Raw genomic sequence first — 237,128 nt, forward strand, 5'->3', positions numbered from 1 at the left:
ACAAAATGAGCAGTGTGCATAAATAATTAAATATAGTCACGTTTTTCTCAGTATTGGAGTGTATGTATACAGAAAGAGAGGTGTCTCTTGTAGTTCTTGAGGATTGGGAATATATTCTTGTTAGAGGTCAAGCATAGCAGGAACATGACTGGAACAAGAGCGTCACTGAAGTCCTCACTCAGAATTAAGTGTTCATAGGTGAAAGAGATCAGATCGGGGTGGGGAACCTTTGGCCCTCCAAATGTTGTTGAACTACAACTCCCATCATGCCCAGCAATTGGCCATGCTGGCTGGGATTGATGGGTGTTGCAGTTCAGCAACATGCAGAGGGCCAAGAGTTGCCCACCACTTGATTAGATGATGAAAACAATCGTGAATGATTGCTGGGGAATCTATATTAGGAGCATATATATTTATCATAGTTAATGCTGCACTTAGTATGCTGACTGCTAAAACTGTAAGCTGGAACTTGATCACACCCTTTGGTTTTGATTATTATTACTATTTAAAGTTCCACTGGCACAAACATCTCACACCCATTCTGTGCAAAGCCTATCTTTATCTGAGATAGGTATGTGAGTTCCCTGTAAGAAGGCTCTATTAGCCTACAGTTTCTTCAGTTCAATGTGAACCTATTTCCTGTTGTTTGTACCTAAACCCCTAACACTCCTGGTAACAATGTTTAACTACATGTTTACTGCAACGCATAGGTGCCAACTCCATGGGGCCCTGAGTGCCTGAGCACCCACAAAATTCCCCATGAAGGGGCTGGGCACCCACAAATTTCAGTGCCAGGGCCATGAACACTGCATGGCACCCATGGCCCCAGGCACCCACTGTCGTGGGGCCAACCTGGCACTCCTGCTGGAACATGTATATAGGGCTGCTTCTGAAGAGAGTTCGGAAAATTCAGCTAGTGCAGAATTCAGCAGACAGGTTGCTCACTGGCACAAGATGTTCTGAGCATATCACACCGATCCTGGTCCGGCTGCACTACTAGCTATAAATTAGCTTCCAGGTTCAATTCAAAGTGCTGGTTTTGAACTATAAAGCCTTAAACAACTCAGGACTGCAGTACCTCAAGGACCGTCTCTCTATGTATGAACCTAGCCAGACCCCGAGATCATCTTCTGAGACCCTTCTTTGTCTGCCTCCTCCACAAGAGGTCCAGAGGGTGACCACATGAGAACAGGCATTTTCTGCAGTGGCTCCCCATTTGTGGAATGCTTTCCCCAGGGAGGTTCGCCTGGTGCCTTCATTAGACACCTTTAGGCACCAGACAAAAATGTTCCTTTTTAACCAGGCCTTTGGCTGATTGACATCCAATGCCCTTTTAAAATGGGTTAGGGAGGGGAGATTTTTGCGTTATTCTTGTTATTTTTATTACGCATTTTGTGTTTTTATATTGTGATTTTATGTTGTGAACCACCCTGAAATCTGTGGGTATAGGGTGGTGTACCAATTTTAATAATAATAATAATAATAATAATAATAATAATAATAATAATACGTGTCAACTCTCAATTAGGAGAAGACAGAGACGTGTAACAGGAAAGCAAGCATGCTCAACCTCCATCTTTTACCACAATCCTGAAACCAGTGAAGAAGGCAACCTAAGCAGAGCAGATTATAATGATGTGTGATGTTCTCTGGACCTCCTCATATGATGTATCCTGCCTATCAGCAAAAGAATATTATACAGAGACATATCTGTATCAGATATATAGGACACAAGTCAGATTATATGAACCGATTAAAAGAAGTGCATTTATTTACCAAAGGGCAAACAGAAGGATAGAATAAGGAGAGTAACAAATTTAATAAGTAACATGACCTATAGAGACCAAAACAACTCAGGACACAAAGTAGAAAAGCCATGTGTTGAAACTAATAATAATAATAATAATTTTTATTTATACCCCGCCCTCCCCAGCCAAGGCCCAGCTCAGGGCGGCTTACAAAGCAGTAATAAAAACAAGTTGAATGATTACAACTTAAAAAGAAAATTAAAATACAACAATAAAATAATAAAAACAAAGCCAATGCTTCCAAAAAGGGAGGGAAGGGGAAACAACCACCAAAGGAGCCATATTGGGGACCCATCCCCAAAGACACATAATTTATTTTTTAATTCCTTGAACAGGTATACAACCTTAACCCTATTCATTAATTTCATACCTGCTTCTTAAATAATGCCAGAATTACATTAGTGTTTAATATCATAAACAAAGTCCAAGACCACAGCAGCTGCACAGATAAAAATGCAATCATACGAAGGGTTATTGGCATGATGAACAGAGGAGTCTTGACACTACTTGACATTCAGTCTCAATTACCAGGTTCGGGTTTTTCTCCTTCACTGAACAATGCTATAGAACACCTCAAGAAAACGAGTGGATACTATGCACTCATCATAGCAAAAGTAGCAATCTCCACTTTTTCGAAGGACCTGGGTCAGCTGACAAAACATCAGATATTAAATTACATTTGACAGCATACACAGACTATGGGAAATACAACTTGCTCTTATTTTTTCTGATGGAAGAGAGCACTCGCTCTTTTATTACAACAATAAAGCCACTTGTAATGATTTATTTTTTAAATGAGGCAGCAGTCTTATGATTATACACAGCAGCATCTTAATTTCTTTTTCCACACTTCTTTTCACCTACAGGTACTGGTGTTTTTTCAGAGCATAGAATTAAGGGCAGGTGATAAAGAGCTGTCAGAGTTTGTACTAAAAAAAAATTGTACTCAAAAAAATACAAAACTAGACATTCAATGTATTTGAGAAAAAGGAGTTGTGCCCAACTTCAGGTACAGTAGGCAAGGGGAACTTCCAGACCAAGGGCCTAATCTGGCCTGACAGGCCTCTTCACTTGGCCCCTGAGACTGACATGATGCCCAGGAAGCCACACTTGCTTCGCCTGCGCCACAAAGGAAGCCATCTCTCCCCAATGGCCATCTTTCATCTCATCGTGCTGAGAAAGGGCTCCACTTTTGCAATGCACCGAGGGGAAATGAAGCAATCTCATTATGCAGACATTTTCCAGTATTGCCATATCATTGTGTTTCAATGATTTTATTTTTCCCTTTTCTAGGAGCACGGCAAGAAACTCAACCTGTGTGTGAAGAGGGTTGCTTTTTGCAGCGGCGCCAGGGAGAACGCGCCGGGGGCCACAGAGGGCAGTTAACAGACAGGATAGCTCAGCTGGTTAGAGCGTGGTGCTCATAATGCCAAGGTTGCAGGTTCGATCCCCATAAGGGACAGCTGCATATTCCTGCATTGCAGGGGGTTGAAAGAGATGACCCTCAGGGTCCCTTCCAACTCTACAGTTCTATGGGTCTATGATATCCCACTAAGTCATACTCAGAGCAGACCCACTGAAATTCATCAACTTAGATCTAATGTATGATCAATCTGCAATCAGTTTTTAAAATGTAGGGTGGTTGAGCCCTCTGTCTGTCTGTCTGAAAGCCATGCTAACCTTCCTAGAGGTACTGGGCAGGCTGTTGTTGCTTATTGAGGAGATTTGACTCTGCACATTCTGAGAGACGTTGTTTTCTAAGATTAAACCATGGTAGCAACGAATCCTTAGCCAGGGGTTAAGCAACCTGAAAATGCTGAATTCATTCTCTTAATAACAAAACGCTCTTACCTAGCATGAGCAGGTGAAAAATAAGTTAGAGCTCCAGCACCTTTAATGCACCCTGTATGACAAGTTGCACCTGTTGAAATTCCCTCTTCAACACAACTATTAATGGGGCAGATACCACCATTAACTCAATTCTGTTCAGTCACAGGATAAGTAACTGATAGCACAAGTTTTGGGATTATGCCTGCTAAGTATGCACACTAAGAATGCACACTATTGCAACCTTAGCACAACCCATGTCTACTCTATCCATGCTTCAGTCTCCCACTGATTTCAATGAGGCTTACTCCCAGGTAGACGAGTGCAAAATTGCAGCTGTAAAGTAAGTTCAAGTTAACAAAAAAGAATTGTGATATATTTATTTTTTGCCCAAAATTTCATTTATTTTCACTAAAAATTGCGAACTCTTCTTCCCACTGCCTCAAGATGTATGGACATTTTGTATCTTTCAACTTTCAGAAATCTTTAAAACAGATTTCCTTATGTATGCATGACTGGTGCAAATGTTATTTTTTGTTGTTGATCTCAAGTGCATTGTATTTTATTTATTTATTTATTGCTTGCTCTGATGGGAAGAGGTTCAAAATAAAGAATACTGTACTCCTCAACACCATCCACTGCCATCTTCCGGCCATATTAAAAAGCGCAAGTATTTTTAAAAGCCACTGGAAGTAGAAAAGTGTGCTCAGAATTTAGTAAAAATAACTGCAGTAACAAATTAATAAAACCTACTGACAGTTCACATGTAGAATAATTCTATTCTTTAGTTTAATGATATTTTCTTTCACCAAATTTTCATCTACCAAGTTAACAAAAGTCAAATAATTTTAATAATTTTAATACTGCCGTACTAACAGGATTTTTAAACTGCAGCAGTTACAATGATTACAGTGGCATCTTTTGCAATATGGCGATCACAAGAATTGGTGTGATAATATGCAATGGTCTACAGGAGTATTATCTCTCACTTGCTGATTATATTCATAGTTATTTCAATACCATAACCCAGAGCTTTCCAAACTTTTCATGTTGGTGACACAATTTTTAGACATGCATCACCTCACAATACAGTAATGTTTGACTAGCAAACCAGAAGTTAAAATAACCCCTTTCCAGTCCTGGGAGGAGTGCAAGGAGCGTTCATGCGACACACCTACACACAGCAGCCAACACACTAATGTGTCATGGCACAGTTTCGAAAGCTCTGGCATAACCAATTCACCAGTTCAGTGATGTATTCAAACATACTGGTACAGCAATGTGTGTATATTTCACTTTGTGCTCTCTGAATTATCACATTTTAAGGCTGGTTACTCTACACACACACAATACTATCAGAAGGTCGACAGTTCGAATCCCCACGATGGTGTGAGCTCCTGTTGCTCTGCCCCAGCTCTTGCCAACCTAGCAGTTCGAAAGCATACCCGTGCAAGCAGATAAATAGGTACCACTGTGGCAGGAAGGTAAACAGTGTTTCCGAGCGTTCTGGTTTCCGTCATGGTGTCCTGTTGCGCCAGTAGCGGTTTAGTCTTGCTGGCCTATGGACAAAAGCCGGCTCCTTCGGCCTGAAAGCAAGATGAGCACCACAACCCATAGTCACCTTTGACTGGACTTAACCATCCAGGGGTCCTTTACCTTTTTATTTTTATTTTTACTATAAGTAAATATGAATTATTCAAGCACCATTCTTTATGATGCCAAAACGGCACTATCTACACAAATGAGGGAGATATCAATAGGTTTGGGGAAACCTAAAGGTTTGCAGAAGCAGAAAAAACCCTCAGTAATGATGGAGCACCCCAAAACTGCCCAAATGAGGCCTCAGCATAGGGAGTAGCCAAAGACAACAAAGAGTCCTGGAGTAGCTTAAAGACTAACAATTTCTTATCACATAATATTTCATGGGCCAGAAGTGTTATTCTAAATTGGGAGGCATATACACATACATGGTTGGAAGGTGGAATGAAGAAGAGTGTGGTCTTAAGGAAACGTGAACCAAGAGTCAATATCTGAAAATGAATGGTGTAATCATAAATTAGGAGGCATATACACACATATGGTTAGAGAATGGAATGGAAAGGAATGAGATCAAACAAAATGCAAAAAGAGTAAATAGTGATACTTACTTAAAAGACAAACAGTTACCATGACAATTGAAAAGACAAATATGGGGCATCGGGTCAACTAATTAACATGTGTGGTCTGATTTAAGTCACTGGTGATTGAATTGAATTTCCTGATTAATTGTAATTCAGCAGTTTCATGCTTTGAAATTCCTTTGTTTGAGGATGGCCACCTTAAGAATTGCTATAGCTGTTGCTGTTGTTATTAATAATTCAAATTTTTACCTGCCTTCACCATAACGCCCCAGAGTGGGTGATAGCAATTCAAAACACCATGTTAAAAACAGTTAAAAACAAATTACAGTCACAGGAATAGTTACAGTTCAGTTTTGCTGCAGATGGCCATCTCTTTTTCCCTCCTGGAAAAAGAGCCTGTAGAAATCATTGTGGCATCGGGATAGAAAATTCAAATATGCTGTCTGCCCCAAAAGGTAAAATAGTGGATTAAGCAGCTGACAATTGCCACCATTTCTTAGCAACCATCCCTGCCATCTGAAAATGCTCCCAATTGCTGTACAGTGGAACTTCAGTTTTCGAACATCATCCATTCTGGAAGTCTGTTTGACTTCCAAAACATTCGAAATCCAATGGTCAAAGGGCTGGCAGAAAATCCATTGGAAAAATGGAGAAATGTACCTCGGAAGCTGTTTGACCTCTGAGGCGCATTTGAAAATGGAAGCATTCCCTTCCAGGTTTTCGGCGTTCGGCTTCCGAAACATTCGGCAGCCAAGACATTCGAAAACCGAGGTTTGACTGTATTTCAGAAAGACTAGTCCTTCATACTTCACCATGAAGAACCAACGAAATAGTAACCATGAAAGGGAGATAAATTAAGTGATTTTGAAGTATCCAGATTTTAAGCCATTATTCCACAATGCAAAACATAAAAATCACCTGAAAACTGGTAAGTGCCAGCAACTGGGTTTTTTGTGTGTTTTTTTGTTTTTTAAAGTTCCCCCCTACACACCAGTACCTCAGTTAAAAACACCTTTTTTTTGGAGTATGTCTCAGAGATTTACTTACTATTTGGTACGAAGTTCCACGTAACAGCAGTTCTAAGTCCTGGCCAGGGAACAGCAGAATGGAGTAAAGTCACAAAATTCAGTATTAAAACAAATTGCAGTCATTTGCACTGGCAAAGGTGGAGGGTAGAACAGTTTTTACGGTACTTCTTTTTTGCTGCACCAGTTCCAGGCTGTTCCAGGAAATAATTAAATAATTATTTAATTAAATAAAGTGATTTAAACTGCAAAAAAGGCGCAAAAAAGCCTGAAAAGTGGAAAAAACTTAACAGTCATGGAGAGGGAGAAGTTCCAGAATGAAACAGGTCTGACAGTGGTTAAGAAGGTGAAATACCTAGGGGTTCATTTGACATCTAAAAATTTGAATTTGTATAAAGACAACTATGAGAAATGTTGGTTAGAAGTTAAAAAAGATCTAGAAATATGGTCAAATTTGAAACTGTCAATGTTAGGCCGAATTGCAGTTATTAAGATGAATGTATTGCCTAGAATGTTATTTTTGTTTCAAACATTGCAAATTCTTGACAAGATGGACTGTTTCAAGAGGTGGCAGAAGGACATTTCGAAATTTGTCTGGCAGGGCAAAAAGCCCAGAATAAAATTTAAAATATTAACGGATGCAAAGGAAAGAGGGGGATTTGCCCTGCCGGACTTAAAATTGTACTATGAATCAGCAGCGTTTTGCTGGTTGAAAGAGTGGATGCTCCTCGAGAATACAGATATTTTGGATTTAGAAGGTTTTAATAATGCGTTTGGTTGGCATGCATATTTATGGTATGACAAAGTTAAGGTGCATAGGGCCTTCAAAAATCATATTGTTAGAAAAGCATTATATAATGTTTGGATAAGATATAAAGATCTGTTGGAAAACAAAACCCCTAGATGGTTGTCACCTTTGGAGGCTAAAGCGTTGAAAAAACTTAATATGGAAGCTGATTGGCCAAAGTATTGGGAAATTTTGGAACAAGATGGAGATAAGTTGAAGTTACAGAGTCACGAGAAATTGAAAACCAAAGTACGAGACTGGCTCCATTATTATCAAATAATGGAGGTGTATAAACAAGACAGGAAAATTGGCTTCCAGGTGGAGAAATCAAAATTAGAAACTGAACTGTTAGAACCCAATACTAAGAATTTGTCAAGAATGTATAACTTGCTGCTGAAATGGAACACACAAGATGAAACAGTTAAATCAGCTATGATTAAGTGGGCACAGGACATTGGTCATAACATTATGTTTGCTGACTGGGAATGGTTGTGGAACACTGGTATAAAATTTACGGCATGTAATGCCCTAAAGGAAAATATTATGAAAATGATCTACAGGTGGTACATGACCCCAGTCAAGCTAGCAAAAATTTACCATTTGCCTGACAATAAGTGTTGGAAATGTAAAGAAACTGAAGGTACTTTCTATCACCTTTGGTGGACGTGCCCGAAGATTAAGGCTTTCTGGGAAATGATATATAATGAAATGAAAAAGGTGCTCAAATGTACCTTCCCTAAGAAACCAGAGGCCTTTCTCCTGGGCATTGTCGGCCAATTGGTGCCAAAGAAAGATAGAACTTTCTTTATGTATGCTACGACAGCAGCAAGAATACTCATCGCAAAGTATTGGAAGACACAAGATCTACCCACCCTGGAAGAATGGCAGATGAAGGTGATGGACTATATGACATTGGCCGAAATGACTGGCAGAATCCGCGATCAGGGGAAAGAGACGGGGGAAGAAGATTGGAAGAAATTTAAAATCTATCTTAAGAAATACTACAAAATTGATGAATGTTAAAATGTTGAGGTTTTTTAGAAAGAAAAGGAGATTACAGCGATAAAAGATTAAGTTAAAGAAAAGAATAATGAAGGAATATATTTGATAAGATTAAATTTAGGATTTGCTGAAATAATTTTGAAATTTGGGATGTAGAAAGGGGAGGTTTGGGGGAGTCCGAGAAGTGAGGTTTATGAAAAAAAAGGATATGAAATTATACATGTTTGTTTGTCTTTTTATTTGTTTGTATTGTCTATAAAAAACTTGTAAAACTAATAAAAAAATTTTATAAAAAAAAACAAAAAAGCCTGAAAAGAATGGAAAAAGTGTCAGAATGGTGCAAAAATAAATAAATAGGAAAGCTGCTAGCAAACCCAGTAACCTTGGCAACTGCAACCCCCTGAGTCTTTGCATCAACCTCTGAGGACTGTGAAGAGTGAGAGATTGAGAAAGGAGGTTTGGGGGGAGCAATTGTTGTGGATTTTGGTGGATTTTCAGCCAACGCTATTGACCATACTCTGTTATACCAAGAATCATTGTTCAGCCCATCACTGCTTTTCCAGTGGAATAACAGCAACCATGAGACCTATGAAGCTTTTAGAAATGGCATAGCTTCCATCAGTCATGTTGCCTACAGGCAACTCTCCCAGTAATTGCATAATATTATCGCTACACTAAGATAAGAAGTGGGCAACAACATTTAAAGGAGGCTCCAGATGAATATATTTGGGGAAAATGTGTATAAAAGTGAAGATATTAGTGAAAATAACATAAACTTGCATTTTATTTGAGAAATTGCTTGCAAGAATGTGTACATTAGTCAAAACTGCATATAAAGATGAGACTCATTTAAAATGGTCCCAGGAAATGAGTGCAGCAGTGGGGCAAAAACTTACAGCCAACCTGAGAAAACAAGTACTATCCAACTTAAAGACCACTAATCCCAACAGTGATATTCAGAAAATCTATAATGAAATCTTTCAAATGTTTGTAGAGCTTAGTACTCCACTTAAAGTTTGGATACTTAAACATAGCGCTAGCCCTTGGTTTGACGATGAATGTTTCCAGCTAAAAAGAAAACTGCGCCAAACATTTAAAAATAATCGCACTAAACTAGAGCCCTCTTATCTTGATGAAAAAAGAAAATATCATCACATTCTGGCCGAAAAGAAACAGAAATATGCAACCCAAAAATGGTTACAATTATTCGACTCAATTCAGAGTAAAAACAACAAAGCGTTCTGGAACCTAGTGTACGGAGGATTGAAAGCCGAAAATCAATTAATCCAACCACCAATTGCAGAATCCAAATGGTCCCAATACTTTACATCTGTATTTAACAATCTACACAGTGAACTTAAAGGAAATGAGACCACTAAAAATAAAATCAATAAACTCCAGGAGTGGCCAAGGGTAGAAGAAGTGGAAATTAGAGAGATAGTTAAAAATTTCAAATCGGGGAAATCTCCTGGGCCAGACGGTCTACCAATAGAACTATTCAAGACCTATATAGATTGGTGGGCAGAACCCTTAGCTCAATTGTTTACACTCATAGACAAAGATGGGATCATACCTGAGATATGGTTAAGATCAATAATTATCCCAATCTTTAAAAATGGCGACCCAAAAGAACCAAGGAATTATAGACCGATAAGCTTATTATCAGTGATAGGGAAAATCTACGCTAAGCACCTTTTATCTAAACTCCTCACCTGGATGAAAAATCTAAATTTACCAGGGAAAGAACAAATAGGTTTCTCCAAAGGTTGCTCTACATTAGACCACTGCCTTGTACTTATGCATTTGGTTGAAAAATATAGATCCCAAAGCCAATCTAAGATATATGCTGCTTTTGTAGATTTTCGTGGTGCATTCGACTCAATTGACCGCCCAAAGCTGTGGAGGAAACTTGCAGGATTAAAAATTGATCAGCGCTTATTGACTTTAATACAAAATCTATATTCTTCCAATGTCTGTCAAGTCAAACTTAACACCAAAGGTCACCTTTCATCAGACATCCCAAACTCGAAAGGGGTAAAACAAGGGTGTATTCTTGCCCCCTTTCTATTTAATTTATTTTTATCAGACTTGCCAGATCACCTTCAAAAAATAGAATCACATGCCCCTAAACTTAATCAGAAACCAGTTCCTCTCTTATTATACGCAGACGATGCAGTCCTACTATCATTAACGAGTTTGGGTCTGAAACGTCTTATATCTTCTCTGATCCTTTACTGCGAATGTAATAAACTCTCTATAAATTATGAGAAGACAAAAATCTTAGTCTTCTCGAATGGTTGGAAACTAGAGAAATGGAAAATAAGAGGGCAAGAAATCCAACAAATAAAAATCTATAGGTATCTGGGAATTTTATTCCAGAGCAATTTAGGGTGGGCAAATCATCGCACAAACGCCATAAAACAGGCAAAGTGCACCTCATCAGCAGTTGCCCGTTTTTATTATCAGAAAGGTAATCAATTTATTCCTGCGGCCAACCAGATATTTCAAACAAAAGTGCAAGCCCAGATACTCTATGGAATCCCGTTATGGGTCCAAGCATATAACAGTGACTTAAAAAAGATTCACTCCAGCTTTTTGAGACGTATTCTTGGACTCCCAGCTGTGATCAAATATGAAACAATGTGTGCAGAAATAGGTATACACACAATGGAATACTGGGCCTGGTCCACCTCAATAAAGTACTGGTTACGCTGCCATTTTCGCTGCTCTCCATCAAGCCTGCTCGCTGATTTGCTCAAAGACTCCTATAAATCAAGATGGTATCAGTTCCTCGAAAAAAAGATTGAATCTTTAGGCATCGAGCTGGAGCCCCTGTACAATTCTAACGAGCAATACATTTTCCATAATATCCTAACAAGACTAAAGGATGTCGAGAGACAAAATATTATGGCAGCTGTAAACAAAATTTGCTCCCCCATATTCTATGATTTAAATATCTTAGATAGCAGAGCCAATTACATCACTAAATTAATAATCCCAGCCCAACGTAGGGCTTTTATGCTGGCCCGGTTGAATGTTTTTCCCTCAGCATTTGTCTGGGGAAGATATCAAAACATCCCTAGAAAGAAGAGATTCTGCAGATGCTCTATGAATGTCCCGGACACTGTAGAGCATATTCTCTTCCACTGCCCATTGTACGGTACGCTCCGTCAACGCGTGCTGTCCCCCCTTTTGGGTGGTCTGGAACCCCAGCAAGGTGAATGTGTGGGATTCTGCCTATCCGACGTTGACCAAAGGGTAACGGCGGGGGTAGCTGAGTTTTTGGTAGCAGCCCTCCAAGGAGCAGGTTAACAAGGAAAACCACTGATTCTATATGTATATATATATATATGTATGTAGCCAACTGCTGCCTTTTTATATATATCTCAAGGCTTTTACATGTTATTCTCTCTTTTATGGTTTTTATTTGCATAATGCCTAATAAAGGTTTGATTTCAACAGCATATAAAGATGTGTTTATTCGGAGAAATTTGCACTAAAATGGTGATGAATTTTCAGGAGGCTTTTAAAGTAGTAATTATAGCAAATTGCTACAAAATGTCGAGAACAGAATTTAATACAGTGGTACCTCGGTTTTCGAACGTAATCCATTCTGGAAGACCGTACAAGTTCCGAAACGTTCAAAAACCAAAAAACCTAATACAGAAGCCTCAATACGATACAGAAAACTCAATACGGAAGCTGTGTGGCATGTTTGACTTCCGAAAAGTGTTCGAAAACTGAAGCAGTTACTTCTGGATTTACGACGTTTGAAACCTGAAACGTCTGTCAATGGAGACGTTTGAAAACCAAGGTACCACTGTATTGGAAAAATGAAAAACTGAGAGAACAAAAATTGGCAGATCTTTCCATCTCTCTTTAAGAGTCATTAGCATTTTCACACCAAAGACTGGAAACCTTTGAGAAGGTATAGGTACCTGATACAGCAAGACAGTCCAATTTTTCAAAAAAGCTAGACATTTCCCCCCAAGCTGGGAAAGTGCTAACTGGGCTTTGAGAAGGAGGTGGGAGGATTCTAGGACCCTGTCAGAGCCCTCTTGCCTCCTTCCCAAAGTTCAGCATCTCGCTTACCAGGCTATTTCTATGTTTTCTTTCCATGTTTTATACATTTTTAAAGAACCTTTTGAAAAGTACTTAGGGCATTCTTAATTTAAGAATAAAAAAATTCCTTCCTGTAGCACCTTAAAGACCAACTAAGTTAGTTCTTGGTATAAGCTTTCGTGTGCATGCACACTTCTTCAGATACACTGAAACAGAAGTTGCCAGATCCTTCTATATATAGAGAAGGTGGGGAGGGGTATTACTCAGAAGGGTGGTGGGAATCGGAGATTGGCAGATAGCTGAGATGAGCCTGATGAGCCTGTTGACGACTCTTAACGACTGTAATAGGTCTTACAGGAAAAGGCAAGGGGTGGGAAGGTGAGAAATGGTTTAGTCATGTATAATGAGATAAGAATCCAATGTCTCTGTTCAGACCAGGTCTCTCCATTGTTTTAAGTTTGTTTTAAGTTTAATTTAAGAAATAACCTTCCCCAAACTGATCACTGAACATAGGTTCTTGCCAGGGCATTCTAAACATTTATTTTTCTTCTGATGTGAAAACTAACATACTTCTCTATACCCAAGTATGCAAAAACCACTAGCTCATTTTTGGTGGATCAGTTTAACTTACAATATGATAGGCATAAGACAATCGTAAGTTTGGTATTAAAGGGCATGCTATATATGTCTACTCAGAACTAATCCCAGTGAGTTCAGTGGGACTCAGCATAAGGTTAAATCTTAATGCTTATTAGAAAGCTTCTACTTTCTAAGTAAGTCAGCATAAGGTTAAAGCTTAAGGCTTAGTAGAAAGCTTCTGAATTGGATATCTGTTTAAGAAAAAGAAGCTTAATTTACCAGAAAGTAGACCTGACATTAAACATGGTCAACTTAAAGAAGAAAGTGAATATACAGAGCAACATATACACCCAGGATACAATTATATTGCTAGGGAAAGCAAAACTGTCAGTTTCAATACAATTGTAGCTCGCATTATCAGCTTCTAACTTGTGCATTCAGTAATGGGTGACATACGAGTATTGAATCAATACAGCACTGGAGCTGGAGCATGGAGGCGCGAGAGGGGATGCCTCTGAACAAGGAGTTTAGAACTGTGGTTAACACAAGTAATCAATTCTAATTAATAAAAACATTTGGGAAATGTTCTGTCCAAGGGAAAATAGGAAATTGTGTGTCCACCAGATGGTGCTATTTGAATCAACCAATAAACAATTTTCTTGGTTTTTGCTAGAATTTGTTCAATTTACATTTTCCCAAAGAATTTGTAAAACATAATTATACTTCTGTCTGCTATGTTCTGGAATGGTGTCTGTATTTTACCTAGCACTGTACATTTATTTGAAAAATAGTGTCAGGGTGATAAGCTCTGCGGCAATACAGCCCTTTGTCTTCCATTTGCCTTTCCTACAGAACTAATAACCTAATAGAAAGGGAGTAAAATGAATTCATCACCATCATCGCCATCACCATCTTTCCACTGCCAAACTCAAATGCAGCATTTAAAAAGACAGGAAATTAATTTTAAGCAAAACATGGCATTTCCCCCTTTGTACATTTCATGCAGAACAAACAATAGTCAAACTAACACATTCACTAAGCAGAGCCATGGCTACTGGGGTACTGGGGATGCTAGCTGGTGGCTTTTTTGCCCCAGGTGAAGCCTCTAGAGGGGCACCATTGAGGCTTCCAGCCTGTGTTTGTGTGTACACAAATGCGTGTGGGGGGGTGCCAAACTGGGTCACTGACCCAGGTGAAATAAAGCCTTTTTTCGCCCCTGCACTAAGCTAAGCGCTGAATTTGCCTTACCTGCATGCCCATGTAGCTGTGGGGTTGAGTCTTCCATTTCCTTTTGCCAAATACAAAAATAGCACACAGAAAGCATAATTATTTTAGCAGATCAGGATACCATGAATTATTTTAAAACTATAAATAGGTATAGCAGACCCTCCAATAGTCCCTATTTTTCAGGGACGTCCCTGATTTAGAGATGCTGTCCCAGTCTCTGATTTGATCCTGGAATGTTCCACTTTTCCTAGGATATCCCTATTTTCATTGGACAAATGTTGCTGGGTATGTGATTACCTGGAAGTCAGCAGTACTATAGAAGAGGGAAATGATATCCACTCTAATTCATTTGGAAATCTAGATATGTCAGCTATTATACTGGAATCAGCAGGGGAATCAGCAACCCACATGATCTGAAGGTGCTGCTGTGCAATGCCAGGTCAATGATTCATAAGACCACTGCCATCCATGACTTGATCATGGATGGAGGACTTGACCTGGCATGCGTGGCAGAGACTTGGTTGGATGAAGCAGATGGGCCTGTCCTCACCGTTGCTTGTCTACCAGGTTCCTCTTACGCACAGCAACCCAGGCCTTGTGGGCGGGGAGGGGGGGTTGCAGTAATTTTTAGGAAGTCATGAGTTTACACCAGGCATCCTATTGGGAAGACCCAGTTCTCTGAGTGCATGTTCTGGAAGCTGGGCAATAGGGGCAGTATAGGATTCCTTTTGGTGTACCGACCTCTCCGCTGCACAAAGGATTCCCTGCCCAAGCTGCTTCAGATCACGGTGGATGTTCTCCTGGAGGCACCTAGTTTGGTTGTCCTAGGGGATTTTAACATCCATGGCGACATGACCTTACAAAGGGCCACTCAGGACTTCGTGGAAAGCATGGCCTCCATGGGGCTGTCCCTGAATAAGTCTGGCCCAACTCATAGCCACGGACATGCCTTAGACATGGATGTTGGTGATCTAACACTAAGTAAAAGCGAAACTAAAGAAGTGCCATGGTCAGATCACTTCCTGGTACAACTGGACTTCAGGTGGGACTGATTCAGATGGTCCACCCCCACCACTTAATGGATCCAAATGGTTTCCAGAGAGTGGTAGGGGATGCTTTATCCCATGTTGATGGTTGAGAGCCACTGTGGTGTAGTGGTTAAGAGCAGTAGTCTCGTAATCTGGGGAACCGGGTTTGCGTCTCCGCTCCTCCACATGCAGCTGCTGGGTGACCTTGGGCTACTCACACTTCTTTGAAGTCTCTCAGCCCCACTCACCTCACAAAGCGTTTGTTGTGGGGGAGGAAGGGAAAGGAGAATGTTAGCCGCTTTGGGACTCCTTCGGGATAAAGCAGGATATCAAATCCAAACTCTTTTTCTTCTTCTATTCTTCCAGCTGATTCCCTGGTGGCCCGCTGGAATGTGGAGTTAACCAAGGCTATTGACTGTTTGGCTCTGAAGTGCCCTCTCTGATTACATGGAGCCTGGACAGCCCTGTGATTTTCCACAGATCTGAGTGCAATGAAACAATTGCTGAGACAGCTAGAATGCCAGAATGATAACTCATTCTGAAGCTGACCGGACACGGGTTAGAGCTCCATGCCGACCCTACCAAGTGGCGGTAGCGATGGCGAAGAAGACTCTCTTCACCGCCTCTATTGCATCTGCAGAAAACAGCAGCAGGAGACTTTTTCAGGTGGTTCGCAATTTAGCAGAACCACCTGCTTCATCAGGGCCCAGTAAGGGCCACATTATCTCCTGCAATGATTTTGCAAAGTTTTTTTGCAGATAAAGTTGCTCAGATTAGGGAAGAGGTAGACTCCACAGTGGGGGCATTGCCGGGGCGGGAGAGTGCTAGAGTCCTGTCTAGTCAAGTTGTGTGGGATCAATTCCAATCTGTTACCTCTGAGGATGTGGACAGGCTACTTGGACCAGTGAAACCAACCATCTGTCTCCTTGATCCTTGCCCATCCTGGCTTATAAAAGCTAGCCAGGAAGGTCTGGGTGATGGGCTTCGCAGGGTGGTGAATGCTTCTCTTTGTGAGGGAGCCTTCCCAGACCTGCTAAAAGAGGCCGTTATCAAAGCGCATCTTAAAAAACCATCTTTAGATGCAGCCAATATGGCCAACTATTGCCCAATCTCAAATCTTCCATTCTTGGGCAAGGTGATTGAGCGAGTGGTTTCTGAACAACTCCAGGCACGCCTGGAAGAAGTGGACCATTTGGATCCCTTCCAGTCTGGATTCAGGCTTCATCATGGGACTGAAACTGCCTTGGTCGCACTGGTCGATGATCTCCGGTGGGCTAGGAACAAAGGTGAGAGATGTTTCCTAGGTCTGCTGGATCTCTCAGCGGCTTTTGACCCCACTGACCATAACATCCTTCTGGACCGTCTAGAGGGGCTGGGAGCACTGTTATACAGTGGTTCTGCTCCTTCCTCCTGGGCCGTGTTCAGAAAGTGGTGGTGGTGGGGATGAGTGTTCAGACCCCTGGGCTCTCACTTGTGGGGTGCCTCAGTGTTCTGTCCTCTCCCCCATGATTTTCAACATCTACATGCAGCCGCTGGGAGAGATCATCAGGAGCTTTGGGCTGGGTGTTATCAGTATGTGGATGATACCCAGATCTACCTCTCTTTCAAATCAGAACCAGTGAAGGCGGTGAAGATCCTGTCTGAGTGCCTGGAGGATAGATGGCGGTTAATGGATTGAGGTTGAATCCTGGCAAGACAGAAGTACTGTTTTGGGGGGGACAAGAGGCGGGCAGGTGTGGAGGACTCCCTGGTCCTGAATGGGGTAACTGTGCCCCTGAAGAACCAGGTGTGCAGCCTGGGAGTCATTTTGGACTCGCAGCTGTCCATGGAGGCGCAGGTCAATTCTGTGTCCAGGGCAGCTGTTTATCAGCTCCATCTGGTACACAGGCTGAGACCCTACCTGCCTGTAGACTGTCTCGCCAGAGTGGTGCATGCTCTAGTTATCTCCCGCCTGGACTACTGAATGCGCTCTACGTGGGGCTACCTTTGAAGGTGACCCGGAAACTACAACTAATCCAGGATGCGGCAGCTAGACTGGTGACTGGGAGTGGCCGCTGAGACCACATAACACCGGTCTTGAAAGACCTACATTGGCTCCCAGTACGTTTCTAAGCACAATTCAAAGTGTTGGTGCTGACCTTTAAAGCCCTAAATAGCCTTGGTCCAGCATACCTGAAGGAGCGTCTCCACCCCCATCATTCTGCCCAGACACTGAGGTCCAGTGCTGAGGATCTTCTGGTGGTTCCCTTGCTGCGAGAAACCAAGTTACAGGGAACCAGGCAGAGGGCCTTCTTGGTAGTGGCACCCGCCCTGTGGAATGCCCTCCCACCAGATGTCAAAGAGAAAAACAACTACCAGACTTTTAGAAGACATCTGAAGGCAGCCCTGTTTAGGGAAGCTTTTAATGTTTAATAGACTATTGTATTTTAATATTTTGTTGGAAACCGCCCAGAGTGGCTGGTGAAACCCAGCCAGATGGGTGGGATATTAATAATAATAATAATAATTTTCTTGGCAGGGGACTAATAAAGTCTTTCAACAAAAGTGTATTACAAAAACACTTAAGAAATAAATTTCAGCAAGCTGCAGAGCAACCATACTGAAAGGTCATCTATTAGAAATATGCTTACCCCAAATTCTGAACTCTGAAGACTTTCCGTTCCTAAAAACAATCTACCTGTATATGTTATGCTGTCAAAAGAACTGCTATTTTGCCTCCTAGTTCTAGATCTATGTACTAAGAGTGAAAATCAATCTCTTGATCATCTCAGAGCATTTTAAATAAATTTAAAATAAATTAGATCGTAAAACTTCGACTGTAATTTTAAAATCAATGCTCAGTACTTCATTGACTTGTTAATGGGGTGTATCTTTTACTTTGGAAATGTTACGCTGATAAGATGCACCTTAGGTGTCTTAATGATTTTGGCAGAATGCCTTTCTTTATGGACAGCATGGGAAAGCTTCAATCAAGTTTCACTGGGACAGTGGTTTGGGTGTTTTAATTCTAAAATGGAAGCACTTTCAAACAAAAGAAATTTTAATTGGTGGTGGGATAGAGAGCGGCAAGCGTTGAGGCTTGCCGGGCTGCCTCTTCGACGGAGATGCGTGGAGCACCATGCGTTTTGTGCATACAGGCTGCTCCCCTCTTACGTTCGCTTGAGGCGGCTCACATGTGCATTGCCATTGAAATGGTGTGCATGTGCCGTGTTTTGTGACTGATTATGTGGGGAGGGGTCAGGTGCATAGCATGGAGGAGCCAGGCAGATTTCTGAGGGGGCGCAACCATGCACCCCGCTACAGACTCCATCATTAAGGCCAGAGCCGTGGAGACACCAGCCAAGCTGTGCCTGGGCCAGGCCTTCGGGGCTGATGCAACAGGCTCCATTCACCTTCCGCTCCCCCCCCCCCCGCCAGCGTGCATGTGCCCGCCCCAGGTGCTGGCAACCCATACTACACTTATGGGCAAGACTTACCTGCCCCTAATACTTTATTCAAGTTGGCACCCCTGCCTCTGGGCAAGGAGGGAGGACAGTTCTCTTGCATTGCCAATGGCCCTCAATTGTTTCTTAATGGCCCTAGTTTGGCCAGGTTGTTTTGCATAGGCCAGCCCAGGAATTCCTCTGCAACACATCCCAAATAAACAAAATCCTACCATTTATTCATTTCTAGGGTTTGGGGGTGGGTCTCCCCCCAAAGCTATAACAATATTATGTGCCTTAAAAACACATCTAAATTCAGTAAAAGGTAAAGGTAAAGGGACCCCTGACCATTAAGTCCAGTCGTGGACAACTCTGGGGTTGCAGTGCTCACATCACTTTATTGGCCAAGGGAGCCAGCGTACAGCTTCCGGGTCATGTGGCCAGCATGACTAAGCCGCTTCTGGCGAACCAGAGCAGCACACGGAAACGCTGTTTACCTTCCCGCCGGGGCGGTACCTATTTATCTACTTGCACTTTGACGTGCTTTTGAACTGCTAGGTGGGCAGGAGCTGGGACCGAGCAATGGGAGCTCACCCTGTTGCGGGGATTCGAACCGCCGACCTTCTGATCAGCAAGTCCTAGGCTCTGTGGTTTAACCCGCAGCACCACCCGCGTCCCTCTCTAAATTCAATATTAATGTATAATTAATATTAACTGTATAACTTAGCCTATCTTATATGTTTACTTTTTAGTGCACTATATATTCTGTTTCGGTTAGCCATAGGGTAGGGACATAGTGATAAACCGGCAACTGGTTTGTTTCACACAAAGCACTAAGTCATGGTTTATTAAACCATAGTTTGAGTGTTCAAATTGCCCGTAAGTTTAACTATGATTGTTTACTACAAACAAACCACAATATGAAACCGTGTGGGACAAGTTATGGTTAACGTGGGACAAGTGTGGGACAAGTTATGGTTAACGTGTGATTTGTTAAACAACAAATGACTTAACATTAGACGTGAATCAGCGTGTTTACCTGAAATCTTGCTTAGCCCCCACTCTCATTTCTGAGATTTCACTAAGCACTGTCTTTATATTTTTAAGCCTATATTTACAGTCTTCTGTAGAGAAACACAATTTAAAGGGAAAGTGGGGTGGATGGGTGTCAGGGCAGGTTGATGCAGAATTTCATACCCAATAGTAATTGGTGAACCACGCCATAGTCCTGAATATTAAAAGTATATACGGTAAAAATGGGCCTGGTCTAGTTGGAGGGAAACAATTTGAATTCTAATAATGGAATTTGAGGCTAATTCTCTGTTGCATGTTCTTCCTGACCCTGCCAGATCTCTGAAAAGTATTCTTCATAGATTTTTTAAAAGTTAAAGAACAGTTGTATAACCATGCTAATAAAATAAAATTTAAATCGAATCAATTATCAAACCATGTTGGTCAGCACTTGCATCTGAATGTAAACCTCATCTCTGGCAGCTATACAAATAAACACTTCAAGGAACACACTGCAGTTTAATGGTATTGTTCCTGCCATTAGCAAAATAATATACTGTATTCTGATGGTCTATGTGTGTGTTTTGAATGCAGCTATTTATGGACATAGGAACTTTTAGCTATGCCGACCCAAAGGACATGTTGAATTTTTAAACTTTCAAATGCCAAAAATGATGGGTTGCGACATGACTTGGGAATTGAAAAGATATTTTGGATATAAATATAATTTAGTTTTGCTTGGTAAGTTAAATTGTGTAAAATTGCATTGAAATAATTAAAAATGATTGCCAAGTACTTGCAGTTATGTTATAATTACTTAGCATTACCTGACATTTTCAGAAGATAAAATTTATTTGGTTTTCTGAAAGCAGTTTATGTACTTCTTCATCAAATGTAGACTTACCATGTTAAATGTTGTCCAGGTGGAGGTCCATCTGTCTATCACAATGGGTCTAGCCAAGAGGGGGCATCCACAGATATTACTGAAAAGCATTTAATTAACTGAGGTTCCGCCACTCTCCTCCCCCGTAACGCCTTCCTTTTCGGAAAAAATGCTCAACAACTTTGGCTGACCCCCCATGTCTGTCATGCATGATCTAGTTGAGATGCCTGCACTGCAGGGGGTTGGACTAGATGACCGGGTTCCCTTCCAACTCTACAATTCTATATCAATACTTTCTTTTTTAAAAATACATAGAAACGTGCAAATAACACCCAGAGGGCTTTAGAAATCTTGAAGGGACATCGACGCACCCGGGAATTAAAGGGCTGCGCGGCAGACGGCAACCCTCTCGGGGCATTTTGCACTCCCCTGGCTGGAAGCGCCTGCTCCGCTTTAACCCGTTCGCGGCTCCCACGGATCTTTAGGGCTGCTTCGGACGGGGGAGCTGCGCTTGGGCTTCCTCGCCACTCCCTTGGGGCAGAATTACGTCGACACGTGAGGAAAGACAAGGCACCCGCGGAGGGCGGCCCTGGGGGGCTGCTGGGGGCGGGCGGAGGGGCAGTTTAACCGACGCCACAGTCTCGCGCGACGCAGAACGCCGCCTGCCTGACGGAAAGGGGGCGGGAGGCCGCGCGTGCGCGCCGCCGCCGCCAGCCTATCTTTGGCGCTGCCTGGGCGCTGCCTCGCTGGGCGAAGGGAGAGGCGGGAAGAGAGCGAGCGAGCGCTTCCCTCATGGCCGGCCCTCGGTAGCGCCCCAGCGTCCCGGTGCGCCTGCGCGGCGGGGCAGGGCCAGTCTGGCTCCACAGCGCGCTGAGGCGGCGGGCGGGCGGCGGCGGAGACCTGTGTCCGGCGGGCGGGCGGGCGGCGCGGCGGGCGAGCCCGAGAAGGGGCCGGCGGGGGCTCCTCCGCCTCCCTTGGCGTCCTGAAGGCGGAGCGAGGCTCGCCGGGAGCCGCTGCCCAGGATGGTGTTCGAGTCGGTGGTGGTGGACGTTCTGAACCGCTTCCTGGGCGACTATGTGGTGAACCTGGACAGCTCCCAGCTCTCGCTCGGCATCTGGGGAGGTGAGTGAGGGGCGAGGCCGCCCTTGCCTGACCCCTCGCCCTCCAAGGCGCAGAGGAGGCGGCGGCGGCGGCGCTGCTCCTCCTCCCGAGGCCGCCTCTCGGCCGGTGCTGCTGCTGCCGCGTGAGGGAGCCCAGGGCGGCCGTCCTCGCTGTGGCTGCCTGACGAGTCCCACAGGCGGCTGGCGTTCCCTCTCGGGGCCCGCCCGTCTGGCCGGCGCTCCTGCGCGCTCCGGGGCCGCGCCAGGCCCTGTCACGTGCGCAGCGCCTTCGCGCGCCTCACCCTCCCCGCCTCGCCGGCCGCAGCTCTCGCTCCCGGGTCGGAAGTTTGGGTGGCCAAGAGCCCTGGCCGCACCGGGCGCGCGAGGCAGGAGCACGTTATGGGCCAGCTCCTTGCTCCTTTCCACGCCCTGCCCAGCTCGGCTGGGTCGAGTTCGGGAGTTGGGGTGGAGCGGAAACAAACAAAAACCCACCCACCGTAACTGCTTTTGCCGCTGCCACTGCACGTTTTTCCTGTGTATATCTGACCGCTCACTTCGTGGAAGCAAAGCATTCGATGTGTTTTTGAGCCACAGCTGTTAAAAAAAAGTTTCATTTGCATCCATCTGCCCTAATCTCTCTGCAGTTTATTTCATATCCATCCTTTTTGCTTTTCAAGGAACTCAGAGTGGCATTCATAAAGTTCCCAGGCAGCATTCCACCCTGATCATATAAAGAACTGCTTAGTTTCAGCGAGGTTGCAGTACTATTTGCTTTCTTTTTAAAAGTGGAATACTGTATATAGAAATTAGTGTGTATTTGTATGATCATTCTGCATCATTGTGGTTCCTCATTTTGTGACACTAACCTCTCAGCATTTTTGACGAGGCAGCTGCTATGCTTCTTCACTGCATTATTGAAAACAAGTAATAAGTGCTTTTTAAAACTGTATCAACTACATTTGCCACAAATGAGCGACTGTTTTTTAATGGGGCCATTGCTTTACTAAACTTTTTGTAGAAAGAAAGAGAAACACTGAAGGCTACTTTTACAGATTACCACTTTAGCAGGTAGATCCTGCAGGTCTGTAATGTGTATGTATATTTAAAAAGCTGATGTGACTCTATATATTTGCATAATAATAACAACAGCAGCAGCAGCAGCATACATTGCATACAATGAGCAGATGGCTCTCAGCCACATGTATCCATTGTGTACATCTCATGTAAAAGGGAACACGTGGTTGCTTCAGATGTTGCAGGTCTGTAATGTATATTGGCTTTGAATGCAGTAGAAGGAGTTATGTACAAAATGTAGACAAACAGGTTTTCCATCCTGTCAGTGTATTGGCATGGTTCGTTTCAAACAAGCAGCACAAAAATCGGTCTAAGAGGAGGCAAATTCTGGCAGCTGCACTAGTGTGAAATAGGGTCACATGTAAACCTAAATCAGAATGGTTACTCGGCAAGACTTGTCTTGAGGTATTAGTGCCCGGATCTTCAGTATATAGCTTGCAACTAAGCCAGATGAATCTTGAAAGCTGTGTGTAAAAGTGCTTGTATTTAAAAGTATCTTTAAAGTGTTGAGTGAAAATAACTGTTGGGAACCGAAAAAAGATAAACAGTTAAAGTAGACAGCTTTGTCTGAACTCTGTAGTTAACAAGAGGACATGCTGTGCCTATGTATAGTAAAGGAAATTAATTTTTTCCTAGATTTAATGTAATGTCTCTTAAACCTTATGTGATATTAACAGTAAAATTAGGAAGTTTGCTTGACAGAGTTAATCTGTACCTTCAGTTCCATCCACAGAATTGGCGCTATTACAGGTGCCATGTAATACTCATTATGTGTAAGAACCTAATCGTCTAGTATGGAACTCTATTGATATAAAACAGGTGCCTTCTAATATTCTTTTCAGTGCCTGCTAAAAACATTCTTGTTTAGTCAAGGCTATCCAGATATGCTTAGAAAAGCTGATGTGAATTTTAATCTGCTTTAGTATTTTAACTTCTTGTCTGTTTTAATTCATTGTATTTCCCCCTGATTTTATGGTGTTACCTTTTTGTAAACCGCTTTCAGGTTTACCACAACCAAGCCGTGTTTACATAAGTAAGAGTTACAAAGCGGTTCAATTTGGTTAGCACATTTAATTGGCATAGGATCTGGGCTCATAATTTAAGAGGTAGAGGAGTAAACAAGAAACTGGCCTCAGTTGCACATGCTCTGGTTATATTCTAGACTAGGCTACCAGAATGTTCTTTGTGTAGGACTTCCTTTAATAACAGTTCAGAAACTTCAGCTGGTGTAAAATTCAGCCACTAGAAATCTTGTGCAGACTACTTGGTTTGATCAAAATTGAACTAGTTATTTATTTGGTTCCAGGTTTAGATTAAAGTGCTGGTGTTGACCTTTAATCTTCTGAATGGCTTGAGACAAGTTCTTGGGTCCAAAGATCAGCCTGAGAGGCCATGCAGTCTGGGCTACCATTAAAGTTGATCAGGTTTGCAATATTAGGGCCCTTTTAATGGTGACCCCACAGTTGTGGATTTTTCTTCTTTGAGAATTGCACATAGCCTCACATTTGCAGTCTTTAACTGGAACTCATCCTGATGATGTGGACAAGGTCTTGCAATAATGCAGCAAACCATCTGTTCCCTCATCCCTTGTCTGTCATGGCTGTCTATAGTTTCTGAGGGAGTATGACTGGGTGGATCCATGGAATAGTAAATACATCTTTGTGGGAAGGAGAGATCCTGGCTATCTTTAAAGAGGCAATGACGACACATCCTGAAAAAGCCTACCCTGGACCCATTGGCTTGTGACAACTACCACCTGGTTTCAAATACAGTGGTGCCTCGCAAGACGAAATTAATTCGTTCTGCGAGTTTTTTCATCTTGCGAAGCACGGTCAAGTCGCAACTGCACCTCTTCAAGCAATGCACCCTGGGTTTTAAGAAAAAGGAAACAAACTCGCAAGACGTTTTCGTCTTGCGAAGCAAGCCCATAGGGAAATTCGTCTTGCGAAGCAACTCAAAAAACGAAAAACTCTTTCGTCTTGCGAGTTTTTCATCTTGCGAGGCATTCGTCTTGCGAGGTACCACTGCACCCACTTTCTGGGAAAGGTGATTAAGAGGGTTGTGACACAAGGGTAACCAAATACTCTTGGATGAAACTGATTATCTTGACTCATTCCAGTTGGGGTTCAGGGCTGGCTACGGGACTGAAATTGCCTTGTTCCCCCTGACCTTAACAAGAGGACAGCGGGAATGTGACCATATTATTCTTACTAGATCTTTCAGTGGCTTTTGATACCACTGACCATGGTATCCTTTTGAACTGGCTATGTGAGATGGATATTGGGGGTTGTTGTTTTATAGTGGTTCTGATCCTATCTCCAGAGTCAGTTTCAGAGCATAGTGTTAGGTGATTAACTCTCAGTCCTCCAGCAGTTGTGCTGTGTGATGCTGCAGGGTGTCATCTATATGAAGATTTTGGTAGCACCATTTGGAGCTTTGGGGTGAGGTGTCATCAGTACCTTTCTATTACCCAGCTCTGTGTCTTTGTAACATCCAAATCAGGAGAGGCCGTGCAAAACCTGATGCCTGGTCAAGGGCAAGTTAACTGACATTGAATCCTGGGAAGATGGATGTTATGTGGTAGCCAGTTCCTAACTTGGGGTAATTTGTCAGTTGCCTGCTATAAAAGAGATTCATGTGTTTAAGTAGTTTGCTAATTACAATTATATATATATATTTCATAACAGGAGCTGTAGCACTTAAGAATCTTGAAATAAAAGAAAATGCACTGGTAAGTTCAGAGCAAACAAAACTTTTAACTATGTGCTGTTGTCAAGTGTTAACTTTGTAGTAGGCATGGGAAACCAGTGGTCCTCCAGATGTTGTTGGATTCCAACTCCCATCATCACCAGCCAGTATGGCCAATGACCAGTGATTATTGTGGTCCAAGAGCGTATGGAGGACTACAGATCCCCTGTCCCTGTTCTTTAGTAAATGAACCAGTACAGTACAAACTGTGTTGCCATTGGACAAGTAATGTATGCATGTAATTCAAAATCTATTGAGCTTGCTGCCCTTTCTAAATCTTTTCTATTTCCTGACCTACTGTCTTAGCACCGGACGTGTGTTGCAGAGGGAAATGTAAGGTTTTAAGTCTATGCACATTTACTTGAGAAACTTAGCTTGGTGAGGCTTAGCGCTGAGTAAACCTACAAAGGATTGAATATATTTATATCCGTTTACATCATTAGGCCTTAGTACATAAATTCTCACAATTTTAAAGTTAGCAAAAACACTGGGGTAGTTTGAGACTCAGTCATAATTAGAATAAATCCATAAAATCCATGGAGCTAATATTAGTCATGACTAAGTCCCACTGATTTCAGTGGGTCTACTCAATGCATAACTAAGTCCTGAGCCAACCTGCTCTATAGAACATAATATACAAACCAATACAGATAAAACATGAGACCCAATAATCAATGTAAAATACAGCCAGAATTTTAAATTAAAAATGAAACATCTTTGAACAGATTTCACATGTATTTAAACAAATCTGGGCCAGTCTTTTGCAGCAGCAAAAAGCCAAATGTATATTTTAAACATTTTCCATGTTTAAACTCAAAGGATAATCATGCATATGGTTTAGTAAATTCCTTTTACTAAATACATTAAATATATAATGTAAGGTAGTCTTTCTGTAGGGTCATCAACAGAGTGGTCTCTTATTATAGCTTACAGAAAACATTTTGTATCTGCAATTCCAAACTGAAAACACAAAAACTTTTCTTAAATTAGCACATCAAAGTTTGATCAAATAAGCATGTAATATGAAATTTAATATTTGCAAAAAGGGACAAAGATCTTTATTTCACAATGCTTGCTAAATTTTGATGAACGTGAGTCATCTTTCCTAATATTAGCCTAAGATGGCTGACTACCAGTTTGGAAGCCTTCTCCTGCAGTGTGGAGAAAAAGGATTCATGCCACAAGACGTACAGGACCCCAGCATTGTGACCCTCTATTAAAAAAAGGTGACCGCCATTATTGTATCAGCTATAATACAATCTCCCTGCTGAGTACTGTGGGGAAAGCCTTGCCTATGTATGGTAGTTCTCAACAGATTACCGTCACTTGCTGACAAGATCTATCCAGAGTAAAAATGCAGCTTTAGAGTTCAGCAGTCAACAGTTAACATGATTTTCTCACTGCGCTAGCTGCAGGAGAAGTGTTGAGAGCAGAGATGCCCCCTGTGCATCGCCTTCATAGACCTGACAAAGGCCTTTCACCTTGTCAGTTGAAAATGACTTCTCACTGCTGAACAAGATAAGATGCCCACCTCACAAGAACATGCACAGCACCATCCAGTATGAGGGTTCATTATCAGACTCCTTCCCTATAAAGAAGTGGCGTGAAACAGGGCTGTGTCCTCGCGCCAACTCTCTTTGGCATATTCTTTCCCCTGTTGCTCTCCTATGCCTTCAAGGAGTGATGGGTTCTTATCTGGGAGATATTGTTTGTAGATGATGCAGCTTTGACAGTGAACTCTGAGGAAGCTCTACAGAGACGCATCAACTGTTTTGCCCAAACCTCCATGGAGTTTGGCCTCACCACCAGCAATAAAACTGGATTCCTACAGATTCCAGATAGCACCCACCTGGAACTGTTGCTGTTGCTCTTGGGGAGATTGCCAGAAGAAAATGGAATGGTTCTCCCATAACACATGGGGAAAACCATATTTTTCTCTATGCAGTCATCCTGACAGTAATGTAACATCATAGGAATATAGAAAGCTGCCTTATACTGTCAGACCAGTCCTCCATCTAACTCAGTATTGTCTACACTGGTTGACAGTTCCAGTTCCAGATACTAGTGAAGTAAACTGGGACCTTTGTCATGCAAAACAGATTCTGTACCCCAGAACTACAACCTTCCTTGTGAAAGTTCATAAGTTTCCATTGCCAAGGATGAATCAAAATGAAACTACTTGTTTCTGTAAGTGAAATGGCAATACAGTATATATGAAATAAACATTTGCACAACTGTGCAGAAATTCACTCAGGGACATGCTTGCAGCATGCAGCTGTATGAAAAAAGGCTGGGTAGGGAACCCATGGATATCTGGGTGGTGCGGACTACAAATCACATCATCCCACACTACTAACCATTCTGGCTGGGGCTGATGAGAAAGTCCAACAATATCTGCGGGGCCACAGGTTTGCCAGCTCTGATCTATGGAGTCTAAAGTGAACACTGGCATTATAAAGGGGAACAGAACAAGAAATCTCTGACTTCCTAACGCTTCACAGAGTGAACATCATTAGAGTAAATAAGCAGAACGGTTTGTGCATAGGCACTGTATGTATGTATGATCTAGACCCTGTTAACATAATTAAGAATCCAGCTTTTTTCATGTCCCCAGACATGCATGGAGAGTCTGTGCATGGACACAATATACACGTGAGTTCTGTGAATTATGCTGAATGAGTGTAGTCCAGAGACAATGGGCACAATCCCACTTATTTTGTTTTCATTAATTCTGTGTTGTCACATCGTATCCAGGCTCTTGGGCTCACAATATTTGACCAACGTAGTTGGTACCAGAAAGTTGGCTCACTTGCTGCATGATATTTAATTATTTATCTTCAAAGCTGAAAAGCAGTAAAATATATGTGTATGGTTTGTACTGTTAAAATAACTAATTTTGTTGCTGAAATAACTTTTTTTAAAAATTATCTTTTCAGTATCAGTTTGATGTACCATTTAAAGTTAAGGCAGGGCATATCGGTAAGTTGAATTCTATCATATTTTGCTGCAATAAACAATTATATTTAAAATTGTCAACTTGGAGTTGAGTTGATTTTAGTTTGTTATTCTATTTTATTGACCTGTATTTGGATAAGCAGTTAATTGTTGACTTATTAGATTTTGATATATTTAGGATTTGAACATTTACTATGCAATACCATGCCTGGGACATGGGTGGGCGCTGTGGGCTAAACCACAGAGCCTAGGACTTGCCGATCAGAAGGTCGGCGGTTCGAATCCCGGGGACAAGGTGAGCTCCTGTTGCTCGGTCCCTGCTCCTGCCAACCTAGCAGTTTGAAAGCACGTCAAAGTGCAAGTAGATAAATAGGTACTGCTCCGGTGGGAAGGTAAACGGCGTTTCTGTGCGCTGCTCTGTTACATCAGAAGCGGCTTAGTCATGCTGGCACATGACCCGGAAGCTGTACGCCGGCTCCCTTGGCCAATAAAGCAAAATGAACGTTACAACCTCAGAGTCTACCACGACTGGACCTAATGGTCAGGGTCCCTTTTCACCATGCATGTCTACTTGGAAGTAAATCCTTTTGACTTTAGTAGGACTTTATCTCAGATAAGTGGAATGGAGGGAGGTAGTCTTAGTTGAATGTGCCCCTAATTAAAGAGGAAACAGATTAAAAAAGTAAGAAATGATTGTTCTTAACACAAGTTTTTATAAAAACAGTAGATGCCAGATGTCATCTTATAGACGAAGCATTTCACCTTCTCTTGCACACAGAAAGCATGTTTTTCATTCACATGCAAATTTTATTCATATTTAATCAACTAAAATCCATATGATTAATTGGTTTATTCTGTAATCCTACTCCAGTTTACCTGGAAATAGGCTCATTGAACGCATTAGAACAGGGTTAGGGTACCTCTGGCTCACAGGCCAAATTTGGCCTGCCAGGCCATTTAAACCATGCATACCTGCCCTACATCTGATGTCATATGTGAAGTCCGGTACGATAGCGAGGCAGCTGGATTGGCTACTGCTACAGGCACCAGGATTGAACTCCTGCTGCATCAGTTTATATGCAGGGAGTTCATTCCTGATTGGTTCAGGTGCACTAGTGAGTTTCCTGTGGGGAACTCGCTGGTACACTTGAACCCTGCAGAAAGGAATGAACTCTGTGCATCAGCTGATGTGGCAGGAATTCAGTTGTACTTGGTTTCTATCGCCTCCCATCCTCATGGGCAGCTTGAACAGTTGGGTGGGACAACCTACCTGACAGTCACCTGAAGTCTCTTTATGATGTCAGATGATTGACAGGTGGGTGGTCTCCCCAATGTTCAAAGTTGCCATTTGGGGTGGGGGGAGATAAAGATTTGGCTCACGAAGCCATTAAGGTCCCCCTTCCCCTGGCAAAAAAGAAATTATGAGTAAATATTTATTTATTTTGTTTAAAGCATTTGTATACTGCTTTTTAACTGACAATGCGCCCAGAGTGAGTTACAGAAAAACACACACCAACAAATACAGTTCCTTCTCTCAGGCAGCAATGCACAAAGAAGAACTGAGGAGGACAGAGGAGGAAAAAAGGAATTCCAGGCACCATTTCTTAACATTGGAGTTCTTATAACTACTTGCGAGGCTCTGTAGCATGATAGAATATGTAAATCTAAATATTGATAGGATTGCATTGTAAGACTTCCTTATTTTGGTGTCAGCTCTACAAATAATTATTGAATAGCATTTTAATATGCAGTGTAGTTTTATTTGTTGTGGACTACTAAATGTCCCATTTTCATACAATTTCATTGTAGGTTAAGCATTCAGTTATTTTTGTTCATTAAATGTTGCTTTTCATTGATAGGTTATAAAGAACCCCGAATTTCCCAATTAATACAGCTTTGGACCTAAAAGTATATATATACATAAACATGAGAAAATGCATATTTCATTTTAAAATAGCTATTTTCTTACTTCCAGAATAATTTGACCTTTTTGGGCAACTTGCAGTACATGATGACTCATAGTAAATTGGTTTATAACTGGCAGTTTACAAATGACATTTAATTTACAGAAAAGAGAATGTATTTTCTTGGTTTTCTCATTCTGTTAGATTTATCTCTGAAATACATCCTTTCTATTATATCAATAAAAAATTCTTGAATTCTGGTTCAAATATCCAGATTGTTTCTTTATACCTTTTCTGTTTGTTTCATATATATTTTTCTTGCTTTCTTCATTTGGGGCATTATTTGTTTGCATTTATTACATCTATCAGATGTCAAGGAAATAAACAACTATCTGAATTTTAGAAGACATCTGAAGGCTGCCCTGTTTAGGGAAGTTTTTAATGTTTGATGTTTTATTCTGTTTAATATTCCATTCGAAGCCGCCCAGAGTGGCTGGGCAAACCCAGCCAGATGGGTGGGGTATAAATATTATTATTATTATTATTATTATTATTATTATTATTATTATTATTATTATCATCATCATCATCATCATCATCATCATCATCATCATCGGAGAATCTATCAGATAATGTTCGCTTAAAAAACCCCCATAGCTGTTTGGTTTCCAGTATGATTAAAGCAGCTTTAGACTGTGGCTTTTTATCTTTTACAAACCTAATTAGAACATGAATATTAATCTTTTTAGACTTCTGACTATGAAATGGTGATTCAGACTTTGTGTCTGCAGTGGGAAGACTGTGGGGTGCTAGAAGTGTGAAGGAAGGAATGATGCAACCTGCAGGAACTTCATTAGAACAGGACAAACATTTATTTGCACAACTTCTTTGCATTTAGAAGCACCATCCTGTCTACTGATTGAAACAGGATGAATAAAAATAGCGGGTGATGTGAACCATCTGTGTGACATGCTAGTGACATGGCAGATGAGATCTGGGTTGTACGTCTTGACCCTTAGGATCCCTTAAGGCAGGGATGGGGATTCTTTTTCTCTCCACTAGTCACTTCATTATAATGACCTGTCTTGCAGACCAAAATTCACAAGTGGGTAGGGCCACCCACTTGTCAGTCAAATGACATCGTAAATGATCTCAGATGATTTTTCTGTAGTCAGGGACATCAAAGCACTTCACAGACAGCAGGGCCCTACTAAGTGATTTCCCCATTTGTTTTAGTACTGTATCCCTACACCCCTTATGTGATGACAGGTGTAAGGCAGGTGGGTGTGACTTGACCAAAATGACTTTGCGGGCCAATTGGGGAAACTTGGTGTGCCAGGTTTGGTCTGTGAATCAGAGGTTTTCCACAGCTGCCTTAAGGTGACTGTTAACACTCAGTCCTTGCTGTTTTCTTTTTTTAAAGAGTCAACTTCAAGTTATGTTTTTAGTGTTAATGTGTAGTGAGGCCCTGATTGTGTAAATCATTGTAATAGTAGGATGTTATATTCCTTGGTTTAAATATGCATTTGGAGATGTTGTATTGGCTTAACAAGTGACCAGAAACAGGGTTAATTTTATTTATAAAAATAATACAAATATTTGCAGTAAGAGTATATGTTCCTTTGTATTCATAGGTCAACTGAATTTGCAAATTCCATGGAAAAATCTTTATACTCAACCAGTTGAAGCTGTTTTAGATGAAGTTTTCTTACTTATTGTGCCTACAGCCAGTAAGTAGATTTGTTTCTTTATGTAACTCTGTAAGATAAAATCATGTTTATTTGATTGAATTTCTTTTTGTTTTATTCATGCAATAGTTTTAGTCAGTATGATCTATATATCAGATATTACCATGTTTTGACAAAACAAATCTTCCCCAGTGAGTTGAAAATGCTGCCAGCCTTCCCAAGTTACCAGCCAACAATTTGGCTGGTAAAGTTCAGTATTGTCAAGTGTCTAGGGTCCATTACTAATGCCTGAGCTATCTTACTATGCCTATAGCTAGGTTACTAGTCATGGTTAAAGAGGAAAGATGCCCCTCTCTGCCAGCTACTCCTAGTTGCAAATCTATCCTAATGCTCTTAGTACACAGACACTGGCAGCTCCTATAATCAGTGACCATCCCAGAGTAAGGAAGAACCACTCCATAGAGCTGGACAGGGGTGGAATGGAATGTTTTGTTTTCAAAAGAAAAGGAATGCAGTGGCTTTTGGTAGGTTTCCCCTTACTCTTAAGAAAGTGGACTCTAAAGCACAAACACAGGATAGGACAAAATATAGAAATTTTGAACTTTGTGATTGAGAAATTCTATTAAACTGGATTCAGCATTAATATGTGAAAATGTCTTAAATCTTATAGCTTCGATTTGTTTAATAAATTATTTGCCTGTTTCATCACAACTTGGCTTTATTGTGATCTTAAAAATGTGAAGTACTGTATTAATTCATCCATTTTGTCAGGTATTAAATATGATGCAGAAAAAGAACTAAAGCAACAACTAGAAGCAAAGCAGAGAGAACTTCAAAGAATAGAAGATGCCAAGCAAAAGATCGCTGACATAAGTAAGGAAAAAGAAAATACCAATTTTTATTTGTGGGAGTAGAAGTTGCCAAACATCTAAAGCTGTAATTCTGTACCCACTCACCTGGAAGAAAGTCCCATTGATGGGACACACTTCTCAACAGAGATGTATAATACAGTGGTGCCTCGCAAGACGAAAAGAATCCGTTCTGTGATTCTCTTCGTCTAGCGGTTTTTTCGTCTTGCGAAGCAAGCCCAATGACGGATTAGCGGATTAGAGCTATTAGCGGCTTATCTGCTGATCGGATCAGCTGATAAGCAGTTTAGCGGCTTAGAAAAAGGGGGGGGGGAAGGAAAAAAAACCAGCAGGAACTCGCAAGACATTGTCGTCTTGCGAAGCAAGCCCATAGGAGATTCGTTTTGCGAAGCACCTCCAAAACAGAAAACCCTTTCGTCTAGCGGGTTTTCCGTCTTGCGAGGCATTCGTCTTGCGGGGCACCACTGTATTGTGCTCTGAGTGATAAGATTTTCTTTTCAGTGAAAGTGCAGAGGGATGAGGGTTTTTTTTTTAAAGGAGACTCTGGTAAAATTGAAAGTTGAAGCTGATGTTTTGTGAATAGTTGATTTTATGTTGTGGTTATTTATTACTCAACTGTGATTTATTTTAGAAGAGTCACATTCTGAGTCTTTGGTTAACCAACATTATTTTTTAATTGTGGTGCATGCTGTTGCTAAAGATAAGTGTGCCACGGTTTGGCTACACTTTGCTAAATCTTTTAAGAGGCACAACCCATTATGAATTATGGTAGATTGGTTTCCCATTTTGTGAATTATTTAGGTAACAATAAGATCTCAAATAGTTATTTGTAATACTAACATGGGGTCATTCAATATCAAATGGTCCAATTTTTGATGATTTTCTTTACCTCATTTTGTCAAATTTTCTTAAAATTTTGTACACTTGTTGAACAATTGGAACTAAGTTTAAATCTAAAAATTTAATATTTTATCTCATCCTGTTTTTGTGATATGAGAGTTTTAAATTAAAAAAAATGACGATTTTGGCCTTGCCGGACTAGCCTGACTAGCTTTCCAGATACCTTTTAATTGAATATCTTTTTAAAGATATGCCTGAAGTAATTGATAATATGGTGTGAAGTCTTGTTTATTCTGTTACATTTTATTCCAGGAAGACCTATTTATCCTAAACAACAATGTAAAATACAGTATCACCTTGACTTACGTTACCCTCGGGTAACGTAAACTTTAGGTTGCTAAAGCGGCAAACCTGGATGCCACTCCTTATGCTTAATCATACAAGGTATTCATTAGTTGTGCTTTAATTTAGATAAACCAGAAGAGAAGCAAGACACTTTCATAGAAAAACTAATTACTCAGGTCATCAAAAATCTTCAGCTGAAAATTTCTAACATCCATATTCGCTATGAGGATGATGTAAGTATTTGTGTATGGAATATCTATAAATAATTCAAGATGTGGTTACAGATAATTTGTTATCAAACTTGCAAGCCTACAAAGAAACTGAACATTGCACTGCTGCAGGGAATGACTGCTAGCTTTCTGCATGTGACTGTGCATGATTGCAGTTTGGAGCTCTCCGGGAGAGGTCAAAATAGTATATTAATTTTTTATGCTTTGGGATATTTGGAGAAGAAAAAGCATGAAGCTACTCTATTAATCTATTATTTTTGCTAGGCACTGTTCCCAAATCAAAATAGATAAGGCCCTGTCATCATATTACGAGCCAGTTTGTGGATGGAACTGGAAAATGAACACTTGCTGTCTGTGGCAAGTGGATCAGGCCCAAAACACACATTTTAGGAATCTTTTTTTGCAAAAGGGATTGTAAGAATACCTGGATGAAAAACCAGACCACAATCTTGGATCTTCATTTGCAAGGACAAATGTCCCGAGGACTCCATGTTTGTCTTTTGTAGCCAATGTAGCATCCTGTAGTCAATGAAAGCTTAACATTCTTGCAGTGGTGGTCTCATTCCTTCTTTATCTTTACATTTCCAACATTTATTTGGCTCTGAATTTTTTTTGCTAATTTACTTGGTGTCAGGTACCATCTACAGATCATTTTCATGTAATTTCCCTTTTAATTTACTGGCTGTGACCCACATCTCTCACCCAACAGATCATTGCTGATTTTCCCATTTCATCCTTTGTTTCCCATTCCAACAGTAATTTATACATCTTAGATATTAATTTATCACTGTTTTCTATCAGATACTTTGCAAATGTGAATTCTGATGAATGAAACCACATTTTTTACCAGCTTTGAGCGTTTCATTTGATGTTATTGTAACCAGTTTGTCACCTGGGTACCAACATCTTCAAACTTCTTCAATTTGACTTCTGGCTCCATAAAGTCCAAAAGTTCCTTATATGTTGTCCATCTCCTTCCCAGGCTAAGTTTTTTTGTGAGATTGCGTCAATTAGAGATAGCCATAAGGGTGTTTTCCTCTCTAGCAGGTTTTTATACTTCTCCCAAATTCTCTGTATATTTTTCCTAATGACATTCTTTTTTAAAAATGAATTTACCTTTACCATATCACAAACATGCAATCCAGCCAAAATTCATACCATAACCTTCCAGATCCAATAACTGAGTGTTTTCCAACATTATCCACTCTTTTAACCAACACAAACATGCTGCTTCATAATATAAATGAAAATCTGGCAGTGTGAAGCCCCCTCTTTTCTAGCATCTATTAATATTTTATATTTTATTCTGGGTTTCTTCCCTTGCTAGATAAATCTAGAAATATCCTTCCACCATTCTTTAAAGCAGTCTGTATTGTTAATTATTGGAGCGGTTTGAAATAAAAACAATATCTTAGGTAAAATGTTCATTTTTATGGCTGAAATCCTTCCCAACATAGATAATTTCATTCTCCCCTATATTTCCAGGTCTTTAAAAAACTTCTTTCCATATTTTAACATAATTATCTTGAAATATATTGGGGGTTTTAGTTGTTAGCCATAATCCTAAATACTTCACCTTTTTCTTTATTTTCCATCCACTCGATGATTCTAAATCCTTTTTTGCCTACACATTCATGTTTTTAACCAACATCTTAGTTTTCAATTTATTTTATTTTACATCCTGCTACTTTATCAAAATTATTTATTTCTTCAATCACTTTGTGTATACTACTCCCTGGTTCCTCTAATGTAAGAACTACATTATCTGCAAATGCCTTCAATTTATATGTTTGACATTCTACTCTCACATGTTTTATATTTGCATTTGCTCTTATTCTTCCTGTTAGTACTTCAATTCTAAAACAAACAATAGAGGTGATAGTGGGGATCTTTGCCTTGTGCCCTTGGAAATCTGTTTTGTTTTATTAGATAAATAGTCACAAATCTTTAAGTTATCTTATCCAAGTTGCAAATCGTGTCTGTTTTGGTGAATAACCTTTTTTGTTTATTTTCAGATTACAAACAAAGATATTCCGTTGTCATTTGGTGTCTCACTTCAAAATCTTAGTTTACAGGTACATAACTTTCAACTACTGCTGCATAACCGTATTTTTATTTTTTTAATCATGTTCTACACTCAAAGGTAGATTTTTTTGAACATGCAATAATGATTAAATTTGCAATATAAATTCTTCAGAAAATGGAATGTTATAACAAATGGTAAAACCCACTATTAATACAAATATTTTGGTTTTTGGTAGTTCCCCTTAGGAAATACATTTTTATAGCTTTGGGGCAATCATAGAATGCTTTTTTGAAAAGATATCATAATGGAATGGGCTTGTCTAGGGAGTGGAAGAACTGTGGTGTTACTCACCAGGGATTTCACAGATAGCAGTAGCCAATGGAGACTGAGACACCTGCTGGCCACATTCTGCTAAAATAGATGGGGCAAGAGGCAGAAGAGGGTGAAGCAGCTAATGTAAATTTTACCTTTGTACACTAGACTTGTTCCATGCACAGTTACATAGTTGTCTCTATATGATAGCCGGGCAGGAGATTGAGGACAAATTCCTACTTACAAAAACATTCATGGAAGGTGCAAAGCAGTCCCAGTAAGGCTGTGGCATGGAGAGAGTCCCAAGGGTGAGCTAAAGGAGACTGGAGGGCCACATTCAGTCCCTGGCCTAAGGTTTCCCACCTCTGCACTCAACTATGGTTTAACAAGAGCATTGCTTTCTTTTTGACTCTCATGCCCCCCATACAATCAGGAGGACAAGTTTGGAAGGTTTTGCTTCCACTTTCAGTTAACCATAGCTTGCTGTGTCACCGACTGATGAAGTGTAATTCACATTAACTATGGTTAGTCTAAAACAAGCCAATTTCAAACCATGGTTTTTGAAGCTGACTTGTTTTTATCTAACCATAATGAATGCTTATCACAGTTTGTCAGCTTGGGTGACATGATAAGCTGTGGCTTATCAAAAGTGAAAGCTTTGCAAATCATCTTTGGTAGTGCAGGAGGGGAGAGCGGAACACTTCATCAATAACTGGACCAGACTCTGTTCATAGAATTGTAGAGTTGGAAGGAACCACAGAGTTCATCTAATCCAACCCCCTGCAATGCACATCACATCATAGCTGTCAACGTTTCCCTGTTTTTAAGGGGAATTCCCTTATTCTGAATAGGATTCCTTGCAAGTAAAGGGAAAAGTTGACAGCTATGCATCACAGCAGTGTTCACATCACAAAGTTCATTGTGATGTGATGCAGCTGATAAGCCTACTAGCCTGTTAGGCGGCCAGGGAGAGGGAAGTACATTTTTTCAAAAATTTAATATTGTGCTTTATTGTAGGGAAATTTTTCAAGCTCAGTTGATCTTTGTACAGTATTAGCCATGCGATTTTTTTTTATGTGGTTATACTAAAAATAGAATTCAAGAGATAATATTGTAGTGCTTCTTTCATAATAACTTCCTGTTTGTCTTCTAGACTTCAGATCAAAACTGGAATCCATGTATACAGGATGCATCTACTAAATTGTTTTATAAGGTAAGTCTTAGCTTGGAATGCTTCCCGTATAAATGTGTGTTCAGAATGTAATATAAATAGCATATTGCATATTGCAGTTGCATATGGACAACCTTTCTAAATGCATATCAGTTGCTGTGTGGCGAATCACATTTTGTTGCAATACAAGCTTTCCATAAACACTTCTGAACGTATCTGAAGAAGTGTGCATGCACACGAAAGCTCATACAAATAACAAACTTAGTTGGTCTCTAAGGTGCTACTGGAAGGATTTTTTTATTTTGTTTCGACTACGGCAGACCAACACGGCTACCTACCTGTAACTATAAACACTTCTGTTACTCGCATTTCAAATTTTCAGTAGCTATTGTTTTGTTTTTCTTATCCTGTCTGTTGTATTGCATACTGGTAATTTTAAATTACCAAAAGGCAAGCATAAAGTAAATTTGCATTGGTCGGAATCCATTCGCTCGTTGGGTATGATCTCAACACTCTGCCCTGATATCGACTGCTTTGGCTTAATCCATTTTTATTTACCCCTGCTTAAATTTAACAGCCGTTTCCCCCCTCACATAATTGTAAATTACCAAAAATCAAGCATAAAGTGCTTCCTGTAGGTTAGATGTTTTACATATGATTTCTTAAAACCATTAAATTTTGGAAGGAGTTAAGGTGCAGCCAGACTGGCTGGTTTTGTGGCCACTTAAAAATATTTTAGAAGGCTTTTTAATGTAATTTATGTTAGAGGTCAATGACGGACTGATTGCGGGTAAACAAGCTGAGACATACTCCAGATGAGATGGAGGTTTTGTTGATTCAGTGAATGGCCCATCAAGGAATAAGTGTTTAACCTATTCTAGATGTTGAAGGCAAAACTTTTGCATGCCTTGGTTACATCCAGATTAAGATACTGCAGTACATTCTTTGTTGGGGCAAGTATCTGGAAAGTTCAGTTGTTGCAAGGTTGTTGTTGTTTGTTTGTTTGTTTCTTACTTTATTTACAGCTGAATGCCAAACTGAGCTTCTAAGTAGTTTAAAAGTATAAAAACAATCCCACCACAGTGTTAGAAGCTGAGATATGAAAGCTAGGATCTAAATGGCACCTTAAAGCTAGGTTATGGACAGTGCTTTTTTCCTGGGGGTACGCAGGGGTACGGATACCCCTAAGCATTTTGTAAATCTAAGTTTGGCCTTATTGAGGGGCAGTATTTCAATAGGAGTAGGAAAATGAGAGTACCCCTAAACATTTTAAAGAAAAAAAGCACTGGTTATGGGCGCCACAATGGAGTCTCTAGGCGTGCTTTTTTATAACAAGAATACAAAGCTGAAAATGAGTGAACTGCAGCTAAAATCTTGTGTTCATTTTTCACATGGTCTAGTCCTCATCTGAAGGCTGCAAAAAACAAAGCCATACTTCCCCTGCCTGCTCCCCCAATATTCTTATGAGGGTCCCTTCTCCAATCTTCAAAGAGTGGCTGGAAGGGGGGAGGTGGCAAAAGGTCCTCCTTTCCTTCCATCAGTGGCAGTTTTAATCTGAAATCTTAGGCACAGTATTGCACCCAGAGCTCAGAAACTGCTTGCATTAATGAAATTCCCTGTCTCAAAACTTTAAAAGATAATTAATTAAAATATGCAATGAAACAATCCCTTTAAACAGTACAGCAGTTGAACTCCCAACCAGAGTCTCCTGGTTTAAGGGAATGGCTGTGTAAATAGGTGCATCTTCTAAAGTACAATGCCAATACAGATCGGGGCCTCTTGTATTTCATCAGGTTCTATAAGAACTATATTTCACTTGGTTCTATAAAATTGGTTCTATAAAACCAGTGCCAACAGTAAAAAAAGCTTTCTTCCCCACCATCGCAAGCTGATAATCATTAGGCCATGGTAAAACTAATTGGGTTCCATTTGCTGATCTTAGTGTCCTTACCAGGCAAGGTGAGCAATTCAGCATTGTGCTAAGGTGATCATTTGGCTTGCCAGACAGAATAATCCCTGTCCTCCCACTGTGTGCTGTTCTGGGGGTTCTCCTAAAGCTCCCAGAGCCAATTTTGAGGGGAGTGGGAGTGGAGTGAAGCCCTATATATAGTGCTGGGGGAAATGCTTAAGCTGTGCTTCTGCTGATGGGATACATTAGTTGAATCTGACCCGTGATATCTAAATTAGATTGATGCCTACAAAGTTGTGACTGTACTAGGAGACACAGCCTTTGAAGATGGAAAAATGCTATAAATAGCCTGTTGATGCAAATGCACAACAGAAATAAGGGTTGTGTACAGACATGCTCAATTATAAGAAGGTACAAGATTTATATAATAAGCATCTTGTATAAGTAGTACAATGGTACCTCATGTTACATACCACCCCCCCCCTTGCGAATGCTTCAAGTTACACACTCCACTAACCCGGAAGTAGGTCTCCTTGTCGCAGACTTTGCCCCAGGATGCGAGCGGAAGTTATGCTCTGGTGGCGCGCACGCAGCGGGAGGCACCATTAGCAAAAGCGCACCTTATGTTACGAGTGGTTTCCATTTATGAATGGACCTCTGGAACCAATTAAGTTCGTAACTGGAAGTACCACTGTATAAGGAAATAGTTAAACAACATGGAACAGCTGGTGCCATCATAGCCATATCAAATCGTTTTTGAAACAGATGCATCTTGCTGTGTAGCATTTGTTTTGCACCGATGTGTCACTAATTCCAGACCAGCAGTGGAGGTTAACTTGTCTATATAAGTGATAAGATGTCAGATTTCTTCTTCCAAACAAACAGTGGTTTGTTCACTCATTAGCAATCAGCAGACCATTGGTCAAATTATTTAGTGCCATATCTTCTGTTGTCAGGGAGACCACAGGTATGTTGCTATTATCAAGTTTTGTGATTTATGCAGTAAGTATTTTGAATGCACTTATTCTTTCCAGCTGTTCAGTTACTTTTAAAAAATTGTCTGGATCAGTCATGTGTCTGTCATGAAGATAGACAAAGGAGGGCATGCATGCAGTTTTGTTGCCATCCTTTTTAGCTTGAATAGGCATTTTACATCCATTAGACAATTTCTGTTGTAGCAGAAATAATTAAAAGCCCTGTGGCACCTTGAAGACTAGCAAATTTATTACAGCATAAGCTTTCATAGAGTACAGTCTATTTCTTCAGATTCTTGAAGTGTTAACCTGAAGTTTGCAGGCATGTGGATACATGGTTGGTGGACAGAAATTGTTGTTGTTAATTTATTTATACTCTGCCTTTTTCCCTAGCAGAGACTCAAGGCAGCTTACAGATAAAAAACAATAAAGAAAAACAATCAAACATTGACAGAGTTAAAACTACATATATCTATCTCTATAGCTATCTGTTTCTATCTTTCCAGACATGTAATATACAAATAATTAAAATAAAAACAGCACAGGACTAGCCCTTTCATTACAAAGCAGTCAGTTCCAAAAAAACCTGTTGGAACAGTAATGTCTTCACCTGCTGGCGGAAGGACAAGAAGACCAGTCTAACTTCTCTAGAGAGGGAGTGCCAGATTCTGGGAGGAGCCAGTGAGAAGGCCTAAATGTATGCCAAATAATTGCTGTGATCATTTAACTAAGCAATGTTGATGATAACACCTACTATTACAGTTGGGGTGCCTCGTTATATGGACCTTAGGGCACCAATCATCCCAAGTTACTTGCAGAAAACTACTGACTTTCAGAGGAAACTACAATCCACTCCATTGACAATCTCTTAGAGAATATCATCCTAGCTGCCAAGAACTTTGAGGCTCTTGAAATCAACACCTTCATAAAGATGAGCTATAAGCTACATATGGGAGAAAGATAAATTGTGCAGAGTAGATGGTGTAAAACTGCTGTCTGACGATGTATGTGAATGGCACAATGTTTGACTGGAGTTTTTCTTAGTCTTGATAATTTTCTGATGTTGACATGTTTTGGGCCACCTCATTTTTAACTGTCTATAGACCACCTTTAGTCATTATTTCTACCTGATCTGGAATTTGCACATTACTTTTCATACTGTTGACTCTTCTATTTAGTGTCATTTCATGCACAAAGCTTCCTCTCTATGGTTGCAGTGTACAGATCTGGTGCTGAATTGTGGCAAAATAAGAAGCATGGCTTTTCCTTTTAATTACAGGCCCTTTATCTGCAATGATTAAAAAGGTTATGGATGCATCATAGTAAATGAAATAACACATTACTTTGCCAAATTATCATTATTTATTAACATGATACAGCTTCAGTGACATGACTCTGGAAGGGTTAGATCATTCTTCCGCTATCTTGCACCTGTTTTAAAAAGTATGACTTCAGGAATTACAGTCTCTCACAGGTGTGACAATGAGCGGGAATGAATGGGCTACCAGTTAGAGGACATTTCTTTTAAATGGGAAGCCTCATGGCAGTCCCTGCATGATTTTGTACCTTGGAAGATCAGGGCTCTAGATCATGTAGGGAGTCTTCATGAGTACAGCAGGCTCCCCATTTCAAAAGTTTGCTCTGCAGCTTGCACAGGGTGACAGAACTGGAGCTTGGGCTTCCCTCTCTGCCATATGATGCTACTCAAGTGAGGGATTTTAATGCCTACAGAGCTCTTACGGCTCCTATTTACAGTCATAACGTGGTAGGAGTTAATACAATTTGGGCATCCAAACAACAAATGATAGGAAATAAGTTGAATAGCGAATATGTTACAAGCCTGAAATAGCTTGTTTAAATTGGATAAGAACTCATTACTTCCAAGGTACAAGTAATGTAATGTTTAAAATCAGCATGTAATTTCAGTGAGCTCTGTTTCTCACAAGGCAAGGAAAATGGAGGTGCTAGCAATGAAACTTATTTGCTGCTAAGCCATTGGACTAGGGGTAATTTTCAAATAAATAATGCATTTTCTACAGATTTCTTGGCTATGTATATAAGTCACTATTAATTTAACGAGGACAGTGACTGCAGTTTTCACTTTAGCCTAAGTATAGCTAGTGTTCTGGGAGTGGCAGTTTTGAACTGTGTATGCCCTTCCCTTCTGGAAGGAATTTCTCTCTCCTCCTGGTGCTGATCTCTCAGTCCCAATGATCCCTCTTGGAATATGAAGGATTAAGGAAAAGATACTGCTTGGAATATTGCTGGTGCTTGGAAAGATGAGACGAAAGGCTCTTGCACTTCACACACCACCACCTGACCATGTAATATGATAGTACAACACAGCCATGAGAGCTGAATCCCATATGAGATACAGCATTATGGAGTGAAATATTCAATCTCTAAAAAGCAGAGGAACACAAAAAACAGGCAAAATTCACAGACAGTACCAGCTTCCCCCACATACATTAAAAACTGCCAGAGCATAATGGAGAATTTTGTAAAACTGCCATAGTAGCTCATAAAGAAAAGTTGTTGCAGTGGATTGATGTCTAGAGTGTATATCTGGTAACTAATTTGTGCTGAATACTTGAGCTATTTTTGCATATTAATAGAACCTGGCCAAACTGCAATATGTTGGTATTCTGGGAGAAAAAGAAAAACGCTGATCCTTAAACCAGTCATAGTATTCTGACCCTTATCCTTATTTTAATTGATTTCGACAGGATTTGTTTTTAATTAAATGTGTCTGTGATCAAATCCTGAGGGTACCATGTTTAAAAAGCCTATATGTTTTAATTAATGGCATTAATCCCCCAAAATGTGGCATGTGTGCAGAAGCTTCCTCTCAAACATTTATATGTTTAATATACTGTATTTTTCTCTGTATAAGACTAGGCTTTTTTAACCAAAAAAATTGGTTTAAAATTGGGATTCGTCTTATACATTGATAGTGCTGAGGGGTGTTTTCTTAGTTTGGAGTTCCCAAAAACAGGGGGTGTCTTATACATGGTGGTGTCTTATAAATGGAAAAATATGGTGTATGGATCCTTTGTATTGCATGGAAAAGTACTGAGGTGACAATTCTGTTGATTCTGCTTAAATTTTTGATTTCAGCTCGTTCGATTGGACAACTTTTTTGCATATTGGAATGTGAAGTCTGAAATGTTTTATCAGGGTGGTTTTAAAGAATCTTTGGTGAGTGAAAAAAGTATGATATTAATGCCATAAATTGTTTCAAGATAAGGTTTGCTCAGTAGGGATTGCATTTTGTTGAATATGTTGGATTTGAAGTCTTTGGACTCAAAATGTATTGTTCTTTCTACTGTATTAACACTGCAGTCCTGTCCTAATTTACTTGGGAATAAGCCCTTCTGAACTTCATAGAAATTTCTTCTAAATACATGTGATTTTATTTATTTAAGGCATTTATGTATCAAATCATTCTTAAATATCTCTCACCTTCAAATGATGTAGGATGACCAAATGCAAAATAGGAAAAAGTCCCAGTGCCTTTAATTATTAGAGAGGGTGGGATTTTGACAGGTGTACATTGTGTAGGGTTGGGAGAGGTTTTACTTGCTGAAATTCTTTCTTCCTCACAGTTTTTTTTAAGAAAGTATATCCCTCTATGCCTCTGAATGTCATGGGAATCTCATACTTGTAGCAAAATGCTGCTAAACAGAAGGTTTGTTACAGAGTCAAGTCTGACCAGTTCCTGTATCTTTCTAGATCATTTTTCTGGAAATGGGGGATATGGATATATATATATATATATATATATATATATATATATATATATATATATATATATATATATATATTTGCTTTCGTAGATTTTCACGGGTACAGGAATGTAGGTTTTGGTGTCTTCGGGTGTCTTCCCGTGTAAGAGTTGGGGTGTCTAGGCGACGTTTCGACGAGGTCTCACTCGTCATCTTCAGGCTGGTGCTTTCGGCTTCTTGTTACTAGAACAGAGCCCTCACTCAAGATATCCCTCAAGTAATTAATGAACAAAAGAAGAAAAGGCACATTAACCTAGGAACTTCCTATCTGCCCAGAACGTTGGAGGCTATAAACCACACCCCTCAACAGTATTTATAGGAACTCAAACACTGAGATCCTGCTCTGTTCTAGTAACAAGAAGCCGAAAGCACCAGCCTGAAGATGACGAGTGAGACCTCGTCGAAACGTCGCCTAGACACCCCAACTCTTACACGGGAAGACACCCGAAGACACCAAAACCTACATTCCTGTACCCGTGAAAATCTACGAAAGCAAATATCTCACCTCTACGGGGAGGAAACCTTCCAGCTGACAAGAACCTACGAGAAACTAGAAATCCGAAGAGCCACCATCTTATGTGATCTCTTGTTCCTACGCAACTGCCGAGACAACAACTTAATTCCCACATGCTTCCAACTTAAATTCCACTCTAAAACCCCAGCTACCGAAAGGATCCTGAAACGAACTGAACTATCCCTAATCAGAAACGAACTACATAAGAAAAGATACCTACTAAACCAAACCAACAAAGATCTGCTCACTCTTCACCTCAAACTCTGTAACAAAATCCACCCTGCACTCTGGGACAAATGCAAACAACTAGCCGTTTGGAGAGCTGAAACAGAGTCCTCACATAAGACAGACATACACACCAACAAACTCCACAAACTAGAGAAACGCCAGAAGCCCAGCCACCCTCCACAACAACCCATGAAACCAACAGTACATAACATATCAGACAGGATCCTCACCTCAACTGAAACCAAAGTACTCTCCAAAGGTTTCAACTTTGCAGTCGCCCCGAGACGCATCCCCACGGAAAACATCATATGCGGAGTCGAAGCTAGCCTAACCAAAATCAACCCAGATGAAGCCAATAAAATCAGACTTGAAGTCACCAACATCCTCTGCTCCAGCAAACCACCCAGAAGCAATTTACACAAAGAAGAACAGAAAACACTCACCAACCTGAGGAAAGACAACAACATAATCATTCTCCCAGCAGACAAAGGTAATGCCACTGTTGTGATGAACACATCGGACTACCAAGCAAAACTATCAAATCTACTCCAAGACCCTACCTACCAACCTATAAAAACAGATCCCACCACCTATCTGGAAAAAACCACCAAATCCAAAATAAAAGCCTCTCCTATCAGTGAAGAAATCCAGCTAAGAATCATCCCCAGAGAAAAATCATCCAGATGCCCCAAACTCTACGGTCTCCCCAAGATACACAAAGAAGGAACACCACTCAGACCAATAGTCAGCTCCATAGGCTCACCTCTACAAAATCTCGCTAAATTTCTCGCTAAGCAACTTCAGCCCTATGCAGAATCTATCGCTTCACACGTTACAAACTCCTTCCAGTTCATAGAAACAATAAAGAAGCAAAACCTACATCCCGATGACCTACTTGTGAGCTTCGATGTTGTATCTCTCTTCACACAAGTGCCCATTAATGAAGCCTTGACAGCCATTCAAAACAAATACAATCCCCCCGAATACATCCTGGACCTGACCAACCACTGCCTAACCAACACGTACTTCATCCACAATGGACAAAGATACAAACAGATAGAAGGAGCACCTATGGGATCACCCCTCTCACCGGTCATCGCAAATCTGTACATGGAACACTTTGAAACCAATGCTTTAGACAAGTCAGAACACAAACCCAAACTTTGGCTCAGATATGTTGACGACACCTTTGTAATTTGGCCACACGGGAAGGAAAAACTAGATAGCTTCCTCACACATCTCAACAGCCTACACCCCAAAATACAATTCACTATGGAAATAGAAGCCAACAACCAACTTCCCTTCCTTGACGTCCTAATCTACAAAAAACCTGATGGCTCCCTAGGACACACTATCTACCGGAAAAAAACACACACCAACCGCTACTTACATGCACAATCACACCACCACCCTGCACAAATAAACTCCGTAGCCAAGACTCTCATCTCCAGAACCAAACGTCCGGCTGACAAAGACCACTTGACAACTGAGTTACAGAATCTCTCAAATGTGTTAATCGCCAACGGATACCAGCAAAACAGGGTTACGAAGCTAATCCAAAAAGAAACACCCCCCAAAAACCAAGACACAGAAGAAAACAATGGCATGGCCCTCCTTCCTTATATCAAGGGCACTACAGATAAAATTAGCAAAATCCTCCATAAACACAATATCAAAACAGCCTTTTGCACCAACCAAAAAATAGCCAATATCCTCAGAAACCCAAAAGATAAAATCCAGTTAGAAAACCAAGGGGTCTACGAAATACCCTGCAAAGTCTGCCCAGCCACGTACATTGGACAAACAAACAGACGAATAAATGCACGTATCGCAGAACACAAGAATGCCGTCAAAAAAGAAGAAAAAACTTCCTCTCTTTACCAACACATGAAAGAAACAGGACACGAAATTAATTTTGCAGATTCCAAATTGCTCTTTAACATGGAACATCACCACAAGAGAATAATCATGGAAGCCATCGAGATAGAGAAACACCCTCACAACATGAACAAGCGTGACGACACGTCCCGCCTGCCAGACATCTGGAAATTAGCCCTCCCCACAAAAACCGACACCAGAACCAGAGGCACACAGAACGCCATCTCCAATCAACCACACCAGACCCAAACCCAGACCCTCTCCACAGATAAATTACAGACACCATCCAGTAGCCAAACCATAGTGGCACCTCCGGATGCTGCACCCCCCTGCAATCCCTACACAGATCTGGCTGGCACAGGGCACAAAACCACAGCTCGCCCCTATACACGAAGCCAAGCCAGAGCACAACTAAGTGCAGTACAGCCATCTTCTCAGAAAAACTCTTCACAAGGTCAAGAGGTCAAGACACGAAAGCTTTAGCAACTAATCCACACCTAATGACCCTCCTAAGTGGTACTCAGAATATCACTCAAGTAATCACTCAAGATATCCCTCAAGTAATTAATGAACAAAAGAAGAAAAGGCACATTAACCTAGGAACTTCCTATCTGCCCAGAACGTTGGAGGCTATAAACCACACCCCTCAACAGTATTTATAGGAACTCAAACACTGAGATCCTGCTCTGTTCTAGTAACAAGAAGCCGAAAGCACCAGCCTGAAGATGACGAGTGAGACCTCGTCGAAACGTCGCCTAGACACCCCAACTCTTACACGGGAAGACACCCGAAGACACCAAAACCTACATATATATATATATATATATATATGAGAGAATGAGAGACTTTGATTAGACAATCAGACCTTGTATCTTGAAAATAGTTTTATTTAGCTGCTGAGCAGGAAAGTACAGCTTGATTTGAAGCATTCTGCTCTTGGATGTTAATATTCCATTTTTATACTTTATTTCTATTTCCCCTTTCCTCTACAAAAGAGTAACTTAAAAAGTGGAGTTGCGGGCACTGACATGATTCCAGAAGGCTACAGCTTTGGTAAGTTCTTCATAGTATCTGTAATTCCACATATGGTTTCTATGATTGTGTAGTTCTCTAGCTCTGGCCCTTCTGATCATGTGTATATTTATTTATTTATTGAATTTATATACTGCCCTATACCCAGAGGTCTCAGGGCGGTTCACAGAACAAAATCAAAATATAAAATCATAACATATATAATCAAAATAAAAACAACAACCCAATAACACCCACCAAAAGAAAAAATTCAAGGGCATCAGATGTCAATCAAATCAACCAAAGGCCTGGTTAAAAAGGAACATTTTTGCCTGGTCCCTAAAGGTGTATAATGAAGGCGCCAGGTAAACTTTCCTAGGGAGAGCATTCCACAGATGGGGAGCCATTGCAAGGAAGGCCCGTTCTCATGTTGTCACCCTCCAGACCTCTCGAGGAGGAGGCACATGAAGAAGGGCCTCAGAAGATGATTTCAGGGTCTGGGCAGGTTCATATGGAAAGAGGCAGTCCTTGAGGTATTGCACTCCTGAGCCGTTTAAGGCTTTACAGGTCAAAACCAGCACTTTGAATTGCGCCTGGAAACTTATTGGTAGCCAGTGCAGTCAGACCAGGATCGGTGTAATATGCTCAAACCTTCTTGCTCCCGTGAGCAACCTAGCCGTTGAATTCTGCACTAGCTGAAGTTTCTGAACCGTCTTCAGAGGCAGCCCTACATGTAACACATTGTAGTAATCTAACCTTGAGGTTACTAGAGCATAGACAACAGTGGTTAGGCTTTCCCTGTCCAGATAGGGGCGTAGCTGGGTTACCAGCCAAAGCTGATGAAAGGCAGTCTGGACCACTGAGGCCACCTGAGCCTTGAGTGACAGTCAAGTATCTAGGAGTAACCCCAAGCTACGAACCTACTCCTTCAGATGAAGTGTAACCCCATCAAGAGCAGGCGAACTCCCACCCACCTGGTCTTGGGAACCACCCAGTAACAGTGGCTCAGTCTTATCTGGATTGAGCTTCAGTTTGCTGGCTCTCATCAAGGCAAGGCACTGGTCCAGCGCTTCCATTGCCTCACCTGCAGATGTAATATCAGTCATACCTCGTGTTGCATTTGCTTCAGGTTGAACGTTTTCAGGTTGTGTCCCGCGGCGACCCGGAAGTACCGGAAAGGGTTACTTCTGGGTTTTGCCGCTCGCGCATGCGTAGACACTCAAAATGACGTCATGCGCAGAAGTGGCGACGCGCAGACGTGGGTTGCGTTCCCCTCAGGTTGCGAACGGGACTCCGGAACGGAATTCGTTCGCAACCAGAGGTACCACTGTAGAGCCGAGTGTCATCAGCATACTGCTGGCAATGTACTCCAAACCTCTGGATAATCACACTGAGTGGTTTCATGTAGACATTAAACAACTTGGGGGAAAGGATTGAGCCCTGCTGAACCCCACATTGAAGGTTCCACAGGGCTGAAAAGCATTCCTCAAGTAACACCCTCTGGGAACGACCATCCAAGTAGGACTGGAACCATCGCAAAGCGGTGCCACCCAGCCCTAGTTCGGAGAGTCGCTCCAGAAGGATACCAAGGTAAATGGTATCAAAAGCCGCTGAGAGGTCGAGAAGAATTAACAGGGTCATGTTTCTGTGCCAAAACTGGGCCTAAAGCCTGGTTGAAATGGATACAGAACATCAGCTTCCAAAAGCGTCTGGATCTGGTCTGTGACCATTTGCTCCAGAACCTTGCTCAGGAAAGGGAGGTTAGCAACTGGCTGGTAGTTAGTTAGGTTTTCTGAATCTAGGGAAGGTTTCTTAAGGAGTGGTTTTACCACTGCCTCCTTCAAACAGGCAGGGACCTCCCCCTCTTGTAAAGAGACATTGATCACCTCCCTGGCCCAGCCAGCTGTTCCCTCCCTGCTGGTTTTTATCAAGAAGGGCAAAGGTCTAGAGTGCAACTGGTTGCCCTGACTGATCCCAGCACCGTGTCCACATCCTTGAGCCTTACCAACTGAAACTCATTCAACACAACAGAACTAGACTGTGCTCTGGGCACCCCATGGGATTTATCTGCTATAACAGCGGAGTCAAGGTCTTGGTGGATGCAAGTGATTTTATCCTCAAAATGCTTTGCAAACAAGTCACAGCGAGCTACCATTGGTTCTATCACCTCCTTTGGGCCAGCCTGTAAAAGGCCCTGTACAACCTGGAAAAGCTCTGCCAGATGACATAATGAGGATGCAATGGAGGCAGCAAAGTTTTTGCTGCCTTCATTGCCACTAGGTAGGCTCAATAATGAGCCCTTACCAGTGTTCGGTTACATTCATTCAGATCTTTCCTCCACTTGTGTTCAAGCTGTCTCCCAGCTTGTTTCCTCGCCCTAAGCTCTGGAGTGTACCAAGGGCCCAATTAGGTTCCACAAAGTGGGAGAGGATCCTCAGGTGCAATCGGGTCAATAGTCCGAGTCATTCGGGTGTCCCAGAGGTCGGCCAGGGCTTCGACAGGGGCGCCAGTCATATTAGTTGGAATGCCCCCCCCCCAGCTGTTTGGAATCCCACTGGATCCATCAGTCTCCGAGGGTGGACCTTCCTAATAGATTCCTTGCCTCATTGGAGGGGAAAAGGTGCTGACATCCTAAATCTCAACAGGAAGTGATCTGACCATGACAAGGGACTGATGTCAATGTCCCTCAGCTTCAAATCACCCTCTTTCTGCCCAAAAAAACAAGGTCCCGAGTGTGGCCTGCCATGTGCATTGGGCTGGTGACATGTTGGGACAGCCCCATGGTTGTCATGGTAGCCGTGAAGTCCTGAGCTGTCCCAGAGCTGGCTGCTTTGGCATGGATGTTGAAGTCTCGCAGAACCAGTAGTCTCTCAGCTAGGAGAATATCTGTAATAACAGCAGGTCAGGGACTGTTATGTTGGAATCTTTCTCCACTATGAGCTTCCTGTTCTTACATCCTCCTCCTCAATAATAATAATAACAGTAATAACAAAAATGGTAATTTCTTTAAGTAGATAGTGAGGTATATAGCCCAGGTGTGGTCAGAAGGTAAATCAGGGGTTATTCTTAGTTCCTGGATAATTTGCAGCAGTTCAGCAAAAAATTCAGACTCCCATCAATGTGCTGCACTTCTTCAAGGGCCAACATAGGCGTGCCTATTTTATCCTTATTAAAGTTTAAACCAATAAGTTTGACTGAAAGTTAGGAAAGCTAGTGACTGTCTCAAGGCCATATTGTGTTTTGTTGATGAGGTCTGTTGAACCACCACATTCCATCTACTATACCACACTGACAGCTGAGGAGGTTGCCTCAGGGATGCTGGCTCATTCATAGGTTTCCTCATTTCACAACAGAACCTTTGTTCTGTGCATAGTTCTACTCATATAGACTACATTAGCAAGCACACTGCTTGTGATTGGGGAAGTGTTCACGAAGACAAGTGTTACTGCCTGGTGAGTAGCAGGGAATCCTGTTTTCTTTGCTCACAATAGTCAAAAAGAGAAGATCTACTCATAAATGATAAAGCAGTTTACAGGATCCACTTCCCTTTTGACTGCCTTGTTCTAAAAAAAATTTGTTTTTTGTTGTAGTATTCCGTCCAATATCAGCTAAAGCCAAGCTCCGTATGAATCCACGATCTGATGTTGACTTTTCTGCACCAAAACTAGATCTAGATGTGAATCTTCAGGATATAGGCATAGAACTTAATAAACCACAGGTAACTTTCCAGAAATGATTTTAATTGAAATAAACTTCATTTTTCTCATGGACCCGGAATCACATTATAACTTAACATTCCTAACACATTCCCTGTTGCAGATGAACTTTCTAAAATAATAACAATAATATAATGATAACACCCTCACCCCCACACCCCCCCATCCCTACAGCTGAACTTTATATGTAGATGGTTTCCCCCTGCTTGCATTGCTTCCCACCCCCTCTCACTGCCCCAGTTTCCCTCCCCAGAACTGTAGTGTGTGTTCTTCCTCACTTCCAAACCACAAAAGAGTTGGAATGTCTCCCCTCTGTCTCTCCCATCCATAGCTTCCCTTCAAAAGAATCTCTCTTCCCACGCTACCCCATTTATCTTTCTTTTCCCCATATTCCCATCATCTGCTACAAAATGTCTTCCTAGGGGCCAGAGAAGGTGCAAGGAGAGGCCCTCCGCTCCAGGTCATGGAAATACCTCCCTCTCCTATACTCCTCCTCGGGTGACCCAGTCAGATTCAGGTGGATTTCTGCAAGGGCTGAATTCCAAATTCAGGCTCATTCCATGTGCCTCTTGCACCTGCTAGTGGCTTAGACAGACAGTACAAATTATATAGAGAAAGAATTATCAAATTTGTGTTCCTCATGTTGTACACTGCCCTAGAATCTTTTGATAATCTTTTCATAAAGGGTGGGAAAAATGAATTAAATAAAGAAATAGTTTTAATGTAACTGAATTGTGAGGCCAACAGATTTCATTCATTTCTGTGTACATAATACCATATTATACAGTGAGAGCAATAATACACTGAACACATAAATAACATACAGTGGTACCTCGGGTTAAGTACTTAATTCGTTCCGGAGGTCCGTACTTAACCTAAAACTGTTTTTAACCTGAAGCACCACTTTAGCTAATGGGGCCTCCCGCTGCTGCTGGGCCGCCAGAGCACAATTTCTATTCTCATCCTGAAGCGAAGTTCTTAACCTGAAGTACTATTTCTGGGTTAGCAGAGTGTGTAACCTGAAGCGTATGTAACCCGAGGTACCACTGTATATCAGAAGAGACTGAATCTAATTATACAATCAGCTCAGCTCAGTATCCAAAAACCTGGCTGCATTGATAAATTATTCAATACACTAAACAGTAACAGAGAAAAAAATGAAATAAACTATGTAATCTTATGGTCCTTGAGAGGCTATCTCAGGGACTGTAGGAAGCATTGGACCATCCTTTCCAAGGGCAGAGAGAGTGTTCCAGCTTCAGAGAGGGAGATCCAGTGTCGAATTCCCCTTCTCCTGTACCACAGAATCTACTGTGGATATCACCCTTATTATTTTGGTAAAACTGAAAAGGCTGTGTGCTAGGCGTAGATCCAGCAACTTCTCAGTCCTCTGACATGCCCTCCCCACAAGCAATGGCAAAAACTACCCCCGTCCAGCTCTGAATGACAAGAAATTTTTTTTTAAAGGAAATGAAAGGAAGGAGGAGTGCAAGAACATTTGTCTGCCCTCATGCCTGCCCTGCTGGCAAGGAGCACAGCAGGGCATTGAATGAAGTGTATCAGCTGCCTTAGGTCTTTCCTCCCTATGCCTAAAATAGTACAGTGGTACCTCAGGTTAAGAACTTAATTCGTTCTGGAGGTCCGTTCTTAACCTGAAACTGTTCTTAACCTGAAGCACCACTTTAGCTAATGGGGCCTCCTGCTGCCGCCGGTACTTAACCTGAGGTACTATTTCTGGGTTAGCAGAGTCTGTAACCTGAAGCCTCTGTAACCAGAAGTACCACTGTACTTAAAATATATTGTAATAAAGCTTAGAGACAACTTGTTGCCACCTGCTGGATATCAGAGCAATATGCAGGAAAAATAACAAGTGTGTTCTATACATTGCTGACCTGCTCACAGGGACCCCCACCCCCAGAGTAAGGCCTGAGCCAAGAAGGGGGACAAACAGGACAGTCTGGGATTTAAGAATTGGCCACAACTTTATTGATTCCAGATGTAGGCTGGATTTGGCCTAGGCATTGGGTGTATATCGCTCACACCCCCTCACATGACAGGGTCAAGCCACGTATGACCCTCCCAAGGCCGCTGAAGTAAGCTCTATGGCCCATCTGCTGCACACCTTGGCTTTTGGGATAGGATGAAGCTGTTGAGGACGTTTCTTCGTTTGCCTGGCTGCTTATCAAAAAGAAGTTTCAGCATGCCCTTCAGCTCATTGGTCAAAGACTATATGGTGCTAGTATCAGTTGGACATCTTGTTATTCATTGGGAACATCACCCAAGTCAGAGCAAGAGCCTTATCAACAATTGTCTGGGTCAAATGGGGAAATTTCTATGTTATGTTGAAAATCAATAATAATTTCTATTTAAAACAAATAATGGTTTGGCTCAATTCCTTCTGGCAAGATTCTTAGGTCAGGGTCTGACATTAAAGGTTTTGCTTCTCTGTCTTTGCTTCTACAGCAGTAGTCCTTTTTTTATATATATAAATATTTATTGAATTTTCACAAATTATAAAAACACACACAATACACAATACAAACATACACACACAAAAACAAACAAACATGTATAATTTCAAATCCTTTTTTTCCTTAAACCTTGCTTCACCGACTTCCCCGTACCTCCCCTTTCTGCATTCTCATTTCCAAATTTGTTTCAGCAAATCCTCCCCCTTAATTTTATCCAATTGTTTTCTTTTCTTTTACTTAATCTTTTTCAGCTGTAATCCCTTACTTTCTATAACCACAACATTTTAACACTCATTAATTTTACAATATTTCTTAAGATAAATTTCAAATTTCTTCCAATCTTCTTCCGCCGTCTCTTTCCCCTGGTCTCGGATTCTGCCAGTCATTTCAGCCAGTCCCATGTAGTCTATCTCCTTCATCTGCCATTCTTCCAGAGTGGGTAGATATTGTGTCTTCTAATACTTTGCGATGAGTATTCTTTCTGCTGTTGTAGTTCTATCTTTCTTTGACACCAATTGGCCGACAATGCCCAAGAGGAAGGCCTCTGGTTTCTTAGGAAAAGTACATTTAAGTTCCTTTTTCATTTCATTATATATCATTTCCCAGAAAGCCTTAATCTTCGGGCACGTCCACCAAAGGTGAAAAAAAGTACCTTCAGTTTCTTTACATTTCCAACATTTGTTATCAGGCAAGTGGTAAATTTTTGCAAGCTTGACTGGGGTCATGTACCACCTGTAAATCATTTTCATAATATTCTCTCTTAAGGCATTACATGCCGTAAATTTTATGCCGGTGCTCCACAACTATTCCCAGTCAGCAAACATAATGTTATGACCAATGTCTTGTGCCCACTTTATCATGGCTGATTTCACTGTTTCATCTTGTGTATTCCATTTCAGCAACAAGTTGTACTTTCTTGACAAATTCTTAGTATTGGGTTCTAACAGTTCTGTTTCTAATTTTGATTTCTCCACCTGGAAGCCAATTTTCCTGTCCTGTTTGTAAACCTCCATTATTTAGTAATAATGGAGCCAATCTCGTACTTTAACCTTCAATTTCTCATAACTTTGTAATTTCAGTTTATCTCCCTCCTGTTCCAAAATTTCCCAATATTTTGGCCATTTGGCCTCCATATTGAGCTTTTTCACAGCTTACAGCAGTAGTCCTTTTGAATGGACAATTTGCAGTGAGGATTAACTGCTCATTTTGGGATAAACACTTGATTATGAACATTCACGTGTCTTCCTTCACTGAGTGAGCGAGAAAAATGAATTTTTTTGCAAATTTCCATTTACTCAGTAAAAAGAACAAAATTCTGTTTCACCCAGTTTCACCCAGTAGTTAATCTGTAATTAGTTAACCTGTGTCTCTAGAGCAGAACATGCTTTCACTCACATATTTGTCATGTCAAAATAAAAAAATTCCTTCCTGTAGCACCTTAAAGACCAACTAAGTTAGTTCTTGGTATAAGCTTTCGTGTGCATGCACACTTCTTCAGATACCACACTTCAGATATGCACACTTCTTCAGATATTTGTCATGTGATTTTCTTTTTTGGCAAGATGATGGTTAATGCAGAATCCTACTTGTATATCTGCATTTCTCTATTAAATACATTATTGGCAGTTTAAAAAAGAAAGTTCTGCTAACAAATAGCTTGTACTAAAAATAATGTTTTTAAGGTTCTGTTATAATTCTTTTGTAAGAAAACTCCTAAGTGTAACATTTTTTCCTGCAGTATTTCAGTATTATGGAGCTTCTTGAATCAATTGATATGATGACTCGAAATTTACCATACAGGAAATACAGGCCAGATGTTCCTGTTCACAACAATGCCAAGAAATGGTAACGTATCCGTTTTTGTAAATAACTTGCTTCTTAAAATTACCTGTGAGGTTTTTTTTTTTAATCAAAACAACATTGTTCTTTCTGAGAGAAAAATCAGGCATGAATTCATTTTCAAATATATTTTCCAGGAGGGTTTTAGCTCATCTCTTGAACATATTAATTCATATGTCTTTAAGCTGTGTATTGAAATGTGCACAACATAATTACAACATATTTCAGATGGTTAAACAAGATAAGTTCTGTCCAGTGTCATACTTGGAGTAAAGTCTTTAAAATCAGTGGACTTAAGTTAGTCATGAATAACTCAAGTTCATATCTAAAAGTAAGAAAATACAAAATAAAAATAGTTAAAAACAACTCCTTCTTTCCATTACTTATTTTTCATTAGCTTATTTCCCGGACCTCCTCACGCCTCCCTTTTTTGTATTCCAGTTCAATTTGTTGGTTCAGCAAATCCTTACCCTCTTTATTTATCCTAGTCTTTAATCTTAAGCTATTGTAACATTAAATTTTTACCTATTTAATAATCCATTTTTCATATTCCTTTATAGTATTACACCTGAAAACCCCTTAATTTGGCTTTTCTGAATTTGTAACTGGTTGGCCGACCAAACTCAAAGAGTAGTCATTAATGGTTCCACATAAACCTGAAATAAAGTGACAAGTGGGGTGCCTTAGGGTTCTGTCTTGGGCCCGTTGAGGGGATGCTCATAAAATTTGCAGATGGCAACAAGCTGGGAGTGGTAGCTAATACTGCAGAAGATATGATTGGGGTTCAAAATGACCTTAACAGATTGGAGAAACTAACAAAATGAATTCAGTAGGGACAAATGTAAGGCTCTGCATTTAGGCAGGAAGAACCAGCTGCACAGATATAAGATGGGGGACACCTGGCTTGCCAATAATACATGTGAAAAGGATCTAGGGGTCTCCACAAGCTTAACATGAGGCCGCAAAAAAAGCTAATGCTGGCAGTTCGAATCCCTGCAATGGGGTGAGCTCCCATTGCTCGGTCCCTGCTCCTGCCAACCTAGCAGTTTGAAAGCACGCCAAAGTGCAAGTAGAGATAAATATGTACTGCTCCGGTGGGAAGGTAAACGGCATTTCCATGCGTTGCTCTGGTTCGCCAGAAGTGGCTTAGTCATGTTGGCCACATGACTCGAAAGCTGTATGCCGGCTCCTTTGGCCAGTAAAGTGAGATGAGCGCCGCAACCCCAGAGTTGTCCACGACTGGACCTAATGGTCAGGGGCCCCTTTACCTTTATTCTGACTTATGTCCAATTCTGGGCACTGCAATTTAAGAAGGATATTGACAAGCTGGAACATGTGCTGCAGGGGGCAACCAAGATGACCAGGGGTTTGGAAAGCAAGCCTTATAAGGAATTGTTGAAGGAGCAGGGTATGTTTAGCCTGGAAATGGGGAGACCGAGTGGAGATATGATAGCCATCTTCAAATATCTGAAGGGCTGTCACATGGAAGATAGAGCAGACTTGTTTTCTCTTGCTTGGAGGGTAGGACTTGAGCCAGTGGCTTCAAGAAGGTAGATTCTGACTCAGCATTAGGAAGAACTTTCTGAGAGTAAGAGCTGATTTGAGGCGGTTGCTGATTGCCCAAATGGGTTGGATATTATCCCTCGTCACGTGATGGAGGCAGGAGAGCAAAGAACTCTGGGAGGCAGGTGCAGTCCCCTGTTTTTCTCTCTCCTGCCTGATGGATCAGATCTTTTCACCTGGCTCTCACTGATCTTCCTTTTCAGTTAACTTTTTCAAATTCCAGCTGTTCCTTACTGTTGTTTTTTCTAGTGTTTTCCAATTTTTCTTATTTCCCTTTAATTTCTTGCTGAGTTTGTTCTCTAACTTCCATTTCTCTCTCTCTGCTGAGGTAAAAAAAATAAAAAAATCCTCCTGTGTCTTGCCGCTTCACTCTTACTTTTTCCTTGACTTTCCCTTCTTTCCTTTCATTCAGCCTCTATGAGAAAATGTGTCATATTCCTGTCAGTTTGCATTTCTTAGTGCAGAAAGTATTGATTTCATGTGTAAAGATCTTTCCTATTCTTTTCTATTCCAATCAATACAAGAAACTACTAGAAGCTTCTATGTGTGAGGAAAGCATAGGCAGAAGGGTTAACAATTGTTTGGGTTATACCTTTTTGGAAGCTGCTTTGAACTACCGTATTTTTCACCCTATAGGACGCACCGGCCCATAGGACGCACCTAGTTTTTTTGGGGGGAAATCAAGGGAAAAAATTTTATTTCCTGCCCCCCCCCCCCTGGTTTGCGCAGCCATCCCCAAGCTAGAAGAGGGAGACGGAGCGCTCCGCCTCCCTCTTCTGCCTTCAGGGACAGCCTCTCTAGCCTCCATGGGGGAGCGGCTTGCCCCGCTGTCCCCCGAGCTTGTGGGGCTGGCGATGGGGAGAAGCAAGCTTGCTTCTCCCCCCCGCCAGCCTCCAGATCAGGTCCGAGAATAGCGGGGTGGTGGCGCTCCGCCTCCCCGCTATCCCCTGAGCTTGTGGGGCTGGGGGGGGGAAGCAAGCTTGCTTCTCCCCCCCGCCAGCCTCCAGACCAGGTCGGGGAATAGTGGGGTGGCGGTGCTGCGCCTCCCCACTATCCCCCGAGCTTGTGGGCTGCAGGCTGCTGCCCGCAAGCCTTGCGAGCCCGCGGGACCTCCCGCCGGGCTTGCAAGGCTTGCGGATAACTTCCTGAAGCCTGGAGAGCGAGAGGGGTCAGTGCGCACCGACCCGTCTCGCTCTCCAGGCTTCAGCGAAAGCCTGCATTCGCCCCATAAGACGCACCCACATTTCCCCTTCATTTTTGGAGGGGGAAAAGTGCCTCCTATAGGGCGAAAAATACGGTAGTTCTCTTATCTCTATTCTGCAGAGTCATGCTGACTAGAAATATAGGCCAAAAGGAGCCTGGGTCTTCCTTTTCTCTTTCTCCCTCTTCCTTCTGGTGTGGTGTTTCTTAGTGCTAAGGTTTAGTCTTATTGTGAGTTAAGTTCATAAATGCTGCAACTGGATTTTATATGGACTGAGCCAATCCTGATTGTCTTGGATTTGATAACCATTTCGCTCCTTTGCCTTCAGCTCAAGTGAAGCTCTGCCGAATGAAGCGCTATTGCCTCTGCTCTATTTGGGGAACTCTGCTGAACTCTGCAACGTCTTTAAGGTTTTCCTCCACACGAATGACACATGTATGACAATGTATGACAGTTCCACCCTTACAAGGAGGATTAGGGCCTGTGTCCCAGCCAACACAAATTTTGGCTCATCTCACTGTCAGCATCCACCACAGCTGAGTTTGTGGCTAATGCTGGAGATTTGTACAGCAGCTACTTGATCTTCACCAAGTACATTTGCCAGGCACTACAAAATAGACCTGTTGGCTGTGGCTGATGCTGCCTTTGGCCGCACAGTACTTCAGCAGGTGCTTTAGTCATTATAACTGCAGTTGGGAAAAGCTGTGGTCCCAACCCATTCGGGTCATCAGCAACCATCTCAAGTTGGACAGTTGGTCTTACCTTTCGAAGTGTAGATTTGAGAGAGGTTGCTGATGATACAAATGGTACCCATCTCTACTGTGGTCTGCAGTAATATGGGAAGGAGGGGATTTACTATACATTTTCCTTTCTGGCTAAGATCAATGTCTGATGCTGCTTGGTGAATCTGAAAAAACTGAGGGAACTGCACCTGCCTCCCAGAGGTGCAGAGGTGTTTGCTCTCCTGCATCTGTCACATGATGAGGGGTACTACCCAACCCATTTGTATCATCAGCAACTTCTCAAATCTACACTTCAGGGAGCAGATTCCCTCAGGAGCTTGTGGACTCTCTTTCACTGGAGGTTTCTATAAGCAGAGGTTAGATGGCCATCTGTCATGTACAGTGGTGCCCCGCAAGACGAATGCCTCGCAAGACGAAAAACTCGCTAGACAAAAGGGTTTTTCGGTTTTGCGTTGCTTCGCTAGACGAATTTCCCTATGGGTTTGCTTCGCAAGACGAAAACGTCTTGCGCTTTTTTCTTAAAGCCGCTTGAAGAGGCGCAGTTGCGACGGACCGTGCTTCGCAAGACGAAAAGACTCGCGGAACGAATTCTTTTCGTCTTGCGAGGCACCACTGTACAATCTAGCTGAGATTCCTGCCTTGCAGGAGGTTGGGCTAGATGTCCCATGGGGTCTCTTCCAGCTCTACTATTCTATGATTTTATGAAATGTTACGCATTCCAGAAATGGAAAGCTGGACAAATCTGGATTCTGCTGAAATCTTGGAGCTGTTGTGGTAAAAAGTTCCAAAAATTTGGTAGGGGAGAATTCCATAAGCATCCCATAAGAACATATTAAACTTTTGTGTGCTTTGGAGGAAAATCAATAACTGGGTTCTTTTGCACCAACTTAAGATTCATAATAAGATGTGCTTTAAAAGGAAAAATCCTTTTTCATATTGTGCTTTCCCAAAATGTTTTCTTTCCCCCCATTAGGTGGAAGTACATTATATTTGGCATTCTTGAAGTAAATGTCCAACCGAAGTTACAGATGTGGTCTTGGGAACATATTCGTTACCATAGGAATAAAGTGAAGAGCTACAGAGATCTGTACAAAACAAAAATAACATCAAAGAAGCCTGCTGAGGAATGTTTGAACATGCTGGAAGTTAGTACTTTGAAATTACTGTTAATTTGGAGATTAACTTTTATAATAAACACTAAAAATCCTGTCTGCTTTTCCTGATAGTTTTCTAAATGCTGGTGTTGCATATTTACTTACATATTATGGTACACCATTTTAGTTTGTGGGGCATCATATTCAGTGGAAAGGGTGGTCATCCTGTCGCAAGACACTAGACAGGAGCAAAGACTTGTGGGAAGCAGGCTGGACTCCCTAAGTGTTTCCTCCTGTCTAGTGCAGACTGTACGTTCCTCTTGACTCAGTTAAGTTTTTTACTAGTTTCTGAACCCCCTTTTTTTCTTTAGATTTACCTTATCGTCATTTTAGTTTTACAGTTCCTTGTGTGTTGTGGTTCCCCAGCCCCCCCCAAAAACCCGCTTTCCGTTGCTCTTTACATTTGGTTGTTCGCTTATATGCCCCCTTTCTTTTATTCCTTAGTTGTTTACTTACATTGATAAATTTTCCAGAACCGGTGCCCTTGCCGCAGCAGCAATGGCCGTTCCCACCTTCAGGCGCAGCGGCCCACTGCCAGCGCTCTCTTTTTCTTTCCCTCAGCAGCCTCTGCGGCCACTGCCATTTTTGGGGGGTCACAACTGTATTTCTGTCTTTCGTTTTGGTGTGCGCACTACATGTGTGACTGGTGGTGTGGTGTTTGCGTTCTCCTGTCCTGATTTAAAAACAACTTGGCCACCTCCTCCCGGTTTGCTGTTTTTACACCGGCAACGGAGTGAGTGTCCCTGTTACATCCCTGCCTGCCTGCTTCTATTGGCCTTTGATCTTGAAGCCTGCCTGCCTGCCTTCCAGTTTGCTTTGGCGACAGCAGAGTGCCTGCCCCTCATCCTCATCCTCCTGGTTGGCGGCTGTGACAAGGAGAGAGTGTGTAGCTTCTGTTTCCCACCCACTCCTGCTCCATGGTGTGGCAAACCAAGTTTGGCGTGAGGCTTTTGCCTGCCCTTTCTCCTGGTCCACGGAGTGGCAAACGGAGATCTTTGGGCTGAATATATCTATTCCTCCTCCCGGTCCATGGTGTGGCAAATGGAGTTGAGTGTTTATTTGGTGAAAATCAGAGGCCTTTTGTGTGTGTGTGTGTGTGTGTGTGTGCGCGTGCCTCTTTGGCACATGGCACATGGAGAACACTTGTGGCTGAAGCAGCCCACCTCCAAAAAAGCAAAGCAAAAACAGCATGGTGTCCTCTAATCTGGGGGATTTGCTAAGACTGCTGCCCCAGACCTTCCAAAGAAGCATCTTTCTTCCATAATTTTACCTCAGTCCCAGGCTTGCAATACAAAGCAAGCCTCAGCGCCTAAAAGTGCTTCCACTCTGTCAAGTGCTAAGACTATACTGCCACCTGCTGGCGAGGGACAGATTGATGCTTTATCAGATTCTGAGCCAGAATTCTTAGGTTTTTCGGCAGAACAGGGACAGAAGTGTCATATTCCCTCGCCAGCCACTTAAGGTGCCCCACTCCACCACCCCCACTTCTCAAACCTTTCCAGCCTCATTGATTGAGCAGTTAAAGAAAGCCCTGATTGCTTCACTGTCCTCTGAATTGCATTTAACTTGCTTACTTACTTACTTACTTCCAAAGAAGCAGCCTAAGTGTGTGTTTTTTTAAGCAACTCATTCTGCCACCCCGGGGGGGGGGGGCAGTTGGAGTTGGATCTTAGGGTCTCTTCCCCTGACACCTTCATCTCTATGGGGAAAAAGGCTGAGGATGAGTTTTCTTTTCCTTCCTCTCCATCCTCTTTGCTAGAAGCAGAAGTTGATGATGATTAGAGTGATGGTTCTGTTCAAGACGAATCCTTTTCTATAAGACTGTTCCAAGAGGCTAGTGCCCTCATCCTGAAACGTAAGATAATGCACACATTGGAATTATCAACTCAGTCTGATAAAATGTCAGCCTCAAAGGTGACATTTGTGTCTGTACTAATAGCAGCACCTCAGCTAACTTTATATTGGTGCCATCAGTATTGAAGGTGGTAGTTAAGCCTGAGCTTGACACGCCTATGTATTCTAGAAAGAATAATGCCCTGGCTGACAAGTTATATGATAAGGATCCTGAATTCATGGCATATATTAAGATCCCTGTTACAGACTGACTGGTGTTAAATCTTTCATCTCATCATCTGATCCCTCAGGAGGGAGATGCCCAACTCCGGGACATGACTTACAGGAGGCTGGAGTTCGCTCCATGTAAATTCATGAAGCAGCTGCCCTTTCCTTAAGAGCTTCCTGGGTTGCTTCATCATGTGACCAAGCATGCATTGTGTGGCTTGAGGACTTAATGCAATCAACACCAAAGTCTGAGTAAGCTACTAAAGGCTCAGGCCTTTATGGCTGATGCCTCTATGGATTCCGTTCAATTTTCAGCTAGAGGGGTGGTGTCCCAGGTAGCAGCTAGATGCACTTTGTAGCTAGAGCTGGAATGCGGATACAGCACCTAAAGTGAACCTTTCTACCATTCCCTTTTCCGGCGGTCACCTTTTTGGGAATTGAAAAATGTCCTTATTGAATCAAAGGAAAAATGGAAAGTTTTGCTAACCCAGAGAGATTACAAGTGACCAGCCAGTTTCTCAACAAATGCTTCTCAATCTCAGTCCTTTCTCCTCTTTGAACCCAAATAGACAAAGGGACTTTAGATTCTGATCCCACCCCTTTTGTTAACATTTTCAAGGTAGGCAAGGGTTCCAGCGGTTCCAGGCTTCCTCAAATGCAGACAACCAAACAATGAACTCAGTGACGTCTCTTGTGGACGGCTCATCATTTTAGCTTTCTTCCCGCCTGCAAAAGTCTGTCTCCGACTGCTGGGTTAAGGAAATTGTTTCAGAAGGTTACCTAATAGACTTCATTTTGGTTCCTCCCGATCATTTCATCCCTTCTCCACTACCAAAAAACAAACTTTGTCTTCAAGCTGCTTGGTCTTTGATTCACTGTCTCTTTCCATGGGAGCTATAGTTCCAGTTCCTTCCCACCAGCGTCTTTGTGGTCTCTACTCCATATTCTTCGTTGTGCTCAAAAATAGGACAGAAGAAATGGCACCTCAGTCTCCTAGTGAAAGCGCCAGCCTTTCAAGAAGCGCTCAAAATAGCATCCTTCTCAGCACCCTCTTGGATACAGTGAAGGGGGAAGTGTCTCTCCAGAGAGGATAGTCAGGATCAAAGCAGCAGCCTCTCTTTTGATTTCATTGAAAGTAATTTTCATCAAATTTATTATGAGGCAGCCTGCCATATTTCCAGAATTCTTCTGTGCTCTTATTTCATTTATTTATACTTCCATTCTGACCCCTAAAGCCCTAATCTTCCTTCACTTTACCCAAAGCATTTTTCTATTTTCATAGCCCCTATTTTGCCTACTCCAAATTTCAAGTCACCATTTATATTTTCAGGAGACCAGAAATCAAATTACAGAATGCTATAGAGAAAAGTAAGGAATCAGAGCCCAGTAGAGTCCTTCTTTATTTATTAATTATTCATTTCTGTACTAGTACAATTCAAACTTTATATTTAGTCATTAAGTTTGAATTGTACTAGTACAGAAATGAATAATTAATAAATAAATAAAGAAGGACTCTACTGGGCTCTGGTTCCTTTCTTTTCTCTATAGCATTCTGTAATTTGATTTCTGGTCTCCTTCAATAGGACCAACCTAAAGCAACCCAGCCTCTTTCCTATATCCCCTGTGTCATTCCCTTCAGTACTCCTGAAATTTGTGTTTTACTATGGTGCCTTTTCAGGAAAGACTTTGGTAGTAATTTGAATACTAATGAATTCATTATGGCTTCAGCTTGTGTGGACTAGAGTCTATTTCTTCAGATGCAAGAAGTGTTACTTTGGCAGGTTGATGGAGTAGAGGGAGGAATTGTAAACAGTGAGATTAGAGGGAAATGAAATGAAAATTACAGTGTGTAATTGCTACATTAAAGTTTAAATATATGTAACTATTCACACAGTAGTGTTCATGATAATACAAATATCATTTAACCTTGATAAATTGTAACGCAGCTGTTTCACAACTTTATCTCACAACTTCCTCTAACTCTGACCAGGGTGGTGGGGGGAGAGATCTACCATAACATTTCTCTTTTCATAAATAATTATGGAGGAGCCATTTTGCCATTTCTCTGTGTAGTGACATTTTATTTTACTTTCAACCCCCTTTATAGGAATTTGAGAAGACCTTGGACATATTCAACATCACTCTGGCAAGACAACAGGCAGAATTTGAGGTAACTGCTCTAAAATGAATTTGATTTTATGGAAACCATGAGTTAGTTGTTTAACATATTTGAGGTTAAAAAGCTTCTATTTGCTCCTAGCTTGGAGAAATGCATAAAAGTCTTCAACAACAGCAAGCTCAAATTAAACTTCTGTGGAACAGTGTCTAGATATACATTTCAAATAAGTTCCAGTACCTCAGTCTTGGCATCTCCTTTTGGGAGGTCTATAGATTCAACCATTAAATTTTCAAGTTATAGTTACTTATTAATATGTTTCCAATATAATTTAAATTACCAAGCAATAACATAGGGTTGCACTTGCTCCTCCAGAGCTTCCACATTCTGATACAGATCTTCTACACACTTGCTCTATTCAGGGCTTTTTTGAGCCAGAATGCCCCTGGAACAGAGTTCTGTCACCCCCAGGAGGCCAGGGAGGGAGTGGGGGGGGGGGAGACCTGAGCAGCCTCAGCAAAACTCTGCTGCACCTCTGGCTCATGAGACCCTCCCCAGATCCCAAAGCAGCCGTCCTCTGCAGCTCCAGAGGGGGTCTCCTCAGGAGCAGGAGGTGCAGTGGGGCTTTGCTGGGGCTCTCCCGCCTAACAGCTGACCTCCCTCTGCTTCAGCTTTGCAAACAGCCCTGCTCCTCCTGCTTGCTTGCTTGAGCTGGAGAGGCAGGGCCTCTCTGTGAACCAGCTGAGCAGAGGTGCAGGGAAGTTCATTGCACTTAATAATAATAATAATAATAATAATAATAATAATAATAATAATAATTTTTTATTTATACCCCGCCCTCCCCAGCCAAGGCCGGGCTCAGAGCGGCTTACAAGCAATAATAAAAACAAGATGAGTGATTACAACTTAAAAACAAAAATAAAATACAACATTAAAATAATGGAACATTAAAATATTAAAATGAAGCCTCATTGCAGGAGAAGGAAAAGAAAAAAGAAAAGGGGGGGGGAGGGAATCAAATTGGCTCCAATCCAAAGGCCAGGCAGAACAACTCTGTCTTACAGGCCCTGCGGAAAGAAATCAGATCCTGCAGGGCCCTGGTCTCATGAGACAGAGCGTTCCACCAAGTTGGGGCCAGTGCTGAAAAGGCCCTGGCTCTGGTTGAAGCCAATCTAACTTCCTTAGGGCCTGGGACCACTAGGGTGTTGTTATTTATGGACCTTGAGGCTCTCCGTGGGGCATACCAGGCGAGGCAGTCCCGTAGGTACGAGGGTCCTAGGCCGTGAAGGGCTTTAAAGGTCAAAAGCAGCACCTTAAATCTGACCCTGTACTCCACCGGGAGCCAGTGCAGCTTGAAAAGCACTGGATGAATATGCTCCCATGGCAGAGACCCCGTGAGGAGCCTCGCTGCAGCATTCTGTACCCGCTGGAGTTTCTGGGACAGCTTCAAGGGCAGCCCCATGTAGAGCGAATTACAGTAGTCAAGCCTGGAGATGACTGTCGCATGGATCACTGTGGCCAGGTCGGGGCGGGAAAGGTAAGGGACCAATTGCTTGATGCGGCGAAGGTGGAAAAATGGCGCCTTGGCTGTTGCTGTGACTTGCGCCTCCATGGAAAGGGAGGCGTCAAGGATTACACCCAAACTCTTAACGGAAGGCAATGGCACTAATTGGGCCCCCGCAAGAGAAGGGAGTTGGTCCCTCATCCCCATGCTATCCCGACCCAGCCAGAGGACCTCTGTCTTCGAAGGATTTAGTTTCAATCGGCTCCCACGAAACCATCCAGCCACAGCTTCCAAGCATCTGGTCAGTGTGTAAGAGGCCGAGTTGGTGTGGCCATCCATCAGCAGATAGAGCTGAGTGTCATCAGCATATTGATGACAGCCCAGCCCAAAGCTCCGGATAATCTGGGCAAGGGGGCGCATAAAGATGTTAAAAAGCATTGGGGAGAGAATTGCGCCCTGCGGCACTCCACACACCAAGGAGTGGCGTAACGACATTTCCCTCCCTAGTGCCACCCTCTGTCCCCGACCAAACTGAAATGGATCTAATGCCGATGTTTCCTCCAGAAACCTACCAAGCTGTTCAGCAACCGCTCTCTCAATTACCTTACCCAGGTATGGAAGATTTGAAACTGGGCGGTAATTGGATAGGTCTAAGGGATCTAATGAAGTTTTCTTTAAGAGTGGACGCACCACTGCTTCCTTCAGTTCCCCTGGGAATGTCCCCGTGTCAAGGGACAAATTGATAATTTCAACCAGGGGGGTCCGCGCAACATCTGGACACTCCCTAATCAGCCAAGACGGGCACGGATCAAGGAGGCAGGTGGTGGGCCTACCAACTTGGAGGAATCTATCCACATCAGTAGGGAGTATCCGATCGAAATGGTCCAACACTGGACCTGAAGTCAGTCGAGGGGCCTCCAGTTCAGTCACTGTATCTAAATTGGCAGGGAGGTCATGGAGGAGCAACAGGACTTTCTCTGCAAAAAAGCTCGCGAATGCCTCACAGCTGTGGGTCGAATTTGTGCTTAAATTTGGTTGTCCTCCTAAGGACGTTATTGACCTAATTATTCTAAAAAGTTGTGCCGGGCGAGAGCTAGCGGATGCAATGGAAGCTGCAAAGTAAGATTTCTTAGCAGCTTTCATAGCCATCTCATAGGCTTTCATAAGCGTCCTATAAGATGTTCTTGAGGCTCCGTCACGAGTCCGTCGCCATACTCGCTCTAGCCGTCTGAGATCCCGCTTCATTTTCCGGAGCTCCTCAGTAAACCAAGGGGCCCGGTTTCGACGGGGTCGCAGAGGGCGCTTAGGCGCGATCTCATCAATGGCTGCCAAGAGCCGGTTATTCCAGTCCTCAACAAGGTCATCTAATGAGTCGCCAGGAGGAGCAGGGTTCCGCAAGGCTTGTCGGAATCTATCAGGATCCATCAGTTTTCGCGGACGAGCCCAAATAGGTTCGCCACCCGAGCCGGGGAGGAGCGGGAAGTCACTCTTGGCTTTTAAAGCGTAGTGATCAGACCATGGCACTTTCACAGCGGGGAGCATGATCACATCTATGCCAGCCCCAAAGATCAGATCCAGCGTGTGGCCTGCTTGATGAGTGGGGCCCAAAACAAACTGGGAGAGCCCTAGTGTTGCCATGGAAGTCACTAGGTCCAGAGCCTGTGAGGAGGGAGCGGCATCGGCATGGACGTTGAAGTCTCCCAAAACCAGTAGGTTTGGGAACTCCAAGGCCCAGCCCGCCACCGCCTCCAGCAGGTCTGACAGGGTGGCTGCAGATGTGCTGGGTGGTCGGTACACCAGCCAGACAGCCAAGCTCTCCTTGGTGCCCCACACGAGACCAACACATTCAATGCCGGAGATCGCCGGTGATGGCAGAGCTCTGAAAGAGCAATCCTCCCGGAATAACAACGCTACTCCTCCCCCCCGACCCACAGTCCGCGATTTGCAAGCTGTCCTGTCTCTCTTTCTTTCTCAAGAGGAAGAAAGCACCTTTTCATGCCTTTAAAGCCCCCTTTGCTGCTTTCTGCCTGTTTGTGAGCTGAGCTACCCAGCTCAGAAAGCAGGATACTGCCTTGAGCAGGGGTCGGCAAGGCTTACTGGGCATGGGCCGGATCACTCCCACGGAGATTCTCTGTGGGCTGGACTGGTGCAGTGCGATGCCGGAAATCGCTTCTGCGCAAGTCCATGGTGCTGGAAATCGCATCTGCACATGTCCAGATGCCAAAAATCGTGCATGCGCAGAAACGATTTCTGGTGCTGCGGACATGCGCAGATGCGATTTCTGGAGTCACGGAAGAGAGTCCCTGCGCCACGCTGTGCCGGTTTAGCGCAGTGCACGGGGACTTGCCGAGTGGGCAGCTTGGTTGGGGGTGGCTCATGGGCCAGTTAAGCGACCCTCATGGGCTGCTTCTGGCCCATGGGCCTTAGGTTGCTGACCTCTGGCTTTGAGCCTTCCCTTCCCTCTTCCAGACAGAAGCTGTTGCTTGAAATTAAGGGGTGCTATTACTTTAAACCCCCCTTTGCTCCATTCTGCATGTTTGTGAGCTAGTTCAGTGTTTCCCAACTGAAGGCCATATGGTTATTCCAAGAGGGCCACAGGTGAAAAATGTGTAAATGGGCCATAGCGCAAGGCTAGGGGGCCACAGAGTGAAGCGAGAAGTGAAGGGGGGGAAAAGATCATTTTTCTAAAAATCCTGATTGGCTGACTATCTGCTTAGCCAATCACAAGCAGGTAAGGGGGCATCCCACCAGGGCCTAGTGCTCCTTTTTGCCACGTACATTTTATTGGAGCAGTCCCGGTTTGTTTCTAGGGGAGGAGAGGGTGGTTGCTGAGGTTCCTGCTTTGACCAGTAAAGCCCGTGATACAGATCCCCAATGTCCAGTAAGTGTGGGGGTGGGGTGGCAGTGGGTAGGGCTGGGTGAGCCAGAGCTGCTTGTTGCCAGTGCTGGACCTGGTGGCAGCCTGGGTCTGACTCTGCAAGGCAAAGGGTGAAATCCACCCCAGCACCTAGCAGAGTGGGGTCGCCTGCTGCTGCTGACTCCTTAACTTCCCCTTTAAAGCAGCTCATTTAAAAGTTAGGATTGCCTCTAAAATGAGAGAGAGCTCTGTTAAGGCTTGAGGCAAAACATTGGATGGAAAGGGGGGAAGGGAAAGGAGCTTCTGATGGGACACTGCAATCCTCACCATGTCTACTCAGAAGTAAATCCCTCTCACTTCAGTGGGTCTCCCTGCCAAGTAAGTCAAGAGTCAATCTAGGATTGTTGGTTTTGAGGAGAAGATAGGATGTAGAGTAAGCAAAGCAAGGAGGTAGTAAAGAAAGAAAAAAGGGGGAAACCCTCTGAAGTGGCCTTTGTGTGTGTGTGTTGGCTCTTGTGGATTCACAAGGGAAATTGCCATCTTGAGCGAAGGTGGAAGAAGCAAGGGACCAGGCACCTAGTGAAAGGCGCATACTAGGAATCTGAAGTCACAGTGCAAGCCTAGCCATGTTTACTAGGAAGCAAATTTTTTAAAGCAGGAACTTGGGGGAACTGAGTTCCCTTACCCTTTTAAAATCAATGGGGGGGGGGACTGGAACAGATATATACACCCAATACCCAAGCCAAAAATCCATCTACATCTCTAATCAATTAAGTTGTGGCCATTTCTAACCCAGATCATTGTCTGCTTGAGTTTATTAATAATTTTTTACATTTAGCCACGGCCTGGGGGTGGGGGGTGGCACAGCGACTGCACCCGCAATCTCTCTATCTAGCCATTTATTTATTTATTTTGTGATGAGTTCTACTCCCCCCCCTCAGGAAAACAAACACTGGCTCTATTGAATAAAGATATTGAATGTTAAACTTTAAATAAGATTGTGTTGTTTTGTGTAATAGGCAACTAAGGCTGGATTAAAGATTTTCAAAGCAGGGGCTAAACAAGATGATGAAGACTCTGGTGGCTGGTTTAGTTGGATGTGGGGTTGGACTGGAGGAAAAGGCAAAGAATCCACACAAGAACCCAAAGGTATGTATATGTCTATTTTAATTTAGGAATATTGTGAATGTTCCCAAATTGCGCAGGTTGGGAATAATATGCTGTCAACAGAGGCCTGCTGAAACTGACAAGTCTTCAAATGGTGTATAAATGCCATCAAAGAGTCTGGAGTTCACATCTTGCAATGTTGCTTTGGGGAATACCAGATTTTTTTAAAAACAGCTAGATGCCAAACCCTGCAGAAAACTTCTTTTGTAGACTGGAGATCCAGGGACCATCCAATTGCACTGCAACTATTAAGAACATAATGAGTTCTTTATGTTAAGAGATTTAACTCTTAATTGAAGTTTTTTAAAAAAAATCTTGGGCTTGTTAAATCATTGTTAAAACAGCCACACTGGCTGCCCATCTACTACTGAAACGGGTTCAAGGTTGAAAGCTCTGAGCAACTTAGGTCCATGGTGTCCTAACCCTTACATCCCTTGATCACTGAGATCATCTGCAGGAGTGTTGTTGGTCATTCCCCGTGTTGGTGAGGCTCATTTGACAACAAGAAACTGACTGAGCCTTTAGTGTCATCAGCCCTGTGCCCAGTTAAGATTCAGCAGATGCATTCTGTGCCAGCTTTTAAATGCCTGCTGAAAACTTTTCTGTTCCACCAGGCCTTTGCAAGCAATTAAAATTACATCCTTCCACAATGGTTAATTAATGTTTGCTTTTAACTCTCTCTAACTTTTTATGGTTGTTACTTTTATTGCTGTAAACTGCTTTGATAAATATATTTTTATGACATAGTGGTAATTAAATGTTTTAAGTAGAAGCAACAGAAAGAAAAGGACAAATTCTAGCAATGTTACAAAGAAACAAGTCCTAGTGATCACCCAAACACCAAACCGCCTTGCAGATATTAAGGAAAATTTTACTTAGTTCAGCAAATTAAAGTACAATATGCATATTAAAGCCTGGAGATGCTTATAGACATACAGTCAACTAGTGCCACAACTCTGCTAATAATGTATATAGTAATAGTGTCATACATAGTTGAAACAAGTAAATCTCTCTAAAGTTAGTTATCTACTGGAAGCTCAAAGTCCTGTAAGTGGGAACAGTTGCAAGAAAGGGTTCTTCACATGGCCATATGTAGAGGCAGGGGTCATACATAAGTAGTAATCACAGACGGGCACCTCCTCACCGTCCCACGGCGAAAGTAGTACAATGGATCAGAAGAACTGTACTCCAGATGTTAAGCAGGTTTCGCAACAGCTTCTTGGTGAGAGGGGCCGCCGCCACTTTATTAGCAATAGGGAAAGCCAAGGGCCAGTCTTGTAATTCCCTTCACCCAATAAAAAGGATGCTTGTTAGTGGAAAACAAAAATAGAAACTCAGCCTACATGCCTCCTGCTCCATGGGAGAATAATAATACTGTCAATATATATAGAGAACACATATGGAGAAGATTTTGTAGAAGGGGAAAAAAACCAGCTCACCCTTAGCTGAATTAAGTATCACACAACAATGAAGCATCCAAGCTTATATATCAAAAGAGTTTAAAATCTGCGCCTGAATGCTGGAAGATCTGGATTTGACAAATAGAGTTGAATGTCATCAGTGTACAAATGATACTGAAACCCATGAGAATGAATAAGCTGGCCCAAGGATAAAACGTAAAAAGAAACATCAGGAGACCCAAAAGAGCACATTGGGGAACTCCAACTGTAACAAGAAAAGTAAATTATGAATGACCTCCTGTAGAAACAATAAATGAATGGCCTACAGATACTAGGCAACCCACCTTAGAATAGTATCACAAAATCCCAGGTCACTGAGAAACCCAGCAAAAGAGCATGATCAACCATATCAAAGACTGCAGAAATAAAAAAAGGATTAAGGATAGAATATAAGCCTTTTGATTTGGCAATAAAGTCTTTACTGATCTTCATAAGACCCATTTCAGTGGAGTATAGGGAACGAAACCTATATTGCAGGAGATTCAGGGCCAAGCTAGAAGAAAGAAAATCAAAACAGAAAGAATAGCGTGCTCCTAAAGTTTAGGGCCACGGGTGGCGCTGTGGGTAAAACCTCAGGGCCTAGGACTTGCTGATCGTAAGGTCGGCGGTTCGAATCCCCGCGGTGGGGTGAGCTCCTGTCATTCGGTCCCAGCTCCTGCCCACCTAGCAGTTCGAAAGCACCCCTAAGTGCAAGTAGATAAATAGGTACCGCTTTATAGTGGGAAGGTAAACGGCGTTTCCGTGTGCGGCACTGGTGCTGGCTCGCCAGTGCAGCTTTGTCACGCTGGCCACGTGACCTGGAAGTGTCTTCGGACGGTGCCGGCTCCCGGCCTCTTGAGTGAGATGAGCGCGCAACCCTAGAGTCAGTCACGACTGGCCCGTACGGGCAGGGGTACCTTTACCTTTACTAAAGTTTAGAAGTAAAAGGCAGCAGAGAGATGGGATGATAATTAGAAAGAGAGGAAGGCTGAATAGGTAAATGGCTGCTGTTTCTTATACAGTAGCTGTATTCTATTGCTGGTGTTAAAATTTGAGCTGGACTTTCAGATTTTCTTGTATCTTCAATATTTATATGTGGGGTGTAATACAAGACTGCTTTTTGGCTCACTATTGTTTAATCTGTACATAAATGAAGGCTTTCAGTAGCTTTCTTGGCCCCACCCCCCAGTTGGCGGTCAAATTATGCAGACAAATTGGCTCTTATTCCATTATCTGAAGTAGGTGTAAGAATATTGCCATCTAAATTTGAAATTTATTCTAAGCAGGAAGGCTGATCTATTAGATATAAGAGCAAAATAGTTGTGTTTGCCAAAAGGCCTAGGCAGAATAAATGACTCTTAGATGGCTATATTATCAAACATTGTAACTAATTTAAATATTTGGAGCTTAAATGTGGAAGCCACTTACAACATCTGCCTTTTTATTGGAAGCTATAGAGGTCGCTGTCTGATAGAATCAGTGATAAATGTTTTTGTTGCTAAACATTGTGACTATATTCTGTACAGGGCAATCACAATTTACGCTGACTTACACAATCACAGCTTTATGTAGACCACCAAAAAATAAATAGAAAGGGGTGGGAGATCCTTGGCTACTAACCTTAAAGGCTCTTGAGATCTTGCAAGGAAAACCATGGAAACAGCTTGCTTACTGAGCTCTGGGGCAGTTGTGTGAGGTCTCTGGGAGGCTCCTGCAGCGTCTCACAGGATCTCAGACAGCCTCATTCTCACGAGATTCTAGACAGTGGGGACAGTTCCTGCGATTGTTCTGACTTTGCACAATTTTGCCTTTCCTCCAGGAATGTAACCCTTGCATAAAATTGCAGTTACACTGTATTGCCCTTTATACAATTTTAAAGGAATAAAGTCCTCCATTAATTTCAGAATTTTGTAGAAGGTCAATCTGATTGTTTTCAAAGGTGATTTTAAAAATCTAAATAGTTTAGGAAACATTACAATTTTAAATTTTGATTATTTGCAGTTTTTTTTTGGGCAGTAGGACCTTGAAGTGGGATAGTATTCCTCCTATTGCTTGAAGGCAATAAATCAGCACTCCAAAGGAACCTCTCTATTATCCGTTCCTTCTGAAAATTCATATACTTTAACTTTTTTGTGATTTATCTTGTAATGACGATTCACTACAAATAATACAAGTCTGACTGACAGACACATTGGGTTGCAGCCAAAGGTTCTCTTCCTCTGATGGAAGGAGGCAGAAAAGTACATTTGGATTCATCCATTATTCTGTACCCTTGATAATGCAAGGTTTTGAATTGGTGGCTGAATGATCTTACCCTGAGATCAAATGCCAAGTCTTCAGGCTTATGACATTGCCTCTATGGAAAGGCAAAGTAGCACAAGTGAAAACGGTGTGTTTACAACTTTTACTAAATTATAATAATAAAAAACCAGTGTATTGATGTAGTGTGTCAGGTATGCCATGATGCATTATGAGAATTGATGTGTTTTTTTTATACTGAATGCATTAACTGCATGATGTCTACGACAATAGTGTGTCATACCAAACGTAAACAAATTGAAAAAGACACTATGAATCAAAAATTGAGACACTGTACGTACTTTTCCTTGTTTATTTGTTTTGTGACATAAGAAAATCTTTAATAAAAACTAATAATAATATTAATAATAATAATTGTTTTAAATGGTAGGCATTGAACAGCTTATGACCCCACAAGAAAAGCATAAGTTATATGCAGCAATTGGTTACAGTGAAACAGCTGTTGACCCAACATTGCCCAAAACGGTAGGTATTACTCGGTTTGTATAGTATAGCATTTGGCTTTATCTAAAGTCATGGTATCTTACAAAAGAAGAACAATGATTTTCAAGCTTTCAAATTCACATGATCAGTATGCAAGAAAAATGTAGTGCTGGCTACCTCCCAGAGGTAGCAATATATGCACACTATTTGCATACAAAAGTGCTCTAAACATTCTATATATAGCTGTAAATAGACTGGAGAACAATCACTCTGTGTTTTATACATTTTATACATGGCAATGTCAGTGATTTTTAATGTGTTAACCTGGTGATTACTGTTTTTCTCCAAATGCAACTGAAGAGGGAGAAAATGTCTGGTGAATTCTTTATTTCTGATGTAGCACTGTCTCGTGTAATAAGGGGGGATGAAGTTTTGACCTGTGTACTTCACTGCAACACTGCTTTAACTTTAGTAGAAATTCACTTGAGTCGTGTCATGTCATATAAAATTTGGAATGCCATGTTTTAAAAAAAGCTTTTGCACGCCTTCAACTCTGAATAGAATTTGAATATTTTTATTCCTCAAAGTCTTTCATGTTAGATGCAGTTACAGTTATTTGCTAGTCTAACAGTATTACATACATGTCATATATCTAACTCTTCCTGTGCAATGAATTTTTGAATTATGAGCTGATTTTTTAAAATCCAGTTCAGCATTTTCACATTAAAATACATGTGAAAAAATGCAGTTGCAACTGGACCTCATAATGAGTTTATTTTGGTTTCCCGGCCTATCCTTATATCTTTTGTGTGTGTGTTTGAAAGGAAGGGTGCATTTCCCCCTTTACTTTCTGTTTGTTCAAAAGCTTGTATAATTGATTTTATTAGTCAGGAATCAATATGAAACATCTTACATGTTGACCAAATATATATATCTTGCAGGGTCAGACTATTGTCCAATTTTAGGCTTGTCGGATTTTTTTGTGAGCAAAATCCTGAAACCAGGGTGTGATTTCAGGGTATGTGGCAAAGTAGGGGAATTTGAGGGAAAGCAAGCAAGCAAATGTTTGTCGAAATAGCAGCTCTTCTTCTGTGCCCCTTTAGAAGCCCTGCTGCTCTAGCAAAAGGGGCAACCAGAACTCTGCCACTTCCATATTTCTTCCGCCCAGAAAGTTCCTTTATAACTGTTAACAAAAGAAAAGAATGAAGATAAGTTTTCATTCATCTCCCCTGAACCCCCCTCCCAAAAAGGCCACTGCAATTAGGAATAGCAGTTAGGGAACCTATTTTGGTTCAAACCTACTGTCATGGGACTCTGAATTTCATATTATAAAACTGTATTCATGTTTGTATTTTATTAATATATTTTGCTAGTCATGATATATTTTTGTCAATTTGTACAGTATGAAGCCATCAAACTTTATGTAAAACTATTAAGCATGACTGTATCAATAAGGGAAAACAATCAGAAACCTGAGCTGCTGAAACTTGCACTAATTGATCTGCGTACAGCAGTAACTCAACGACCTGGTGCTGAAGCAATAAGGTAGGCATTTGTTGCATTCATATTTATTCCTTGAAACAAAATTAGTTGATACTTCTGATTTGAAAACAGAATTTAAAATTTTCTAGTTTAATAATAAGCTATAAAGTGCATGGCACTTGGAAGATGTTACTAATTTACGGCGGTTGCTGATTATCCAAATGGGTTGGGTTACTACCCTCTTTACGTGACGGAAGCCAGGAGAGCAACAAACTCTGGGAGGGTGGGCACAGTATCCTCAGTTTTTTCTCTCCTGCCTGATGGAGCAGAACATTTTCTCCAGGTTCTTTCTGTACTTTACAGCTAAGTTCCTTTACTTTCAACTTCTCTTTCTGGTTCCCTCTTATTCTCCTTAACTGTTTTGTGATTATGTGTTTTGATTTCTATCTCTGTTCTTGTTTGTTTCTATCTCTGTTCTCTGTTCAGGTAAAAAAAGAAAAACTCACTTTGCTGCTTCACTATTACTTTCGGTTGCTTTCTGTTCCTTTGCTTCCCTTTTCCTCTGCTGCTGGCAAGGGTTTATTATTTTACTATTTCTTATTTTTCCTGATTGGACAAACTATTCCCCCCCCCTTGATTTGTCCATTTGTGGCTTGGATCAATTCCCACCACCAATGGTTGCCGCAGTCTCCTGATTGGCCAATTTCAGACCAGTGTGCTCTGCTGTGCAGCACAGCTGCATACTCAGCATTTGGCCTCTTAACAGCCATTGGTTTACCATTGCAGTACCAGCTGCTTCCTCCTGAGTTGCCAACTGCTGCTGCGCTTCATGCACATTTAAGTCACCTGAAGGACTTTCTGCCTGTGTCCACAATACCGTATTCACCAGAATATAAGCTGCACCTGCAATTAAGTTGCATCTTTAAAATTGAAAGGGGGGGGGGAGAGAAAAAGACAATACACAGGCTGCTTTCTGTGGAGGGAGCCACGCTGCTTTGCTGGCGGCCTTCTCCTTCTTTCCAGTGGAGGCTTGAGAGTGGCGGGTGGGCCCCATGCTCCATTGCCCCATGCTCCTGGGCTACCTTCGGAGGGGGTGGGGGGAGCCACGCCACTTTGCCAGAAGCGTAAGGTCACGAATATAAACCACACTTATATATTATAAACCTTTCCGTCTGAATTTGGGAAAAAACAGTGCGACTTATATTCGGGCCAATACGGTATTTGGCATTACCTCAGCAGTCTGCAGCTCCTGTCAGCGCTCCTGCCTATTGACCTCCCTATGTGCTGTTTTTCGGAGTGTGCAGTAGTGTTTGGGCCAACTGCACTCTTAAATAGCTCGCTCTCTAATGGAATCCATGGAGGTTGTGCATTGTCCTGTTAATGTGGCGCCAAAAAAGGCAAAGTAGAAGGCAAAGCACATGGATCTGTCTGCAGAATTGCTTAAGTGGCAGAGATTGGTTATTAAAGGTTTGCATATCAGGCAACATCATGCTTCTGGATTTCTGTTAATATCTAATACTCCACTTGGTCCTATTGTTGGAAAAGTACCTGCCCAGACTCAAAAAAACATCAACAGTGGATTGCAAGGTACTGCTGCCACCATGTGGTAAACTCAGACCGGATAGTATGTCCTCTGATTCTGAACCTGAGTTCATGGGGTTTTCAGTTAGTCAGCTGGGGCAGGGGATGTCACACAGCCCGCCACCTATCTCAAGACTCTGCAAGCCTTAACTTAGCTGCTGGCATGGTTGATCAGAGTAAGGATGCTCCCATTGTTTCTATTTCCTCAGAACTTCACATGGGTTTTCAGGCCCATGATGCAAATTCCTTGCTTAAAAAACACAGCTCCAAGGTTAAAAGGGCTGTGGGTGACTCGTCCCCTAATGCCTTTCAAAGACCAGAGGAAGAGGTGGTGGCTCATGATGGTCTTTTACCATCCTCCCATTCTCAACTATTTGCTTGTGATGAGGAGGATGAATGGGGTGGTGGTTCCTTACAGGATGAGAAAGTTACCACTTTACTGAGTCCAAATTTTTGTATATTGCTCCACTCTCTCTCCACATGGATGCGCCAACCTCCCCTTCTAAACAAAAACCTCAGTATTCTGGTTAAATTGCCATGTTGGCACTTTGCGATAAATAAGTGGGTTTTGGGTTGCAGGTTGGGCACTCGGTCTCTAAAAGTTTCACTATCACTGGTCTAGAAGGAGCATCACTTTGGCAGATAAGCTTTATTGTCTGGAGCCAGATTTTATGGCATATCTTAAGACTTCATCTGCAGGCCATCCAGTTGTAATTTATTGCCTGAGGAAGGGGATGTTCAACTGAGGGGTATGATGGATAGGCGTTTGGATTTTGCCTTGCATAAGGTGCATGACGCCACAGCATTGTTTATGTGGGCGGTGTGTACAGCTTCCTCTTGCGCAAGGGCATGCATGATTGGGTTGGAGGCTCCAGCAGACCTTAAATAAATTATTGAAGGCACAAGCCTTTATGGCTGACTCAGTTTTCTGCCAGGGCAATGTCACCTCAAATTGTGGCATGCCTTATGGTTAAAAAATTAACCTTATGGTTAAAAAATGCGGCATCTAAAGTCAATTTGGCCACTGTTTCCTTTGTGGGGGGGGGGGACACCAGTTTGAAGATGGGGCATTGAAGGATGTGCTTATTGAATCTAAAGATGAAAGAAAGGTAATGAGTCAGAAGGAGAATAGGAGATATGCCAGGTGTTTCTTCCTATATTCTCAACAGCCTCAGTCCTTCTGCACCTTCTGCAATCAAAATCAGCAAAGGGACTTCAGGTTTAGGCCACAGGAGTTCAAACTTAGATTCAAAGGCAGACAGGGCTCCCAGTGTTTCTCCAGCTCTGCTGGTCCCCAAAACACAAAAAAGGGCAAGAACACTACAAGGAGCTTAGGATCATCTCCAGGCAGTGATGATGGCCCTTCAGTCACATGGATTCTTGATAAACAAGGAAAAAAGCTGCCTTGTTCCATCACGGCAGATTATCCATCTGGGAGCCATGCTGGACACAGTTCGGGGGTTGGTGGCTCTGTTGCCAGAGCGCATAATCAAGATCAAGGTGGTGTAATCTCTGCTGAGATTGTCCAAGGACATGACATCAAGCATCTGTTGGCAATTTTGGGTCTTTGTATGTTAGCTTCGCAGATTGCGCCATGGGTAAGACATCATGCCCATCTCTTTCAATGGTTTCTGCTTCCCTAAAGGGTAAAGGTAAAGGGACCCCTGACCATTAGATCCAGTCGTGACCGACTCTGGGGTTGTGACACTCATCTCGCTTTATTGGCCGAGGGAGCCGGCATACAGCTTCCAGGTCATGTGGCCAGCATGACTAAGCCGCTTCTGGCGAACCAGAGCAGTGTACAGAAACGCTGTTTACCTTCCCGCCGGAGTGGTACCTATTTATCTACTTGCACTTTGACGTGCTTTCGAACTGCTAGGTTGGCAGGAGCAGGGACCGAGCAACGGGAGCTCACCCCATCGCGGGGATTCGAACCGCCAACCTTCTGATCGGCAAGTCCTAGGCTCTGTGATTTAACCCACAGTACCACCCGCGTCCTCTGCTTCCCTATCAATGGGTAATTACACACAACCATCACAAGGTGCTCAAGTTACCTCCACTACTCAATTTGTCCATGAGATGGTGGATAGTGGAATCAAATCTTCAGAAGGGAACTCCTTTTCACTTGGCGAAGTTCACCAAGGAACTGTGATCACAACAGATGCCAGTTTGCAGGGTTGGGGTGTGCATTGCCAAAGGCACTTCATGCAGAGGCTATGAACTACAGCAGAGCAGGTGCACTCCAAAAATTGATTGGAGCTGAGGGCAGCCTGGTTAGCATTGGTCCATTTTGTTCAGTTCCTGAGCATCGATCATGTGCTGCTACGCACCAACAACTCCACTGCCAAGTCACATCTGTCATCATGGTGGAACAAAATTGGCATGCCTACAGAGAGAATCATCACTCCTATTCAGTTGGGCAGAAAGGAATATTCTCAGTATCACAGCAGAGCATATTGTGAGGGAATGGATGCTCAACAGGCAGGTCTTCCTTGTGATTCAGGAGTGCTTCAAAGTCCTGTTCTTGGTGGCCATCACCTCTACACGTCGTATATCAGAGTTATCTGCCTTGTCAGAGGCAAAACATCTATGCATCTTTCACAAATATAAGGTGGTCCTCCGAACAGACCCTTCATTTCTGCCAAAGGTACTTTCACATTTCCATGTCCAGCAGGAATTGGTGCTACCAGTCTTTTGCCCAGATTCTAAGCATCCGAAGGAGAAAGCATGGCATTCCTTGGATGTTTGCCGTGTACTGAAGGTGTACATTCAGATAGCAAAGGACATTAGATCCACTGATTACCTATTTGTATTCTTACATCTATCAAGTATGGGAAAGAAAGTTACACGCTTCACCCGTGCGAGGTGGATTTGGGCTTGTATTTCTCTAGCATACGAGTCACTTAAGTTACCACAGCCAACACATACATTGGCTCATTCTATCAGGTCAGCAGCAGCTTTGGCTACTTTTGCTGCTAATATTCCATTACTATTACTTCCATTTGTAAAGCAGCTACTTGGTCGTCACCAAGTACATTCACCAAGCATTACAGAATGGACCTGCTCGCTTTGGCTGATGCTGCTTTTGGCCGCACGGTCCTTCATCAAGTGGTTTAGATACTATAACTTCAGTTGGGGAAAGCTGTGGTATGTCCCGACACATTCGGATCATCAGCAACCACTGTAAATAGGACGACTGGTTTAGTAGGTTGCTGATGATTTGAAAGGGGCCCATCCCAGAGTGGTCTGCAGTTCCTTTCTTCTTTCCTTTTCTGTTATATTGTTAGTGTTAACTCTTTCCATTATTTTATTTGAGTTGAGCCAGTAGTGAGGTAGGCAGATATGTACAGATTCCTTTCCTGACATGTACAATATCTGGTGCTGCTGGGCAAATCTGAAGAAACTGAGGGGATTGTGCCTGTCTCCCAGAGTTCTTTGCTCTCCTGCCTCTGTCATGTGAAGAGGGCAGTAACCCAACCCACTTGGATAATCTGCAACCTACTAAATCTCTGCTTCAGGTAAGACCAATCGTCCTTTTCATGTGAGGTTAAGTACCATGTCTGCATTATCTTCAGCATTGTTTCCTTGATGCTGCTTGATACAGTTTTATAGGCCCAACAGCTTACTCCCAAGATTCATCCTATATTTTCATTTCCAAGTCTTGTTTCCCACATATGCTTTAGTCCCCCTGCTGAACACATACCTTGTTTCAGCAGTATATCATGGAGCTATATTCTTCTTTTTGTGTCTCTAATATCTGTTATTTATCATGGTTTCCAATCACACTTTTATATATTACCATCTACTCATCAAATCATGGGATGGTAATATCGGAAAGCTTTTTTTTTTTTTAAGGGCAATATAACCAAGAGTCATCTGCGACAGGACTTAACTGTCAGGGGTCCTTTACCTTTACCTTTTATTGAAAAAAAAGCCCTATAGCAAAACCCTGACCTTTTGTTGGTACAGCTGTATGTATATATGCTCATGTAATTTTCATAATGTGTTTTACACAGATTTGAATCTAGTGTAAGTGCATTTGAAGTTGAAGGCATGGCTCGGGGAAAAACAGTACCTTGCTTACTGTCATCTCACACAGTCCATTCAGAGCACAATGCATCACTCTTCACCATTATGTTTGAGACCAATCCCTTAGATGAGACTGCCAATCAAAAACTAAGAATAGAGTCACAGCCTTTGGAAATAATATATGATGCAGTAAGTAGAAATGAGTTCTAGAAGTTTTCAAAAATTAAATTATATATTACATTAGCAATACATTTTCCTGACCTTTTATACTTTTTCAGATGACTGTGAACAGCATAGTAGATTTCTTTCGACCTCCAAGTGATGTTCATTTAGAGCAACTAACATCAGCAACTTTAACAAAGCTAGAAGAATTTCGTGAAAAGACAGCAACAGGTAAACATCAACCACTTGGAATAAGTTTTTGAAAGACTAAATTCTGTGTATTCATAGCATAATGAGCACTAGTGCCAACTTTGTACTGCGTAGTGTACATGGGTAGTTCTCACTATGTGGAGATTATCTTAACATGGCTAAGTTCTTCATGGAATTTTTAAGGGTATATGAATTGGCCTTATTTTTCAAATATCTGCATCTGAAACTCATGTAATACTGTTGCGCTGTGTAGAATGGTGAGGAGACACTTCCAGCCCATCAGCCTTGTTAAACCCTCCAGGTCTCCCCTTTAGTGGAGGAGGCTGTTTTCTCCAAGCCACATACATCTGCCTTATGCCTAGTGTCATATATGACATCAAGTGTGGGGCAGGTAAATAGGCAGTTTCCTCAAAAGAAGCTTTGTAGGCAAAATCAGTCAGCTGATTGGTGACAGCTGCAAAATGCTGGATACCTGCCTTTGCCCCACCCAGCTGATGGGAGAGGTGTGGCCCACCAGTCAGATCAAGTTCTCCATCTCTGGTATAGATGGTCTTTGTTTTGCTTAAATTTATTCACTCATAAATACAGTGTTCTTGTGATCCTTCTTAATTCTCATGCTTTTCTTGTGGTTTTCTAGGCTTAGTGTATATTATAGAAACGCAGAAGGTTCTAGATTTAAGAATAAATCTTATGGCTTCTTACATCATTGTACCACACGGTGGATTCTATGAATCAACATCAAATAAGTTACTTTTGGACCTTGGTAACTTAAAGGTAAAATTCTCAGAAATATCAACTACTTAACACTTATTATTCATCTCCTAATTATGACTTGTATTTTATTGTACCCGATATGTGGATAGTTACACTTGTGCATGTGGTGATGACTTAAAATGGGAATTCAGTGCCATCTAGCAATAGCAAGCAAAATTGCAGCTCCAACAGAATTTTGAATATCCCTCCCTCCTTGGAAGCCAGTTTCTGATTTTGCCTCTACTGAATCTGTACTCAGAACTTTCTCTGTCTCTTCATTCCTGCTTCAGTGTTTCTCAATTTGTGTTTTTTTTAAGAGTGTGTGTTTTATCCTGTGTCTTCTAGAGCCCCCTCTCCCCAGTGTTTCTTAATGAAAAAGAATAATTGGAGTGAAAAAGAATTTTTATCTAGTAGGCGTATCATTTCAGGAGGGTGTTTCTGGGCTCCTGAGTTGGGCTTAGGCTCCGCCCTGATGATGAGGCAGGAGGAAAGAATTCTTCAGGGATGTGGTTAGCTCCCAGTCAGCTTTTTTCTCCTGCCTTCAACAAGCAGATCACTTCCGCTTCACTCCCATTCTTTCTGTAATATTTACTTAACCTTTTATCACTATCTTTTAAATTTTAACTTCTCCTAATCTCTTTTTGGCTCTGCTGATAACAGTTGCCCATCATTCCTTTCCTAAGGAAAAACAAAAGACAAAAATATTTACTTCATATTGCCTCCGTCTCTTTCCTTTTCCTAAGAAAAAAACAAAAAACACTTGCCTCAGATTCTCTCTGTATTCTGTTTCCCCACCATTTAAGTTCCGCCCTCCCTTTGCTTGGATTGGTGGCGGCTGGTTTTTTCATCTGCTCTTTTGGGTGGGAAAGAGAAGAAGGAGCATTTGAGGAGGTAACTGTTACAGGAAAAGGTCTGTGGTCTCAGCACCAGTCTCTCCAGAGCTTTATTTCTCCCGGTCTGCAGCCTCAGAGTTTGTCCCTTGATTCTCCTCACGAGCTGCTGAGCAATGTCTCCTCCCAGTCTACTGAACTTTTCCTTCTGGTCTACTTTTCTATCCATTATCTGTCTGATCAGTCTGTCTGATCAGCCTAAGGGTCATTCCACATCAAATCAATGCAAAAAATGGGTTTCGCCACCTACTGTCTCAGATTTTGATGAAACTTGATGTACACTCATCCCTCATGGTTGAAAGAAACCCCCTTAATTTTTTTCCCTCTATCACAAATGGTTTTGATTTTATAGCACTTCAAAGTTTCGTGAAATCTGCATTTCTGTCCCTCTTGAGATCCTCTGCCTTCTGTACATCCCCCCCCCCCCCATAACCAATGATCCGATCTCTTTGAAATTTTACACTGGCTGTTTCTCCAATACAGAGATGGAGAGAACAGTGACAGCCTTTCATCCCACCCAAATACATCAGGGGGGTTGCATTTGAATTCTCAGTCAGATCAAGAATGCCTTAATTGCATCAATTGCTTGTGAGATGTGACATAGCTCCCCTTCTCAATTTGGGAAGCAGAAGCAACTGTAAGAGAAAACCCTCCTTCCCAGATGCCCCATTGCCTGATGGTCATGGTGGTATGTCTCTTGGCTCTCCCAGTCCATGTGTCTTGCCCCCGGGTGGCACAGCAGGGAAAGTGTTTGCCTCATTGGCTATGCAGTCTCCTGGGAAAGGCTGCTTCCTTGAGTTGGAAGAGAGTGTGTGGAGTGATGGTAAGGTTGCTGAGGAACGGCAGTCGCACCATCGTTTTCAGGATGCTCGTTATATGCGATTACTTTGCAGAGCCTTGGCTGCTCTAGGTTTAATCTCCCCCTCAAGAAGCCCCCCTCCTTCTAAGGGAACTGCAGTGCTCCCAGGGCCACAGTCCTCTTCCAAGTTTATTCCAACCTCCACTCTGTTTTAAAAATTGGCTAAATTGGAGCAGGATACCCCACTCCACCCTCAGTTTAAAAAGTGGTCTAGATTGTGACTAAATATGTTATTCTGAACCCTGAATTTATGTCTTCTTTAAAATCTCTTTGCTTGTGAAGGGGATTCTCAACTGAAGGACACCACAGAGAGTCTCATATACTTTGCCTTACGCAGAGTTCACAAGGCTACTGCTTCTTCTTTTAGAGCAGCTTGTACTGCCTCCTTTTTCTCAAGGGCATCTATCATTTTGGGTTAATGAATTACTGAATAACCCACAGCAGGATCCTGCCAGGGGTAGGTGACACCCCCCTCCAAAAAAAATCCAGGGTGGCAGCCTTTATTGTTGATGCCACTCTGGATGCTACTCAATTTCCAGCTCAAGCCATGACAGCACAAGCTGTTGTTTGCTGCACATTGCGGCTCAATCATTGGGAGCCTGATCCATCTCTGGGAAAGAAAGTTTCATCTGCCACATTATCCAGATGCCTATGTGCTTGTATATCTTTGGCTTATGAGTCTCTCAAGTTACCTTTTCCATCACTTATATTACCACACTCTACCAGATCAGCATCTACGTCGGTGGCCTTTGCTGCCAATATGCCTCTCCTGGATATCTGCAAAGCAGCTAATTGGGCATCAGCAAGTACTTTCACTAGGCATTGCAAACTAGATCTATTATCCTCAAGTGATGCAGCCTTTGGCTGCACAATTCTTCATCAGGTTTTATAGTTAGCTCAACTGCAGTTGGGTCCTGCCCAGTTGGGAATTGCTGTGGTATGTCCCAATCTGAAGACTTCATCGTCCACCGTAATAAATAGGATTGGTCTTACCTGAATAGTAGATTTATCAGGTGGATGATGCTCAAAGTTCTCTTTCTGTTAGCTGTTACTTCTGTTCTTAGAGTATCTGGGTTGGAGGCATTCATCAGAAAAGCATTTATGTGTTTTCATTAAGGGCAGGGTGGTTTTGAGAACTGATCCCTTCTTCCTACCCAAAGTTCTGTCAAGATTCTCCTTATGTTTTATCCCAGCTTTTCTCACCCATTGGAAAAGGCCTGGCATTTGTTAGATTTGTGGTGGACCTTCGAGGTGTACATAGCCAGGAGAAAAGAGTGTAGATTAACTGACTCCTTGTTTGCTTCCTTTAATCCCACTCCCTTGGGCAAAAAAGTTTGCTCTTCCATCTTATCTAGGTGGTTTAAAGCTTGTAGTGTGATGGCACGGGGAGCTTTGAAACTTCCTCCACCATCTTCTATTACAGCTCATTCCACTAGGGCAACAGCTAGTTAGGCAGCTTTCTCTGCTGACAACCCTTTGATTGATATCTGTCAGGTAGCCACTTTGCCATCTCTTACTACATTCACGATGGAGACTTATGCTTCAGCCGAGGTTGCCTTCAGCTTTATGAATCTGCAGCAAGTTCTTCCACCTTAGTACTCCCCATTGCAGTTGGGAACCGCCTTAGTTGGGTATGCTGTGGTACGTCCCAACGCGCTAGCCCAGTGACACCCTCCTGAAATAATATAGTTGGTTCTTACCTGAACTGTAGATTTGGGAGGGGTCACTGGACTATCGGGACCTCACTCTGGTGTGGCTGCAATGGCCTATAACTTTGTATTGGATTTTCTATATGTTTTTCCTATAGTTCTTAGTTTTTCCTTATTGGGATGAGAGTTTACTATCATTTTACATACACTTACTGTGTTGCTCCAATGACTATCGAGCTTCACAAGTCAGTAAAACTGACTGAGAGCCAGCCACATCCCTGAAGAATACTTTCTTCCTGCCTTGTCATTGGGGTGGAGCGTAAACCCAACCCAATAGCCCAGCTATCCCTCCCAAATCTACAGTTCAGGTAAGAACCAACTGTACTGTTTCTTAATGGTTCATTGTATTTCCTAAATTCCCTTTTGATATTCTGTCTTTAATTATAAGTACAGGATATCTCATTAGGTCATCAAGTAGTCTGGAAAAGTCTTACAGGGTTTTTTTCTTGGGGGACAGTTTAAAAGTAAGCTTTATTTCAATAAATACTTAAAGATGCATATTTGAAAAACTAACAACTGATTATTGCTGTTATTTTCTTTTTAAGATGACAAGTAAAAGTCGGTCTGACATGTGCAATATCAAAATTGGTGAAAACACTCTTGAAGATATTATGTCAAGAGCATATGATATGTTTGACATTCAGCTCAGCAGCATACAACTTCTTTATAGCAGACATGGTAATTATTCATATAAATCAATGCTACACACACACACACACACACACACACATATTAAAAAGTATGACAGGTTTAGCATAAGTTACTGTTAGTCTGATTCCAACAGTATGATCACTATTGTTCAGTGAATGTTGTCGGGTTTATTTGATTTTAAAAATTTCTGATGCTTTATATTTATTTACCTGGCATTTAAAAAACAAATAGTAGTATGTGCATGAAAGTGAAAATGAGAGAGATCTTTACATCACCCCTGTGAGCAAGAGGATGGTGACCCAACAGGACCCAATAGCCTAAAATTCATTTGGGGGAAAATACTTTAATTACATGTGCAAAAGACCAGTGATTGCATCTTAGTTTACTAAAGATGTATGCTTAAATATCAAAGAGGAACAAAAAACATAAAAGAATCTTGAGAAAATGGGGGGGGGGAATAATGTGTGCAGGAAAAATACAATACATTGGTTCAATGAGGGGAAAAGATGTACAGTATACAGTATTATATTAATTACAGTGGTGCCTCGCAAGACGAAAAGAATCCGTTCTGTGATTCTCTTCGTCTAGCGGTTTTTTTCGTCTTGCGAAGCAAGCCCATTGAAGGATTAGCGGATTAGTGCTATTAGCGCTATTAGAGGCTTTTAGCGGCTTATCTGCTGATCGGATCAGCTGATAAGCGGCTTAGCACTATTAGCGCTATTAGTGGCTTATCTGCTGATTGGATCAGCTGATAAGCGGCTTAGCGGCTTAGAAAAGGGGGGGGAGGGAAAAAAACCCAGCAGGAACTCGCAAGACATTGTCGTCTTGCGAAGCAAGCCCATAGGAGATTCGTTTTGCGAAGCACCTCCAAAACTGAAAACTCTTTCGTCTAGCGAGTTTTCCGTCTTGCGAGGCATTCGTCTTGTGGGGCACCACTGTACAACTTAACCATGGTTGACCCTTTCATCAGCCCACCTGAACACCACCTGACCTCTAGATACGTTTACTACATTCCCAGCTGTTTTACATAGCCTTTTAAGGGAAGAATATAGCTCACCATCAAAAGTAGAATTCAGAAAACAGGCTCCTATAGTCTTAAATGCATATCAGCAGATAATTATCAGTTTATAATTATCACAAGGATCAAGAAAATCAACTTAAATTATATGCACACCACTTACGCATCTAGATGCACCCATGCATTTTGACTTCACAGTAACAAAAAAATACTACTAGAATTAATTAACAAATACATTTGTGAAGTGGTCCATCATCTCTTTAAAACAACACGTGCTTTGGTGTGTATGCGGGCTTTAGGAAAAATGCGCACGAAACTGAGACTCAAGCATTGTAATAGACATCTTTTCTATCTTTAGATGAAAACTGGGAGGAAGCTCGAAACTTACGATCCTCATCTCAGCATATCATACAGCCTCTGGATGTGAAAATGGAACTGAGCAGAGCGATGGTTGTAACAGATGCAAGAATGCCCAAGTATGACATTCTTGCTGCTAAGTGAATTTTCAGGTTGCTGGCTTGGTAGGGAGCACAGTCCCTGCTTCCATTGTCCTTTACTTTGAGAACAGACCATTTATTTTCGGTTTCCTGTTCTTTAAGAGCTATTCTCTAGAACAGCTCTTATCCCATGACTCCTAAGTTTACTCAGAAGTATTTGTTGAGGGACATTGTCAAAAACTGTTTTGCCTGACAACAGTTTCTTTGAAATTGCTGCCCTGAATTCCTTGACAGGAAGGATGTAAGTTTTAAATAAATGCAAATAAAATAACATTTAAATCTTGGCAGAGCTGATCAGTGCAAGCTGATCAGTGCATGTTCCATTTTTATTATGTCTTTCAGATAGTTATTTCAATGCATAGGTAGGGCTGAGGTCCTTTTGCCCCCTCCCCCCCCCCAAAATTGAGGGGGCCAGCTCCCCCACGTTAATAGGCATTGCCATTCAAATGGTATGTGTGTGTCATGTCAATTATGTGGGGTGAGGCTTACCTGCCCCCCCAATATTTTATTCAAGTTGGCACACCTGTTTCAATGTTAATTGTTCTTTTAAAAAATAATATATGCCTACCTTGGAACCACTTGCGTTGTGGGGCTGGATTTAATTTATCAAATAGATTAATTCCCTAGTACATGGCCCCCTTTGTTTTCTAATTGCTTTGTCTCTTTGTGTTATAGGTACAAAATGTTTGGTGAACTGCCATTACTGTCTTTCAATATCTCAGATGAGAAATTGAAAAGTATTCTGGATCTTATTGATAGTATTCCTTTACCAGAAGCTCCTCCTGAAACTACTGCTACTACACAACCTTCCAAGGCAAGTGTTGTATTGAATTGGTAGAAACATTTGGTAAAGCTTCAACAACACTGGTAATTCATCCGCCACTTCATCATAGTGCTCTTTTTAGCAATGGGATATTTCTTAGTGTGGTAGAGGTTCACACTAAATGAGTTTTTTTACCACCATGTATTTGCCATGGTAGTGCTACTCAGCAGGACTTTGTTTCATATCTGGCTTGTAAGCTGAGATTAAAGCAGAATTTCCCAATTCAGATATAATAGGAAACTGTGGTTTAAAGAAAGCATGATAAAATAACAATGTCAGATGTACAAGAGGAGGGAGCTCATGACTTGTTTGTGACCTGATAAAATACTGGAGCACTGACCCTATTGGTAAGTTTACATCCCTCAGCTCCAAATATTGCCAAAATGACTCCCTCCCCAAGTTTGTTGACCGCAAAGTTATTTAGGGTTAGCAATATGTGTGTTTCCCTTTTACAGATAACATATTTCTAGATTTCCTGTTTTAGCAGTAAAGCAATTCCTCTGCTTTTCTGAAGTCTCTTTGCTATCCTTTATGACTTAGTCTGCTGCTCCTTAGAATGTTCTTTAAGTTTATTTACGGCCATATTCCCTTGAGATGATTTAAATCATTCATTTTGTCCAGATAGTTTCAGTAACTGGCAGTGTAGTTTAGTATGTGAATTCTTACACTTTAGAGTTTTCTGAGTGTGTACTAATACAGAATCCTGAAGAAATGTTACAGTTAACATGTAACTGCAGAATGAAAGTTCCCTAGTCTGGAAATCAAAAAAGAGAAGAACATTCCTCTTCCGCTGGACCTCACTCAGCAGCTTTTGATATTTATTTATTCGTGACATTCATGTAAACAATCATGGTATCTTGGAATGGCTTCCCAGAATGGAATTTGAAGGTGTTAATTTTATACCTGACCTTCCTAGACAGTTGTTTCCAGAAGGTAGTACTGGGTCTACAGCTGGCCTGTGACTGGTTGGGGCTGACGGGAGTCCAGCAACATCTGGCTAGCCAAAGCTTCCCTATCCCTGATTTATGATACCTATTTTGTCTCCTAAGCTGCTTTAAATTCTGTATACAACTGGTGGGAGAAATTGTCCAGGGATTTGAAGTGCAATGTCTTTGGTATCTGGATCACACACATACACACATACATGCAAACTGTCTGTCTGTCTGTCTGTGTCTGTCTGTCTCTGTGTTTTTCTTTGCCTCCATCTCTCCTTGCAGCCTAGGAAGAGATCTTGGGGCTGGGTGTGGGCAAAGAAATTGAATCTTAATCCAGACAAGATGGAGGGACACCTGTTCTGTAGAACTCATGACCAGGGATAAGGATCCATTCTATGTTGGTTGCGACTCTACTTCCCCTGAAGCCACAGGTTCATAGTCTGTGGGTGTTTCTGACCTTAACCCTGGATGCCCTAATGACAAGTGTTCTCAAAGGTGTCTTTGCCCAACTTGGGCTAGAGTACCAGTTTCATCTGTTTCTTCAAGTCTCAGTTCTGCCCATGTTAACACGTGCCTTAATATCATGTCTGGAGTATGTAGTCTGCTCTATGCAGAAATTTAATTCATCAGTAACATAGCATAGAGGTTGTTAATTAAAGCTGCCTATTGGGAGCATGTAACTCCCTTTTTAAAGCAATTACACTGGCTGTCCATTTGTTTGAGACTAGTTCTCATGACCTTTTAAGGCCTTTGACAGTTTGGGACCAAGATATCAGAAGGACTGTCTTCTCTTGTTCAAAGCTGCCTGATCACAAAGGTAAACTCAGGAAGCTCTCTTGTCTGTTCCATTTCATCTATTATATCACTCCCAGACAAAGGAGAAAGCACTGCATTTGTGGTAGTCATGTCTAGGTTGTGGAAATCCCTCCCCAAAAAGGTTGATTCCAGCTTCCTCTTTTGGCTTTCCACTGGCGAACACCTTCCTGTTTAGGAATGCCAATGGTGTTAAACAGAAAGTCAATTTATGTTTTTTGTGACTTGTTTCATTGTTAGTATTTCCTGTTGATGTTTTTTATTTCATTTTAATTGTCTATATTTATTGTTGTTATTTTTGTATCTTATGGTTATTGTTAGCTGTCTTGAACAATCAATAAAGATTAAAATTATCGAATAAAATATATTAACCAAATAATAGTCATTTTGTACATATAAATTATTATTTTTATTATTATTTATTAAATTTGTGTACTGCCCTTCAATCGTAGATCTCAGGGCACTTCATAGCATAAAAATACAAGATCAAAATACATAATAAAAACAAGAACAAACCAAACTAAGAACGCTCCCCTTGCCCCTACCCGCTCCCACAATAAATAAGTGTTACATATTGCTTTCTGTTTTAGCTTCAGGTATCATCACTGATAACAACACCACAAATGTCAACCTCTGTACTTCCATTTCTAGAATCTCTTTCGGTAGCTGGATCAAGTGGTAAATATTTTCTTCATTTTGTTTTTGGTTAATGTATGTTCAGAAAATGTTTGTGATATCCTAATACTTATTATCTACATGTTTAAATTTTCAGGCAGTTTCTTTTCTAGGACCTAAACCAGACAAACAGATATGGTGCAATTTGGTGTGTGTGTGAAGAATTAGAGTAAAAATCTCACAAAAGTTGAACTTTTGAACCAGAGGAGTGTAGCTCAGAAGTGGTTATAAAAAAGAAAAAAAATCAAGCTGTGGAGTCATCCCACTGGAAGGATCCATCAGTTACCAGCACCTGCTCAAAGAAGTTGCCTCTGCCCTATTTTCAGGAATCCCTTCTCTCTTTGCCTCCTCTGCCATAATAGCTTATCCCATTCAACAAGATCCTCCAACGATTGGGAGAAGTTTTTCAGGGACAGGAGTTGACATGAGAAGGGGAATGTGGGGAAGCCAGCCGCTGCCAGCAACATGATTTTAATCCATATTCTATAGTTCATTTTCTATTGTATATTTAAAAGATCTTTAAAAAATAGATAAGAGGTTGCACTCATCCAAAACTAGTTGTACTTAAATTCAGTTAAGTCAAATGTGAGACAGGCGCCATCTCTGTTGCCTTTTCAGCAACCACTGAAGACCTTTTAATCAACAAGGCTTTAAAGTAGAATTCTTTCCCAGTAAGCATCTGTATTGCAGTTGTTTAGTTGCTGTGCCTTTTATCTGATCTGTGATCCTTTGCAGTTTTTTCTTCAATCCTCTTTTTATCCTGTAAGAATATGCTGGTGAATATGCTTGAGTATGTTGATGCAGAACCTGTCCTGCAAGGAGTTAAAGATATCTGTCCACTTACAGTAGATGTTACCTTAGCGCTGTTCAATTTGCTAGAAATGTCAGAAGAATCCATGTCTTTATTATGCCAGACTCAGAACCTATGGGCTACTGTAGTCGTAGTTCCATGGCATCCATGTCTGACAGGATCAGCAACATCTAGGATGTGGTCCTAGCTATTCTTCCTCTAAGAACAGTAGGCCTCATGACCTTTACTCAATGGCTTGCTATGATAGCTTTCTGTACGGTCCATCCCATGGACATACACACACACACGACATTTAGGATGGCTTCTCTTCCAGAGCCAGAAGAAGATCAGAGCCAAGCACCACAATCCATTACTCCTCTCTGCCCTCCTGAAACAAACTCTCATCCGGTGGCTGGACACTGATCATCTCACATAGAACATTCCATTAAAAGGGCCTCAGAGAGCAGTAATCACTACTGATACACGGCTTCATGGCTGGAAAGCTCATTATCTGCATCTTACAGCTCAGATACAGTTGAGCCGCTTAGAAAGGGAACACAGCTTAAAACAGCTGGAGCTCAGGGTGGTGCACTTAGCTCTCAGACACTTTAAAAACAGGCTTAAACGGATGCACATCCCGGTCCTAATGGACAGTGTCACCACTAGGGTAGTTCTCATCTGCAGCCGATCAGCAGGGAGGCTAGGAGAATGGAACATTGGTCATTTATTGTAAATAGTTCTTATTTAGCAGCCAAATAAGCCTGTCACACTGCACCCCTACATATGTGCTGCTCAGTCTTCATTCCTCACTTCTCACTGATTGGGCCTTGCCCTTTTCACACAATGGAGGATTCCTATTTCTTTCATTTCTATTTGGGGGTGCCTTGGCTCCTGGTTCAAAAAGTGTTCAAGGGAATTTCCATGAACAGAAACTGTGGACACAGTTGAAATTTGGAAAAATACTAGAATTAATCTACAAGTTTCCTGCCTGGGCTGTTAGGAGATTATGTAACCCACAGTGACTGGCTCACATTATCTGCTAGAGAAGACCCCTTCATTATAAGCAACCAGTGCTCCATTTGCAGTTGTGAAGAATAGCATGTGAGTTTACAAGCAAGTTTACAAGCTGCTGCTGCTCTTGCCTGCAAGTAGATACCCCAATTTATTACTTGATGTGCTAACTGGACAGATCTGCTTGGAAGGGACATAATTGGAGTGTTTAAATAACAACAACAACAACAACAATAATAATTATACCCCGCCCATCTGGCTGGGTTTCCCCAGCCACTCTGGGCGGCTTCCAACAAAATATTTAAATACAATGGTCTGTTAAACATTAAAAGCTTCCCTAAACAGGGAAGAAGACAGCCTTCAGATGTCTTCTAAACGTCTGGTAGCTGTTGTTCTCTTTGACATCTGGTGGGAAGGCGTTCCACAGTGTGGGTGCCACTACCGAGAAGGCCCTCTGCCTGGTTCCCTGCAACTTGGCTTCTCACAGTGAGGGAACTGCCAAAAGGCTCTCAGCCCTGGACCTCATTACTAATTCATAAATTAGTGACTTCAGCAGCAAAATCTGGGAACTGTTATAGTTGAGATACTTTCTGTGATGAGGTCTTGATTGCAACAGCTGTTCCTGGTATGCCAGTGTTTCTCAAACTTCTCCAGCTATTATTGGACTAAAACTCCTATAATCCATGATCACTGGTCCTGCTAGCTAGGGATGATGGGAGTTGTAGTCCAACAACAGCTGGGGATCCAAGTTTATAGTTTATAAAGGCAATTATAGTTATGTAATTATTGGATTATGTTAAATATATTTATGGCTTAAGTGTAAGCATTTCATGATAACCATTTGAACTATTATCGTTATTAGAATCTGAAGAAGAATTTTTTGATGCCCCAAGCAGTCCTATAGAAGACTGGCCATTTTTTGAAGCTTCTTTGGGGTCCTCAAGTAGGCCTGGCAGCTTAAAGAAAAAGGCAGTGAGACGGGAATCATTGAAGAATATGATTGATTTCCAACTAAGATTTGAAATACCTGAGGTAATATACTATTTTACCTTACCTTATGTCTCTTCATGACTGCTGTGTGTTGATCCTTAACTATGTTGCGTTCTTTATCGTTAGCATTTTTGCTTCACTTTTCAACAATAATCTAGCTGTTTCTGGCTTTTTTATTATTAGTTATCTCAGTTATGTGAATGAATAGAATATAGATATTTCAATTAATTTTAACATAGTATTAAAAAACCCCTAGGATTTGAATCCAGAGTGTGTGGAAGAAGAAGCCAATGGTGCAACAGGACTTTCCCCCCTCCTTCTTAACTCTACATTCCCCTGCCCCACACCCCAAAAAGCCTCTCATTAGGAGCAATGACCCTCATAAATGGCTAGAGATGTGTTGCAGGTCACTGGAGTAGGAAAAGGAAATCTGTAGGAAAGGGAAATCAGAGGAAGTTTGCACAAGGAAACACTTAAGGGGAGGCTGTTTGGCAAGTACAGTTAGCTGTATCCTTCAATGTGGGGTTCCGCAGGGCTCGATCCTATCCACCACGTTTAACATCTACATGAAACCGCTGGGTGGGGTTATCCGGAGGTTTGGAGAACGTTGTCAGCAGTATGCTGATGACACTCAGCTCTATTTCTCCTTTACATCTGTAGGTGAGGCTGTGGAAGTGCTTGACCAGTGTCTTGCCTCAGTAATGGACTGGATGAGAGCCAACAAACTGAAGCTCAATCCAGATAAGACTGAGGCACTGTTAGTGGGTGGTTCCCAAGACCAGGTGGGTGGGAGTTCGCCTGCTCTTCACTTCCTCTGAAGGAGCAAATTTGTAGCTTGGGGGTATTTCTGGATACTTTGCTGTCACTCAAGACTTAGGGGACCTCAGTGGCCCGGAGTGCCTTCCATTAGCTTTGGCTGGTAACCCAGCTATGCCCCTATCTGGACAGGGGTAGCCTAACTACTGTTGTCTATGCTTTGGTAACCTCAAGGTTAGATTACTGCAGTATGTTATACATAGGGCTGCCTCTGAAGACAGTTCGGAAACTTGAGCTGGTGCCGAATTCAGTGGCCAGGTTGCTCACGGTTGCAAGACGCTTTGAGCATATTACACCCATCCTGGTCCGACTGCACTGGCTACCAATTAGTTACTGGGCCCAATTCAAAGTGCTGGTTTTGACCTATAAAGCCTTAAATGGCTCAGAAGTGCAATACCTCAAGGACCACCTTGTTCCATATGAGCCTACCTGCACCCTGAGATCAACTTCTGAGGCCCTTCTTTGGGTGCCTCCTTCATGAGAGGCCCAGAGGGTGGCAACATGAGAACAGGTCATTTCTGCTGTGGCTCCCCATCTGTGGAATGCTCTTCCAAGGAAGGTTTGCCTGGCGCCTTCATTATACACCTTTAGATGCCAGGAAAAATGGTTCCTTTTTAACTAGGCCTTTGGTTGATCTGATTTACATCCTATTCCCTTTTAAAATGTGTTGTAGGGGGTTATTGGGTTGTTGTTTTTATTTTGATTATGTACTTTGTGGTTTAATATTCTGATTTTATCCTGTGAACCACCCTGAGACCTGTGGGTATTGGGTGGGATATAAATTCAATTAACAACAACAACTGATAGCATTTTAAATGCTGGTAACTAATTCTTCTGTCTATGTATAGCTAAAAACCTCTCACCTTAACTGGATTATCAGTATGTATATGGGGTAGAATCCAGCCAAGTCATTGCTTCTGCATAAAGATTAGCACCTGTGCACCCCCTAAATCTGCTCTGGGAGTTCCCCAACCCTCTGGAGCAGATTTGGGGGTGCTGTTGGATATTTGTGGGGGAAGGAGGGGAGATGTTTTGTTGTATAAATCCTTATGCTGGTGGAATGAGTTAGTTGGATACCACCCATTTCTTCTTCAATATTGGTAGTGTTACAATAATAGATATCTTCATAAAACTTTTCCCCTAAGTAGTTGGAAATGTACATTACCCATAACAGTTACTGATAATAAATCCTATCTTATTATTGCAGTCATCTATCTACCTATCTACTTTGGAGTTCTCTTGACCGGACATGTAGAGGATTGCATTGTTTTGTAGTAATTGCCTGTAAATTTAAATTTGGTTCATAAAATATGAACATTGAAGAAATAAATACATTTGGGGCAGGGCCCTTCATGACCAAATAGCATGCACTGGCACTGAGAATGGAAAAAAAAAACCAACAGCTTTTTTTCTTTATATTTCTCACTGGATGCAATTGACAACTTTTAATGGAATAATGGAATAAAATATGCCTAGGATGATGTTCCAAATCAGTTTTGTAGGAATGTGTAAACCAAGGAGGATTCTTGAAACTGTCTTCTACACCATATTCTAAAAAGCTTTTAAAGCTCTGCTTACGTTTCCTCTCTTTATAAGCAGCTGCCCACCCCCAGGATGTCTGTTGGTTTGGTTGACAGCCCCATATTTTGTTTATACATAGGTGTTCCTTCAAGTGTCTCGTTTTACTGAAGGTATTGAAAAGCCAATTCTTCGTTTGGAGATTTATAGTTTAGGCACTGAGCTTAAGCTAAGAACATATGATATGGCAGCCACTGCTTTTCTTAAAGAGATTTGCTTAATGTGTCCAGAATACATGGGTAAGTATTTACCTCTGTGTTAAAATAATTATTAATTATTTGTGGTTGCTATTTAGGTTTCTGCTGGAAAGAGTTGTTGGGAAAATCAGTGTAAGGCATAGGAGGATTGGCAGACAACTCACAGCAAAGGCTTGCTCTTGAATATAGTCCTTCTTATCATTAGTTTATTTCTATGCCAGTTTTCCATAGTAAAGCACACTGGCGCAGCTCACACCAGTGCCAGAAAAAAATGTGTAAGTTTCTGTTGTGAGCAGAATAGCATAGACAGCACCTGGTTCAGAACCACCTCTAGACTGTGCACCTGTCCTTTCAGGAAAAGTATTATTCCATTCAGAGTCAGATCTAGACTTTGATTTTGATTGGCAGCTTTCCAAGCCACATTACTTCTGTCATATGCAAATTGAGGCTTAGCTTGAGCCTCATTCATTCCAGTATCTCCTTCCCTCAGTGTCTGTTCAGGGTTTTGACTGTCTCCCTGGAATTACTAGGTGGTGGAAAAGAGAGATAGAGCTGTGCTATCATCTGCATATTGATAACTCTTCAAGCCCAACCTCCTGATGAGTTATTTCGGTGCTCAAGGGATGGAATAGAGCTACAGTGGTACCCGTTCCGGATGTCTGTTCCAAAACCAAAGCATTCCAAAATCAAAGCACGCTTTCCCATAGAAAGTATTGCAAAATGGATTAATCTGTTCCAGACTTTTAAAAACAACCCCTAAAACATAAATTCAACATGAATTTTACTATCTAACGAGACCATTTATCCATAAAATGAAAGCAATAAACCAGGCATGTCCAACTTCAAATAGGCTGCAATCTACCAAGTATCAAATACTGGCAGTGATCTACCCATTGTCATTGGAGGGATGAGGAGCACGCGCAGGGTGTGTGTGTATGGAAGGAGGTGGATAAATGGACACGGGAGGTGGGAGTTTAAGTGGCGGGAAGGAAAGGGAGGCAAAAGTTATCTCTCCCCTCTAAAGCAGCTCGCTCCCCCTCCAATCCAGCCCTTTCTTTCTCCCCCCCCCCAAGCAGTCCCCCCCCCAGCCAGCCCTTTCCCTCCCCCCCAAGCAGCTCTCTTCCCCGCAAGCCAGCCTTTCTGGATCCCTCCCCCCCAGCACCCCTTTTTTTAGTTTAGCTTCTGAAACTAATTATATAAATGATCTTACAATCTAATGATGATTAAATCATATATTGAGATCCTGTTCTGTCACTATTTATTGATCTGGCAACATAACTTTGAAAATACAATAAGTAACTCCAGTGAGTATGTCATTTTGGCTATACTGTTCTTTGTTTTTTTAGATGATAAAAATAAGCCAGTTTACCTCATTTCAACACTGGATAATTTAATTGATGATCTTCTAGCCATTGAATATGTAAAGGTAAGAGTGCTGAAGGGAAGATACAAATTTTTTCTTCACCATAATACTGATGTGTTTTAAATACTATTTAAATTGACAAATAATCTTAATTATCTAAAAACCTAGAGACCTGATCCTGTTTGCTGTTTTAGCAAATGAACATTAGTTTAGGCACTCCATCTCATAAAGGATGCTGTAGAGTGGAAAATGTACAAAAAAGGACAGCTTTGGGGGGGGATGACTCTGGGGAGGATACCATTGATGTGTATATACTTTCTTCTCTCCATTTACACTAGAACTCGAGGTCATTTAGTGAAATGTATTTATTTAAATTATTTTCATCCCACTCTTCAGCAAAGCGGGGTGGGGAGGCTTCCAGATACCAGTAATAAGACAGGACAGACAGAAGAGAGTATCATTTCACCTAAGACATTAATTTATGCATAATTATGTCACAAGATGTGGTGATGACCACAGTTCTAGATAGATTTAAAGTGAGATTAAGTAAATTTATGAAGAATGGCTAAATGGAGCTTCCATGTTCATTAGCCATGTGCCTCTGGAAGGCAAATGACAAAGGGTGCCATTTTTCTTGCCTTTCGTTTTTGCTGTGGACTTCCCAGTGGCCATGGTTGAAGACAGAATGCTGGATTAGATGGGCCCTTGATCAAGTCTAGCAGAACACTATTTAAGTTAAAATAAAAAAATTTCTTCCAGTAGCACCTTAAAGACCAACTAAGTTAGTTCTTGGTATGAGCTTTCGTGTGTATGCACACTTCTTCAGATACACTGAAACAGAAGTTGCCAGATCCTTCTATATAGTGAGAAGGTGGGGAGGGGTATTACTCAGAAGGGTGGTGGGAATGGGAGATTGGCAGATAGCTGAGATGAGCCTGTTGACGACTCTTAACGACTGTAATAGGTCTTACAGGAAAAGGCAAGGGGTGAGAAGGTGAGAAATGGCTTAGTCATGTATAATGAGATAAGAATCCAATGTCTTTGTTCAGACCAGGTCTCTCCATGGTTTTAAGTTTGGTAATGAGTTGCAATTCAGCAGCTTCTCTTTCCAGTCTATTTCTGAAATTCCTTTGTAGTAAAACAGCTACTTTGAGATCTTGTATAGGATGTCCTGGGAGATTGAAGTGTTCTCCTACTGGTTTTTCTGTTTTGTGATTCTTGATGTCAGATTTATGTCCGTTTATTCTTTGGCGTAAGGTTTGGCCTGTTTGTCCAATATAGAGAGCTGAAGGACACTGTTGGCATTTAAGTTAGGATGTTAGTATCAGAACAAATACTGAGGAGTGGATATAACAGCATTATCTATATTTCTGGATAGATCTGGGTTGTATGGTATATAGTGTTTTCTCATTTTAACTGTCTTTATTTACCTTCTGAGAACAGGCAGATATTAATTGCCCAGATCTGAAAACTACTTATAAGAATGTGGTACAGCTCATAAAGGTAATAATGATGGCTTATTTTTATAATTTTTGCTATGTCCAGGAAAGTGCATTCAAAACATATTCTTACTAAGATTACTTTGTTGTTAGGTTACTTTTTCTTCTGTAGATATCCATTTACACACAGAAGCACTTATGAGTACCATGAATTTCCTAAATAATCTTCTTCCGAAACAAGAGACAAGTACAGTAGAGATCGTCCAGGAAAAAGAAGAAAAGAAGGAAGTTCTTAAGAAACTTAGTAAGGTCTTTTAGTCTCAAACTCTTGTATTGCTAACTTTCTTCCAGCCTCATTTCACATCCTAGGCTTTTAAAAAGTGCATGCAGGAAAGTGTTTCAGGCTGGATGTCAGCAAATGAAAATTGTGGGTCATGTTCATTTGCCCAAACCCTAATCCAGTGTTTCCCAACCTTTTTTGGGCAAAGGCACACTTGTTTCATGAAAAAAATCTCGAGGCACACCACCATTACAGCCCCGTGACGTCAGCGCGCAGCGTCACGCCAGGAGGGACATGAATTGCTAGCAAATTACATAATCACCTCCTTGAGGGCTGGCTCATCTTCTCCGAAGGCAGAACCCCATTAATTAACAGCACAGACTCACACCATAGCCAAGACGAGGGGGGAAAACCTTAGTCATGCACAGTCATGCACATGTGGGGGCTAAATGAGGACGAAGACCGGGCAGAGAGCAGGGTTCAAATCACCCCACCTGGCCAGGACAATCCCTGGGTGCTCCCTGACCCACCTCGCAGGGCTGTTGTTGCGAGGATAACACGGGGAGAACCACGCGCGCCCCCGGGAGCTCCTTGGAGGAGAAAGCGGGCGATGAATGCAATGCACGAAATATATGAGAGGCGACCAGGTTTTGCAGGTGAGGGGCCCCCGCCAGCCTCCGCTTCCAACACCCGGCGCAACGACGCCGAAGTTTCCCCCCGGGCTCGGCTCGGGGAGCAGCACTGCTCCCCCCCGGCTCCCCTTCGCCCTCCCGGCTCTCTCTGCTACCCACTGGGGACCCCCCTCACCTGCCAAGTCCGGAGCGCCGGTGGAAGTTGCATGCATGCATGCAGGGCGCCGCGTTGCCATTGTATTGCACTGCACTCCATGCAACGCCTGCACGCCTGCATTGCCTTGCACGCCCGCCAAGGGGTCTCCCCGCGGTCCGATGCGTCCCCTCCGGCGCGGATGCAGCATTGCAAAAATAAAAAACCCCCGACGCAGCCCTACCTGGGGGGCAGCCTCCGCCGCCGCCGCTCCACCTCCGCGGGGATCCCCGGGCTCCATCCTGCCGCCCGATCTCCGCGGGGGCGCAGGCAGGCTGCGCGGGGTCTGCGCGGAAGAGCCCCTGCCCGCCTGGCCGCCGCCGCTGCGCTCATTCCATGGCCGGGAGAAGAGCGCTTCAAACAAAACGCCCGGCCCGCCAGGCCACGCTGGGAAACGTAGTTCGCGCACCCCGTGCGGGTGCGGAGCACAAGGGTGAGGGGACTACGGATCCCGGCAGCCCCCGCGCCGGGGACGGAGGGGGAGAGGCCGGGTGCAGGGATGGAGGGACGGGTGGGCGAGCGAGTGAGTGAGTGGCAGCCGCCAAGCCTTGGCCGAGAGCCAGGAAGGGCCTCCCCGGAGGAGGAGGAGGAGGAGGGAGGCGCAGAGCGGGAGGGAGGGAGGGAACCCCAGGGGTCATCTAGTGACGGCGCCCCAATCGAAAATTTGACTTTAAAAAAAAAAATCGAATTTTTTAATTTTTCCCGCGGCACACCAGGCAACATCTCGCGGCACACTAGTGTGCCACGGAACAGTGGTTGGGAAACACTGCCCTAATCTAGAAAATAATTCTCGAGTTTCTGTATAGAGTTGGGGTGGAAGAGGAATGTGCTTTAAACATGGTATTTCAGAATCAATAAAGTGCACATGGCAATCAGTAAAGTGCACATCAGTTACTCTGATAGTGTAAGCATTACTGAAGTGTATTGCCTACACCTCAGGAGAACTTTGTTCCTTCTTATTTCCATGTGTTATTTGAAGGAAGTTTAGTTTGAAGAAATCTCTCATGTACAGATAGAAAGTTGCATGTTTCCAAATCTACAGTCCTTAACTAAAACAGTTGGATGGCACCTCGTACGCCTCCTTCTGGCAGCTCTGGCAGCTAAGCTTGTGACAAGCGTATTGCTCTGCTTTCCTTTGTATCACGTCAGCAAAGCTGAGGGGGGTTGGTCGTCATCTGGGCAGCTCAGGACCTCCAGACACCCTGCCCAGGCTTGCACCTCAGAGAGGTCATTTTGGTGCTGCTAACACAGTGGTTTGACTTCACCCCTGGAGGCACACTCCATTGTCTCTCAAGACAGATGGATGCCAACAGCACTGTCTTACTCAGCTTAGTATGTACTGAGGATTAGAGATAAGCTATGAAGTGACAGCCTGTTCTCTGCTTATGTAGCCTTGCCTGTGTCAAGTCATGCCCCGAGGAAGGAGGCATAAAGACATTATTTCTTGGTAATATTTAGTCATTTCTGTTAACTTGAAAGATACTGCTTTAACTCTAATGGCATGTTGCACGAAAAAAATAAAATAAACCAATCTGTAGAGCTACTACTTTCATAGTTTGCATTCCTCTCTGTATTTGTGCACTCTGTGTTTTTGTACAACTGTGATCCTCGTTGGAATTCAGATCTCTTAATTCCAAATATAACATTTTTTGCTTTTAACTTTCCCATAGCTTCAAAAAAGTCAAAGTATGAAGATGTTTGTGATCTCCATGTTTGTGCAGACATGTCCTGTTTACGCATTTTTATAAGAGAACAAAAAAGCTGGATATCTGAAATCCGCATTGAAGGTAAGACTAAAATGCCAATTGCAATATTTAAAGGTTACTAGAACCCAGAGGAAGTATCTTGAAGATTGTGCCATATTAGATTTGTTAATTAATACTGTTAAATTTAGGTCTTGATAGTGAGGTGAAGATGAAGAAAGAAACAACTGAAGTATCAGCAAACTTAAAGAATATCGTTATTTTGGATTGTGATGCGGCAGCACTGCATAAAAAGGTATGTGTGTTCATTTAAAGGGCATGCCAGGCTGTGTACAGAAAGCAGTGTACTTGCAATATAAATATTAGGCTTTAGCCTGGTTTAATTGATAATGACTTTAGTCATCTCTTGCTTATCCTCATGCTTGGTGTGGTTTCTGGGTATATGTTTTATACCAAAGAGTAGGGACAAAAAAGTCTGTTAACTTAAACTGAAGCCCTTCAGCGAAGGACTTACTTTGTGACTGCCACACATATATTGTATTGAATAGTGTGCTGTAGAGAAAAGACATAGGTTGGATTATGTAATGGACACACATCATTCTTGCCAACCTTTTCCGCTATGCTCCCCAAATATCTGCTCCTGGAGGGTTGGTGAGAGGTGTCATAGGTGGCTGCAGGGAAAGGGAACTGGCAGATGTTGTCTCTTCCACCAACACTTCCAATGAAGGACACCTGTGCTTTATCCAAGCCCCTTGTGTGAACAGAAAGACTCCTTCCATTAATGTAAGAACACCTTTGGATGCAGCCCATTACCTTTATTTTGCGCACACCTTGTAAATATTATACTCTTAACATTGAACACTTTTTTCTGTTCCAAGGCTCTGTATATTACAGGCAAAGAGGTCTTCAGTTTCAAAATGGTGACGTACATGTATGCTACAAATGACATTTCGTATACTGATATGGAAGCTGTTGACAGCCAGGTTTACTTAACTGTTGGATGCATTCAGATTGTTTTTGTCAACAAATTTGTCTCTGCTATTTTGGTAAGCTTCCTTTTTGTTTTAGAAAATACAATAAGGTGAAGAGATTGTTTTACTTAACTTATAGTGGGAGCAATGGTGTAGTGGAAGAGTAGTGCACCCCTGGGACTTATTTTCGAAGTAGGTGCGATGATGCCATTAGTTGGAGAGACTGACTCTCTAGAAACTTTTGTTTCTAGATTATTGGTATAAAGAAGTGAGGGAATGGGTCCAGTTTCCTAATCTATGACTGTCAGCTGATCCTTATAAATTGGGTATTAATCTATGTATGGCTGCTAATTGGTGTACACAAGTTTGTATAAATACGTGCATTTTTGTTCTGTCATTGGGGTGGTGTGGCTATGCAGAGAACATGGCTGTGTGACTGTCACGATGAGCTGTACCTTAAAAATTACCACTACACCACTGATTGGGAGATCCATTTCTGTTTCTCCTAGCCCATTTAATTGAAATTGAATATGAAACCGCAGGATCCAGGTGCTCTTGGAAATCTAAAAAAGATTTTCTAGATCCATTTCATTTGGGGTTTAGGCTTGGTTTTGGCACAGAAACTGCTTTGGTAGCCCTGTATGATGACCTTTGTCAGGAGAGAGAGACAGGTGAAATATGTCCCTGTTAATTCTCCTCGACCTCTCACTGGCTTTCAATATCCTCAACCATGGTACCCTTCTGGAGGATCTGTCCGACTTAGGGGTGGTTGGCACCACTTTGCGGTGGTTCCAATCCTACTTGGCCCTTGTTGTTTCCAGAGCATGATGCTTGGGAAGTGCTCTTCAACTCCATGGAATCTTCAGTGTTGAATTCCTCAGGGTTTGATTTTAACCCCTTTGCTGTTTAACATTTACATGAAACCACTGACTGGGGTTATATGGAGTTTCAGAGTACGCTGATGGCACACAGTTCTGCTTCTTTACATTTACAGATGTGGCATTGGATGTGCTGGACCATTGTCTTGCCTCAGTTATGGCCTGGATGAGAGCCTACAAAATGAAGCTTAATCCAAATAAGACTGAGGCGCTGCTAGGGGGTGGTTCTGTTTGCCAGATGCATAGGAGGTTGCCTGCTCTAGAAGGGGTTACACTCCCTCTGAAGGAGCAGGTACATAGCTTGGGGGTATTTCTAGATCCTTTGCTACTGCTTGAGGCTCAGTTGGCCTCAGTAGTGTGGAGTGCCTTCCATCAGCTTTGCTGGTGACCCAGCTGTGCCCCTATCTGGATAGGGATAGTCTAACTTCTGTCATGTATGTTCTGGTAAACTCTAGGTTAGATTAGTCCATGGGTAGGCAAACTAAGGCCCGGGGGCCGGATCCGGCCCAATCGCCTTCCAAATCCGGCTTGCGGATGGTCCAGGAATCAGTGTGTTTTTACATGAGTAGAATGTGCCCTTTAATTTAAAATGCATCTCTGGGTTATTTGTGGGGCATAGGAATTTATTCTCTCCCCACTTCAAAATATAGTCTGGCCCCCCACAAGGTCTGAGGGGCAGTGGACTGGCCCCCTGCTGAAAAAGTTTGCTGACCCCTGTTAGTCCAACACATTATATGTAGGACTGCCTTTGAAGACAGTTCAGAAACTGGTGCAGAATTTGACTGCCAGGTTGCTCAGCAGGCCAAGATGGTTTGAGAATATTACACTGATCCTGGTCTGATTGCACTGGCTGCCAAAAAAAAAGATCCACACTCAATTCAAAGTGCTGGTTTTGACCTATAAAATGTTTTGGCTTGGCACCTAAAGATATGTAATGAAGGCACCAGGCAAAAGCATTTCTCTATAACTAGGCCTTTAGCCTTTTAAATGTGTTTGTTGGAGGGGCGTTATTGGTCTATTTTTGTTTCTGTTTTATTCTGTATTATGTGTTTTCATTTTGTTTTTGTTGTGAGCTACCTTATGATCTTTGGATGAAGAGCACTATACAAAGTTAATAAATAATAATAAAATAAATAATATTCAGTAACTTATACAGTGGTGCCCCGCAAGACGAATGCCTCGCAAGACGGAAAACTCGCTAGACGAAAGAGTTTTCCGTTTTGGAGGTGCTTTGCAAAACGAATTTCCTATGGGCTTGCTTCGCAAGACGACAATGTCTTGCGAGTTCCTGCTGGTTTTTTCCCCTCCCCCCTTTTTCTAAGCCGCTTATCAGCTGATCCGATTAGCGCTAAAAGCCGCTAATAGCGCTAATCCGCTAATCCATCAATGGGCTTGCTTCGCAAGACGAAAAAACCGCTAGACGAAGAGAATCACAGAACGGATTCTTTTCGTCTTGCGAGGCACCACTGTATTATGTTGTATCCCAGCACTAGATAATGAATTATTCAAACTAGAGTTGGGTTTTCAAATTTATGCTTGATGTTTATATTCATTTGAGCCACATTGATGTCTAGCAAAACCTTGGGGATTAAAATTAAGTATGTCAATATCAGTGAAAGTATGCTTTCCTAGTTGTTGTGCAATGCTTAGACAATTCTTTGTTTAAAAAGAGGTATACTTTTGTTATAACTTAAACCAAATGGGTCTATGGTGATAGAAAACTAAAATTGAAGTCAGCCTCTGAGACAAACATGATATTTCAATACCTTGTATAATGTTGCCACATGGTTATACCTTTTTTCCTTTTTATGTTTTGTTAATTTGTCTATGTAACAAGGAACTATATAATGCTTTTTATTTTTTCTCTTCTACTCTAAACATGTTTATTGCTCAACTGTGTGGAAGAGGGAAAGACAGACATAGAGAACAACACAGATAATTTGTAATGCATAGTGAGCAAACTGATTCAAAAATGATGTATTTTTGTGACTGTTATCCTCATCTGTTGCTGATTTCCTGTCCCTTTTCTAGGCTTTTGTAAACAATTTTCAGACAGCAAAGGAAGCAATTACTGAAGCCACTGTTCAAGCTGCTGAGAAAGCAGCTACTGGTGTAAAGGAATTGGCTCAACAAAGTTCCAGAATGGCACTGGACATTAATATTAAAGCACCCGTTGTCATAATCCCACAGTCTGCAATATCTACTGATGTTATAGTTGCTGATTTTGGGTTGATCACCATAAAGAATGAATTCCTTCTCATTAAAACGTCACTACGATATAGTGTCCCACCTATTCTTGATTGTATACATGTGAAACTGAGTGACCTAAAGTTGTACAGGTAATATATAAAGATGATTTTGTAATGATTTCTTCTAAATTAAGTTGTCAAATGTAACAAAACTGAAGAAAATGTACTAAGTAAACACTATGTTCTACTTACAAACCAAAGTTTTAATTTTGCTAACTAATGTTCTTAAAGAAAGAAGATTCTTCCATTAGATGGGGCAACTGAGGTCATCTGGAGGTTTAGGATGAGGTGTCATCAATGTGCAGTGACACTGAACTCTTTTCCTTTTTATCTAATTTATATGAGGCAGCAGTATTAATTAGTGCTTGGATGTGGTATGAAGGTACTGTTAGTAGTGAAAGTAAACCAAAGTGCACTACCAAGTGTGTAAGTTGCATTACTGAGGAAAGTGTGAAACCTTTGTTTCCTTCATACAATGAAAAGAGAAGCACCAGAGTTCTAGATTTAATCCACAGTGATGTGTGTGGTCCACTCCAGTGACATATTGTGAGGGATGAGGCTGGGGGGCTGTGGCCCCAGGCACATTTTTTTGAGGAGGTGTAGTGAAGCACCCCCACAACAGCCTCCCTCATCAAGGCAGGAGCTGCAGGGAGGGAAGCTGCACCCTGGCCTTTGGGATCCAGCTTCCTGGCATGGTGGCCCCGTGCTGCCAGATGGCTGCAGCTCCACTCCCAAGTCAGGCCTAACCCAGGGGTGGAAGTGGAGGAGAGGCGGCGGTGGCAGCACCCCCCTCTTCCACTGGGCTCTGGCATGCGAGTGCACCTCCCACGCTACGTTCTAAGGTTGGGATTAGATAGTCCAACCCCAGCCGTGCAGGGCTGCAAGGACGCCATGGATACGCCCAGATGGGTGGGGTATAAAAAATAAATGATTATTATTATTCCCCTGAAGCAGTGGCGAGGACTGGGCTGGTGCGGCCGCAGTGGGCTTCCTCCGTGCCTGTCCTCTGGCTGCATACCCCATGCACCCAGCCTGGGCGGCGGTAGCATACAGTCCACTGCTGGTCCTCTTAACCCTGCGTAATGTGGAAAATGACCCCTCTTGCCAAACTTTGGTCCAGGTGACCCCCCCCCCCGTCTAGCAGCTTATAGATAAGTTGTTCATCTGTGTGGTTCAGTAGTGCTTACTCTTTCCCTGAAGTAACAGATTTGTAATCTGGGAGTTACATGAACTGGTTTTTTCACTAGGTGCTCATTTTACCAACTCAGGCTAGTGTACTAGCTGTGACCCACTTTGAACAAAGATAGTCTAGCCTTAATTATCCAGGTTCTTACCTCAGGGTAAGACCACAGTAATGCTTTATGCTTGGGTTTGCTTTTAAAGAAACTTGGAAGTACACCTAGTTCAAAATACAAATGCAACATTGCTAATTGGGACCAGGCATCACTATCATATTGCATCTGTGCATTGCACACACCCTTAATCTGATTTTCCTTGTGCTATCAGCACGTCCATCTCACTTGCAGAAGATTAAAAGGAGAAATAGATCAGTGCATCATCAAGATGCTAATGGCAGCACACTCCAAAGCACCAGATGACGCCATTCAGTGGTTTCATGTACTTGTAGATTTAGTACTGAAAACCATTCTGTGTTTCTGTTTGAAAGATGGGATAGAATTTTCAATAATAAAACAAATCAATAAAAAATATACCTACTCCAAATGAATATCCAGCATTGTTCTACACAGAGTATATTGTTGGATGTTTACACAGGTACAAAACACTTAAATGAAGTATTTTATCAAAGCTGCAATCCTGAGCCCATTTGCAGATATTGCAGTCTTAAATTTTTATATTTATATTCATATTTATATTATATTTATATAATATAACAGGCACAAGGCAGCTTTCAGCCAAAATGGAAACTGTCTAAGAACAGAAAACAATAATAATTAAAAAGCAATTAAACTTGAATGCAGCCTTGTGAATGTTGTTGTTATTATTATTATTACTATTATTATCATTATTATTATTATACCACCCTTCACCCGAAGATCACAGGGAGGTTCACAAAATGAAAAACAACATGAAAACACAAAATCCAAAATAAAGCAAAAGCAAAACAAACCAATAACCCCTTTCCCCCAGACACATATAAATGGCCATAGAATGTCAATCAGCCAAACACCTGGTTGAAGAGAAACCTTAATTGGATTGTGACTATTTTTTCATTTTTATTTACAGATCAAGTTGTATAAGTGGTTTATTGCAAAATGAAATACAGCTGCTGCAACCATTAAATCTTGAAGTTAGTGTTGAACGCAATTTAGCCGCTCTCTGGTATCATGAAATTCCTGACATTAAAATATTTGGACGTCTCAAGCCAATGAATGTAAGTTCTTAGTTGCAAAGATGTGTATTCTTGCAACTATTGTCAATATTAATAGGAATTAAATGCAGGTTTGACCCCTGTCATTTCATATATCCCAATATTTCTTGTATCTTATGATTTAGCAGCATATATCTAGTTTGTGATTTGCTGCAGATGTTACTTTCTGTGAATAAGGAGTCTCTTCCATCTGTTTATAGAACAGAACATTTGAATACAACTCAAAGGTCATCAGGATTTGTTAACTGCTTAATGAACATTGTTGTTTTGTCATCCAGGCATTTGTGGTAGGTTTAGGCGTATTGGATTGTATTTTTATTGCTCCTGTTTTTTTGTTTTTGTTTACATGGAATTCATGTTTGCTGTATATGTTTTAATGTTCCCCCGGGAGCTTTGGGTGAAGGGTGGATTATAAATATAGTAAATAAACAAGGTTTCCATATATGGTACAAATTTAAATAAGCAAAAATATTAGGTCTTCCAGACCACTTCTGCATATAGTACAAAATAAATAATTAGTGCATCCTTCAGTGTTTGCTTATTCTTGGTCCCAGATTCTACAAGGAGAGATTGGAAGTGGAAAGTGTGCTTCATATTTGTATTCTTTCCTCCCTTAATCCTTTTATTGCAGGGAAAATGAGCCATAGAGATAAAATATTCAAATCAATACTCCGTTTCAGTTTTATCCATGGACAGGGAAGGGAGTACATGAGCCCAAGATCTGCTCCTGGTGCCGCTGCCCCACCCCTTCACTTTTGAGGGCAAAGTATAGTTTGAACAGTCCAAGAAATGAGGAGAGGCAGAGCCTGAATTTCAATTTTTCTATTATTTTGAAGTTTGCTATGTATTCAATAAATATTCTCTCTGCACAAGCATTTGAATGTAAACATGGAATAAATTTTGACACCACCCCCCCCCCACTCCAGTGCAGTAGCAATGCATGAAGTGGTGGCAGAGGTGCATTTGCCAGGGCAGGATGGTGATGTTGGAGCCCTCGGTTGGTGGCGACGCGCAAGTGCACACGCATACCTGGCAGCTGCAGGGTGATGCCAGCCCAGTGGTCACTACCCTGCTCTATCCCTGTTCCTGCAAATGCAGCACTACTGATGTTGTTCTGCCCTCCTTGTATGCAGCTGGTGCTCCTTATACATGTTGTTGTTGCTATTATTATTATTATTATTATTAAAATTGAAATTAAAATGAATTTATAATCCTTATTACATGGAAAAACCTTTTGATTCTAGAGGACCTGTAACATTTAATACAGTTATATATATTCAGCCTGCAATTAAGAGTAATCAACTTCTTTTCAAAGCTGATTCTGAGTCAGGATGATATAACAACTATCTTGAGAACACTGAATGAAAATTTAGGGGATAGCTCTGGCCCTCCACCTCCTGTACCGGAAAAAAAAGATGTACTAAGCATCCATAGTGGAACAGCAAGTGTTTCCCAGCATTCTGGAGGTATGTGTTTTAAAACTTAAGCTACAGTTCAATTATCTCTTTCCTATAGAAGTTACTACTTTAATTTAATAGTTACATGAACTATAATTTTTTGTTTTGAGTGAATTTAAATGAATATCTTACATAAAACTCACTTGCAACATTGGGTCTTGATCTACATAGTTTTACTATTTAATTCATAGACAAAATTCTGTAAATGGGTTGGTGAGCAGTATCATCTACAGTTGGTACGTCATGGAGAGTTACACCACTTTTGCTATATTTTGACTGACCCGTATTATATTTCATATGTAGAAGCCTGCTCACATTCATCTTGGACAGTTTCTTTTGAAATCCATTGTTTACTTCCTTTTTAATGATCCAAACATTCTTTCTCTCATGCTGACACACTGGGCACAGGTATGTTTACCTCTCCCTAGTGCTCAAAGGCAGGAACGTACTCTCATCTCAGGAACTTCTAACTAGTCCATTCCAGGAAGCCACCTCAATTATGTTACTGAGTTATTGTACAAGGCAGTAGCTTGGTCATTTTTCCATCATTTCTGATTTTGCTTGTGTTATTTTTCTGTTAGCTGTGTGTGCTCAGGACAGGTGATTTGTTTTGTGTGGCTTGTGTGTGTTTGCCTCCTTTTGTGGGAAGGGATTCCCCCCCTTCCTGGAGTCATCACTTCAGTTTAGTCTGTGATTGTTTCCTCTTGCTAATACTTGCTGGTTGATAGCTTAATTAATTTTCCTGCTGTAATTTCTTCAGTTGATTTCCCCAGAGTAATTTCTTCTTGAAATGATTTATTTCCTGTAATTGATTTAATAAGATTGGTTTTCCATAAATGATTGAATTTAATAATTAATTCAAGCCCAGTTTTGTGCTTTGACTGAAGGTAAGGCAGGTGTTGGGTTATGGTGGGCCCATGAGGCAGTGGTCTTAGCCATAAGGGCATCTTGTGCTGCTTCTACCTTTGTTCATTCAACACCTATGCCTTGATGATGTCCTAGATAAGGAGTGAGGAACCTCTATCTTATGGGCCAGTCTTGGCGCACCAGGGGTTCCAGTTCAGCTTGCACACCCACCTATCTATCAGCTGACATCACTGGTGATGTCAACTGATGGGCAGGAGGACAGGGTTTAATCCTGCATTGGCTATGTGTCCTGCTCCCCGCAGAGAACAGGATTACACAGCCAAGGCATCAGGATTTAATGCCCACTAACCAGCAGATGAGTTGAAGTTAATGTGCTTATTACAAGCACAGTTCATATGCTTTTTTTGCAAGCAGGCAAGTGGAAGCAGCAGGATGGGAAGAGTCTCCCCACCCTCCCCTCCACTGCTGCTCACTTGCTTGCAGGAGAAGCAGCGTTCCCACTTGGAACCAAGGAAGCTGCCTTAAATCACTTCTCCAAACAGCTGTTTGAAGTACCCACACCCTTATAACTATACTTCACAAAAAAGTATGCAGATTGGTGGGCATCATCACTTGCTAACCTTTTTACTCCTATAGACCAATATGGAATTATTCCAAAATTTTCATTCTCATTCTTTGCCATGGATGCTCCTTCTCTATCAGTTCTTCTGTACATGGTTTTAAGTTTTGGTTCCTCATGGCAGTGACATCTGCAAAGGAGTATGTCTGAGTTGAATGCTCTGTTTGTGGCAAAACACCTGCACACCTTTCTCAAACCTGAGTAGTGCTGAGGTACCTTCCTTCATCCAAAAGGTCAGTTTTTCTTTCCATCACCAAGAGGAGCTCATCCTTCCTATCTTTTGCCCTTCCTCTATCCACCACATCAATGTCATGGAATCCTTTTAAAAATCTATATTTTCCAGACTTGTCCCTTCAGTCAAACTAAATCATTTGTGACCTTTTTACCATGGAATTACGATAAAGCAGTTGCAGCAGCTGTGGCCTTTTCCATTCACTCTCTTCTTTATTAGGTTTGTAGGGCTATTGCATGGACTAAACCTAGTATGTTTACTCACCATTATAAAATGTTTTTGTGTACATCTGATGAAGTGGCATTTGGGAGGCAAATACTGCAGAATGTTCTTCCTCTTAGATAACCCTCCCTATTGGTTCTGGTCAGCTTTGGAGCATCCCTGCTGGGTCCAGTATGCCAGGGTCCCTTGGGGTTATCTGAAGGGTGTGTCTCCAGTCTATTATCCTAGACCCAGGGCCACATACTATATGTGCCGAAGCTTTCTGCCATGTTCACATGTTTTGCTTGTGGGTGGGTGCTGTGTATTTCTTATTTATCTAGCTTGGCAAAACATGCTTCCAGAAATGGGCTGCTTAAAAGTTCCTTCAAGATCGGGGGGAACTAAATCCACCTGAGTCCAGTATGGGCTGGACCTGTTGTGTGTAAGGAAAACAACCTTAAGAACCCTATAGCCTATACAAAATCAGTTAACTGAATAACCATGTGTTAAGCAGAGTGTTTCATAACTGTCAGTCTGGCAAACATATTGCTCTGGTGATGGTCATTGATGGCAAAATTGTTTTATTTACATTCATCTAGTTACATTTCTTCTCTTTCAAAATGCAGTGCATTAGAGACTATAACTTTTTCTTTTTTCTTATTATGGTAATTATAATTGTGTCTTATGTTCCTAATGTTTATAGCTGGAGTAAGAATAGTGACATCTGCTGTTGTAGAAGCACGTTCCTCAGTTAAGACTAAAACAGTACTGAAACTGGACTTCCAGATTGATTCCCTGACTCTAGTTTTGTACAGTCCAAATTCCAACCAGGTAAAGAAAACATAATTTTCTATAAAATAAACTTGGTGGGTTGGACCCAGATTTTCTGCAACTGGCTAGAGATATGGGAGGAAACAACTACACCTTCAAACCTGGAAAATAATATTTTATAGGTTTGTACTAAAGTGGCAGCTAGATGCTGCCAATTGAGCAGAAATAAAATTTGGGGTTACTGGGAATACTTTGCATGAAATGAGCAGTTCAGTTCTTTTGGCCTGAATCTCAATTGGAAGAGGTCCAAATGGTCCACATCCTCCAGGAATGCCTGGAGTTGTTAAGCGTCCACCCACTCAATCACTTTGCTCAGGAATGGAAGATTTGAGACTAGGCAATAATTGGTTTAATAACCACTTATTTAAGGGGGTCCAGGAAGACTCCCTTGCAGAGGGAAGCATTCACCACCCCATGGTGCCCATTGCTCAGTCCTGCCTGGCTCATTTTTATGAGCCGGGATGAGCAAGGATCAAGCAGACAGGTGGTGCCTTGGCGCCTGCCCTTGGTCAACATTACAGCACTCTTGTTAATACACCAGAATACAAGCTAAATGGTCACTATGGAGGGAATGGCAGCAGGTAGGATAGCAGAGCGAGCAGGGGCACAGTCCCAGTAAAAATAAAAATGAACAGAGTATTGAAGTGTTTTAAAACTAGCAGGTTTTTTTATATTGTGACAAAAGCAAGCATATCCCAATAGGGAACTTTTCATTATTATTTTCTTCATAAGTCCTGGCCATTAATGTTTATTTTTAAATGGAGCCTTTGCTCCATTGTATGAACAAGAAGCCATTGTATGAACAAGAAGCCATTGTATGAACAAGAAGCCATGGGTATACTTTGGTACAACGGCATATATGTTGTGCAAGTGACTTGCACAAAAGTTTGTGAAACAGCATTTCTAAGTAAACTCCTTCTGGTTGCAATTCTTTCAGTCCAACATTATATGATTTACTAATTTAATTTTGATCTGATTGCAGTAACAGAATTTGTATTTTTGCAGAAACATTTTCTTTATATCATGCATTAAACTATGCATTTTCTTTTCAAAGCAGCCTACAAATCAGGGTGAACGAGATGGTCATTTGAAACTTGCAGAATTTAAACTGTTGTTAATATCAGCTGCTGTCAAAATGTTGTCAGATGGGTCAATGAATGCCTCAGTCAAATTAACAAACTGCACTTTAGATGATAAACGACAGACAGTCCAGAATGCTACACCAAGGTTGGTTTTTCCTCAATTTTATTTTATTAAATCAAAAGAAAAACAAATAAAAGAATACTAAATTCTAGTTTATGACACTATAGCGATAGTACATAAAATACATACCCACTTTCATATTGTTAGTATATAGAGTTTGTATGCAGCAACTGAAATTAACTTTAGTTAATTGAAGTTTTGCTTGGAGCACACCTTTAGCTGAAAGGTATTTTGACTGAGACTTGGTATAAAATAAAACAGCTTATGTTTATTAAAGGAAGTACATTCTTGATAGGGAAGGAATTCTGTACTGTCTAGTTGAAGCTAGCTATATACAAAAGAAACAAAAGAAGCCATGCTTGCCCCTTTGTTCTCAGAAGATAAATTCCTTTCACCTCTAGGTTCAGAGAAGGAATTTGAGGAGGAGCAGGAAGTTGTAACCTGGATGCAACCTAAGATTTATCCATCTAAACATCAGAGAGAGAGAGAGAGAAGTCAGCATAGCAATAAACTTACAGGGGTAGTCTGGGAATCTGGAGATCCCCTACTCTTATCTGTATTAACCCATGCAAACCCCTCTCAGAAACTGAGCTGAATGCAAACTTCCAGCGCTTATTAGTACCAAAGTGGTTATTGTCATTAAGAACACTTGGGCAATGTAATCCTTTTCTAATTATAGTATTTGCTCTACTAACCTCTCTTTCAGAATGGTAGAAATGAAGCGTGAATCTGAAAAGAAAGTCATGATGGATATATCTTATAAGCAGGCGAGAGATGGCAACACTGTTCTTGACACATTTGTTAATGAGACATATGTTTGTGCTAGCATAGAATTTCTTCTTACTGTTGCGGATGTATTTCTAAATGCTACTGCTGAAAGTGCTGCTGCACAGAAAAACTTCAAGCAAACTTTGGCTGTGAAGGAACAAGGTAAGTGATCAGTACCAGGACACTGCGGGTGCAGACTGAAAACCTACTTAATTATAAGTATTTCTGTACTGCCATATCATAAATATTAGGGTGGTGTACAACAGTAAAACATAAAACACTACTAAAAACAAAACACATAATCATTAAAGTGACTAGCTGATCAATTTAAACAGCTGCAAAGGCCTGTTAGCAATGCTATTTTTCTAGAAAAAGAGGTGCTGGAACTCATCATGAATGCCTCCCTCGTTCTCTTAGCATGGCAATGGAGCCTATCTGAGAGGAGCCAGAACTGAGTTCTCATGAGTTCCAACTGGAAAAAAAAGCCCTGCCTGTTAGCATGAAAAGGTCTTCAAGGGACACATGAAAGTCAAAAGCAAGGATGTCTGCCAAATCTCTGCTGGAAGAGTATTCCACAACTGTAGATACGGGCTTAAATGTTGCTTTTCTGTCTTTCCTAATAGAATCACCGTCTATCTGAATTTCTCCCTTCGGTTATAACTTGGTATATGTTAAAGTCACTACATGACACCCCAACCCTTTTATTTTCATGTATTTCTACTTTTACATTTTATCTATCTTGGAGGAAAACCTAAGTCTTTATTTTTAAAGTACCACAAGGCTTATGTATGATAAAAATAATATGAGATATACATCTTAATAGTGAGAACGATCTTAAACATTTGGAGGAACTTTCTGACGGTAAGAGTTCTTCAACAGTGAAACAGACTGCCTCAGAAAGTGGTGGACTCTCCTTCATTGGAGGATTTTAATCAGAGGATGGATGGCCATCTGTCAGGGATTCCGTAGCTGTAATTTCTGCATTTCAGGGGGTTAGAATAAATGATCCTTTGGGTCTCTTCCAACTCTACAGTTCTATGATTCCACCTAAACATTAGGAAGAACTTCCTGACAGTAAGAGCTGTTCGACAGTGGAATTTGCTGCCAAGGAGTGTGGTGGAGTCTCCTCCTTTGGAGGTCTTTAAGCAGAGGCTTGACAACCATATGTCAGGAGTGCTCTGATGGTGTTTCCTGCTTGGCAGCGGGTTGGACTCGATGGCCCTTGTGGTCTCTTCCAACTCTATAATTCTATGATTCTATCATCAAAGGACTGGTCTTTTACTGCTAAATTAAATCTTTCTATAACTTGCTTTTTATAGCTAAATTATGTGATAGTTAATTTGAATTGAATTGAATTTAGAGTGAGTTTCTGACTATATAGTCTAACCACATCTTATTTGGCAACTGACACCTGAAGCTGACCCATTCTTCTATCCCATTAGCGTTCCTTTCTCTCTGTTCATTTGCTCCTTTTTCCCTCCCTGGATTCCAAACTTCTTTCCCTCTATGTAGTTTCAGAATAATTAGAAAAAAACAGTATTTTGTTTGATAAAAACAAATCTGTTGTGGTGCTGTAGTTTATCCTGACAGTATGGCTTTGGAAAAAATGTTGTTTTCCTCCCAGCTGTCTGAGAACAAATTAGTAGGCTTTTGTAATTTCTCTGTGTGTATACAGCATATTAAATCAGGAAGGATGACTTTTACTTGCTTTCCAGAAAGTAACCCCATTGTATCCAGTGGGGCTTACCTCTGCATAGCATTGGAATCCCAATCTGTGGTTGTCATGGTGAAAACTAAAGCAAAACAAGTCTTTATTTCACATTAGTAAATCCATTTTATTCTAAGCTAGTAAAGGCTAGTAGAATAGAATATCAGTGTATTGTAATAATAATAATAATAATAATAATAATAATAATAATAATAATAATTAATAATAATTTATTATTTATACCCCGCCCATCTGGCTGGGCCTCCCCAGCCACTCTGGGCGGCTTCCATAAAAACCAAAAATACAGTAAAATATCACATGTTAAAAACTTCCCTGAACAGGGCTGCCTTAAGATGTCTTCTGAATGTCAGGTAGTTGTTTATCGCTTTGACATCTGCTGGAAGGGCGTTCCACAGGGCGGGCGCCACTACCGAAAAGGCCCTCTGCCTGGTTCCCTGTAGCTTTGCTTCTCGCAATGAGGGAACCGCCAGAAGGCCCTCGGCGCTGGACCTCAGCGTCCGGGCAGAATGATGGGGGTGGAGACGCTCCTTCAGGTATACTGGACCGAGGCCGTTTAGGGCTTTAAAGGTCAGCACCAACACTTTGAATTGTGCTCAGAAACGTACTGGGAGCCAATGCAGGTCTTTCAAGACCGGTGTTATATGGTCTCGGCGGCCGCTCCCAGTCACCAGTCTAGCTGCCGCATTCTGGATTAGTTGTAGTTTCCGAGTCACCTTCAAAGGTAGCCCCACGTAGAGTGCATTGCAGTAGTCCAAGCGGGAGATAACTAGAGCATGCACCACTCTGGCAAGACAGTCTGTGGACACATAGGGTCTCAGCCTACGTACCAGATGGAGCTGGTAAACAGCTGCCCTGGACACAGATTTGACCTGTGCCTCCATGGACAGCTGTGAGTCCAAAATGACTCCCAGGCTGCACACCTGGTCCTTCAGGGGCACAGTTACCCCATTCAGGACCAGGGAGTCCTCCACACCTGCCCGCCTCCTGTCCCCCAAAAACAGTACTTCTATCTTGTCAGGATTCAACCTCAATCTGTTAGCAGCCATCCATCCTCCAACCGCGTCCAGACACTCACGGAGGACCTTCACCGTATATAGCCAGAGGCCTTTACAATGTACAGCAGAGGATAAGAACAAGGCTTTCCTCTGGAATCACACAACATGACCTGTAAAAGTTTACAGCATAAGGTTTTAAAATTAGGAAGCATTAGCATATCTAGAACGGAGCTTCTTAGCTGCCAGAGCAAATTTGGCTACCAAATGTGTAATTTGAAGACCTTTTTCAGCTAAGAGTTCGACTGTCACTTCATGGGGGGGTCGGCCTGAGAAGCAATTAAGAATAGATGATTAAGAATTTTACCTGGGCATTGTATATAAGGAGCACATCAGCAGGTAATGCATGATATCCTTCAACTGATTGCATCCATAAATGCATTCGCGTTCCATATAGGGAATTCCCAGGTATCTCCCCTCTAAATATGTTGAGGGCATCTGTTGGAACCTTAGTTCAACAAAGGTCCTACGCAGCTGCAGGAAATTCAGTGTCTCAAAGTAATGGGACCTTGAGAGGTTGATCTTGATTTGGGGGGTACCAAGTAGAATAATGGACAGCTATACTGGATGCTCTATCTTGATTGGCATTCTGGTTGAAGATCCAGGCACCAGAGGCGAAATGCTCCTGCAATGAGGGGGAGGGCAAACTCTGTAAGGGCTTCTTGAGGAGAATCCCTTGTACAGCCTCCCCTGCTGGGCAGAGGGGGATCTTTCCAGATTTAATGGTAACTGATCACTCACTGTGACAACAGGCCATATAGTCTAGCATTTGTTTGGCCACTGGGGGAAACAGAATGCTGGACAAGATAGACCTTTGGTCTGATTCAGCAGGGTCACTCTTAAAATAGAAACACTGGAATCTATCATCATTTTTACTTAAAAGCAAAAACTAGAGATGGATTGATGGTTGTGAAGTAAAATTGGATTAATTGTACTAAATGTTGCATTTTTAGTTTCTGTACAACCGGTATCCACAATGGAAATAAATGTCGTCGTTAAAAATCCTGAGATTGTGTTTGTGGCCGATTTAACAAGAAGTGATGCTCCTGCACTGGTGGCTACAGCACAGTGTGAAGTCTCCATGAAATACGGCCCTGAAATGTATAAAATGACAGCTGCTGTTAAAGATATAAAGGTGAAAGCCTGCCCTTTTCTTCCAGAAATGAGAAAGGGCAGTATTACTACGGTAAGATTATAAGATAGCGAAGGCAGAAATGTGCAGTGCTATGCAGATGTAAATTAAACCTGTGCTTATGGTATATAACAGGATGCAACATAAATGAGTAATATTAGTCTCTTAAGACAATAGTTACATTCTATAGTGACCCATAGTTCAGTGGTCCTTATCTGACCTCCTATCACTGCAATTGAGGAGGGGCGTGAATGTTGCAGTCCTGCTGCTACATTTGCACCTCATCACTCTGCGGTGAAGCTAGTGATAAGAGTAAACACCACCACCCCACTGACTGCTACTGGTCACTGTAAGGGCAATACCTGAACACTGTGACTTCTGCGGAGATGTGCAACCTTATTTGATTACAATATAGATAAGGTTACACTTTATCATGCATACTGTATAGTGCTGACGGGAGTTGCACTTACTTGTTCTGAGTTTGCCCCCACATTGCAGACCATGAGTTTGGTGCTGCGTGTTCAATTCTCAGTCTAGCTCAAATTAACAGATAAATTACATGGAAAGGATAACAAAGACTTTAAAAGAGAATGGGAACCATTTACAACATATATGGAGAAACAACATAAAGAATTGGACTTACTGGCAGGGTTTGAATAAACAAACACAATTGAACATAACAGAAAGTAAGATTATATTGGGAAAATTTTGGGAAACAACACGCAGGGTGAGTAATATGGAAATAAAACAAAATGGGAATATGAGGGAAGTCCAGGGCAGGAAGGGGGGAAATATGGAAAAATTTTGGAGAAATATTGTTAGAGGATGTATACATGGAAAAACCAATAACAATTTCTTTAAAAAAAAATTCTCAATCTAACTGGAATTTGCTTGAACAGCACCATGTTATGTGCTTGTATCTCCCTTCCTTCTAGGCAACTACCCATAGATAAAGAAATTTGTCAAATTTTTTACAAGTTAGGGTGCCTGCATTTGTTTCACAGACTGCTGTTTTGCATAGGAAATGTATATGATATTCACTGTGCATTTAGAAAACATTTTTAACTGGCAAATTTATATGTTTCAATTTATTGTGATTTATATCCAGATATTGCAGCCCTGTGACCTCTTCTTTGAGATGATACAGTCAGGTGGAGATCCTCAGAAAGCTGATCTGTCAATTAAATCCCTCACAATTAAGGTACATTTAAAATTGTGTCTGGATTCATCCCTGGGGGGAAAGATGGTATTTTTTGCCTTTACAGACCATTTTATACATGTCCTTACACTTTTTTGTTTTTCAAGTTTTGAATCCATCATAAGACTAAGACGTCCCTTGGAAAACTGAACAAATAAGTTACTCAGAGGATAGTATTACATTGTTTCAGTCCTTCCACTGCCAATTTCAAACATATAATCCTATTTGTATACCTATAATAATACTATATTTGTATTTCTTCTAATATGTAGTGGTTTCTTGATTCACTAAGTCAAATTAGAAATACATAGTTCTTCATTTGAGAATAATCTTTTTTTAAACTTAGGTGACGCCAATTATCTTAAATACAGTAATAACCATTACATCAGCACTCTTCCCAACAAATGAGACTACAGAGAAAGACATTAGTCCAGTACCTCCAGATATTTGGGATCAGAAGAATATTAAAAATCTAAAAATGTGGTTTCTTGAAGAGTCAAGTGAAAATAAAGATCCTGCTTCTGTAATTGAGTTGGTCCCCACAGGAGAGACGATGAAAATGAGAATTGAAACTGTTGTCATAACCCTTGAAGCTGGGGTTGGCCACAAAACAGTGCCAATGCTATTAGCAAAGTCATCATTTTCTGGAGAAGTTCGAAACTGGAGTAGTCTGATCAATCTCTCTTCTCGTCTTGAATTAGAGGTGGGTAGAGTTTTGTTCTGTTATGGAAGAAAAAGGCAGACATTTAAAGCTGTTTTGTGAATTGTGTCCACTACGCAGAAACAGTATTTGCATGTTGGGTGTAATAGTTGCCTAGCTACTTTGCTAGTAAGAGTTCAGCTTTCCCCACAACATTTCAAATTTGGTAGCCTTTTGGCACCAGATGGCTACTGAATAATCTAAAACACAGTATTTAGTAGTTCTGCCTTCAGATACCACATTGCAATGTATCCTTCTTGCCCAGAAAAAAAATGGATTCAAGGTATCACGCAGTTGTATAGGTCATTGTGATGTCTCGGTGCATTAGGGCAACATGGCATTAGAGTATCTTTCACATATTTCCTTGTCCCCTTGAAAACACATGGAGGGATCAAGCTGGGGTTATAACTTGAAATATAGTGTGGTGTTGTGAACGTGCCCACCCGCTTTCACAGGTAGGATTTAGTTGAGAACAGTGGCACCACCTTGCACTGAAGATTGAGGGCCCATTGTCACGTGTGTGAGGCACACTTGTGACTCACACGCACATGTGACATGTGCTTGTGACATTGCACAGTCGAGAGAAAACCGGGCACTGCGGCGTACAGCAGAGCGCCCCGCCATATTGGGAGGGTGTGGGGTTTCTGCCCCTGAAAATACCTATGTATGAATTTGTTTTATGTGTGAAGATCAGTGCATGCTAATCAACACACAGTCTTCACAGTAAGGCGCTATTCCGATGGCATGAGTATCACAATGACCGGTAGATTCTTATCTGCTGTATCCTTCATCCGCCTTCACAGCCGTTGTCACATAGCGCTCGTTATCTTCTGCCTCTTCTGCCATTGAAGACTTACTGGATCATTCTTTCTAGCTCCTCCCCTTTGACCTTACTGCAGTGGGTGACTCTACTGGGAGTATGAGACTCCCGATGGCTTCACTCACAGGGATAACAGAAGCGTGCAAGCCCATTCACCATGACAAGGTGGTGATCCCATGAGTGCGAGGCTGGGCGCTGCACTAAGCTGGGCGCCCAAGCACACCGCGGTCAGGAGAAGGATGATCACAGTGGCACGTTCCAGAGCACCAGCACCCTGCACATTGAGGGGCCCCAAAACAGCTCAGCCTCCATGAGTTGGGAAGCCCCTGGTTGGGAAGCTTCTGTAGGCATGGCCATTGCTGGATGTCTTTTTTAGAATCAACTTATTCTTAAGATATTTTAGTGCTTTGGGATATAATTAAAACCAAATGTGTTACTCTAAAGCAGAGCTTTCCAAACTGTGTTGGCTGCAGTGTGTAGTGTGTCACACAAATGCTCCCAATTCTTCTCCTGGGGCTCGAAAGGGATTAGTTCAACTTCCGGTTTGCTATTAAAACTGAATTACTGTATCACGAAACGATGTATGTATAAAAAGTGTGTCACCAACATTAAAATTTTTGAAAGGCTTCTCTAAAGTTTTTCCTCCAGTTGGGCAAATTAATAATATAGGAATAGTGATTGTCATACAATAATAGTCCATTGAGTTTTTAATAATGTTTTTCATTTTCATTACGTGCTACAAATGGATATCACTCATTGTACAGATTAATTATGTTTTGTATTTTTAGGTACATTATTACAATGAGATGTTTGGTGTTTGGGAACCATTACTTGAACCACTGGAAGTTGAAAACACTGATGAATTCAGACCTTGGGTTCTAGAATTGAAGGTATACTTTTAGAAATACAAATTCATTTTGGTATAGGATAGATGGACTTTAATGTTTGAATAGATGTTCTTCTTTCTCCATTTTATATAATATTTCAAAATACTTATTTATTTCCATTTATTACTCATTTCCAATATAACATATCAGAATGATTTAACAATAAAAACATAAACAAGTTCATATTTGTGATCCTGCAAACACATACACCGTATTTTTCGCTCTATAAGACGCACCTAGTTTTTGGAGGAGGAAAACAAGAAAAAAAATATTCTGAATCTCATAAGCCAGAACAGCAAGAGGGATCGCTGCGCAGTGAAAGCAACAATCCCTCTTGCTGTTCTGGCTTCTGGGATAGCTGCACAGCCTGCATTCACTCCATAAGATGCACACACATTTCCCCTTACGGTTTAGGAGGGAAAAAGTGAGTCTTATAGAGCAAAAAATACGGTACTTAAAATTCTTCATAATATGAGAACAATAGTCTTGTACCTGTTGTCACTGGGTAGAAATATATCCTCACTTAAGAAGTAAAACATGGAAACGCATGCCTGTCTTTGAAGCAGTTTTAAAGCTGCATCCATTACTATGTACTGAGGAACCTGACCTAGTTCTGTTTTAGGCTGGAAAGAGTTACGCTGAAAATTTGCTGCTTCAGTCTACTTCATGTCATTTGCCAGGCTGCAACTCAGGAATTATGTATTTATCATACTTTATTCTGTCCTTCCTCTTTCATGTAGCGTAGACACACTGCACACTGTATGCAGTAGGGGCCCTGCAATATTAGTTCTGCTTCTCCACACATACCATACCTGTCAAGATGCTGAGCTTTTCTAGTAAATTAATTAATTGGAACTGAGGTTATGAGCCAGACTATTATTTAATGTGTTTTTCACTTTTCTTTCACTATCTTTAGTCTTTAGGATTCACAGATACTTGAAAAGTTATGTATGGACTTAATTTCAAACTCATAGCCATGGAGGAGAGAACAGCTTCTGCCTGCCCACATTTTCAGTGTGCACAACGGAGCCCTTTATGCCACTAGAGCACACACACACACACGTGCACACACACACACACACACACACACACACACACACACCACCTCTGAGGCTCAGCAAAAGCAGGTAGAGGGGCACCTTCATTGTATCCAACATACCAAGAGTCTAGATTGCTGTGCCCATATTGCAAATGTTCTAAATGGCATCATCAGCTTTCTACATCTAGTATTAATTTCTCCTCTCTTCCCCTCCCCTTTTTCTGTTAAAGATGAAGAAGAAAGCCAAGAAAGCTTTAGTTGAATCAGTTGCTGAAGAAGAACAATACAAAGTCCCAGAGTACAAGACAGTAATAACTATTTTTTCTCAAGATCAGCTGAACATTACATTGTCCAAATGTGGTCTACTAATGTTGAGTAACCTCGGCACGGTAATAAGACTTTGATTTGCATCTGTGACCTAAATAAAGTAATATGTTCAATTTACTGTTGTGGACAATGAAGGCACTGGATTGGGTAATTCCATCATCACGTGACGGAGGCAGGAGCACAGAATTGTGGGAGGCAGGCTCAATTTCCTCTGTCACGTGATGAGCAAGTTACCCCATCCAGTGTGTTCATCATCTATCTTACGAATCTGCTCTTCAGGTCTTTCTTTTTTTAAAAAAAAGGTTGTTAGTTAATTCATTATTTCACATCTCTTTTTTTGGCTAGGCATTTGCAGAAGCAGCTTCAAAAACTTCAGAAATCTCCAAAAAAGACCAGGCCCCCTTTGTATTAATGAATTCCTTAGGAGTCCCCACCACTGTCTTGCCTAGTGACTCCTTCAATGTTCTTAATGTTGACTCAAAGGGGAATTCATTTCATCTTGAAGATGGGCAAAGTCTAAGTATGGAGTATGTCAGAACTAAAAGTGATCAAGACCAGTTTACAGCAATGACTACCCTAAGCAGCAGAGTATTCTACATCTGGCTCAGTAAGTAGGCATAGTATGTATTATTTGGTCTCTATAAATAAAGAAATTTTGCTTAGTGTTAGGTCAGCAGTGGAAACTCCAGTCCACAAACCTTATTAAGCTTGCCGGGGCCTGTCTATTCATGCCTATAACCAGGGCCAAATTTAAAAGTAGAATTGGGAACACACTCTAAGTGCACTCCTGATTCTTCCCTTCCAGCCACTGGTAGAATTTGGCGTCTTTTGAATTCTGTGGTGAGAGGAAAAGGCACCAAATTCAAAAAGTGTTACCGTATTTTTCGCCCTATAGGATGCACTTTTTCCCCTCCAAAAATGAAGGGGAAATGTGTGTGCGTCCTATGGGGCGAATGCAGGCTTTCGCTGAAGCCTGGAGAGGGGTCGGTGCGCACCGAACCCTCTCGCTCTCCAGGCTTCAGGAGAGCCCCAGCGCCAGCCCCACAAGGTCGGGGGACAGCGGGGAGGCAGAACGCCGCCATCCTGCTGTCTCCCGATGTGGTTTGGAGGCTGACGGCGGGGAGACGCGTGCTTCTCCCCGCCGCCAGCCCCGCAAGCTCCGGGGACAGCTGGGAGGCGCAGCGCGTCTTACTGCTGTCCCCGGACCTGGTCTGAAGGCTGGCGGCGGGGAGAAGAGCGCTTCTCCCCGCTGCCGGCCCCACAAGCGCCTGGGGGGGGGGATACATTTTTTTTCCTTTATTTCCCCCCCAAAAAACTTGGTGTGTCCTATGGGGCGAAAAATACGGTAAATTGCACCAGAAAGGAAAAATCAAGAGTACACTTGGAGCATGTTCCCAATGCTTCCTTTACACCCACAGCTTGTTCAAGCTTCATGGCTCTGCATTAGGTATAGTGATGAAGTAATAACTAACAGCTTACTTTAAAAAGTACATTTTAATTTTGAAATAAACTTTTTAAGGACGTTATGTCTACTTATGTGGCCTGTCTCTATATTACGTCATTGGATATAATGTTTTTTAATCCAACCAAACATATTGTTCACTAACAGACTATCCTCCCCCAGATAGTTCAGTGAACATTCATATGTATGCCAGGAACAAATTACATTTTACTTTGGAGATCTGTGATTGAATCTCTTGATTTGTATTTTTCTAAGCACAGCTAGAATTGGATTGAAGTGAAAGGAGTATGTTAGCAAGTTGAGGGGCAATTTGCTTTGGGAATTTTAACACAACAGGAAATGGACTAAGTGTTAGCATCTAGCACAAATTAGTGAACATAGGAAATGTTATCTACTTTCCCCACAACAATACCCCACCTTTAATGGACATGTTGATATTTTCAAATTTTATTTTTCAAGGCAGGGTGCTCTTCTTTCTAGTACAGGTGGCCACGGATTTGATTTTTTAAAAAATAGCAACAGCACAGGTGAATAGCTATCCTTTCAATTACAAGGACAGAATATTTCACAAAAAGCACTGGGTCAGCAACTGGTGTGAGTATAGAGCTAAGAAGAAAATGAATTTAAAAAAAACACTTTAAAAATACCTCAGTCCATTCACTTCAGCCTATATTTTTCTCTGGATGAAAGTCCATCTAGTGGGAGTTTGATGCCCCCTAACTTATGAAAGCTGAAAATGCATCAAATTCAGAGAAATAGATACCTCTGCTTGCTTGCCAGTTCATTTTCAGGTCGTTTTCAGCAGTTTCATTTCAATATAAGTCAGTGTATTGCCTTCTGTTTCTAGCTCCTCAGAACCACTCCACTACAGAAAAGATTCCTCTGACAAAAGTGGGACGAAGTCTTTACAGAGTAAGGCACAATGACTCTGGTGTTGTGAGATCTGTAGTTTGCCAAATTGACACCACTGAGGGGAGCAAGATGATAACAGTGCATTCTCCTATTCAGGTAAGCTTTGCTCACTAAACATGACGCCCCAGAGTTCATAAATTAAAGGTCCGTCCCCCCCCACCTAGATTAGCAAGAGTTTCATTTTCATCCTATTGCCTGGCTGAGTAAGGCTATATTTGCTATGTGCAGATACATTTTGATATAGAGGTGCTTTCAACCCAACAAACACACACATACTAAAGTAGCACAGACCTTTAAGAGAGCAGTACCCTTTTGCCTTCTTGCACAGTTGAATAGGCCCTCTGTTGGCGGTGGTCTTTGCTTATTAGTGTGAAAAGAGACATTTTAGCATTTTATAATACGCACTGTTGTTTTTCCATATAGATAAAGAATCATTTTTCAATTCCCTTGAGAATATTTGAAGATGGAAAATGTTTAGGAATGGCTCTACCAGAGGATGAATTTAACATACCATTGACCTCTTACAGGTGATTTTTAATTTCCTTTTTTATTTTTCTCACTTCATTAGATATTTTATGAATGCTGACCATCCAGCTAATTTAAAATACAGTGGTGCCTCGCAAGACGAAATTAATTTGTTCCGCAAGTCTCTTCGTCTTGCGGTTTTTTCGTCTTGCGATGCACGGTTTCCCATAGGAATGCATTGAAAATCAATTAATGCGTTCCTAGGGAAACCGCCTTCAGACCAGGTCCAGGGACAGTCTGTCCCCGGACCTCTTCTGAAGGCTGGGGGGGGGGGGGACAAGGGCTTTTCTTCTCACCCCCAGCATTTCAAAAAAAACCTGGGACAGCGGAGGACTTCTCCGCTGTCCGGGCGATCTTAAAATGCTGGCGGGCGGCATTTTAAAATCGCCGCGGACAGCGGAGGACTTCTCCGCTGTCCGGGGCGATTTAAAAGCCCCTGGGAAGGCAGGCAGGGGGGGACAAAGACTTTCGCCCCCCGCCCGCCTTCAGAAGGTGTTCCCACCCCCCCGCCCGGCTTCGCAGCAGCGCTACGAAGCCCGGCGGCTGGGGCAGGTGCTCCCGCCCCCCCACCCCGCTTCGGAGCAGCGTTCTGAAGCGGGGTGGCTGGGGCAGGTGTTCCCACCCCCCGCCCGGCTTCGCAGCAGCGCTACGAAGCCCGGCGGCTGGGGCAGGTGCTCCCGCCCCCCCCACCCCGCTTCGGAGCAGCGTTCCGAAGCGGGGTGGCTGGGGCAGGTGTTCCCACCCCCCGCCCGGCTTCGCAGCAGCGCTACGAAGCCCGGCGGCTGGGGCAGGTGCTCCCGCCCCCCCACCCCGCTTCGGAGCAGCGTTCCGAAGCGGGGTGGCTGGGGCAGGTGTTCCCACCCCCCCGCCCGGCTTCGGAGCACGGGGAGATCGCTTCTCCCCACCGCCCCTTGCTTCAAAAGAGGTCCGGGGGCAGCGGGAAGCGCTCCCGCTGCCCCCGGACCTCTTTTGAAGCAAGCGGCTGTGGAGAGAAGCGATCTCCCCGCAGCCGCTTGCTTCAAAAGAGGTCCGGGGGCAGCGGGAGCGCTTCCCGTGGAGATTTTAAAATGCTGGGGCCCCCAGCATTTTAAAATCTCCCCGGGACAGGGGGAGATTTTAAAATGCTGGGGGTCGGCAGCGAACGCTTCGCTCCCGCCCGCCAGCATTTTAAAATCGCCCGGGGCAGGCGGGGGGGAAGGCAGGCGGGGGGGGGGAGCAAAGACTTTTGCCCTTCGCCGGCCTTCAGAAGAGGTCCTCTTCTGAAGGCCGGCTGTGGGCGAAAGTCTTTGCTCCCGACCGCCAGCATTTCCCTATGGGCTTTCGTCTTGCGATGCAAGCCCATAGGGAAATTCGTCTTGCGAAGCGCCTCCAAAACAGAAAACCCTTTCGTCTTGCGGGTTTTCCGTCTTGCGAGGCATTCGTCTTGCGGGGTACCACTGTATATAGTTATAGTTTAATACTATTGCTTCAGCAATATTCTATAGATAAACTGACTGTTTATTGGTATGCTGCCTTCCTCATAATTTATTCTTTCCAAACAGAACATGGTTGAAGTTTCACATTCTCACTAGTTTGATTCCGCTTTAATATTACCCACTCACTTATGGATTTATTGAAATGATCGATCTCTTCAATGCATACCTATGGAGAAGTTGAACTAACTTGTCAAACAAATGTGCATGTTCCTGGAGCAACTATCACAGCCACTGAAATTTTCCTCAAGCCCTGCTGTTAACATTTTATGCATGGATAAAACATGAATTGGGTTAGCATTGCATCCAAATCTGAGTTTGTGGATTTACTTGCTTACTGACAAGCTGGTGTCAGTCAGTATTGCGGTCTTTAAACTGGCACTGTGACTACTCTCCCCTGATGCCTGAGCTTATTTTAATGCACAAAATCATTGAAATTACTGGAGCAGCTCAGGAAGGAAGATAGTAAAGCAAATGATCTCACAGTGACCTTCCTATGAAAGCATGTGTTCCTCCTTTTCCTGTGTGAGCAGCCAAGGTTGCAGAAAGAAAAACAACTGCCTGTGCCTTGATAACAGTTGTATGAAAGTGGTCAAAGTTCACTATAGGACATCACTAGTCAAATTTTCACAGATTTCAGTTGCAGATTATTTTATGTATGTATTTATTACAGTTATATCACACCTTTCCTCCAAATAGGACCAGGGTGGTAAACAAGTAAAACAATAAAAACATCTTAAAACAATTCTGATTCTGGAAAGTATTGGACACTGGGAAAGATCTTAACCTAAAAAGCTTGTTGAAAGAATTTTTAGGTGTCTGGAGAATACATTTTAGCATTCAGTGATGTATTCCTTTTATCGCTTTTAAATTGACAAGTTTTTATGGCTGCTTCTACAAGTGCTACATGCCTGTCAAATCAACCTGCTAAAAGTTTTGTCAAGCAACTACCGGTATGTGGTTCAAATTGATTGTGATTGTTTTATTTATTTCTTGTAAATATTTCTTTATTAATTTCTTGAATGTTTCATTGACATAATCACTAACTTCAGCAGAACTTGTAAACATGCTATCTAAATGAGTCATTGTGTCACACTGAATGTTTTCAACTGGAAAGTGAAATGAGGATAATAATTGGTGTGCTCATTTACAGAGCGCTACTGTTTTTTCGACCAGTAGCTGATGAAGGCGGAACTTCCGGAGAGTATGCATCAAGTGAAGGAGTTAGCTTTGATGAAATGGTGAAGAATTTTGGCAAAGTGTTGCAGAAGAAATGTCAGCCTACAAAATCATCTAACCACCCACTCATCATCAATATTGTTCCAATGCAAGATACTCTGATATCTTCAGTTTGTATAGATGATCAGTGGGATTTACCATATGTTGTTCATTTGTGGCCTTCTGTTCTTCTCCGCAATCTTCTTCCATATCAGATTGCTTATTCCTTAGAGGTAGTTTTCTCTAATTTTTGTTTTCCAATTCTTCTAAGTATATAAAAATACTATTTTATTGTCTGGAACATCACAGTGCATGTTCCATAAATATAAAGCATTCTGGTGATATCCTAAAATGTTCTATCTCTTGTCTAGAATTCAGTTACTAGCTTCCAAGGGTACAAAATTGACTTTGGAGTGCCTAATCTTTCTTAACAATCCTCCTTTCTAACTGGTTCATATCCACTGTTAGTGTACAGTTTGATTTACCTGGTTGCATGCAGGAGGCATCCAAGACAATGGGGTAACGCCCCCCCCCCCCGCCCAGAGCCTACAACAGGCAGGAACATATGAATTTGACTCCTAAGGCGTTCGGGAGCCGAGGTACGACTGTATAATTGGGAGGATAGATACCAACAAGAAAGATATGAAAGATACGGCATGGTGTCCAAAGGAAAAACCTGAACACATGACATGGTTACCAATATCATTGTTATTGTGGCTTTTCAAACATAGTTGAAGCTAATGATAAATAATTGATCATTCCCCCATGTGTTTTGTATTTGAATAGAAATTGTTATTGAATTAAGGACTGTATTGACCATATCTTTGAACTTTTCTTTCAAAGGGACACAGTACAGCCTGCCATACTCTAGAAAATGGATGTTCAACTCAGATTCATAACGCAGTATTAGATCAGAGCAAGCTGCAATTACATTTACTTAATTATCTTGGTAAAAATTGGACTGCTGAATACTACACTCGAATGAATCAGCAAGAAATTAGTTTCATCACATTCTCATGCATCACTGACGTTGACAGGACAGAACTGGATATTGCTGTGCACATAACCTATGCCACGGGACAAGTGGTTATAGCAATTCACAGTCCATACTGGATGGTAAATAAGACTGGTCGAATGTTGCAGTACAAAGCTGATGGCATTCATCGCAAACATCCACCTGATTACAAGATGCCACTTCTTTTTTCTTTCCAACCAAAACACTTTTACCATAACAACAAGGTAATGTTTTAAATCTCAGAAAATTAAATATCTCCAGAGTCAAAATAAGTTATACAATGCATTAAGCTCTCAATATAGTATTCCAGGACTGGTCAACACGATGCCTTCTAGATGTTTGACTCCAAATCCCATAGCCCCAGTCAGCTTCACCAGTACTCAGGAATAATGTCATTTGAGGTCCAAACAACATCTGGAGGGCACCCAATTTTTCCTGTGCAGGGAAAAGGAAAAGCTCAATTTTTCCTTTTATTACCTCAACTTATTATCATGCAATACAAACTAATGATAGAATACATCAGTATATTTCAAACGATATATTGTGCTCTCTATTCCTACTAATAAGTGATATTATTACTTTCTTATATTTATAAGTTGGGTAGTGGGGATTTTTGCAAGATTTTAAAAGAGAAGATGCTAGATAATAACGTCATTAATAAATGCATAGTTATTCCCAGTCAAGAAAAACCTATCTATTGTGCATAAAGAAGGGTTTGAGATGAAAAGATTCTCTAGAACTGTTCTTGTATTTGGAAGACAATACTTACTACATATACAGTATGTTAAGCGTGAACTCTGATGCTCATTATGACAGCCACTAAGAAACAAGAGAGAAATATCATAATGCTTAGAGGAACTCCAAGGTTTGCAGAAGTACATAAAACCCATAGGGCGCAAAGAACCCAATGAGGACTTGACCATGCTCGGCGCTCACAGAATGCTGGTGTCTTTTGTGGTGACAGCAGAACACCAGAGAGGATGAAATTGAATGTCCTGAATGAGAGGACATGGCTGGCTGGAACACTAGTCAGGAGTATGTAGGTTCCAGTTGCTGCCATCTATTATTCATTTTCAAATGACAGCCAGTGTATTTTTCCTTGCTTTAAATGTCATTTGTAATGAAGTGAGCATAACAAATGTTCTCCTTACAGGTTCAGCTTATGGTGACAGACAGTGAACTTTCTGATCACTTTTCTCTGGATACTGTTGGCAGTCATGGTTTCGTTAAATGTAAGGGCAACATAAACGATTACCAAGTGAGTTGGTTTAACTAATACTGTTAAATACATTGTAGGCATAAGTCTATGCATGTTTAATTGAAAGAAAGGCCATGCTATGTTATGACATGTGATATATGATTTCTTTAACAGTCTACAAGCAAAGCATAAGTTATTCCATCAAAGATCAAACTGAGGCTAGCATTGTAAAAGCTGGGTTTGTCCCTCTCCCATCCATTCTTTACTGCTTGCCCAATATTCTGACTGTCTTTGCAGCATTGTAGCATTGGCATCATCTAAGCACATCGCCAGCTCTCTTACCATTGGCCACCTGCATGAACTGGGCGAGATGTTTTAGTTTGTGGGGCATCATGTCCAGTGGAAAGGGTGTCCACCCTGTCGCAAGACACTAGACAGGAGCAAAGACTTGTGGGAAGCAGACTGAACTCAGTTTTTCCTCCTGTCTAGACGCAGACAGTACATTCCTCCCAGCTCTCCCGACTCAGCTAAGTTTTTTACTAGTTTCTGAACCCCCCTTTTTTCTTTAGATTTACCTTATCATCGTTTTAGTTTTACAGTTCTTTGTGCGTTGTGGTTCCCCGCCCCCCCAACCCTTTCCGTTGCTCTTTACATTTGGTTGTTCGCTTATAAGCCCCCTTTCTTTTATTCCTTAGTTGTTTACTTACATTGATAAATTTTCCAGAACCGGTGCCCTTGCTGCAGCACCAACGGCCGTTCCCACCTTCAGGCGCAGCGGCCCACTGCCAGCGCGCTCTTTTTCTTTCCCTCAGCAGCCTCTGCGGCCACTGCCATTTTTGGGGGGTCACAACTGTATTTCTGTCTTTCGTTTTGGTGTGCGCACTACTTGTGTGACTGGTGGTGTGGTGTTTGCGTTCTCCTGTCCTGATTTAAAAACAACTTGGCCACCTCCTCCCAGTTTGCTGTTTTTACACCGGCAACGGAGTGAGTGTCCCTGTTACTGCCTGCCTGGCTGCTTCTATTAGCCTTTGATCTTGAAGCCTGCCTGCCTGCCTTCCAGTTTGCTTTGGCAGCGATGGAGTGCCTCCTGGTCTGCAGCTGTGACAAGGAGAGAGAGTGTAGCTTCTGTTTCCCACCCACTCCTGCTCCATGGTGTGGCAAACCAAGTTTGGCGTGAGGCTTTTGCCTGCCTTTTCTCCTGGTCCATGGAGTGGCAACCGGAGATATGTGCAAAACTCCATTTTGTGACTGACTACTCCTCCCACCACCCAAAATGTGGATGAAATTCAGGAGTCTTCAGAGAAAAATGAACAGCAGAGGGACACAGACAGTGCATTGTTAAACATACTAAATCAAAACGTGCCCAAAATTCTCCCTTCACCATTGAATGAGAAATCAGAATTCTGTTCCTCCTAGTGCTCAAACGCAGGAAACCTCACTCAAAGGAAGCTGATCTGTCTCCTACCTCTGGAGTGGCAGTTTGTTCTTGTCTTTGTCCAAAGCAGTCTCACTTCTAGCTTGTGCTACCTTTCTGGCTTCTTCTATCTCAGGCACTTGCTTTTTGGAGTGTTTTTCTGAGTTACTTGTTTGTGCAACTGCTTCCTCCCTAGTTGTTGGTCTCTGTATTTTTGGATGAAATTGTCTCTTAGTGTGATTACCTTTGTGTGCTCCCTCAGAATCATGCTTGAAGCCCTGGAAAGTTTCTGCTAGTCCGTATAGTCAGTACTGACAATAATGAGCTAGATGGACCAGTGTTATGCTTTGGTGTAAGGCAGTTTCATGTGGTTAAATATATGTTCATTTGCTCCAAGTGGTGTTGGGGAGCTCATCATATGGATGTTTATGACAGAATTTGCATTGATCTGTAGAATGCAGTGTGAATTGTATCCCCCAATTTTTCTTGCAAAAAAGTTCACAGATTGTGCAAACAACAATAACTACACACATACAGTTTGGGGGCACCCTTAATAGTAATGAGACTGATGTACACTAAACATTTTTTGTCTTTCCCAGGTTGGTGTCACTATACATAACAGCAGTTTCAACATCACTAGAATAGTGACTTTCACGCCTTTTTTTATGATCACAAACAGAAGTATGCATACTTTAGAAGTAGCTGAAGAGGACAGTGAAAAGTGGATACCAATAATTTCCCAGCAGGTAAGTCTTTTGGGGTCTTTTTTATTTTGAATTTCTTCTAGTATCTGGGGCACTTGTAAATCATTTCTTCTTCCCATCACACACACAGTTCACCACATAAAGTGCTGCTCATTCTAAAGTTGTCTGATTCTGAACTACACCATGGAAGCTTAAAAATAATAGAAGGTTCAATTTCAGTTTATTTTATTGCATTAGCCGTGTGGCCATAGCATGATATACATTGAAATAACAACATAAAATAGGGGCGGGGAGGTAAAGGTAGATATCGTCCTGGGCGATTACTTAAACAAAGAAAAAAAACGAGAAAAAAACTGCTGAGGCTGGAGGAGGACCGTTAAAGGGTCCTTCAGCTCCTCAGATATGTCCTAGCTCGATTGTCCTTGTACAATAAGGCTACTTGGAACTTCGTTCGGTTGTGCGGCGTATCGACTGCAGCTGTGGTGTTAAAGAAGAAGTTGGTGCCGCTTTCCTCTTCATTACACTAAGCAGGAAGTTTGCTGTCATCTCGGTAATCCAACATTCAGAATCCTGCAGAAAGAGGGACACTATCCAAGGCTGGATTGGAAGATGAAGCTTATTCACAAGGGGAGTTAAAAACCGAGATCTTTCATCTGTCCAGTTGGGACAGAAGAGCATTACATGTTCCATAGTCTCCAGGGCCGTGTCATTACAAGAGCATGTTCTATTTGCAATGGGAACTCTGGAATAACGACCCGACAGAACTGCTGTAGGAAAACAGTTGAGACGGGCGCAGGTAAAGGCCCTACGCTTAGCCTCCGAAGAAATTGTGAAGCAGTATAGAGGGATCCCTTCAGGGGGTGGAATAGCTAGGGCTAGGCCTGAACACGGTCCTCTTGCATAGGAAGCTGTGTTAGAAAAGTCAAGTTGCTGTAGTTTCTTTTTGATTAGAGGTAGGGCCGCCGGGCTGATACACTCTGAGCTAAGGACAGTTTTACAGTTCAAATTGAGAAGAGAGCGGAATTTGAGGTTAATTGTAGTTTTCCAAGGGGAATTATGAATATCTCTTAGGATCAGATTGGAAAAACCACCTCTAATTCGAGCATCCGATGTTAGTAGGTGGAAGCTGTAGGAAATGGCTCGGCTCCATGCTCGTTTAACAATTGAGGACTGGGCGAACTCGAGTCGTAGGGCTGCACCTGAGACACATCTCGGGACGCCGGAAAGAGATCTCAGAAACATATGAAGTGGGCGATCCAAGTTACCTGATATTGCTGTAGTCCATACTTCGCATCCATATAATAATTTAGGGACAACTTTGGCATTAAATATTTGAATTGCTGCTGGAAGGTGTTTGCCGCCCTTCTGGTGGTAAAATCGGACAATGGCGTTAGAGGTCGTGGTTGCAGCAAGAGAGGCAGATTGAAGATGGGTGGTCCAGGAGAGATTATAAGTGAATATTACGCCTAGATATTTAAAGGCTTTTACCTTTTCCAAGTAGCCACCTGTGATCTTAAGCGGCTCCAGTTTGAGTTTGCGGGAACGAGTGAAGTGGAGGACTTTCGATTTTTTATAATTAATATTAAGAGCTTCCGCCTTACAATAGGCGGTAAATGCGTTAACTGCGTTTGCTAGGTCCGCAGCTGTTCTGGATAAGATGACGGCATCATCAGCATAGAAAAGGGAAGCAACGGGGTGGCCTGCTAAGTGAGGAGGGTACTTAGATGCTAGCTTCAAAGTGGAAATTGCATCGTGAAGATAGAGATTAAACAATAAAGGGGCCAAGAGACAACCTTGTCGGACGCCCTTGGCCGTTGGAAATGGAGTAGTGAGGGAGCCGTTTGGACCACTTCGGACGCGAGCTGAGGTGTTTGAATAAAGGGAAATAATTAGGGAGAGGAGGTGCGAATCAATTCCCAGATGGGCAAGTTTGGACCATAATCTCTGCCTAGGAATGGAATCAAAAGCGGCCTCCAGGTCCATGAAAGCGGCAAATAGGTGGCCTTGCCTTGGAGCAGTGTATTTACTGGCAAGGTGATAGAGAGTTAGACAGTGGTCCGTGGTTGACGCTGACTTTCGGAAACCAATCTGTTCCAGCGGTAGAATATTCCTCTCCTGGACCCATGAGAGAAGTTCCTCCAATAAAACAGCGGCAAATATTTTCCCCGGGATGGATAATAAACTGATGGGGCAATAGTTCCTAGCGATGTTTGGCTGGCCGCCTTTGAAGATCGGAACTATTATAGCTTCTCTCCAGGGGTCGGGGATGTCTAGGGCGGAGGAGATAGCGGTGAATACAGGAGTCAGGTGTTCGCTCCACCAAAGAGGATCAGTCAGGAAAAGGTCTAATGGGACCATGTCTGGGCCGGGGGCCTTATTCCTTCGCATTGACATTATGATGTTGAAATAGAAGGTTTAAAATCCTTTTTTCTTTGCCTATCTATTTCCTTTGCTATACACAGCAAAGGAAACAGTTGCACTTCAAACTGTATATAGCACCCTGTTAGTAGCTTATGTTAATAGCAACATTTATTCTGTCTTAGTCTTCATTAGCTACTAACATGAGTTTGACCAAACTGTGGGAGGCAGTGGAAGACAGAGGAGTGCCTGGCATGCTCTGGTCCATGGGGTCACGAAGAGTCGGACACGACTAAACGACAAGTTTTCATCAACATCAATATAGGATTCTGTAGCCTTGGTTAATTTTCAGTTCATTTGTTCTCCCTCCCCACCTTTTTTTTAAAGCACCAATTTGTAACAAAGTGTTGGTACCATTTTGTTCATCTCTAAAGAATGACATTAATGTATTCATTCTCACACATCAGAAATTAACCAAGGGTTAATAGGCTCAATCCACTGGTTGTCTCTGCAAGCCGTCCTGACCCTTCTTGACAGTGTACTCACTTGAGCAAAATTAGTTTGTGGAAATGGGAAGTGATGACTACTGTAATTGGCAGCAATTCCTATGAATGCAGTGTTTGAGGGGAAAAGAAATATCAGGCTAATTAAAATTGCAACTAAACATGAAAACAGTCTGGTCAAACTTAAGTACTTCTATGTTCCACTGAACTAAGTTAAATGGGTGAAATTGAGGTATTTAATGGTACTTAACCTTGGCTAAATCATAGTTGTGCTTGCCAAGTCACTACATTTCTCCAAGTAAGCACATACTTATCAAGGCTCTTGTTGTTATTGCACCATTTGTGTACATGATGATTTCCTAAAAGGATGGAATAGGTCTGTTGCCCGTAGCACATACAATTTAAAAATGCACACAAAGAAGGCAGCAAAGGAAGGGAAAGGAAATTGATGGAGGGGTAAACAAGAGAATAATAATTTATTATTTCTATTACATGTTCTTACACTAGTTACTGTGGAACAGAGGTAGCCAACATGGCTTCAGATAATGTTGAACTATGCCTCACATCAGCCCAAGCAATCATGACCAGTGGTCATGAATGACAAGAACTGAAATCCAACAGCATTTGAAGGGCATCATATTGACTACCTCATGTTATTCGGCTATTTACCAAAGGCTTTGAAGGAAAGGTGGGGTTTGAGGAGAGATTTGAATGTTTAAGAGGTAGCCTCACAAAGGCATTCTAGGGGGTTCTTCCAGCCACAGTGGACTGCACAGAACAAGGGATGGGGTTGAGGGAGCTGAGGGTGATTAAGCTGGATGAGCAGAGGTTTGTGATGGGATAAGAGAGTGAAGAGCTGGGGTGAGGCCAGCTGGGGTTTTCAAAGTGAGACAAGATTGTTTTGTAGGGTCCTGGAGTAGACAGGATTAGACATTTAAGGAGAGGATTTGTGCAGTTGGAATTACAAGAGTGATGAGTAATTTTGTCAGTAAAGTTGGATCGATTTCAGGGTACCAAGGTGATACAGTGGAAGAACAGAGATGATGTGATTGCAGTAGTGCAAATTTTGACTTTTGTGGGAGACATTCAAAGTGAGTTAGCATCGGAGAGTAAACAATTCTTAAAATGGCCGTTACAGTCCACATATTTGTACAAATACTATTAAATGTAGTCTTTGATTGAGGGCAATGCCCTTTGCTTCTGAAAGCCTGAGTGAGTATGCCACATTTTTTACTTTAGTGTTCTTGTAGTTTTCTTCTAGTTTTATGGTACTAGCCTGTGCAGCAAAATGCCAGGCATAAGCTGCTCCATGAGAATGGAATTTATCTCTATCTACCTTCTCATTTGTTTTTACCTTACTCTTACTAATTTTACTCATCTTCTAAAGAACAGATCTATGCAGATTTCTAAAGCTGAAAGTGTAGTTGAAATTTAAAATAATTGTTTCATCTCCCATGTCCAAATGATGTTTAGTAATAGAATCACAATCCTTAAAATTACTTAATATTAAGGTAAAAAAGATAAAGGGTTGATTTTTGGAGCCTGCTCTTTATCTTCCATTATGTGTATCCTTACAAAATCATGTATTTATCCTTTTCTTCCCCAGTGCACTCCTTTTTGGCCTGAAAAAAATGAAAGCAAGTTACGTGTTAGAGTAGAACATTCTGACATTCCACCAAAAATTATACGGTTTGATAAGCAAGAAAATTGTTTGCTGCTACATTTAGACAACAGGGTGAGTAGCATAATTTACTAGCTACATAACTTTTAAATGCATGTTCTACCTTTTTCCTCTATCCAAAATGCATAGAATTGAAGGGGATTGCCATGAGTTTGATCCCAATTCCACCCCAAGATAGTTGCATTTAGCTCCCATTGAAACAACTGAGACGTAAGTTAGTCATGATAACCTATCTTTTCATATTGATTTCACTGGAAACTAAGTGCAACTATCTTGGAGTTTAATCCAACAACTAACTAACTTGGAGTGGAAGCCAACAAAGTACAGTCGTACCTTGGATCTCAAATGCCTTGGCTCCTGAACAAATCAGCTCCCGATCGAAACCTGGAAGTGAGTGTTCCGATTTTCGGAAGCCAAACATCCAGCACAGCTTCTGATTGGCTGCAGGATGCTCCTGTAGCCTATTGGAAGCTGTGCCTTGGTTTTAGAATGGTTTCAGGAGTCGAAGAGACTCCCAGAACGCATTCTGTTTGAGAACCAAGGTACGACTGTCATTCAGTTAGTACATTTCAGTTACATTTCATTTGTGCAAAGGAACTTCTCCTTTCTCCTCTTCCTGTGCACCTGCTCCAAATTTGCACCAGAGAGTTGGGGGAACTTCCAGAACAGTTTTAAGGAAGGTGCAGTGGTGAACAGGAAGAAGAGAGAAAGGGGATGTTCCGTTGGCACTGCCAGAAGTCCTTCCCTTGGCTAACAACCAGCTCCATATAAAGAAATCAAATGAATACTTTCAAATGAGCAAAATATGCCAAACTAATTCAGCTTTTAGAACTAACATAATTGTTGTGATAATAAATTAGACTAATGAATAAAATCAATTTTAATGCACTGTTTTCATATCTGGTAGCTTGGAGGCATTATTGTGGATGTTACACCAGCTGAACATTCAACAGCAATTACATTCTCTAATTATCATGATGGTGCAGCTCCCTTCCTGATAATTAACCATACCAAAGAAGAAATTATTGAATATGGGCAAAGGTACGTGTGGTGAAGGTAGGGGGGGGTTGGTTTATTTATTCTACAATAACAAAACACAGCTCCTTCTCCAGTGGTTCCCCTAAACTCACACCACTGCCACCAGTCTCACTTATTTCCTCTGAATCTTTAACTTACCAAGAACCTGGTAGGGTCAGATACAGGTACTACATATGTCAGAGGTATGGAAATATATTTATTACACAATGCCCATTAAAACTTATTTCAAATAAAGAGAATTTATTCACATGATATACAAGACTTCCTTCTAATTCTATAGAACACAGAACACTGTAGGATTTTGTCACATAGTTGCAGCTGGATAACTCAGTCTTGGTAGAGCATGAAGCTCTTAATCCTACGGTTGTTGGTTCGAGCCTCGCGTTGGGTAAAAAATTCCTGCATTGCAGGGGATTGAACTAATGACCTTAATGGTCCCTTCCAGCTATACAGTTCTATGATTCTATCTGAGTAAATACTGGTAATCAATAATACAAATTCTTTCCTGTATTATCTTACTAGTGCTTCACTGCCAAACAGGTATTGGGTATCTTAAAGAAGTTATTTGTTCAATTTAGCAAAGCAAGAGAAGACCACAGGATACTTGAGAAGTTGGTTCTGTCTCTGATGGCTTTTAACATCTGAACCTAATTCAGCAATCTTCCCCAGTCCCAGACACTTTACGCATGCTGGTTTTTGAATTCCATTCAAAAAGCGAAGGTTAAACTTCTAGGGAGAACCTATTGTACATTTGTTACATTTCTATACTGCCCATATAACCGAGAAAACAATTATATAGGCAGTTTACAGACCATTACCGTTACAAAGTGTAACACTGTGTTTTAAACGACAAAAACAAACAAACACTAAAACCAATGTTAAATAAATTAAAACGGCTAAAACCTCTATAAACAGAGCAGTTTAGGCCAACATCTAGCAAGCATAGGAAATAACTTGGTGTAAGAAGCTAAAACCACTAAAATAGATATTATAATTAATATTATACCTGGGAAAGCAAAAAGGTTTTCATTTGGTGCCTAAAGGTCCATAGTTGCTACTCAACTCACATCACTTGGCTGAGTAGCCTGAGGAAGTGTCTTCAATGAAGATCTCAAGGACTGGCCGGTAGATGCAGGAAAAAATCATCCTTCTAGAAATTTGACAACGGTTACTGAGGACCTGAATGGGTTGGGTTATGACCCTCGTCATGTGACAGAGGCAGGAGAGCAAAGAACTCTGGGAGGCAGGCACAGTCCCCTTCAGTTTTTTCTCTCCTTCCTGATGGATCAGGTCATTTTCTCCCGGCTCTCTCTGACCTTCTGTGTCAGCTAAGTGTTTTTAACTTCAACAGAACTTTATTTCTACTTCTTTACTGTTCCCTCCTATATCCTTTCTCTTTCTAGTATTGTGATTTACTATGTTTTTCTTGTTTTTTGTTGCAGTTCTCACTATGCAATGGAAGATGTTCTGTCCCCTAATAAAGCAGTTCTGTACACATGGGCTGATCCTGTAGGGTCTAGAACATTGAAATGGAAATGTGGAAAGAGCAGTGGGGAAGTAACTCAGAAAGATGTATGTATGCTACTATTAATAACGCTCAAATCAGTGTTGTTTATTAACAGTCAAAGAATCTAATACTTAAAATGTTTTGGCATAGTCAGGAGCAAAGATCCAGCAACTACAGACAGAATCCATGAGTCAATTGGATCTGGGCTATACCTTTTGTTGTAAGATGGCTTGCAGTGACTTACACAGGATTAGCTCTAACCTGACCTACAAGGTTATACAAGATTCCCAGCTAATTGGGAGCTTTGTTTGTAGCTGGTTGAAACCACACTATGCATCCAATAAAGAAAGTGTGGTTTCAACCAGCTACAAACAAAGCTCCCAATTAGCTGGGAAGGATGCATAGTTAAGGCGTCATCTGGATCAAGTGACATAATTTTAGTTATGTACGGATTGATTTGGGGCCATGTTGGGCACTGATAACCAGTAGCTGTGTCAGATGTGGATTGCAGCAGCTGATACCTAACAGTAGATGGAGATAAGCCAGAACCATTTTTGAAAAGATTGTAAGTGTATCCAAACTTGCAAATATATTAATTTCAAATATTTTTATACCCACCCTTCATACAAATCTAAACACAGTTTACAAGAGTAAAATCCAACTTCAGAAAATAAGATATTAAAGGAAAATAAAAGCACCTCACAATGAATTAACAGAGTAAAATACAAAGAAAAACAATCACAGTAACCAAGCAGTCTCTCAGTGTATGGTATCAGTAAACTACAGAATCCTTGGTGAATAAAAGGATTTTCCGGAGACTGTTGTCTTGAAAATGAACATTTGCTTGTCTTCCATTTTAGGACTTGATGACACCTATCCAAGTGGGAAGCAAAACTATTTATTTAGTTTCATTTTTTGAAGGCTTGCAGCGAATTATTCTGTTCACTCAAGATGAAAAAGTTTTCAAACTAACATATGAAAGTGAAAAAGCTGAACTGGCAGAACAAGAAATCATTATATCATTACAAGATGTTGGGATTTCTTTAGTAAATAACTATTCAAAACAGGAAGTAGGATACATTGGCATCACAAGGTAGTGTTGCTTTAATTTTAAAAACACAATGTTTTCATTTTAGCTACATATGTTGTTGGATTCAAGTGAATCTGCTTCTAGATGATATAACATAAGAATATGGGCATGATCCAGCCAGTTAAACATTCTTAACAGTGGATTTCTATTCTGATCTCAATATAACCTTACATCCAGGCAGGTGCATATAGTACAGTATTGCACTCTAAGTAATCATTCGTTTCAGTGGAACAGTATTAGACACATGCTTAAGTTTTCTGTCAAAATGATTAGGATTTGAAAATGCTTAAGTGTGACTGGATTGTGCTCAGTATAAATACAGTAAAGCCTCAATTGGGGCAAGTTAGAATTGTATCAGTTTCAGTACTCTAAAAATGCACAATAATTTTTCGAGCTTCCAAAAAGTTTTATTAGCGATTAAAGAGATACTTTTGGAACTGGAGTTCTTTTTGCTTCTAACAAAGAGCTCAATTTTCAAGGTTAAATAAATTTCAGAGGTATCATGAAACATCATTATTTATTGGGTTGTCAGGTGATAGTTTTGTTCATATATTTTTTCTGCAAAATATATTGTGTTTGATAACTATCAGGCAGGGTGAAGTTTACTGTTCTATTCTTTATTTTGTTTGCAAGTTCTGATATAATTTGGGAAACGAAACCTAAAAAAAAGTCAAGATGGAGGCCACTGAGTTTGAAACAAACTGAAATGCTGGAGAAAGAATTTAATGACTACTGTGATCACTCACCCACAGAAAATAAAATAGTGGAGCTGGATGATAATACTCCGGTAATGTTAAGGGGAATTTTGTTTGTTTGTCCATTTAAAATACATTCGTAACATAAAGCTTAGCATAACTGGATATTGCTCTTTTACTAGAAACTTGTCAGTACGGGGTCATATTCAACTATGTTTTACTCAGAGTAGACACATTGAAATTAATGAGCATGCCTAAGAAAGTTCCATTAATTTCCATGTGTCTGCTCTGAGTAAAATGAGTTGAATCTTCTGCTCCTTGCCTTGACTTTGTGTCCTGCTGTAATTTGTTCCACAACAGAGGCTTAGAGCCTGATCTTATTTATATTCACTCCAGGATAAATTCCACCAAGAGTAACTGCATAGAGTTATGACTTTCATCTGCCTTCTGCTCTCTGGATGGGGGGGAAGGCATGAGCACCCTGACCCCTAGTTCTCAGCAGTTGTGGTTCTCCTTCATGATCTCTATACTGTCCCACAGTATTCTACCAATGCATCTTCTCAGCATAAGGATTTCTGCTTGTACAATGGGACTTTCCTCCCCCCATTCCCCAAATCTCCAGATTTAGGGGGGCACATGGTGGGAATAGGGGGGAAACATCCTGTTGTACAAAGTGAAATCCTTTGGCTGATAAAACGTTTGCCTTAGCTCTATGCTGGGTTCCACCCATGGATTCTGCACCTGGGCACTTTTTAGTAACAGGTAAAAGTTTATTCTTGACGACCACAAGAGTGAATGCTAAGCAGCCCAGTTGTCTTCTCTCATGTGTCAGAAGCCCCTGAAAGAAAAATGATTCTCTACTGCTGCTTAAGTACTTGCTTAAATGTGTCCCTTAAATAACACTGACACTGAAGTGGTTATATTTGGCTAGATTCTGACTCATGTTGTATTTGAAAGATTTATAAGAAATGGCATTAAGATCTGGACATCTTTTTCCTTTCAATATGACAGGTCTGCTTGACACCTACCGGTAATAACATGAAAATGCTTCAACCAAATGAAATCCCTGTGAGAAGAAGCTTCTTGCCAGCTTTAAAAGTACAATATAGTACATCTGAACATCAGTCATCCTTCAGAGTCCAGATTTATAGAATACAAGTATGTTTCAAGGTTACCAATAAAGAATATTCAAAACCCTTTAATGCAACATCATAATTGAGACAAGGAAGATAATAAAGTAGCTTTCAGGGTTTTTACCTGAGAATGATGGATGACATTCCTCATAGGGGGGATGCCTCCTGCTGGAAAGAATAGGCAGGGTCCACTGAAGTCTTTTGCCTCCTCTCCCAAGGGAGGGAATCATCCCTCTCACCAGACTGGCTGCAGATGGTGATGGTTGGAGCCTTTTGTTCTCTCTTGAATATTTGGCTTTTCTTGGTCTTGCGCATTTCTTATTGCAGATTTTGTGAGTTGGGTTTTTAACTGTTACTACTGTTTTGGTTATACAGTGGTACCTCGCAAGACGAATGCCTCGCAAGACAAAAAACTCGCTAGACGAAAGGTTTTTCCGTTTTCGATTTGCCTCGCAAGACGAAATTTCCCTATGGGCTTGCTTCGCAAGACGAAAACGTCTCGCGGCTTTGTTTCCTTTGTCTAAAAACAAAGACATGTTTTGTTTATAAAGTTAATTTATTTTCCCTTCAATTTTTGAACTGCTCTTTACAGTATGTGTGACTTTAAAGAGCAGTTAATAAACGGTTGTTGTACCAAATTTGGCTTTGTTTGGACTTTTTTTGACCATAGGAACGCATTAATTGATTTTCAATGCATTCCTATGGGATTTCGTGATTCGCAAGACGAAAAATTCGCTAGACGACAAAACTTGCAGAACGAATTAATTTCGTCTTGCGGGGCACCACTGTATTTTATCTCAGTACATTACTCCATTGCCCTGTGTGTTTGTGTGTATGCTTCATTTCTTTTTTATTCCCCCCCCCCCCAGTTTTCCCCCTTGTGGTCTGAGGGAGAATTGTGTCTTCACAAGGGGCGTTTTGACTTCATCACTGTTCCCTGGGAGCCCTGACTTTGATTTCTGAAGAGCACGAAGCTTAGCAGGTCCCTCATTTACATTTACAATACTGAGCAGAGCCACCATTTTGTTTAAACACTTGTTGCTCATAAAACAACCCACCTAAGTGGGAGCACCATTTTCTCTTTGATCAGAATGTTGCCCGCCCCAACATCACCATTAATTAAGCACTTTTGCACACCAAACCACAGCATCGTTGCTTGGTTCCTGCCCCGCCCTGCATCATTGATCAGTGTGCTTTGAATTTCAGCTTTCTTTAATCCTTTCAACATCCTCTGCCTTTTGAATTTCTGGGGGGTTGATCAGTGCACGGACAGTTTGTGCATGACCAGCTTCTTCCTTCCTTTTTGGCTATGGTCTTGCATAATCGTTATGGCTTTGCCTCTTTCTTCTGCGCCTCTGACCATGAAGATTGTACAGGAGGCTACTGGTCAGACTCCAATGTCACCTTCTCTTGGAGTGCCTGATATTATTAGGCAGGAGCCTCTGATTCACACACTCATTCTGCAGGTGGGGTGAGTCGTGCTGCTTTCTGTGTGAGTCATATTGGTTTCCTCTCATGGGTACACTTCTGCATTCACAAAGAGGTTAAGGACTCCTTCCCTTGTCGTAAATACAGAAGTCAGAAGCGCATAAGGCCCATAGAAAGCCCATAAGGAAAAGAGTAAGCACCATCCTGGAGGTATATGAGGAATGTCATCTGTCATTCCCAGTAAACAGAAATTCACAGTAAGACAAAATTTGGTTTTTACAGATAATGGATTACACACAACTGAATTCTGTTCAGGACCTGAAATGAATGTGCTGCAATCCAAAGTTACTCTGGGCTGTGGGGATGAGGTGGGATTCAGCAGAGGCATCCCTCTGCTCACTTCTGCTTCTGCCATCATTCCAGCGGTACAGATAGCCCCATTCATGTCCTGAACATGCATGCAGAAAGTATCTGGAGGTATCTCTACTTGCAGGGTCCAGCACATAACCTCAAAATGAGGTGTCCTGAGGGCAGAGCTGAGCCAGCCCAGTATAGGCTGCATCCTGATCTGCTCTCATAGCCATGGCTAGCCAGTCTGTCTGCCCCACTTTCCAACATGATGAGCTGCCAGACTATGGATGCAGAGATAGTCCTTGAGCCTTGGTCATGACCATTAATTTCAGTGGGACTTCTCTGATTGTGATCAAACCCATGCAATTATGCCCTCTCGACCACTTCATTCTGAAGAACTGGCACTGTTACAGGTGCCACATAATATCCATTCTGCTTTTGTAAGAAATCAATATTTTAATGTGGCAGCATCTACATTTTTTAACTCCGTGACATTTGCCAGGTGCCTTCCCTGTACTCTTTTTGGCACCTGCGAAAAACATTTTTATTTAGACAAGCCTACCCAGATATTTAGAATGCTGTTGTGTTTTAGTTGATTTATTTTTTTGAATGTTTAAATTGTTTTTACTAATAACCTTGCTGTTTTATTTTTTCCTGTAAACCACTTTGAGGTTTTCTACAACCAAGCTGTATATAAATTTTATAAAATAAATTCAGAAATAACACAATCAGTATAAACTGGGCTTCTTGAAAGCATCTTTATAATAGAAAACATTTTTTTAATTTTCAAATGACAAAATTTGAAAATAGATGTTTTTGCAAAGTGTATTAAGTGTCAAGTATTTTATTCAATTCATCTTACAAATACAGTGGTGCCTCGCAAGACGAAAAGAATCCGTTCTGTGATTCTCTTCGTCTAGCGGTTTTTTCTTCTTGCGAAGCAAGCCCATTGACGGATTAGCGTATTAGCGGCTTTTAGCGGCTTATCTGCTGATCGGATCAGCTGATAAGCGGTTTAGCAGCTTAGAAAAGGGGGGGGGGAAAACCAGCAGGAACTCGCAAGACATTTTCGTCTTGCGAAGCAAGCCCATAGCAGATTCGTTTTGCGAAGCACCTCCAAAACGGAAAACCCTTTCGTCTAGTGAGTTTTCCGTCTTGCGAGGCATTCGTCTTGCGGGGCACCACTGTATCAGAATTCGGAATAATATAGGTTAAATTATATACAGACCTTCAACATTTAGAATTCAGCCTTCATGTAATGGAGAAGCTAATAGGAAGTATAATTGTAAATTAGGACAAAAATAAGCATTTGCAAATGAACATCTAACATGCACCATATTGTCATTACCCTTATCAGATACAAAACCAGATTCCTGGAGCCATATTTCCCTTTGTGTTCTATCCTATTAAACCTCCCAAGTCCATCTCCTTGGATTCAGGTTTGTTAATACAGTTTAATGCATTGTTATTATTTTTCTGCATCTGTAATAATTAAGAAGAAGGAAACATTGAGATCTTCATGGGGGGAAGTCATTCATAGTAAGATTAGAAAATAAACTACATTTTGTTGATGGGTTTGCATAGTCCTAAATTTGCTAGAAGTTGAAATGTCTCAGCATTTCATGAAAGCATATTATGCAAACATTTGTCTTTTCTTTTTTAACAACAATAGGTTCTTGTCAAAGAACAAGACCAGTCAAAGAACAAGACCAGTATATAGTCTCTTTAGGAAGCAAAGTGATTCCAGTCCTAATCTGGAAGTAATCTGTGATTTTGTGAGACACAGCTTCTGCCATTTGTATTTTCCATGGTCCTTGTTCTGGGGCAATGAAGGATTCACCACCTTTCCCTGAAATCTGTTAGCTGTAGATAACACTTGCAGACAACATATGATTGTCAAGCAAGAATGTTCTCCTAGGATGGATTGGGAACAGCAAGGGACTCGGTGCCCTTAGGAAACCTAGAACTTACTTTGAGACCTATACAATTGATGCAGTTGGAATTTGAAAATAACTTCTATGTAACTTCATTAAACTGTTCACAGTCAGTGTATATCTGCTGAACGTATATTGAAAATATTTGTGGATGTGCACTCCTCATTTTAGAAAGTAGTGTCATTTCTTCCCATATATGCCTCTAATACCTTAGGCCATTGGTTTGTCCAACCCTTCCATTATATCCTTTGCAAATGAACTCAGTTCTATATATTATAGTTTACATGTCAAAATAAATTGAATTCTACATAAGTATGAGTCATTTTTACGCACTCCTGTTTCCTGTTTGGAATTTTCATAGAACCCAAACCCTTTACTGATGTCAGTATTGTCATGAGAACTGCAGGGCATTCTCAAATATCACGTATAAAGTAAGTATATATTCCTTTTTCATTCTTAAATCTAGACTGCCTTTCTACTTAATCCATATGAATTCAGTTGGAACTTTCATTAATAGAATTTTTTTATATTTTTATGAACTGGTGGATTTTAAAGACAAAGACATTATTAACAAAACAAAAACAAAAACGCTTCTGCAATGTGACACTTTTAAACTATTTTGCAGGTATTTTAAGGTCCTAATTCAAGAGATGGATCTCCGATTAGATCTTGGGTTTCTTTATGCATTGGCTGAATTCTTTACATTTGCAGACGAAGTGCCCAAAGATCAAGAGGTACAAATTATTGTTCATTGGAGTTAAAAAGCAACAAACCATAATGTGTGTTGGCTCAATTTTTTTATACACTGTATTGAATATTTTGTACCAAATGGTGCTTAATGAGAAATATGGAACATGTGCTACATTGGACATATAAACAAGGTCAAACACTGTTCGTCATCAAATAAGAAATAGAACATGAAATATTTCTACACATTGACATCAACCCAGAAGGTTCTTTAAACTCAACAGAATAGCTATACCATTTGTCATGAAACTGGTAGTGTATAATTTGGCTTTAAGAAATGCTGGTTTTAAGTTAATGAAGGAGCGTCTCCACCCCCATCATTCTGCCTGGACACTGAGGTCCAGCACCGAGGGCCTTCTGGCGGTTCCCTCACTGTGAGAAGCAAAGTTACAGGGAACCAGGCAGAGGGCCTTCTCGGTAGTGGCACCCACCCTGTGAAACGCCCTCCCATCAGATGTCAAAGAAATAAACAACTATCTGACTTTTAGAAGACATCTGATGGCAGCCCTGTTTAGGGAAGTTTTTAATGACTGATGTTTTAATGTATTTTTAATCTCTTGTTGGAAGCCGCCCAGAGTGGCTGGGGAAACCCAGCCAGATGGGCGGGGCATAAGTATTATTGTTATTCTTATTCTTATCTTCACAGATAGAACTCTTCAAAAAGGATGTAGAATCTGTACATGAGGAATTGAAGAATATATCATCAACAGATACATCACAAATCAGCCTATATGAATATTTTCATATTTCTCCAATCAAGGTATGTGTATGTCATAACTGTTATGTTTGGATATTTAAATACGCAGCCAATAAACAAGAGTGAAGATGAAGGTGATTATATTAATGCATGAAACCCCACTTTACTCAGAATGAAGCACAGCTTCCAGCCCATTCATACTCCACCTACAAACAGCCCAGCTGCAGTGATTTTTATACAGTACATCCATATCCCTTCCTTTGAGCAATAATGCATTCACAGCCCTTCTACCCCAAGAAAGCTGGGAATCTGTGCTGCACATGTTGCTACAGACACTGCCCCTTTTTAAGTTGGAGTCAGTGTCCTTTGCTGCGGTGGGAGATGTGCCCCAAAAGGACAGGAGGGACAGTCTGGACAGAGCAGAGGGGTTCACTTCTGAATAAATAGAAGATCTCACTTTAAGCCCGAGATTCTTGGTTTGTAATACTCTCCCACTTTTACCTTTATAATTAAAATGGAGTTAAAATGCTATAGCGTTTAGTTTAAATGTTGATCAGTGTTTAAAAAGCACTGGTAAAACCACTCCTTAACAAATCCTCCCTGGATTCAGAAAGTCTAAGTAACTAGATTCAGTTGCCAGTAAGGCAGTTGCCAATCTCCCCTTCTTCAGCAAGGTTCTTGAGCAGGTGGTCATGGACCAGATCCAGGTGCTCTTGGAGGAAACTGATTTTTCTAGATCCATTTCAGTCAGGGTTTAAGCCCAGTTTTGGCACAGAAACTGCTTTGGTTGCACTGTATAATGAGTTTTGTCTGGAGAGAAACAAGGGAAATGTGTCCTTGTTAATTCTCCTCAGCTTCTCAGTAGCTTTCAATATCATCAACCATTGTATCCTTCTGGAGGGGCTGTCCACGTTAGGGGTAGGTGGCACTACTTTGTGGTGGTTCCAGTCCTACTTGGATGGTTTGTTTCCAGTGGGTGATGCTTAGGGAGTGCTATTTAGTCCTCTAGAACCTTCAATGTCGCATTCCTCAGAGTTCAGTGTTTGCTGTTTACCATCTACATGAAACCACTGAGCAGGGTTATATGGAGTCTCGGAGTATGTCAGCAATATGCTGATGGCACACAGTTCTACTTCTCCTTTGCATCTGCAGGTGAGGCAGTGAATGTGCTGGACCATTGTCTTGCCTCAGTGATGGACTGGATAAGAGCCAACAAACTAAATCTCAATCCAGATAAGACTGAGTCACTGTTAGGGGTGGTTCTGTACTGCCAGATGGATGGGAGATGTCTGCTCTAGATGGGGTTACACTCCCTCTGAAGGAGTGGGTACGCAGCCTGGGGGTACTCCTGGATTCTTTGCTGTCATTTGAGAATCAGATGGGCTTGGTAATGCAGCGTGCCTTCCATCAGCTTCAGCTGGTGGCTCAGCTGTGCCTCTTATCTGGCCAGGGGTAGCCTAACTTCTGGCCATGGTTTGGGAACCTCTAGGTTAGATTAGGGCTGCCTCTGAAGACGGTTTGGAAACCTCAGTTGGTGCGGAATTCAGTGGCCAGGTTGCTCACCAAGGCAAGTCGGTTTGAGTATATTACACAGATTCTAGCCTGGCTGCCAATTAGTTACCAGGCCTAATTCAGAGTGCTAGTTTTGACCTATAAAGCCTTAAATGGCTCAGGACCACAATACCTCAAGGTCCTCCAGTTCCCATATGAACCGACCCACGCCCTGCAATCACCATCTGAGACTCTTCTTTGTGTGCCCCCTCCATAAGAAGTGCGGAGGGTGGCAACAGAAGAACAGGCCTTTACTGTGGTGGCTTCCCATCTGTGGAATGCTCTCCCCAGGGAGGCTCGCCTGATGCCTTCATTACATGTCTTTAAGTGCCGGGTGAAAACATTTCTCTATCACCAGGCCTTGGGCTGATTAACATTCTATGGCCTTTTAAATATGTTTGTGGAGGGGGAGTTATTAGTTTGTTTTTATTTTATTTGTATTCTCATTTTATATTTTAATGTTGCGAATCACCCTGTGATCTTCAGCTGAGGGGTTGTATACAGATTTAATCAATAAATAATAATAGTTTTAGTTTTGCTGCAGCTGATCTTGCAAGACCAGGGCCTCAAAAGTGCACAGCAGCTCTCGTATGGAAGCATTCCACAACACAAGAGCCCCAGGACTTCTAGTGAGAGAGATGCCCAGCACTATATATCCTTACCCCAAGGTCTCATTTGAGGATTTGAAACCTCATATCCATAGTCCTAGTCATACACTTTGTACCATACTAGTTGATGGTTTATATTTTTGTGCAATAACAGTGGTAAGCATTCTTATCAGGCTGACTTATATGTAAGATATAATAATGCAATATCATAGCAAAAATATTTTTAAGATCTAAGGTAGCATCCCACATACTACTGGTGTTTCCCATATTTTCATCCCCTCCCCCCCTCTCATTTCAGTTACACTTAAGTTTTTCACTTAGCACTCCTGGAGACGATAGCAACAAGGAAGAGACACGCAAGGAGCTAATTCCAGTTCAGTCCTTAAACCTCTTGTTAAAGAGTATTGGGGCCACACTCACAGATGTGCAGGATGTTGTTCTTAAGTAAGTAGAATATTCACTTAGTTGATTTTAATTAAAACATTACATACAGAATATATTTTATTTTGCCATTTTAATGTAATTTACTTGTTCTAGATTGGCATTCTTTGAGCTCAACTACCACTTTTGTACTACAGAGCAACTGCAGTGGGCTGTAGTTATGCATTATTCAAAGCAGGTTAGTATATCATGAACCTAACATGAATTGACCAATTTGCTTGGCACCTTCATTACATAACTTTAGGTGCCAGCCAGGCAAAAAAAAAAAACCCTCTTTAACCAGGCATTTGGTTGGTTCTATGGGTTTTTAAATGTGTTTGTGGGAGGGGTTTGTTTTCATTTTATTACATATTTTGTATTCTCGTTTTGTATCTTTCTGTTGTGAACCACCCTGGGAGCATAGGCTAAAGGGTGGTATACAAATTTAATTAATAATAATAAATAGCTGCGTAGACAGACTCACAAAAATGAGTTATTTGTAGATTCCTTTGTAGATTGAAATTATATGCTTTAAATATATATTTTCTATAACATGTTTATTTGCATTTTAGGCTATTAAGCAAATGTATGTTCTTATTCTTGGACTGGATGTTTTGGGCAATCCATTTGGATTCATAAGAGACTTGTCTGAAGGAGTTGAAGCATTCTTCTATGAACCATACCAGGTGTGTTCTCCACCTAGTTTTTCCTCAAGGCAATCTAAGACAGGCTGTACTAGCATGTAAATATTTACAGTGGAAGGCAACAGCCACTTCACATAAAATTCTGCAAAAAGTGTAGAAAGATACTGAGTTTTCGAATGCCTAATCACTGTGGAAGGAACAAATTTGTGGTAGATGTCCTTTGGAGTATTGCCAGACTGTCATGAGAGCGCCTGGACTAAAATTTGTCATCCAAAAGCTTTATTCACCTGGTTTATCACCACAACAATGATTAACATTGGGCTTCAGCAAAGCAAAGAATTTAATTCAACAGTGCCTATATGACACTGAACGACAAAATAATTTGGCCAACATAAGGAAATTTTGTCAATGGTATGATTATTTCTCACCTAGTCTCCTTGACACATTGACACCCTACTTGCAAAATTTAACAGTTCCAAAATACAGACATGCTTTCACTTATGCAAGATTGAACATACTGTACTTGAAGGTTGATTTCAAAAAATTTCGCTGGAAAACAGTTTATGTCCATGTGGAGATGGCAGTATTGAATTGCCTGCTTCTTGGGAGAAAAGTGATGACAAACCTAGACAGCATCTTAAAAAGCAGAAACATCACCTTGCTGACAAAGGTCCGAATAGTTAAAGCTATGGTTTTCCCAGTAGTGATGTATGGAAGTGAGAGCTGGACCATAAAGAAGGCTGATTGCCGAAGAATGGATTCTTTTGGTTTCTGGTGCTGGAGGGGACTCTGGAGAGTCCCATGGACTGCAAGAAGATCAAACGCATCCATTCTGAAGGAAATCAGCCCTGAGTGCTCACTGGAAGGACAGATCGTGAAGCTGAGGCTCCAATACTTTGGCCACCTCATGAGAAGAGAAGACTCCCTAAAAAAGACCCTGATGTTGGGAAAGATGGAGGGCACAGGGAGAAGGGGACGACAGAGGACGAGATGGTTGGATAGTGTTCTCGAAGCTACCAGCATGAATTTGACCAAACTGTGGGAGGCAGTGGAAGACAGAAGTGCCTGACATGCTCTTGTCCATGTGGTCACAAAGAGTCGGACACGACTAAACGACTAAACAACAAACTGCTAGATTGTACTCTTTATAAATATTTGAGGAGTGAGAATCTAGGGATCTTGGTGGACCACAAGCTTAGTATGAGTCAACAGTGTGATACAGCAGCAAAAACAAAGCTAATGTTATTCTAGGCTGCATCAACAGAAGTGAAGTGTCCAGTTCAAGGGAAGTAATAGTACCACTCTATTCTGCCTTGGTCAGACCACACCTGGAATACTGGAATTCTGGACACTAAAATTTAAGGAGAATATGGACAAGCTGTAATGTGTGTCACGGAGGGCATCTAAGATGACCAAGGGTCTGTAAGCCAAGGTGTATGGGGAAAGGTTGAAGGAGGTATGTTTAGCTTGGAAAAGAGATTGAGAGGAGATATGATACCCATCTTCAAATATCTGACGGGCTATCACATGGAGGATTCCAACGAAACATCAGGAAGAGCTTTCTGACAGTAAGAGCTGTCTCCCTCAGGAGGTTGGGTGGCCATCTGTCCTGGATCCTTTCACTGAGATTCCTGCATTGCAGGGGGTTGGATTAGATGACGCTAGAGATCCCTTCCAAGTCTACAATTCTATTATTCTTAGCAGAAAAGAACTGGTTGTAGGTTATCAATCAGAATATTTTAAAGATATTTGTCTTTCTTCTTCTTAGGGGGCTATCCAGGGTCCAGAAGAGTTTGTAGAAGGAATGGCACTGGGTCTTAAAGCCCTAGTTGGTGGTGCTGTTGGTAAGCAGTCATTTTTTTACACATAGGTAAAAGCTGCAAAAGTAATCTTTGCATTTTTTTACTCTTTAAAACATTGAATATTTTTCATTAAATCTCTTATGCTAATAGGTGGATTAGCTGGTGCTGCATCAAGAATAACAGGTGCTATGGCTAAAGGAGTAGCAGCAATAACTATGGATGAAGACTATCAGCAGAAGCGAAGGGAAGCCATGAATAGGCAGCCTGCTGGCCTGAAAGAGGGTATCACTCGTGGTGGAAAAGGCTTGGTATCTGTAAGAAACATCACATAACGTATTTTAATATTGATAGATTGAATGGTTTCAACACTAGTTCTTTGGCAGATAGAGTTGCAGTCACAAACTGCATAAATTATATTCTCGTTCACATCAGAAGTGAACATGATGGGTTTCTGACAGCAGAGTTGCTGCTCCCTTGCAAAAGAGGGAAGAGGCACAGAGATGGAGAGGTTGGTGTAATGCAAATAGTGTGACTGCAAGCAGCAGTGACTCAGCTGTCGGGAGGTCAGGTGAGCTGGCCCCACCACACCATTTGCTATTGATCCATGCTCTCATTAAGGTAAGATTGAAAATATTGGCTATGATTGAGAGTAAGTTAAAGTTTATATTAGGAATTCAGTCTCCATTATTTTTATGCTCCAGTACAGGCATAGGCAAACTCCGGCCCTCCAGATGTTTTGAGACTACAATTCCCATCATCCCCGACCACTGATCCTGTTAGCTAGGGATGATGGGAATTGTAGTTAACCTCTGGAGGGCTGGAGTTTGCCTAAGCCTGCTCCAGTACTTTGGCAAATGAGTGTTTAGACCCCTGGGCTCTCACTTGGGGGTGCCTCAAGGTTCCATCCTCTCCCCCATGCTTTTTAACATCTACATGCAGCTGCTGGGAGAGATCATCAGGGGGTTTGGGCTGGGTGTTCATCAGTATGCGGATGTTGCCCAGCTCTGCCTCTGTGAAGGCGGTGAAGGTCCTGTGTGAGTGTCTGGAGGCAGTTGGAGGATGGACGGCGGCTAACAGATTGAGGTTGAATCCTGATAAGACAGAAGTACTGTTTTGGGAGGACAGGGCGGGTGGGTATGGAGGACTCCCAGGTCCTGAATGGGGTAACTGTGCCTCTGAAGGACCAGGTACACAGCCTGGGAGTCATTTTGGACTCACAGCTGTCCAAGGAGGCACAGGTCAGTTCTGTGTCCAGGGCAGCTGTCTACCAGCTCCATCTGGTACAACAGCTGAGACCCTACCTGCCTGTGGACTGTTGCCAGAGTGGTGCATGCTCTGGTTATCTCCTACTTGGACTACTGCAATGCGCTCTGTGTGGAGCTACCTTTGAAGGTGACTCGGGAACTACAACTACCGGTAATCCAAAATGCGGCAGCTAGACTGGTGACTCGGAGCAGCCGCCAAGACCACATAACACCGGTCCTGAAATACCTACATTTGCTCCCAATACGTTTCCGGACACAATTCAAAGCGTTGGTGCTGACCTTTAAAGCCCTAAATGGCCTTGGCCCAGCATACCTGAAGGAGCGTCTCCACCCCCTCACTCAGCCCAGACACTGAGGTCCTCCTCTGAGGGTCTTTTACTGGCTCCCTCACTGCGAGAAGCAAAGTTACAGGGAACCAGGCAGAGGGCCTTCTCGGTAGCGGCACCCTCCCTTCAGATGTCAAGGAGATAAAGAACTATACAACTTTTAAAAGACATCTGAAGGCAGCTCTGTTTAGGGAAGCTTTTAATATTTGATGAATTATTGTATTTTAATATTTTGCTGAAGCCACCCAGAGTGGCTGGGGAAACCCAGCCAGATAGGCGGGGTATTAATAATAAATTATTATCATTATATAATCAACTTCACAGTCTTAAATCATGCTGAGAAATCCATTTTAGACCAAAAGTTGAGATACCATTTTGTTTTAACTTGCAGGGTTTTGTCAGTGGAATAACAGGAATAGTAACAAAGCCAATAAGAGGTATGATCGTTCTCTCAGTTTGTACTGTGTTATTTGAACCTAAAGCTGCTATTTGCTGAGATATACTTTATGTGAAAAACAAGCTACTTTTTACCTGCTGCTGACAAATGAAGCAAAATAGAAAAATAATAATGTATGTTTACAATTGTTATAATGGTGTGTCAAGTTTTAATTAGCACTAAGCCAAAATAGCCTCCTGTCTACCATTTTGCGGACTGTGATTGGATGGGAGTGCATTTTGATAATATTTAGGAGAACTTACAGAGAGGGGTGAAGTTTTTTCACCATTACCAGCACTTACCACATTCCCTGCTGCTGTTGGACAGCATTTCCCCCTTATTCCTTTAACTTCAGGACCAGACTGAGGGCCGAAAGTACTGCTTGCACTCTGATTTGGATCCAGATATCCTCAGTGTTGCAGGGGGCATGCATTTTGTGAAACCTTTTACACTCTTCCTCTCCCACAGCCCTCCTTTAAGCTGGAAAAGTTTATGAAATAACTCACACCTCAGCCTTAATTGTAGCAAATGATAAAATATGCTTCCTTTAAAAAGATGTTCATTTATTTGTTAGAGTGTGGTGCTGGTTCAGTCCCCGTCTGGGGCAGCTGCGTATTCCTGCATTGAAAGGGGCTGGGGCCAGGTGATCCTCTGGGACCTTCCCAACTCTACAATTCTGTGATGCTGTGATTCTATTTTATGTTTTGTTGTTTGCTGCTGTCATTGTTTTCTAGGAGCCCAGAAAGAAGGAGCAACAGGTTTTTTCAAAGGCGTTGGGAAAGGATTAGTGGGAGCTGTAGCAAGACCCACTGGAGGAATAATAGATATGGCTAGCAGCACCTTTCAGGGAATTAAAAGGTAAGAATGTATTGATTACCATTATTTGTGACCACCACCGTCACAAAGTGACTGCGCCATACTGTTCACATTTCAGCCCTTGATCAGTAATTTTATTTAAACATTCCTTAATAAAATTATCAGCGCTGATAACACAGGTACTTTAAATAAAATGAGAACAACTTCTTTAATTAAAAAAAAAATCAACAGTTGTACACATGATAAATTTCATTTTATAATACTTATATTACTTTTCTTTGAAATATTTCCCCTAAATATAAAACATATTATTAGCTTGGAATAGAAGTACTTGAAAAAATATAATTTTAAATATGTCATTATGTGTTAGTGTATGTTTCTCAGCTTGGCATAGGCGACATCCATGTAAACAGTTGTGTTCTGTAATTCACCCAAGACAGGCACATGTTGGGGTTAGCGAAGTTGCATGTGCTCTGCCCTTTGGGCTCCTTCACTTTAGTTCCTGCCATTTCCCAAGGCATATGTGTTTTTTCTACTCTACACAATTTTTTTGCCTTTTGAGCTCAGGTTCTTTCTTTTCGCTGTATTTCCCTCTCCTTTATTCCTTCTTTGCCTTTTCAAAAAAGTTTTACTAAAAAACAGTAACCCTTACCTCTTACTCCATTCTTTTCTTACTGTGTCTTCAGATTGTCATAGTTCATACCAGTAAAAACTACAAAGAAAACAAACATAGCATACTAAGAGAATTATGCGAAATTTGCTGTTATGAACCGTTTTGTACCTGTGTGTTTTGTTTTCTTTGTGCGCTGTGCAAAATATGAACAAGCCAGGGCTGAATTGATATTACCCTTGCTGGTACCTTTCCCGGGAAAATCAGAGGCTCACTATGTCAGGTTCCTACTGGAAGACCGGACAAACGCTAGAACATTAGCAGTGGCGAAGTTTTTATCGGTGGTTGCATGAACCAATGATCCCTATCTTTAAGTCTGAACAAAATGCTTGTTTAACCTGGAGGTAGGCTGTCTGAATTGTGCTTTGCTTTGTAATGATTTGTTGGGTCTCTGGACCGTAATAAAGATTGATTGATTGATTGATTGATTGATTGATTGATTGATTGATTTTTCTTTGTGGTGAGAGAGCCTCCCCCATAATAGAGATATTCAGGCTCCCTTGCTCTGTGTTCTTTCCCAACAATCAGGTCTTCACTGGCTTTTGGTACACCCATGCTATGGGAAATACACCTACTGGAGCTTAGAAACCAAATAAGTTTGTTCTTGGTATGAGCTTTCGTGTACTTTCCACTGCGTCAGACCAACATGGCTACCTACCTGAACCTACTGGAGCTATTTTTGTTTGTGGGGCATCATATCCAATGGAAAGGGTGTTCGCCCTGTCGCAAGACACTAGACAGGAGCAAAGACTTGTGGGAAGCAGGCTGGACTCGCTCAGTTTTTCCTCCTGTCTAGACGTAGGCAGTACGTTCCTCCTGACTCAGCTAAGTTTTTTACTAGTTTCTGAATTTGTAATTTGTATTACTTAACTATTTTTATATGGATGTTTATAATTTATTAAAACATTTTAGAATATTCATGAAAATATTTATTCTATTTCTGTAATGCAAAGGTCTTAACTTTCCTCCCCCTCAGAGCTACAAATGCTTCCGAAGATGTTATGAGCTTGCGTCCTCCCCGCTTCTTTGGTGAGGATGGAGTCATTCGACCATACAGATTAAGAGATGGTGCTGGAAGTCAAATGTTACAGGTGAAGAAACTAAACCTTCAAGGAGATGTAATATAATACTCTTTTTACATGCACATACATTCCTCTTCCATACTTAAACATATATATTTTAAAAAAAATATTAGGAACAATTATTCCTATTTATGCATTCAGGAATGTTTTAGTATTTAGTCAGGGGAGACCATTTTTTTCAATTTGCATTAACAGTATATTTCAAGATTATTTGACATTTTTTATTTAAGTTTTTGAAAATAATAATAATCTGCTTTTATAATATCGGCGCATCCTTCTCTCTCCATCTGTTGCATGTGTGTCTGTGTGCAGAACTATGGATGCACATTTCTGCATGCTCCGGATGGCCTGTATTGTCCCTCTCATATTCTCTGTGATAGCACAGTCCGCAAGACAGATGTGTTTATTAGACCTAAGAAAGCTGCTAGATTTCAAGATAAGAATTTTTAGTTAAAATACATTAGAAATGTAGCTTAGAGAGGCAGCTGAAATAGCAGTCTTTGGTTTGAAGGAATGTGAAAACAAAACAAAAAATCAGCTACTGCAGCTGATTTCACTTTGTGTTAACCCTAGTGTGTGGGATTTTTACTGCAGAGATCTTGGATATCATATAAGCATACTTAAAGTTAAGTACGTATCCTAAGTGCTGTTTTTTAATTGTTTGATAAAAATAGAGATTTGCGAAATGGCCAGTGTGAGGGGATGTAAGTAGGATAGCAGATCCAAAGTAGTGGGGGGAAAGCGACAACATTTATATTAAAATGTTTTCTAAAGCCTTAACTATATAACCTACACAAGTGCCTTAATGAGAAGGGACACAACAAAGAATAAATATTGAGATGAAAAGAAATGCACTTAATCTTTTTGAAATGTCTTTATATTTATAGAAGTCTCTATTTGAAATGTTACTACAGTACTTCAATACAGGTTTTTATTTTATTTAAAAATTATTTTTTATAGTCTATAAAACTCATAGTATTTTGAATATTGGCCATTGTTGACTAGTTTTTATCTAGAACAATTTTTAAAAGAAAAAATAAATAAAGGGGTATATTTTACTATGGAATTGAAACATGATAGTGGCTAGTGGAATTAGTTGTGAGAAATAAGTGTATAGGAATGTTGAGAAACAAAGACTACTGATGGAAGGAGCAAATTGGCTGCAAGATTCTCTCTGGGATTCTCTCACACACTCATGCCTACCTTCTAAGACAGAGTCTCTTTTAGCACAATGTGTGAACCAAGCCACTGTGTAGTTACTGTTTTCCTTCTTTGTTTGATAAATTGGAACAGTTGAGTTGAGAACAATTCCCAGATCCTTTTTGTTAAGTTTTGGAAAGTTCAAAATTGTTAAATCTGTGGCCTCATAGTGAATAATGGGAATTTGAGTATATTCGCAACAATTGAGCAGCTTCTTCCACGTGTGCATGGAGAATATCCCTCAGTCACTCAGTTCACATCCCACTATCTGAAAGTGGTTGTGCAAGCATTGGTCACAATGATTTATTTTTGATTAATTAATACATTTTATAATCGTTTAGACACTCCTTATTCAGATAAAGGTTTCCGTAAGTAGATTTACTGTACTTGAGGGTACAGTGAGACAGACACAGAAATACATTCTATAACTCTCCTGTGATTTTGGCAGGAAGGGAACTCTGGTATTGGCACCACCATCCCTAGTAGTACATATACGCTTAGATTTAGTCTGTTGTGATCACATATTAGAACTGGATAAATGGACACGGGCTGAGTCCTGATACCCCTTTTCTGCTGTCAATTTACTGGGAGAGGCAATTTAGGATCATTACAATTGACTGTTCAATTTAGTCTAGGAAACAAAGGGGATTCTGGCCAATGATGAGTTGGACTTCACCATCTTCTCCTATCCCACAGTACTTAATTAATTTAAGTAGTGTTGTAAAATTGGCTCACAAGGTGGCTTGAGTGCTTTCATGTGCTCCACCATAAGTTGAAGCAGCTATGGTAAACCAAAGCAGTTACTGTAAACCAGATTTACAAATTGCAGTTCTGGAACTGAATAATGTCTGACTGATACCAGCAATTTATGGTGCAGAACCAGCAATTTATGAGTACAGAAGCTTTCATATGCAGAGTTCCTCTGCCTGTGGAGACTTATCTATGCATTCCAAGGTATTAAGCAAATCTGTGTGCAGATCAGTGCAAAGAAAACTCTCTTACTCACAGGTTTCCTGTTTTATACTTTGATTTATAAAATCTATGTGGTCTAAAAATAGAAAACACAAATAGAGTAGGTTTTATCTAGTGCAGAAAGCTATGGTTCAGCTGTGACTGTGCTTTGTAAGTTCCAAAGTCTTTTGAGCAATAGGTTTTGAGATTTGCATATATTTATAGAAAAGATAAACTTGGACTTATTTTAGTGAGTGGTGAAATATAGGATTACATTTGTACTAACTGAAATTCTTCTTCTGCATACTAAAAATTCAAAAGTTGCATCTCATCTTTCTTTTTTTGCATTTTTAAAAATAACAAATAATTAAACTTTCCAGCTTCAACTAACACTTCTGCTTCTTTCTTCTCTTACCATGCTTGCAGAAAAGACAGGCCTGCAGAAAATGGACTATGTGTCATATTAGTGATAGTGATGATGATGACAGTTAGAGTAATGTGTACTTTCTCTGCTGAATTATCAAGTTTAATGCTGCCACTTTAAGTTTAACTGCCACAGAAAAGCAAAAAATTATAGTAGCTGTTTTACAATTGTGTCTTAAATGTAAGTTTAAAAATATACACTAATGAAGTCTAAGCACAAACACAAAGAAAATTGTTGTTTTAATTGTCTTTATTTGAATGTTGTTGCTTTGACAGTACTTTGACAATAATCTTGTAACTATGATTTTTCCCCAGTCAAAATATATACTGTTTTTAAATAGTATATTTTCCATTTACATCATTATTTTAATTTTATGCATTAAATTTAAAATCATTTGTGCATTTTTACGCAAAATGCCATTTAGATATAAGTACTCAGTGTTGCCCTATAACTGTGTTTATTGTTGTTGTTAAATTTTAGTTTTAGGTATTGAAAATTGTGTATGAATATTCTGTAATAACAATAAATGAGTCTATATAAAAAAAGATTGATCTGATCTGTTCAAACATCCCTACCATTATTTATTATCTTACCTATTTGTCACTTGCTTTATCAACTTTTATTTTTAAAAACACATTTATAGTTTACATCCTTTCATTTTCAGAAACTTAATTTAACATTTTTGCCTTAAACTTTCATTTAGTTCAAACATCTTGTGAAATATAGTATGAAATATGAGGCTTTTAATTCTAACCCTGTGGTTCAAATTGAAACTACTGATGATTTGACTTTTAAGTGAAGGGGCTGCAACCACAAGGTGCTGCAAGGTGGAAGAGAAACTCACTTGGAAATATTTTGATGATCAGTCACTAGTCCAGCCACTAATCAGCCAATTTGCCAGAGAAAATAAGAATATGTAAAGGCTTTTGACTTCATGGAGAGAGTAGATGCCCTTTATTTCTTCCGATCAGTGCACAACAGGAAAATACACATAAATGGTAAAGTAGGGAAGCAGTGTCATCCTGACCAAGGCAACTGAAGGCATATAAAAGACCCAAATGAGTTTACAGTGGTGCCCTGCAAGACGAATGCCTCGCAAGACGGAAAACTCGCTAGACGAAAGAGTTTTCCGTTTTGGGGGTGCTTCGTAAAACGAATCTCCTATGGGCTTGCTTCGCAAGACGAAAATGTATTGCGAGTTCCTGCGGGTTTTTTCCCCTCCCCCCCTTTTTCTAAGCCGCTTATCAGCTGATCCGATAAGCCGCTAAAAGCCGCTAATAGCGCTAATCCGCTAATCCGTCAATGGGCTTGCTTCGCAAGACGAAAAAACCGCTAGACGAAGAGAATCACAGAACGGATTCTTTTCGTCTTGCGAGGCACCACTGTATTGCCACTGTGGTAGTAGGTGAGGAGAAGCCTAGGTGGTGGACTGTCCATAGCAGTGTCTGTTGTTGGGTATCACTATTACAGGAGCTGCTGCTCTACTTGAATGTTCTATTTATAGGGGCTTCATAATGTTTTCTTTCCATTCAGTTACACCATGTGATTATGATAGTATAAGAATATTCCTTCTGTAAGCATATCGTTGAAACATTGCAAGGTTTATCTATCTTGTGAATCTGAGAGAAAAGAAATTTTTAACTTAGAAATTAATGCTTTTACTTTTCAGCAATCCCTAGGGAATGGACTGTCATCTCTGTAGCAGCGCAGCCAGAGTCAGAAACTGGGCATCTGTGAAAGCTTATTTCCTTAGATTTATGGACCACTGAGTAGGGATGGGAGTTTTCAGAAATCTGAATGTCAGGATTACCTGCACATCCTTTTTTTCTGACAACCATCTCACTCCTTAATCATAATAAGAAGCAAGGGGTTTATGTATTGATCCACACACAAAAATGATCAATTTGTGCATATTATATTCATTTATATATATATTTATTAGACTTGTATGAATATTATACACATGTACACTCCAGGTTTCCTAAACGACCAAGCACATAAAAAGATTAATACGAAAAGGCATATGACTATTTTAAAAGGTATGTATTAATATAAAATTACGCTACAGAAATACCATACAGCATGAGGCTTTCCTCTTTAATCAAACCCATGAGCTGCTTGGCTGTAAGTGTGTGTTCAGTATAAGAGGTTATCCAATGTGAGCAAAGTCCAATTGGGTCAGAACCACTAAAATCCATGCATAAATTGACAATAAAGGGGGAATATTTGGGTATTTTAAAAATAAAGATCAACTATAGAGTTGTAAAACAAAATAGTATGCACTATTCTAGGCTAGAAACATTGAGGGAAATATAAATAGCCAGTTTTCTCATTCTCGAAAAATTGAAGGTGATGGCCAAAATTAATTCTACTCCGAGTAGACCCTAGGAAATAAATGGACGGGGGGGCATGTAATTACACTCACCTTTTAAATGTTATTAAAACAATATTTAAATTATTCTAAAACATCAATACATTTGGTTTTTTTCTTCCTTTTCCACAAGGTCTACCCAGTTTCTGGAAGGGGGTAGCTCTGCAGTGCCATCTGGTGTCACATTTTAATAATGCATTATTAACCTTAGAAAACAACTTCATATGGCTATATGGTTATCTCAACCATTCTTTAACTCCTTTTTAGCATTCAAAGCCATGGGTGTAGATCCGCCCTCAGTGAGTTGTGGAGGTAGGAGCCTACAATGGGAATTACAATTCCAACACCAATTTATATCAGAATATTTTAATTATAAGATTTCTATTAGATTCACAGATTCGGTGCTAGAATCAGGGCAGCATTCCTGCAAGGACCCCCCTTCTGGCCCCTGAAGCCCATTGCCCTGCTCCTTTATGCTGTTGTTACCTGTTCCCCTGTCCTCTTAAGAGTGCAGGAAGCAAAAGGAGCAGCAGGGGAAGTAACCTGCTTGCCATGTCTTCTTGTAGGCAGTAATGCAGATTGGGCCTGAAGGCAGAGGGCCAGCAAATGAGCAGTGTTGACAGTGCTAGCCAGCGTAGCCCACTGGGGACAACGTGCCTAAAGGCCATGCAAAACCTGGATATAGTACACAACAGATTTTCAGGAAAGAGAATCTTGACACCTAGTTTGGAAATTGGCAAATGTGTAAGTATCTTTGTACAGAACAGAAGTAAGCTAGTCTCTTCCTAGTGATGGTGCAGTCCAGGCTTGGAAATAGTTATGAGAAATGTTGAGGGATAAAAACTACTGATGGTGAAGTAGACTGACTGCAGTGAGAATGGAGGTTCAACTGCGCCCTTCTTCCAGGTCACAGCAGCTGACTTTGCAGAATCCTTCTTTTGCAGCTGTCTGACGGATGATTGTAACTCCACTGGAAGACTGAAGAACATTTTACCTAGTGCTCTTTCCCATTTCCACCCCTCCAGTGAAATTTGGCCTTTTTCCTATGGGATACATGTTGCCAACACAACAGTCTTTATAAATAAACAGTTTAATATATGAAAGGTTTACATGTATTTAGATCCCCAACCCCAATTTCCAGAATAAGTGATTGGGGATATATATAAATTGTATATTGTTTGGCGTAAAACTTCTTCAATGTCAAAGCCTTAAAGAGACAGTAAGAAGGATCCATCAAAGGAGATCTGTGTGTAAAAAATGGTGAACCGCTACACAGATTACCTGTCTGAAGTTTTGATAAGGCAGCCACCAATTGTTGCCCTACTATGTGGCTGCCATTCTCTATTGTTCTCACTTTTCTTTACTCTGAACATCTTTCCAAAAGCACTGTTGTGATTCCAGTTCAAATAACCCAATCCAGAAGAAGTGTGGTTAATAGAGTAAGGAGTAGCTTCAGGATGTGATTTAGTGGCACTACTAGTCAGAATAATGCTGTTATTGAGTCCTTCCTCTTTTGCCTTGGAAAAAATATGTGTCTTTCAGTGGTATGAGCAAGTAAGCCATTCTTGCATTTGCTTGAAGAGAGCAGCAGGCATGTTAGTCAATGGCTACTGGAGGATAAAGAGAGGTGAATTCTTAGTGGGGATGCCTGAGTAAATTAAGTGATATAATCAAGATTCATGAAAGCATTCAAAAATTAAGCACTTCATGCAAATAATGGGCTCTGCTAAGTATTGAACTTTCAGTTTCAAAATGAATTATGAAAGTAACAGTAAGGTGGCATTTGAAAAGAGTGGTAATAACAAGCAGCAAAGAGCAGGTGAAAACATGGAAGGAAAAATAAAAAAGAAAAGCTGAATGATGAGGCAGAACTCTTTATAATTCAACCCAGTTAACACCAGGTTTCTGATACCCCCCCCCCATCCAATCTTCAATTCACAGTGGAATCACATAGTTGAAATGAGGTATTTTAGGGTGCTCATCAGTCCTATTCAGTGCCAAGATTCCTTAAACAAGACCTCTCTGGTAACTGCTTTTTCTCCTTGGGAAAGAGATGCACTGAACTTCCCTAAGCAGCTGAAATATTTGCTATTTTGCTTCCTTTGTTCTGTCACTGCACATAAATTTGTAAGTCTGAAATGTCTGTTCACATATAACCTGAATGAAGTATTTCTAGTGGCTGTAGTTAAAGAGAGCTAGAGCCATGTTCAGAGTGTGAGCTGGGAGGTAGGAAGTATAAATCTCAGCGCTGCCATCTCTGTCTCCCCCTTCCCCCTCCATAGGCAATGTGTGGATAATGTTTTCTGAGGATTGCTGAGATTTAATTTGTGAAATAATTTGGTCACTTGGATTAAAAAATAATCTAGCAAACCTACTAGTGTATTGGAATCCTCAGATTCACCTTGTCTACTATATAATAAATGGTTCTATATCAGTGGCTAGTTTGGAATATATTATGGATTGCAGTGTTTTGTATGTTTTGTAGAATTTCTTCTAATGAACTTGCAGTGAAAATTTAGCATTTTTATATAGTATAATTATCTTGCAATCTACTCACTTTCTTAAATGCACCACCAAAATTGTTTCTATGCTTGTTTTTAAAGGATTTAAAATGTTGTTCCTTATTATTTCCTTTTCATTCTAAAATCTAAATTAAACTTTTGTTTTAGTTAAAGAAAACATATTTAAATATATCAGGCAGGCCTGTTCTGTAAAAACAAACCACCCATTTTATGTATACATGTATGATTGAATTTTTATGCAATATAAAGTATTGCTGTTTGACTTTAGGGAATGTATGAATTGGGGACTTTTTGTTCTCTCATTGGTGTGGGGGGACTGATAACATGATGTAACATTTGTGCTTGAGACTTTTTGAAAATACTGTATAAACAGCTGAGGAACATTTCAGCATGGGATGGTATTATGAGTCAGAGGTCAACAGCTTATTTTTATTCACTTCATGTTTAAAAAAAATAATCAGCTATGGCTTAAGGAAGATCCACCAGTCTGGCTTACATGCCTCAAACACAGTTCACTCCTTTAAAACCATCATATATGATTGGACGCTTGTGTCTGAAACCATGATTATTTGCATAGTTGTATTCCATTTACTGAGAAATACAATAAGAAATGGTTTCTGTAACAATTCAGGTTGAATTTGAATGGTTTTCTATTTTGAGTATTTCAGCATTCTGTAATCTGAAAATGCATAGTACTTTCAAGGTTACAAACATCTGAATAGCCCAATATTATGTACTCATAATTTTAGATAAAAGGTTTTTCACATTCTAGGATTATTACGCATCATGTGGAAGGATGTTTACAGTTAGGTCAACTCTCTATTACAGTACTACTAGGTGTGAAAGTTCTTCTTAATCATGGCAGATATTAAATGTCCTCAGTATATGTGATGTATACATGTTTTATAATAAGCTGAAATTAATAATAATGTAAGCTGAACTTAATAATAATGTTAGACATTAATATTTTCCTCAGAAAGAACTTTCTATACTCTAGGGAATTCTATACAACTGTCTTTCTCTTTTAGAATATTGAAAATGGAAGATTTGCCAAACTGAGATACTTTACACATGCAATGGTTAATAGTACAGATTTACTAATGGTAACAAAGAGGTAAGGTTCCCCATTTGTCCAGTTAACCTTATAAGCTGCATGCATTGTTACACTTGTTTTTTTGCTCACTCAGTAATAATATATATAATATAAATAGTGTGTTTAGATTTTCCCTTAGCATTTAAATGAAAGAAACTCCAATCGTCCTTAAAGGTAAAGATACTGAAGGCTATATTTTACAACAGAAGACCAAGATTTAGAACGTTTTTATGTTACCTCAAAGCACTTGATTAGAATTTTCACAGTAGTTAAGACTGGAGATTTGTGTTAAGATTGTTAGTGTGTATGTGAAAATCTGGAACTGATAAATGGTAGTCGGAATAACAATATTCATGGGATAAGCTCTCATTCATTCTCTCTCTCTTAAGAATGATTCTACCATGTACTTTTGTAACTGATGTGCTTCAGTTAAGTAGTTCCTTGTGGGTGCAGGTGTCCATATATATTGAAACTACATCAACGAAAGCTTCCTTGTTCAATTTAGTAGAAGAGACAGTTCCATGAGTATAAAGAAATTTGCAATGTCTCTGCCTCTCTTGACTGAAAAGCAAGGGCGCCAACAGGATTTTCTGTGCTTAGTGCACAGCATGGGAAGTGGGATAGCTGAGCTACTTGTAAAGGAAACCAATTTACATAAAATTTAGCTATGCTTTGTATCATATGCAAATTTGTGTCCTTTTTTGCAAGGAGCATCGAGAAACATATATATAATTGTATCTTCATACTAGAAAATACTTAACATGTTGAATTTCTGCCTGCCTCAAAGGCACAAGAATGACATGGCAGAAAACATGCCTAAAGCTCTTTGCAAAGTTTTCACATTTTATATTTGCCATTTTCAGGGAGGAGGTGGATTCTTTAACACTTACTGTGTAGTAGTATTTGCAGAAAATAACATTTAAGTATATGATCTTAGATGAAAAAAGAACAAACTATTTAGATACAAAGGGCTGGAAAATGAGACAGAAGAGTGCACTGAAGGGGAGGGAGAAACAGCAGCTCCTTTGGATTCCAGGGATTCCAATCACCTGGTTTCCAAGCAACTGACTCGTCTATCTCAGCCCTGACTTCACTCATTGGCGGCACTAAAAGGTGGGAGCAGTCAGGTTGGCACATCTCAGAGAAATCACTTAGAAGAGTACCTGCGCATTTTCTTTCATAACTTACTTTCCAGGAGGGCTAGAGAGTTAAAAAAATAATGAATGGAAGCTCAGAGTCTGGGGGCCCCTGCATGATGTGGGCTCAGTACATCAGTACTCCCTGTACTCACATCTCAGTGGCCCTATGAAACGGAATAGGAAAGCAACAGGAACTCTGTTTGATTATTAGAACAGGCACCTTGAAATCAGCAGAATACATATTTAGTGGTAGTGAATTAGTTTTATTCTTACATAGGATTCATTTCCTAGGGGCCGTGGGGGCTCCCCCCCCCCCATAAAATATTTGAGAGGTCTGCCCCCACCCCAGATTGATGGGCATTGCCACTCAAATAGTGTGTGCGCACCACATCATGTGATCGATTATGCATGGTGGGGCCTATCTGCCCGCCCCCATATTTAATTCAAGTTGGCACCCCTGCATAGGAAATAGTATGTCACTTTGAAGGTATACAGCTAAGTCCCCCCCCCCAAGCAACAGTTGCTATCCAATATTGTGCAAGCTCATTTCCTTTTACTGCCTTCCCCACTGCAGTTTCCCACACCACTTCAAATATTCCCTAGGGTTTCTCAGATTTCCAGAGCAAATTTGGAAGGATAGGCACAATTGGATACCACTCCACATAACGACAGTCATACCTCGTGTTGTGTTTGCTTCAGGTTGAGCGTTTTCAGGTTGCGTCCCGCGGCAACCCGGAAGTACCAGAAAGGGTTACTTCCTGGTTTCGCTGCTCGCGCATGCACAGACATGCAAAATTATGTCACGTGCATGTGCAGAAGCGGCAAATCGCGACCCGCGCAGACGCAGGTTGTGTTCTCATGTTGCAAACAGGCCTCCAGAACGGATCCTGTTCGCCTCCAGAAGTACCACTGTAATTCCACATTTACAAGGGAATTTGCGCCTTAATGTTTCTCAAACATTATCCCCATCCCATCATGCTTCTGAAACTGAAGGAAATTTCAGATGCACTTCATAAAATGGCATAAATACCTCGCTACCATTAGACGGATAATGTTATTAACCATGCATAAAGCACCTCTCTGGATCCTGACCAGAGTTTTGGTTGACAAAACTTGCTTTATTTTCTAACTGAAATATTATTGAAACATGTAACCTTACAAGCTTTTTCAAGGAACTAACAAATTCAATTCAGTGAAGATGCAGGAACACTTTTTTTTTTTGTATACAAAAATACATAGAATGTATTTGATCTTAATTATTAGAACATGACTGAACAAAAGTATGTGTTCAGTTCACCTATTGCTGCTGCCTGGTTATCATTCTATATGCCCTCTGTTCTTTATTATATATTGATTTCTGCATCTTTAAAGTAGAATGTAGTTGTCTTCTTTGACTGAATTAATATACACACATATATGATTAGGTTCCACTGGCATCATTGTGCAAATCCATATGTGTGTATTTCATTGTGGAATTAATAAACCATCAAACTGGGTGATAACAAGGCAACTTTTAATTTTTTATTTAAAAAGTAATTGTTGTATGTCTGCTTGCTTTATTTTAATGGTTTATTTTGTATTCTTCTTTAGTGGCATATTATTTGTGACAAGAGGTACATTTGGACAGTTGACATGTGAATGGCAGTACACCTATGATGAATTTACCAAGGAGCCATTCATTGTTGATGGACGGAGGTTGCGCATTGAAGCAAAGGTACCGTGAGAGACTTCAGCTTGTTGTAGAATGTATTAGATTAGCTTCAGAGTATATTTTAAAAATAAGTCATTTGTCTCCAGTAGAATTCAGCAACTTAAATGGCATGTTGTTTTCCTTAACTTGCTAGTTTATTATATTGTTGTTATATAACAAGTCAAATTTACCAAGCTAGTAATACCACCTATGAAAACTTACTTCACTAGTGTTGTTTTTTGATTCAAAGTTTCATGGTCAGATAAAGGGGGCTTCAAATCTCCCCCCCCCTTGTTTCTTCCTTTCTTCACACACACACACACACACACACACAGAGAGAGAGAGAGAGAGAGAGAGAGAGAGAGAGTGTTAATGTTTTCCTGCATAGAGAACAAGACTCTTCTGGAAGGCACTCTCTTTTTCAGCCCTTGTGTTCTCTAAAGCAGTGTTTCTCAACCGGGGGGCATATGGCCCCCAGGATATTCCGGGGGGCACAGGTGAAAATCGCATAAATGGGGGGCACAGCACAAGATTAGGGGGCACAGAAGGAAATGAGAAGTGGCGAAAACAGAAGTGACCAAGGAAAGAAAACAGGAAAGAAAACAGAGAAGTGAGGAAAATGGAAAACAGAGAAGTGACCATGCTTCCCAAGCAAGGAGATTATTACAGGGTTCCTTGGAAAAGTCAAGCAGTATGCCACCAATATTGGATGTCAAGAATTCAGAGTTTTCCTCTTTAGCAGTTAGTGATGAATTGAAAGATGAAATAATGGTGTATGTGAATCATTTGAAGCCGCTTTATAATGATATGGAAGTTTACTTCTGTGATCTGCTGGACTTGGATATTCTGGCCTGGGTAGCCTCCCACTTTCACATGCAGCAGAATTGGTGCTCCCTACCTTCTGCCCCAATCCCATCCATTAGAGAAAGCCTTACACTCAATCGATGTGCAGCACGCCCTTAAGGTATACATCATCCAGACAAAGGAGTTTAAATGTACACACACACCATTTGTCTCCTTCCTACTGCTGCCAGCTACAATGATTATTGCTCTATGCTATCTTGGAGGATATGCATTTGCATCTTGATAGCCTATAAGTCCCCTACAGTCCACTCAGCCCAGGCCACAGCTGCATCTGCAGCCTTCTCCACTAATGCCCCTATTGGGGACATAGGCAGGGCAGCCACCTGGGCATGCCCCAGCACAAGGCACTATAAGATTGATCTGTATTCCTTGGCCGAGGCTTCCTTTGGCCACAAGCTCTTATAGCAGGGCCTCTAATGTTAGCTCAAGTCGCAGTTGGACCTGCCCTAATTGGGTAAGCTCTTTGAAATCCCAAGCCAGTGTCCCCCATGGCGCCAGTAGGAGATAGTACAATTGATACCGACCCAAAATGTAGACCTCTAAGGCATCATGGAGTCATTGGAGCCACTCCCTAATATGGACTGCAACGTGCTAATTCGTAAGCCCTTTACAAAAAATAGTTAAGTCAAATGTTTAAGAGGAAAGTGGGCACCTGTTATTTCCTTACTACTTGTGACTCCATTGACTGTTCGAGTTTGGCAAGTCCGCAAACCTGATTGGGAGCTGCCTCATGCTCACGGTGGAATCAGTGTGCAGTCCACTATAAAGCTGTGAGCTGTATGCTGGGAAAGTAAAATAACAGAAGTATTACATTTCATTTTACCTTAGAAAGCCAAATTAATAGGAAACTTATTTATTTTGTAGGAACGAGTAAAGTCTGTATTCCATGCCAAAGAATTTGGAAAAATTATTAATTTTAAAACGCCAGATGATGCTAAGGTGAGTATCGAATACTACTGATCTAAATATGTTTACTTGAAAATAGTATACAACCAGAGTCCTAGATTCAGATAACCAAAATGTTAATTGTGAGGGTGGCACCACGCATGTGTGACAGTAGTTCTCAGATGTCACATTCATGCATGTATAGCCCAGCTGGGAGTCTGGCAGCAGCCCCAGAAAATGGGATTTGCCAACATGTGGACTGACTATATAGTTATATACTAATGTTCTATGCTATTAATATTTAGATGAATATGTTGACTTACTTTCATTGTCTAAATTTTCTCTCAAATTTTCATAGTGGGTTCTCTCAAAACTGGAAGAAGTGAGGGAGAACCATCCAAAATTGTGACCATTTGTGCAAGATTCCAAGATGGACAAAACAGAGAGTGCCAAATTCAACATTTTGATTGAAGCTTAGCATGTGACATTGCTAAGACTATGAAGGGGATTGTTGATGTCTTCTACATAGCCAGAGTAGGAAAAAATCTGCCATGGTCAGTGTCATTTAAACTGTTCTAGAGCTGAGAACCTCTGCCAAATTGTGGCTTACTGAGCTTTTTATTTATAAATAATACAGAGTTACTTATATCAGGAGTAAAAATGATGTTTTCATGCATATTCTGTCACATGATTTAAAAAGACTAAGTCTAGATTAATCTTGTGATTTTATGTGATAATCAGGGTTCCCCCACCATCTAAGCTTTATTTCTCCTGTCATCGGGATTTTAATTAATATGCTATAATTGCCACATTACATGTTAATATAATGTAATTCACTGAAATTCAGTTAAATTCTTCAGGGAAAGACTGATTTAACCAGCAATGCTCTTATATTATGAATGATCTTGCTGATCTGTTTATTCAAGAAGCCTTTTTATTTACCAATATATATATCATGAGGTTATTTAGTTTTTTTAATACAAATAAACAGTTTGTGGTACTGTAATATTATTTTTAACACTCACTTTTTATATGATGCAAAAAATTAGCAAGGTGTTCTGGTACCTCATGATGATGGGTAGATGTACACAGATAAACATGAATTATTGAAATGATAACCTAGGCAGGGATGTGCCTTTGCAGCAGTGCTTTGAATGGCATGATCTTTACTTTCAATACATAAAATTTTCAGCAAAGTCATCGAAACCGTCTAAAGATCATGTTTTGAAATGGTATATAAATCTAAGGAACACTCTTGAATGAAAAACTGTTTTGAGTGAGGGGAATCTAAATTTCATGCTCATGCTGAATGCATTGTCATTAATTTTAAAAAATTGAGAACATTCATTAACTTTGGGTTGCATCCAACTGTTTTTCTTAGAATAGACCCACTGAATTTCATGGACGTAAATTAGGCAAGTCTCTTAATTTCAGTGCGTCTGCTCAGAGTATGACTAACGTGGGAATACAACCCATTTCAGCATTTAAACCCAAAACAATTCATAAGATCTTTTTAGTTCTGCATGAAAACAACAAGATTTCAGTATGTGGAGGGTTGCATACACATTTCTTTTAATTTGATTTTGCTAGGCTATACAATAATGCCTATAAATGCACATGTAGATGAAGAAATCACATCATAAAAGGGAAAAGAATGCAAATGTATGTAAGTGTATTGCCTAATCCAGATTTGACTTGTTTGATGCATGTAGTAAATGTCTGCTCCAGAATATTCTTTCCAAACTCCTGTTTGGAGGATTGAGGTGAAAGAGATTGGCCCTCCTGAATTTGCTGGTGGTACTTAAACTCCTCAAACTGTAGCTTTGTTGTAAAAGCTAAATAAAGTAAATGGCATGCCAAATGTAATTGTATGTATTTATATAAAAGTCTTGCTTGCTCCATTATGTAACCACCTGAGGTGCTTAAAGGAATACATTGCAGTCTTCCCCATAACATTTTATTTCTTGCTATACAAAATGTATATTGAATTAATGGTTACTGGATATGCCAAAATATAACTTGTGTTGTGTCTCAAGAACATGAACAAACTCTTTCCAGATTCATTGGTTTAACTGACAGTCATATCATACTTGAGCATTGACACTTTGAGTTGTGGCCCTTAAGCTGCAGACCAACCATACAGATCACGCCTTCTAAATGTGTACAATAAAGAGTGTGATGCCTCCTAGGCTGGTTACACATTATTTTTGTTTGTGCTTATTAGATTTCTATCCCTGTGTCTGCTAGACCTGTAGAGAAAAACACATACATGTGCTGTCCCAAATACTGAGTTGGTTCACGTCATTTTTAAATTTTAGGAATGTTCACACAGTGAAGAGATGCTAATTGAATTACCGCTCTGTCAAACATGGTATTCAACATGTTATCTTTCTTCAAACAGTTTATGCTGCATTACTTCATATGAAGGGGTGACATAGCAATAGTGTAAATGATGCCAAACAAGTGGTAGGTCTTAACTATATTTATTTATTAAACTTCAACCCAACATAAAGGAAAAGCAAGTAAAATGGGAAATGAACACTCACTGCCTTTGCCAAAAATGGCCACCAAAAGCTATGGTTCCCCCAATGGAACTGTTGAATGATAGATGCCATTCAGGGGTGCCTTGATACATTTTGGAGTTGAGACAAGTGCACCCTTCCCTTCTCCAGTCACGGAAGCAGTTACTTTTTATAGGCTCCAGCAAAGGGTGGAAGGGAGCTTGTTTTTATTTATTTTTAAAATAACTTTGCCCCAAAGTATATAGAAAACAACAAATATTAAACATATTGGCAGCTAGCATTTTACTTATGAATCAAAAACTGCACAACAAGCTGCCATGTTTCAAGGAAAATAAGATGTATGCCATGTCCTTCAAAGAGGCTTCAAAAACCTAAAGAATTATATAAATATAGGCTATTTTTCATTCAGCGTAGTCATGTACCTTAGTCAAATGACAATATAGTATCCAATCTTCTGTAACTAAGACATCTCTGGCTAAAAGATTATCAAATGAATTAAATTAGTGGGTGCAGGGAGCATCTATAAATAAATGGCAGATATTTTTTCTTTAATCACCTCAAAACTAAAATTATGCACCTCAAATCAAAAACTGAAAAGAAAAAAACATTTTGAAAGTGTATACATTAAAAATCTGTAAGTATCATGTCTAAATTTCCATTTTTGTTAAGTAAATATTTTATGGTCAACAGGGACACAAACAATTGCTGCAAATACATACATGGAGTTTAAATACAATGCTGGGTCCCTGTGGTTTATACCAGATTGAACTCCTTTAGATTCAGCTGTAGTATTGTGTCTCTGACAGCAGCAAAGACAAATCTAATGTTTTCTGTGTCTGTAGCACATGTAAAATGGGAATAAATCACTTTCTCTTTATCTGTATTCTGATCCTGGTATAACTTCAGAATGAACTCTCTGGCAGCTTTAACATCTTGCTTTGGTCCTGCTCAAAAGCAAAAAATGACACCATTAAACAGAGAGAGAGAGAGACTCCTTGCAATCTTCAAATAAATTTCTATTTTCACTAGTGTATGCAGAGTTAATTAATTCCAATTAACTATTTTCAAATATACTAATACACACAGGTCCTGCTATCCAAACACAATGCATTCTCAGGAAATCATTTGTTAGGTGAGCGTCTGCATAATGAGTCAACGATTTCCAATTATTCCTAGGGGAAAATTTCTACCATGTTCCCAATCACAGAATGTTTACCCCAAAATTTTGAAAAAAAACCCAGGAAAACCCACTGAAACCTTGCAAAAGGCAAGGGAAAGGATGCTCTCTTATTTGTCTGATCTTTCCCCCACCCACCAAGGTTTTTAGTTGCCATGAACTAGCAAAACACAAAAAGTAAGTCTTGTTTAAGGCTGCTCATTTGTTTACAGTACTACAACTATGTCTGGCTGTCTTGATATCAGAATCTGTGATGCGTGTGTAGCGAGGTTTGGGTACTCATTCCTTACGTTTGGGTATGTAACAACCGTTTGGACAGTAGGACGTGTGTGTAGTAACAAATGCTAACTTCCCACATTGGGAATATGGATGTGCATATAATTTTAATCATTTGCTTGCAAAAATAGGTACCGTATTTTTCGCTCTATAGGACGCACTCGACCATAGGACACACCTAGTTTTAGAGGGGGAGAACAAGAAAAAAAAAATTCTCTCCCTCTCTGTGCAGCGCCCCTTCAGCAAAGCGGCAAGAGAAACGGAGCCCCTTCCATTTCTCCTCCTGCTTCGCTGAAAGGGCGCTGCGCAGAGAGGGAAAGCTGCGCAGCGCCTCTCCAGTGAAGCGAAGCCAGGAGAGCAAGAGGGATTGGTGCGCACTGACCTCTCTCACTCTCCAGGCTTCAGTGAAAGCAATGCAAAGCCTCCAGAGCACGGCAGGAGCGCTCCCTCTGCGCTTCGGAGGCTTCGCGTTGCTTTCGCCGAAGCCATGGAGCCTGCATTTGCTCCATAAGACGCACACACATTTCCCCTTAATTTTTGGAGGGGGAAAAGTGCGTCCTATAGAGCGAAAAATACGGTAAATGTTGTCTGTTATAGTGTAGCCAACACCTGGGGTAGCTAACACTTCACATTAAAGTGCTGGTCATTAGTGAACTGACAAAGCAGCTACAATAATTGCTTATCAGATGTAAACCACAACTGGTTTACCTGTGAACTCTGGAAAATAGGTGCTTAAATGGGAATGCATAATCTTCTCTTCTAAAAGGTCTTTTTTATTTAAGAACAAGATGACTGAGGAGTTCAGAAACCAAGGGTATGTGATTATTGTTTGAAACAAAGCCTTGCTTTCTTCCAACCGATTCTGCAAGAAAAGTATGAAATGTTAGCAAAGTAGTCTTAAAGAAATTAGTGGGTGCTGGGCTGTATCCAACACTGATTTCTGCTTGTGTAACAGAACTTCACCTTCATACCACTGCTTACACAATGCCCCAGGGGTTTGGGGGGCCCTCAAGAGCACATTTTGGGGGTGAATGGGGGAAGGAAATGCAGGGCAAGTCTATTGTGTGAGTGGGACTCTGCCTGCGCACCCCATTTCTGTGCTCAGATTATAGTATAATTATTTCATACCCAAAACCTATCCTTATTTTCTACCCAGAGGTGTTCCAAGTTTAATTAATTATAACACTAGCTATTCTTCCAGTGCGGCAAACAAAGTGTAAATGGGGTGAAAGATAACCATGTTCACCACTTTGAGCTTCCTTGGAGGAAATGCAATAAAATAATATGAAATACAATGCAATAGATGCTATATGTGCAAGAATGAAAAACTAAGAGTGTGTCTGTTCCAGAATTTCGTCAGGATACACGTACAAAAATTGGTATTGTTCATCGAACAGGAGAGGATGACCATTCTATGGAGAGATGCATTGAGAAAATAATCTGCCACAGTAAAATGCACTAATTGAAATAATCTAGAGCACTCTGTTCTTTTACCTCATTGTTGGATTCTGCCAAGACTTGATCATATTCACTAAGAGCAACCAAGAATATTATTGAGGTAACACTTTCAAAGCAGTGTATCCATTTCCTTCTTTCTGATCTCTGTCCACCAACATCTACCATTCTGTAAATAGAAATAGGAGTAACTGTGTGCAATAAGCTTCCAGGGCACCAACCAAACAAAATAAACCCAACTCAACTTTGCTGTGAAGAAGACCTGATAGCTGAACAAACTATTTACAGTAACCTGAGATGCTGATAAAGTCGCTCCAGGACCAAACTCAGAAACCATGTTTAGAGGCTCACAAAAGCCCACATTCAAAAGGGCTTTTTATAACCGCCAAACTCTTAAGGTTTAGATCAAAATCTAATTACGTCTGATGATAATAACGGCAACCAAGCCTTGTCCAGGATGAACTTTCCCCATTTGGTTCATATTTGGTGCTGCTGTATCTGGCTACTCAATACTGCTTTACCTCGGTTAGTAATTTGCATAACCAAACTTACCTAAAAGTAACATTTTGCAACTCAAAAGGATATTCAATAATTCCAGTGGTTGGCACTCTCACTCTGAGAATATCTTGCTCGTTTGGCACAAATGATGGCGCAGCAATACGGTCAAAGTCTGAAAGGTAACTTCCAAGTCCAATACAGACACGCTTATTTAGCAAAGTGTTACATGTTGTCATAAACAAATTAACACATGTTGAAATCAAATATTTATTTAAGTAGAAGATTAATTCACCAATAAATGAGAGCTAATAGACCACACAAGGTAAAAGATTAAAGAACACGGACATTCTAGATTCAAAACTCAGTGCTACTGTTATTGCACAACTACCATTACACAAGACACTTTCAGCCACAGCGCTCCCCCCACCCCACCCCACCCCCAGTCCACCATGTATGAATAACAATAGTGGCCTATTTTCAGTTACGCTATTTAATTTTGAGCTGACTGTATCAAAAAGAAGCTTGTCAATTTATATTCACATTTTCCACACATTGTCCTCATTTACAAAGTACAGTGGTACCTTGCAAGACGAATGCCTCGCAAGACGAAAAACGCGCAAGACGAAAGAGTTTTCCGTTTTTTGAGTCGTTCCGCAAGACAAATTTCCCTATGGGCTTGCTTCGCAAGACGAAACTTCTTGCGAGTTTGTTTCCTTTTTCTTAAAGCCGCTAAGCCGTTAATAGCCGCTAATAGCCGTGCTTCGCAAGACGAAAAAACCGCAAGACGAAGAGACTCTCGGAACGGATTAATTTCGTCTTGCGAGGCACCACTGTAGTAAGTTTAAACATTTAAGTAAAGACCAACACAACTGCTATTTCATTGTATAAAAACTAAAATCCTAACCCAGCGGGGGGGGGGGGGGAGTGACAGTGCAGACCAAGATTGTAACTTAGTCTCCAAGCTCCTCTCTTTAGTTATTAGAATTCTTTTTTTTTAAAAAAAAAGCATAAAAGAATAAAAGACTCAACAATTTCAGACTTAATGCAAGGGAATTAACATTTGCTTTAAACTAAGACGCTTAGAAACTATTCTGAGACTAGGAAAATAACCGGGCCTGAAAATCTGTTTGATGGAACTGATGATGGTGCCCTAAACTCAATGAAACCAAAAATGCCAGACTAGTCACTGTAAGAAAGTAGTATTATTTAACATATTAAATCCTAAGACCTCCACTATCCTGCACAGCCCCCAATTGCCAGACCCTTGACTATTCAAGCCTAACCCCTTCAGCTGAGCCAAAGATGTCTTGCTTGCCAATCCTAGCCCTTGCTCCCTAGGGAGGTTCATAAAAAACTTTTTTTTTTTAAAAAAAAATGCCTGCTCCAAAGGTCTTATCTTACTACACTAGGGATTATATAGCTATCTCTGAAATTTCATGCATATCAGTTAATATCTTGACCCTCCTCCATGAAAATAGCTGTTTACATTGCCGTTTTCCTATGGCTGAAATTTCAATTCAGTGGAGCAGGCATTTTTTTAAAAAAAAAAAGTTTTTTATGAACTGCCCTACTACTCACAGTTCCTTTGCTATCTGGATCATGCTTCACTAAGAAACTATAAACTCTTCTTACCTTGAGCAAAACCAAACTATTGTATTTAGCAAAAAAACAAAACAAAAAAACCCCACTCAATTTTCTACTAATATAATAAGAGAAATAGATTGTATGTATGTATGCATGTATGGGAAGAAGAATAGCAGCTCATCATTTCCTTACCCATAGAAAAGAAAACTAGTAATATTAAAACAAAACTGTTATTTGTTAATTCATCTACATGAAGAGACAGATGTGATTTCATGCCAAAATCTGAGTTACAAATTGGGGCAGGGGGAGAGTTGGCAGTACAACCCATCATAATAATACAATCTGGCAAAAGTGCTGAATGGTAGCAAGATTGCAGGGGCCTGGAGACACTCACCCTGGGTCTGTGCTCCTTTGGAGAACTGAAGACACAAAGAAATATGATTTATTCACATATTTACACCTTCACTCTGCATGGAGCGATTCCAGCTCTTACTAACCTGGTCATCTCAAGAGGGGCTTGGAGTGTAGCCCTCCACTCCAAGGCATCTCTCCTACTAATTCTGCTGTTCCTTATTCAGTTGCATGCTAATGGTCAGTTCTTTTGGTGCTTTGGAGTACTAATGATTAGCCCCCCCAGGTGTCACCTAACAAAGGAGTTCCCCTGAGTTCCCACTTGTTGACTGACTAGGATTAAAGACTGGTACACACTTAGGACATTTACCTAGGTTAATTAGCTCTTCAAATGCTAACTGCTGATGCTCAGAAGTGGGTCCACACATTCCAGTACACATGGATCTTGATTACATTTTCAAAGTATGACACAAGTCTTTACACAAACACTACTTAAACACCTCAACCCCTTTGCATAACCCCCTTTCTAATATCCATTGAGACTGTCTTATATCCCAGCATACATACAAGTAGGGCTTTTTTCCAGCTGGAACTCAGGAGGGCACCGTTGCCATTATAAGAAAACAAGGGAGGTGCTCATAGTGAGTTCTGGGACCTCTTTTTCTTGAAAAATAGCACTTCATATAAATTCTAGTTAAATCCTAATATTTACCAAACCTAAACATTTCAGACCAGAGATCTATTACTGTAAGATACATACTATTTAGCCGAGTCCGACAACTGGTATTCTCTTCGCCTATCATAGCATGCTTGGATTCCTGGATCCTCCCACAGCCTCTTAACGGCTTCCACAAGTTCTCTCTCCAGTGTTGTTACTGAGTCTACATTCAGCTCTTCAATTATCTGGCCAGCCTCCTGCATGAGGGGGGAGGGGGGTAGTTAGGGATTTATAATCAATTTAGTCAACATGGAACTGCAAAATTAGACACTGCTGGGCATTCAAAGCACAACCAACAGTCCCAAATGCCAGGTTAATCCTTCATGCACTAACTTTGACCTAGAACCACTTGGGGAAGGGGGGGTTGTTGTGAGGGTGAGTGAAACAAAAATACCCTGCACACTGTATATGACTGAATCAATGGGGAACAATGAACTCTTCTGTTGTTTCTGTGATGCATAAATAACATTACTGTTCCTACCTCATTATTTGGATGTTTTATTTATTTTTAAACACTTCTGAATTAGGTTACATACAGATGTACATAGCTTGATGGGAAGGTGTGCTGGGGAACTGCGCTCACTTTTGGTCAGGGGAAGATGTGCTCACCTTGCAGCAGGGGGAAAAATATACACTGGGTCTTGTACATAGATATATCAGTATGTACGTACTCTATAACTGTGCAAGCTTAGAAAATGGACAGCAATGACAAGTAAATAATTCTGCAGTGGGACAATGGCCCGGACAATGCTTTTTTTGTATTTAATTTTGGCCACTGTGACACAGGGATGAAAGTAGGCTTTATTTCACCTGGATCAAAAACCCAGTTTGGCACCCCCATGCGCATTTGTGTACACACACACACACACAAACACACACACTTGGAGCCTCAATGGCACCTGGGGCAAAAAACCCAACTAGCCCTGCCCCTCCATAGCTACAGCTCTGCTGTAACATACCAGGAAACTATCAACTACTTCAATCCTAACATAAAAAGAAAGATCAGTCTTGCTGGATTATGTTTCCAACTGAGAGGTCTTTCACATGGTCAGTGGTGGAGCTTCAAGCTCAGGCAGGGGCGTGGCTGGCGCACGTCCCAGGGGCGTGGGCAGCAGCCACGATGGCACCCCACCAGGATGCCATTTACAGTGGTGCCTCGCAAGACGAAATTAATTCGTTCCGCAATTCTCTTCGTCTTGCGGGTTTTTCGTCTTGCGATGCACGGTTTCCCATAGGAATGCATTGAAAATCAATTAATGCGTTCCTAGGGAAACCACCTTCAGACCAGGTCCGGGGACAGTCTGTCCCCGGACCTCTTCTGAAGGCTGGGGGGGGGGACAAGGGCTTTTCTTACCACCCCCAGCATTTTAAAAAACCTTGGGACAGCGGAGGACTTCTCCGCTGTCCGGGCGATCTTAAAATGCTGGCGGGCGGCATTTTAAAATCGCCCCGGACAGCGGAGGACTTCTCCGCTGTCCGGGGCGATTTAAAAGCCCCTGGGAAGGCAGGCAGGGGGGAGCAAAGACTTTTGCCCCCTGCCCGCCTTCAGAAGGTGTTCCCACCCCCCCGCCCGGCTTCGCAGCAGCGCTACGAAGCCCGGCAGCTGGGGCAGCTGTTCCCGCCCCCCTCCCCCCTTCGGAACATCGTTCCGAAGTGGGGCGGCTGGGGCAGCTGTTCCCGCCCCACCTCCCCACTTCGGAACAGCGTTCCGAAGTGGGGCGGATGGGGCAGCTGTTCCCGCCCCACCTCCCCTCTTCGGAACATCGTTCCGAAGTGGGGCGGATGGGGCAGCTGTTCCCGCCCCCCCTCCCCCCTTCGGAACATCGTTCCGAAGTGGGGCGGATGGGGCAGATGTTCCCGCCCCCCCTCCCCCCTTCGGAACATCGTTCCGAAGTGGGGCGGCTGGGGCAGCTGTTCCCGCCCCACCTCCCCCCTTCGGAACATCGTTCCGAAGTGGGGCGGCTGGGGCAGCTGTTCCCGCCCCCCTCCCCCCTTCGGAACATCGTTCCGAAGTGGGGCGGATGGGGCAGCTGTTCCCGCCCCACCTCCCCCCTTCGGAACATCGTTCCGAAGTGGGGCGGATGGGGCAGCTGTTCCCGCCCCCCCTCCCCCCTTCGGAACATCGTTCCGAAGTGGGGCGGATGGGGCAGCTGTTCCCGCCCCACCTCCCCCCTTCGGAACATCGTTCCGAAGTGGGGCGGCTGGGGCAGCTGTTCCCGCCCCACCTCCCCACTTCGGAACATCGTTCCGAAGTGGGGCGGCTGGGGCAGCTGTTCCCGCCCCCCCTCCCCCCTTCGGAACATCGTTCCGAAGTGGCGCGGATGGGGCAGCTGTTCCCGCCCCCCCTCCCCACTTCGGAACATCGTTCCGAAGTGGGGCGGATGGGGCAGCTGTTCCCGCCCCACCTCCCCCCTTCGGAACATCGTTCCGAAGTGGCGCGGCTGGGGCAGCTGTTCCCGCCCCCCCTCCCCCCTTCGGAACATCGTTCCGAAGTGGGGCGGATGGGGCAGCTGTTCCCGCCCCCCTCCCCCCTTCGGAACATCGTTCCGAAGTGGGGCGGATGGGGCAGCTGTTCCCGCCCCACCTCCCCCCTTCGGAACATCGTTCCGAAGTGGGGCGGATGGGGCAGCTGTTCCCGCCCCCCCCCTTCGGAACATCGTTCCGAAGTGGGGCGGCTGGGGCAGCTGTTCCCGCCCCACCTCCCCCCTTCGGAACATCGTTCCGAAGTGGGGCGGCTGGGGCAGATGTTCCCGCCCCCCGCTTCGGAACAGCGTTTTAAAATGCTGGGGGTCGGCAGCGAACACTCCCGACCCCCAGCATTTTAAAATCTCCCCGGGACAGAGACTTCTCTGCTGTCCCTTGGAGATTTTAAAATGCTGGGGGTCGGCAGCGAACGCTTTGCTCCCGCCCGCCAGCATTTTAAGATTGCCCGGGGCAGGCGGGGGGAAGGCAGGCGGGGGGAGCAAAGACTTTTGCCCCCCGCCGGCCTTCAGAAGAGGTCCTCTTCTGAAGGCCGGCTGTGGGCGAAAGTCTTTGCTCCCGACCGCCAGCATTTCCCTATGGGCTTTCGTCTTGCGATGCAAGCCCATAGGGAAATTCGTCTTGCGAAGCGCCTCCAAAACAGAAAACCCTTTCGTCTTGCGGGTTTTCCGTCTTGCGAGGCATTCGTCTTGCGGGGTACCACTGTAGTTCTTTTTATTGCAGCACTGCAGAAAAATACCATAGAGGCTTCCTCCCAAGCCAAATGCTAGAAAGTATTTCATGCTGAATCATTGACAATGTGCCTTCTCTTTAGTAGCAATATTCTGTGCACAAACATAGTTGACTATCAGTTTCCAAACATTCTGAATCTTGAACAGCACATTAGATGTTTGCTTTTCCAAATATTTGATTTATTTCTGCTACCACAAGCCAAGAACAGCACACACAGAATCCCTAGTGAAAGATTGATGCTTCTTTTCAGAAATAATGGTCTGGTTTGGACCATCATTCCAGGCTTCATTAAATCATGGCCTTCCTTCACCCCTACCCTGCTCCTGCCATGTGCAAGGTTTAGAACAAAGATCTTGCTCTCCTTTACATTGCATTTCCATCCTCTAACAACTTCCATCTGCACCATTATCTTGTAGGGAACTGAATGCCATTGTTGCTATTCTCTCTCCACATGTTGCACTAACCATTTTAGCAACATATAGCTCTGGATACTGCAGAACAAAAAAACTCATTGGGTTGCCTTAAAAGAGCCCTGGGTGAAGCTTCCAGACTGCAGGGGTCAGCAAAGTTCACCGGCCATTGGCCAGATCACTCCCATGGAGATTGTCCATGGGCCGGACTGGCACAGTGTGATGCTGGAAATCGTTCCTGCGCATGCCCAGACACCGAAAGTCACGCCTGCACAGATTTAATCTGGCCCCCGTGGCAGTATATGTCCTGGGGTAAAATGGGAAAAAAGCTTTGGGGTTAAAGTTCACTTCATCAAATCTGGCCCTCTTTGAAAAAAGTTTGGGCTCCCCTGCTTGGGAGCTAAAATGACTAGAAAATTATCATTGAAACAAAAATAAAATTGGAAGGAATCATGCTGAAGCTTAGGAGCAAATTTCCACGTCAGAACTCCTTGAAAGGGTTTGCACAGAACCAAGAAGGGGGTGATGTGTCAAAAATCCTCAAAGAGGGTCTTTTAATGATCCTGTGACCAAATAAATCCAATTCAAAACCTGACCTCAGGTCAATCGCTGAACATGGAAGTTCTACTTTTGATAAACAATTTGCTTTTATTGGAAGGGATGCTCATTTTCCCTTTGGTCATACAGTCGTAATGCTTCTTAGGATTCAAATAATATATTTCCTACTTTTTATGCCCTTTACAAATACAGTGGTGCCCCGCAAGACGAATGCCTCGCAAGACGGAAAACTCGCTAGACGAAAGAGTTTTCCGTTTTGGAGGTGCTTCGCAAAACGAATTTCCTATGGGCTTGCTTCACAAGACGACAATGTCTTGCGAGTTCCTGCTGGTTTTTTTTCCTCCCCCCCTTTTTCTAAGCCGCTAAGCCGCTTATCAGCTGATCCGATCAGCAGATAAGCCGCTAAAAGCCGCTAATAGCGCTAAACCGCTAATCCGTCAAAATTGCCAGCCAGCCTGCAAGTAGAGAGAAAAATTGCCAGCCAGCCTGCAAGTAGAGAGCTGTGCTCACACAAAAGTTGCAAAGGTTCCAACTACACTGGGAGCATGCAATTTATATTTTAACAGCTCTACAACTGTGGCTCTCATTACACCGGCCGGCCTTTCTATGCAAAAGCTTTAGGGTTTCAGTGTATTTTGAGACCATACAGAAAGTCAACAACAAAAAGTTGGAGATTATAGCCTAATGCAGGCATAGGGAAACTTGGCCCTCCAGATGTTTTGAGACTACAATTTCCATCATCCCTGACCACTGGTCCTGTTAGCTAGGGATGATGGGAGTTGTAGTCTCAAAACATCTGGAGGGCCGAGTTTGCCTATGCCTGGTCTATTGACACATTAGAAACTGAGGCTAAAACATGATCCCATTGATTAACTAAGATGGGGCTTATTAATTATTTATTCCATTCACTTCTAAAAGTCTGTATGTCAAATTGATTAATAGATACTAGATATCTATATAAAGTAAAAGCCTCAAAGGATTCAGTCAAGCGTTCAGGTATCTTCGTTGTCTTGGATGCTTTAAAAGCTTCAGGCCGAAATGCAGATGTTAGCAAATGCTGTAATTGTAAAAACTGCCACTGCGATACTTTAATTTTAAGGTAGCATATGTAAAAAAAAAAAATCATTGTTCTCATCTATTAATTTATCTATAGATAACATACCTGCATCCATCCAATTTTTCCATACTACCATTTCCCACCCAATTTTTAAAGTTGGATTTCCCCATAGGGTCAATTTATTGTGAGAAAATTGATCATGTTTATTTTTACTAGCCATCATATTCCATATATTTCCTGACTCATCAAAATCCTGGAGAGGCTGTGATGGGAGTGTCCCAAAATCCAACTCTTCTGGACATCAATCATACAAGAAATATGCAAAATAACCAAACAGGTATTAGAACTCACCCAGAACTGCTGCTTTTGAACATTTTCCAAGATGATAATGCCCACTCACATTATAAAGAGCTTATAACCCACCTACTTGCAGCAGCCAGAAGCATCATAGCCAGACACTGGAGAGACCTGTCAGGAGTGGACCAGTGGTACCATATCATATGGGAAACAACCTTACTGGAAAAGCTAACCAACAGACTGAAACGAACATAGTGACAAATAGGACACCTTCGTCCCAGTATGGCTCCCCTTTATCACATACACAGCCCAACAAGACAACAAGAAGAATCCACTGACAGCATACAAATCAATATGGCTAACTTGACCCAACAATCACCCCCTTCACAAATGCGAACAAACCTCACTGCAGCCAAACACAGACAACCAACCACACCCTGGGCCCCCCAATCCCTCTCAATGCCAAGGAAATATAATAAGCGAATAGAAAGAGAAGCTACCCAGTTGATGCTGACACAAAACCCCACACGTACACTATAGAAAAGAATATAAGTTTCACCATCCCACCCCCACCCCCTTCACTTCTTCCCCAATCTTATACTGTATACAACACTAATGTCTCATATCAAATGTAACCGATCTGTAGAAAAGTCTCCACAACATGAAAAAAGAGACAATGCATGTACTTTTGTAAGCCAAGAAAACCTTCGTGAAATTATTTAATACTGGGACCCATTGCCCTGTCCTTCATTTTAAACGACTGGCCAAGATCTTGCCTGCTTTTTCACTGTTTTCCCAAAATTTCTGCTTTGTACATGCAAGCATGAATTTTGTCTGCTGTGATTATTTAATTCATATATATATTTTTTGTACAAAAACTTAAACAAATGTGAACATGTCTCCACTTTACTCTTTTCCTTAAAAAAGAACATGCAGGGCTCCTTCCTTTTGTACATGTTTAAGTCCCTAAGTAACCCAGTCTTCCATTCTAATGAATAGGGATACCCTAGGGCACTGGCCTAAATGTCTTGAAGCGTTCTGGCAGAACATTCTCCACTTAAGATTCTACTTTCTCAAAGAAAACAATCTAAAACCAGATGCACCTAGTATTTATTCATTATCAAAGAAGTCTTAGCAGTCCCTTTTTCCAAAGTCAGTTGTTTAATTTGTTTTTAGTTTGTATCAAGTGAACCTTGGAAGAAGTCACTCCACTTTTATTATTTAGCTATACAATCAGTGCCAGATTCACGTATAAGCTAAATAAGCTATAGCTTAGGGCTCCACTCTCTTGGGAGCCCTCAAAATATTTAAAGGGGGAAAAACCTGGATGTACATTTCCAAAATATAAGATAAGTTCAAAAATTACTTTGATAAAATACTATTTTGTTATGTGCAAATGGCTTTAGATACCTATTAGGTCCATAAATTACCATATAGCATATATTCAACACAAAAAACAGCAACAATTTGTTGTTGACAAATGGCAGCTGAACATATAAAGGGCCCCATTACCTTCAGTAGCTCAGGGCTTCATCAAACCTAAATCTGGCCCTGCATACAATTGATTGAATTCAATGTGAACCACATCAGTATGTTTGGAAGCTATTTATGGTGGGATTTGTAAAAATAAAAATATCCAAAGCCCCTTTACTTGTTCTAGTTTGACAATTACTGGTATATTTGAGTGGTTTTCAAAGTGAAACTACCCAATGGCAAATATTATTTATTTCCTTAACCAACTTCTTAGTTCCAGTGCCTGTCTATCGTACAGCACTCACTGACTTCTTTTTATAAAAACAACAACCAAGCACACAGGACAGAATTCATATTCCTAGATGGGCCTTTAATGTGATTTAATTGCATTCACCCTCTGCTTGAGAGCCACATTGCATTTTCAACAGGCACAAGGTGTGATGCCTCTTAGCGGATAAACACAGGTAGCACTTCACGTTTGCATGCAAAGAGGTCTCAAGAAAGACCTCATAAATTCTGGCATATAATTCTGATTTGTAGGGCAAATGCAAACCACCATTTGCTCAAAAACAGGAGGGAAGGGAGACAATCATGGCATGGATTGGAGGGAAGGCGGGAAATTCTCCCCAAAATTCTCACCTCTGCCTTAAATCCTAGTCTGCTGATTTGCATACCTATATCTAAATCAGCTTAACTTGAGAATCCATCTTAACTTTACATTCCAACCATACCACTTTGTAAGTAACAATCACAGATATGTATTTGCCATACATACTTTTGGCACAAGTATTATGTTTCAGTACAAAGATGCAGAATTTGGAATTGTGTGGGGAGGGGCATGCAATTATGCTGTTGAATAATATACTGGTGTCATTTCATTTGTTGCAATTTGAGCCCACTTTAACTGAAATGTTTTTCTGGATGTTTTAATATTTATTGTGAAATTATCCACCATCTGGAAAGGGTTGTGGAATTCTGGAATGTGTCTCACAGGGAGCATTACTGCCACCACAACAATTTTCATTCACTTACTATTATTTGTTCAGATTGATCAACATTTTCCCTGTGCTTTGTATTATCAGATGTATTCTGGTAAATTTCTATGTCTCAACAACATAGAATTGTAGAGTTCATCTAGTCCAACCCCCTGAAATGCAGGAATCTCAGCTAAAACATCTATGACAGACAGCCATCCAACCTCTGCTTAAAAACCTTCAAGGAAGAAGAGTCCACAAACCCCAGAGGGTTGTTCCACTGTCAAACAACCCTTACTGTCAACCTAATGCAGATTAGGTTGCAATTGTGTAGTCACTTACCTGGGAGTAAATCCCACTAAACTGTAATAATTGAATTACATATCCCTAAATATGCTACAAGTAAAAATATGAAATTATGAGAGCCATAAGAACAAAACAAAAAACAAAAAAAGTGTTACTCTGTTCTCAGCATCCTTGGACTTCACAAGCTAGTTCAACCCACGCTATCATTCAACGACACCTTACAGATGCCAGACAATTTGTTTCATGATTTCAAACTCTCTCATGTGATAAGATTGGCAGAGAGGCGACTCTTGATAGTTCTATCACCCTTGGAAGCTTGGAGTGGTGGCCTGGGAAAGGGCATTCTCTCTGGCCACCCCTAGTCTGCGGAATTCCATCTTCAAAGAGGTGGATGTGGCATAGGGTTGCCATATTTCAAAAAGCAAAAAAGATGACACATTTGTAGGCGAGTTGAGGTGGGGGGGGGGAGAAAGAAAGAAAGAAAGAAAGAAAGAAAGAAAGAAAGAAAGAAAGAAAGAAAGAAAGAGAGTAATAGTAAAATAAAAATAATAGAGAAATAAAAAGAGTAATAGTGGGCACTGCCATGTTCAGTCTCCTCTGCACTCTGTCGCCTCCACCAGTATTGCTGCCAGTGCTGCACGCCTCTTTCCCCAGCTCAGGCTGGCAGTGGCGATGTCTCAGCACTCCCACCCACCAGCCGAGTCAACACCGGGCGGTGCTTGCCACCCACATGAGTCTGGGAGCTCCCCACATGTCAATGGGCAGCCACCACTGGAAGAGCCGTCCACACCCCGGAGGATGCGGGGTGGGCACCAGCTGTGGGCAGCACCACTGGGGCAGCCGAGTGGCACACACACCCTTCTGCCTGCCCTGCCCTTCTAGGCTCTGGCACTGTGTACCCAGCTTCCTGCGTTGGTGGCCTGGGCTGAGAGAAGCTCTATACGCGTCAGCCACTGCCATCCTAAGCCTACGCTGCCTGATGGCTCTCCTCCAATGGCTTTCCTCCTTCCGGTGGCTCCTCTGCACGCTCTCTTGCAGCCAAAGCAACTACTCCACACAATGCTTCTGCTTCCAGGGCACAGGAAGTGCCGCATTCCAACCCTCAACAAGCCACCCCCTAAAAAACCCTGGACATTTCCTGAAAAAGGTGACATTATTCCGCCCGGATGGCCATATTGACCCCCCAAAAGAGGACATGTCCAGGAAAACCCGGACATGTGGCAACTTAATTGTGTTGCTTTTTTGTCATGTGCCAAAGACACACTTCTTTCCTGAAGTCACGTGTATATTTGCATTGTGTTAGCGGGCACAAAGACTATGGGAAAGACTGGGGAGAGAAGAGACGGCATATGCTAGATTCTCTGGCCAAGGTTTAAAACTAAGAGCATAAGAGGTGGGAAAGTACATTCAATGAACTGTTATTTTGGGAATTTCAACTGCTGTATTTCCTGTGTTATTGACACCAATAAAGAAGAGTTTTGTACCTTATTATGCTCAGATGAGTATGGAATTTGTAAAGTATCCATAGCTCTGATCATAGTTTGCATAGCGGAAAATATGTTTTGATAAATCAATTTTGTGAAGCCTTTCCGGTCTTCTTCCGTATAGCCTGATCCGTGAATAATCCTCATCTGCTTAATAAATGTACTCTTTCCGCTTTCTCCTGTACCTGCAAGAAAGCACAAGAAGAAAGCGTATCTTTCAAATTAAACACACCAGAGCACAGAGAGCACCAGCTTCCCAGCATCAGAAGAGAAGAATCAACAAATTCTTTTGATGTATCAAAATCAAGTTATGCACACAATGCTCTGTGTAAGCATGATATTTGTAAATAAATTAAGTGAGCCCTAAAAGCAGTTCATAAAACACCCATATAGACAATATTAAACAAAATAATAAAATTAATATGCATATATGTCACCATAAATCTTGATTAAAGAACACAGTACCAATAAAATTTCCTGATTGACACCCAAAAGCCTGGAGAAACAAGCATGATTTTAAAAGCCTTCTAAACATTCCTATGCCCTGCTTGCTGTACATCTTGAGGAAGAAGATTCCTTAGGAAAGGCCCATTTAGAGAAAGCTCCAGTTACACAGAAGGCTCCTAAGAGTGCTGCTGCTCCACTCACAGACATGACTCCTGACATAAGAGAAAGGGAGGTGGTTTTTGCCAGTACCCCCCTCCTGCTGCAGACCCCTCCTCCAAAATATCTGTCCAAGAGGATTAGCAGACCCTCTCCAACAGTATGGAATATGGCATAGAGTCCTGCAGATGGAAATGAAAATCCCTGCAGATTCAATGAAGATCCCTCCCCAATGAGAAACGAAACTTCAGGCAGCTTTACTAATACATTATTATGCCCATACACACCAAAGAGTGGTAGTACACAGTGTTAATGCCTAATTTACTTGGATTGTCATGAGTGCAATCATATGCATTGCTTCCTGGGATCAAGCTCTGCTGAATCCAGCTGTGCTTACTTCTGACTGCATCATTTCAACTTGCAAGACACTAGTTTAACTTAACAGATCTTCAGCCAGCTGAAATGTTAAGCTGTTATTTAGAAATGCAAATATTCTTCCCAAAGAAGTACCACTATTTAAAGCTAGTATAAAGTAGGAGCCTCCTCAAAGAAAGGAAAGGTAGTATTCAACCTCTGCTTTGTTATTATTTTCTGATTTATTCTATGCTAATCTGTCAAAAACCAAACTTGAAGGCCTTAATATCACCTCATTCACTTGCCAGTGCATAGAAAGCTTGCCAATTACCCTGGTGTTCCAGCAGCTGATGTCATCATTCCTGCCCTGAAAAATAACATGAAGTGGTGGTCCCACTCCCTAAGAGCCCCCTTATTCTGAAGTGGAGGGTGGACCCAGCGACAGAGCAAGCCAATCAGGTGCCTGGGGCGGTGTGCATGCCCTGCACCCAGGGGTGGAGTCAGCTGCCTGTGGGGGTGGGGCGAACCGGGGCAGGATGTTCCGCAGGGCCTCTGAGGAGTCTGCCTGCCTTCTCCCACTCAGCCTTCCTACAGCTAAGGCTGAGGTTGAGGCAGTGGGCAGACCGTTTGGGCAGCGCAGAGTCTGCGGGTGCCTAAGCCACCATGTCACTCCCAGGAGAGTCGTGTGGCTTGGGAGCACTGCAGGCCCCACGGTGAGTGCTGCCCGGCATTTTATCACCCCCCCCCCTCAGTGCAGCCAGGGCAGCCCACCCGCACCGCAACCCCCTTCCTCCACCCCTGGGTGGACCCAAGGTAGAAAGCCATTTCAGCAGCCCCCTGCCCCACAGCAGCTATGGAAAACACTCCCTAGAGATGCTTATCTTCTAAACACCAGGCATCCTACCAGTTTTTTATGATACTTTTTAAACAGTGGTACAGTGGTACCTTGGAATGCGAACGGGATCCGTTCTGGAGCTCCGTTTGCATCCTGAATAGAACATAAGACGTGACTGTTTGTCTGCGCGTGCGGGCGTGTTGCAATTCGCCGCTTCTGTGCATGCGCGTGACATCATTTTGACCGTCTGTGCATGCGCGAGTGGCGAAACCCGGAAATAACGCGCTCCATTACTTCTGAGTCACCACGGAGTGCAATCTGAAAATACTTATCCTGAAGTGTATTTATCCCGAGGTATGACTGTACTTATATTAATTATCTCAGTCGCTGTGGTTATGATTCTTGTGTTTTGTCCATGGTTTTTATTGATTTTGGCACTGTTCTGGAATTGTTATACTTGACTGATTTGTTTGATTATGTTTTATAACTGTTTTTATTTCTTTGAACTGCATGTCCCCCCAAAAACCTCTATTATGGGGTGACTCAGAAGTGCAATAAATAAATAAAACCATTATACCACTTCATTGCCTTAAGGCAAGGGGGAAGAGTCATAGCTCAATGGCAGAACACCTGCTCTGGAGTAAGACTAGCCCAGGTTCATTCTCTGGCTGGAAAAGACATTTGCCTGGGATTCTGCATCACCACCACCAGTCAGTGCAGACAGAGCTGACTTGGGCGGACCAATGATCTCACTTGGGACAAGGCAACTTCATGGAACCATAATGCACCAATTCATCTTTTATTCAATCAACAAAGCTCCATAATTCCTATAATTCTCATTGTAGTTCTCATTATTATAATAATGACATTGTTTAGCATAATACCTATGGTTCTACAAACAGTAGACTTTGTTCTTTCCACAAGAGTCTTCTAAGAAAGAAGATGACCAGTTGAGGGCAGAAAAAAATTATAAACCACAGAATAGATGTTCAAGAGTAATGCAGCCAGAGGACACCAGTGTTTAATCCGCCCCCAATTAATTGGAATTGTGTCTGTCAAGGAACCAGAAATGGGTACAGGTAGAAAGTGCCCACACAAGACCATCAGCTCATGCTCATGCCTCACACGGAACAAGAAAAGGTGGGCAACCCATTTTTAAAAAGTAAAGTTGATGGTGTGGCAGAATTGGAACTCAGGATTGGCTCTTAGGCCTTCACCATTGACGTCTCTGCTAGATCACCCCTCGTTTAAACATGCAGCTCCACCCTTAAATCTAAATAATTAATTTAACTGATTTTATATGTACTGCTTTTTGTATTTTTATTGTTGCTGCAATAATTGCTTTTGTTTCTGATGTTTTTAATCTGTTTTATATTTGTTTTGTGGTTCTCTTTTGTAGGCTATCTTGAAAATCTAAATTAATAACATTTATTTTAAAAAGAAAGAAGAAGAACCAGAAATGTCCACTCTCACTCTGGCAGTCATGTTATTGCATAAATTTTTGAAAGAAAAATAAAAGACGCTTGTCAGTATCACTACTGACCTATTAATCAAACTATTTAGCATTTCCCACATACCACCACTAGAGGTCATAAAATACCTTAATGCAGAAATAAAAAGGTAAAAAGGACCCCGTCCCTGACCATTAAGTCCAGTCGTGAACTACTCTGGGGTTGCGGCACTCATCTCGCTTTACTGGCCGAGGGAGCCAAGAAATACTAAGGAGTAAAAGATTCATATATGCCATAGCTGTCAACTCTCAGATTTGAAAATAAAGGATCAGCAGCTAAAAATAAAGGATCAGCAGCCTCACCTGTCCCGGGGACAGGCTACGGGATATCTAACAATCCGGGATAGCAGTGGGAAACGGCACTGGAATAAGGGAATTTCCCGCCAAAAAAGGGAAGATTGACACATATGATATATGCTTCATATCTATAGAAACATGCATCTATAAACAGTTTCAAAATTCAATAATAAAGTAAAATGTCATCTAGAAATCTGTTGTTGAACAAACTTTAAAAGATTCACTATACTTAGTTATATGTTTACCTTACAAAGCGTTTTAAAATATATATAATTTAATTCTCTTCTTTCTCATCTCCCCTTAAGACTGCTTAGCAAGTTTTCCCCCCTGTTAATCCAGAAATTTGACCAGTTCAGCTTCTAATGGGACTTACTGTTCCATTGCTCAGAAGCATCAGAGAGGCTCCTTGAAGCTGAAGGCCAGCGCTTGCTGAGGTAGCAAAATGTGTCTGGCAGTAGCATTTAGACTGAGCTGCAAGTAACAGCTCACATATCTCATTATTTTTGCCCCCTCTCTTGCTCTCTATAAAAACTATAGAATACCATGGACAAGACAAGGCTACAACCTTTCTCTGCATCTCGCTTTCAAGTGAATAGAATTATGTGAACCACCACTTGCAAACTAAAACAAAACATATCCCAAATTCAAGTTTACCACCTCACAGAGAGAACTAGACTTCAGTGATAACTGATTAGAGCCCTGAGCTCATTTTGGCACTTGAACTCATGTGGAAGAAGAACAAAGCTTTTATATATGCTGTGTTCATGTAAATAGTTTTAAGAAAATGTGTTACTATGATCTGACCAAAGTGATAAAACTTTGCTAGAGGCAATCTCATCATTGCATCAACCTGCAGTTATCTTAACAAATATGCCAAGTACAGAGAACTCGCACTTTCCTGGATGTGCCAATTCTAATAGGAATATAGAACGCTGCCTGATACTATTGGTCCATCTAGCCCAGAATCATCTATACTGACTTGTCGCGCCTCTCTGGGGTTTCAGATAGAAGTCTTTCCCAGTCCTACATACAGTACTAGGGATTCAACCTGAAAACTTTTGCATGCAGCTGCTGTACTCTAGCACTGAGCCAAGACAGCTCACCACATTTGGCCCTTCCCAGAACTTTCACTACAGGTTGCCCTAAAGATGATTACTTACAAAAACAGTTTCCTACTGCAGTTCCTTTAGGCACCAGTACATATTACCCCTCAATCATTCTGCTTTTCTAATAAAACACACAATCTGAAAGAAAGGCTTTGCTCCCCCATACCTTAAGCAGAATTCACAATCTGCATATATGCCAGAGGTTTTCAGCCTTCTTGAGCCCATGGCTTCCTTGACCAACTACATGGGGAAATGTCCTTCGAGCCTCAGAAGCCCAGTTATATCACCCCTTGCCTGCAGAGCTGGCAGCCCCTCATCCCTTTTCCTTGTGGAGTGTTCCCTCAGGCTCCTCTCCCCTTGTGAGCCAACCTCCCCACTCCACATTGAGGAGCCTCCAGCCTTAGTAGTCCAATGAAAATGGGCCAAAGGTGAATGTGAGGCCAGCACCTTCCTTACCTTGGGAGGCTGCAGTGGAGGCAGCAGGCGCCGCTGGGTCTGCATGGCGAAAAGGCTCCCTTTTGGCACCGGGCACTCAGCTCCCACACAGGCACTGCACACAGCAGGCACAAGAAAGGCCAGTGTGGCGCCTGCCTGCCCGGCCTCCCACTAGGTCCATCCATTCCCACATCAAGAGCTGGTTTACTGGCTGGCTGGCTGAGCTCCCTCACCCACTTGCTTGCTTACTCCAAGGCCACCTCTGTCCCTGGCAACCAGCACACCCCCCCCCCCCCGGCCAGTCCCAGAGGCACCATTCACCTGCGGAGCCTGTAGCCAGCACCGCTGCAGCAAATAGCTGTGCAAGCCTTTGGGAGGCAGAGATGTGAATGGGCATCAGAGCAGGAGGGAAGAGGGAGAGCCCAGTGCTGCTCACGACACCCCTGACCATCATTCAAGGCACCCCAGGGCGCCACAACACACTGGTTGAAAACCACTGGCATATGCACTATAAATCCTAATAGTGGTGGCTCCATGCAGGCTTGGAAGCCCCACCATTTTCCTCTAACATCAAGCAGGCAAGATTATCTCCAAAAGCAACAATAAAGGCCCTTTGCTTTTCCATTGATTGGGGTTCATCATCTACAATGAAGCAAGGTTTACTTTCATGGCACATTTTAATGCAGTATTGTTTTAATGCCTTTTAATGAGCAGTAGGGCTGGGCGATATCAGCTTTTCAACATCATGGTGTATCGCCAGCCAAACATCACTGCTTGGCAATATACCGTGATGTTGAAAAAACAAGGTGCATCGGCCTCTGCCCACAAGACACCGGGTGAAACTACCCCAGCTCTCACTTGAGAGCTGAGGCGGTTTCATCCAGGCTCGCAGGCTGGGACAATACAGCTAGTTTGAACCGCTCAGTTGGGGGGAGGGGAGGTCCCCCCCCCAGCTGAGACAGCCCTGGTGCTCTCACTACTCACACACAAGTGGGCGGAGCATCAGGGCTCCTTTAACTGCTCACTGCAGAGAGCGGCAACCCCCCCCCCACCTCAGCTGAGCAGTTTCAAGAGCCCCCACCCTGTGGGAGCCAGTGCTGGGCTAGGGGCTCCTTTAACTGCTCGGCTGAGGCAAAGGCAGCTGCACACTCCTCAGTCGAGCAGAGCGGGATGGTGGTTTCACCAGCGATGTGAAACCGCTGCTCCCGAGTCCCGGCTGGAGGAGGGAACTCCTGCATTTACAGCACATTACTTTCTGTAAAGCGTTCCAGGAACTGTAGCTTGTCCCTTATGGAGCTACAATTCCCAGCATCCTTTACCTTTCTTAGCTTTTTATTACTATTAATTTCTAAGTGAGCCTGATAAGAGTTCACAGCTTCCTCCCTGAGCAGTCTATGTGAAAAAAGTGCACACATTATTCTGCGAGAACTCCTTTCAGAGAGCCAATTAGGAACAGGGAAGTAGGGCTCTCCACAGTCGGCCAGTGTTCACATCTGCAGGGCTTCACTGCTACATGGAAGCTGTACAGATGGATTTCCCCCCTCCATCAAAGAAAGGGTTTTAAAAACAAACCACAGGACCTATATTTTTGACTGTACATGTTCTGCAGGAATTGAGAGATTACCTAGCCTAGAACATAAAACCATGCACCGTTATTCCACAGTTGCTGGAATGTCACAATGGTGTTAGCATAACCACATTAGTGCATACCCATTTGGGTATATTCTGCAGCATTAACTTGACACACCATGTGTTGATCACTGCTTAGTGAATATCTTTGGGCACATTTAACTACACAACAGAGATACCAGCTGTGCTTCTGAAGAACCTGAAATGTTGGAATGACTGGGCCCTTGTCTGCAAAGCATATGGCAATTTGCAGTTGTTCACACTGTTTATTGCATCTGTACCACACTTCTCAGCTACAAAAGCCATCAAGGTAATTCACATGCATAACCAATAAAAAAACTAATAAAGGTTATTAAATATTCAAAACCAACATTTACTGGCTTCCTTCCACGCCCCTGAAAAGAAAACCCTCATGTAAAAATATTAGTCACAAACAGATAAACGAAATTACGTGAAAAATAGGTATTCAAAAATACACACACACAGAGAGAGAGATTGTATCAGCTGCTATATTCATCCTTGGTGGAGCTGAAAAATCAGCTGTTTTTCTTGTTACCAAGGAAACATGTTATAGCTCCCTCTTCATCCCTGAATGGTTGTTTTTTTTTAAATATCTCAGAAAAAGCATTGGTTACATTTATTTTTCTGCTTACAAGAACAAAATGGCTATAGTGAGAAGAGTTGATACAGGTATAGCGATAACATTTACTCTCTTGCAATAGCTAACTTTTGAAAGAAAAAGTATCAGGTGACCTTGATGAGCTGAAACCATTATGAGAGGCTATCAAAACACTCCTTCTTTCAAAGAGTATGTGAGTTAATCCAGATCATCATATAAAGCCCCTTGTTCGAGAACAATATACCACCCAAAATTCTGCATGGAAAACATTGAAATACTTGAATAGGGAGTGCTTTAAAAAAATCATTCTACCCATGTATAAATTGGGCTCACTTAAGCCAAAATCACAAGAATTGCACTGGCTGCCAATTAGCTACTAAGCTAAGTTCAAGGTCCTGGTTTTCATGCATAAATCTTATACTACTTGGGACCAGAATACCTAAAATATCATCTCACCCATATACACTGTGCTCTGCAGGTGAGGGCCTCCTGTAGTTATCATCTTATCAGGAGGTCTGTTTTGCACAATATATGAAATAGGTATTCAGTGCTGTGGCACCCAACCTTTGGAATCCTCCCCATTAAATACAGTGGTACCTCGGGTTAAGAACTTAATTCATTCCGGAGGTCCGTTCTTAACCTGAAACTGTTCTTAACCTGAAGCACCACTTTAGCTAATGGGGCCTCTTGCTGCCACCGCGCCGCCAGAGCACGATTTCTGTTCTCATCCTGAAGCAAAGTTCTTAACCCAAGGTAATATTTCTGGGTTAGTGGAGTCTGTAACCTGAAGCGTCTGTAACCTGAAGCGTCTGTAACCCGAGGTACCACTGTATTAGACAGGCACCGTCTCTGCTATCTTTTTTATGCCTGCTGAAGGTCTCCATCTTCCAACAAGCCTTTTAAGAAGAGATTTCCCCCAGAATGCATCTGTATTTGAATTGTTCTTAAGGCATTTCAAACATGTTTTATTGCTTTATCATTTGCTTTTTACAACCCTGGAGTCCTTTGGAAGGAAAGACAGGATATATATTTAATTAACAAATATATTAGTTCTGAACTTAAGCAGTTCAGCAGACTCTACTCTCCATGCCACTTTCCAGAACCAGCATCTTAAGGATGCATAAAACATCTACCACAATGTTGCAGGAGATGGCATGAGGGTAGCTGTTGATAGAGCAGCTCTACTTTTGGGGCAATGTACGGCAAAGGTAAAGGGACCTCTGACCGTTAGGTCCAGTCATGGATGACTCTGGGGTTGCGACGCTCAACTCGCTTCATTGGCCAAGGGAGCTGGCATACAGCTTCTGGGTCATGTGGCCAGCATGACTAAGCCGCTTTTGGTGAACCAGAGCAGCACATGGAAACACCGTTTACCTTCTCGCCAGAGCGGTACCTATTTATCTGCTTGAACTGTGTGCTTTCAAACTGCTAGGTTGGCAGGAGCTGGGACCGAACAACAGGAGCTCACTCCTTTGCGGGGATTTGAACCACCGACCTTTCGATTGGCAACCCCTAGGCTCAGTGGTTTAACCCACAGCTCCACACGCATCATAAAAGGTAAAGGTAAAGGGACCCATGACCATTAGGTCCAGTCGTGGACGACTCTGGGGTTGTGGCGCTCATCTTGCTTTATTGGCGGAGGGAGCCGGCGTACAGCTTCCGGGTCATGTGGCCAGCATAACTAAGCCGCTTCTGGCGAACCAGAGCAGTGCACGGAAACTTCATTTACCTTCCCGCTGGAGTGGTACCTATTTATCTACTTGCACTTTGACGTGCTTTCAAACTGCTAGGTTGGCAGGAGCAGGGACCGAGCAACAGGAGCAAGTCCTAGGCTCTGTGGTTTAGACCACAGCGCCACCTGCTGTGTAGATCCAATCTACACAGTAAATCCAATGTTTAAGGACCCCTGGCCATTAGGTCCAGTCGTGACCGACTCTGGGGTTGCGGCGCTCATCTCACTTTATTGGCCGAGGGAGCCGGCGTACAGCTTCCGGGTCATGTGACCAGCATGACTAATCCAATCAATTAACAGGTATAGTTGAGTAAAGTACCAATCCCATGAGAATTTGTTGAGGGAAGTCAGAAAACCCTGAGCAGGAGCAAAAGGGGAAAGGCATAACTCACGGAAGTGAAGTGCAGCAGTAAAACTGCTAGCACATTTGCAGAGCTAAGCAGGATCCAGTATACTTTTAAATTGGATGGGGGACAGCATGTTGAGATTGCTGCATTGCAGGGGGTTGGACTAGATGACCCTTGGTATCCCTTCCAACCCTACAATTCTATGATTCTATAAAACCTTATGATGTGATTATATGATGGCGACCCGTACTCCTTCATTTGGTTTCCCATATACTTGCTATTTTGACACTAGTATGTATCCTATTAGTTCTTTGAAAACCATTTTCATAGTGTTTTCATACAGGTAAGATAATATTTTATTCATCTCCTGGGCTGACTAAACAGAGCTAGGTGTACAGAATTTACATGTGCATCATGTTCATCCAGGGGACATTATTTGCCTAAAGAAAAATGAGGTATAGTTAGAGCCATGAGCTTGGTTTTGAAACACCTCTGTTTACTCTCCAACTGCAATCCAGTGGAAGCTTTTCTCCTAGAGCTCCTTGTGAACTGCAGTCTTGTTGGTGGCATTCACATCCTTACCCATGCATAGGATTAGAGAATAAGTGCATCTTACACTGGGGTTCAGTTCCAAGGGTTCCACATATACTTAAAAATGCATATACAGTGGTGCCTCGCAAGACGAAAAGAATCCGTTCCGTGATTCTCTTCGTCTAGCGGGTTTTTTGTCTTGCGAAGCAAGCCCATTGACGGATTAGAGGATTAGCGCTATTAGCGCTTTTAGCAGCTTTTAGCGGCTTTTAGCAGCTTATCAGCTTATCGGATCAGCTGATAAGTGGCTTAGCGGCTTAGAAAAGGGGGGGAGGGGAAAAAACCCGCAGGAACTCGCAAGACATTTTTGTCTTGCGAAGCAAGCCCATAGGAGATTTGTTTTGCGAAGCACCTCCAAAACGGAAATCTCTTTTGTCTAGCGAGTTTTCCATCTTGTGAGGCATTCGTCTTGCGGGGCACCACTGTACTCAAGCTACCCCTTTGGTGCTGCCCACCCCTGGCCAAGAAAGCAGAGATCTTAAATGGGTTTTTTTTCACCCAAGCAGACCTGGAGCTAAAAAAAGCTTTTAAGCTTTTTGCTCCTTGTTCCTTGCTGCATTTAATGTGCATAATTTCAACTGCATATAGTTGAAATTGTGTAAGTCAAATACATGTAAAAGTTGTGGCTCCAAACTATAAAAAATATAATATGTAATAAGGCACGTACTTATGCATGTTTAGTAATTCTTGCCACCACTAGCACATTATATAGGCTAATGGCAAAGAAATACACTGTGTAATTCTCCTGCGATCCAAGCCCCCCCAAAGGATGCCAAGGACTGAACCCGGGATCTTTCACTGGCAAAGCACATCTTCTACCACTTCTCTAGGGCCCTTCCTTTTAGTTCTGCCCTAAGAATGTCTCACACATGAACAAACATCTTCAAATTTTTATACTATATATGCACCCAAACCCATACCAGATGTTTGGGTCCCCCCCCAAGTGTCATTACTTGTTAAGTGTTTGTTGATGTTGTTAAGCAAAATAATTATTGGAATGTATGGCTGAGCCACAAAGAGGCTGAGTCAAAGTCAACATGCCTCCATCTAATTTTGCTCATCTAGTGTTTTAAAGTTATACTGATACTCAGCAGCAATACCTAAAATTATGTTTTGCAGCCTTTTGCTTGCCCACCCAATTGAAGCTAGCATAAATGAAATGAATTGCTCACATTGACATTTTTGATGTTTTCTCAGTCCCTTAAATCTGTTAAGGACTGACCATTTGACTTTTAAACAAGATTTATGCAAAACAAAAGAGCTAACAGGATAGCCATTTTTGTTAATGGAAATTCCATTCTTCCCCTCTGTCACCAAGGACAGGTATACAACAGCATGATATTTGAAAGGCAAACTTATGTCCTTACGGATGTACTATTTAGCATAGACTTCCTAAATCACTATTGGCAATCAACACTTTGCAGAAACAGGATATAAGAGAACTTTAGTTTACTTAATTAAATGATTTCAACCAGAGAGTTTACTACCTTCTTACAAAGGCTTTCATGTTCCATCCCTGGTTCCTATGGAAATGAAGATTAGAGAATGTAACCTGGCTGATAACAATATAAATTATCATTCTCCCTTTAAAGTAACAAGGAAGATGTTCTCAACCACATACTGTATCACAAAATATGAAACTATTGTCTCAACGCTTTCACAGAATAGTCATAAAAGCCACAAAGTAAAAAACAACTATTAGATGTTTTCATTTTATGCCTGGCACATTCAAACCCTGCCACAGCAAAAACTAAATAAATAAATAAAGGTTTCTAGATCAGTTGGTCTTAGCAGAGATTGTAGTTATACTTCTGAGTATTTTAGCTGTACCACTTCAGATCACTATCAACAATTTTCAAGATTTGAAAATTACCTTGATGGTATTAGTCATAAAAGACTTTTAAGCAAACACAATGACAATGGATTGTATGACAAATAAATGCTCTTGCTTTCATTGATTTTCAAAATAATTGTATTGAGAAATAGAAATAAGATTCCAAAAGATTCAATCAGAAAGATGCAGCTGCTCCCAGAAAGAGATAAAACTCTTATCAAGTCAGCTTCACTTACATGATTTAGGAAGTCTCATCAGAACTTTTTAGAGCTTTTGCATTCTCTGACTTCATCAGATACCAGAGGTGTTGACCTCCATTGGCTGATATCAGCCTTTTGCATTTCTACCTAGAAGTCTGCCATACTGGCTCTAAGCATTCATTTGAAATCCCAACTTGGGTACATAGGAAATTGTGTTGTACCAAGTCAAACCACTGGTCCGTCTAGCTCACTACTGTCTGTACCAGGAGTCAGAATCCCCTTTGAGCCTGGGGCAGCATTCCTCATACATCACCACCTACGAGCTGTACACCAATGCTTAGCAGGGCTAAAGCCAAATGTAAAGGTAAAGGGACCCCTGACCATTAGGTCCAGTCGTGGCTGACTCTGGGGTTGCGGCGCTCATCTCGCTTTATTGTCAAAGGGAGCCGGCGTACAGCCAGCATGACTAAGCTGCTTCTGGCGAACCAGAGCAGTGCAAGGAAACGCCATTTACCTTCCCGCCTGAGCAGTACCTATTTATCTACTTGCACTTTGACGTGCTTTCGAACTGCTAGGTTGGCAGCAACAGGAGCTCACCCCATTGCGGGGATTTGAACCGCTGACCTTCTGATTGGCAAGTCCTAGGCTCTGTGGTTTAACCCACATCACCACCCAAATGTAGGCAGGGCCAAAACTATATACACACCCCACTCACAAACTTCCACCCACAAAACAAGTATTTAGGCTACCGCTCCCTACAGCTCAATTCAAGAGGTATTTCACCTCTCTCTCTGCCATGCACCAGTGAGAGCCAGTGTGGTGTAGTGGTTAAGAGCGGTAGTCACGTAATCTGGGTAACCGGGTTCGCGTCTCCGCTCCTCCACATGCAGCTGCTGGGTGACCTTGGGCCAGTCACACTTCTTTGAAGTCTCTCAGCCCCACTCACCTCACAGAGTGTTTGTTGTGGGGGAGGAAGGGAAAGGAGATTGTTAGCCGCTTTGAGACTCCTGAAGGGGAGTGAAAGGCGGGATATCAAATCCAAACTCTTCTTCTTCTTCTTCTTCACCAGGTAGTTCAACTTCTCCCATCCTTTCAGTATTGCTCTGCAGCTGGCCTGTCCCACCCAACTCAATAAACACAAAAATACATTCAGTGCTAGTAATAAAAAGAGAGAAAGATAAGCACTCCTGAATCACTTTCTCTTCCACACTACTTACCTGGTTACAAAAGAGTGTCTCTTCTCTTCCTTTTCTTATGTACAGGTCTGAGAGAAGGCCACTTAAGGCAACTCCAGCTGTGCCCACTATCATCATTTACCCCAACAAAGATGGAGCTGACTCAGAAGCTGCTTGAATTGAAATTAGTCAGGCTCATGGAGCAGGGACAGTGCACAGATTTGCCAGCCTCATCTGCTTCCATACCAGCTGAGTGAAAACAGTCACTTCTTCTGTGACCAGTATGGGGCAGGGGTAAAAGCAAGTGTATGCTTTGTTTTGCCAAGCCCAATGTCCCAACGCCCTGCTTCACTGGCCAGTCACAGAAGGGGGGAGAGAAGAGTCTTGCAGGGCATATTGAAAGGCCTGGTGGACCACCTTCATTTCAGGACCAGGCAGGGGCGTACGAAGTGAGGGGCAGAGGGGGCTAGCCACCCCAAGTGCCACTCTGGGGGGGGGTGACAAGATGGCCCCTGCCTCCCCCCAGCTGTAGAGCAGCTGAGGGTGCGCACAGTCAGTATGAGCACTGCTCGCACAGTGACCATACGGGCTGCCGGGCGTGCGCAGTCCGTATGGGAGGCCACACATGCGCACTCCGTACAGGATGCCGCTCACACGGCAGCCCATATGGTCGCCGTGCAAGTGACAGCCCATATGGATGCCATGTGTGAGTGGCAGCCCGTACAGAGTGCGCACGCGTGGCAGCCCATATGGTCACCGCACGTGCGCACTCTGTATGGGGTGCCACACATGCGCACTCTGTAGGTATGTCGCGCATGTGTCACTGGGCAGTTCGTCCCGCCCCGGATGCCAGAGAGGGTTCCTCCGCCACTGGGACCAGGGGTTCCCCACTCCTGGTCTACAGAGTCATAAGAACAGAAGTTGCTGGAAACTGCAGGATGAGAGAATGCTTCTTGCCCCTGGGTCCTGTTTGTGGGCTTCCCACCAGCACCCGGCTGGCCCCTGTGGAAGCAGGGGGTTGGACTCTTCTTGATATGTGGGGCCCAGTCTGCTTTGAAATGAATGAAGTAAATTGGTGGGAAGAACTCAAGTCAACCTGCTTTCAATGTGGCTAAAACATAGCAGTAGCTGGGAAAGGACTCCAGTGTTAAACTATTTTATTTCTTTAAAATGAATATTCACAAAAAAAATCTACTTCATTTGCATAAAACTTGTATAACAGATGGTTAGTAACCTGCAGTCTGTTTTCCAAAGGATGTGGAGATGGGCCGTGCTTTTTTGTTTACATACAGAATACATCGTTCCTTGTTTGGAATACAGTAGTTATTCTTGGCTATTTGTTTGTCCTCTTGCATTTACTAGTTTTCGTTCTTTAAAAGTAGTAGTAGTAGTATGTTTTAGTATCTGCCAGGCACCTTTTTATACAATACTAAACAGAAGCTGCTCTTATCTTCCATGAATTCCCTCCTTGGAGACTGCACTGTCCAAGCAAGTTCATGTTCAGGGATAGAAAATGAGTATCAGATGCTAAGGACACATATTGGGGCAGGGGCAGGGGCAGGGGCAGGGGCAGGGGCAGTGTCTCATCCTTTTTGGGTAGGCCGGGTGAGTGATAGTTCAACTTTCTAGCCTCCACCAATAGCTCAGTTGGTTAGAGCATGGTGCTGATAGCACCAAGGTTGCAGGTTTGATCCCTGCACGGGGCAACTGCATATTCCTGCCTTGCAGGGACTTGGGCTGGATGAACCTCAGGGTCTCTTCCAACTCTACAATTCTATGATTCAATTGGCAAGCGGTGTAGCTCAGCCACAGAGCACGTGCTTTGCATGTAGAAGGTCCCAGATTCAACCCCTGGCATCTCCTGTTAAGGTCGGAAAAACTCCTCTCCGAAACGTGGAGAGCCACTACAAGACAGGAATGGGAAATCTCTGGTCCTTAGCTGAATGTGGCCTACCAGTCCTCTTAATCTGCCTAGCAAAATAGATTGAGAGCTCAGACACATATTAGAAGAGCACAACCCATTTATAGCAATCAAAGTCCACATCCTCAACTAACTTTACTAGGACATTTTTGCATATGTTGAACTGTGGGTACTATGGCTTTGAATCCTAAACAATTATTTAAAACCAATTGCTTAAGAAACATCTAAAACTTCTAGTAATGTTTTATTACCGCCTTGCCAAAACCCACTGTTCTGTCATTTCTGCTGATTGTATACATTGTGCAACCACATTAAAGACCTAGGAAATGACTGCATGAAGAGTCTTAAATTGAGAGAGAGAGAAATGAAAAAGACAAAGCAATGCGTTATTAAAAAGTTAGTGAGTCCCATTGACAAACAGCGGTGGAGTAAGCTGATTGGGCTCCTGGGGCGGGGTGCGTGCTCTGCGCCCAGGGGCAGGGCCAGCCGGGGCAGGACGCTCTGTAGGGCCTCCGAGGAGTCTGCCTGCCTCCTCCCACTCAGCAGCCCAACAGCTGAGGGGGAGGCAGCGGGCAGACCATTTGGGGCAGCGCGGAGCTTGCGGGCTCCCAAGCCACCACATCACTCCCAGGAGAGACGTGTGGCTCAGGTGTGCTGCAGGCCCTGCGGTGAGTGCTGCCTGCCATTTTGTCACCCCCCTCAGTGATGACAACCTGGGGTGCCCCGCCTCCACTGCACCCCCCTCCCTCTGCCCCTGTTGACAAAGCATCTTTACGTGTATACTCCATTCAACACTGACTCTAAGGTCACCCTTCAGTGCCTGAAACAAACAAACATAGTCTTGCAAACAAATTCCAGTGCATTCAATGGCATATGTTTCCCAGCAGGCGATACTGGAGTGGGGACCAGGGAGAGCCAATTGGCATGGGCCTACAAATTTGAGGGGACTTATTCAAATCCCCCTGGTAAAGGCAAAGGGAAACCCTTTGGTAAAGATTATTTAAATGAGGCCTACATTTCCTATCTGGCCTGGGTCTACCAGCTTTGCACAGCCCTCTTTCCCAGTAAGCATTTTCAGTATTGCAGCCAGCCATCCTGACTCAATACATGGAAGACAGTCACAATGAGACTTACTGCCAAGTAAGTGGGCAAAGGATTCTGCTGTTAACAATTATCTTTTCTTTGACAATGTTGTTTCCATGTATGTCCACAGAGTTATCCTTAATTAACTGAACTTGGCTCAAGCCACATGCATTTGGAAATTTAATTTCTATCTCAACCACCTTTTTCCAAAGCATATGAAAATTGGCTAATGAAATTCACATTCATTTGGGGCAACAACAAAAAGAGCTCTCTTATTAAGCTTAAGTGAATCAAACTTCACTCTATAGTTCCCAGTAAACTTACAGGAAAAGGTGCCTGAAAAAATATATGGCACAGTAAGTTCTGTGTCTGCAAATCATCAAGTATCTTCCCAAAAGAATCATTCAAGATTGTAGCTTCTGTAAGCTTGCCGAGCTCCACACGTTTGTGTGACGAGTCAAGGCTGGTCCATACAGGCTTCCAGATGTGGTCCTGCGCAATGGCTCTCTCAACACTGGAGAGAGGCACAGATGAAGGAGAAGAGAATGAATAGGGCTAAACTGTATTCTGAAACCTCCCAGGGTATGGGAGGAGCAGGCTGACTAGAGGCAGACAGAGGCACTGGGTGCTAAGTACTTCGTCCTGATATAAACTCCACCCCCATTGCCATCAAGAGTGGAGGTTCTCCTAATAATTGGGAGTCAATTGCCATTAAGTAAAGGCGTGCACCAGAGGAGATGGGGACATTATGTGGACAACTGTGGATTATCCAGCTGTGTAGAATTGAGGTTTGAAATCAGGAGAAAATTCTACTTGTGTTGGCAGTGGATGGAGGAGAGAGGGCTCTCTGCTATATTATGGAAGTCCTTAGGTCTATGATTTGGCAACTCTCTCCTGATACAATATAAGGTTTAAAGATATACAAGTGAGGATTGTTTGATTCACAATGTAACTTTGCTATTTAAAAGAAGATTTGAGGCTGCCTGTGGACTGAAAGGAATGAAGAGGGTGAGCCTTTTTGTTTTGATGGATGTCATTGGGAAATTAGAGCTTATCCCCTCCCCACAAAAAAGGCTCTGAGAACATGAACTTATAGAGATGTTGAGATACAATTTATTATTAAGAGGAAGGATATTGGCTTAAAGAAAAATGCTACCCTGGAGGGGAGAGTACGGTACCTGTGAGCAGAGGCAGAGCAGGGTCTCTAGTGGTGCTGCTAAAGGGCAGGTGCTGACTGACTGTCAGTGGTCACATTTGGAGAAAAAAGTATTTCCCTTTCTAGACTGAGGAAGAAAATGGCGGGACCTTGAAATTTGTTTATTCAGTCAACTAACTGAAAGAAGAGGACTGTTGTTCCTTTGGACTTTCCTGAGAATTATGGGATAGAAGGGACGAGCTGAGCAGAGGAGGTATGGAGGAATGTCACTGGCCTCAGTTGCACCTACTGAGGTTCCAGATAAATTGTAATTGAGAGGTCAGGAGCAAAGGTGACCACTGCCTTGACTTGGTCAAGGTATAAGAGCAGAGGCAGCAGCTGCATGAGCATCAACAATCCCTTATTTAGCGCTCCCTAATTTAGACACAATCATTCTGAACACCCAGAAACTTCGTTGTTTATTCCTCAACTTTGTTTTGGAGGCTGAGATCTTATAAGCTCCCACACTCCTGTGTGGGTTAGCAGAAGCCAGCACAAGGGCTCCCCCTAGTGCAACAGGGCTTTCCCAGCTCCTCCAAATCCACTCTGGAGGGATGGGACAACACCTACAACAGTGGGGGGGAGAAGGGAATCAGTCCATTTGCCAAGCAGAAATGCTTGCACTGACAATTTAGAACAATGTTGAATGCCTCCCTATGTCTCTCTGTACCAGTCATCATCATCGAGGCTTTACCTCAGCAGCAAATGGCGCCTCCTCTTTCCTTCAGTTATTGCCACCGGTGTCTAGTACTCTGGCGCTAGTCCCCTGTAGTGTTATTGTCCAAAGGAAGTCATATATTACAGCACTTCTGTTTGCTTAACTCAAGTTCCATTTTTTTCTGTGTAGAAACCTTCCACCCCACTTCAATGCTCTTCATGCTTGTTCCTGGGTTTTCCCATTAACCTTGCATGGTGCAGTATAAGACCTACAAGGTCAATGCTGATTGTTAAAATAATAATTATTATAAAATTAAAGAGCTGGAAGGGATCTTGGTGGCTAGACAGGGCTATACAACCCTGTATAGGGGAGTTTTTAATGTCCCAGAGTGGTTGGGGCAACCCAGTACAGGGGTACAAATAATAAAATTATCATCGTTGGCTAGCCCAACCTGCGGTTCAGTGCAGGATCCACAATACAAGCTGCAATTACAGTTTCCCTGGCAGACAGCTGTCCATACTCTGCTTAAATGCCTCCAGTGAAGGAGATCTCAACCTCCCTAGGCAGTCTGTTCAAACAGACTTTGGAAGGTTCTCCTTACATCTAGTCGAAATCTGCTTTCCTGTAACCAGCACTCATTGGTTCTAGTCCAGCCGTCTTGAGCAACAGAAAAACGTCTGCTCCATCTTCTGTATGAAATAGTCTTCAGATATTTGAAGACTACTATCAAGTCTACCCTTGGGGATGCATTCAACTTAGTTCTCCTCTGAATAACTGAAATTAATGGACCTAAGGTATCCATGTTTATTCGTTTGAATGGATGTAGTAGTAGAACTAATACTGGATTTAGCCTTAGGCTTCTTTAGGCTAAAGATTAATTACCCCCACTGTTCTTTTCATAACAATCCTGTGAGGTAGATCAGGCTGAAAGATAGTAACTAGTCCAAGGTCACCTCAACGGGGATTTGAAACTCCATTGAGTCCACATAACATCTATTCACCGTGTCAGATAGAAGGCCTGCAGCTCCCACAGAGGCAATATAAGAACCCAGCCTTAGTGGCACCAACTGGAAAGTGCCTGTCCAACCATACTGGAAATCTAACGGCAACAGAGTGGTGAATAAATCATACAGCTACACAATTAGTGCACACAAATTCTGCCCCTATTCCTTTAACCCACTTTTTAAACCTCACTTTCAAACCTGAGTTAATTGGCCTTCAAGGCCCACCCTGAAGATTATGGAATTACTTAGGCATTCCAGATAGAGTCCAGGGGATGGACTGTTGCTAGTCCCCAGACAATTAGTGAGGCAGCTTCCTGCATTCCACTCTCTGTATCTGCATTAAAAACAAAACCTTTTTTGTTGTTGTTGTGTTGTTGTGGAGATGTAATGCTAGAAACAGTTCTAAGTGGCCTTATACAAGTATCTTCCTCTTAGTACACTAAGTTCACTTCCAGACAGTCTTCGTTTTCAGCTGAACTTCAATCATATATCAGCAAATTCAGGCTGTGCAATTAAAGTTGATTTGGAGGGTCCTGCAGAGCTAACCTGCTTCCAAAAGAGATAGAATGTTTTTGCAATGCAGAAAGTGATGGGAAAACACACTGGAAAGTGGGGGATGATGCTTGATGCTTGACATTGCCAAACCTCGCCACAAACAAATCAGAGTGGATGCTCACTTAACAGCCAATGTCATCTCACCTCCCTGCAAAAAATGAGGGAGATCCCCTGGAAGGAACTTCAGTCTCTGTCTAAGCTTAGAGCAAGGGTGGTCTAATTTACTAAGTACCCTAGCAAGAATGCAAAACACCATGCATGCACATTAAAGGTAACATCTTAAATGAATAATAAGTAGGTTTATGAATTGCAGTCCAGATTTTTTAAAATCACTAAAGCGGTTTTAAAAAACACTGCAAATGTGCCAACGGTATTGAAAATGCAGTCTGCACACACCCCGAGCCTCGAGCATCGTTTCACCTGTTGCAAGACGGGTTGGGCCGAGCTGTTCTCGCGGGCTCAAGTTATGGAAAAGCAAAGCCGGAATATCCTGCAAGCGGAGAGCTCTCGGGAGCATCCTGGCTGGAGAGCGCGGGAGGCTTTCCTCGCCCACAAACTCACCCAGCAGCAGCAGCTTGAGCTCCTTGCGCGAGTCTCGCTTGTCCTGGCGCAGCCGGCGCTCAATCTCCAAGCTCAGCAGCCTGTTCGCTTTCTCCTCCGAGGACAAGCAGCAGCACTGCCCGCCCATGCCGAGGAAGACTCTCGCCTGCCGGGGACACGCCGAGTCCTGCTCCGGCTCTCGGGCCACGGAGCGCGCGCAGCTGCCGCAGGGAAGGCGCCAAGGCGGACGGGCTTCGCGCGGGTCGCTTTCTGCGCCAGACGCTATCGCCGCGCAGCCCAAGCCCCGCCCCCGGCGGCGGCCCCGCCCCTGCCCCCGATCCGGAGGCGCTGCTCGGGGCCGGTCGCAGGGTGGGCTTTCTTCGGCCATGGCGCGCCTGGGGGTCATATTTTCTGGGTTTGCAAACTGGAGCGTTAGCTGGGCCAAAGAGGCCCCCCTCAGCTTCGCAAAAGAAGAGCCCGGCACGCTGCAGCCTCAGATGGACCTCTCTCGGGGGCTCTGGGCTGGGGGGGGGGACTCCCATCGAGGAGGGACCCAGAAGAAGGTGCCTTAGGCAGAGTCCCGCCATTGGCCCCTCGACGCTGACTGCAGCCAGCATGGTCCAGGTCATGGGAGACGCATCGTTCCTGTAATGTGGCATCTCTTGAATGATCAGCTGAGAGAGAACTTAGAGGAAAACTACACGGAATGGTGAACAAAGATGGTTTGGGTGAAGCTGACGGTGGAGAAGTTAAATAGTGCTGGGGGGGGGAAGGGAATGGGAATGCTGGAGGCAGTGAATGTCAGCAGCGAAAGACCCTCCACACAGGTGTTGGGAGGTCAAAGTGTGGATTTATGTCAGAGGAAGAGAAGGAAACCACGGGTGGAGAGATTAATGAATATACTGAACTGGCAGACGCAAAGCTGAGAAGGAAAGGATTCTGTAAAATTTGGTTTCAAATTAAAGGAAAGTGCTTCTAAGCCACTGACAATGTTTGTGGAAAAAATGGAAGAGTAGAAAGCAGAAGCCATTTTTTCTCTCTGTAAAAAACCCTCAATAAGTAATGATTATGGCTCACAGTTTTAGTATATCAACACAGCAAAGAAAACCATGTGGGGATAAGGATTTAAGGAAGTATTGTTTCTCAGTATTGGAGGCAAAGCTGGTATGCTGAACTGGAGAAAAACTAATGTTGACTTCCATTGATAACAGTGCTCACAACCTCTTTTGGACTTTTTGTGTGGATGGAAAATGAACTTGAGATGCCCATCATCTAGCAGAAGGAAGAATAACTGGCTGTTACCTTGGAGTGATCATTTCAAATATTTTGAAGAAATTTGTACGTACAATAGGGTTATAACATTTTTGCAACCTCATGTTCCTGAACTTTTGACTAAAACAAAAGAATGAATTGTCATTTCCAAATATTTTGAAAAAAGGTCACTCTAAAATCAATAAATTGATTTTTGTATATGTAACTGTATATTATGTAATATGCACAACATGTATTATTATTTTTTTAAAAGATATTTATTAAAGGTTTTAAACAATAGATCACCAGACACACATAAAACACCATCACCAACATAGAACAAACAAAAAAGCAAAAAGCAAAAAAGTTAACACAGAATAGATAAAATAGAACATAATCAAGTGTCAAAGAACCAAATTTCCATAACCTTTCGGACTTCCTCACATCTCCCTTTCCTGCGTTCCAGATTATAAAGTTATAAACAGCAATTCATCACCTTCTTTTGACTCTTATTTTGTAGTTTTCAAATATTATGTCTCCAATTTTAAATATTTTTATCAAACTTAGATGTTTAAATTTGACATGATATTAATCAAGGTTTCATCTTTGTTCTTATGTATCACTTATTTTCATACTTCTTTCAACTAAATTACTGATGCCATGTTGTTTTCTATCCTGCATCTTCTTAACATTCATACAGTTTGCAATGTTTTTGTAAATAGTCCTTAAACTTTTTCCAATCCTCTTCCACTGTCTCTTCTCCCAGGTCTCGGATTCTGCCAGTCATTTCTGCCAATTCCATATAGTCTATCAGTTGCGTCTGCCATTCTTCCAGAGTGGGTAAATCTTGAGTCTTCCAATGTTTTGCGATGAGTATTCTTGCTGCTGTTGTTGCATACATAAAGAAAGTTCGGTCCTTCTTTAGCACCCTCTGGCCGACAATGCCCAAAAGGAAGGCCTCTGGTTTCTTAGGGAAGGTATACTTAAATACCTTTTTTAACTCATTATAGATCATTTCCCAGAAAGCCTTAACCCTTGGGCAAGTCCACCAGAGATGAAAGAATGTTCCTTCAGTTCCCTTACATTTCCAACATTTATTGTCTGGCAAATGGTATATTTTGGCAAGCTTGACTGGGGTCATGTACCACCTATATATCATTTTCATAATATTTTCTTTCAAGGCATTACATGCCGTGAACCTCACACCGGTGGTCCATAACCTTTCCCAGTCAGCAAACATGATATTGTACCCAATGTCCTGTGCCCATTTTATCATAGCTGATTTAACTGTTTCATCTTGAGTGTTCCATTTTAACAGCAAGTTGTACATTTTTGAAAGTACCTTGGTCTTAGGTTCTAACAGTTCTGTTTCTAATTTCGATTTTTCCACCTGGAAACCTATTTTTTTGTCCAGATTAAAGACCTCCCTGATCTGAGCATAATGTAACCAATCTCGCACTTCGTCCTTTAATTTCTCAAAACTCTGCAGTCTCCAAGTATCTCCATCTTTTTCTAAAATTTCCCAATATTTCGGCCATTTGGCCTCCATATTGAGTCTTTTCTGAGCCTTAGCTTCCATTGGTGACAACCACCTTGGGGTCTTGTTTTCTAGTAAGTCTTTGTATTTTATCCAGACATTAAACACTGCCTTCCTGACAATATGATTCTTGAAAGCTCTATGGACTTTTACCTTGTCGTACCACAAATAAGCATGCCATCCAAAAGCATTGTTAAACCCTTCCAAATCCAAGATATCAGTGTTCTCAAGAAGCAGCCAATCTTTCAACCAGCAGAAAGCTGCTGATTCATAATACAACCTTAAGTCTGGCAGGGCAAACCCCCCTCTTTCCTTAGCATCAGTTAATATTTTAAATTTTATTCTGGGCTTTTTGCCCTGCCACAAATTTAGAGATGTCTCTCTGCCACCTCCTGAAGCACCCCACCTTGTCCACAATCTGTAGGGTCTGAAACAAAAACAACATTTTTGGCAATACATTCATCTTTATAGCAGCAATTCGGCCCAACAAGGAAAGCTTCAATCTTGACCAACTTTCTAGATCCTTTTTAATTTCTGACCAGCACTTTTCATAATTGTCCTTAAATAAGTTCAAATTTTTGGCTGTCATATTAACCCCTAGGTATTTCACCTTTTTAACCACATTTAAATCTGTCTCTTTCTGAAACCTTTCTGATTCTGAAGTTGTCAATTTTTTTTCCAGAACCTTAGTTTTTTGCTTGTTTAATTTAAATCCCGCCACCCGACCAAACTCATGAATCAATTCTAACACCCTTTTCGTACTAGATTCTGGCTCCTGTAGTGTAAAGACCAAGTCATCTGCAAAAGCTTTAAGTTTATACTGTTTGGCTCCAACCTGTATGTATTATAATACAGGTAAAATGGAGCCTGCAAATTTTCTAATAATTGTACAATGTTTTGTACATTGTATATCACTTCTTATTGCTTAGAATAAATCGAGGCTGCAGTTTGTCTGTTTCTGCTGCAAGCTCCATAAAGTTCCCACATCACTTTGATTGTATGTTCTGTGAACTGATTACTTCTTGGTATCTGAAGTACCGATGGCCCCTTCTTCCATTGATTCTCTAATACCCACAGTGCTTTTTTGTAAAGTTTCGAGGACAGTGAAAATGGCTCTTGAATTCCACCTGGCATTGCTTTTGTTAGGAACTTCCGTAAACTTAACCAATGGGGAAAAAACAACCCCTTTTTCCTCAAGGAATCTGAACACCCATGTAAGATAGTATAAAATGTTCATGTCATCTCTCCAGCCTGCTTTACTGAGGATTTCTTCTGTTCCATTCACAAACTTTGCTTTCAATTCCTCATTTTGTTCATCAGTTGAGACATAAATGGATATTCCATATTGGGAGATCTGGTGTTACCACCAAGTTCCCTGTCCATGACCACTCTGAGAATCTTGTCCAGAACGTGATGCTGGCAACTGATAAGTGATGCTGGCAACTGATAAGACATCCTTGCCTGAGAACATTCGTTGCAATTTGACAACGCCATTATTTTCCCCAGTGTTAACACTGGTTGTATCAGCAATGATAATCTTTATTGCATTCCATAAGTTGTATTCATGAAGAAGTTGGAAGATCTTTGTATTTGTATTTTATTCTTTATTCCTCTCTGATCCTTCTTGTGATATTTGTTCCTCCTCTTTTTGTGTTATTTTGTCTTTGTTTTGACTTATTTTCTGTTGCTGTTGTCCTCTACTCTAGATTAAAGAATGAATTGCATTCAGATGAAGGCAATGAATAGTTAGTGAAGGACCCTGTGTGAGAGGCAGGGAAGGGGAGATTCCCCAGGGCGAGAGGCTGAGGGAAGAAAGGGATGCTCTCAGGTGAGAGCTGGGAGGGTGCACCTTTTATGCATGGGACAAAAGGTAAGTTATTCAGTATCTGTGAGACAGGAGTTTGCATTCTTCTATCTCTTTTTCTTTTCTTTTTCTTTAGATGAGTTTGTTTTTTACTGTACAGCGGAACCTCTACTTACGGACATAATCCGTTCCGGAGGTCCGTCCGCTGGTTGAAATGGGACACTAGAAGAGGCATCTTGTGCGTGTGCGCTCTGAAGATTTATTGTTCAGAGAGATAAGGTCCAGCAGGCTTCTGCTGCTCAGCACACATTCCAAAGCTCTGAGCAAAGCAGAGTCACACAGTTTTCAGGAACGAAGTCTTCTGTGCATCAGTGTGCATAAATCAGGCTCTCACGCAGAGTTACTAAAACTAAAAGCAGTTTATTTACAGCAGAATCCAGCCATTATCCAGCAACATCGCACAAACGTGTTTGTCCCGGACAAAAGCGAAAGCAGACGAAACAAAGAACTGAGACTCTCGGAAGTGACGCAGAGTCTCTCTGCCCCACGATAGGGCAGGATGCACACTCTGAGCTGTTTAACCCTGTAAGCTCAGGTTCTCCTCACACCCCCTCTCGTCCTACACTACTGGGGGCAAGCAAGTATCACCACTTACCCCAACACCAAGCCACCACAGAACTCCCCATGACACTGGAAGCTCAATGGTTTAGCTCAATGTGCCTCAATGAAGCTTTAGAGAAGCTAGGTTTCAGGAAGAGTCTTGCTGACAGCTGCCTGTACCTTAAAGGGTCAGGAGAGTCACAGGAAATGGTGTTAGTCTTTGTTGATGATACCATTTATACCTCAAGGGCAGACAAACAGGTACAGAAGTTTGCCAAAGAGCTCCATGCTCCATGCAATGGGAGAGGGCACTTCTGAGCCAAACAGTCAATAGCCCTGGTTAACTTGCCAGCGGGCCACCAGGGAATCAGCTGAAAGGCCATAAACACGGGATAAAGCATCCCTTACCACTCTCTGGAAACCATTTGGATCAAGTGGCAGGGGCGGACCATCTGAATCGGTCCCACCTCCTGCAGAGGGGAAGGGTCATGGAGAAGTCCAGTTGCACCAGGAAGTGATCTGACCGTGGCACTTCTTTCGTTTCACTTTTAGTGTCAGATCACCAACATCCATAGAAGTGAACACCAGGTCCAAGGCATGTCCGCGGCTATGAGTTGGGCCAGACTTATTCAGGGACAGCCCTGTCTCCTTGATCCTTGCCCATCCTGGCTTATAAAAGCTAGCCGGGGTACTTCCGGGTCAGCGCCATCGGTGAATGGCGGAGTGCCTCCGACCCGAGGAACTAGCTCCGTGAAAACTGGGTCTTCCGGCCGCAGCGAAGGCGGGGACCCGCTAGAAATCCCAGGCGGAGGAAGCCTGGGAACGTGGGGTTCGGCAAGGCACCAGAAGCACCCCCCCTACTCACCGGGAACCCCTTTTTGGGGTGCCGGATTGAAGCGGGGTGAGCGGCGCGGTGCTGCGAACTGATTGCTACTTTCACGGAGTGAAGCCGCACAGCCATTGCCGGAGAGCGCTGACTTTTTCCTGTGGACAATTGGATTTAAAACAAGTACCCGTGAGTAGAAACGGAAAATTGGATCAAGAAATATCTTAATTTGGCATCGAAGCGGGAAGGTTCAAAACAGGAAGTCCGCCTTCCGCTTTTTGTATATAGACTAAAGCAAAAACTTCGTAAAGCTAAAGCCTGGAAAGCTGTCAAAAAAGTCTAAATTTCCTTCATTCAGAACTACTGAAACCCCCCTGGAAGCAGGAGAAAAAGGGGGGGGTAATTTTGTTTAACCCTTGCAGGAGAGGGAGCGAGAAGGATGAGTTTCCACCGTCTCTAACCTGGGAACGGGGTGTCAGAGACAGAAACTGTAGGTTAATTGACTGTGAATGGAACATTTTGACAGATAGTTAAAGAAGAGAAACAAGCTGATCCCAATGTTGCCTTTTGCATCTTAAAGAAACAAAATATCCGGAAAATATCTGAAAAACGAAAGTAATTTTCCTTTGTTGGACTTGCCTTAAAAAAAAAAGATACAAATAGAAATTGTCTCCTCTAGAGGGAGCTTGTTAAATTGTTGCAGCAGTATACTTGAGGACTCAACAGCTGTGAGATTAAGACTGTGGGAACAGTCTTTTCTGACCTTGCCTAAAGATGAGCTGGGAGGAAGATTGGGTGCTTGCCTTATGCAAGACAAGTGCCCTGTTGGAACAGATGCATGAGAAGATGGACTTGATGAATGGAAAAATGGATTTGACTGTTGTGGTTAATAACTGTGGACAAACAGGGAACATTGATACAGAAATTATTCAGGGACCAACTCATGAATCAGTACTGACTGGGCAAGAACAGAAGATAATGGAGGAGGATGCGGTTGCACCTCAAATAATACAAATGGAGAGACCCGAGGCCCTACAGGAGCATAAGCCGCTGTCATTGAAGATTGAAGTTGGAATGGGCCAGGGGGAATCTGGTGTTGAGGAGGTTCCTAACTTTGGAGAGACCTTGAAATATGTTTTTAAATATTTTTTGGATTTTATCGAGGACTGTGGGGAGCGGGACTTTGGGGAATGGGTGGGTTTGATGAAGGGAGATGGAGACAATTCTGGGTTGGAACCCCCCAGAGAACTACTCCTCAATGAGAAAGGAAAGGAATTAAGAAAGAGACCAACAAAAGACAAGGAAAAAGGCAAGTATAAAGGCAAGAAGAAATGCAGAAGGGACATGGAAGAGACTTAAGGGCCTCGGACATAAGGCTTCCAGGTTGATGGACTAGATGGATTGGACAGTAAGGACTGACACGATCCGAGACCAGGAAGATGAGATGTTGGATGAAGATTGGAAGAAAATTTATAAAGGAAACTTTATTTAGGGAATTGGCTAAAAATTAATGAATATTAGGGAAAATGTTGGAACGAAACTATATGACTCTAGCAGAAATGATATCAGGAGTTATGTATATTTGAAAACTAAGGTTTAAGCTTTAAGGTATTTTAGGGCAAGATAATGTTAAATAAATTAAGGCAATTTGAATAATAGAATATGGGGAAAGATGGTAAGGATTTGCTGAGCTAATTATTAAGTTAAACTGTCAAGATAATTTTTTTAACAAAAATTGAGAAAGATGGAAAGAATTTGCTGAAATAATTAATTAAACTAGAATACAAAAAGGGAGGTGTGAGGAGGTCAATGAAACAAGCAAATGGAAGTTATAGATATGTAATTTGGGATCTATGTTGTTTTCTTTTTTCTTGTGTTTTCCATTTTTCTTTTTCTTTTTTTGTTGTTGTATTGTTGTTTCTTTTTTCTTTCTATGTATTACAGTGTTGTTTTTAATTTTTCTTTTTTCTTTATAACTTTGAAACTACTAATAAATATTATTTAAAATATATATATATAAAAGCTAGCCGGGAAGGGCTGGGCAATGACCTTTGCGGGATGGTGAATGCTTCCCTCCGTGAGGGAGCCTTCCCAGACCAGCTGAAAGAGGCGGTTATCAAACCGCTTCTTAAAAAAACATCTTTAGATGCAGCCAATGTGGCCAACTATCTTCCAGTCTCAAATCTTCCATTCTTGGGCAAGGTGATTGAGCGAGTGGTTGCTGAACAACTCCAGGCACGCCTGGAAGAAGTGGACCATTTGGATCCCTTCCAATCGGGATTCAGGCCTCATCACGGGACTGAAACTGCCTTGGTCGCACTGGTTGATGATCTCCGGCGGGTTTGGGACAAAGGTGAGAGCTGTTTTGAAGTTCTGCTGGATCTCTCATTGGCTTTTGACACCATCAACCATAACATCCTTCTGGACCATCTAGAGGAGCTGGGAGCTGGGGGAACTGTTATACAGTGGTTCCGCTCCTTCCTCCTGGGCCATGTTCAGAAAGTGGTGGGGGGGATGAGTGTTCAGATCCCTGGGCTCTCACTTGTGGGGTGCCTCAGGGTTCTGTCCTCTCCCCCATGCTTTCCAACACCTACATGCAGCCGCTGGGAGAGATCATCAGGGGGTTTGGGCTGGGTGTTCATCAGTATGCAGATGATACCCAGCTCTACCTCTCTTTCAAATCAGAACCAGTGAAGGCGGTGAAGGTCCTGTGTGAGTGCCTGGAGGATGGATGGCGGCTAACAGATTGAGGTTGAATCCTGACAAGACAGAAGTACTTTTTGGGGGGGACAAAAGGCAGTCAGGTGTGGAGGACTTCCTGGTCCTGAATGGGGTAACTGCCCCTGAAGGACCAGATGTGCAGCTTGGGAGTCATTTTGGACTCACAGCTGTCCATGGAGGCGCAGGTCAATTCCGTGTCCAGGGCAGCTATTTACCAGCTCCATCTGGTATGCAGGCTGAGACCCTACTTGCCTGCAGACTGTCTCGCCAGAGTGGTGCATGCTCTAGTTATCTCTTGCTTGGACTACTGCAATGTGCTCTTTGTGGGGCTACCTTTGAAGGTGACCCGGAAACTACAACTAATCCAGAATGCAGCAGACGAGACCACATAACACCAGTCTTGAAAGACCTACATTGGCTCCCAGTACATTTCCGAGCACAATTCAAAGTATTGGTGCTGACCTTTAAAGCCCTATACAGTCTCGGTCCAGTATACCTGAAGGAGCGTCTCCACCCCCATTCATTCTGACCGGACACTGAGGTCCAGTGTCGAGGGCCTTCTGGCGATTACCTCACTGCGAGAAGCAAAGATATAGGGAACCAGGCAGAGGGCCTTCTCGGTAGTGGCACCCTCCCTGTGGAATGCCCTCCCACCAGATGTCAAAGAGAACAACAACTACCAGACTTTTAGAAGACATCTGAAGGCAGCCCTGTTTAGGGAAGCTTTTAATGTTTGATGGACTGTTGCATTTTAATATTTTGTTGGAAGCTGCAAATAATAATAATAATAATAATAATAATAATAATAATAATAATAATAATAATAATAATTATTATTATTATTATTATTACTATTATTATTATTATGTAAGCTGAGTCACACAACACAATAAGCCAAACTGAGGCTTTCTGAGACTGTGCAAATGTGGGCTTCCAGAGAGGGGCTCACAGCCACTTTAGTTCTCATGCCCCCTCAGTTCTTTTTACTGATGCACTGAATTAAGCCAAAAATTGGTTTAGCAAAGGTGTGGAGCAACTTTGACCCTCCAGATGTTGCCAAACATCCCTGGCCTGCACCTTTGAAGTCTTAGTAAGCCATAGCCTGGCTAACCATGTCATGCAAATGTAGTGTGTATAGTAAACTTTGTTCATGGGACAGCATTCCAGCAGCTTCACCTGTAAGTGAAGAAAGCGACTGATTGTGAGAACTGCCTTATGCTGGCGTCACATTTAAAAAATGGTTGTAAGCCAGCATTAATTTTCCAGCTTTTCTCCTTCATTATATTTGTTGCTTTTTCAGGCTTTGCCCTTCTTGTTTCTATTTGCCTTCTCATTCCTATTCTCCCTCCTGCACTTGTGCCTTCACAGGTTGCTGTTGAACAGAACAGAAATAATGGAGCTGAACTTTTGAACTCCTGATGGGTAGATGCCAAAGTTACCTTTAAGGCTCTTATAAATGTTGAAAGGTAGGGTCCTTGAAACCACAAACGGAACAAACAAAAGCCAACCTTCATTTCAAATGCTTACCCTGGAAGGCTATGTTTTGTATTATTCAACTCATTTTTCTTTGTTTGGAAAATATACTACTACATTTTAACACTACATTTAAATATTAATTTCATATTTTTCATTATTTGAGCAGCACAGTTATTCAAGTCATTCCCACAACAGCCTGCAACAACCGGTGCTCTGAGTCATTGCAAGGATGGGCAGTTGCTGAATTCTGAGATTAACATGTTAGGGCAGAATATCTCAAAAATTCCCTCCCCAACACACACTTTAAACTTTTATGCGCTGCACAACCTATACACTTCATTAGGCATTTCTACACAGCTTCTATGCCCCTTCAGTCTTCCTGCTCACTTTCCCCCTACTCCCTGCACCCCTCTCTGGTGCCACTGGAGTCAGGCTTTAGGGCAGAAGTTCAGGAACTTACTAGCAGAATGAACAGAAGGGTTCCCAAATGCAACAAGTAAGTGAAGTGGAGGGAGCTCTGTTAAGTCTAACTTTGCCACAGGTGCCACTTACTTTCCAATCCCCCCCACCTTACACAGAGTGCCACTTTCCCCATGTACACTCCAGTTTCTCACTAACCTCTTCATGTGCCACAACTGTGTTACCCCAGAAGGGAAAACCCCCTCCTCTGGGGTCCTACTATGTTGTTGTTGTTCTCTGCATTTATCTTAGACAGTAAAAATTATGCAAAAAATTGGAAGGCTATAAAAAGTACATGATCTTTACAGGAGAAAATCCAGCTTTCCCTGGTGCAAAATTTGTGTTTTTTAAAAAATGAATATTTATTAGCATTTTCATAAAGAACAAAACATATAACAACAAGCACAAAGATAAACAAAGAAAAAACAAGAAAAATACAAAAATCGAAAACATAAAAAACAGAACAATTAAAAACACCTGATTGTTCATATACTTATTCTCTTTTACCCTGTTTCTCAGACCTCCTCACACCTCCCCTTCCTGTATTCCAGTTTAAATTGTTGGTTCAACAAATCCTTGATCTACTTCTCCCATTTAACTTAATTTAATTTATTCTATCATTTTATTAATTAACTTTTCTTTTTTCTTCCATTTCCTTGATTTATGTTTACTCACTTTATTTTCATTTAATTTAGGCCATTTTTAAAAAATAAAACAATTTCAACTTATTCAATTTTACCCATCATTTTCCTAAGGTCGACCTAGAGTTTCCCTTCCACGTCTTTCCCCCTTTCCATACCAATATCAAAACAAAAACAAAATAAAAATAAAAATAAAAATAAAACAAACTATATTTATATACCCTTTGGATTCCCAAACTCCACCCACCCTTTCCCCGGTTTCAGTCCCCAACAACAAAACCTCAGTCCCGATATTCTGTTTAGCCTGGTGATCTCACGTCCGAGGCTCTCAATTCTCTCTCAGTTCCTCTCTGCCGGTCTTTTTGATAGTCTTTGATGTTAAACTTCAAATCTCGAAGAAGCTCTGGCCCAACAGGATCCATATTTCTGCCAGCCAGGCCTCCATATTCAACAGTAGAGTTTACGAGGTTCTTCACATCTTGTTTTATATTCCTTTCAAGTCCAAATGTCCCCCAAGCTCCAACTTCCACCTCCAATGCAGGCCAGGCTCTCCACATCAGATTTTTATTTTCCTTTTTTCTCATCTTGTTGGGCATCAAAATGCTGCTCTCCTGTGGCTTTTGTAAATTTTCTGCTTCTCCTTCCTTTTCTTCAGGGACAACATCTGTCATCTGCTCCATATTGTCAAAACTCTCCATTTTCTCTGTTTGTTCAATTGGATAGGCTCTTTGTTTTAAGTCCTTATCAGGTTCAACAATGTTACTTACTGTTAGGCCCAGAGCTGTCACATTTGTAGCCAAAACATCATATTGGCTTTGTAACTTTCCCAGGAGAACAAAAGCTCTGTCCAGTTCAGCCTGAACTTTCTTTCCTCCAGCCATTCCTGTAATGTAACTAAACCCCTCTAGGGGGATTTTAGCTCCTTATTGATCCTTTCAGCTCAAGTCCAAAAGTCAGATTGTTTTGCATCGGCTCTTCCTTATTTTCAACAAATTATTACAAATTATCCAACAGAGACAGCCAAAGCAAAGTTCTCCTATTCCTTCTCAAGAGCCAACTTGACAGCTGTCAAATTTTCCAATTATTCATCAACAGGCAATCTCGTGGGACATTCCCGGGTCCGGGGTGTGTGTGTGTGTGAAACTTCCACTCCCAAAATTTATCCTTTTATCCTCCAGCAAAAATTCTTGTAGTATCAAAATCATGGAATTAAAGTCTTTTTCTAAAGAAGAAAATATTCTCTCGACCTTAGTAGCAGGTCCTTTGTTTTGAGTTGTTTACAAAGGGGGGGGGGGTGGACTTCCTTTTTAACCCTTCCCCGCTTGTTCCTAACCCGTAAAAATTTTCCTTTAAGTTCCCAATTTCCGTATTTACTCACGGGTTGATGTTTCAAAGTCCGAATTCCAAGGAAAAAGTCAGCGCTCTCCGCTAATGGCTTGCAGCTTCACTCTGCAGATGCAGGAGTACTCTCAGCACCGCACCGCTCCCGTCCCCGTTCCGGAGCCCTTAAAAGGGCCCCTTCACGGATTTGGGGGGCGCAAATGGTGCCCGCCGAGTCGCTATGCTCACAGGCTTCCACGCCTGTGATTTTAAGGGTCCCCGCGTCGCTGCCGCGGCAAGACCCAGCTCTGCAGAGCCGATTCCCTCCGGAGCTCGGAGGGAATCTGCCATTAAGCGATGGCGCCAACCCGGAAGTCCCCCCCCCCCCCGGTGCAAAATTTGAGACCTCCTGCCCTGAGCACAGTGAAAGTAATCTGATTCTAGAAACAGAGGCTTCAATCAAAGGGCCTGGTGTAAGGGACTTGTGCATATTTGCTGGGTTTCTTGAAGTACCTAGTTATTGCATATGCCATTTTTTGTTGTTAAAAAGTGTGGCACTTACTGTAACAATTTCATGGCACCTATTTTTCTAGGGGGAAAAGCACTGGATTGTGTCAGTTCCACTCATGTCCCAGTGAAACCAGTGAGACAGGCTAGTCATGACTTAAGCCTGTTGATTTCAATGGGAACAGAGACTGCAATCCTGTACACACTTACCATGAATTATCCCCCCATTGAATTCAGTTGGATTAACTTTTGAGTAGATATGTGTAATATCTGGATCCCTCTTAAAATATTTATGTATTCAGAGGTTTAGCTTGCTGTCTTCTGAAAGAATGTGGTGAACATCAAATTGGGTAATTGGTTACATAAGGCAGTTCCTGCATCATTCAGGCAGGGGCATAGGAAAGGGGGCAGTGGGGGCAGTCATCCCTGGGCGGCTCCCCCTTCCCCCTGGGTGCACGGCATGTACGTTGCTCCGGGTGCCCGAACAGGTAGCTCAGCTGCTGCATTCAGGCAGTGTACAAATCTAATTAATACAGCACTGATTAATACATCAAACATGGTAGTTCATACTTAACATAAACTACAAAACCAAAATCTGGAATCCCCTCCAAACCTGCGCCAAACCTTTGCAGTTGTTTTGCAGCGAAAACCCCAGGTTTTGTAGTGCCCCACAAACTGAGCAGTTGCTATTCCAGCCGAGGGTCATAGCTTTCCAACTAAACAGGAAGAACTTTCTGATGGTAAGAGCTGTTTGACAGTGGAGCGGACTCCCACAAGACTCTTCTTCCTTGGAGGCTTTTAAGCAGAGGTTGGATGGCCATCTGTCCTGGATGCTTTAGTTGAGATCCCTGCACTGCAGAGGGTTGGCCTAGATGACCCTTGGGGTCCCTTCCAACTCTACAATTCTACAATTCTATGAAATAGCATTGACCTGTTGTGTATCATGTTTCCTATGGTGCATATAGGATGCATTATATCCTTCTTCTTCTTCTTCTTCTTCTTCTTCTTCTTCTTCTTCTTCTTCTTCTTCTTCGTGGGTTTCTTAAACTCTTAAGTCTTCTTAAAGTTTCATTAGAGAAAATCAAGTTATGTTGGGAGTTCGGAAATAGAATGAGGAAGGATTTGGCCTTGCTGTTTGTTTTGGGTCAATCACTCTCAGCCTAACCCACCTTGCAGGGGGGTTGTGAGGATAAAATGAGAGGGAAAACCATGTATGTTGCCCTCAACTTCTAAGGGCTCTAACATTGTAACAACCACCTTTACTACCTGGAAGCTTTGGGCAAGACATAATGGTCAGGCATCTCATGGTTTATTTTATTTTTTATGTTTGTTAAGTATGGGGCACAGGATGGCACAACCAGCTGCAGGGTTGTAGTCCTGAAATTTCTAGCTCGGACTTTGTCTCATATATTAATATTCATAGGAACAAAATCTAAGGATGCTGCTGAAGACCTCCACTGGCATAGTGCTGGAAGGGATAAGTGTTGGTATTAAAGGGTTAAGAAGCTCTAATCAAGACGCTCTAATCACTGAGCAGCTGGAGGTAGTTAGGCTTCCAGGAATGTGAGTTTGTATAAATAGTCAACTCACTCGTGTGTTTGCCCCCCCTTCCCCCTTTCCTTTTCTTTTGGGGCGTGTTTGCTGAAATGTGTGATTCTTCACCAGGGTTTTTTGTTTTGTGTAAATAAACCTTTTATTTGAGTTCCAAACCGCTTGCTCCAAGATTCCTTTATTAAAAAGATGCTGACTCTCCAGCCCTTCTTGAGCCGCTGTGCGAAATGCTCTGCTGTAATGGGACATTGTGGCATCGGAAGCGCACTGGACATTTGATAAGCATTAAACTAATTAAAGTTTAATGGGACAGGTTATGGCTGTTTGTACGTCAAGAAGGAGATAAGGAGTGCAGTTCAGAGTGATTTATGCAAGGACTGGAGCGAAGACAGAAGCGGTTGCCGACAACGAAAGCCTTCAAAGCAGCTTGAGTCCTGCAACGTGCCTAGGAAAAGTTTTAAAGAGGCACTGCGCAGTTTGTACTCGCTGGAAGACGTCTTATTCCTCGAGGAGCCACCTCAGCAGCTGGGAGACAGTCTACAGGTCTGTGAGTATCATTCCTAAGCCCCAGGGAGGATGGCAGAGTCCCAGGAAAGTTTTACTGTCCCCTTTACGCGACTCAATGGGAAAAATTGGCAAGATTGGAAGGCTAGAGTAAGGGTTTGGTTGCAAGCAAAAGAGTTGTGGAGTTGTACTGAAGCACCGCCTTTACAGGCAGCTGCAGACGCGTCTGCAGAAGACAAAGCAGCAGCGGCAGTTTCTCAGAAACGCGACAGGAAAGCCCAAAGCCTACTAGTTTTGGCAGTGGGACCAGAGCAAATGCCTTATGTTTCTGAGTTAAGGAACACGCATGAGGTCTGGACGGTTCTGCAGCGGTTAAATTCCAGAAACACTGCGGGGGCCAAGATCCATGCTACAAGATGTTTGTTTGATTTACGTCTCCAACCGGGAGCGTGTGTGAAAGAACATATTGCCAAAATGGTGTCTGCCTTTAATCAACTAAGACAGCTGGGCATTCCTTTCTCTATGGAGCAGCAGTCATACATTTTGTTGTCTTCTCTTGATAAAAGCTATGAGACTCTAGCTTTAACTTTGGAAGCTATGCCTTCATCTGAATTAACCCTTGAATACATTTCTTCTCGACTTGCTGATGAACAGGATAAAAGGCAAAGAGAAAGAGGTTTGTCTTCAAAGGGGAGTTATGCTGTGCCTAAGAGTGGGGATGCTGAGTTTGAGAACACAGTAAATGCTTTTGCAGCTAGACACTGTTTTCGCTGTGGTTCCTCTTCCCATTTAATCAGGAATTGTACATGTGATCCTGGTCAAGACAGCACCAAGGCCGTTATCCCTAGTTACCAGACAAGGAGTTCCAGGGGACGTCGAAGAAGAGGAGGAGGTCGTGGCTACTCCCACAGCACACAGCACATGGCTTCAGCAATGGCGTTGATGCAAGGGCGTGGCCAAGGCAGCAATCTACGCTGGTTGATCGACAGTGGTGCATCTCACCACCTGGTGGCGCCATCTAGTGTCCGTTTGCAGAATTGCAGACATTTGCAAACCCCTAAAGTTGTGACAATGGCAGATTCAACTAAACGTTCCTTAGAGACTGTAGGCACAGTGTTTTTGAAGTGTTTGCAAACAGAAATTGATGCCTACGTGCTAAAGGGAATGAAGGGGTGTATTTTGTCTGTGTCAGAACTTGATAGAAATGGGTTTAAAACTGTGTTTGAAAATGGGGTTTGCACTATTTCAAAGAATAACGTATCTCTTTTGCAGGTGGAATGCAGAAATGGGTTATATTATTTTGAGACAAGTCCAGATGAAGTTGAACAGGTTCATGCTGGTTGTGTGAACTCGCCTACCCATAATTCTTGTGTTCATTTATGGCATCGCCGTTTGCGACATATTAATTTCCAGTATGTTAAAAGGCAACCTGAATTATCAGAAGGGTGCAAATTGAACAAATGTGCTAAGTATTTGGATTGTACTGCATGCAAAAGGGCGAAGGTTCATAGATGCAGCTATCCCAGTTCAAATAGGAAATCTGACAAAGTATTCCAACTTGTGCATATGGACCTATGTGGCCCAATGCCTGTTGCTAGCATGGGAGGTTCGAGGTATGCACTGTGTCTCTCAGATGACAAAACAAAGGTTACATGGTTTTTTCCTCTCAAAACAAAAGCAGATACTGCAGAAACAGTTAAAAATTGGGTTCATGCAGTAGAACTTGAATTCGGTACTAGAGTACTTGCTTTTCAAACAGACAGAGGGTCTGTGTTGCAGAATTTCTTTAAGAAAAAGGGAATTAAGCATCGTCTGTCTACACCTTATTCCCCCCAAGAAGGAGGCGTGGCCGAACGTAAAAACAGGGTTCTGCAAGAGTTGGCAAACTCTATGTTGTTTGATGCTAAACTTCCTCAAAGTTACTGGGCGGAAGCCTGGCAGATGGCTACTCATGTTCTGAACCGAGTATATAATTCAGTAATTGATACTACGCCATATTTTGCTTTATATGGGAAGAAGCCCAAAGTTAATTACTTTCGGGTGTTTGGATCTCAAGCCTATGTACTTATCCCAAAAGCGTTAAGGAAAAAGGGAGGTCCAAGGGCTAGGAAACTCATCTTTTGTGGGTACGAACCACATGCCAAATCTTGGAGGTTCGTGAACCCAGATGGGGATACTACAAGAGTGGTCCTCAGTAGGAGCGCTGAATTTTGTGAGCAATCCGGATGGACTCACTTACATGCTAACCCTGACATTTTGAGAGATGATTTAGGCATTTATGCTGAGAAAGAAAGTCCAGAGGGTGATGAGCCAGAAGGGGATGGTGCACATGGTTCAGATGCAGATTCTGACCAGGCACAAGGTTCTTCTCCTAAGGTAGAAAAGCCAGAATCTAAAAGTGTTCCAACATCGCCAGTCAGTAGGCCTAGCAGACAGCAAAAGCGAAGCAGGTCGCCTGCAACACCAAGCCCAAGGGAGGTATCTAAACGGAGGTCTTTATCCCTAGAGGCATGTCCAGACATAAAGTCTGAGACAGATTCTGACAGCCAACGGTCAGAGGGGGCACAAGAGGAGCAATTGCGCAGGTCAAAACGTGCCACAAAGGGCAAGCCGCCAGAGCGGTTTAAGGTGACAAGTGTATACGTAAATATGGCACAGTGTGAGCCAGATAGCTATGTAGAGGTACAACAACTTCCAAGCTCAGAAGCCGCAAAGTGGCAGGAAGCAATGGAAAAAGAGATGGCTTCAATGAAGTCTCTCGGTGTGTTTACAAGTACAGAGCTTCCAAAAGGCCAACAAGCTGTAGGTTGTCGATGGGTATATCGTTTAAAGCCCACAACTACTGATGAGTTGCAATATAAAGCCCGACTAGTTGCAAAAGGGTTTTCGCAGCGCAAAGGAGTTCACTATTCTCAAATTTATGCCCCTACTTCAAGATCGGAGTCATTAAGGATGCTTTTAGCCTCTTCAGCTAAGAAGGGAAATAAGCTGTTTCATTTTGATGTCAATGTGGCTTATTTAAATGCAGACTTACAGGAGGAAGTCTATATGACGCCACCACCAGGTTTTGAAGGAGACAAGCCAAACCAGGTCTGGCGCTTACACAAATCCATTTATGGGTTGAAACAGTCCGCCCGTAATTGGAATTCCTGCTTAAACGATGCTCTAGAGAGCATGGGGTTCAGAAAGAGCGCAGCAGATGCGTGTCTTTATCTAAAAGGCTCGGGATGTGAACAAGAAGCAGTCTTGATATTTGTTGATGATTTATTATACAGTGGAAAGGACGATAAACTTGCACAACAATTTGCCACAAAGCTTGGAGAAAGGTTTCAGATAAAATCACTAGGCAATGTATCTGTTTATCTAGGAGTTAAAATTCAGCAAGATGAAGATGGGAACTATTGGCTCAGCCAAGAAGCTAAGATCCAGCAGTTGCTGGAAAGGTTTAAAATGGACAACTGTGCTGGTGTTAAAACCCCAATGGAGTTAAGTTACACAAAGGATGCTCAAACTGAGCAACAGACAGAGTTCTGTAATCCCGGGGTTTACCAGTCAGCGATAGGCAGTCTACTCCACATTGCACAGTGGACTCGGCCCGATATAACATATGCTGTCAACATGCTGTGTAGACAAGCTGGAAAACCATCAATGCATGCTTGGCAAGGAGTAAAAAGAGTTTTAAGGTATCTCCAAACTACCAAAAGGTTTCGCTTAAAACTATCAGCAGAGGGCAGCACACAACTTGAATGTTGGGCCGACAGCAGTTGGGCTGATGCTGGACCAGATAGAAAATCAGTGTCAGGAATGGCGATAAAATTTGGAAATGCACTAATTGGTTGGAGATCAAGGAAACAATCACTTATAGCTTTAAGTTCAACTGAATCTGAGTTCAATGCATTATCAGATGTATGTAGAGAACTGGAATTTTATAAGCAACTGGTACAAGAATTGTTTGGAGAATGTTCCCTACCTATCAGAGTGTGGGAAGACAATCAACCTTGTATTAAACTAGCTAAATCAGGTCAATTTAAGGCACACACAAAACATTTGGATATCCGTTATCAAAATGTATGCCAAAGTGTAAAACAAGGTTTAATTGAACTAAAGTATTGTCCAAGCCAAGAAAATCTCGCAGACGGTTTTACAAAAGCTTTGAGTCCACAATCTCATAAATGTTTCTGTTCAGGTTTAAATTTGAATTAAGGTTGGTACAGCTCAGTGTTACGAGCGAGAGGGGGTGTTGGTATTAAAGGGTTAAGAAGCTCTAATCAAGACGCTCTAATCACTGAGCAGCTGGAGGTAGTTAGGCTTCCAGGAATGTGAGTTTGTATAAATAGTCAACTCACTCGTGTGTTTGCCCCCCCTTCCCCCTTTCCTTTTCTTTTGGGGCGTGTTTGCTGAAATGTGTGATTCTTCACCAGGGTTTTTTGTTTTGTGTAAATAAACCTTTTATTTGAGTTCCAAACCGCTTGCTCCAAGATTCCTTTATTAAAAAGATGCTGACTCTCCAGCCCTTCTTGAGCCGCTGTGCGAAATGCTCTGCTGTAATGGGACATTGTGGCATCGGAAGCGCACTGGACATTTGATAAGCATTAAACTAATTAAAGTTTAATGGGACAATAAGTGATCAGTGGTGAACACCCAAGGGTGTTACATACATCTTAAACATGCAGAGGCAAGATCATTACTTCTGTGGCCTGCTGCTCTGCTCCACCAAAACTTTTTTAATCATTTGCTCTTCACAGAGCTTGGTATATTTTGGCCAACAGTGACAGGGCACGCCCAGGATAGGAGAGCAAGCGCATCAGAAGCAGGCTCCAATATGCAGGTCTAAACCATAACTCTGATATTTCATTAGTTCCATTGCATACCAGTTTGATTCTAGACCTAATTCAAGATGCTATTTTTGGCATTTAAATCTCTAAATTATTATGAATCAGTCACCTTAAGGAGGGCCCGGGCACCAAGGCTGCAATTCCAGCTCCACTTACCTAGGAGTAAGCTCCCTTGAATTCAATAGCACTTGCTTCTGAGTTGACATGGTTAGGGTTACACTGTGAATAAGTCCCTGCTCTCCCTGCCACTTACTTCATTGTGTCAGGCAAGCATAAGAGACATGGCTTTTTGTGTGTTGCTGCCGTGTTTCTGGTCTCCTTGTTGAAATCCATCAGAAACCCTCCTTGATCCCCCACCCCCACCCCGGAAACTGAAGGTATTTTTATTTTTATTGCCGTAGGCTTTTAATGTGTAATTGTAGGCCTCACTGCTGCCTGACTTCATTGTGATTTTCCTGTGATAATGTATTATCTGTTTCATACTGTTAATTGCTATGATTCTTTTTCATCTACACTGTTAGCCACTCTGAGCATCAATAGAACAATAAAATCACAATAATCAATTATGCAAATGACTACTGTGCTTCATTTCTTCTATTTTCTTCTGTATTGTTATTCTTACTTAAATTTCTATACTGCCCTTCATCTGAAGATCACAGGGTGGTTTACAATATAAAAACACAACATTATATAGCATAATTACAAAGAAACCTCCCCCCCCCAGCTTAAAAGACCACTGGTTGCTTAATTAGCTAAAGGCCTGGGAGAAGAGGAATGTTTTTGCCTGGCACCTAATTGATATATGATGCAAAGGGAATGCATAATCTTTAGATTTCCCTTTAGATTTAGATTTCAAGTTTTTATGTGGAGATTGCAGTTGTCATTCTGGCTAGTAGTAATCAATAAAAGCCATTAAGTCATTATTATAAAGAGGAAGAGCATGAAATTATTCAGGACATCAACATCTAAAGAGAGTATCATGGGTGGAGATGCTTGTCCTGTTTCAAAAGAATTTCAGAGAACAGGATGCATTCTTCATAGCGTACTCTTCAACGTTTGCCTTCATGACAGTAACACTTCAGTTAATTGTACTGGAAGACCGACTCCTATATTCAAATATATAATTTTTGGATTGCATCCAGCATATTACAGTATTTCTGGAACGTTTCCCTGTAACCTTTTAATCCATTAAAACCAACACACCTAAACCCTTGTTAGTTCAGATACTGTGACTCCCATCCAGAGGATAAATTACACATTACATATAATGCTCTTCCAAAGGTTGTTTAAATATTAAAATCAGCCTTTGAAGTCGCAGTACTGTTTGGAAGAGTAGTTTGGGGAGAGACTGTGCAAACCAGGGGTAGGAGACCTCTGGATGATATAGGATTCCAGCTCCCATTTGCCTCAGCCAGTTTGACTAATGGTCAGGGATGTAGTCCAACAAAATCTAGAAGGCCACGGGTTTCCCTCTTCTAGATTAAACCATTCCCCACTGGCTGGTTCCCACAAAAGTCATCTCAACAGGGTAGAACCCGTGGCAATGACTCATTCCACTTACATAGAGATACAGTCAATAAGATAGCATGCGAAAGCTACAACTGGAATGGAAAGGAAACTTGCATTGAAAACAAATCGTAGCAGCACAGAGTTTAATGCAGGGATGGGAACATGTGGCTCTCTAGGTGTTAAGACTCCCAACTCCCATCAGCTCTAGCCAGCATGGCCAGTGGTCAGGAATGTTGAAAACTGTAAGCCTAACAATATCTGGAAGGCAGCATGCTTCCCTGTCCCTTGTTTAACCTGACAAGGACTAAAGGGTAGGAAGGCATTGATCCACAAAAAGTAGCTACGGAATCTAAGGGCAGTGCCAAAAGTTTGGAAGGTTTGAGAAAGTTTTAAGGTTGTTGTGTGTGCTGCAGGTAGGGCTGCCAACTGACCAGGGTGGTACTGGAATTTCACTTGTGCCTTTTAACAGCAGCTTGTTCTGCAAAAATCAGCAAGTGAAGGTCTTCAGGATATGTAGATAATAAACACATTTTGCACCTAACAAATGCCTCCCATTCCACAAAGACTTCTGCTTTATCAAGGGAACTTTCCTTCCCTCTCCTCAAATCTCCTCAGGAGGGTTGGGGTAATACCCAGAACAGATTTTTTTTGGGGGGGGGAAGGGAAGGAGAGGAGAGGAGAGGAGAGGAGAGGAGAAGAAGGAGGAGAAGTTCCATTGTATGAATGGAATGACTTTGTTGGGAAAAACACAAAGTTTGCATATCAAGCTGCTGTTAAAGCAGAGGAGAGGAGCTAATCCAAAGCTGGCAAGCCTTAATCAATTTACATACATTATGGCTCAAGGTGTTTTTTTGTTTTAAAAAAACCTCATGTGTAGTCTCTCCCACCACTGCCTTATTCATCAATGAATTTTCTTGTGAATTCTAGTTAGAAAGTGTTCCAGTTAAGGCTTCCTGTTGCCTTCACCTTTCCACTGCCTCTAGCATTCCTCTGCCTCTTCATGGCCCCTTCAGTGCTGGTCCCAGCTTAATTTTCCATTTTTGCCACCACTTTAGTGACAGTTACCTTCATCATATTACATTTTCCCTGTTACCTCTGTGTTAGTGGTGAAAGTGTTGATAAGCTCCACTGTCTCCAACTACTTTCTCTCCGTCTTGCTCTTTGATGGCAGGAGGTGGAGAACCTCGAAGGGATGCAGGAGCAGCTGGGTTGGCCATCAGCCGCAGGAGTCCCCTAAACAGAGGGCCTTGGAAGGGAGTGTTTCCCCCTATTAAGTTGCCCATCAAGTCCTTCACTAAAAGAAAGTCCACAACTTATACAACAAATTTCCTACTCTGCTCAGACTTTCCTTTCATTACATAACTTTCTTGATACATGCTACAACACAGCAGAGATTAAGACATATTCACACTAATAATTATATGAGTAGTATAGGAATTTAAACAGTCATGGCTTTCCCCATACAATACTGGGAATACTGGTTAAGTGCAAGGTTCTCAGCTGGAGATCTCTTGAACTTTCCAAGAACTACAGTTCTCAGGATTCACTTAAGGGAGAGTGACTTTATGCCAGTTTATGGATGTAGAAACATTCTTGGGAGAATTTCGATTAAAAATTCCCTAGGTGAGATAACAACATGGGACAAAAGCTAAGCCTCAGCATAAAGCCTCCTGTGCCACAGAAGCTTAAAACCCATCTCCCAACCTGTAGACTTCTCTCTCTCTCTCTCTCTCTCTCTCTCTCTCTCTCTCTCTCTCTGTGTGTGTGTGTGTGTGTGTGTGTATGTGTGTGTGTGTGCGCGCACGCGCCCACGCATGCAAAGAGACATGGAAATGCAACCTATTATCTCCATTGGCTTTTACTTTATACCTTATCACCTCTACTCCTTGCAGGCTACATTTGAAAGGTGGACTGGGCTGGGAAAACGGCATCCCAAATCAAACTGCCACCCTTGCCAGGCCTAAACTGACCTTCAAGTTTGAGGTTCTCCATCACTGCTTTATTGTAACTGAAATAATTTATATCAGCCATAATTGGTGTTTCAATGCACATGACTCTCCTTCCCACACTCCCTGTTACTTTTTGGAAAGGAACACCTGGAAGGAAGCAGGAAGCAGGGTGGGGGCACAGGGTGGGTGGGTGGGGTGGGGAGCACAGTCAGAAGCAATATGTCTCCTGGAGGCAAATGATGGAATGCTATGGACTGTACTTAAGAGTGCACTTCTATATCCATATACTTGAAAGTAACAGTTGTAAGCAAAGGACTTACTCTGTGGTGTGTTTATGATTGCAGTTCTAAAGTTCCGCTGTTTAATGGACCTTATTCAGAGTGTGCATAAAATTGCAGCCAAAGATATATATTCGCTCTTAATGTTTCAAGTGAAAAATCTGAGTGCATGAAAACCAGCCAGGTAGTTCAGTATTAGCCAGGTGGGAACTCTTCAAGAGACAGTAACATAGTCATGGCTATGAGATAGATTACAGCAGCCTCCGGGTCTTTTATTATAGTGGCAAAGCCAAGGAGCAGTGAAATGGAAAGTGGAGGGGCTCCCAGCAGTAGGATACTTCAGGTCACTTTTACTCATGGCCAAGCAGGAACTCATGAGAATGTGGAGTGGTTATTTAAGGCAAGAAAAGTACCTACCGTATGACAGCTTTACCAGTTAGCACTATTGAGTGATTTATTTGTTCTTTGAGGAAGCAACATGAACTATTTTGCAACTGGTCTTTAAGGCTAGCAATGCACAACTCCTTTATAACCAAAGTGCTGGTGACGTGGCCATTTGGTTTCTCATCTACCAACTGAAATAAATTTAAGGACTCATATCTATCTAGTAGGACATGCTTAATACAATGTGACTGTTATCCCAGCATGGATCCTTTGGTTGAGCAGTGCTGTCACGAGATATTGGGCGGGTGGTATTCCAAAAGGGGAAAGGTCTCGGCCGGAAAAGACGGCTTTCCGCCTTCGCAAACTCCCCCTGCATGCCTCTCCGTTTATTTCTCCTGTTCGTAACCGCAGGGATTTATTTAAAAAAGTCTCCCCTCCGGCGGTGGGCGTTGGCATAGCCTCCGACATTTCTCCGATGGAAATAGGGACGTCCCACAGAACAGCGGAACCTTCCAGGATCCCGGCAGAAACTGGGCTGGATTCTTCTATCCCGGGAGAGAAAGGGGTGCTCGGAGGGTCTGCTTCCTCGGGCTGCTTTCCGTTCTAGCCACTCCAGCTTGGAGGGCGGAGGGAGGAGGAGGAGGAGGAGAAACGCAGCTCCGGGTTCGCCGGGCAGACCGGGCGGCGTCCCGCTTTCCCAGGGTGGTAGTTTTGGTGATCTATCTATCTATCTATCTTCCTTCCTTCCTTCCTTCCTTCCTTCCTTCCTTCCTTCCTTCCTTCCTTCCTTCCTTCCTTCCTTCTATATAACTGGTTTTTTGGGGGGGTTATTCAAGGGAAATCTGAAAATCAGCCAGGGTGTGTGTGTATTTGGGGGGGCGGGGCGTCCGCTGCCCGGATTCGGGAGCACGGGATGGAAGAGCTGGAAAGGGGAGCGTGGGTCATGTGGCCTGACCCGCCGCAAGGGAGCGATCTCGCATCTGGAACACGGTACCGAGGGCCGTACGAACCTCCCAGGAAGAAGGAGAGAAGGAGAGAAATCACCATCATAAATAATAATAAATAAAAATAAATAAATAAACCATCATCATCATCATTTTTTATTTGTATACCGTCTTTCTACCTTACAAGACTCAAGGCGGTTTGCAAGGTGGAGAAGCAAAAAATGTACACCTGATAATCGAATGCAATGGAAAAATGTGATAATAAAAGAAAACTTTAAAATAAGCAAGCAGCATCCAATAAAGTAACATCAAACCATGATTAGACTAGTCCAAGAGAATAAGATAAACATATAAAAGTTCAAGAGAAATCCATATAATATATAAAAGTTATATATCCATATAAACATATCAATCCATATAAAGTCCAGAAATCCATATAAACATATAAAAGTTAAAGAGAAATAATTTCTATACCATAGTACATCAAATTATACAATACAAATTGAGAAGCAGAGACTAGCAGCTGTGGCTCCCCAGATGTTCAGAAGCAGAGACTAGCAGCTGTGGCTCCCCAGATGTTGTTGGACTGCAACTCCCATCATTCCTAGCTAGCAAGGCCAGAGCTCAGGGATGACGGGAGTTGTAGTCCAGGGGGCCGAATCTCTTGAGATTTGGCTTTCCGCAGCCCCCCTGTTTTGTATATTGGGGGCACATTCTATAAAGATTTACAGGGTGGTGGGGGGAAATCTCTCGAGCGGCCCCGCTGCTTTTTATATTGGGAGCACATTCTATAAATACATTTGGGGGGCCTGAATCTCTTTAGCGGGGAGGTTTGGCTTTCCTCCACCTCTGCTTTGTATTTGGGGGGGGCACATCCTAGGAAGATTGACGGGGTGGGGGGAACTCTTGAGCGGCCCCCCTGCTTTGTATATTGAGGGGAACATCCTATAAAGATTTTTTTTGGGGGGCGGCCGATCTCTTGATTTCCTCTGCTCTCCTCCGCGATTTCTCCAGCCCCCCACCCCACCCCGCTTTTATCTCTCCCTCCCCCCTCCCCCCTCTCGCCCCAAGC

At 42.0% G+C, this 237,128-nt stretch overlaps 2 protein-coding genes and 2 long non-coding RNA genes across 6 annotated transcripts; 2 read left to right on the plus strand and 2 right to left on the minus strand.

The window, feature by feature from the left end:
- Window positions 1-4,202: 4,202 nt before the first annotated feature.
- On the minus strand, window positions 4,203-16,490 carry LOC308597846. The gene is made up of 3 exons (XR_014013197.1): window positions 16,339-16,490; window positions 14,459-14,498; window positions 4,203-5,665 (listed from the first exon to the last, which is right to left on the minus strand). It is a non-coding gene; the product is annotated as an uncharacterized lncRNA (long non-coding RNA).
- Window positions 13,107-13,596, plus strand: LOC308597882. Its single transcript, XR_014013248.1, has 2 exons — window positions 13,107-13,364; window positions 13,420-13,596. It is a non-coding gene; the product is annotated as an uncharacterized lncRNA (long non-coding RNA).
- A 5,188-nt stretch (window positions 16,491-21,678) lies between the features above and the next one.
- Window positions 21,679-174,588, plus strand: VPS13A (vacuolar protein sorting 13 homolog A). 3 transcript variants are annotated; one of them, XM_081213486.1, is made up of 72 exons: window positions 21,679-21,903; window positions 25,643-25,686; window positions 28,640-28,682; window positions 32,197-32,292; window positions 33,022-33,123; window positions 34,431-34,537; window positions 36,550-36,609; window positions 38,026-38,085; window positions 44,044-44,124; window positions 48,327-48,384; window positions 51,933-52,060; window positions 56,268-56,374; window positions 60,849-61,020; window positions 65,198-65,260; window positions 70,587-70,716; window positions 74,863-74,957; window positions 76,318-76,460; window positions 81,995-82,196; window positions 82,286-82,400; window positions 83,017-83,153; window positions 87,136-87,268; window positions 88,618-88,735; window positions 89,432-89,570; window positions 91,918-92,005; window positions 94,666-94,835; window positions 97,270-97,426; window positions 98,731-98,810; window positions 100,191-100,250; window positions 100,340-100,490; window positions 102,962-103,078; window positions 103,186-103,289; window positions 103,873-104,040; window positions 106,875-107,182; window positions 109,337-109,484; window positions 110,797-110,947; window positions 113,561-113,688; window positions 114,743-114,915; window positions 115,598-115,821; window positions 119,394-119,626; window positions 120,681-120,773; window positions 121,117-121,473; window positions 123,079-123,180; window positions 124,447-124,605; window positions 124,889-125,150; window positions 126,853-127,013; window positions 127,341-127,444; window positions 130,068-130,365; window positions 130,976-131,371; window positions 132,301-132,405; window positions 134,359-134,505; window positions 138,931-139,059; window positions 139,913-140,046; window positions 141,486-141,615; window positions 142,411-142,643; window positions 143,274-143,427; window positions 144,347-144,493; window positions 147,605-147,686; window positions 148,543-148,612; window positions 148,807-148,915; window positions 149,575-149,688; window positions 152,083-152,228; window positions 152,322-152,403; window positions 152,777-152,890; window positions 154,617-154,692; window positions 154,801-154,964; window positions 156,633-156,678; window positions 157,412-157,535; window positions 159,140-159,254; window positions 167,742-167,827; window positions 170,536-170,659; window positions 172,364-172,438; window positions 172,743-174,588. In XM_081213486.1, the coding sequence occupies exons 1-72, from the start codon at window positions 21,804-21,806 to the stop codon at window positions 172,791-172,793; spliced, it is 9,582 nt and encodes a 3,193-aa protein (XP_081069612.1). In that variant the 5' UTR covers window positions 21,679-21,803; the 3' UTR covers window positions 172,794-174,588. The 3 variants fall into 3 exon arrangements, with proteins under 3 accessions (XP_081069612.1, XP_081069613.1, XP_081069614.1); XM_081213487.1 differs by having other exon boundaries at window positions 114,746-114,915; XM_081213488.1 differs by lacking the exons at window positions 167,742-167,827; window positions 170,536-170,659; window positions 172,364-172,438; window positions 172,743-174,588 and adding an exon at window positions 161,823-162,363.
- A 145-nt stretch (window positions 174,589-174,733) lies between these two features.
- Window positions 174,734-211,197, minus strand: LOC308597753 (guanine nucleotide-binding protein subunit alpha-14-like). Its single transcript, XM_081213841.1, has 7 exons — window positions 210,982-211,197; window positions 190,738-190,922; window positions 181,008-181,162; window positions 178,367-178,495; window positions 177,854-177,983; window positions 177,068-177,221; window positions 174,734-175,850 (listed from the first exon to the last, which is right to left on the minus strand). Exons 1-7 carry the CDS (start codon window positions 211,106-211,108, stop codon window positions 175,660-175,662), a joined length of 1,071 nt encoding a protein of 356 aa, XP_081069967.1. The 5' UTR covers window positions 211,109-211,197; the 3' UTR covers window positions 174,734-175,659.
- Window positions 211,198-237,128: the final 25,931 nt, after the last annotated feature.

The sequence above is a fragment of the Podarcis bocagei genome (assembly GCF_964188305.1).
Source record: "Podarcis bocagei genome assembly, chromosome: 11".
NCBI classification, from domain to species: domain Eukaryota; kingdom Metazoa; phylum Chordata; class Lepidosauria; order Squamata; family Lacertidae; genus Podarcis; species Podarcis bocagei.

Bases quoted from the DNA above. Each gene is read 5' to 3' on its own strand.
- VPS13A (XM_081213486.1), top strand. From the start codon at position 21,804: ATGGTGTTCGAGTCGGTGGTGGTGGACGTTCTGAACCGCTTCCTGGGC. The intron at 124,606-124,888 runs GTAATAAGACTT...TTTTTTGGCTAG, and splicing joins TGTTGAGTAACCTCGGCACG to GCATTTGCAGAAGCAGCTTC. The intron at 127,014-127,340 runs GTAAGCTTTGCT...TTTTCCATATAG, and splicing joins CAGTGCATTCTCCTATTCAG to ATAAAGAATCATTTTTCAAT.
- LOC308597753 (XM_081213841.1), bottom strand. From the start codon at position 211,108: ATGGGCGGGCAGTGCTGCTGCTTGTCCTCGGAGGAGAAAGCGAACAGG. The intron at 178,496-181,007 runs GTATGTATCTTA...TGGACTTGGAAG, and splicing joins TTGTCGGACTCGGCTAAATA to TTACCTTTCAGACTTTGACC. The intron at 177,222-177,853 runs GTAAAAGAACAG...CTTTTCTTGCAG, and splicing joins TGGCAGAATCCAACAATGAG to AATCGGTTGGAAGAAAGCAA.